The sequence below is a fragment of the Homalodisca vitripennis genome, chromosome 4, assembly GCF_021130785.1.
Source record: "Homalodisca vitripennis isolate AUS2020 chromosome 4, UT_GWSS_2.1, whole genome shotgun sequence".
Taxonomy (NCBI): Eukaryota; Metazoa; Arthropoda; class Insecta; order Hemiptera; family Cicadellidae; genus Homalodisca; species Homalodisca vitripennis.
The window spans coordinates 175,752,030-176,040,387 of record NC_060210.1 but is presented as its reverse complement, the minus strand read 5'-3'; the positions used below and the strand labels follow the sequence as shown (position 1 = coordinate 176,040,387).

Here is a 288,358-nt window from a genome sequence, read left to right as displayed (position 1 = left end):
CAAAACTATAACAATAAGTTAACAGAACTATTTCACGATGAGTAAAAAATCAATGGCTTTACTATTCGATCAAAATAATTACTGAGCGTAGCTATGATTTAAAAAAAATGTTAAATCTTCCACATATCATTACAACGTGTCTGAAATGACATGTTGGACCAGCCAGCCATCAAAGGAAACAATTTTCTCCTACATCAAACACATTGAGGCGGGCTTTTTAAAAGCTATAGTTACAAACATTTTAATGATTTTTCCAAATTTTAAATTTAAGATTTATGAACAATAATTTAATCACAGTTCATTCGTATATTAAATTATTCAAAATTATTACTTTTTTACAACAAATTACAATTAAATTTGCAAAAATAATTAAGTAACTTTTCCTACTTTTCCTATCATTGTCCTATTCTCAACAGAATAACAAAAAATGTAAGAAGTTGAATATCATACATGTTTAAAAGTTGTAAATAAAAGTTGTAAAACAATTGCTCAACGCACATTCATACTTGTAAAAACTATGTACATTGTAAAAAAAATTGACATAATTGTATTTATGCGCACAAATAAATGTAACTTGATCAATTCTATTGTGATTTCCATTTACCTCCTTCTCTATATCCATACAAAATATCTATCAAACAAATAAAATTAAAATTTTCTTTTGAAAAATGCAACCATTCCATCAGTATTTTCTTATGACGTCACGTTCAACTATTATTGTCAGTAAACCGACTTTACAGACAACCGGTTTTTTTTTTTTACATTGAATAATTTTTTTTATATAAAAGAAACCATCTTTATACTTATTCTACCTTAGATTTGAGAATCTTCAAAACTTCTACAATCTTATGATTTTTTAAATCTCATACTTTTTTGCTTTATTATTTGTTACAACGATAATTTCAGTAAATGTTATTCAGCTTATGGCAAAAATGTCATATCTAGATAGACTGGACAAACTAAAATAGTTTAATGGAGATCTAGATTAAATAAACATGGTAAATTTATGGTAAGAAGATACAATAAGATTTAATGAACTAATGATAACAGTTTGTTGATTAAAATACAAATAGTTTTTCTAGCTGGTCGTATAAAAGCAAAATAGAATACTTCAAACAGACTCATGAAGCTGAACCCAAGAAGAAGACCCAGAAGTCCTCCACAGTTTCCTGGAAAGAGAGAAACTTTATTGTACTTAATGCAAGTGATCAGTGTAGTAGAATAAAATCAACACATTTCAAGTATAAAAACATCAATATTTCAAAACTGCCCTGACAATTTAATTACAATGCTGCAATACCAACTGCTTTAACAAATTTCAAATGCCTCTGTCTTCAGTGAATTCACCAAGTTGAAGAGTCTAGAGTCAACTGTCTCTTATAGAAGGAGTCAGGGTACAGAAAGATATGAATGTGTTTGAACTGACCAAGCTGGTGATTAATTTGTTCAGGTAAGTGAATAAAATGTAACAAAATATTTTTTTTACCAAATTATAATCTCAAACCAACGGGTCAGTTTCTAAAAATGTATAACTGATACAATATAATTATTAGATTTTTGTTTTAATTACAGCAGTCAATAAGACTGTTTCAACATTTGATCACAGGTACAATATCTAGGATTTAAGTGAAGTTTCCAGCTGCCTACTAGTAATTTATAAAGTTATTTGATCAATACATCTTCTGGGTAGGATTAAGTGCTAGACGAGGTTACTCTTTGTCTCACCAAATGAAAGTTACTTCAATCACAGAGTTAAACTTGCAACTTCAGAAGAATAATAAATCACTATGATCAGATTTTTAGACATAAATATTAGTTTATTTGTGCACATATACTTTTTAGGTGAGGATTTTAATTGGGAATTTTGTTTTCCTTTTAGACTTTATGATTATCTAAGAGGAAAAAGGAAACAGTTCACAGCTATTCTAACAATGATATAGTCATATGTACATACATACAAACTTTCTAGTCAGTACAATTTAATGCATAGCACTGTATATAGAGGTACATCAGTCAAAAGTATATAGCATTTTATGGATATATTGTGGATCTATAAAATGTTATATTAGAAAAATTTGCATTTATTTCATTTGCTATATCAAAACAGAGTAAACTCCAAATTCAAAATCAAGTTGATTTATCTTTCAAACCAATTATTAACAAAATTAAGAATTAAAACATTCTTTCTGTACAATGCTATTTCAAATATAAAAATATAATAAATACTTGGCTTGTTAAATAAACTAATAATACATTTGTTTTTAAACTTTAGTTTTTTTTTTTAATAAATTACTTTTTTAACTAAGATTTTATTAATTTTTTATACAATCCAAATATCAGCTGAGTTCTATATATTATACCTTGTTACTATTGTGTATCAAACCAATGCTGAAATAAATAAATGTCTTCAACATGTTGTAAATTTAAAGAAAATGTCCTATTACAATAAGAAAAAATAATGAAAAATGTTTCCACAGCTTTTCTTATTATATTCTTTCTATATTTTCTTGTTAATAATTACAACTGAAATGTATTAAAATTTCTAATTATGAAGGGTCAAAAGCAAGAATTTACAAGTCATTTCTTGTTAATGGTCATTCCATCAAATATTCATTTAAGATTTAATGGTCAACATATTCTAAAGGAAGTATTAAACTGTCAAAAAGAATTAAATTAATAAAAGTCTCTGCAAAAAATACAACCATATTAAGATTGTAAAAATCTGGCTTCAAAATTACACATTTATTATAATCCTAAACTGTACTTACTTAAGATTTCTTTTCAAAATATTTGTCCCCTACTAGATACAGTGAAAGAAAAACTGGAGGGGAGGGAAATGGCAGACCTAGGTATTTACACAATACCCCTCACTCCTTAGTACAGTATAAGCCAGTTATAGCGTCGCCCGCTTATAACGTTAGCTCGCTAATAAAGTTGGAATAGCCCCACCCCGGTAAAAATCAGACCCCGTTTCGCCGCATATAAAGTTTCCCGCTTATTAAGTTTACCTGCCTTTAAGGTACGGTTTCGGCTGCATTTCGACTGCTTATAACGTTTTCAGTTGTCCTGAGAGAGCATTTTTTATCCAGTTCAGTGAGAGAAACGCCACTTTTGACATGACGTACCGTCGCGCCGCCAGGATCTCGCCGCCAAAGGGTTGGGATCGGAAAAGGAGCGTGGGGGATTGGGGCGCGGAGGGAGGAGGTAAGACGTCTCTTAATTTATTCAAGGTGGCAAGAAGTCTGCAGCATGCTTGGCGCTGTCGGCGACGACGGTGAGACTCCATCTTTCGACGCCTTGGTCAGGAATGACGATGATCTGGAGGTGTGCGAGGAGCTGAGTCTAGACGATATCGCCGCCGCACACCAGCCTGCCCACGGCATGGAAGTGTAGAACACCGAAAGCGACGATGACGCCGACAGCGAGGATGCTCCCTGTCCAGTAACCTCGGAGGAGAGCCTGGCAAGCCTGAGCACCGTTACCCGTTTCCTGTGCCAACATGAGGGAGTGCCCCAGGAGTTGATGGAGTTGGTGGAGGAGGCTTGAGACCTTCATGCTGTCCTCCACCAAGAAAAAGCAATCAAAAATGGATGATTACTTAAGAAATTGTGATCTAATCCCCTGACAATATTGATGTACAGTATTTAGTTCCTAACTTCTTTTTGATTGCTGTAATACTGCTATATTCCCCCCCCCCACTTTGGTTGATTAAATGACAAAGTTTTTTTGTTCCTAGCTCTCAATTTAATCTGAAATCCTACAATTGACCCACAAAAGTCTTAAAAGGTGGAAATTAGTTCTCAAAAGTGGCGTTTCCTCATTTTTCTAGGCTACTGGTGAAATATAGTTCACATTTAGTTAGGGGGGGGGACGAAGGAGGCGGTTTTTTTCTGAACTTTCGGGTATAACGTTTCCCGCTTATAACGTCGGCGGGCCGCTGCAAATGGGGGTGACGCTATAACCGGATTATACTGCATATTCAATCTCTCAAAGTGTATTGGTTAGCCTGTTCACTGTTGTAATAGACAGAATCAACACTTTTACAAGATTAAGCAGAACAGCAAAATGTTATAAAAACATCAATATTTCAAAACTGCTATTTTTTTTATAACTGGGTTAATCTGCTTCATGTGATGTACACTGAAATACATCTTGTCTTACATGCTAACATTCACACTATTACTTTAGATATGGTACATTTTAATAGTATATTATTTCTAAACAATGGTACTAAAGGGAAAGAGATGAATTTTTAATTTTGTAATATTAATTTAAATACAAATTCAATTAATATTGGTGCATAAATAATTTGCAGTCTAATGAGTTATGAAAACTGTAGATGAAACATAAAATAATATTTCAAATGTATGATTAATAATAAAACTGGCATTAGAAAATAGTAAGGATTTATGATACATACAAAATTTAGCTCAATCTATAAGGGGATGAATATGTTTTCTAAAATGGGAAATTTAAAAGAGTGACTTTATTAGCATACTTAATAATTATTATTCAAGATTAAGATAAAGTACCTTTATTTGCCAAAGATAAATACAAAAGATTTATATAGGCTATGTCAAGAAGTATATTCAAATATATTAATGACACAATACATGATTTTGCATGTATATTGAAAAGAATGTATTACTGTATATTGTTTTTTATTTAAATATGACCTACAAGTGTATATGCAGAAAATTACTGAAATAACCCTTTTGTCAGGTTGAAATCAGATCTATTCTGTGATTTTTTATTGGCAAGATTTCATCACCATAGTTATTTATTTAATTAGAATGGGAATAAATTGAGCCACAATACATAACTAGTAAACCATTAATATCCAAGGTAAGAATTTTCAAAAGAGTACTCGGAAATTATCTTTTAGAAACTAATTCAATTTCAATGTGAATTTTAAAATTTCATACTGTCATGGGCTGATTTGTGTATTAATTAAAAAATAAAATGATAATGTGTCACATGAACTAAATTTGTTTTATTATAAGTGACTGCCAAGATGATTTTGTGCAAACCTTTGATGTAAGAGTAACAGATTACACCCATTTACCACAGAAACACCTTAACGTTAATAAATATCCATAATCCTGTCATCTTTTCAAATCTCAAATAATGAACTTAAAATATTGAGGTAGGTATTTTATTTCTTATGAGTGTATTTTTGTAAAGTAGATATTTTGTGACCATCTATCAAATGTTACATTCTTACTAAAAAACGTGTTCAAAATCAATTAACAAAAATCTTTTTTGATAAATTTTCTTTCAAAAGTTTACAGACTCCACTCCCTTGAGAAAGAGAGCTCAGTAAAAACACTTTTACCCATGAATGTAATCCCTCATCTTTTTTATTACGGGTAGTTCCTCCTTAAATTTTCAAGTGTACATGATTAATTTCATCCCACTTTATGGCATTACAAATGGCTGATTGCAGATCTAAACTTGTCTAAATAGCAGAGGTTTAACTGCTTGAATCTAGAATAAATGGTCTGTAATGGAAACCCTAAAAATCACGTGGTTATTGTTAAGGCCAAACTTTATATTCTTTGTTTTTAATTAGGTACTAAGAATATTTGCTTCCGTCAAATCAGGCTGACATAATTTTCCCATTAAACCATTTCCTAGTAAATTTTTGATTCTAAAAGTTGTGAAAATTTAAACTATTCTTAGTAACTATAACCAAAAACCCATTTGAGAAGAAGGTTGCCACACATTTCCATTACACTACGTCTCTTTAAGTTGAATGTTTGTAATAAAATGTCGGACTGCTGTGAGATTAATAACTCCTTTGTGGTTTATATTACACCAAGTCGCATAAAAACCTAATAAAGAAAGTAATATTTATAAATATTATATAATATTTTCTATCTAGTTCAGTCCAGTATTTTATGTCATTGTAGGTTTAAATTTAACTGCATATTATATGGTGTGTATGTATAAACAATATTCAACTTTATTTTACTTTGGTGCTGATTTAATACAGATATAATTAAATTAATAATTATTAAACTTACCCAGAAAATCACTGAAAGATGAAGTTAGTCTACGAGTTAGAGCAGAAAATTGTTGAACCCCAAAATATAGGGACAGGCGTGCAATGTTTGACCTGAAAATAGCATTTGTCTGATAATAAATCTTACCTTGAATTTTCCAAATTCAAATCTTATTCAATTCAACATTGATTAAGAAGTAATTTACCAGACAATTTGAATACAATACATAGTTGTAAAGGTCAGTTAAATTTATATTTGAGCACAAAATCGTTCAGTACAACTCCAATTACTAAAAATATTGTTATTAGACTGAAACACATACATAAATAAAATCAACCTATTTTATATCTTTATTAAAACTTCTTCTAAAGAATTCAGTATTATCACAGCTATTTAGGACTTTATGAACCTTAAAGAGAATGTAATAAAATGTAACAGGTATTTTATTCAATAACAAAGATTTCAAGTGCTAGCAGGCACAATCTGACTCACTCTAGACTGCTGTTGTAACCATCTGCCCACTGAGGTACACTGTGGGGCATCACCACCTGGTTTGAACTGCTCTGGTAGTCAAACGTGAGAGTAGAGCAAGCAGGAAGACAGTAGCAAGCTCCTTCCTTCAACTTTGATTTCATTGATAACTTCACTATTCGATCTGTTAACCAATATTTACACTTTTTAACTTTTTTTAACCCAGATTTATTACCATTGATTATTTCTGTAATGTGAATGACTTAGTTTCTTTTACCTAGTAATTCACCTAGTAATTTACCTAGTAAATAAAATGAAGTAATTATCTATTGAAGCCTCTGTTTGGCTGAAATAATACCTACAGTAGCAACTACTCCTTAAGGTGACGCTTTATGGTGCAGTGGCTGAGTGCCCTGTTTGGTGTCACAGTAAAGGTGTGCACAATCTTTCCACCCTCATAATTTTTAGGCTTGGCTTTTCTTTTTAGATCTTACCTACCTTTATTAGGAATGTCAGATACTCCATTTTTTTTCTCAGGACAGAACAAATTTTCGATTGAGGTTATGGTGCTCTGAAGGTTTGGCAACACCTCCAGCTTTTCAGCCCTACAGCACAACACAATCAACATTCTCTGTACCTGAGATATGAGATTCATGTGAAAGATTTAAATACTGAACGCGTATTTCCTTTAAGCAAATGACAGACAGCAAATTTGCGTTCAGTTGTGTATAGTCACTCGGCTCTGGGAAGCTGTTTAAAACTGGGATACTTGGTATCCAATCTAAACACCTTGGATTCACTATTGTTTTAACATCTGCTTAACACTTTTTGTGACTACTAATACATACATGTGTGTGTGTGTGTGTGTGTGTGTGTATTAACTCCACATTACACTATTATCTTTATACTAGTATAATGAATGGTCAACTGGAAATAAAATAATAAAAAAAGGTTTTAGTTGACCATTCATTATACTAATATAAATATATACAGTGTGAGTTAAAAGTATGGATATACTCTGTTAGGTTTTTGATGGATTAAGATGGAGGGATGGAACTCTGGACACCTTTTTAGAAAATAGAAGTAAATTTTTAGTCACTGTTACAACTATGACCATTTCCCCAAAATGGGATTTTTTTCCTCGAAATTCTTAATTGAAAGATCCATTAAGTGATTCCTCATTTGAAAGGTCTTGATAAAAGAAGAAGAACATTGGAAAGTACAAATCCAGTACAAAATGGTAGTTCAGTGCAATTAATTATGTTAAAGGCATATATGAATTCTGCTCAACCTTCAATTGACAAAGACAGAAAAATAAAACTCGGGATACCCCACTAGGAAACAAAAGCTTACCATTTCGACAAAATGGGCTTTTTTTTGGGGGGGGGGGGCAGTTAAAAATTGTTAAATGTAAAATTATAGTAACATTAGTAACTTGAAATGGCATGGTGTATGGATTCACACAAGATTTTTTGAATTTCTGCTACTATTCTGTCCCTAAGGTCATTAATGCATTGGAGTTTCGTTTTATAGACGTTGTTTTTAATATGGCCCAACACAAAGTAGTCAAGTGGAGATAGATCTGGTGATCTTGGTGGCCACTCAATACTTCCTCTTCTGCCTATCCAGCGATTTGAAAAATATTGTTTAAATACTCGTGGACATGCCGGCCATAATGTGGAGGTGCTCCATCCTGCTGGAACAAAACTTCATTACAGTTGTTAGTTGCTATTGGATAGCTGGATAAACCTTATTTTGTAACATTTCCTGGTATACCTCAGCATTAAGGTTTCCATCAATAAAAAAGGGCCCAACAAACTGTCCCTCACAATGCCAAGCCAAACGTTTAAATTTTTAGGATGCTGGGTATGTTGCTCTCTCATCCAATGCGGATTAATAACGATCATTTTGTCTGTTAACATTACCATTTAGCATGGAAGTTTCTTCATATGAGAAAGCAATGTTGTTTAATCTCATTGTATTATTATCAATGTTCCGCATCATTATTTGACAAAATTCTACTCAAAGATCGCAATCGTCCTCAGTTAGTTTATGACCTAACAAATTTTGTACGCTTTATAACTACTGGCATGTAAAACTTACAAACTGATGAGAAACATTTCTTGTTGAGGCATGAGGATATTCTACAACAGACTGTAGAACGTTACGTGACAATGCTTCGTTTATAGCCAATTTTGGTCGTCCAGGTTTGGGGCAATCTCCCTGGAAACATTGGATTGTTTTTTTAACTCCTGATTTAGATACAGGGTTTCGATTGGGATAAATGTCACTAAATAAATTTCTTACTTCATCATAAGATCTCGCCCGGTCTCTGTAGCCTTGCATCATCAGGGTCATAATACGCTCTTGTTCACTTAAACACTCCATTTCAACATAAAGTATTACAAAAACATGTCTTAACTTTGTTAATTCCAACCAGAAATTGAATATTTTACTGGATTTCCTCAAAACTGTTAAGATAAGGGAGGTCCGACCTTCAGCATGTAATAACTGTAAAACAGGTTTGAGTTTGTAAGGAAAGTGGTTGTCTATTGAAGTTATTAACCTTCTGAAGTGAATGTTTTGGTTTTGTCTTAATTAATTTTTAATTAATTTCAATGTGCTGCCATTTTGTACTGAGTAGAGATAGAACGGTCTAGTTTCTACTGTTCTTCTTCTTTTATCGAAACCTTTCAAATGAGTCACTTAATGGGTCTTTACATTTAAAAATGTTGAATGCCCCATTCTAAACTTCTCAAGAAGCCCCTCTCCCCCATCTAAAGTCCCATTTTGGGGAAATGGGCAAAGTTGTAACAGTGACTAAAAATTTCAATTCTATTTCCTAGAAACATGTCCCAAGTTCCATTCCTCCATCTTTATCTATTACAAACTAAACAAAGTATACCCATACTTTTAACTCACACTGTATATGTATTAATTTAAGTAGTAATGAGCTCTGACTACTTTCTTGGCTGCCTTACTGTACTCACTTGTTCTTCAACCTCATACCTTGGAAAATATATAACTTAACACATGGCAGTGGCGGATCCAGGGTAGAGACCATGGCCCCCTCCAAAAAATTACGCTTTTATGGAAAAAATGAATTATTTTCGTATTGTAAAAATAAACTAAAAAAATACCTTTACTTTTTCATGAATTAAGCTTAGAGTATGAGTAAATTTCCTTCTAAAATTTTTTTCAATTGTATCAAAGTGTGAAATTTCTTGTTACAATAACAATAATGGTATGGTATTATTAGCAAATTCCAGTCAAATTTCATAATGATACAACATTTTTAAGATTAGTAGAATATAACAAGCTCGATTGGTCCTTTCACATTGTTAAAATATGTTTTAAATTAAGTTTTGGTATTTTTTAAATTAAAAGGTTATCTCCATCATTTAATTTAATAACGCTTAAATCTATTTATTCTGCTTTGATCCACTCACACATCTCATATAGAGTGGAAGTGTATGGGTCAACATCTCTCTGTAATATGAACAGAATTTTATCTCTTAATAAAAGCCCTTAATTTATGATAAGAATTATGTTAAATCTGAATCGTAATGAACATTGTAAGAATCACCTCACAGAAATGGGAATAACGGTGGTTGATAGTCACTACAAATATAAAACTATTTTGTATGTAGAAAATATTATTGGCAAATTAGCTAAAAATATTGACAAAAATAGCTATGTTTAACCAGAAATAAAGACAATTTACAAATAAGTAAACATAAAAAAAAATTTTAAGAAGCTAACTTATACAGGAATACAGTTTTTTAACCACCATCCAATATCGATAAAAATGGAATAAATTTGAAAAAGTTAAAAAATCTTTAAAAGCATTTCTTGTTAAGGCTGCCTTGTGCAATATTGAATACGGGTCAAAAACAAACTCATAATTATGTACTTTCGTTTTTCTTTGTAGTTTTAAGTAAAAATTGACACCATTTATGTATATGTGTATATTTGATGATTTTTTGAATTGATATGAGCCAAAATCAACATTGCCTGTTCTGGATCCACCCTTGACAAATGGTAATACCAAGTAGTTACTCGGAGTATTCACAAATCAAACACCTTCATTGTTTAGACTTATATTAGATATATTTGATCTTTATTAATATTTGCAAACCATCAAGCAAAATATTATTACTGTACATTTCTGGTACAGTACTGTAGAGAAACATAATATATATATATATATATATATTTTTAGCTACAATATAATTGAGTATAGGCGTTGAGAAAAACTATTGTATTTATAATGTAATGTAATTAATATCTTACCTCGTACTTGATATATGCATTCTATATGAGACTCTGAACAGTACAAATAGTTCCTTAAGCCTAAAAATCCTGTAATCCACATCACTGAATTAATCATGTGAGGAAAATTAACTGAGATATAAAGGTTCAATATAATGCACTTTTCATTTCATATGTGCATTACATATAGCTTTTATTAAAAAGATATTATATTTTCTTTTCAATAGTGAGCCAAATTATGACAATTTTCAAATTTGACAAATATTTGCTGTACAGTGCTGCAAATTTTATAATGAAATTGATTTGTTTTAATACGAGCGATCGTTCTTACACTATACTACACAACTAATGATAAAAAATAATCATATCTTTATAATATAAATATATGTTACAGAAGGCTTTACAACCTATGTAAAACGTGGCCATTTTCAAGAGTTGAAAGTTGAGAAACACAATACATTAAATTGTAATATTCCGATAAATAGCATGGGGCTAAATTCAAATTTGTAAAACCAAGGTTTCAAACTGACACTCAAAAGAAGTAACTTCATAAATGAATATATAAAGAATCACTTTTGGAATATCAAAATAATCAGAATAAAAGTTATGAAATGTATGCAACGACTAATGTAGCAATTTTATAAATTAGACAATTCAAAATAGAATTTAAAAAAAAACACATACAAGGTGTGGCTATTAAATAACAAGACTGATGTACAAATTTTATTTTAATTTTATACATAATCACTTATTGTCACCTTCAATATAAATTCTTTCTCTATCCCTAAAACGTTCCATGCGAAATTTCCACTATTGGAAATAGTGCTGGAAGTCATCTTCTGTCAGCTCCTTAAAGACACATGCCGATTTTGTCCCTTTTAATGCAGATTTCTCCTTAGGGAACAGGTAGAAGTCACATGGTACAAGATATGGTGAATAAGGTGGATGTTCTAATACTAGGATGCTATACTTGGCTAGGACCTCTTGAAAGATAATGTGGAATGAGCTGGTGCATTGTGTTGGTGAAAAACTCATGATTTGCCCTTCCACATTTCAGGGTGTTTTTTCCTTACTCTTTTATGTAGTTTAGAAAATACCTCAAGATAGTTATACTGATTAACTGTTTGATCTTTAGGAACCCAATGAAGGTACACAATCTCATGGACATAAAAAGAACAATAATCTTTGCTTTTAATTTTGACTTGCTCATTCAAGCTTTGTTTGCTCTCAGTAAAGTTGGACTTTTCCAGTACTTGGATTGGCACTTCGTTAGCAGATCATGAGTAAATAACCACGTTTCATCACATGTTAGTATCATTTCCAAAAAATTCGGGTCATTATAAACATTTTTGTGAGCTTCTTGTTCTTCAAACGATAGAATTTTAGGCACACTTTCCAAGTTAAAATCATCATGTAAAATTTCCCCTATATATTCTTTATCAATGCCTACAGTTTTACCAATTGTGCAAATGTTTACTCGACGGTCAGACCAAATGAAATTACCGAATTTTTTGACATTTTCATTCGCTTTTGACATTGAAGGGTGACCTGGCCACGTCTTCAATGTCTTCTCTGCCATTTTAAAAATGCTTAAACCATTCAAAAACATGTGCCTATGATAAACATCTATTACTATATACTTCTTTCAGTAAATTTTAAGTTTCAGTAGTAATTTTTTTTAAGTTTGTAGTGAAAATTCACAATAATTCATTGCACTAACCATTTTAACTGGCAAAACAAAAACACAACAATAACATGAACATAGGCTCTGACTAAACGGCGTTGTTTACAGAAGCGAGACTAGCTGCATACTAAAGAGAAAAGTTCACACTAAACAGCTGTTGATTAATGGTAGTTGACAAATGCCTCCTTGATCTGCAGCAGCGTCAGTCTCATTATTTAATAGCCACACCTCAAATAAGCCTTAAAACTAATACAAATTCAAGTTACATACTTAAACTAAGTTAGTGTTTAACTTAAATTTCAGTAGACGATATTAAACAAACATCTCCATCCTTGTAAAAAGTACAACTTTATGAAAATATTATAAAAATCAAAATATCTTTAATAAAGTGAAAACATTTATCTAAATTTTCATCAAATTAATATAAATTCCACATGAACACTATATCCGAAAATTGATTAAATTCTATAAACACTTTTTCCTTGAATGTAATTTCTAATTACAATTTCTGAGCTGAATAATATTAAATGCAGTAATTAATAAAAAGAGACCTTTTCTCTAAACATTATCAATTACATTTAAGCACAGGACTACTCTTTGTTGTTGCTTTCTTAACGATGATGGTTCCACCACAGTTTATTCATAAATTCACCACACTACCATGGTTTATGAGCTCATCTAAAGTATTTATAAACTTGTGTGTGATGAATTTTGTCCAAACCAGTCAATCTATTTCTGAGTTTTAGAAGTAACAAAGTTACCGTATTGAGTTTTCAGTAGAAGCATTATAACAGACACACTTCTGAAATAACAGTTTAATTAACTGTTTATTACTAGCTGGCAGGTTCTGTGTCTTTTAAAGGGTTATGATGTATAAATGTATTATGTATTTAATTGATTGTATTAAGTAAATAAGAAATTATATATAAGCCTGTACACACATATATTTTTTAACAAAGTGTTGCTTTAAGTTGGAGTTGTCACTAGGGATGTAAATTGACAGATTAAGGAAACATTTAAAAATTTCAAACATGAGAGAAATAGTTATAATAAAATTATAGAAATTACCCTAAATTAAAATTATAATGTAAATGGTAAGAAATTATTTAATATACTATATCAATTGAAATATTTTAACATAAACGACTCCAATGGAACTCAATATTTCCAAAAGCCAAACTTACAAAAAATTATGTCATACCAGGGAAACTAATTAAAAGAAGTTAATTTAATATCAAGTGTTTTTTTATGAGCAACATTTTATTCTGGGTTTACAACATACGTGAAAGACCTTCAAGAGTTCTTTGGAGGAAGTTGTTAAATTTGAGATAGAAAAGCCTATATTAAAGTGAAAAAAATCTCCTACAACCATGCATTGTTCACCATGAGAAACAGGATAACTCACTGAAACACTACAAGAAACAGAATCTCGCAATATAAGCCTGACCTGCAAAACTATAGTAGAAAAGTACTTACTGTAAGATTCAAAAGGTACACAACCACAATAATTTAATAGATTTTTTATGTAACACTCCAAATAACATGTGTATTGGCTGTACATCTTGAAATACTCAAGAGGATATTCTTCTTCAAACACACATCCTCTTTTCTCATGCGGTAACGATAGCAAATCTTTATCTGCATTAATCATATTTGGTGTAATTAAAATATGAGAATGCATCTTATTGGCTATTCTAATACCATTGGTGAACTCTAAATTCTCTGTAGGGGAGTATATTTTGAGCTGGAACAAAATATTTCAAAATAGACAACAATAAAAATTAGATTTGTATATATGTAGTATATTTATCAGAATTATCAGCATTCAAACATGAGTAAAAATATTTAAAATCAGTAATTAGAAAGTTCCAAAAATGTTGTATACCGAATCTGTCAAAAATAATTAAAATAATTAATGTTATTTTATACAAAAACAACCTATTACAGGTTGTAATTGTAAATTGTAACATTATGTACAAAAAGAATGTAAGCAGTAAAAGTAGGATATTTTTCCAGGTAGTTTGTCAATTTTGTGAAAGACTTCTTTCACAGCTCATTATTAGGAAGTCATTAAGTTATAGCAAGAACACAAAGGAAAGGAAATCAGTATTTTTACAGTCCTCATTTGAACAAGCTAATTAAGGCTAAAGTTAAAGAATGCAACGTAAAACGTAAAGTAAAACGAGCAAAGTGTACTAGAAGAAATACAAAGGTGAATTAGTGTCAGTATCGTTTAAGAATAAAATGGATTGTATATTTTTAGAGTTTTTATGTCCATTAGTGTGAGCTAGAAACCGTAATGTATATTTACTTACAGTTGTAGACGCTGCTAGTAAATTTCTAGGGAATGTAATAAATTATGTTTAATAAATTTTCTGTACCTAAAATAATAGTGTCAGACGATGCTGCCTATTTTACATTATTGTATTTTAAATACATTGTAATTAGGAATTTAATTGAACACCTCAGACTAGCTCTTTACAGAGCAAATGAAAATCAATCAGAGTGGCTGGACCCCTTCAGCCACTCGCTCCAGAGACCTGTTCGCTAGGCAGCAACATCGCAACAACTACGCAGCAAACGATACGATGTACCATACTTCAGAGTTCTGGTAATAGCGTCGCCGACATCGTTGACTTTTTTGTGGACAGTATACCAGTGCTCAAGAGGAAGATCGCCGGTCTGCATGAGTTATCTGCCTAGAAGTTGCACAATGACACTCGTTCTTACACTTTACCTGTACGTCTCTCATTGCTGTTATTTATATATTGTGTCTTGTTAATTCTTGTCTATTCTTGTTTATTCATGGTTTTATTCTCATTGTTTCGTGCTAATTTATTGCTGTTATTGTTCGTTGTTTTCCATAGTTCAAATCACTGTACACTAATAATTAATTACGTTATTGTCATTCATAGTTTATATCCGTTTCGTCACTTAAATAGTTTATTAATCGTTATTGCTCTATTTGTCACTGTGGTTGTTTACTTTCATTGTTTAATTATTGTTCAAAACTGTAAAAAATAGAGATGTCCGTTGAAATGTAAAATAAAAAAATAAAAAAAAAAAAATAAAGACATATCAGACAATTTATCTACTCTGCTATGTAGTTTCTATCACACCTGTTACAATAATTGGGATAATGATCTAGAATATATATATATAAGTAAGCTTAACACCGCACATAATGAAAGCACAGGTTTTGTTGCCTTTGATTTGATGTTCAAACATTTCTGTAATAATATGTTATCTAACTTATGGAAACTAAATAATCGATCTGGTATAAATTTGTCTATTGTAAACAACAAAAATAGAGCTGCATTATATTTACAATAGTATGGCACACCACAGCAAAAATATTCAGAACCAAATGCAAAACATCCTTTCAAATGATGCATTTATTACATAACTAGTATGGGTAAGACTTCACTATTTAAGCAATAAAGAGAACACATTTAATGCTAAATTAGCACCTACATATAATGATGTTTATAGAATTTATACTTTATAAGTCCCGTAATCTGAATTATTCAACATACTGGGAATGTTTTAGATGTTAAAAAGGTGCAAATTGTAAACCTAAAATTAAATTAAGAAATGTGTATTGTTCTGAATTAAATTTCTATAATTGTAGTTTAATAAACCGCTTGATGCCAAATTAAAATAAATAAACCTCACAATGTTAAGAATTGTCTAAATAAATGAGATGGAATAACATAGGGGAAATGAACTTGTAAATAGAGCTTGTGTAAGAAGACAAACAATAACTTGCATACTTGTTGAAGAAAATAAACATGAAACATTTTTTGTCTACATGTTATGATAGTCTTGAAATTTTATTTTAAAAGCGTTTGTAAATCGAATTGATGTCAAATGTAGATTGTATTAGATGTAAATATTTAGATATTGTAATATCTGATGAGTTATTCTTATAAAAGGTATGAAACCTAGCTCTTTAGGGTTATTTCCAGTCTAGAGCTCCTCCAATTAAACTCTATTATGCTTTGTTGGTGAGTCTTAGAGTTTTTAGACTGGGTTTTTTACTATTACACTTCACAACGGTCTGTTTATATTCACTTTCGGTCTAAGGCATTTCCAGTGCCATAGATGAGTTTGCCTTGTGCTCCGATTAAGAAAATATAAATTAATAAAAACCAACTTCAATTAATAAATGTCTATTTTAGGCTCTTTGAATTTACTTGCTGTATAAAATATTTTAAGTGCCATACATAGTTAGTTATAGTTTGTCTTTTTGTCCCAATGAAAAACTCTTATTCGACTGATGAGTTACTGTGGTCAGTTCTAACAGTTTAGTTTAAATTCACTTTCAGTGTTTTTTTTTATTTACAATTCCACAATTGGGTTTATGTTGTTGTCCCGTTAGAGAAAATAAATACGTCTGGGTTTTGGATGCCAAATTAGATTTTTTTACCGGGTCAAGAAAATATGTGTATATTTAAAGCTTCAAAATACTACTTTCAAATCCCTCATTCGTTTTTCAGTTGTGGCCAAGTTTTTTTATAAAAATGTTTAGAAATACTTAGTATTTCTCTTAAATATTTAAGTTGAGTAATCTTAGGAAATTCATACGTAATGTGATTATTCGCATTACATTAGACGTTACATAATTAATATCCATTGTATATAAATCAGCCAATCTAAATTCATGGGAAAATAATTTAACTACAATTTAAACTATTCACATTGTAATACCAAAGTGAATTGTCATAGGCTTCTTACTCAGTGTTAGCTTCATTTATGTTTCAGTTAATATTGTTTACCTAATATTTAAAACATTTGTTTGAATTGTGTTTTGGAATTGTGCAATTTGAAATATAATCAAATTTGCTGGGAATACAATTAAACATGTGGGCTTTTAAACATAACACCTATCTACCAAAATATTGATAAAAATTAATTGCTTCAAAAGTAATTTCACCTATCTTTACATACCTTAGTGCATTGATATGGATACTTTATTGATCTAAATAGCATCGGAAATGCTAATAAAAATGTAAACTTAAAAAATGGTACTGTGGTTTATTCTTTGGAGATAGATATATGCTACCACAGACTTTTTGTAGGCCTTTTTGAAATTTAAAATTCTGCAGTACATTATTTTGTTACAGGTCATAAGGTTTAGTCAGTATTAACAATAAAAACGCTAAAAAATGTAAATTTTTACACGCATTATGCAAACTTTTCTCTACTTTCTGTGATTAACATATTGATATAACATACTTTACATTTATCATACCTAGAAACCTGCCCTACCTAGTTCACAGTGAAAACCGTATAAAAATCTGTTGAGTAGTTTAGAAAATATCAATGTGCAAACAAACCAACACAAAAAGTGACTCTAAATTATATTATGTATAGAAATTTAATAATAAATTATATCTTGAATATCTACTACTACAAAATGCAGAAGAGGTTCAATCCACTCTTATTTGGTTTGGTCTAATATCTCATAAGTAGAGACTTTGCATTATGTACAATGGAAATGTTTGTATATCTAAAGATGTTAAGAGTTTTTTTTAATAAAAGAGGAAACTCTTCATGTATTGGTTGATTTTAGATTTTGGAAATAATAGATTTATACATATGACCATTACTTCATATGTGGAAATGTTATGATCAATATTTTGTAATAGTGGATCTTAAAAGTACTTGTTCTGTATATTTCTTTAATTTACTAATTTCAATTACTATCTTTATTTAAAAAACTATTGTATTTTATTAATGTCTTATTTGTAATAAATAATTGATAGTTTAAATACAGACTTCATAACCACTCTGGCCTCCAGAACACAATTGTTGCCACTCAGGTCTATTGTCTGCTAGATCAATGACAAGGCCAGTATCTTCTCCAGCATATTCTGACCAATATGGAAAAACTGACTTCCACTGATTCCCTTCTCTGTTTGGATACCCTGTGTTTATATCCCAGAATAATGCCCGTTCATCAAAAGTATCTTCAGTTCCAGGAGGTTGACTGTAAAAGAAAACAGTTTGATTGTAATCAAAGGCATAGCTACGTTATTCTTATTTTCATAAATATGTAAAATAATAAACAATTAATCATTTTGGCGGGGAAATTGCCTTTCGTACTGTGTCTTCTGTTGGTTGTGACTGTCGGATGATATCGGCTAAAGGTCATTAAGGTAGACAAATGGAAGTACTTGGGCCAAGACGAATTCTTTGTTTGATAAGCACATTGTGTGGCTAATAGCAGTAGGTAGAAAAATCAGAGGTTGTAAATCAAAGTAAAGAAACAGTGTGAGGTTTGAAACAGTGAAACTTTCCATTCTCACCGACTGCAGACTAAAATGGCTATCTCATCTTACCCTTCCTAGAACTCTGGAGCAACCTAATCTTCTGATCATGCACTTCCCATAGTCATTAAAATCATCGTTATTTTATTTGTTTTTATTAATATACAATATGTAATTTGCACTAAATATGCCAAAAAAACTGTGAAAATGATTTTTGCGTAAAAAGCTTTAAAAGTCATTTAAAAATGCAGTATTATACATTTTATAGGTCTACTGGGAACCAGCTGGGTTAAAATCACCCACATTGGTGAGAATATGTGAAATATATTTAGTCTTGAAACTATAAGGTTTTGTAGACTCTTTATTCCCATGTAATTTAACCCCCATGTGCATGATCCTTACAAAGCAATACAGAATTGTTTGAATTATCCTAGAACTATAGCTAGTTCTAGACATATTTCTTACAGACCAATCATATTGATGACTTAAAATCAAAATCCAAGGAGAGGTTCTAGTGGCAAAAACAATCTACTGAAAGTTTTTCAAAGAGTGTGTGAGTCGCATGTGAAAGGGTCCACCGGTGCAAGCTCAAGCGGTGCTTGTATAAAGTGTATAAAAAACAGTATAAAGTGTATTTTTGGAAGTGGAAAATTTGGATATAAATCATCCTCAAATTATATGAGAAAAATAGTACATATTTCAGTAGTTAAGTATTTAGTAACTAAACAATTAGTAGAAGTTTTTAATTTCTTTTTAAAAAAATTGTGTAATTCCAAATTTACATTCAATTAAAATTTCTGAACAGTAAGCTAAATACTCTTTTGATGATTTTTAAAGTACTTGTAAATGTTTAAAATGTGTAATAGCAGCTAATTGATGATATAAAGTCTTAAATACAATATTGTGTGATATTGCTAATTCATTTCTTCTATTTAAAATTGTGTAAATAATTATTCAGTCTTTTCTTCTTAAATAAATTCCAAAATTAAACAGTAAATTTATATACTGACAAATTAAATAGTGATTTTATACAGAGTAAATGGTTAGCACCATTTTCTTTAAGTATTATTAATTAATAAAGGAAACCCCTTTAACTTTGTAAGATTTTACTTACTGGTAAATTATAAATGTTTTATACCAAACTTAAATTTGTTTAATTTGTAATTAAATTAACTAAATACTAATTTAATATTACCCCTGCTATTAAAAGATTTAGAAAAAATTATAATAAGTATACAAAATTCATTGACTTCCATTAATTGCTTATTATAACACATTTTGTACGCTGTTTTAAATAGGTTTAAGGTTCAAAAAGTCTTTATCCGTGAAATGCACATCACGTACAAGAAGAGTGTCAAGTAAAACATAATAAGACTACTGTCAAATAAAACACAAATTTGCTGTTGAAATTCCATCAAATTTAATTATATTAAGATAACAACTATATATATATATATATATATATTGAAAATGCTTCAGTGTTTCTATTTAAATCATGAGGCCTATATGCCTATATGTGCGCCAAATTTCAACTTTATGGGATATCAGGAAGTTTGAGAATTGGTACCAAGTGAGCGGGAGAGTTAGGACCCTGCCTTATATATGCCCACTCACTCGGTACCAATTCTCAAACTTCCCGATATAGAATGTTTAGTAAATTCAATTCTAAAGGGTGTAGAAGACAAACAGATAATTGGTTCTACCCTTATAGACCTAAAAAAGGCTTTTGATGTTGTTACTCACTCTATTCTTTTTGAAAAACTTAATTTCTACAGTGTAAGAAACAAAGAATTAAAGTTTATTCAGAAAATGGTAGCAGGTGTTCCCCGAGGTTCTGTACTTGATACTTTTTTGTTTTGAGTTTTTATTAATGATTTTCATCTTAATATTTCATCCATGTGTGTACTTTATGCAGACGATACAACTCTTCTTTGTTCTAATGTGAATGCGTAGCAACTAAATATACAATTAACTAATGCTCTTCAACATGTTAAAGATTCATATTCAGCCAACCTTATTATAAATGAAAATAAGACTCAAAACACAATTTTTACATGCAATAATAATTTATATCTAGACTCTAACTACATTAAACCTGTTAAGCTCTTGGGGATTGTACTTGACAGTAAACTTAGCTGGAGGTCACATGTAGAAGGTGTCTGTAAAAAACTTTCTAGAGTAATCTTTCTTCTATGTAAACTTACAGTAAGTACTGTGTTAATTTTGAAGTATTGTTAATGACCTACTTTGGACTGTTCCATATACACCTTGTTATGGTACCCGCCTATGGGGCAACTCTAGTGCCTCCAAAAAAGTTGTTGTATGGCAAAAAAAGGCAATCAGGTTAATGGCAGATATTTCTAATCAAGAGTCCTGCCGACAGTCTTTGTGTATTTCTAAAATAATGACTCTTGCATGTATTTACGTATATCACAATTTAATGTATGTTAGAGAAAATGTCAACGCCTTTATCTCTCATGAGTTAGTACATGACTACTAGGTTTTGATATAATCTTGTAGCACCTCAAGTAAGGCTAACTCGGACCTATAATAGATACAATTCCCATTGAACCAGATTATTCAACAAACTACTATTAGCTAAAAGGGAATAATAACTTAATTAATAATAAATTAACCAATTAATAAGTTTAAACTAAGGATTTCAGCTAGGCTTAAGACAAAAGCTTTTTACTCTGTTGACGAGTACATGCAACATGTCTGATCTGTTACAAAATACATCTGGTTAATGTAAAACTGTTATATTAATATATAACTAATTAGGTGTGTGGATTAGTTTTTTATGTCAAATGATTTTTCATGATGAAGTCTATTATAACTGAAAATGTTATTTAATGACCAATAAAGATCTGGAATCATGAACCAAAAAGAGTATTTTGTTCTTTTAAACAAGGTTAAAATTTATTTTTATAATTACTAGTAAAAAAACATTGTTTTATACATGAGAGTTTGTTATGCCTACTTGGGAAACAATTGGGAATCCAAAATTGTCTAAAAAATATTTTGGAAATAGCATTTTCCTTCATAAAAAATCTTGTGTATGATTAAATAAATTTAATGTAGTTTAATGCATGTAAAAGAGTTTTTGGGGGGGGGGGGGGGTGGGGGGGGGGGGGGGTGGGGGGGGGGGGGGGTGGGGGGGGGGGGGGGTGGGGGGGGGGGGGGGTGGGGGGGGGGGGGGGTGGAAAGGGGTCCATGGATCAGCTACAAGTTTTGAAAATTCAGATTAGACTGAAGAAAAAAACAACAAGGAAACATGGAAAAACCTGAAAAGGTAGAGGAGACTTCAGAGAAATCTGAGACAGTCACTATGGAAAAAAGCACCGCTGAAGAGATGGAAGTGGAGGAGGACCATGAAGGTATCAGAGCAATCTGTACATACCTTACCTGAGAAAAGGTCTACTCAACAAGCCAGTGCAGCGGTCGAGAGCGAAAAACCAACCTGTTCCCTCTTCTTGAAGAGAGGACCCTCTCTGAAAGGACCATCCGTCCGGCCCGAGGAAGAAAAGGGGACAGCGTCTCCAAACACTCCCAAAAGGAAGGACGGGGATGATGGACCACCAGGGGGAGGTGAAAAAAGGCGTAAGTATGCGCTTAATGCAGATAAACCTTCACCATGCTAAGGGCGCAACCGACATCTTGGGTAGGAGGTTTATCTCTACGACTACGAGAAAAACTGCCCTCTAATACAAAACAGGCTGAAGAAAGGACGTTGCCGTGGTGGACTGGGAGGTTAGAGAACCATAAGAAATAAAACTAGAAAATTACTAAAATGAGCTAAAAGGTAAGGCGATTGGTTCCCTTATTTACACGCTCAAAACGAATATAAAAGAGAAACTTACGAAGAACCAAAGAAGAACCTTGAGAAACTTTTGCAAAAACATTAACAGCTTACCAGAGGCTGTTAGGCTTCAAAAACCTCTCCAAACTGATCACACTAACCCAATGGGGACCATAGTAAAGGCCAACGGTGACCTTAGAGTGAACAGGAAGGAGACCTTAGAACTGCTTCTGGAGACACCACACTTTCCGGGGGGGGGGGGGGTCACCTTACTCGAAATGAGGATATTTATTCTCTAATCGAGGGGAGATCCAGCCGAGAGATTGCAATAGTCAGACAGCGGTCTAACAGATTATTTACACACGTAAGAATTAAATGGGCACTAAGATTGTTCAAGCCATTTAAATCTCTTGGGGCAGATGGAGTTTTTCCAGCCCTTCTTCAAGAGTGGCTGGACATCTTATTAAATACTCTTATCTTGCTGTTTAGAAGCAGTTACGCCTTAGGATATATACCAAAAAACTGGAGGACAGCGGAAAAAATACAGGGATCAGATTCAACCCAACTCGTACAGACCCATAGGCTTAACCTCCTTCATGGTGAAAACTATGGTAAAAATAATAATCAAACACATAAGGGATGTAATATTACCAGACCACCCACTTAGTCCCACTCAACACATATAGAAGGTAAATCAACTATCACCACTCTCCACAGCTTAGACGAAAAGGAAGCCCTAGTCAGCGTCTTTATATTAGGAGTGTTGACAGGACTTGGCCTCCTAAGGAAACATCTTATGAGGGTGGGCCTTTAGCTTGACTTGATAAATGTAGACTCTGTGGAAAAGAGCAGGAATCAGCAGAGCATATTTGGTTAGATTGCCCTGCCATCTTAGAAACTCGGAAAAGATTCCTGGGAGCATTCCTCAGCCCCCAAGGATATCAGAGAACAGGAGCCCTCAAATCTGATAGGTTTTTGCAAAAGCCTCGGACTTTCAGGACACAAAATTAAAGTAAGGGGGGCTCAAAGGTCCTTTTAGGACTAAGCGCGGGGGATAAAACTGTCCTTTTCCCTCAGGAAGGGGGAAAAACTTCATCACTATTTTGAGGTCCGTGTTAAAGCGGAATTTCCTTGGCAAGTATCCCTACAGCTGGTGTCCGGATCAAGATCACGCCACATCTGTGGAGGTGCCGTGCTGTCTCCTCACTGGGTAATAACTGCTGCACATTGTGTCTGGGAGTTGAAGCCTTCCAGATTGTCTATCGTGGCTGGGGACTACGATCTGTATATCGCAGAAGGTATGTACATTATATTTGAATTAATGATTGAAACTTGGTACCACGTAATACCAAGTATAATACCCACGTAATACCATAATACGTGGGAATGATTCCACACATGAAACTTGACAAACTCATGCATTGCTCCCTCCAGAAGCCATCAGCTGTGATGGCGAGTATTCTCTTAAACAGTTAACATTCAAATTTAAATAAAAATTTTTAAATGATGATAAAAACATAGCTATAATTATGTAACAGTTTATTTATACAAACCTGATACAAATATAACTCGCTTTGTTTGTAATATATATACTAGCAGTTGCACGCAATTTAATATGATTTGCACCTGTATGAGCACTTCTGGTTCGGGTGAATTATATTTCTGATGCCAATGTTGAGTTTGCCTTCTTGCAACGATAAAAAAAAAATATGTTAAAAAGTGTTTGTTTATGGCCATTGTAATTTACCTTGGTACTTAGTGTCAATTATTCCATAAGTTGGTTGATTTTTCCTTTTTCCCGATCAAGGAAATACACATCTATATATATAAAAGAAAGTCGTGTTAGTTACACTATTTATAAGTCAAGAACGCCTGATCCGATTTGGCTGAAAATTGGTAGGGAGGTAGCTAAGAACTGGGATAAGAACATAGGATACGTTTTATCCGTTCCCGATTCAGGATTCCGCCCCACTGGTCTCTAAAAGTTACAGAAATACCCGTAAGAAATGCATTGCAGCAAACATATGTTATTAAGTGAAAGAGCCTTTTCAAATTTAATCAGCTGTTCTTTGTAAAACATGTATAATGCGACAAAAGAAAACATATGTTTATATCATTTAATTACTATTTTACATTTCTTTACACTTATAGTTTGAAAGCATAGAGTAAGCTTAAGAGAAACAGCAAATTTTGTTTCAACTGTTTCTGCAATCACTGTTAAACATAGGCTTTACTATCCAGATAATACAATTCAAATTTTTAATTTTTTACAATTGAAAGCAATTATCTCTGCATCTCCAAGTCAGATTACATTATTTTGCTATCATCATTTCGACATGCTTTCCATCGAACCCATCTAACCTATGGCACAAATACAAGGATAATATGGCAGAAGATATTTTACATCAAATTCGTGTCAATTCAAGAAATCCCAATCTTGAAATGAATTAGGAGATACATAATAGGGCCTTGCTTTTGATTGAAGACATGTGCTATCTCATATGCGGTAGTTTATTAGTCAGGTTTAGGAATGCCAGTGCCAAATTGTGAAATGAATGACGCATTTAATCGAGAATTGGAACGGAAACGTAAATATGATCACCAGGAATTAGATTTAGAAGTTCAAACGAATGTACCCCTGATGAATCCCCAACAAATGGAAGTTTATGATACATTAATGAAGGCAACTGATGATGGAAATGGTGGTTTCTATTTCCTGGATTGCCCCTTGGTGGAAAAACTGGTAAGATTTCCTCATGTCAGTAATTTTAGCCACTGTTCGTGCAAGATCCAACACTGCGGTTGCAGTGGGCTGCTTCTTCTGGAATAGCAGCCACATTACTAAAAGGATGTCGTACGACACATTCTGCATTAAAATTGCCGTTAAATCTGGAATATATTGAAAAACCAACATGCAATATGGCACTCCGCTATGGCCAAAGTTTTATCAGAATCGAAGATCATCATCTGGGACGAATGCATAAACGTGCATTGGAAGCACTCTACCGAACATTGCCAAGATCTACGTAATGACTCGAGATGTTTTGGAGGCTCAATGATTTTACTGCCTGGCGGATTTCCGCCAAACATTGCCAGTAATTCCCAGATCGACTGCTGCCGACGAGATAAACGCTTGCCTCAAATCATCGAATCTATGTTAAGAAACTTCAGCTGACAACAAACATGAGAGTTGCATTGTTGAACGATACATCTGCTGAAGATTTCTCTGAGCAATTGCTGACTATCGGTAATCGTCGAGTACCTGTCGACGAATCGAGCGGATTGATTTCATTTCCTCCGAATTTCTATAACTTTGTCTCATCGAAAGACGAACTCATTAACAAAGTATTCCCAAAACATCATTACTAACCTCAAAAATAATGAATGGTTGAGTGAGCGAGCAATTTTGGTAGCTAAGAATAAAGATGTAGATGACTTAAACTACATAATTTCAGAATGAGATCATTGGTACACTGCATTCTATCAAATCTATTGACTGTGTAGCAAATGAAAGGTGATGCCACCAACTATCCAATTGAATTTTTAAACTCCTTGGATGTACCTGGCTTACCACAGCACAATTTACAACTAAAGTTTGGTTGTTGTAATCATGCTTAAAAACTTAAAACCAGCCAAAACTGTGCAACGGAACACATTTGGTGGTAAGTAAAATTGATGAACAATTTTATTTACGCCACAATACTCAAAGGTGAGGAAGTTGTCATTCCGAGTATCCCGATGATCCCAACCGACATGCCATTTCAATTTAAACGACTTCAATTTCTGATCCGTCTTGCATTCACCATGACTGTAAATAAGTCACAAGGCCAATCGTTAAAAGTTTGTGGTCTTAATCTCGAACATCCATGTGTTTCCCATGGTCCATTATATGTGGCATGTTCACAGGTCGGAAGACCTTCCGCGTTATTTTTTTCGCGCCTAATAAAAAAAAAAATGGTTTATCACAAGGTGCTACAATAAATGGCAAATAAAGAATTATTGAATAATTATATTTTTTTATTTACAATTATCCTAATTTAAAAAGTACAAAATGTGATCATGTGATATTGCCTTTAAGGCGGAACAAAGTTCGCTGGGTCAGCTAGTTATATACATAAAGAGAGCTCTGAGAAGCCTACTTTTGTCAAAAGACGACCAAGTTAGGTTTCATAACAACGGTCTTTAAATAGATAGTAAAAAGTTAGATAGTAAATTTGTTTTTTTATATCTAATACTTAATAATTGCTAAAAATGTACAGTTAAGTACATTAACAATGTTACTATTTACATGTTTGTTTCTTTATAAACTGAATAATATTTTTAATATTTTAAAACATTTAGAGCTGAAATTGGTACATTATTTCAAAAGCACAGTCCAGTAAAATTTCATTCAGCTTTTTTTAAGACAAGTGCTTCAATCTGAGTCTTTAGAGTTAAATTCTGACCATCTTATGTTTTAGGACATGTTCTAAGGTAGATGAGTGTTTACCTAATCGCTGATGAGATTTTTTGATACTTTAAAGATTAGTGGGGCATAGCCCGGAGTGATTTTTGTATTTAGAATATGCTTATATACATACAAGGGATCCTAAGCATGTCCATGTAAAATTACAATCAGTTGAATAGAATATGCTTGAAAGAAAACAAATAAACAAAGGCACTTTCGCATTTATAATATTATTATTTATATATCATACATTATTTTCAAAATCTCAAAATAATAACTAACGATTTCGTAAGGGTTTACAAAAAAATTAATTACGCCTTTATTTATTAACTTAGAACTCTCAATTTTTGTTTGTCGTTCTTCAAGTGACTTACACCAAATCCTGTAAAGATTTTTTTTCAGTGTTATTACTTTTGGAATAATGATAAGTTAAAGTGGAGAAATCTTAAATTTTAAACACAAAACTGTGTTTTTCTCCATACTTTTTGTTATTATAATTCACAATAACACAACATATTTTTCTTTTACTTGAATACATGGAAGAAAAACCCCTAAAAACCACCCATGTTTTTTTTTGAAGGGGGGTTTACTACCCAATCAGTAAAAAACTATTTCCGAGGTAATATATGTGTATATTTTCGTTTGGTAGACATTTGAGGTGAGATATTTAGTGTGTGATAGAGGTCACTGGGACCCGGCTCGGTTAGGGATCTTTATACAAAAAACAAACTATAAAAGCTACTTTGGTCGAAAAGCATTTGCTTCCATCGCTTGTGATCTGCTTCCGGTATAAGTAGAACAGTGGAATATATTTGAAACTAAGCCATTCCAGATTTCAAAATAATTGTTCATCATGTTTTGCATGCAAGACGTCTAATATCAAAGGTATTAGACCTTTGGTATTAGAAGTTGTGCTGTTTTTCATGCCGTAGTCCAGACATGTTTCTGTCCCCCCCCCTTGTTTTCAATGTATGGGCAATCTCAATGTTAGCTCTAACTTAAAATTACTATAGTCATTATATACAATTTTTCTCCATCTTTAAAAACAAGATAACATTTAAGCTCAAATCTCTTGAAACACGTTTTGTGAGACATCATCTACTATCATCCAAAAAATATACAATACTTTATTTCATACAGAATTGTGCCTACTCATAAATACAATAATGAATATGAATGCCAAATCAAAGATGTCAAATCAATTTGAGAACATTCAGCTCAATTGAAAAATATATAAAAACATGAAGTAGAGTTTGCAGATTAACTTCTGGTGCCATGTACAAACGGCGTGTGGTTCAGAAATAAATTATATTAAAAATAATGACCTCCTATTACTGGGACGAAATATAACACATACTTTATTACTTTGATATGTCACAGGACACAAACAGAGGGTTTCCATCACCAGGATTGTGTTAGACCAGTACCAAAAAGACACCTTTTCAAATGACATAGCATTGCTGCAGCTGGCCACGCCTCTACGTATAGACCATGTTTGGGTCTCACCCATCTGTGTCCCAGACCCTAGTCAGGAGTTCCTTCAAGGTATGTCTCAACAAGTATAACAAAGTACCGTGAGTTATAGTGTCTAATTGATTGATTTAAAAGTTTTTGATGAACGTTCTGCCTGAACAGGTGACAGCGTAGTAGCTGGATGGGGACGGTTAAGTGAGAGTGGGTCACTACCACACATTCTACAACATGTTACGCTTCCCATTCTGTCTATCACGGTTGTCACAACCTCTACAGGAGGGCGGGCTTTGCAAAGTTTATCCACAGCTGCCAACTGTGTAGTGGATTTGAACAGGGAGGACTGGATTCTTGCCAGGTATAATATATAATTAGTTAATAATAGTTAGTTTCGACTAAATTACAAACAATCATGATCATGTACATGGACATGTCTAAGTTAACAAATAATAATTCATAATTTAAGAAATATAATAGATGAGGTGTGGTTATGTATATGACTACGATTAAATGATAACTAATAATGTTGACCAAAATACCCAGAGACTAAGAACAGGCATACAGTATACCATATAAAACCTAAATGGTGGATATTTCTAGCAATCCAACAATTTTCTGGGTGATCCTAATATCGAGTTTCAGATTGAGGTGTTTCAGATGTGTTTGTTCTTAAAAGCTTATAGGAACAGATGGTTCAGTATTTGACTCTTGTGGCTGATGGATCAAAACGTATTGTTCATCATTACAAAGAAACATTTTGAGATATAAACATTTTGTGTAAAACGTTAAAACGTTAAATTTAAAAACTTGTATTTAAAACTGCACTCAAGCTTACCGTTTGAACTACTACAGTTTTTTTTTTTTATGGATGAAATAACTCTTATAAATGAACAAATCAAATTTTTGCCATGTTATTACCAATTAATTTAAATAACAATAAATTTTATAATATTTGTAAGGTAAATAATAACTAGCATATAAAGGTATCCCAGAACTCCCTACAAATATTTTCAGGTATTATTCCTGGACTACAGACAAACCAAAATATCGTAACAAAACTTTCTATAACTTAAAATAGTTACCAAATACCCACCGTTTTGTTACACTTAACTATTTCTAATTTGAGAACTGCTCATCGTAACTTGCTGAACTGAATATACCTTTATACGCTAACCACCTAATTACAGAAAATACATAATTTTTTTAGATAATTAATTTTCAAAATAAGAGCTTCCTGAAATCTTTAGGAGTAAATATCATACAAACATAATATGATTGAATAAGTCACCATTAAATTTTAGTTAGGAGATTTAATTAATATTCCAACGATACCAAGTTTATGAAAATCGGTTGATAAATAAGGGAGATATTATGCTTTTCAAAAACCAAGTACTAAACCATATCCATTATCATTATATGACAACATTGTAAACCACTACACTCAGCTGTTTTAATTTTAACTGCTTTACTCAACTGGTTAAAACATTTTACTGTTGAACTATGGACATAATATCCTTTCCTTAATGCAGGATTTAGGTTTCTATCGATAAAAACATAAGAAATTTAAAATGTTTATAATCTCCAAAATATAATACCTTTATTTAAATAGGACTTATAATAAATTTACAAAAGTTTTTATATTATAACAAAACTATAAAAGCTACTTTGGTCGAAAAGCATTTGCTTCCATCGCTTGTGATCTGCTTCCGGTATAAGTAGAACAGTGGAATATATTTGAAACTAAGCCATTCCAGATTTCAAAATAATTGAATTTTGAATTAAAAGAGTAGTTTCAGTTGCTGGATGAACAGTTTCAGTCCAATATTCATTAAATAATGTTTAGTATTCCTACAGCCGCTTCGGTTTCACATCTTTTGTGAAGTGTCTCAGTAGAATTAGCCAAAACATTCAAAATTCGATTTTGCATTTATTTATTAAAAAAATGATGTATTAACAGTCTTATTTAAAATAAAGTTATTATTTGTGTAGATACTATTTTTTTTAATTTTCTTATTATATTTTTATCAAATTAAATCTAAATTGTGCAATAGGTAAGGATATTATGACCACCGTTCAACTATGTAATGTTATAATCAGCTGATAACAGGTAGTAAACGAAATTCTAATGATATAACGAATGCCTCTAATTTAATTGTTAACGATTATTTTGGGCTTACTGAAGTAAAGCCTAAACCTATGGTTACAGACAGTATTATCGATGGTGATAATAACAAAACGAACAGGAAGAGTTTGACCTCTGCCGAAACTGTTGTGACATCAAAACAAACCAGTTGTGGCAAGACCGATGGAATTAATGTCAACAGAAACCGTGTTTTTTACTAATTCTGTTTCTGAACGGATGTTGTTTGATCACATGAATAAAAAGGGGTTTACTGGTAGATCCATAGTTGGCAGAAACAGACCTAATGACGACTAAGTTTTTTCGCACATTATTTCCCTTATTTATCATCCGACTTGGTATCATTGGATTTTTGATTAAATTGTCTAACTAGAATGTAATAACTGTGACTTCAATATACAGGAAAGGCTATCTTTAAATCAAAAGCATCTACAATATTTCAATATTTCAAATGTAATAAGACCAAGTTCCATTAAATTAGTTTATTTTCACATTTTAAAATGTGTAGGAAAATTCCGCTACCATTCAACCAGCATCAATATTGGCAAAAAAATTCAAGAGAGGTATTAGACCAGTGACGGATATGAATCCTTTTGGGTTCCCATAAATCAGAAGAAATAGAAAAATTATGCAAACCTGTAGTTTATTCTTAAAATTTTCAGAAGAGTTCTTAAGAACTCTTCAATAATTTTATTAAGCTTGATCATTAAAATAAATTGTTTATTTTTCTAGATTTTACTCTACGGAATTTCGTTTTTCTAGATATAATTTCCTAAATTAGTTGAACCTGACCCTGTTTCATAATATAATTACTAATTGTATTCACAACGTGGAGTGTAACGATTAAATCAAAACGATATGATTATACAATTTATAGTAATAGTTTTAAATTTTATTTTGCATATTAAACAATACCCTTCTTGAATTTAGAATTAAATTAAATTTGAAAACCAAAATGTAATCAATCCATATTTATTATAAAGTTTATAAATTACCAGTAGGCCCTAATCACATTCTAGTTTAAAGTATAATTGAAATAAACAGTAAGTTTTGCTGTTAATAATAACTAGCATTTTAAGTTATTAAATATTATTACAATAAATCAAACCAGTTTTCAACGTCAGATTAAAAACATTTCACCAAATCAGTGGCGTAGCGAAGGGGGGGGTCCAGGGGATCCGGACCCCCCCCCCCCCGAAATTTTAAGACATATTAAAAAATAAAGCATGGAGCAGGAGAAAAAAGGAGAGTTATCATTTACTTTTGTCTACAAACATTAAATTGATTGATTTAATTGATTAAAGTGACTGTTGTTAAAAATATAATTGTCCATTCGTTTAAATCAAACGATACTTTTGGGCTCGGCCTTTCGGATAGTGTAGTGTAATCACGGTATCGCTATAGAGCGCGGTCACGTGACGTCGCAAAGTAAACCTAAATTGTAACTCGGCGAACATTCGACCTCCAGCGCTCGTTGTGTCAACAATTCCTGGAACAACATGAGTGACATCTTCAAGAAGATGGAACAGCGTTCCTTTGGAAGCGCCGGGCAGAAAGCTAAGAGGCCTAGCTCTCCACCTGCCAGCTCGGTGCCTAAGAAGGTCGCTGCTCCAGCAAAGGGGCTTTTTAAAGGCCACAACGTCACCTCTGCTACTGTGACATCTGACCAACCTACGGCTTCGGTTTCTACGCCCAGGATATCCTTGCTGTTCCTGGACAGTATTCCGGACTGGCCTATCCACGCCAAGAAGTTGGAGGGGTTGGCGCGGGACGGCCTGACGACAACATTCCGCCGTGCTCACTATCGCTTGAATGTGACCACCGTGGAGGACTTCAGGGCAGTTCAGCGGTACCTATGTTCCAAGAAGCTGCCCTTCTACACTCACAACCTTGGGCGTGAAAGATCGCTTAAGGTTGTGACCAGTGGACTGCCCGACACCGATGATGTGGAACTCTTCGTTGTCTTAACTGACGAGGGCTTCGCCGTCAACGAGGTTGCACGACTTCGGACAGCCAGGGGACCTACCAGGAGCTGGGTGATCACGCTGACCAGGGACAGTGAGCGAGAGAACCCTGACACATAGTGGGCTAGCCAAATCTAAAACGTGACAAGCCTGCTCCATGTCAGGGTCTCAGTCACTGTCTACAAGAAGCCGGTCGGCCCGCCACAGTGCTACCGGTGCCAAGGTTTTGGCCACGGCTCCGGCAACTGCGGGAGGCCGAGAAAATGCGTCCGCTGCGGGGAAAACCATCTGAAGATGAACTGCCCCAAAGTCTCGACGGAGAAGGGTCACTGCTGCAACTGTGGCGGCGATCACAACGCCAACTATCGTGGGTGTCCAGCCTACAAGGAGGCCAGAGCGGCAGCTGTCCAGTTAGGCCGCAAGTACTGGCCAACCAAACCAGCGGTGAGGCGACTAACGGCCCAGCCGCCCAAGCGACCAGCGCGGGACGAGTCACCAGCGGACTCCGTATCGGAGAGTGAAGCTGAGGACGACATGCCTCAGAAGAAGAAGCGCTGGAGGAAACCCCGGAACCCTGCCAACCGACTTCCTCGCCCGCCAGCATCTGTGGCTGACCTTCCGGTCACACAGAGGCCAAGGCGACTCCCAGGCAGAAGACCTTCCGGTCACACAGAGGCCCAGGGCGACTCCCAGGCAGAAAATAGAGTAGCCACCTACACCAGCCACTCCGCCGCAGACGCAGCCGCCCAGCGCAGCCTACAAGCCGTTTTGGCCGAAATAGCTGCACAGCTGACCGCCCTCACCCGGCTCTTCAATGAAGCAGTGGCCCTCAGTGGCACACCCGACCAGCTGCTAGACTGCTGCAGGAGCAAATTGTTCCAGTTGACAGGCAAGTCATTGAGCTCAACTGCTCAGATACTGCCCACAGACCAGGAGGAGCGCCCAGAGGCCATCCTAGCGACCCGACTTGGACTTGGACAGTTTAAATTAGCGACCACTTCGTTCAAATTCGTCTTGGGGACGTAAAATGGCTGCTTAGAATTAAGTCACGACGTTGATTTTAGTGTCATTAAACTGTAGACGTGTATATAATTATCGAAAAAATATAAAAAAATCACTTTCGGTCGGAAAATACACTTGAAAAGCTCTACTGATAAGAAGTTCCGACTACTTTTGATTTCACTGACTGAGGTATTATTTCATTTTCCTTAGTATATTCCGATCGGAAGTGATTATTTTTGTTTTTTTCTCTATAATTATATATTTATTAGTCGGCGTTGAATTAATACCTAAAGTCAATGTCCTAACAAAATTATAAGTACCACTTTTATCTTAACCACTCAACCAGTGAAATCCAAAATCGTCAAAACTTGAATCTGTAGAGAGCTTTTCTTCGGTATTTACCGACCTGAAGTGATTTTTTGTCGATAATTATATAGGTAGTCGAGTGCAGTTTAATGGTAAGAAAAAAATCGTCGTCCTCACTCAATCAAAAATACCACGTTTACCTCAATAACTGAATTCCGAAGTAGTTGAAGTTCTAATCATTAGAGTTTTTCAGGTGTATTTTATTTCCGACCGAAAGTGATTTTTTTTTATATTTTTTCCGATAATTATATACTCGTCTACAGTGTAATGATACAAAAAAATCGTCATTATAACTCATTCATAAATAACTCAGTCAGTGAAATCCAAAGTAGTCGAACTTCTAATCAGTAGAGTTTTTCCGGTGCATTTCCGACCGTTAGTTTGATCTGTACCAGAGCAACGCTCGAAAATTGCCCTCCTTTTCTAAAGGGTTTTCGGCTGTGAGTGGCCCAATGTCCCCGAAGGGGTATTTCACTTTTTCCACTGAATATAGTTGTGTCAATTATACTCCTGAGTGAAGCTCTGTTTTGTTCTTTTTCTTTCTTATCCAGTGAATCCAACATCACTTTGATGCCTTATACTCGGCCAGAATCGAACTTCGTAAAGTTTCTGTAGCTATACAAGAAAATTTGTGGTACTAAAGTTGCTGTGAGAGTTGAATTTGCCTATTTCATCTTTCCACTTTCTATAAGGCGTAGTTACTAAAGCCCATATTTTTGCTATTTACCTTTTACCAGTGAATTCATTGGCAAATAACACACAAAACGTCCCCCGGATCCCCCGGTTTCGGACCCCCCCCAACGAAATTTCTGGCTACGCTACTGCACCAAATAATCTCTATTTTGGATATACCCAGGAAATCATATAGTAACCAAAACATATAATCGACACAACAGTATATAAATATCACAATACAAAAAACTGAAAACGCTCTTGTTAATTTTACGTATACAGGGTGATTCATGAAGTTCTCCCACCACTTCTACAGCACATTGTACTAGTAAAAATAATGCAAAAATGTTATATAAACATAGGTCCCAAAACGCTTCGTTAGCGAGTTACAGCTAGCGAAAGATTTCGCCTGAATTCCTGGGGAAAGAGTAAAATAAAGCCATACTGAACTTTTGGAAAGGTTAATTAAGTAAGAAATATCGTGGATTCTTATGTATTTTTACCTGACAAAGCTAATAAAATAGGTTTCAGAACTGTACCTGTAGTAGTTTTTGAGGGATTCAGGTTTAAATGCAAAAAATTGGGGCACGAAACAATGTTTTTTTAAGTTTGATGTACAATAACTTTGTTTAAAATAAATTGGTAATAAATACATAAAATCAACGAACATTAATTGTAGAAAATTTAATTCTGAGGAAATTGATATAATCAAAGTCTAAAATAAAACAGAAATAAGTACCAAAAAATCGATTTTATTCAGTATAATACATTACTAGTTTTAAGCAAAATTAATCAGGTTGGGCCAACCATACGCACCTTTTTATAATAGATGTTCGAAAATGAGGCCATCATTATCAATACATTTTGCAGCACGTTTGTGTATTGCTTTTGTTGCGTTTTTAATTTTTCAGGACTTCCCTGTATCTGCACAGCCGAATCCATAATACGGGCAATTAATTCATCACGAGAATTCACTTTTGTCTTGTATACAATGTCTTTCATCCATCCCCAGATGCAATAATCCAATGGAGATAGATCTGGTGATCTTGGTGGCCAAGAGTGAGGCCCTCCACGACCAATCCAGTGTCCAGGAAATTGATGATTTAAGTAAGCAGAAACGGCACGTGAAAAGTGGGGAGGTGCTCCGTCATGCTGGAAGTACAAATTTTGTCTGAGATGTAAAGGAACATTCTCTAATAGCTGCGGCAACTCTTCTTGAAGGAAATGCAAATAGAACTCAGCATTTAGGCGTCCAGGTAATATGAAAGGTCCAATCAGCCGATTGTGCAAAAGGCCACACCAGACATTGACGCTAAATCGGTGTTGAAAGTTCTGTTCCACTACCTCATGTGGATTTTCTTCTGCCCATGAGTGTTCATTGTGCAAGTTATTGACACCATCCCGAGTGAATTGTGCCTCATCCGTAAACAAAATACGCTTGTAGAGTTGATTATTAATATTCAAAAAGTTGCAAAACTCCAAGCGAAGCGGACCATCCCCTAGCTGTAGATGTTGAACCTTTTGTTTATGAAACGGATGAAATTTGTTTCGATTAAGTGACCTCCACACCGTTGACTGCGAAACTCCTATCCGCCTAGAAATACGTCGTGTACTTACACTTGGACTGCGATGAACAGCATTAATAACAATATCATCATCAAGTTGGACAGCTCGTTCATAATTGGTTCTAGTACTTGGTAGTGATCCTGTTTCCCGAAGAGTACGAAAAGTTCCTGAAATTGTTTTGGTATCTGGAATCCTCCTAATAGGGTAACGTAGTTCATATTCTTCTACAGCAGCTCTAGCATTACCATTACAGTAACCAAAAATAAAAACCATATCAGCGTATTCCTATGATGTAAATAAGTAAGGCATTTTTTCGCTGAATAAACAATCGAATTATAACTCAAAAATTGCATTTAATAACACGATTCACAGAACCCGATCTCCTGCTGTAGCTTGCAAAACACCACTAATACACAGTTCTAACGTAACAGTACAGAATACTATTGTTGATCAGCTGTTATTCGTGCGTTACCAACTTAGAAATTAATAAAACAAAAAACTGCATTTCGATGATTAGTAAACAATAATGGGGAAAATGTTTGCTTCATTTATTTTCGAACATTTGATGTAAATTTTTATTTAAAAAAATACAACGTAATAAAACATGATATTTTTATTTACAAACAAATTTATTTAACAGTTAATCTTGTTTTCTCAATTTATCTCATCATTAAGGAACAAACATTTTGTTTTTGTTTTATTTTAACTAAATACCGTACGGTATTTCTTTACAGCTAGTAATGTATTATACTGAATAAAATCGATTTTTTTGGTACTTATTTCTGTTTTATTTTAGACTTTGATTATATAAATTTTCTCAAAATTAAATTCTCTATAATTAATATTTGTTGATTTTATGTATTTATTACCAATTTAACAAAGTTATTGTACATCAAACTTAAAAAAACATTGTTTCGTGCCCCAATTTTTTGCATTTAACCCTGAATCCCTCAAAAACTACTACAGGTACAGTTCTGAAACCTATTTTATTAGCTTTATCAGGTAAAAATACATAAGAATCCACGATATTTCTTACTTAATTAACCTTTCCAAAAATTCAGTATGGCTTTATTTTACTCTTTACCCAGGAATTCAGGCGAAATCTTTCGCTAGCTGTAACTCGCTAACGAAGCGTTTTCGGACCTATGTTTATATAACATTTTTTCATTATTTTTACTAGTACAATGTGCTGTAGAAGTGGGGGGAGAACTTCATGAATCACCCTGTAGAGATGGACATAAATTGTATTTTATGACTTTTATTTAGTGCTGTATTGTTATTATTTATTTTACATTACATTGCCCACCAAAGACAAATTGCTGATTAGATCGTCAACTATGGTTATTTTTTAATTAAATTAAGCTGGATATTGAATTATATTGTAATTTTTATGTGTGTTTATGTGCAGGGTGACTCAGGGGGACCCTTGGTCTACAAGTAGTCGGACAGCCGGTTCTATCTTTAGAGTATCGTCAGTTGGGTTACGCTAGACCCAAATTATCTGGACTTAATACAGAGGTAACGTGTTTTGTGAGCCATTCAACAAAACAAGTTACCTCTGTATTAAAGAAAGCTCCTCAAATCACCGAAGTTTGCTGTCCAGTGCCCTTCAGAGGGCATCTAGGGATCAGACATTTGTCTAGCTTAGATCATTGTGCTACATATATTAGTAATTAGCAATTTCAAGCATATTATAATTACTGCTTGAAAAAAGTGAATCTGAGACATTAATAGTAATCAAAACATTTTCAACAGTATATAAATATCAGAAAAATTCAAGAAACAAACTTGAAACGCTTTTTGATTTTATTTTTAGGTCTAGATATGAAGAGAAGGACGTATAACTAAAACCTTTTTTGAAAGTTTTAGAACTCACATCATGTCATAAAAATGGAAAATTCTTTGATTTTATCCTCAATTTTCTCTATAGAGGACATTCAACCATATTTTGACTTTTATTTAGTATCATATTGTTATGATATATTTTTTGCCTTATTACTCATGAAGAATTGTGGATTGGACGTTCAACTTTGGTTATTCGTTAATTAAATTAAAAAATTTAACTGGATATTAGATATTTAGACCTAATTATGCTGCAAAGTTCATGAGCAAAGTGACTCAGACCCTTGGTCTGCAAGCAGTCAGACAGCTGGTGCTATCTTTGCGATATCGTCAGCTGAGGTGTGGGGTAGCACTGGAAAAAGATTTCTCTGTGTTTATACAACCAAGGTAGCTTGTTTTGTTGAACGAATTAAAAGAAATTCTGTCAAATTATTGAAGCTCACAGTTCGGCACTCCTTTGGTGGTGACATTATGCGAGAATATTACCCTGAGCCTCAGATTCACTTTTTTATGCAGTATTACGCTTGAAAATTACTAATTATTAATGTACGTAGTTTAATCAACTGAGCTAGACAAAGATTGGCTGATCCCTAAATCCCCTCTTGTGATGGAGCATTTAGTAACCTTCGACGATACTAGGTGCATGTAGTATGCATAAAACACTAGTCAACTCACAGAAGTTTCCGATTCACTTGTTGATAGTGTATATAAAGTTCAATTGGATGTTATTTGTATATATTTGGAAGTTAATACATTTTTTATAAATGATAGTTACAGCATTGTAGTAAGCTGTTTTGACACACTGTATTATACTACTTTGACATATCTTAACATGTTGAGATGAAGATTGGAAATAAAATTGTATACACTATCCTAATGTTAATTTTTATTGCAATAATGATCCTCATATACCTGAGTATTATTTATTACTGATTTTTAACAACGTTAACACTTTATTATTTACACATTTTAATACAATTATTCATTCAAAATACAATGTATAAAATCAGGGTTTTATTGTTACAATAATTAAATTATTGATACAAAAACATAAATTTTAAATAATTTGTTAATATAAACTAATTGGATTAAATATTCTGTGGTGATATTGACAGCTGAAATGAGATAGAACACATAGTCTTAATAAAAAAGTGGATTTTAAAAATTTTTTAATATGCAAATTAACTTGATATAAAAAATTAAATACCTCCTCTTAATAAAATTTAGGATAATTCTTAATAATAGTTAAGATCCATATTTATAATGGTTCTGAAGATAAGAATTTAGTGTTAATGTTTTGAAGGTTCTCCACTAATAGGTAGATTTACAGTATTGATACTCATGTAGTTTAGTTCTTATCAAGATTAAACACACTTCATCACTGATTTTTGTTATTGTTTTGAAGGTTCTCCACTAATAGGTAGATTTACAGTACCATACGCATGCAGTTTAGTTCTTATCAAGATTAAATACACTTCATCACTTCTTGTTAATGTTTAGCAGGTTTTCACTAATAGGTAGATTTACAGTCCTATACTCATGCAGTTTAGTTCTTATCAAGATTAAATACACTTCATCACTGATTTTTGTTAATGTTTAGCAGGTTTTCACTAATAGGTAGATTTACAGTCCTATACTCATGTAGTTAGTTCTTATCAAGATTAAATACACTTCATCACCGTTTTTTGGTTGTGTTTTGAAGGTTCTCCACTAATAGGTAGATTTACAGTACTCGTGTAGTTTAAGTCTCATCAAGACTAAACACACTTCATCACTGATTTTTGTTAATGTTTAGAAGGTTCTCCACTAATAGGTAGATTTACAGTATTGATACTCATGTAGTTTAGTTCTTATCAAGATTAAACACACTTCATCACTGATTTTTGTTATTGTTTTGAAGGTTCTCAACTAATAGGTAGATTTACAGTACCATACTCATGTAGTTTAGTTCTTATCAAGATGAAACACACTTCATCACTGATTTTTGTTAATGTTTTGAAGGTTCTCCACTAATAGGTAGATTTACAGTATTGATACTTATGTAGTTTAGTTCTTATCAAGATTAAACACACTTCATCACTGATTTTTGTTAATGTTTTGAAGGTTCTCCACTAATAGGTAGATTTACAGTACTCATGTAGTTTAAGTCTCATCAAGATTAAACACACTTCATCACTGATTTTTGTTAATGTTTAGAAGGTTCTCCACTAATAGGTAGATTTACAGTACTCATGTAGTTTAAGTTTCATCAAGATGAAACACACTTCATCACTGATTTTTGTTAATGTTTAGAAGGTTCTCCACTAATAGGTAGATTTACAGTACTCATGTAGTTTAAGTCTCACCAAGATTAACCCTAGAATGGTAACGTGTAGTCTCTCAGACGACGCAAGCTATAAAAACCGGTCCAGGTGGCAGGTGCATGACGTGACCGACCCCCCAATACCAATACCTTCCCCCTGCCAGCCAAGGTCAATGCTGGTTAGGGTTTCATTTTGTTTCATTCACTTAGTTAATTTCAGTGAGACCATAGTAGTCTGGTAGACTACGCGTTACCGTTTATGTTACTTTTTTGTTCCTGAGTAAATATATGAAAAAAGCGAATGTAGTGTTAGTTTTTGTGATAATTTTTATCGTGGATGGTCAACTAACCATGGCTGATCCACTGAACACTAGTTTTGAAATAAGAGAAATACTATCTGAACTTGAACGAAGTGATTGTGATGAACAAGAAATTGATCATGATGAAAAGTTTTTTTGATCATTTTGATCAACTCATTTGTTATTTATGTCCATCAGGCATTATCAAAAAAATTAAACCAATGACAAGAAGGGCATTTGCTAAAGAAATATGTGTTGAACTAACAACTCCGCACATTCAGGGAAGACAAAAACTGCCAAATTTATTAAGGAATCTCAAGCGCAACATTGAAGATGTCGTAGGCCCATCAACATCTGAGGCTCAAAATGTTATTGAAGAAGCAGGAACAAGGAATATTTGTGCAGTTTGCCCAGCGAAAAAAATGGAGAATGACTCGATTCCAGTGCAAAAATGTTATAAGCATATTTGCTTGGAGCACATAGGAATGCTGTTTGTAAAGTGTTCCAATAAAGACTGAAATCAACAAAAATCAGGAAAAATGACCTCTAAGATGTAAATAATGTCATTTGTAAATAAATTTAATTTTAATTTAATTTTTATAAATTTGTATTAATTTTTTCCCTAAAGTAGTCTGAGAGACTACGCGTTACCATTTATGTGTGCCAAATAGGCGTTACCGTTCTAGGGTTAAACACACTTCAACAATGATTTTTGTTTATGTATAAGTGATTGCACCTTAAACTAATCTATGTTTAATTTTCAAAATCAACTATAAATGTTATCTACAAAACAATCAACAATGCCAAATCAGGACCAATGTACTTGTATACAAATAAGAATGACTAGCGTGCAATAATAATGTAATAACAATTTGAAACTAAGATATAACAAAATAATTATATACCTTATCACAAATAATGATGAGCTTGTATTTTTAATCAATGTGGGCTTTTAAAAGAAACAAAAAAATTTGTTACAATTTCAGCCTATCACAAGTTGAGCTATTACTCCTGAAACAAGCATTTGAGGGGAATTAAAAGGAATTTGGAACAACTGTTTTAATTTATAATGTTTACTTGGATAACTAAAGTAGATTTATTGTGTTATCACTATTATATCCTACTAATGGTTGAAATTGATAGTAAAGGTTATTAACTAAAACTTATCATAATACCATTAATAATTAATATATTAAAAATATATTATAATATATTAAAAATGTAAAGAAACTATTGTAAGTATCCTTATAATGATTATATATTAAATAGGAAATTAATCATGCAGAATGACTATACCACCACTGATATACATGACTACTGAATAACTAACTCAATACAGAAAACCTACAATATTATCAAAGTTCTATATGCAGGTAATCGGGAGACGTTGTCAAGCAACTACGGGAAGAGCCAATAGAATATTTTAGATTTATCTTGATAATTGTTGTAATTGTATACACATGAGTTGTAATTAACCACAAATTTATTGATTGGCCACTCCAACCAAGGCGAATGTTGGCCTTAATGCGATACTTGTTACAACCATGTTCACATCTGTAAAATTTAAACAGGTAAAATTATTTGATATAAGTTTAATAAAAGCAAATATTAATCGTGAAGACTGAATGGTTGTCAATCAATTTCGTAGTGAAATTAAACCATTACTTGTCATATTGGTATCATTATTAATATCTGATACTCCATTGATAGGTTTTGCCAATAAGTTACAATGAGAGGTTACCAAAAACTGGAGTTAAATTGCTTTTTGGGACAAAAACATCGTCTAAAAGTTTAAAAATATAATGCCATTCATACGAGAGGCCACTGCAAAGATTATCCAGCACTGATGACCCAAAAATAACGATTTTCTTCATTTAAGTTTTTTTTAATTTTGTCCCAAGGATACAAAAAAGAGGGAGGGGTTATTTAGAAATAGATTTTTTTAATTTTTGTAATGTATAATGTTATAGAAACGGTAGGTTGAATTTAGGTGTCTCAACTGGAGTAGGCCTACAGGTTGTATGACGTATCAAATGTGTGATAAACGTTAGGGACATAAACAAGCCATGATGGAGTTCGGTACTTTGGTATTATCCGAAGGTCGCTCTGTCCCTATATACTACTTGTGCGATATAGACTAAGTAGATTTAGATTAGGTTATCATAGATATTTACTAGTGGTAGCAAAGTTTAATTTAATCTTGATGAGCGTTCACGTGACCTGAGCTTAAATTTGAGTACTATCTCGAGGGAAGATTTTCTTTTTTCACCAGAAGTGTGGGAGGCGTCACTAAAGCCTGCACTGATGGACAGGGGCAATTCTGATCGGTACTTTTCCGACCTGAGATCATGTGCCAGATCGCCCAACGTGATACGACGTCGGAAACGTTCACGTCCTTTGGCGCTTCCCCTCCGCACCTCTGGCGAATAAAGAAAAGCGTCCCTCGAGATAGTACTACTCGAGTAACTCGTCTGAAAAGCTTTTTAGTGTCGCAAGTTTTTTATAATGTTACAGAGTTTTGGCATTTGCCTGGGAGATCGCCCAATCAGGAAATTAACTTCAGCGATGTAGGTGAAAAATTGGCAAATGGATGAAAGTGGCATGAATGTTGAATTGTATGTTTGAATGTGACCTGATGTGGCGAGAATATACAAAAGTTTAGTTCTGATACTTTTATATTGACGGTTGCTACATGTGTATCATGTCTCTGCAATAAACATTGGTTGATCGAGTACAGTACCTAAATTGAAGCTCAGATCGCGTGAGCGCTCATAAATGTTAACTTTTTCTATTTATAATACATACATATGTATTTACGTACCTATAAATAGTCTAATAACAAATAGTAGATAGGGACAAATCAAGTACCAAGAGTTTCAATCGACCACATTGACCAGTATGATCAACCGTGGTTAATATGGTCTCTTTATCACAGCCAGCCAGGTTTTAGACAATTTTATGCTATCCTCTTTGTTGAAGTTATTTTGTTTGTTAATTATTTTTAAGGTTTCTTTTAATTATCTTGTAGTAAGTACCTCGTCTGAAACGCTTTTAGCGTCGCAAGCTTTTTATAATGTTACAGAGTTTTTGGTATTTGCCTGGGAGATCGCCCAATCAGGAAATTGACTTCAGCGATGTAGGTGGAAAATTGGCAAATGGATGAAAGTGGCATGAATGTTGAATTGTATATTTGAATGCGATCCTGATGTGGCGAGAATATACAAAATTTTAGTTCTGATACTTTCATATTGACGGTTGCTACATGTGTATCATGTCTCTGCAATAAACATTGGTTGATCGAGTACAGTACCTAAATTGAAGCTCAGATCGCGTGAGCGCTCATAAATGTTAACTTTTTCTATTTATAATACATACTTATGTATTTACGTACTTATAAATAGTCTAATAACAAGTAGTAGACAGGGACAAATCAAGTACCAAGAGTTTCAATCGACCACATTGACCAGTATGATCAACCGTGGTTAATATGGTCTCTTTATCACATCCAGCCAGGTTTTAGACAATTTTATGTTATCCTCTTTGTTGGAGTTATTTTGTTTGTTAATTATTTTTAAGGTTTCTTTTAATTATCTTGGATTATAGTAGGGAATTTTTATACGTTCTTTTACTTTGTCAAATACTATATCGTGTTTGAAACTTTCCCAACTATGGATAATTTGTCCATGTCCTGACATTGCTGTACCTAATGTGATCGTTCACTCACCCGCGCTGAACACATAAACACATTACGTTAGTCACATTAAACGTTTTATTTCCTTTATGCAGACTCAGCCACAGCTACCGGCACATGGATCTTCATAGTCTATAGGCTTGCATTGTTGAAATGTGTAATAAAACACGATTTTAGTCCTGGATATTGATTCCGTTCTACACCAATTTATGTTCAATTGCATGGATTAAAAACATCTATGTCGGTTGTGTAAAACAGTATTGACCACAGGTCAACGGCCACCCCAAAATCAGTCTATAACTATCACACACACTCCCTATAGCGCCCAAGTGAATAAAATGTGGTCAATTAGAAACGCAGATCAGTTGTGCAATAAATCTGGATTGGGTGGCGGCTGTCAGTCAATCACGTTTAGTGGAACTGTGGCATTACTTTCAGTACATAACGTTATACAACTTTGATATACTCAGTTCTGGGCGTGTGCCAATTGTTATCAGAATGTTTTGTAGTTTTTCTTTCCAAAAGATTCTGGTTTAGCTGACCGAGCCAATCGTTTCTAATGTCGTATGTAGACACAACAACAAAAGCCCCTGAGAGAGGTAGTTTTGTACTTCGAAACCGTATGGATTTTCATTGATGGATTACCCTAGTAAAATACGAGAGATTGAAAGTGGAAGAAATCTGCAAGGCCGCATGCCGGAGCGGAGAAGGATGTAGGGTTGAGATAAGATTATGCCTACACTCATCACTCATATCCTGGGTGTCCTTCAGTAACATCCGATACAGTGCTCGCTTAGCTGTGTGATCAGTGGAATTGATTTACTTTACTTTATGTAATAACAAAGGATAAACCATTTCTAACGAAAAATCCAATAACATCCATACATTGCTTCAAATGGTCAAATGGGGGTACATATTTGTAAAAACTTTCTTTTATTCGAATTAAAAAGCGTCAAATAAAATATAAGAGAATAATGCTTAAAGGTAAAAGGCTCTCGTTGACACCGTGTAGAAAATAAAATTCAAAATTGTGAAACACGTGAAGAACAGAAACTAGACCTATTTACATACAATTATAAATACAAAAACGTGCTGCGAATTTAAATATATGAGAAGATGAAAACTGTCAAACGTGAGAAGTTTAAAACTTAAAATGTAGCATATATTTAAATAATTTGTTCGGCTAACTCTTTTTGTTCTTATAAAAAATCATCCAATAACGCCTCTTAAATATACAAGTATAGCCTAATAGCCTACCTATGGGCCATAAAGGTAGATAAAGGATACACGAGACTGCCACGAATTTCACATTTCCGGTTCACCATAACTACGTAAAAAATAATCAAACAAAAATGACTTGTGAAGTAGTAAATGGAGCAAAGTCTCAAAATCTCTCAAAGGTTATTATATTAACATGGCCCGTTTGATAAAATAAATAGAGTCAGTTTGAAATTTCTTGACCCGTTTGACCTGTTGAATGAATGACGGGTTCCCGGTTACATGTATACGTAACGTATATCAATTAATTGATTTATCAATTAATATATATATATATATATATATATATATAACGTATATAAAAAATATATATAACGTATATAAAAAAATATATATATATCAATTGATTATTGGACATTAGACGCGATTTATCATATAATAGTCAAAACTAAAAAAATCATTTTGGTGAAATACAGGGAATTAATGCAACCCCCAGAACCGATCGAAGGCAAATGAATTTGCTTTATATTTTAGGTGAGCAGCATGGCGGGCCTATTTGAATTTGTATAGTATCCATTCTGGCTTAACCGGAAGAAATATAGATTTCACATTTAGCTGTAATCGTAAAATATTAACCTAAAGATAGATGCATTAACATGTTAGACATTTAATTTGGGCAAATATGATGCTCAATGTTAACATGTAAATTTAGGCCCAAAACACTGTCAAACGTTTATGAACCTTACAGTAAAACCTGGTGTTATAAGCATTTACGTATATACTAGAATATGAAAATCCAATGGTGCCTGTCTTTTGGCCACACGCAATTTTCGTAGGCTTTGAACATGTATGAGCACTTCTAATTCGAGTGAATTTCCGTCAATGTTGAGATTGCATTGTTGCCAAGATCTAGAACGTACGAGAATGTGCCGAGAATCTAGAATGTGAATAGGCTCGTATATAAAGCCTAATTCAGCCATAAAACGTATACTTTCAACCATTTTAATTTACTTCCAGTCCAAGCTGTTTCTGGAGGACAACTGCGTGTGTTTTGTTGCCCTTATCAAAAAGATAATATATACTTAAGCAGATCTGGGAAGCGTACTTCTGTCAAAAGACAAACAAGATGGATTTTATAACAGTCATTAAATTTATAGTAACATTTACATAGTATCTTTTCCTTTGATATCTGCACTACAGAACTGACTAAGCAATGCATACTTAATATTTGATCAAACGTACAGTTCAAATTACACTTTTACTATAAAACTTTTAATTTGTATACATGGATATTTCCTTACTCTACGCTCAACAGCGACTGCAGAAAAGGTAGCAATAAGAAGTAATGTCACTATCAACCTTACACCATTCTGTTAAGTCTATAAATGTAAACAATTTTAAAACAGTGCTTACATGAAATAAACATTTAGTTGTGTTGTCAAAAAACAATGTTTACACAGCACAGTTGATTACATTTAATAGTCTTAGCCCGAAGAGGTCTTTAGAAATAGGAATAAGCCAGGAATATGTAAAAACCAAGAACTTTAAGGATGTCCATGTAAAATTTCAGTACAATCGGTCCATGAATGTTTACGTGATTGGGTATCATAGAGAGAAATGAAAAAATGAAATGAAATGAAAAATTCTTTATTTTTACAGGCAAAGTTATACCATATAGTACTACTATACTACTACTATAGTTAGGGAGAGATACTATTAGATTTATTTGTATAACTCCCGGCGGAGCAAGTACTTTTTGTGATTCGATGTTTATTGAAATTAAATAAGGCTAATGCCATTTATACAATACAATGTAAATACAAGTTGTTTGACAGGTATTTGGTCTTCCGATCATATGTTAGTTTGCTTATTTAAACGCATTTGAGACAGATACGGCCAAATACAAAATAATTGAATCGGAAAAAGTAAACGCTGTGTGGTGTAATGGTAGCACATTCACCCGGCAAGTGAGAGATCCGTGTTCGACTCCCGGCGGAGCAAGTACTTTTTGTGATTCAATGTTTATTGAAATTAAATAAGCCTATTGCCATTTATACAATTTAATGTAAATAAAAGTCGTTTGACAGGTATTTGGTCTTCCGATCATATGTTAGTTTGCTTATTTAAACGCATTTGAGACAGATACGGCCAAATACAAAATAATTGAATCGGAAAAAGTAAGCGCTCTGCGGTGTAATGGTAGCACATTCACCCGGCAAGTGAGAGATCCGGGTTCGACTCCCGGCGGAGCAAGTACTTTTTGTGATTCAATGTTTATTGAAATTAAATAAGGCTATTGCCATTTATACAATTTAATGTAAATAAACGTCGTTTGACAGGTATTTGGTCTTCCGATCATATGTTAGTTTGCTTATTTAAACGCATTTGAGACAGATACGGCCAAATACAAAATAATTGAATCGGAAAAAGTAAGCGCTCTGTGGTGTAATGGTAGCACATTCACCCGGCAAGTGAGAGATCCGGGTTCGACTCCCGGCGGAGCAAGTACTTTTTGTGATTCAATGTTTATTGAAATTATATATATATATATATATATATATATATAATATATATATATGTATATATAATATATATGTATATATAATATATATGTATATATAATATATATATATATAATATATATAGTTATTTATTTATTTATACATTCATAGACTTATCCAATTGGCGGATAGTAAACATTTGTTTTTAATCACCATAAAAGACAATATTATGTGTATAATAATGTATAAATTTAAACAGGTGATAGTAAATGTTTGTTGTTATTCGTGTTTGTAAGCCAGTTCACTTTACAAATGTCATGTTCCGTGCAGAAAGTTTTATTTGTATGGGTTAGTTTTGATTGGAATTTCAACTAGAATATAAAATTAATAATAAGCCTAAAATCTTGGAGGCAGTTTTATTCTGTAAGTCAAAATTTGCCCTGAGTAGGGGCCGAGACGTACATGAATATGAAACGAGAGGCAGAGACAATTACCATTGTGGGTGACACAGAACGGTGGTTTATGAACACCTACTCTCGCAGGCAGGTGTCCGTTTCATCAACAGATTGCCCGATTCCATGAAAAACACAAACGCCCAAGGCGTTAATAAACCGTCTGAAGCGCTTTTTTAGCATCTATAGCATTTTATAGTGTCGACGAGTTATGGATTATAGTTGGCAGACCTCCAATCTAGAAGACTGACACTGGCGTTGGCGGTGGAGAGAATTAGCGAGTGAGTGGTATGGATTAATGTAAAAGTTGTACGTCTGAATGTTGTATTATGACTTTTGCCACATAATTATTATATTGTACACGGCAATAAAAGATTTGACTTTGACATCGCTCCTGTGATCCTGGAACGAGCTGCATTCCACTATGATCCGGCAATAGATTATTGTGCCGACAAATCGGTAACAATTGGGGAAATAAAAATGAATAATAAATATTGTAATGCGTTAAAATACAATAGTCAATCTACTGGATTATGTTGTGCTGGAGGTAAAGTAAAGTTTCCACATATTGGTCCCACCACCAGATCCCTTACGCTCTTCAGTTTCTTATAGGTTGCGTGTTCGCGCGTCAGAAAACCGTCATTTTAGTTTATTTACGCACTACAAAACAAAACAAAAAATATAGTTTATCTGAAAGCTTTAAATTGATTAGCAAAGTGTATGTGTGTCTGTCAATATCAAATTGAACTAATACTACCCTTTCAACAAACAAACGCTATCTGTGTGGCGGTTTGCGGTTACATGCTAGTCGCTGAGATGAAGGCGCAACAATCTCTTTAAGGGTACTGTGAAATGGAAAACATTAATTTTTTGACATTTTTAGATTTTTATTGATTCTTATTCCTTTAAAATATTACCTTTAAAATGATATACAATACATATAGGTAGCTGTTTTATTTCATTTTGAACAATTTGATTATATGGTGATGTACGCTTACTATGGAAACAAAAAAATCTAGTTCTCTCACGACATCATAAGTTTTCATCACTATACACAATGCTTCTACTTATTTCTGAGATATATTTTACTTTCCAGGTTGGCTTATTCTGTCTATTACAAGCTGTCTTCATTTCTTTGCATTTAGTGAAAAAGCGAAGTACAAGTATAGATACAACAAGTATAACTGTTTCATGTGAAGTGTTATATTATAATATATCATATTAGCCATTATAATGGGTAATAATAAAAAGGTGGGGTCTTTTAGAAGTTGTTACAAGAAGAGGAAAAACGTTGGAAAACCTAAAACCTAATGAAAGCTTAGTTGTTGAGAATAATGAACAAAGTAGGCCTAGGCTTCCACCTATTTCTTCGTCTAGGTTGAAGCTAGGTAAGAACTTTGAATATTATCGGAAAGAAAACTGATAAATTGGAGTATGAAATAGTGGACATAAATGAACTATCTGATGCCCTCACTGCTTTGGCAGTATGTAGGTTTTGCCACCATAGCCTAAAAATAACCAAAACAAACATAGTAGGGCTAGCCACCAAATTTAGATTATTTTGTACAAATTGTAAACAATCTGACACATCTTTTACTAATAGTAAGACGATTTCAGTAGTAAGTAGGCCTAAGTCAGGTGATACACCTAAGCCTATAACATTTTATGATATTAAACTTGCGCCTGGTTTACGGCTTGCGAATAATCGGTAAAGGTTACATGGCGGCACAGAGCCTTTGTGGAATTCTAAATCTTCCCCTTCCGCCCACACTGTTTACTTCACATCAGAATGCTATTGGAGAAGCATGTTACAACTTTATGTGAAGAGTCAATGGCTTGTTCAGTTGAAGAAGCTGTTGAAGTAAATCAGAATCGAGATCTATGTGTCGCCCTAGATGGGACGTGGCAAAAAGAGAGGGTTTACGTCATTGAATGGTGTTATGACTCTCACATCCGTCGACACAGGTAAAGTACTGGACTTTCATGTTATGTCAAAATACTGCCAGTGTCCTTTGAGAAATGAAAATGAACACCTTGATACGTGTTCTGCAAATTATATAGGGACCAGTGGGGGGTATGGAAGTTGACGGTGCCATTACCTTGTTCCATCGTTCCATCCAAAAGTACAACGTTCGATACACAGATTACCTGGGTGATGGTGATTCTGCTGCCTATAAGTCAGTAATTGATAGCAAACCTTATGAGAATTGTGACAAATAAATAAACTTGAATGCATTGGTCACATTCAAAAACGCATGGGAAACTAGGTTACGGAAACTGAAATCATCGAATAAAGGAAAAACTGTCAGATGGGAAAACCATTATCCGGAAAAAAACCGTCTCACTGACCTGGCAATTCAAAAGATTCAATTGTTTTTATGGATTAGCAATAAGAAGGAATACAACAAGTGAGAAAGACATGCAGAAAGCTGTATGGGCTACCTTCTACCATATAATGTCTAACAACAACAAACCAACGCACGAACTCTGCCCATCCCCGGAGACGACACTTGGTGCAAGTACAAGAAAGCTATGGTTTTGGGTCTCACATATGATCATTCAAAAACATTTTCACCTACCTGAAACAATAATGCTTGAAATAAAGCCTATATTCAAGTCTTTGTCTGATCCTGTTCTTCTAAATAAATGTTTGAAAGGGAAGTCGCAGAACCCAAATGAATCACTCAATAAATTTGATATGGGTCACGAATTTCGAAAAGAACATTTGTAGGACTGTCCACTTTGAATTTTGGAGTGTCAGAAGCTGTATTAACTTTCAATAATGGATATGTCTCCAAGGCAAAGGTGTTTGAACATCTAGGTCTTCAAGCTGGAAAAACATTTTGTGAAAACAATGGAATTCTTCGATTCGAAAGCGAGTCAACGAAGCAGACAAGGCGATGAATGAACTCGAGAAGAAAATAAGAATCAAGAGAACAATGGCTAAAAGAAACTTGGAAGACCAATATGCAGAGCTAGAAACCCCAGGACAACCCCTCATACAGTGCTGGTGGCCATTAAATAGGTATTATTGTACATTAAAACTGCTATAAAAAAAACTTATTTTGTTTAATTACCAAAAGTTACCTTTTTTAAACTTTCACTACACATATCTCAGAAACCACTCAATATATCTTGTTGAAATTTTTTACTGTAGTTTTATAAACTGCTAAATAAAGTTCCTAACACAAGGATATATAAATATGATTTATACGTACCAAATAAAAAAAATATTTTTAATCAATTTTTTGAAAATTTTAAAGACTAATAAGGTAAATTTAATAAAAAAATTCCCATGAACTTGTAAAAAAATAATCTTGTGTTAGGAAATAGATAAAAAGTTAATCTTTAAAACAAAACAAAAATTAAAACAATATCTCAAGTAGAAAAAAGTTATGTGCATTATAACTAACATTGAGTTTAAATGGAGTTCGGAGTGCCCTTAACGACTTTAAACTCACGATTTCGATTTGCCGATTAGTATTAACACATACGTTATTTTCAAAAATACGTTAAACAACACTATAACAACTGATAAGTCCTATTATTGCTATTATTTGGTATTCTCTCATTATTTAATTTACAATCACTTCAATAATATTTAACGAGTAGTTAATTAAAATGCTAGAATATAATTTTATAATAACTAATGTTACTTACAATAATTGTTTTTCATTGGAGTTCTTCAATCCCACTCAAATAATTATCCTCCTCTTCTGGGTCACTATCACTGCTGTCTGTATCCGAACCAACTGATATAATAAGGGATTCTATAATATTGTCAATCTGGGGTTCTGCGGCTGCATAGTCCCTTTCGATTTTCTCTACGTGCTTGCACTTTACTGAGCACTCTTCTGCGCCCATACTTGATATATTGTCTTTGCATAGAGCTTTAGCTTGAGACATAGTGAAAGATGTATTTCTCATAGCCACATAACTTTTGACTTCGGCCCAAATTAACTCAATGGGATTGAGGTCTGGGTGGTAGGGCGGAAGTCGTATGATGTCATGACCCTCTAGTTGAACAGTTTCGTCCAAGGACATGCCTTGGTTTATACAGCTGCACAAGTTTGTAGAGTTCAGGTAAAAGCATATCGTCGCTTTTATCTGACTACCACGCTGTCGTGGTAGTCTCCACTATGGTTGCTTGCTTTCAAACAGGTAAAAGCATTGGGCACGAACCCTTTCTCTCCATCCGCATGGATATTATTAGTCCCTCGCCCTTGGAAATCGGCACGTGTAACCCTTCATTTGAACCATCCTACCAAGTTTGGTTAGATACGTGAGACAATGTTATATAAGATTCGTCTAAATAAATTATTGGGCGTCCTTGCTCCCTGTAATTTTTCAACGCTCTCAAGTATGTTATTCTTTTCTCTCGGATTTTTTTTCACAACCCTCTGTAAATTTTCACAACCCTGGAAATTTATTTTGTCCCTTAGCGCCTCCCTCAATAGTTTTGCAGTCGGTATTCGATGTTCTTCAATATGTAAATTGTACACTAGTCTTCTCACTACACATTTATCGAAATCATCTAAATGAGTAACTGTTCTACGTCGTTGACGGTTTTTGTTCGGCGTAGTAAAACTTGCCTCACACAGGTGACTAACCTTCAACTTTTTAAGTTCACTGTTTATTTGAGTCACAAGTCGCTCTGACACTCCAGTTGCTGCAGCAGTTCTTTGGCGAGACTTTGACAACGGCATTTTAACAGTTTGATGGTCTGCCTCTTCCTTCATAAATGTATAAACATTACTCACAATTTCGCGAGCCTACTATTTATAGTTCTGCCTTTGATTTTCGACTTTAACTCAACAGACTTTATTGGTAAAAGCGAAGCACAAGCTACCACCACACTCAGCACTGTCACAAAACAGACTGATTTTAGCGAGTGCGATGAGTCATTTGGGCCAATACGATTCCTGAAATGAGGGGTTTACCCATGAGTCATAGGAAATGTTTTCGGGGCGCAGCGCGTAACGGTACCCCGCCACCCATCCCGCCAATCACCACACACTCAAGGTCACCCGCACAGCTGAAGTCCTTGAACTGTAAGTATCTAATTGTTGTGACGTGACATTTTTTTGCAACATAAAGAGTACACTATTTTTTTAACTAGTTTGTAGCTTTTAAATATATGTAAACCATGATAAGCAACATAATAATATAACTTGACCGCTTATGTTTTATCTGTGTAGTATTTAATGTACATAAGGATATTATATTAATTTGTATTGTAAAAGATTTTCAAATTAAAGCTTGTGGTATAGCCAGTTTATAGTAAACGGTTTTGCAAACTTTATTTTGTAAGGACTTAATCGTTGTGACATGACAAATTATTATGCAACCTCATGATTCCTGATTGAAAACATAATAAAACTTGATTGACAGTTTTGTTTTTAATGTAGGTAAATAAAGATGTTATATTCATTATAATATAAGCAAGTTTCAAATTAGAACTGTTGAACTTCAAACTTTATTTTATAAGATCCTAATATTTGTGACATGACCATTTTTCAAGCAACATGTGTAATTAATTGAAAATGATAATAAAACCTCATTCATTTCGAGTATTCTTTTATTAATTACGAATTCCTACTATTTGTTTGAAGTATATTTTATACAAAAATTTAGCTTTTTTATTTATCGATTGATTCAGTACGAAGGCTGACGGGTCGGTCAGCTAGTATTTTATATAATTCTGTTCTATAAAAAGTTCTGTTGTGTAAACATTGTCGTATAAACATCGTTTCAACTACCTTGAGTTAACTTATTTCACCAGTTTTGTATCTCAGCCTGCAATAACCACCATACAAATTCATGTCAACCACGCACGAAAGACGGTTACAGTGTTAGTTTGCTTATAAAATTATGAGCTTGATTTAGTTACAACTAATCCGAAATTATGTTTGCAAACATATTTACTTACAAATATTCAATGTTAACGTGTATTTCTAAAGCAGAGTGGTCCTCATTTTAAAAGCCTACACAGTGATATAACAAATGTGCAAGAATAAAAGTTGTTTAAAATGATTCATATTTTTCATTCTTTCACATCACACATGCAGAGTATGCGAGTCCAATCGGTCTACGTGTTTTATTCTTACTTCATTAGCATCCCGTTGATATTTTTAACTTGACATGCTGAACCGTAAGTAAAACAGTGGCATTGCAACCGCAACGCACAATCGCAAAATTGCATCTCTGACCAAAAGTGACAGGGATTGATGCGAGGACTACAATGTAAGACCAAATAGAACCCTTCCAGCGTTTTTTCACTTTTTGAGGTTCATAATTTTAAATTATTTGAATATTCTAGATTGGATAATTCTATATTCCCTCTCCCACTATAAAGCTTACAAAAATGTTCAGAACTACATAAAATTACCTATAATATTTAACTACGTCTGTAATATACAAAATTTTGCATATCAGGTGTCTCAACTTAATTTTAAGAGAATAAATTATCGTTACATAGTCACTAAATCATTTCTCTCAAAAAATTAACTCTTGAGAACAGGTTAATAGGATTTTCATAAATTTTTAAGTACAGAATGTGTTAAAATTCGTAGGTCTGGTGTTCGATTTTCGAAATTTTCAAATGTAAACATGTTTTAGCCTATATATGAATGTTATGTTTCCAAACATTTTGGTAAAAACAAAACTTAATAAAAGTGTTTAATTTTAAACCAGTCAACTACATAAAAACTCAAGTGAGACAAAACCAAACGCAACATATTCAATTTGTGAAAAACTAAAGTTGAACTAGAATTGTCAAACATTTCTAAAATCAAGATTTAGAGAACATAATAAAGCTCTAAATCAAACAATCAAACTAGTGTGAAATCAAATTTGTCTAACAATTAATAACAGCTTGTAAATATTTTACAAATTTTTAATTTTTAAATCACTTGTGTTTCAAAAGTGCCAAAAAATACAAATTGTAATGCACGATAGAGATCCCCACGAATAAACGAATATTATACACAAATCTATAATAAAACTCATAAGCCTATATTAGAAAAAATACTAACAATTAAATAGAGAAAACTCAAAGTCCATAAATTAGGTTATAACAACAAGGTATAAGAGTATACACACCACGTCTCGCATATCAGGCTTCGCTGAGGTTACATGCAAAATCGCAATTATATAGCTCATTTAATTCTCATGTCTCATACAGAAGGTACATTTTTTAATGTTCCCGGCAGACAAAAGAAAACTAATGACGCTTCAGTGACGCATACTAAATTCCATGGTTAGACATGCACCATCATACCTCTCATCCGTGTAGAAAGGAAGTTTAATGTCTACAGATGAAATCGTTCTCGGTAGGTATTTCTTACCACATGATACTTTCACATTTTTGTTTTTAAGTTAGGTTGCATGGCTGTGTTCAGATACTAAAAGTTCCGGTGAGCTTAGAGAGAGTACTAAGACGTAAGAATGCGTTAAAATCAATTTTTGTCACCGACTTTTCAACATTGACTTTCTACTCTATTATTATTTTTCTATTTAAAAATAAAAGTCTACGCGCAAAGTTCCCAAAATAATTTTGTTTATGTTGGGGCAGTTGTGGTGCTAATATGTCATGTTACAATCTCGTATAATTTTATTCAGTTTGTTTATAAATTTAATAATTACTCTCGTTACCACAATAGTTACCCATAAGCCCAATGTAAAAAGTTCACTAACCTCGTCCAAATCCGATAGCCTAACATCCACCATCATAAAACCCAGTGTTGCCTAAATAGAAATGAAGCCTCGTGCAAATTTGTAGCTCTGTAACTCAATTCGTTTTTGAGATATCATGCGGATAGATAGGCAAATAGGCAGGGAGAAATCAAATTTTCCAGCCCGCCGAGTGATAGACGTAGCGCATCCTTTAGTAAAATTTAAAATGAGGAATAGTAAATCATCTTACATTTAGACCGCTTGGTCGCCTAAATGTTAAAATGAGCTTATGTGCAATGTAAACATTTCTTAAATTTATCACATTTTAGCTTCAGGGTTTGGTTTTTATAAATTCCTTGTAAGTTGAAGTAATTTTCGAAATAATAAATTTGTTTGTGTTGAATTCCATGCGCAATCTCTTAGAATTTTGTATTTAATGTCAACTTATTTACATTAAAACACATAAACTAATATTTAAAACTTTTATTTTTGTGAGGCTATCTTCATCAGACACATCACAAAAGTGTTGGTTTATGTGTTTGAATGTAAATAAGTTAAGTGATAAGTAGCCAATACAAGCTCCCATCTTCAACATATAATTATCAAACCAATGAAAATTAATGTCTACTTAGCGATCCACCCGACCCGCTTATTTCTGTGACCTCAGTATTAATACTTCGAAGGAATAAATATCTGTAAACCTGATAAAGTACAGTATATGCTCTTGCTAATGCTTCCAATACCTGTTCTCTATATAATCATATTTCCTTGGTTCAGACTTCAAATCATATTTATATACCTAACCAAAACGGACTCGATGTCCCTTCAACAATTCTCTTTGGGTTTATAGTTTTGTAACTGCATGTAAATGCATATAGTTACCTACATGTCAAATAGTTAAATGTCAAATGATATGGTACGGACAGACTGCGCTCGCTTGTTTCCTCAAATTGTAGTCAGGGAGCGAACGGTTTGTTGAATCGTGTTAGCACTCGGTCCTCCGTTTTGTGTCTTCAGCTATTTTAAATGTACCTTCCACAATATCAAAGGAAACCAATTTAGAGTAAAAGTCAAGAATAAACTAATTTTCAGTTCGTGATGGCTGCCATATATGATAAAAATTAGATACTGTAATACTACTTTTCATACTTTTTGCATCACAATACAACTGATATTTATACGTGGATACAAATTACTGATATTCTGCATCACGTTGCGTTCTATCACTCGATCATGTCACAAAATATTGTCTGTCTTTACAGTAAATAAATTTAACGATCTTTAAATTGCTTTACGCTACCAAACATGGTAACTAGTGTAACAATGTTTAATGTATTCGTATACCCATACTACTATTTTCAAAACGCAAAACTGTGTAAGATGGATTGTTAAATAAAATGTTTCAGTTTACTATTAATATTTTAGGTGTTTTTTTATCAGTGATCCAATGTAGAACAAACTTAAATCATTTGTTCTCAATCCTTGTATAAAAATACAATAACTTTTCATCTAGAAAACAACTACTTTTCTTTTTATCTAGATTGATTCAATTTAATACAATTTAATTTATTTAATATTATTGTAAGTTATTAATATTACTGTTTTTTTAACGGGAAATATAAATATATCTGCCATACAGTATATGGCATATTTGGTTGAATATAGTTATGTGTAAACAGAGAAAATTCAAATACCTAAGTTTTCCTTGATCTGTAGGCGCGGCACGCAGAGAGGTGCATTTCCTCAACACCGTTCAGCTCACGCCTCACCACCCCCCCCCCCCCCCAACACTATGACAATGCTGTAGTGGCAGTCGTCACAAATACTAGGAACCATCAACATTTTTTAACAAATTATTGCGAGTGGCGGCCGTTATGAAACTTTCTTATTTATGACTGGATAACAAACTCTGTTCAAATACTGTTTAAGTACAGTGGAGTCCCGCTAATCCGAACACGTGTAATCCGAACGTCGGTTAATCCGAACAGGTCCAGGAGGAATTATTTATAACGATAATGAACAGTTATAGGAACTAGTTACATAAAAAAAGAAAATGGGTGTATCATTTCGTACATAAACAAAGAAAACTTTAATTAAATAGACATACAGTATTTTATTAAGACAAATTGTGTACGGTACAGTACATAAATAATGAAGTTAAATACAGTACCAAATTGAAACTTATAGGTTAAGTATGAGTTAAATTACTGTATTAAGAAGTGAAATCAAACAAAAATTGGACGTACAGTACTGATATTATTGTTGATTACAATATTAATTGTTAAAAGACATAAATTCAGTTATTGTCTTCTGTCGCATTAAAGAGAGTCTATTGGATGACGCGTAGTTTCGTACAACTATTGAACGCGTGGACCCGTACAATATCCAGTACGCTCACATTGCTTAACAATAGAACTCTCACACTAAATACGGTAAATGTGCTTAGTATTCGCAAACACGTTTATTTGCCAAGAAATACAATGCAACAGTCAGAAAACATGTTTTAATAAACAATGTTGATAATTCTATAACAAAATAGACCCATTCTCAAGTTTAAAACCGTATTTTTCTGTAATTCTGGCTAATCCGAACAATCACATAATCCGAATAGGGCTCGGTCCCAACTAGGTCGGATTAACGGGACTCTACTGTATAAATATTACCTGGATCCATTAAAATTAAGACAGTTATCGTGTTCACAAGCTTGCGCCATATTACATGAGCCCATACATATAAATTTTCAGACCGATGGTTTAGGGTTCTGTGGCCTTGATCAGAGAAAATTCCAAATATATCCAGGAATTTCCACCATGAGAGTGATTGCAATTGATTCAATTTAAATATACAAAAAAGTTAAGGTTAAGGTAATTTGTAAACCAAATCCAGTTAATCCGCCACAGCCCACTTTAATTAGTCAAATGACCATATCCTGTGTACGCCCTGTACGTGGAACTGTATCCATATGGATATAGCTACTGGACTGATGAAGGTTAAGGTAAATTTGGAGCCGGGTCTACTGGCGGCCCTTACTACTTTATATTGTCATAGAATTATGGTGAATTTATCATTTTAATTATATAAGCAATACGCAACCAAATGTTTGTAGTTTTTTTCGATATTTTGATAGGTTCAAAAAAATTTTGAAATTTGTTGTACTTCGTTTAAATATTCAAAAAGTATACACTTTACACAAAGTAAATAAATAAATAAAAATGTGATTGGACGCATATTAATTGTATCATTAAAACAAGACATCTTCCTTAACGCTATAATGATGAGATATGTGATAAAGGTCGGCGCCTTAATAGATATAGATTATGTGGGAACAGTATAACGGCGTTATTTACCTGGAAACAGTTTTGAATTTTCAAGCTTTGGCGAAGCCGAGTAATTTCAGAATATTATGAAATTGGTTCTTTATCGAATTGTTATTTCAGCCGTTTGTTTGGATTAGGATGAGATACGCGAAGCCGAGGGTAATGCGGAAGTGAAAGAGATAACTACGACATTATCAGCAGCCGATAACGGAGGTTGAAAAGTCATCAGCCAGTCGCAGACGGGAGAGAGATGGGTACGGGTGTGCGTGTGTGGGTCCTCCTAGTGTGTGTGTGTGTATGGTGGACTGAGGCCTCCCTGGTGCCTTCTGGATACTTCTACTACTCGGATGTCAACTCCTCCAGAGTGCACGAATCCTGGAACAGGTTGGTCAGTTTCTTGTTAGGGAAAGATGCAGGAGATAATCCTTGGAGAGACTTACCGGAACCTATAGCCAATGACAAGGAACCGGGGCCAAGTGATGTTTCAGTGGACTCATTAAAAGATTTAAGTGACAAGGAAATTTGGTCTAAAATAACTGGAAATAATGACTGGAATCAAAAGGTTGAAGAAATACCTATTCAAGATAGAATGCTAAATGATGGAGTTATTAACGCAGAAGAACCCCAACATCCATTAGATGATGGTAGTCACTTGAAAACCTTTACATCTGAAACAAAACTTAGTGATATCAGTTCAAACCATTCCACGAGAAAAACCACGGACAAACGCGATGTGGATGCGAGTGTGCTGACGCGTTTACTTAGCCAAGAAGAGTACCAGAGTGACAGTGCCAGTGCGGGGCCTCAGGACGTGAATGGCTCTACACTAGCCTTCGTGTTCGACACGACGGGCTCCATGTGGGACGACCTGGTGCAGGTACGACATGGTGCCGCCAAGATCATGGAGACCATGCTGCAGCGACCCGACAGGCCGATATCGAACTACGTCCTTGTACCTTTCCACGACCCGTGTAAGTCTCAATTTAGTTTCGTTCTAATTCATTGAAGGTTTTTAATTCATGAATGTTCTCAAAGTGGGCTTTTTTAAATTATATTTATTGTCACCCAGTATTAGTAATAAACAATAATATAGCAAGTTTGTTGACCACGGTCACTGTAATGCTGAAACAGAAAAGAAATTCACGGCTTGCAAAATAAAATAATATGATGAATCATTGTTTTTGTTGTAGCCACAAAACAAATAACCTCCAATTTTATCGCAATTTGCTTATTTATGTTTTATAAAACAACAAATTAAATAATTAAGAACCACCAACAATTTATTTATCAATGCATTACAGCACTTAAGCAATCATTACAAATAAATGTAAATTGAATCTTACAATGTTATATTTGTATTTTGATGCATAACAAATTATTGTATATGATCAGATTCTATAACATCTGAGCCGAAAAACACTCAATTTTATTTGAAATAATATATTGTCAGTTTAGGATTATTTCATACAATGAGTCTGTTTCTTAGTTCGTGCTATTTTTTAGAACATAAAATCCATCGTATCGCTTCTTTGGCTTCAAATAAACTCTTTTTTCTACCTGTGCACAAGGAGGCTTAGAGACATTTTAAATGTGTCTATAAATATTCGGTATAGTTAGTTGGCGCAGTTTGTAACTTCCCGATAATGTGTGTTAAAACGTTTTAATTTTGCACGTAGGTAGTCAAACCTTTCTTATGTGGAGCAACAATAAAGAATCTTTAGATTTGAAATGGGAGCCATTTTAAAACTGTGATGCCTTACAAAAAATGTAAAATCTGTCATAAGAAAGTTCTTAAGAAGCAAAAAAAAAAAAAAAAAAACTGTTTAAACAAAATACAAATAAAAGATTTTGTACTGTTGTCAGAATTAAATTATATAAGCACCAAGAAATAAATATCTGCTACTCATACGCGGTGACAGCAATTTACAAATATGTTTGTTATTAAAATTGGACTAATTTTATCACCAGTTTTTAGTGATTGGATAGAACTTAAAAAAGCAAAAAAAAAAAAAAAAAAAAAAAAAAAAAAAAAAAAAAAAAAAAAAAAAAAACACAAAAACTGAAATAATTTGGAAAAGGAGTGGGAAATATAATTTGTTGGCTACAAATTATGCTGAAATATTATATATGTATACTAGCTTTTACAATGAGTTGTTACCACTGTATCTCTTTCTGTTCCAACTATATGATCGCCGATAAAGTGATATTGTAGTATTTGTATTTACCCACAGAATATTGTTTGAAATGTTAAACGTACAGTACTTGGCTTCTGTCTGTAATATCTATTAATGAAGAGCGGCCAATAAGCATGACATTGACTGACAAAAACGTGTTGTAATAATTTACCCACAGAATATTGTTTGAAATGTTAAATGTACAGTACTTGGCTTCTGTCTGTAATATCTATTAATGAAGAGATGACATTGACTGACAAAAACGTGTTGTAATAATTTACCCACAGAATATTGTTTGAAATGTTAAATGTACAGTACTTGGCTTCTGTCTGTAATATCTGTTAATGAAGAGCATGACATTGACTGACAAAAACGTGTTGTAATAATTTACCCACAGAATATTGTTTGAAATGTTAAATGTACAGTACTTGGCTTCTGTCTGTAATATCTGTTAATGAAGAGCGGCCAATAAGCATGACATTGACTGACAAAAACGTGTTGTAATAATTTACCCACAGAATATTGTTTGAAATGTTAAATGTACAGTACTTGGCTTCTGTCTGTAATATCTGTTAATGAAGAGCGGCCAATAAGCATGACATTGACTGACAAAAACGTGTTGTAATAATTTACCCACAGAATATTGTTTGAAATGTTAAATGTACAGTACTTGGCTTCTGTCTGTAATATCTGTTAATGAAGAGCGGCCAATAAGCATGACATTGACTGACAAAAACGTGTTGTAATAATTTACCCACAGAATATTGTTTGAAATGTTAAATGTACAGTACTTGGCTTCTGTCTGTAATATCTGTTAATGAAGAGCGGCCAATAAGCATGACATTGACTGACAAAAACGTGTTGTAATAATTTACCCACAGAATATTGTTTGAAATGTTAAATGTACAGTACTTGGCTTCTGTCTGTAATATCTGTTAATGAAGAGCGGCCAATAAGCATGACATTGACTGACAAAAACGTGTTGTAATAATTTACCCACAGAATATTGTTTGAAATGTTAAATGTACAGTACTTGGCTTCTGTCTGTAATATCTGTTAATGAAGAGCGGCCAATAAGCATGACATTGACTGACAAAAACGTGTTGTAATAATTTACCCACAGAATATTGTTTGAAATGTTAAATGTACAGTACTTGGCTTCTGTCTGTAATATCTGTTAATGAAGAGCGGCCAATAAGCATGACATTGACTGACAAAAACGTGTTGTAATAATTTACCCACAGAATATTGTTTGAAATGTTAAATGTACAGTACTTGGCTTCTGTCTGTAATATCTGTTAATGAAGAGCGGCCAATAAGCATGACATTGACTGACAAAAACGTGTTGTAATAATTTACCCACAGAATATTGTTTGAAATGTTAAATGTACAGTACTTGGCTTCTGTCTGTAATATCTGTTAATGAAGAGCATGACATTGACTGACAAAAACGTGTTGTAATAATTTACCCACAGAATATTGTTTGAAATGTTAAATGTACAGTACTTGGCTTCTGTCTGTAATATCTGTTAATGAAGAGCATGACATTGACTGACAAAAACGTGTTGTAATAATTTACCCACAGAATATTGTTTGAAATGTTAAATGTACAGTACTTGGCTTCTGTCTGTAATATCTGTTAATGAAGAGCATGACATTGACTGACAAAAACGTGTTGTAATAATTTACCCACAGAATATTGTTTGAAATGTTAAATGTACAGTACTTGGCTTCTGTCTGTAATATCTGTTAATGAAGAGCGGCCAATAAGCATGACATTGACTGACAAAAACGTGTTGTAATAATTTACCCACAGAATATTGTTTGAAATGTTAAACGTACAGTACTTGGCTTCTGTCTGTAATATCTGTTAATGAAGAGCATGACATTGACTGACAAAAACGTGTTGTAATAATTTACCCACAGAATATTGTTTGAAATGTTAAATGTACAGTACTTGGCTTCTGTCTGTAATATCTGTTAATGAAGAGCATGACATTGACTGACAAAAACGTGTTGTAATAATTTACCCACAGAATATTGTTTGAAATGTTAAACGTACAGTACTTGGCTTCTGTTTGTAATATCTGTTAATGAAGAGCGGCCAATAAGCATGACATTGACTGACAAAAACGTGTTGTAATAAGTAGTCTACGGGTAGTAGTAGTTCAATGGCGGGTCGAAAAAAGAGGCTTCAAGGTCCGTTCGAGCGAAAGCGATCATAGCGATTTCAACCCATTGTATGATCCATAGAGAAGCATTAGCCGCTGAACATCTCATTAAGGAACTGCACCATGTACTTAACATTGTTATGGGTGAAATCAACTACATAAAAAACATTCCTAAAAAGTAAGATTTTTAAACTAGTAAAAAGATACGGGATCTGATCCTTATGTTTTATTCGACAGTAGTCTTATTGGTTGTCTCTTGGTAATCCACTTTCGAGGGTGTTTGAGCTGAGGAACGAAATATGTGCTTACCAGAAGGATAAAAACCATGTCAACGCCGATACATTTATTGGTAAGTACTTTCAGTCGAAGATAGCTTTTCTTAATGAACTGTTTGAAAAGTTGAACATACTAAGTATGTAATTACAAGAAAATAACACAAACATCTTAAACCTGACAGACAAAGTGGAAGGTTTTTAAAAAGAAACTCGATTTGCGGAAGGTTATCATGGCTAAAGGTGAATACTATAGATTTTCAGCCTTGAAACGGTTAATTGATGTCAACTCTGTTATGTAGGTATCAAATCCATTTAACAAAGAAATACATCGAAACGTTGAAGATAATGAATAACTGGTCGAATTAAAAACAGATACTTCGTTAAAGACTGGATTCAAAACGAATTATTTGCTAGAGTTTTGGTGTAATTTCGAAAAAATTAACCTGCTAGAAGAGCGTTGCTTGTGTAGACATACCCTTTGCTACTTCATATCTTTATGAGGCGGGCTTCACAGCTGTACAGTCATCAAATTAAACTTAAAAACTTACAAATTGAGAAAAAAATACGTGTTACAGATTCGAACATGGGTCCAGATTTTGATTAAATAAAAAAATCTCTTCCTTCACATAGACTTTTATTTTAAATATGGCCGATTGGCTAGTGTGAAATTTTAAACAAATACTACTAACCCTGATTAATTTGAGTAGATATAATCTGATTAGCTAAACTGTATTTTCTATGAAACAATCATTGAATTATATTAAAACAATATTTAAAATGTTAAACGCTTTGTACTTTACTTAATTTCCTCTGCATATTTACTTGCTTCACACCAAGTCTAAAATCAATATAATAATAGTATTCTTCTTTTAAATCAGTAATAGTGAATACATACATGTACATAGTTTTACATAGCTAATTTATATAAACATTATTTTTATTTTATATTTTTATAATGGTTAATTTACATTAGGCGTAACGGGAAATATTTTACCGATTTTAATGAATATTATGGGAATTATAGTCACAATAATTTATTTTTATTCTTTGTCGACTCTACTGAAATGAGCTCAGGGGGTAGAGAGCAGCGGAAAAGTGTATAAACCTAAAAGGGAGCCTTGAGACCAAAAGGTTTGGTAAACGCTGAAATAAGCCTATAACAAAACATTGCAGTCGATATCTCATAATCAAATATTGTTCCATTGCTAAAATCTTTTGCCGTGAAACGTTACGATTACGTGCTATCATAAGGCGAACAAATAAATACATTAATGTATTAAATTTAAATGTTACAATGAGTGGATTATGCCAAAACATACATATAATTTTAAATTTAAATCATAAAAATGAGGTTATTACTATAATATTAAAATATATTACTCAATTCTAGACAAAAGGGTTAGTATGACAGCTCTGTGTACGTGTACCTTCGGTAAAGCTAATTAATATACCGAATAAATTTCTACCACACATTCCCCGGTTTATGCAAATTCTCTTCTCTTTTATAAAGCCACGGATGTTAAAACTGTCTAAGGCAGCGATTACACTAGGCACGCTAAAATAACGTTTATAATTAATTTAGCTGGAGAGATTTAGTTGGAAATCCGCATCTCTCTGAATAAATTAGGTTCGAAGTACTGTAGAACGCCACATTTCAATATCCCACCTCAGTGTCGAGATACCAATCTAAACTGTTCAACAAGGTACAACACAGAGAAAGAATACAAATAAACTTCCGGGCTTGCACAGCCGTACGAATTCGGGTCTCATCGTACCAGTTGAGCTTCTAGCTACAGATAAGGGGATCTGTTGTAGCGGGCCGGCCGGCCGCCTGATTGTCAAGCGGAGAAGAGGGGCGTCTTTTCCAAGAACATTGGGTTTTTCGTTAGAGCCCATCCCTTCTGCGTTTTTCGTTACCCATTTGTAAACGAAATTCGTAAAAATATTAACTTTGGAGGAAAGAAGATTAGTTTAAAACGTATTTTTAAATACGAGTATTTTGGGTTTAAGTGCAGAAAAAAAGTTGTAATAGGAATCGCAGAAATACGTGATAGAAGAATTGCTTATTTCATTAACCTATATTACGCGAAATTAAATAATAATGCGTGTTCTGGACGAAGGCCGACCTATTATCTATATAACCGCAAAATACATTAATTCTACCCATATTAAAACCCAATCGTGGTTTCATATCAAAAGGGGAGAGGCTGGTTATCATCCACGCCGGAGGAGGAAATAGGATTTTCCTAATGCCCTGACATGTGGAAGACAACACAAAATTCGCGGGACTACCGCAACAATGCCAACACCGAAATGGTTATGAAATGGGCAAATGTGAAACTCTTGCCTAATTTAGAACCTAGAAGTGTGATTGCAATAGGTGTTGCTTCATATCATAATTTTCAAGTGGAAAAAAGCACCAACTTCAAAAAGCAAAAAACAAGATCTTAAAGATTGGCTGGAAAAAATAACATCCCTTATAGTGTTCTTACATAAACCTAGATTATACAGCTATCTATTGGATGACACTGTACAAAAGATGACCATTATATTGTAAGACAGCCCTCTATCATCGCGACGTTAATCTTATCGAGTTAATATGGGCTGACATTCAGCTCATGTCACCTTCAGAAACATAAACAGCAATTTTTCCCAAGTCAAGAACATTTTAGAAGAGAAAATATTCAGCATGAGGATTTTTTTGATTGTGTAAACAAATGTGCTCATGTTAAGAGGGTCGAGAACTTATATTTTACCAAAGAAGGCAACATCGACGATCTTGTGGAATTGTTTGTTATATCCCTGAGTAGTGAGTGACTCGGACTCAGCTGAGGTTGGTTCTGACGGTGAAAACATGAGATGTATCGAGGAACTTCAATAAAAAAATCGAAATTGGAATATAATAAGTATGTGTTTTATCATTAGTTTAAATATATTAATATTTGTATTACAATATTTCCTGAGATTCTGCAGTTTATAACAATTATGGTTTATAGTTTATTTATTTGTTGATTATGATGTCTAATTTAAATGTTGTAAATATTGTTAGGAGAAAAATTTGTACGTAAATAATATTAACAATAATAGTCTGTTTTGATCACAAGTAAATTTATATTCAAATATACTTTGTTCCGGTAGTTCAGTTGTCTTAAATCAATCACAGCGCGTAAGTGAGGTTAGTGTTTTATGGATGGCTAGTAGAGCTTTCCCGCGCGTTCTGTCGCTTGGCCCATCTTTTCTACACAGGGAACTGTTCGCGCCTCAGTACTTCACAGCCCATAGTCAGCTGGTTGTAGCTCCTTGTCTTTTTTAATAACCAGCTGATATCTGTAGTCAACGGACGACAACGGAGCGTATATAATATTCGGAATGTTGATGTTCTATCAGAGTTAAGAATTTTAATGTAATCGGCCTCCTCGGTTTTGTGAAACCAACCACACTTATTATGTATTTATAGGCCTATCGATAAAATTAATTGTTTCATATATACACATCCACAAGAGTATGTTAGATTTACAACCAGGTATGTTCTAACACCATTCTGTTTGATAGATTTTACTACTTATTATAGCTAATAATATCAAAAGGTTCTACAAACGTCCTGTAAATGAATAATTTATTATTATTTTTCTGCTGTGTTAAAAATGTCCTTCTTGTAAAAAAACACCTCATATTAATATCTCATTTGAGCAAGGTGTCATAGCCAGCTTTAAATACTTGAACTGTCATGTAAACATTCTCTCAACTTTGTTACAACAGTGTCATAAAATAACACGCTTTCATCTTCAAAAATTTGTATTAGGTTCAGAAGTTCCTGTCAAACATGACTTATGTTTTGGGATGCAATAAATTTAAATAAATAATGTATTTATATACGGGCAGAGTATGAGAGGGGCCCCGGTTTTTATATTGATTAGTATGATCACCAATACTATTCATTTATCGAATACTAGTCTATCAATCATATCAACACACACACATTCATTCATGAGGAAAAACTCAAATAAAAAAATGATAACATAACAAACATTTACAACAGAAAATACGAAAAAATATGTGTACCTATTTATGTTTTATCCTTGGTAGCAATGATTAACAGATTTTAAGCAGTTGTTGAAAGCATCCTCTCTAGAAAACCATACTTTATTCTGTACAAATACCTACAATGATGATCTGTAAGCAGGTCGGCTGATATTCCACTTTTTAAACTTCGTTTCACTGTCCTCATCCATTTTCGATTGTGTTTTATCTATAAAAGACAATACCTTTACTATATGAAAAATTGTTTAAAGTTGATACAAGTTAGTTATTGCTAAAAAATCAGTATGGGTTTATTATATCGATAGTTATAATTATTAGGTAATATCGTTTTTCAATATCAATATAAAAACCGTGTCCGCTTATCGTACCCTATCCGAAACCCCATATATAAATTAGGGAGGTGAAAATTGAATTTTTAAAATATTTGGTGTAAATTGGACAAATTTTACTAAAGAGCATATCAGTACAGCAAAGATAGGTTGAATTCCAGAGCCGAAATATCACCAAATAACGCTTTAACACCTTTACTGAAATTCAAGTCATGTACTGAGTTTAGGATAGCCGGAATACATGTTTAGGATAGTTGCATCTACCACAGTCAATGTGGTAAAGAACCTATATTGTATTTATATATCCTGGAAAATACTATAGATTTTTACTACACTTGTGCAGTGTAGGGACATATCGATAGTAGATTTCTTTAAAAGTATGAATTTTATGTATTTTTGAGAATAAGAATATTACAGTAATAAGTTGACAAATTTTTAATTAGGATTGTCCTTAATTTTGTCTTTCAATTGCATCCAATTCCACATTTTTAATTATAATTTTTCCTCTTCCATTGGTTTAAATATATACACTCTTTAACAAAAAGAGGTTGCTACTTAACTTCAACATTTTTAGTTAGTACAGGTGTTTTATTTGGGGGGTATTTCCACATTGAAAAGTAGATCCCTTAAACCCAAAAAATACAGGTATTTTAAAATTGTCAGGTACTTATAGCTATTATTTAGCAAAGTAGATATTCTCAACTGGATTCAGAAACATCTGTTAAATTATTATCTAATGTGTACACTCAACTGAATTCTCTCTTGTAGGTGTTTTCTATCCAACTGAATGAGATCCAGATTTATGGAGGTGGTGACTGCCCAGAATCCTCCTTAACAGCCATACTACAACCATTACAACTTAGCGTTTCATGTGTATAAAATTTGTCTTTTGTTCCAGTGATAGGACCCGTAACTGAAACTACCGACCATAAGTTGTTGATGCAGCGACTCAATGAAATCCAGATCTATGGAGGTGGTGACTGCCCAGAAGCCTCTGTGGGAGCTGTACAACAGGCGTTACAACAGAGTAAACCTAACTCCTACATCTATGTGTTTACTGATGCCCGATCTAAGGATTACAATTTACTATCACAGATCTTGCCCCTGATACAGCGAAAGCAATCACAAGTAAGACAAATCCCTGGTATTAATTCATTATTCCTATTGTCTTTATTGTATTTGTTAGATTTACTTCTATTCATAGCAGAATCGAGCCTACAGTTACAGCTTGAACCACAGCTCAGTATGTTCCTCATTACTTTAAAATTCTTACACTTTTAAAATCTTTGGTTTCTTTTTTGAATGATACTTGTACGTCATTGTAGAACAATATTTAGCTATTTTATATTAATAGGCTACATTGTGATAGACGCTGGAGGAGTCTAGAACTTAGAGTTTTCAGAGGTCATATTCCAAAGGCCACGAAACCCAACATATAGAAGATAAATACAGTCAATTGGGGATTCTCAGAGGCTGAAGGTTTCCAGAGACCATAACCTCCACTAGGTTGGAAACTCTCACAGATACCAACTCTAGACAGGTGCCAAGAGCTGCCTAAGGCCTAGATCTCCTATAAGCTGTAAACTTCTATATTCTGGGAGCTCATAGATGATGGAAGTTCTTCAAGACAGAATTTTAGAGGCCAAGAAATTTCTCTATACAGTAGTTCTAACTGGGAGATTTTAGAAGTTGGCAAATGCTATAAATCAGAAGCTAGAGAACGAAGTCACTCAGGTTATTCTGACAGAACTAGTTGCTTGTATTGCAGACCAGTTATTCCTAAGGTAGAGATACTTATAGAGATCAGTAGCTCACAAAGACCTGGTGTAACAGTGGTCCCATTTGACCCTGTGATTTAACGTTTCAAGGGGTTATCCAGAGCAATAGATGGTTGATGTTAGAAACAACAATATTTTATACACTGTGGTCTTATTGCCCAGAGTTCATATTGCATTGGTTTATTTGGGTTTGTAAGTTGTTTTGATATACATTCAAAGAGACCATAGGATTTCAGAGATCGGAAATTTCAAAACATTGTCTTTTATCAATATGATGATAAACTACCTTAATCTCGACCTTCACCATTGCACAAGATTAAGGCTGTGGCTTTCTAACCAAGAAGGCAAGGGTTTGGTTTCCGAGAAAGTTAATACAAATTTACAAGCGGGTCTGAACCCCTTAAAACTTTTAGTGTAACTGATTAAAATGCTGGTGGCCCAGAATGTCTGTTTAAACTTGAGTTGTCTACAGAAAAAAATTCATTTCCCAAATACTATATTTTTAAAACGTTTTGTCCACTGAGCTAACAAAAAAGTAATGTAAACAAAACAATGATTAAGCCTATTTTCAAATTAGAATCTTTGTTGGCATCTGCACTCACGTACAACTAAAGTAAATAAATGTTTATTTTATAAAGGTAAGGGTTTGTAATTTGTTTAATTACATTTGTATCTACTTTTTTAATTTCCTGTATTGTTTATATATGTGTATGTGGTTGTGTTTATGTGTGTGTTAACAATTATCACAATTTTTTGAATTTGAAATATTATAAATATTTTCTTTTATTTAGCTTTCTTTGTATTAAAATTTAAAATTAAATTATAAAATTAACAACACATTATTATTAAATTAATAACAATAAATATTTAAAACACGTTAGAAACCATTACTCTTGTATTTGAGATTTGGAACCTTAAAGATTGGTATTTAGTTAAATGTGACTAAGAAAATTGAGCTTTGGTCTTATAAAAAATTAACTTATTACAAAATTGTTTAAAGTATATAATTTTTTAGTTTATTGCAGTCCGATTTTAATGATAGTCTTGTTAATTTGTTATGATGGTTTATTATTATATTGTTAAGAAAGACCGGGTCAATCTAATTCACAGGTAGTGTTTGTTATGACTGGAGACTGTGGGGATCAGACCCATCCTGGTTACCAGGTTTACCACAAGATTGCAGCAACCAGCTCTGGCCAGGTGTACCATCTGAATAAGACTGATGTCGATGAAGTAAGTATGGGCATTCTTTAAAAGACATCATTTCTTCATCCTAAACATTTTTAGATTAGTGATCAAATTAAAAGCAATCTATATTTGCATTTGCTATAACAAAAACTATGAATACATTTCAAAATCAAATAATAAATTTTTGAAAGCGTCAAGAAAATTGCAGTAGAATATATAGAATAGAATATATAGATTCTAGTTGATGCAAATAGATTAAAAATATATTTAGAACTTTTCATACAATTATAAGTCATTTTAAATATCATGTTACAGTAACTGTATATACATAATATGTTTTAATTACAGTATGTTAAAGGTATTTGGTATAACTTTAAATTAAAATTGCCATATTTATTATATTTCTTGATCAGAAAGTAAGTTTATTAGTTGAAACTTTTATATCCTGTAACATGGTATTAATAACTTTGGAACTCTCTATTATTTTATTTTAATCATTAAATAAGTTGTTGGTTTCTAAATCTGCACAAATATCAACACTAAAGTTTGTATAAAAATAGTATTGTACTAATAATGTACATTTATATCTAGTTATGTTTACAAAAATTCTGTATTATTTGTTAAAATTGCATCTATTGCATGAGATAATGCATACTAAATGAAGTGATGAACATAAAGAATTTAGTGAAGGGGGTTTGACTTATTTTACCAGTTATTATCTTATCTCATAGATTTAAAAAAATCTATGTGATCTTAGGGTATCTGGGCTGGGCTTGGGAAGGGGTTATAGACATAAGTGTTGTGCAATTATTCTGCAACATTATGTGTAAACACTCCTTATGCAATTATTAAACTCATAACATATTTTGGTCTTGTTGTGGTGTGCCATCTTCAATCAATTGAAATAATTTTTTATAGTATAATATAATTTATGAAATAATTTTTTTGTAATATTTTAATTATGCTTTAAATAAGTGATCTAAATTAGTGATCTAAATAAGTGCAATATTTTCATGTAATCAGTCTAAATTATTATCAAACATGTACTGATATTAACTCACAAATTTATTTTATATAACAACAAGTAAATATAACACTCACTTATTGAACTATGTGATTGTAGTAACAATGAGCTTGGATTCAACCACATCTAATTAAAGAATTGTGCTATCAATTATATGATATATGAAACTTTTAAAAATTAAAGGCATATTTTGCTTACGTGTATGTATACACTATACATTGTGTAGTGTATGTATATACTGTATATTGTAATATTATAATAGAAACAGCTTAAAGCTTATTAGTAATTTTTTATTATTACAGCAATTTTCTTTACAAATATGAATTTTCAAACTAAATAAAATTTGTATAGGTCCTCAGTTTTGTCAGAGTGTCACTACAATCTCGGAAAGTGAACTTGCTGTCAGTAGAGAGGCCTGCAGCAAAGAGTGGTTCAGAACTTCCTCTGCCTATTGATGAGACACTCAAGGAGTTCACTGTGTCTGTGTCTGGATCCAATGCCTCTATTGGTGTTGTTGACCCTGGCGGTCACACAGTCCAGGCCCCTCAGCTCACTCCTCTGCTGGATTTACAGCATGTTAAAGTGGTCAATGTCAAGGTAAGATTTTACGCATTGGTCACTATAATTTATTTTGAAGATATTATGTCAAGTTGATGTCACCATTTAATGCCAATCAATATAAATTTTTATAAACGTTCATACTTGATTTATCTGTCACAGGTTGGTGTCATCGTTTGTTAGAACCCTAAGAATCAATGTGTAGAAAAGAAATGAGATGATTTAAAAATATTTCTACTACTCTAATCAAATATTCAATTAAATAACCATAAAATCAAATTTATAACTCTGCCAAGTTCTCATTTTACCCCAAAAAAGTAACTATTAGCTTCTGTAGTTGTTACTTAAGATCTACTTTGATGGTGTCACTTGTAAATGGAGCTTTATGGTCACATTATGGAGCTTAATCATCATCTTGAGCATTTAATTTTGTAAATCACTAATTAAAACGTTTAATCTTAAGCACATATTAAATTGAGCAAACCCGTACCATTTTAGAAGCACTCTGTAATGTATGAGTCTAAATCAGTATGAATACATTTTGTAGGGGAGACCGGGGGCAGGTTTTTCGCATTTATATGTCTTAATTTTTTGTATTTTTTTCCTTAAACCTAACCTACAACAAACCAAGACATACCATTACACTCAGTGGTATTTCAGCTACAATTAGAGAGTATTTTCTTTGATGAAATATGAACTATTTTTTAATAAAAAAACCAAAAAGTAAAAGTAAGTCATGTGCGAAAACGTGCCCCGTACCCGGGGCATGTTTTCGCACAGCATTTTATTACCCTGGGGCAAGTTTTCGCATGCATTAAAATACATCTGTAAGGAAAATAACACACATTTTTTTAACACACTCGTATAAATTAATGAAAAATGACATTGTTTTTGTTTTCATAACAACTAATCTTAGCAAAATTCGGCATCATCGTCACTGTCGCAGTTGAGGCAAACAAAATACGCAGAATCCCTTTAATGGCAATCTTCGTGTGCCCATCGTTTGCAGCGGGTGCACTGTATCCACTGCTCACTTGATTTCGAATTGCTGTATTTTTCCAAGCAATAGATGCAGACGGAGTCAGTCTCTTCTTCATCATCTGACAAATTCTGACGTGAGGTTGATTTCTTCTTGGTGGAAGGTCTACTTGCTTTTTCAGCATTAGCTGATTTATTTTTGAAAAGGCCCTTCTTGACAGACTTTAAATTTGTAGTTCCTTTGCTTTGTTGTGTTTTTTCTAGTTTGATACGTTTTTGCTTGGCCATTTCTTGTTCAAGTCGCAGCTGTTCTTTAACTGGGGGTGTCGGTTAAAATACTCGACTTCCTTTTCTTCCGTCCCTTTGTGGTTTCTTTTCGTGGCCCTGCTTTTTCGAGGGGCCTCACATCCTCTGGTGAAGGGCAAGAAGCTACTTGTGATAGACAGCTTGGTGCTGGAGGATTCTCAGACGATTGGTCCAAATTGGTTCTGAGGAGGGATTGTTTCCAGCTGGAGCAGGCTCCTGTCATAAAGTAGCTCGGCATGAAATCAGAATCCGTGAAGATCAATGGATTCAAAGGAAAAATACCTGACACTCTGAATCCAGCCATAATGTTAGTTGGTGTTAACGCCAGAGGTGCTGCCGATTTCAAAATGGATGGTATATCATATATCCCCATAGGTCTTTTGTTTGTACAAATCCAAGCATCACACGCAGTGTTGATGTATTTTTTTAAGAGGTCCATACACAGAACGGTCCAAAGGTTGAAGCTTGTGGCTGCAGTAGGGGGGAATGAGAGTAAGGTCACACCGTTGTCTTTAAAATAAATCTAAGACGTCGGCTGATAAGTGCGATTCATGATTGTCTAGCAATAGAATGCAAGGTTTTTTCCTTGGAGCATCTGGCCTGAGAGACAAAATGTTTTGGCAAATTTTCAGGAAATTGGCTTCCTTCATCCATCCAGAAGGATTTGAATCGCCTTCGCAACCAGGAGGCCCGTCACGGATGAAGTGATCATGGTATCTTACTCTAGGAAATACGAAGAACGGGGGAATACTATTGCCTGCTGCATTCACTGCAAACGCAATTGTGACGAGATTTCCTCGTTCAGCGGAAGTTAGTTTCCCTATTTGCCTAAATCCACGCCCGCGCTACAATTCTATCTGGTCGTTGAACGGTTGTGACGCCAGTCTCGTCAACGTTCCATATATCATTAGGCCCATACTGAAATCGTTGGAGGACAGTGGTTAGGTTCCTGAAAAACAGTGTCAACGTTCGTCCGGTTGAAACTTGTTGCCCGGGACATACTAGTTGCTTGAGAGTTCTGATGGAAAGTGTTTTATATTTCTCTTCATGAATGAGGTGAACCAGTCAGGCCGGCCATTTCATTTTCTGACCAGCTTGGGGGTATTTTGCAATTACATGCTACAGCGTAAGTGTACGCAAATCGTCTAACTTCCTTAGGCGTTAATCCAAAGTATATATCAGGATGCCTTGAGCAAATACTCAGCCAGCATTTGTTCTTGGAATGGCTCAAACACCTGGACAGACAAAAACCAACGCAACAATTAGTTTATTTCTCTTCTATAATGCGAGAAATAAACTTGCCCAGTGAAATCCCTAAGTTCTTAACCTAGTAAAAAATTTAATAGGCTCTATGATAAAGATATAGCGTTGTTAAAATATAGGCTACTGCATAAGGAATCTTACCTTCCAGTTCCGTGCGTAGCCAAACTGCGACCATGGTTGAGCTGACTGGCTTGTTGCAGCAGTACCTTCAGTAGAAGCACCAGGAATCGCCGGATCACGAACAGATGGGCCAGGAATTGCCAAATCATGGGTAGAAGTGCAGGAATCACTGGATTCACGAGTAGATGGGCCAGGAATTGCCAAATCATGGGTAGAAGTGCCAGGAATCGCCGGATCACGAGTAGATGTGTCAGGAATCACCAGATCATTGTTTACTGTAGTAGATATAATAGGATTTGGTTGAATAATCACCGCTTCATTTGAGGGGATCAGTAGAACCTGGTGCAGCGGGACAATTTCTTGCAATAGTTTGCTAGTGTTCTATCACACAATCCAAATTCTGCAGCTACGCTTCTCATACTTCTCCCTCCCCTCACTTCTTTTACCGCTCTCTCCATTGTCTCAATTTCATACTTCCCTCTTCCTGTCTTTCTCACGTAATTGCGAACCATGATGAAACTGAAATGAAGAATGGAAATCGTTAAATTAATTATATTTAGGCCTACCCTAAAAAAAAACTGAGGAAATTTGATTAAATATGAAGAGAATTTTTAAATTACTATTTATAACCCATTTTACTGCCAAATTGTTAATATACAATGCATTTTCACTGTTTTAAATCTTCTTTCAATACATATTTATGACTTTAAGTGAAAATCAATGAGTAAATTTAGCATGAATTATATTTGGAAAAGACGGGGCAGGTTTTCGATAGCGAAAACTTGCCGGCTAGTATTCGAAAACTTGCCCCGTCGCCATATTTTAGATTTAAAACTAACCTAATTTGGTTTAAAACAAGTGTTTCTTTATCCAATATCTATATCATAAGACACAGAAGAAAGCGCTTTATCGAAATATATCATTCACATTGTTTCAAATTAAAGAAAACGTGTGATTTTTAACTTTTAAAACATAACATAAAAACTTACTCACCTGTTCGAAGAACAACAAAAAGTTGGCTTTGCTCAACAGTGCGTGCGTCCATCAACGTGAAACTAACAGAACTGCCACTAGGGGGCGTGGCCATCATACGACGCTGGATTGGTGTTGCGCTCTAGCGGCTGGTTTAGGAATTAAAGCCCATTCGAAAACGTGCCCCGTGCGAAAACCTGCCCCGGTCTCCCCTACTCAGTTACTGAAGTACTGGGTACAGGTAGTGTAAGCCTCCGATATTAGCCAGAGAGGCTCATGGTTAATAAAAGGGATAGCGTTTTTGCTGCCCACCACCCTAGCTCGTAGGGAAATTTAGAATAGTGGTTGAGAAGGGTCTTGAAATAATTACTCACGTTTCTCCTTTGTTTGAGTCCAATCTATATTCAAAATGCACTAAAACACTCGTAGGCGCACCCAAACTACTATATGTGTACCGGTGTGTTCGCATCTCACTCAACCAAAATAAACTTACTTCACACACTCTACATTGCCAATCCCTCCGCCTACCTCCGAGCCCTCAACTCGACTGCCGACCCGTGCTGACGAGTGCTGACCCTTGCATTTCCTCAGCACGGCCAGTCACCTCACATCACGCGGTTAAAGGGACTTGGGTTAGTCAGTTAATTTACACACTGTGTAATTACTAAAATACCATCTAAAAATTTACTATATTAAAATAGTAGTGTGCGGTGCGCGCTACAATCACTCTCCCTTTCAGGAAAGATGGATCATACAGAATTTTCATGGTGATACATCTTAGATTCTCAGAATATAACAAACATTTACAATACTTCAAAAAAAAAAATGTATAGGATAACATTTTACATTACATCATTTTTTCACAACTTAAAAGGACAAAATAGTATTTTAGGCTGCGTAAGTTCTTATAATCTACAATTTAATTCTAATTGACATTGACAATCACTTTAAGATATATGTCCTCCTAACTACATTACATTTCTTGAGCTTGGCAAGTCCCCACATATTTATAACAAATATAGTCTTTGCAACACTGACCTGACTGGTTCAGCACTACAATGAATTTCACAATACCGTACTTCAAGGCGGGCTTGGGTGTATTGAATTGAACAAAGGAAGACTCCTGAATAATTTCTGCGAGCGGAGTTCCATGTTCTACTCGAATGGTTGGGGCTTGCCGCTCAGCAACTGAGGACATCCTCGCACAGGTTGGCATTTTCCTGTGACAAAACAAAAACTACGCAAAGTACACTATTCAAAATGAACAAAATAAAACATTGAAACTATGATAATGTAGAAATAGTTCAGTGGGGTTTCTATACTTTCTTTGATACTAGGGTACAAAACATGTGTATCATTTAAAAGCTTGTTAAGGTCTAGTTCTATGTGATTATCTTTAAGATTGTCCTTGACTTTTTTGCATTGTTTCAAATAACAAGCTACTGTTTTTAAAGATTAGATTTTCTTCGTGAGATAGCAACAGGTTAATCTTTGGGATGTGCAAATGGTTAATGTCAAATTTATATTTTATATTTCCTTGAGTCCTCGAGAATAACTTATTATATTTACCAAAGATAGCGCAACTTGAAGCCTGTTTTAATATTCCAGACTTGTTTAAAGTTAATTCTAAATAACCTAGATGTGGTGGAGAGATAACTGAGTTTTCTCCATCAGAACTCCTCATACAGTTAAGTATGACTTTATATGGTTCCTTTAGGCTATAGATCCAATCATTGCCGTTTTGGATCCATACAGGTGAAGTTACATTTATGGTTAAGGTTCGTGAACATTTTTCTGTGACTAGGTTAGATCCATGAAATAGAGCGAATATACAATCATTAACGCTATGATGCAATACATTTATAGAGTTAGGACACAAATAAAAATGACTTAGTCTACACTGACTTAGTGTGTTAAAATCGATAGGTGCATAATACTGTCTCTCTTTGGAGATCAACAAATAATCAACTTGTACATTCATTTTAACCAATGTTGAAGGTTTGTTTGGTACAATGGAATAACTTCTACTTTATAAAGTTCAAGACGTCTGTCTTGCGAACTTAAAGGTACAGTTACGATCAAATCTAATTCCTGTCTTGGTGGCTAAAGCATGAGCAGTGCAAAAGGTGTAATACATAAATACGTCCTCTTCATTAACTGGTATAATTAGTTTCAAATGACGAGGTATGACTTTTCCTATGTCAAGCAATATGTTTACAAACTCATGGGGTGGTAGTAATTTGCTGCTTATTTTACCTGTGTTTACTAATTCTAAAGCTTGCCTAAACTCAACAATTCTTAACTTTGCTTCATCTATGGTTTGACCTAAATGACGTGCTAGACTGACAGATTTTTAAATGTTTTGTTAATGAACGATGTAGCATAATGTTTTCTTGTTCGAATCCTTGGAGTGAAGTGATTAACATTTGCTATTTGAATGAGTAAGTTTAGTCATTATCTCTGATATGGCTTTAGTATTTGTTACCATCTTTTCATTCATGTCTTTCATAAGGTGATTTGGTTTTCTCTAGAAACTCAACAGTGATCCGCTAATCTTTTTTATCTCTTCAACTTTACTATTAACTTGTTCCATATCTTCGCTAGTGGGGCACACCAAACAACCATTTCAATGCATATCCTCCTGCATCAACTAGTCCTCGCTTGGAGCGTTCTGTAGGTAGAAGTCTAAATAAGTCACTTACATCGGATTCATACTGGTCTATCCCGGTCTTAATTCTACTATATTCGAAAGCAAAGTCCTCATCCCACACATTTACACTAGTGTTCGTATAATAAACTAAGTCTGTGCACATGTCTTAAGTGACTCAAGTTCGTCTCTTATTTCTATCATATTAAAATCTAATACAATCTTCCATTCATCCTCGGAAATAATTGTGTCATGAAGTTTCTTGAAAACGATTCCCTGTGTCATTTCTTTCTCTGCCATTCCTGTCTCGACAAAGGAGTACAAGTATTCCTGAAATCATCATTTAGATCCTAATAATTGTTTACTTCATGAATATCCTGACTTATTCGAATTTATTTTATTACGTACAGCTTGATCTTATGTTTCTTATCTTAACCTGCGTAGATATAACTTCTTTCCTTATAGTGTACTCAATCACACATTTGAATTGTTTGGATCCTTTAATTTGGCTTTTTATTCACACACCTTGCATACCCATTCATCAACATTCGTTTCACAGTCATACAACATTCATACTCACGCATACAACCCATTCAATTCGGAGTAACTATTGCATTCTACTTTGTACGTGGTACTCTAAAACATCTTTTACTTACACATCAGACAAGAAGCATAACATACTAACGAGGAATATTTTAGTGTATCATATAACATCCTCAAATAACAAACAATACATAATTAATTCAATACATTGCGTTTACTTTTAACTACTAAATAAACGATGCAATACACGTTCACTGTCATAACAATATGTATATACATTCTATTATTTAATAAACTTCATAGTCTTTGAATCTACACGGTTTTTCTTCTATCTCTTATGGATCTAAAAGGGCCTGGTCGCTCTTCTGCGGTTCCTGGGCTTGGTTCTCTCCTGTCTTGTTCTTCATTTTGTCCGGCTACTCTATTGAATGCCTCTTCATGGTCTTCGGTCTCTTCAATGATTTCTTCCTGTTCTTCTTCTTCTGCTACCTGAGCAGCTTTTGGATCATTTTGGCTACTTCCTTGTTCTTGCAACTTAAACTCGGTGACAGGTTTTACTCGATTCACATGTACAGTTACATTCTTCCTTTTAATTCGGAGTACGACATTCAAATCTGATATAACCTTGACAATTGTGTATGGACCTTTCCATGGTCTAGACAACTTCTTCACTCTTCCTTTTTTCACTTGGGGCACGTGAAGGTATACTCGTTGGCCCTCTTCAAATTTATTTAGCTTAGAATTCTTGTCGTATTGTCTCTTTTGCTGGGTTCTTGCATGGTCTTGGCATTGTTGAGACAAATTCCTTACGGCATTCAACTTCATCTTAAGATCTTCGACATAATCAGGGTAACCATCATCTTCTTCTGTGATCAATAGATCATCTTCTAAGGGAGTCTTCATCTCTCTTCCAAAGACTAGCTCAAAAGGAGAAAATCCTGTTGAATCATGCACTTGAGAGTTATAAGCCATATTTACCATTGGTAGGAGCTCGTCCCAGTCTGTTTGATTTCGGTTGACATAATGACTTAGCATCTTGGGTATGGATCTATGAACTCTTTCTGTTCTACCATTGCTCATGGGATGATATGCGGTGGTTTGAAGTTTCTTTATTCTTAGTAGAGCACACATGCTTTTCATTATTTCGGATGTGAAATTTGAGCCTTGATCAGTAATTTAATTCACAGGGTACTCCCATCTTCGTAATGACTCTCTGCACAAGTGCTCGGGCTATTGTTTCTGCAGTTTGGTCTGGCAATGCAATAAACTCTCCGTACCTTGTAAAATGATCTATAACTGTCAGTATGTATTTGTTTTTGGAGCTTGTTAGGGGTAATGGGCCAACAATGTCACACGAAATCCGGTATCCAAATTCTGTACTTTCTTGAAATTTACCTAAAGGTGCTTTAGTTTTTCCGTAATCCATTCTTTTATTGCATGGATCACATGCTCTGATAAAGGAGACAACATCTAATTTCATTTTCGGCCAATAAAACTTTTCTTGGATTCTTAACATCGTCTTCTTGATACCTCCATGACCTGCTGTCGGGATATCATGGTGTAAACGAATAAACCTTCTCTCTTAAACCGTCTTGGAACGACTATCAGTCGTCTGTCCTGCCTCTTTATATAGATGACTCCTTGTGGACTTGTTTTGAACTGAGGGTATTTTTTCAATCTCTGGCACTCTTCATCCTTACATTGATTTCTTTAATGCTGTCCACATCCAATATAGGTAGACTTTCCACAGTATTCTTGCACACAATTCTGCTCAGACAATCAGCGTTTTGATTTTTTATCCCTGGTTTATGGGAATACCTTGTAGTCATATTCAGCCAATTTCAGTGCCCATCTAGTGAGTCTACTCGAAGGATCTTTTTAGCGACAGCAGCCATCTGATTGCGCTGTGATCAGTATACAAGGAGAATGATCGTCCGTACAGGTAGCATCGGAAATACTTTACTGCCCATACAACTGCTAAAAGTTCTTTTTCTGTTACTGTATAATTCTGCTCAGCAGAGTTTAACTGTCTTGACGCATAGGCGATAGGGTGTTCTATTCCATTAATCACTTGTCCTAATACTGCGCCAAGTGCAACATTACTTGCATCAGTACTTAAGACGAATTCCTTGGAGAAATTTGGATACACTAATAAAGGTTCAGTTACAAGGATGGTCTTCAATTTTTCAAATGATGTTTCCGCTTCTTCGTTCCACTCAAACTTTTGGTCTTTTTTGGTTAATTTTGTCAGAGGTTTAGCGATGTCGGCAAATTTCGGTACATGCCTCCTATAGTAACTACATAGTCCTATAAATCCACGAAGTTCCTTTTCATTCTTGGGTCTTGGAAAATTTTTGACAGCTTCAATCTTATTCTGACATGGTTTGATTCCATCTCTCGATACAACATGGCCTAGGAAGTTAATTTCAGACTTTGCTATTTGGCATTTCTTCAACTGGATACTCAAATTTACCTCTTGAAATCTCTCTAGAACTTCACTAAGATCTTTAGCGTGCTGATCAATACTCGAACTGAAGATTAGGATATCATCCATGTAGGGCAAACATGCTTTTCCTTTCAGACCTGTGAGAGTAGTATCAACCAATCGTTGAAATACAGAAGGAGAATTGATCAATCCCATTGGCATGCGTGTATATTCATAATGACCATCAGGAGTACTGAAGGCCGTCTTCTCTTGACTTTCAGGGTGCATTTTTACCTGATAGAAACCTGAATTCAGATCCAGTGCCGAGAAGTACTGACTGCCTCCTAACATGTCTAAAGTTTCACGTATATCTGGAAGGGGATATATTTCCGGAACTGTAATTTTATTGAGTTCCCGATAGTCTACACATAGACGATAACTGATGGTACCATCAGAGCCTGCTTTCTTGGGGACAATGATTACCGGTGCTGACCATGGGGAAGTACTGGGTACAATTACACCTTTATCCAATTGTTCTTGTATCAAATTTTGTAGAGTACCTCTCTGTGATTGTGGCACTCTGTAAGGTTTCTTATTGATCGGAGGATGTTGGCTCGTGTTGATTTTGTGAGTAACTAAAGAAGTACACCCCAAATTCTCTATTCCTCCTAAGCTAAATAGACGCTTGTAGCGTTGGAGAACATTTTTTAATTTATTTTGGTCTTCAGTTGGGAGGTGCTTTAATTTTTCTTCAAGTTTTCCATTGAATTCCTCTGTCCTATTCTGTGTTAGATTTACTCGTTTCCATGCTCCTTTATTTGCTTCACTGTGTGGCTCTTCTATTTTGCAGAGCAGCGTATTCTTGTATATCACTAAATTTTCAGAGGTGATATTTATGATTTTGGTCCAACACATTCCTTTATTCACTTTTGAAAGGCTTCTAGCGACATTGATGCCATGAACTTTTACTAACGCTGGTTCTGTAATTACTGTTTTTCCTTCCATTTGTTCCATTTGATCCTTTTTGTTTTTGCTTAATTTTACTTGAATAAGCATTTCTGAACGGGCAGGCACGTTGATGTTTGTGCGACTATACGCTAAAATGTCAGGTATTTCTTCCTTCAGGATTTGTTTTGGTGGATTAAGGTTTGTTGAACTTGTTTCGTGGGAACATTGAACAATGCCAATGCCACTTCTCCTGCTTCGAGTTACAGGGGATTCTCTTTCATGGAAACTGCATGCTATCTTGTTTCCAATACTCAGAGACTTATTCTCAAGGTCAATCACAGCCTTTTTTCGTTTCAAAACATCGTATCCTAGGATAGCAATATAATCTTCAGGGAGATCTGTTGCTACGAAGTCACATTTTAAATCAAGTAACTCCAGTTGCAAGGTCTCTGTTACAGTGCCGTAAACGTTCATAACAGCACCAGTGATACCTCGTATTTGGATTTCAGTTGGAGTTAGCTTGTTCTGAGCCATTGTCCTATCGATCAGTGATACTTGTGCTCCTGTATCGATTACAATGAGACCGTTCACTCCTCCTATGCACCCTTGTACAATTAATTCACTCACATTTTCTTGTGTCAAAGTGGCAACAGCTTTGAAATTCAACTTCGCCTGTCTGAGTCCCGTGTGGTTCAGATTTAATGATTTCTGAGGTTCCCAGCGGCGTGCCTGGGTCCCTCGTTGTGGTTTAACGTGTTCGAAGCTGATCCACGTCCTCCATGCTGATACCCTCTGCTCCTGAAGGTTCCTCCTCTAGCTGCGCCTCTTCCTAATGCTGTATTTCTCATACCCCAACAATTGTTTGCTGTGTGTCCAGGTTTTCGGCAATTTTCACAATAATAGGTAGTTGTTTCACTTTTACTTCTACAATCCCTCTCTTTGTGACCTTTCTTCTTACATGTATAACATACAATATCTACTCGCCTGGATTGGCATTCTCTGGCTTTATGGCCTGGTTTCCCACAAGTGTAACACGTAGTATCGGTGATCGTTCCAAAAACTCGCCTTGTCTTCTCCTCAAATTCGGATGGTCTTTTCTCTAAGTTGTTTAGAGCTATCGCCGTGGTTACAGCTTCTCTGAATGTTTTAGGGAACTTGATCCTGGTCTGCCGTCCTATTTCACCATTTAATCCTCTTACAAAGGCATCCATGGCTCTTCTATCGGCCTCTTCTCTCAGAATTTGGTTTGCTTCAGCGTTGTTTGTAACTCTTAGAGTTTTATCACTGACCCTTTTTACTCGGTCAGAGAACTGCTCAATAGTTTCTCCTCTGTTTTGTCGTATGCTAGCCAATTGCTCGAAGTAGTAATGATCTGGTAGGCTATCGCCGAATCTTTCCATAAAAGCAGCTTTTATTTCTTCTAAAGTTGTTGAGTTTTTACATTTTTCGTCTGACTTTGCAAACTGTAGAGCACTGCCTGTTAGTTTAAGTTTTAAAACTTGAAGTTTTTGAGCTTCACTCCAATTGCTGAGCTCTCCAATTCCTTCGATGTTGTCAAAGAAGGGGGCGACTAGATCTGCTTTCTCTCCATCGTAATGGGCTATACTTGAGACAAGCTCAAATGACGGCTTGCTGTCTGCAAGGGTCATGTCCATCGGGTACGGAGATGTTTCAGTTTTGTTCACCGCGGAGGTAGAAGCGTTGGCTAACGTTTCATCTAGTGTTACTTGAAGCGACCTCACTTTATTCGATATGGCATCAAAGGCGTCTTGGACCTCAACGGTCTTCCCTTCTAGGTGTACAGTGCCCATCGTTAATAATTTAAAAAAAATTTGGTTTTCCTCTTTGGAATACAGTAGCTATACAATTCTCTAGGTTATCAGTGATATTCAATAGTTAAACTTAAACGCTCTAAATGAAATCCCTAAAAGACATTGACAGCAACAATGTGAATAACTAGTTTCCCTATTTTTCAGTAAAATAACTTTTCCCCTTTTTTTTTCAATTTTCGATAATGGATCAATCAAACAATAAAGTTTTTCGATTTCCAAATGATACCAATCACTAATCGGTAGTATTGAGTTATCAATGGATCAATAGTCTAACAATGCCTCGATATACAAGTATATCAATACTGTAATGTGACTCAATACAGCTGCAATAATATTAAATAATCGTATTTGTTATATGATATACTATGTGCTATTACTTATATACTCTAATAGTTAATCACATTAACTGATATCACTTTGTTTTCAGTATAATTCGAAATTTACCCTTTTTATAAGTCAGCAACAAGTTACTTCCAACAATTATTGCTATTATATTCTTTTACACTTATATTAAAATTTCTACGGGTTTCTTTTTGTATACAGATATTAATGAATTATCAATCAAATTGAACAGTAAGCTAATATAGAATCATTGGCATATCCCTATTTCCAAGCAAATGATTTTAATCAACACGTTATTCTGCTTATATTTACGCTGAAAACATGATGGACTGAATGCCCTGGAGGTGACGACCTGACATGGAGGCTTTGGCAAAATAAAATACTAGGATGTTATCCTTTTAATTTCTCTTATTTAAATAATTCTGAATCTGTTTGTCAATAAAGAAGTTTAATGCTTAAAGCCTGGCCTCAATGCTGCATTCACCATTTATTTCCAAAGCATTTTGAACCATATTATTTAACCAACTATTTACTAATAATACGTAGTCTAATCTTAGGTTTCGCCAATGATTTAATTTAATTTAATTTAACAAAGTTCCCACTGCTCACCAAATAGTGACAGGGCTGCCATCTCGAAGGCTGTGGATGATCGTGACTGCGTTGACGGAGATGACAACATCTGCGTAGACAGTGGTCGGCAGTTGGTAGTTCCGGTCTGGATCACTGGATGTCCGGTGACGTATGCCCTCCTTGTTCCTTTCTATGTTCTATGATGACGTATGATGATGGCGTCCAACTTCCGCTTCATAGTGTAATGGCGTTGCACATGGTGTAATAAGCACACAGAACTAATCCAAGTCCATCTTCGTTCATATAAGTTGAATTTACTCGAAATTTAGAAATATAACATTGCAATTAATTTGTAAATGAATTTAGAATAGTAGTTATTTGGATAATGGAGTGTAAACTGAAATGTTCTAATAATTTTCTCAACCACGTGGTACACTTCTTTATTTCTTTTAGAGTTCTTTTAAAGTTTTGAAATCATTTTGAAATAATTTGCTGGTTTAATTATCGTATCCCACCGCTGGTCACCACTGTAAGCCCTCCGATATTAGCCAGAGAGGCTCATGGTTAATAAAAGGGATAGCGTTTTGCTGCCACCACCCTAGCTCGTAGGGAAATTTAGAATAGTGGTTGAGAAGGGTCTTGAAATAATTACTCACGTTTCTCCTTTGTTTGAGTCCAATCTATATTCAAAATGCACTAAAACACTCGTAGGCGCACCCAAACTACTATATGTGTACCGGTGTGTTCGCATCTCACTCCACCAAAATAAACTTACTTCACACACTCTACATTGCCAATCCCTCCGCCTACCTCCGAGCCCTCAACTCGACTGCCGACCCGTGCTGACGAGTGCTGACCCTTGCATTTCCTCAGCACGGCCAGTCACCTCACATCACGCGGTTAAAGGGACTTGGGTTAGTCCAGTTAATTTACACACTGTGTAATTACTAAAATACCATCTAAAAATTACTATATTAAAATAGTAGTGTGCGTGCGCGCTACAGTAGAAGCCAGTAAATATTGTAAGAACTAATCTTACTTTTGAAGTTGTTGTGTGACGCTGAAATTCAAATATAGGGTTTTGAACAAAAATAGAATTATTATATGGGCAGTTTCGTATATTTCATGTACTAAAATAGTTGTAAGGTTAAAATTTATATATTTGATTGTGATTTATTTCAAAGTTCAATGGGCTATTAGGTGATCGATTATTTTAAATAAAATTCTCTTTGGAGGGAACTGGTCCCTTCCTCCCCCTCCTTCCCACAAAAGTGTCTCTGTTTGCAACTAAAAATTCTTTTGATTTAGGTACAATAACTTAAATTACATACTACTTGGTATGTTTAAAAGCAAATAATAAATAACCAATCATAAACATTTTAAGCTTAAAGCTAGTAAACGTTATAAATGCTTGAGAACTGCTTTCGAATCACAGTCATTTAAAGGGTCAAATATTAATACTGGTTTCTCAATCACTGAATGGCAATAGCCATGGCTGGCAAGCTGAGAGGATGACTGCCTGAGATTTCATTTGAGCTGAGTGAGAGATCAGTAAGGGCTACACTATTCTTTTCCTTTATGGACGTAAGTTACTTTTTCTTAAAGATTATCTCATTACAGCCAGTACAACCTTTTTGTCCATCAAAGTTATGTTTTTCATTGCAATAGTATATATATATATATATATATATATATATATATATATATATATATATATATATATATATAGATATATATTTATATATGAAGGCGATTTAACTGAAGTCAGTCAAATGGATGTTACTATAATAACCCAGGAGCCAAGAGCCAATTTTGTAGTATAAAACACAACCTTGTTTTTCTTGAAATCGATAAAGGTTTTTTCCTATATAGAAATTGATTGTAAGCCCACTAGTTTTGGTTGAGGTTAAAGGGTTAAAAATAGGAAACTATAATTTTTTTCTCAAGTTATAGACTATATTTTCTAGTTTAATACACTTGAAACCGATCATCCAACATATAAATAACAGTTGTATTACTATCAGACAACTTGATAAATAGACTGATAGCCACTTTTTTCAGGATCTGTATATGGTTAGCTGATGCTTATTTATTTAACATTTAATTACATGTCAGACAGGTGAATTTAAATTTGTAAATATGCTTTTGACTAAGAAAAATACTGTATTTATAAAAGACGGTTATGTGTATATTTGCTAAAGGTTACATTTGCACAAATGGTTTTTGGATAAATCCATAAAATCAGAGCCAAATCATACTTTTGTTATACAACTGTTATTAGAAACTACTTATTAGAAGTAATTTACAAAAATACAAAGAACAACTGTTTAAACATGATTTAAATGAGTTTTTAAGAGAAATTTGGTTTCTGCATTGGAAATTTAATTGCATGATAAATTCAAACCTTTATAAAACATTGGACTTTGACTATTTTATATTCTAGGATAATTCATAATGATTAATATACAGTTTGCTGTACCAGCCTCATTGGTTCATAGATTGTCATTGATATTCATCATGCCCACCACATTTAGCCTGAATGAGAGACTTGTATGATCTCACCATACTCAGAATCTGTTAGAAATTGCTTTAAAGAATTAAAAATAATAACACTTTTTGGACTTTATATATATGAAACCATCCTATATTTTAAATTCAATCATGGCCAACAAATTAACTTAGAAAATAATGTGCACAAATATAACACACGCCATAAGAATGAAATCATCAATGATCATCATAGACTTGAAATGTACACGAAAAAAACTATGTATATCAGGAATATTTTTCTGAAAAATATTCCTCAAAGCATAAAGATGGAAAATAATATTAACAAATTTAAAAAAAACTAAAAAACTATTTGATTGATTTAGTTTTCTATTTAATAGAGGAACTTGAGTATGTTTAGTACTTTTATATATATATATAAGTAATGTATGACACTATTCGATGTACCGTATTGTACAACTAATGAATAAAGAATTATTGATTGATTGATTGATACTAAGTGATGGTTACAGGAGCCTCCTCCAGGAGTATGGACTCTACAGGTTGGCAGTGACTCACAACACACAGTTCGTTCCACTGGCCTCAGCGGCTCAGACTTTGTCCATGGCTTCTCTGTTATTCCCACCACCAACATGGCAGAGACTTATCACAGACCTTTAAAATGTAAACACAATCTTTGTGTAGTATATATTCAGTTATAGCTGTCATAGTTTAATTATTTATTTTGTCATAACAAGAGGATTGGAAGAGCTCATTCCTCTATGTTTAATGTTCCGTATTAAGCATCAGAAATAGACTAGCCATGGCCACAGTACTTCACGCACAATTTAGTTATATTTTTTATGTTCAATTTATCGAATAACACTTATATTATTATTATTATATTGTAAATTATCATTATATAATTCATACTGTGAAATTATAACAGGTGTTCTTATGTTCTTTTATAGAACTGTAGTTTTAATGCTTTTGTGTTGAGTAACATTCAGTCTTCTGGTAAAAGCTAACAATAAACATATATTATTTCAAGATAATAACAAAAAAGTTTTCTAAAATGTAAGATAACAATAATACATAATTTTACAAAACTACAGATTAATTAATTATGCTGAGAAAGCTGTATACAATTTAGTATATGTACAGTATATGGTCAATGGTTTTCTTGTGAACAGTGTTTTATCTTATTTAATACAAATATAATATCTTGTTTTAAAAACTACTTTAGAGCTTCTAAGTACTGTAATAATAAGATATTAGAACAAATCAGAGGTTGGTCACATGTTAATTCAATTAAGAGATTTAAGAATCCACTTATAGAAATATTTACTTTACGTAAACTGTTAAAATGGAATCTTATAATCAATTATTATCATTAAACTCTACTGTCTGAAGTATAGAAGACACTTTTCATGTATAATATATTTACAAGGTGTATTCCTAACATAAGGATCATTAACTTATATACATATTTATAGGTTTGAATACAGTTTCATGTATGCAGCTACCTATTGATTATTTAGAAAGCCAAATAATGTTGTTTTTTTATTCATTAGTTTTTTGCCAGTTAATGAATGAAAACACAATGTCCACAACAGTTGTTTCTCCCAGTTTTGTAATAAATGGGAAAGTATCATCCAACGTGATACTATTTTGTATCCTCATATAACTGCTGTAAGTAAAAAGGAAATTAAATATTTTTATGGGAGATTTTTTTACCACCCTACATACAGTTCTGATCTTGTACATAGTGCCTTTCTTGTAATTGAGAAAATGGCTTGGTGGACAACTATTTGAAAACTACCAGAAAATCAAAAGTGATTGTCAACTGGCTCAATTTCTAATGAGAGTGGTATAAAACGCACACAGTGCAAAGTGTTCAAAACTGGTGATTGTATAGAAAGTGAGTTAGTAATGTAGTAAACTGATATTATAAATAAAACCTTTACTCTAAATTCTTATGACTTAACAGCCTTTACACTAAGATTGATTTATATTTTACTACTTGAAACCTGGTCAAATTTAGTTAAATTATTTCAAAATTTTGGAATGTTACTTGACTTAACGTAAAAATAGCAACAACATACAAGTATGATATAATATTTTGATTTTCAGCTGCATTTAATTCAGTGCTGATAAGGGCCACTGAACCTGTCAAGTTGCACAACTTCACGAGATTGGAAGTGGTGCACCTGAACGGCTCAGTCCTGGACATCATCCCCCTGCAGCCTGTGTCTGGTCAGCCCGGCCTCTACACTGGGGGCCCTTTCATCCCACCTAATGACCTCTTCTATCTCAGTGTAGTTAACTATGATTATTTTCATGTATCATAGCTGCAGGTTAATTTTGGAAAAAATAAAAACATTTCACTATGAAAGCATCAAATTACAATCTATATCATTGATATCTTAACCAAAGCATCAGTGTTTTGTTATGTCACTGCAATTATAGGTTATAAACCTGAAAAACTATAAGTGAGCTTTGAAAAAAATATCTGAAATATCACTGAGCAGTGTCTAATAAAAATACTTTTATTTATCTATAATAAGTTATGTTTTTCGAGAGTGAAAATATACAAAGCTATTTCATTTGTAATATTACTCAAAAGAACAGCATTATTGTAATATTATGAAGCAAATAGAATCTTTTGCTTGTTTGTTTTAGTTGAACTAATTGAGATTTTTATTTAGGTATGTGGTTATGGCAAAGACAGCTATCCAATGAAGAGGATAACACCAACAGCAATAAGTGCCCAGCCTCCAGGTAGAGTTAATATGAAAGTCTCTTTCTGTTGCATAGTGTAGTAGTAAAATTGCTAATTTAAGTACACGGATAGCATCCCATCGCGGAGGCTCGTGACCTCCTCCCCCCCAACTTTAGAAAAGATTTGAGAGAAAACAATATTCAAATTATCTTTATATTAATCATAATGTAAATATCATCAACATACTTGACAAAAATTGTGTACATATTTTAATACTAGTTTTATCAATATACATGTTATTTACAGAATTATTTACCTTTTTTCCTAGTTTTCATTCAAGTAGAGGTAATATGAAAGTCTCTTTGTGTTGCATACTGTAAAAAAATGCTAATTTTGTTTAATTAATATTATTAAGTAACATGCATATAGTGATTTTCAGGTGGGTATTATTTCTATGTTAAGAGCACTGTCCTAGACATATGCAAACATTCATATGAGTATATATACGTACACATATGTGAAGTACTGATAGCCACTTTAATTTTATAATTGCTATGATTTTAAGCCTCTAAGTGACCTTATTCGACAGTTATCATGCATACAAATGATGGACAGAAATCGGATTTCATCAGTCAAAAAATTTTAGTTTGTCATAGGCTATAGATTTTCTATTGACTTTAAGCTATACATGACAAAAAATGTAATCATTATAGAATTGTTAAAGAAATTTCAGTAAATATCCGATCACGTTGAACTTATAAAAACCTACATAGATCATTGTTTTTGTTTTTTGTTTTTTTTTTACTTATTCATCAATGAAAGTTTGTAAAAGTATACAGTGTTTATTTTACAGTAAGGGCTCTACAATATTTTGCTAACTTATTTTATATATCTACAAATATCAGTTAATGTTTACTTCAGTTAATACATATGTGTAATGAACTTGTAATGATACAGAACTTCCAACTGTGAATATTGCATCCACTTACAAGGGTCGGTCTGGTCACCCTTTGACTCTGGTCTGTAGAGTGGAATCCTTGGTGCCATTCACTGTCCGTTGGTACAAGGATGGGGCTGTCAAAACTAGATTGTTGAAATATAAGTAAGTTTTATATATATTAAACACTTTTTAAGTTGTAATAAACAACATAGTTTAAATAAGATGTGATTGAAGTAATCCATCAATATTGTTAAAAGAATGCTATAATTATTAATAAGAGAAGTCATAAAACACTTCAATAGGTATTAAATATATCCTTTCCAGTTTAATCAAAAGAAAGGTAGATTTCATGTTTATTTGTTGTCTCGGAATATCAAACTTTTGATTCATAGGTTTAGAATGTTAATTCGTATAGCATTGATGTCTTCCCCGACTTGTTAACATATTCTAACATAACCCCCCCCATTCTTAAAAAGGGAGATAGATTAGATATGAGGAACTACAGACTAAGTGCTATCCTGCCTGCTATATCCATAGTCTTTGAACAAAACAGTTGTCAAAAGGCTAACCCAATATCTTGAAGGAAATAATATCATTGACTCAAATCAGTTTGGATTTATGGAAGACAAAAGCACTTGTGATACCATAAACCAACTGATAACATATGTAGGGGAGGCAATTGATGGATTTCATTAAGCCGCTAGGGTGTTTTGCGATCTGTCAAAGGTTTTTGACCGTGTGATCCACAGTAATCTTCAATATTGAAAATTGAAAAACTTAAGTATTCTGGTATTGGTGGATTAGTGGATTGGTTCTTAAATGGATGCTGTGTTATCTTACCAATCGAAAACAAACAGTAATTATTAATACATCTGCAGCTCATTACTTATATAAACTTGTTGAATATGGAGTGCCAAAGGGCCCAATTCTGGGACCTCTTCTAATGACTTGCCTGCTGTTATAGAACACTGCAATTAATTAACATGTCCAATGTAGCACTAATTGACGGCACTTGGATCTGTCTAATCAAAGTTGGTAACTCTGACCCAGACTTAGACATGCTTCCCTATATCAGTGAAGAAAAATGAAACAGAACACAAAAACAAAACGAAAATTTTATGGTGATAATGAAGGCTACTTTTCACAATACTTAAATGTAAGAACTGGTGTCCCACAGGACTCAATCATGGGCCCAGTATTTTTTATTACTTATATAAATGATTTACCTGGTACTATTGCTACTAACCATGTGAGCTCTTTTATGTTTGCAGATGAGCTGGCTGTACAAGTAAAATATAATTGAGAGACAAACTTAATGTTCTAAAAGGTGCAAAAGTGCACAAAATCTGTGTTTTTTAGACCTTAATTTCAAAAATTTTCCCTGGACCTCCCTCCTTGCACCTGGGGGTGTTCACACCCCGGTAAGGGCATAAAATGTGAGTCTTACACACTTGCAATTTTCGCCTCAGGCCGGCCCTGATAAAAATGATAAACAATGTGCTTGTATTCACTGAATTGTGGGTATAACAATTTTTTTTTCCTTTTTCAACTTCAAAATACTCATTAAAACAAAGGTAGTGACTTAGGTCTCTTTGTAACGAGTTTTACAAAGAGACCTTCATGTCTGCTATTAGGCTGCTATTGTCCTATTATGTCTGCTATTAGTTACATATCGAGGATTGGTCAGCTGCCAATTCACTCTGTCTTACTTACAGTAAAGATAAACCCCAGACTGTAGTATTTTGTTTAAACCCTTCTAGCCAACAGAACGTTGACTATGTTAAATTCTTAGGAGTCATTTTTCAGAGTAACATAAAATGGTGTAGCCATGTGAAAATTTTATGCAATAAAAGTGTTCAAGAGTATATGAGGTGTGTCCAAAAAGTATCCGGCCTTGACGTCTGGCATGAACTGACGTTACTCGGCGGTAACGGTAATCTGGTCCTCTTCAAAGTACTCCCCTCCACAAACCACTACCTTATTCCAACGCTCCTCCCACTTCCGGAAACACACCTTAAATTCACTTTGCGAATGGCTAACAGCTCCTTCGTCGCATTTTGTTTTATTTGTTCAACATCATTAAATCTTTTTCCTTTCAAAGGAATTTTTAATTTCGGAAATAGCCAGAAGTCACAAGGAGCTATGTCAAGACTGTAGGGAGGCTGTCGTAGTTGGTTGATGTTGTTTGACCAAAAAACGCTGAATAAGATTTGAGGAATGAGCTGGTACGTTGTTGTGGTGCAGGATTCAGTCATAGCTTGTCCACAGTTCAGGTCGTTTCCTTCGCACTGCATCTTGTAGCCGCCTTAGGACCTCAAGATAATACTCCTTATTCACTGTCTGGCCTCATCTTCAGATAGATCCGATCATAACCATATGACTAGAAACTCAAATTCTCTTAGAATATATCAACGTAGTCTTAAAACCACTATGAATTGTTTTGCTAAAACAGACGTTAAACTCTAAAACTCAGTTCCTTCTCATCTTAAATACCTTGAAATTACTGTTTCAAGAATAGTGTAAAACGTTATTGATTAATATCAGTACATATGACATCAATTATTATTTTGCTGTAATTGGACATACACTTGTTATTAGGCCTAGGCGAGATATATCATAGATGATTGTTTATGCTGAATTTGTTTCTGACACTGCTGAATATTGTGAAGAATAATTCTAGAAATAAAGAATTTGAATTTGAACCAATAAAGATTAGTACATTTCTATAAAATGCAGAAAATTAATTCTTAGTGTTATTTTTAGCCAAACAGCAGAAGTACCACTGCAAATCCCAGCTGTAGAGATGAAAGATGCTGGAAAGTATCTCTGCAAAGTTCAAATTCCCAAAGTATTTGGAAGTGTTATCAAAAACACTGTAGTACATGTAACAGGTATACTATAATATATTTTGATTATTTAAATAAAAGAGTAGTAGTAATAATAAATAAAGTTTCCAGGTGAGCTAAAGTTGTATAAGTACTGTACTAAGAAAATACAACATAGAACATAAATTTAATAGTTTATTATTTTAATTATTACTATTCTTTTTTATGCATATTTTACTTCCTGGATTGACACTTGACTATGGATAAATTAAGTTTACATAACTTTCTGTGATCAATCCAAATTGTTATTTTTGATGATTTTTAGTTTCAAGAATCCTGTCCCCAGTGGTGTAAGCGAAGGGGGGGGTCCAGGGGGTCCGGACCCCCCCCGAAAATTTTAAGACATATTAAAAAATAAAGCATGGGGCAGGAAAAAAAGGACAGTTATCATTACTCTTGTCTACAAACATTAAATTGATTAATTTCACTGATTGAAGTGACCGTTGTTAAAAATATTATTGTCCTTCGTTTAAATCATAAAGTATCAAACGATACTTTTGGGCTCGGCCTTTCGGATAGTGTAGTGTAATCACGGTATTTTCTATAGGGCGCGGTCACGTGACGTCGCAAAGTAACCTGAACCGTAACATGGCGAACAGTTAAATTAGCGACCACTTCGTTCAAATTTCGTCATTGGGACGTAAAGTGACTGCTTAGAATTAAGTTACGACGTTGATTTTAGGTGTCATTAAACTGTAAACGTGTATATAATTATCGAAAAAAATCACTTTCGGTCGGATATAATACACTTGAAAAACTCTACTGATTAGAACTTCAACTAATTTGGACTTCAATGATTGAGGTAAACGTGGGGTTTTCGATTGAGTTAGGACGACGATTTTTGTTATCATTAAACTGTACACGGTACCTATATAATTATCGAGAAAAAAAATCACTTCCGGTCGGTAAAATACCGAAGAAAAGCTCTCTACAGATTCAAGTTTTGACGATTTTGGATTTCATTGGTTGAGTGGTTGAGGTAAAAGTGGTACTTAGGATTATGTTAGGACAGTGATTTTAGGTATTAATTCAACGCCGACTAATACATATATAGTTATCGAGAAAAAAAAAAACAATTAAATTACTTTAAATTAGCGACTTTTTTCCTATGGAGTCCCACAGGGAATCTATACTTGGACCAGTCTTGTTCCTTGTGTAACGTCAGCAGGCTGAACTCATCGCTCCTGAGAGGGGAAAATGGTCCAGTATGTTGACGCTGCATTAAAGCTCCAACAAAACATGAATTAGAAATCATTTTCTTTTTAGAACTGAATTCATGTATTCAGTTTTTTTTTTTTTATTAAATCTGAGGACCAATAACTCCAAATCGAAAGCACTAAATTTCTGTTTGCGGTAAAGAGAGATTGAGGATCGCGCTGCTGTGATGGCGGACGATGTCCTCATAGAGGAAACTGATTCCACCTAGTTCCTCGGAATGTACCTTGATCGAAGTCTGACTTGAGACAATCACATTGAAAGTACCTGCTCAAAGGTTTCTTGAGGCATTTATGCTATACGGAACCTTTTCAAAATTTTGCTCCCGGGATGTACTAAAAATGGCCTACTTCGGCCTTGTACACCCCCATCTAACGTACGAGTTGAGGCTATGGGGCAGCTGTTCTAAATACAAATTTGAGCGAGTATTTAGAAGTCGAAAGAAAGCTGTCCGCATCATTTCAAAATTGAAATCCCGAAATTCATGCAGAGATGCCTTTAGGGAGCTGGGATATGCTAACTTTGCCCTGTCTCTACATCCTCGATGTCGCCCCTGTACTGCCGATTTAAGTGCGAGTTTGGTCCGGGGCAGGGACGTTCCATCAATACGGGGACAAGAGGCCAGGGACAACCTTCGGTTACATCCGCACAGAACAGCCGCATTCAAACGTCTGCCATTCGAGGTTGGTGTTAAGTTGATCAACAAACTCCCTGATAAAATCAAAAATTTGAATGAACCAACAAAATTTAAAGCTCGATTGAGACACTTTTTGGTGTTGAGGGTGTTTTATTCGGTGGAAGAGTTTATGATGAGCCGCTGGGATGAAATTTAAAGTAATTCGATCATCCTCTATTTCTGGTGGTAAATTTTAGAAGAGTTTTAAACGTATGGCTGTAAGTATGTATGAGTCTTAGGAATGAGTGTGGACTGTGTATGAACGGGTATGAATGGGGGCAATTTAAAAATAGATATACATATTTCTAAATAATTTAATTTTGACGATTGTATGCAATTTTTATAATTGTTGACACAATAAAAAAGTATTAATTATTACCTCCGGTCGGAATATACCGAGGAAAAGCTCTACTGATTTAGATTTTGACGATTTTGGATTTCACTGGTTGAGTCGTTGAGATAAAAGTGGTACTTAGAATTATGTTAGAACATTGATTTTAGGTATCAATTGAACGCCGACTAATACCTATATAATTATCAAAGAAAAATTTAAAAAATCGCTAATACACCGGAAAAACTCTACTGATAAGAAGTTCCGACTACTTTGGATTGCACTGACTGAGGTATTATTTCATTTTCCTTAGTATATTCCGATCGGAAGTGATTTTTTTTTTCTCGATAATTATATATTTATTAATCGGCGTTGAATTAATCTCTAAAATCAATGTCCTAACATGATTATAAGTTACTACTTTTACCTCAACCACTGACATCCAAAATCGTCAAAACGAATCAGTAGAGAGCTTTTCTTCGGTATTTACCGACCGGAAGTGATTTTTTCTCGATAATTATATAGGTAGTCGAGTACAGTTTAATGATAACAAAAAATCGTCGTCCTAACTCAATCAAAAAATACCACGTTTACCTCAATAACCGAAGTCCGAAGTAGTTGAAGTTCTAATCATTAGAGGTTTTCAGGTGTATTTTATTTCCAACCGAAAGTGATTTTTCCGATAATTATATGCTCGTCTACAGTGTAATGATACAAAAAATCGTCATTATAAATCGTTCATAAATACGCTCAATCAATGAAATCCAAAGTGCCGGAACTTCTAATCAGTAGAGTTTTTTCCGGTGCATTTTCCGACCGTTAGTTTGATCTGTACCCGAGCAACGCTCGACAAATCGCCCTTCTTTTCTAAAGGGTTTTTCGGCCGTCAGTGGCCCAATATCCCCGAAGGGGTACTTCATTTTCTTCACAAAATATATTTGAGTCAATTATACGCTTGAGTGAAGCTCTGTTTTGTTCTTTTTCTTTCTTATCCAGTGAATCCAACATCACTTTGGTACCTTCTACTCGGCCAGAATCGAACTTCGTAAAGTTTATGTAGCTATACAAGAAAATTTGTGGTACTAAGAGTTGCTGTGAGAGTTTAATTTGCCTATTACATCTTTCCACTTTCTATAAGGCGTAGTTACTAAAGCTCCATATTTTTGGTATTTACCTTTTACCAGTGAATTCATTGGCAAATAACACACAAAACGTCCCCCGGATACCCCGGTTTCGGACCCCCCCCCCGAACGAAATTTCTGGCTACGCTACTGCCTGTCCCATCGTCAAATCTTTAAAAAACCTTACATGTAGTTAAAATAAATAAAATTACACTTAAATTACGAATAAATAAACAAACACACTTGCTCAAGAATACTCAAGACAATGACAAAATACACAAAATTTAATTTAATTTTTAAGTATAACTGGCCACAGAAAGGAACTGACAGTAGAGTACAATATTTGTTTGTGGCTCCCATGTTGCGTCACTTATATCACACTAAGGGTTACTATCACGATTTGACTATGTGATTGACAGTAAGAGAGCGCTCCTTAATATTTTCTATTTTTTAAATATTTTCTTTAACAGGACCACCACCACAAGTGATGACACAGAATGAAGTGGCAACAAGGGCTGGTGTGTTGGCACACCTGATGTGTAATGTAACAAGTGACATGGCTTACAATGTCAGCTGGTATCGTCTTGTGAGCAGGACATCCACAGGTAATAAACTACCTTGTTAACAATTTGCCCACAGTTGTACAAACTTATTTACTAAATTTATTACTAAAAGAAAAAACTTCTTAAATTCTTTAGCAATTCTTATGGTTAGTCATTGTTTTTCGAAATAAGTATCGTTAGTAATAATTTATAAAATTGTATAATTTATACTAAAAAGATTTTAAATAATGTAATAAATAAAATACAACTATCAAGATGACATAAAGGTTACAGGTTTCTTTTCTCTAATTAGAAAAAGGTATTATAAAATACTATTGTTATTACAAAAAATACAACAAATAAGATTTATAAATAGTATTTTATAAGTAGTATTTTATAAAATAGTACTGGCTTTATTTCAGTATAGTAAACTAAATGTAAAAATTACTTTTTAAAGTTATTATTTGTATTATTAAAGTAGGTCATAGTACATATAAGAAGCAGTTAATCTAAGAACTCATGATTGGTTAAAACTTTATCATTCTATCATTCTCAACAACTATACTGAAGAACTTTCAACGATCAAACATTGCCATGAAATAGTCACTATGTATAGTAACAGTAAAGTTTTTTGACAAATGTAATGGAAATATGTCACTGGCTAGTGGATAAAACAATCCATTGAATAGTATTAATTTTGATATTTATATGTCTTTGTCTTAAGTTGGAGAGAGAGAACAGTATAAAAGTAGCATAATTTCAAACATGCAGAAAATAGTCATTTCAGAAACGCAAGTACTGATGTGGACAAGTGGAGTTGTGTTACAGATGAGAATTTGGGATTAAATGTGTCACTTCAAACCAAATACCACAATTACATAACATTCAGTAAAACAAATTTAAATACAACATAGAAAACTGCATCAAAACTATCTGATTGTTCATAATGATCTTTTAAAATAATATAATTTTAAAAGTTTATATTTAATAAATATTTCAATTTGTATGAGCCGTGTTCAGAAAGTAAGTACCATGTTTAAAAAAAAAACAAGTAAAACAAATCTTTTCATCACAATTTTATTTCTATATGAAAGCCCAAACCCTAAACTATTTTTCTAAATAGTTTCACCGATGTTCTAACACTTGTCTGCAGGTGATTAATTTGCCTATGCCCTCTTTGTAGAAGGTTCCCACCAACGAATGTAGCTATGACTCTATGGCAGTTTTCACTTCATCGTCGATTTCAAAGCGTTGGCCGCCTTCGCGCTTCATGTTCAGGAACAAGTGGTAGTCAGACAGTGCCAAGTCCAGGCTGTAGGGTGGGTGATTGAGCTGCTCCCATCGAAATTGTCAAACCAATGTTTGAGTGTCACCAGCGGTATGGGGCCGATCATTGTCTTGGAGCATTCCTCTCCGTTTGTTTTGAATTGCATGCCTTAGTTTTCTTAAAGTTTTGCAATACCTTGCCGCATTAATGGTTTCACCTCTTGGGAGAAAATCAATCAGTAAAACACCTTTCAGATGCCAAAAGACAGTGCAGATAATTTTTTGTGCAGACATTATCGTCTTGAATCTTTGATTCTTAAGGGATTGCATGTGTTGCCACTTCATTGACTGCTGTTTGGACTCCTTTGTGACATCACGGATCCAAGTTTCATCACCTGTCACAATGTTGTTTAAAAAATCCTCACCATCATGACTGTACTGTGTGAGAAAAGTGAAAGCACTTCCGAGTCTCTTGGTTTTGTGCACATCAGTGAGCATTTTTGAACCCATCGGGAACACATCCTGCGGTAACCTAAGCTGTCCGTAATAGTTTTGTACAAAAGAATGTGTGAAATTTGTTGGAAATCATCAGATAGCGATGTCATAGTAAAATGTCTGTTCTCTTGGATTTTTTCATCAACTGCCCTTACCAGATCATTGGTGACGAGAGAAAGCCGACCACTCCGATTCTCATCATGCTCATTTGTTCAACCGCCATTGAACATTCTAACTCACTTTCTCACCATTTCTTTACTCATCACATCTTCCCCATAAAAATATCGAAGTTGATGATAAATTTAAGCCGGTTTCATATTCCTTGCGTTCAAAAATCTTATTAGAGAATGAATCTCACAATCGGCGGATCACTAATTGTCTGAAACATTTTAAACGTTCAGAGAAAACTGAAAACATAGTGTAGAACAACTAAAATGGTATGAGTCAATAGTTAGTGAACAAGGACAACTAGTGTGCATGTGTGGAACACCGATTGCAGTCTCTTTGACATCATCCCACACTTCTGCAGCCATGTAAATAGCATCCTTTAAGTTAGTATCTTTGTAGATTTTAAGGATTGTTTTATTTTCTTCTTGGACAATTAGTGCACTACGAAGCAATGCTTTTCTAGTAACGCTTGAAAGCCTCAATCACTCCCTGGTCCATGGGTTGAAGAACTGAGATAACATTCATTGGCAAAAAAATCACCTTAAACTTCCATCTTCTCTCTCAATTGCAGAATTGTCATTTTATGGTTTGAGGGATGACTTAGAGCGTTATCAATAGCACATTTCCAGTATTCCCAGTTTTCTTCTAACGTTTTTAAACTCTGCCAAAGATGCGAAGGAACAAGTGTAGGCATGCATGAGAGCACACAGTGCCATCTAGGATCTAGCGACAATAAGAGCTTTCATAATCATAATATAAAATTTAACTTTCAGCGGAATTTGGTTTTCGGTTAACCAACTTTTGGATAATCAACGCTCTACTGTAGTTATAATTTAATAATTGACTGCCCAAAAGCTCTACAAGAAATTATATTTCTTTTTTTCTCAGTGTCTAGTGATTTAATAAATTGCCTGAAAGTATGAAAAAAATATCAAACACGATCATTTTTAAATAAATTGAAAAATGGTTATTTCAACAATAAAATATTAGTTTTTTGTTTCAGATACAAATTTAAAGTTAATTTACTTTTAACTATCCTCCCCCCTCGTTTGTTAATACCTTATATCTCTATTTTGTAGTTTGTAGATATTATATATATATACTGGGTGTCCCAAAATTACAGGACCAAACTTCACCAAATTGTTCAGGAGGTCAAACCGAACGAAAAACGTTATATAATGTATAGTCCTATCTTGCTTCGTTTACCTTAGATTGGCCATTTTGTTTTTTACATACAATCAATTTTATTTTTAATACGGGTTTACCGATTTTGTTGAAACTCGGCACAAATATTATAAACATGAACATAAGTTGTAGTACATAAGTTTGGGACACCCAGTATATATATATATATATATATATATGTGTGTGTGTGTGTGTGTGTGTGTGTGTGTAGTGCTGCTATATATGAATATATACAGATTTATACATTGTTATTTTATGTTATTTTAGCTATTCTTGGGTAATTAATAACTTTATATTGATTATGGATTCTTTTTTGATAAGTAATTTAAAGGCATGTTTAGATTTGTATTCTGTTTCAGTTATGTCAAATATCTTCGTTTTACTATCAAGATTGTTTATTTTCGTTTTTTTTTATTAGTTGGTACATCTAACCACTTGTTATTTTAATTTAATTTTGAATAATGAGCCTCAAATCAGGCATAGCATAATGAGGCCTTAGATTTTCTCAAACAAGTAAAGAATCTTAGATTTATTGTATAGTTAAGAAATGTTTATACATAATTAAAGTTAATTATTTGTATAAAATATAAATCAGCCTGACAAATTAAACAATGGCATTTGTTGTTTGTATTTTCTTTTAAATTATGCACATGAATGTAAATACTGTTCTGCAAATTTTCTTGTTTGAGAAAATAAGTTATTATTATCATGTACAGGGGGTGTCATAATGTGAAGCTTATTCTAAAGTTGACAACGTTTTTTCCAAAATTCTTGTACACAAAAACAATCTTGGTGCTACTGTGGTCTCATTTGTATACAGAAAGAAGACAACCAAGTTTGGAGCTGGTGAAAGAATCTCCACAGATTCGGATACACAGAAACAACAGCCTCATCTTACTTTCTCCACAGTTGTCTGACGAAGGATGGTACATATGTACAGCTCAAAATGAAGGTAATGCAATATAATATATTCTTTAAGAATCACTATTCCTAAATGTAGTTTGACAATTAAATCTTTTAGAGGAATTAATTATAAACAAAATTTACCTATTTTTAACTTTATATGAGATGTAAATTAGGAAGTAAATAAATGTATGTGAATAAAATAAATAATCTTTATTTGTCGTATGATCTCTTACGAGTTATTAACAAAGACAATAATACAGCCAGTTGAGACTAAGTCAAAAAAGTTCTTGAGACTATACAAGAGTTAAAAAGTTAAATAAACATATTTATAATATAACATTTAAAATAGTCTTTGAGATATTTTGATGGTGTAAAATAAACATACTTGGCATCATTACTTATCTTAAATAAAACCTATGTAAAGATTGTGTTTGATTCATGTAATTAATAGAAACATTTGATTTTTAAAAAATTTACTTTTAGTACATCACATAGACACTAAATACTAATGTAAAATAAACTAAAGAATGGTGTGTTTACAATTTTACAACACAAACAGAATATGGTTTATAGTTGCTAAAAATTTATGTTAGACACATTGAAAAACTCATCTAGTGAACATATCTAGAAGTTGTGAAATTTAGTTTTAAAAGTATTTATAGAGTATTTAGCTATTAAGGTTACTAACTATTGTAGATTTTAACTGACATGACAATATGACTATTTCAAGTTTCATTACGTCTATAAAAATCAATTAAAGCGTTATATTTTTCCTGGTGTTATACTCATGTGATTTATGTTTGATAAGATGAAAACTCTTTAATACATTACCAATAATTCATAAATGTAAATATTAATTACAGTTTGTATCTGACATTAATTCATAAATGTAAATATTAATTACAGTTTGTATCTGACATTTTTAAAACAGGGGCTTACAATGTTCCATTAGGGTGCCTGTGGCATTATTCAACTACTTCCTTTTGCAAAATCAGGATTTCACAATATCTAAAGACAGACTGGAAATAAACAAAATATGCAGCTTTAATATAATTTTCATCAATACATTGAGTTAATGGTCTTATAAGAAAAATTACTCTGGATAGCCTGGAAATAATGTAATCAACATGAACTCCCCAAGAAAGTGCCTTATCCAAATGGATTCCAAGGAATTTAACATGGTCCACGAATCTCTGTGAAGAATCAATGCCACAAGGTCTAAGGCTGAATAACATTTTTTGAGTTTTATCTTCGTTCAAAGGGAATCTATTAACTTCAAACCAGATTGATGCCTCATCAATTAATAGTATTTTGAGCTAATAGTTGTAGTTGTTTTATTTCAGGGTTAGTATTTTTAAATTTTGTGTCATCAGCACACAAGTAAGATCTGCTATGCACACAGAATGGTAGATCGTTAATTAAAATCAAAACAATAATGGGCCTTGTACAGATTCCTGAGGGAAGCCATATTTTATATCTAGTTCCCCTGAAAATGTTTGAAAATTGTTTTCAAAATTATGAGTTTTGAACCTTTTTGACAATTCTTTTAAAAAAATTGAAATTTTACAAACCTCAGAACAATTTCGCAGTGGGCTATACACCATTCAAGTGGAGTGAGGAGGGGCAGTAGGAAATAAAACAGAGAGGAACAACGCATTACAAACATAACAATGTACATAATTAATACGTAAAACCCAATATCGGAGAGCCGAATAAGATTACTAGTTTACTTCAGTAGTAGTATAATTTGCATACCAAAGTTATATAACAAAAAAATAAACTTGTTACCAGGTGCCTGTGTGCCTGTGGCACCCCCTGTGCGCATGCCAGTGGGTCAGAGTGTTCCACATAGTCAAAAGCCTTACTCAGGACACAGAAGGTGGCCTGAGCTAAGACCTTTCTTTTTAAAACATCTTTAATACCTCAACTTATCAATTGCATCAGAAGTACATTTTACTTTTCTAAATCAAAATTGTGAAATGTTAAGGAAGTTATTATATTCAAAAAAAGAAATTGAGCTGGTCAAAGTCCAAAATCACAAACAATTTTGAGATTACTGAAATTACGGGTATGGGGGGATAAATTTCAGGCATATCTTTTCCCCCCTTTTTAAAGATAGGGCAGGTTCTAGAAATCTTCAGTTCATTGGGGAAGTATCCTTCAAGAAGACAGAGGTTAAAGTAGTGAGACAGGGATTCAGCTAAGTTAACATTAATTATCTTAAGCAAATTACTAGACATAAGTAGTATACATCATTACTGTCCGAATTCTTCAATTTTATACTAGCTCCAATCACATCATTGAGTGTGATAAATGGTACAGGTGTGATGGATGTCGTGTTTACAAAATCTGTTATGGTGTGAACATTCTTATCAATTTTTTTCTTAATATTTTCAATTAATTCACTGAAAAAAGTGTTGAAAGTATCTGGAGAGATTTTGGTTGTTTTGGATTCAACTGAACATTTGTTGTTAGTTTTCATTACGTGCCAAGCAGTTTTACATTTTGTTTTGTACAGTTAATTTTACAAATCTCAAGGTATATGTCTGTAATACCAATATAACATTTTAAACTTTTACTGATTAAATTATTTCTTTGTTTAAAATTTGTTATCAATGATGGTTGAATTGAAAGGAAAACAGGATTTTAAATATTTGCTAATTTATTGTTATGTATAACAAAAATGTATTAGTGTTTTTATATATTCAATTTTTATAATAATCCAATATTCACAGACATTTTTAAGAAACAATGAGGTACTTTAATGGATTTCTGTTAAAAGTTGCATAATTGTGTTGTGCCTGAAAATTATTCTCATTTATATTGTGTGATTTTTAAATCAACCTATTTTCAACCATACAACACCAAAACAGTTTATGTGTGTAAAATGTAAACTTACATTGTTACTCATGTTGTTATCAGGTGGAAAAACATCTGGTCGGGTCTACTTGCTCATGCAGGAGCTACCCGCGGTTCAGATCACAGCCAGCCAACGAGAGTTCACCTCAGGATCTTCTGTCGACATACACTGCCATGTCTTGGCTGGGATACCATACCCCTCTATCACATGGAAGAAAGGCAATAGTATTATCCAGGTAATACATTAAGTGATCTATGACTTCATATGGAAATTTAGTGATATTACAATATAATAATTTTATGATTACTTTTATTATAATATTATTATAAAAATAATAATAAAATTATTACTAGCAGTTACCCATGGCTTTGCACATAATTTCATAGGCTTTTTATGAGCACTTCTGGTTCGTGTGGATTATATTTCCGATGCCAATGTTGAGTTTGCCTTGTTCCCACAATCAAGAAGATCTTTCTAAAAGTTTGTATTTATAGCTATTGTAGTTTACTCTGGTCTTAGTATTTTTTGCTCCATAGTTGATTTTACCTTGTTTCCTGATCAAGAAAATATATATTAGTACATGTCTGAGAAGCATACTTCTGTCACAAAACAACTAAAATGGGTTTTATAAGTCTTCACATTTATAGTAAATGTTAGATAGTAACTTTGTCTTTTATATCTCTATTGCAGAACTAATCAAGCACAGCATACTTAACATTTGCTAAAATGTATAGCTAAAAGTACATTTTTATTAAAAATTTTATTTTATTATCTGGATATTTTTCTTACTCTATGCTCAACTGGGGTCACAGAAAAGGGTCGAAATAAGAAGTGTTGTTACCAAGCTTACTCTCTGCTTTCCACACTATAAATGTAAACAAATATAAAATAATGGTTGATTAAACAAAAGGTTTGTGTTGCCATAAGTAATGTTTACACTAACAGCTGATGTTAACACTAATGTTTATTACATTTAACAGCCTTTTCAATTAATAATATTTGATTTGTTAACCAGGAATCCTAAGAATGTTCATATAAAATTTCAGTACAATTAGTTGAATAGTTTAAGAGTGAAAGTGTACCGAACAAACAAACTCACTTTCATAATTATAATATTAGTTAGGATTAACATATATTAATTTATCCGATTTCAATAATTGTCTATGTTTATCTTAACTAATTATATATATATATAAACAGTACAAAAAAAAGCCACAACAATTAGCAATTAGCATATGTATTGTTGTGGTTTATGATATATATATATATATATATATATATATATATATATAAATCAGAGTTGGATCATACTTATAATTATCAGACTGATACTATTGATCAAACATTGACAGAAAAATATGGTACTGTATGCTGAAGGAACCACTAACAATATTATAGTATATTTATGAATAGATAATACCATAAATACAAGGGTAATTCGGAAAGTAAGGTCCGATTCGCGTTAATCAGACAAACAGTAAGCGAGCAGCGAAATGCGCATGCGCCCTGACTCCCGGTATGCATTGCGCGCAGAACGACGCCATTTGCAGTGAAATCGTTGTAGTCTGCTGTTGTCTGTGCCTTTTTAAAATGTTTAAAACTATTGAACGTCCCGCCGACTGTGAAATACGGTTTTTGACAGCAAGGAACGTTTCAGCAGCGGATATTCATCGACAGATAAGTGAAGTGTACGGTCCAAATGCAATGAGTGACAGCAAAGTGCGGAAGTGGGTGAGAGGTTTTAAAGATGGACGGGAAAATGTCCATGACGAACCACGATCTGGTCGGCCGTCAGTGATCACCGAAGATTTGGTGAAAGCCGTCGATGAAAAAATTCGTGAAGATCGGCAATTCACAGTTTCTTCATTAGCAATAGAATTTCCAAACGTGAGCACGTTGTTTAAAATTTCTGAAATTTTGGATTTTCGCAAATTGTGCCGTTGGGTTCCTAGGCTGCTTACTGAGGAACAAAAAAAAAGAAGAATTGGTATTGTTCTTGAATGTTTTGATCCAATATCATCAGAAAGGGGATAACCTTTTAGATCACATTGTGACGGGTAACGAGACATGGGTTTCCCACATAACCCCAGAAACGAAACGCCAGTCAATAGAGTGGCGTCACTCGACGTCACCGGTTAAAGTGGTTAACAAGACTGGTTATCGTCGCAGGCGGGCCGACTTTTATGACATTGGCATTCAAAAACTTGTAGATCGTTATGACAAGTGTTTACACAAAAGTGGAAATTATGTAGAAAAATAGTGATTGATGTCAGGAATCAAATAAAACTAGTTTTTTGAAAAAATCTGGTGTGGTTTTTTTTAAATAAAAAAACGGACCTTACTTTCCGAATTACCCTCGTAACTAGTGTATGTGAGTGACTCTAATCTTATCAGTTTGTTCTCTTCCAACAATGATTTAGCATTCTGTGTTTTATGAGGCAGGTTCTTGAAGAAAGAAATTATGATTCTCAATGGAGTGTGACTTTGAGGAATTTGCAGAGAAACGATGAAGGAGTGTATTCATGTGAAGCCAAAAATGCTGTGGGAACTGGTCAGTATCATAGTACAGTTCTTTAGGGCCCAGCGACACTGTTTGTTGTGACTGATATCACCTCTATCACTCTGATAACAGACACTGCCGCTGCGAGAGTTAGGCAGTATCTAATGCTGGAAGTGTTATGATACCAGAAGAATCTATCCTTTTTTCAAATATCATATCAAAATATTCCATTACAGTTCAAATTTCAAAAAGTTAAGAAAGGATGTAAATGATGTAATTGTTTCACCACCATTAACTTTAACTTTAGCTCAATGATCAGATTTCATACATTACTCAAGTATCCTAGACTGTCAGTTACAACTACAGAGCAGTCAACATGGGTAGAGGAGGGTATTTCAATATATCTGTTACTGAGGCACTTGGAGCTGGATCCATAATCTTGGTCTGACAAGTTTTGTCAAATTCATATTGTGATCTTGGTCCAAGTTAAGGAAGCATATTTTTTATACTAAGAGTTAACCCTTAAAATACTGAAGAAAAAATTTGGTCTTTGTCCATTTAGCATAGATTTAGTGATTTTTTTAAATTCAGTTTTTGCCTTTGTTAAATTTATTTTCTTATTCTTGAAAGAAGAAATAACAAACACATTTTTTGTTTAAAGTTCTACCATATTTATACGTAGGTGCGTCCTACGGTTATATCAGCATATCGCACCTTGTATCGTAAAAAAAACTTCAAAAAAAGAATAGCATTGTTATTGATTGATTTTTCATGCAACAATTTGCTTTCCGACAGTCATAAATCACTACCTTTATGCATTTCTACACAATCGCAGCATTTTCGTGAATTATAATGTACGCAATAAACTGAAACAAGACAATATGGTTAATTCTGTATGCCGCTTTTATCACAATTCCAATGGCACGGACATATCTGAATACCACACTTTAAAGATGATCACTTAAAGTAAAAATATAACACAACTTGGAGGACTTATAGATGATGGTTTAATCTTGAAATTTCAAAATGAAAGTATGAATTTAACCATATAATAAATTGTACAAATATTTTGAATTTTAAAATTATTAATTAAATATCATAAATTACGTAACAATGTTAATAATTTTTTATTCTTTGGTGAAAGATATTTCATCAATTTAAAAGTTAAATACAGCAAATAGCCAAAGTTAATTTTTTTTTTAGTTTTTGTAGGATTTCTACTTTTTTGTCTGTGATATATTAAATAATATTTTAGCTGCAAATTTTAATCCTGAAACAACAACATTTATATTCATATTACCATGGTCATTGTTTCTAAAATTAATGCTGACTAAAGGGAAACAAAGCCCCCATCCCTGTCTCATCCCCCCATCCAGTCCCTCTTCTAATCCTGACCCAGTGGCCAACTTGAGGTTTTGCCATATTTAAAGTGATATATATATATATATATATATATATATATATATATATATACATACACAGTGATTAAGCATTTAGCTATACTTTATAAATGGCATTCTATCTCGCAAAGTTTACTTGTACAAAACAATTTAGCGTTTATCTCCTGGACAGATATAGAAGGTGCCAAATATTACAGGTTTTACTATAGCCTATACATGTGGTTCAGCAGATTTCCATTTAATAATGTAATTGTAATAAGTACTAATTGTCTTGTATGATATCAAATTTTTATTTAAATTTCTTAATTCATCTCTAGTGATTTATTGTTTTATAATCAATCATTTCTTTTACAACACCAGCATGAGATTCTGACTTCTATTGTTCATTTACATTTGTTTCAATTTAAACAAAAATAGATTTAAAGAATTTACTCAATTTTAAAATGATTAATGAAAGAAAATGTTTTTCAGCATTTATTTAGTAGCAAAAGATAATTCTATGCTGCATTCCCTTATTTAACTCTGCATCTATACTTTGCCAGAAGTTATCATACATTTTTGTTGTTTTGCTAGACACTGGGTCAGTTACACTAAGGTTTGTGGAGATACCGCAAGTGCAAGCTGAGACTGATAGTCTTTCTGTGCGTCAAGGAACCACTGCCTTGCTCAATTGCCTGGTATATGGCACCCCAAGCCCTCGCCTATCCTGGCTCAGGGATTCCACTGACCTTACTCAGCAGCTACCTCGCATTCAGGTCAGAAGAAGCAATGGGTCTGGTGATACAACAAAATAACTTTGACATAATTTAAATAACGTCAATTAAAATAATGGTTTTGCTATTTAACTTGTATAAGTAAAATTGGACTCTTCTTTTCAAATGTAATAACTGTTTTAGAATTGGTTCAAATAATAAGTTTATTTTTCACCATACTCTAAATTACTGGGTACTCCACTCTTTGATCTAAATTGTCACTAGTGATGCTCCCAAACAGATTGAATGAGATTTAAGAGCTTAAACTTTATTTCACACTGATTATATACAGTTGTACTAATTATATATTGTTGCAGCTGTTATGGATATATTTTACAAATGAACATTATATACAGTGTATATATTATAAACATAATAATTTTTGTATAAACATTCAATCACAGAAAGTACTTGTTCTGGCGGAGCAAATACTTTATATATATATATATATATATATATATATATATATATATATATATATATTTTTTTTTTTCTTATATATATATATACTAGCAGTTGCACACGGCTTTGCACACAATTTCCTGTTGAAAACCAGTACACTATATTCACGTATTATTTTTCTATCATATTCTAAACATTCCTGAGATAATTGATAGTCGTGAGCCTCTTGGCCGCATTATAAAGGTATGAACCATATTTCCTGCCTCTATCTTTCGTGGTTTATGCTTTGATAAGTTACTCAGTACAATTAATCTATAGAGATGAACCTCGATAAACTAATTAGGTTATAAAGAATCAAATTCATTATGTTAAAATTAGTTTTCTGTCTAAGACATTTCTAGTATTATTGTGGAGTTTGCCTTGTGGACCGATCAAGAAAATGTATGAAAGAAATCCAATTTTGATCATAAAGCGTCTTCTCTTGGCTCTTTTCATTAACCTTCGATCTAACCAAATTCGATTACCTTATGTGCAAACACGCACGGCTTTGTGGAATGAGGCGTTTTATAACAGCATTTAATAGTATTTTCATTGCATTATATAGTTTATTGACCATTGGTGCAATCTAAACTGAAAATTAGGCAATAACTTCTTCTATGCAATCTACATTACACTACTGATCAAGCACTTTACAATAATAATTTTCTAAATATTAAATGTTTCTGCCTCTTTGACAAACTTCAACTGACAGTATTAACAGCTGTTAAGTATCAGTTCACTTTGTATTATATGTCGTAGCGCAGTCTGCCGGATCCAATGTAAAACACTCCAAAATCAACAACTACTTACAAATGTAAAATTAATTAAAAAAACATTTTCCAGTGGACCAAGTTGTGAATCTAAACCATTTTCGAATTCCATTGAAAACACACATAAAATTTCATCAAAATCGGTCCAGTCGTTTAGGAGGTGTTCAGTCACATACACAGGAACACAAGAAATATATATATATATATATATATATATATATATATATATATATATATATATATAAAGATATATATTTATGTTGTATATATACAACATTAATAATAATTTGTTTGTATCTCAACGTAAATCATTCTTATTATGAAATCATGATAATTTAGTTTAACCCTTTCAGTACAAATGTACCAAATGTTATATGAACTTGCATAAAGTGTTGCTATCCAGTTTACTGGACGGTTAAAAAAATCATACTAAAATTATAAAGTTTATATTTTTAAGTTTATTTTATATCATACCACATCAGAAATAAATGTTCTTTCTGTTAAATTTGTTATATACTGTATAAACATAGCTGATCATTCAGTAGCAGTGACAACAGTCAACAATCAATAAGGAGTTGTTAACAAAATTCCAAAGATATTTTTATTATTGGATATAACTTGATAAAAATAGCTAGATATGTTAAAAATTAAGTCTTCTTTTAGTGTGGCTTGATTTCATTGAGCGTAGGATATATTTTAGTACTTCTTTGAGCATCAATCTTAAAAATTTAAAAAAAACACAGTAACATTTTGGTTTTTTGTTAATTTTCTTATAAATGAAAAAGTTTTTGAATGTATATAATGTTATTCTATGTATTTTTGCACAAAAACAAAACAATATACAAATTTGCTCTTAAATAAAAAAATGTATATTTTTAATCACTGTATGCTAATTGCTAAAAAGAGTTCTGTATTTTTTTGGTAATAACTCTAAAAAACCTTGACATTTTTAACTAGTACTATCCTTTCAGATTCTTGAGAATGGAACATTAGAAATACAAGATACGAATGAAGAAGACTCAGGCCAGTACACTTGTGTGGCCAGGAACAAAGTTGGTGTTGCCAGAGCCTACATTGATTTGGAGGTGGGCTCACCACCTCGCATTGTACATCCTCCTGCAGGTACTAGAGTCAATCTTCAAATAAAATCAGTTGTAATAAATTTAAACACTATCAAATTACCATCAAAATAAAGCTTCAAGTGCATGTCTTACTTTGTATGTATAGTAAAATTATTGCTAATATGAGGCTGTTACATAATAGAAAAGTTCATACAGGTTACTTATTATTGTATTGTGTTGTGTGATTATAGCAATATCCACTACTAGAGGTACCTATGTTGTAGAAAGATTCTGAATAAAATAGTACAATTAAAATCTTAACATACCAATAAATTGACTACTAACAATGTGTAATGTGATTGGAGGTTTATATATTTTGGTAGGAAACACATAATGACATTGTTATTAATATCCAGCATTATTCTTCTTTCAAATGTGTTAAAACGTTAGTTCAATTTTAATTATATTACAGTTTACACATGTTTACAAAATAGGTTACTGACAAAAATTGTATATCCTTATAATATAATTCCAACTTAACTGAAAATCTTTTGCATTATAATATAAATTCTAGCTAAAAATATGATAACCACACATGCAAATAACAATCAAGATTAATTATGCTAAAATTTTTAAAGGCAGATGAATCCATTCACTGAACAGATTGATTCTACTCTTTAAAACTATAATGTTGACATGTTTTCTTAAATATTCTCATCTTAAGTCTATTAACACAACAACCATGTTAATTCAAGCCCAAGCCCAATCATCAATTATTATTATTATTAAACATATTGCATAGCCCACTTATTATATTAGAAATTAAATATATGATAAAGGAATTGGCTATTTAAAAATCATATTCAGTAAGAACCATCTAGAACAGTACTGTAGTATAAGGTGCTTTTAAATATTTTTTATTTTGTTATCTTTTATACCATCACTAGGTACTAAATGGACATAAAGGTCTAAATCGCTGTAGTCAATTGTACGTTACAGAAACATTGAAAGGCGCTACAGTGAAGAGAAGGGGGTTTATCTACTCTAGAACAATTATTGTGTTTAATTGGTCATGTAACAAAAAATTTCCAAACCAAACTTATTAATATTAATAAATTTTATAATTCAATCGACTTAACATGTTATGTTGTTTGATGCCTAACAGCTTAATCTAAAATTTGTCTGTATAAATCTTACAAGACGAGATTATTATGATAATAAGACTAAAAGCTACTGTTAATAAATAAATAAATATATATATATATATATATATATATATATATATATATATTATTTAAACGCATATGTGACAGATATGGCCAAATACAATATAATTGAATCGTAAAAAGTAAGGGCTCTATTGTGTAATGGTAACACATTCACCCGGAAAGTGAGAGATCTGGGTTCGAGTCCCGGTGGAGCAAGTACGATTCAATGTTTATTGAAAAATTATATATATATATATATATATTTATAATTATATATATATATATATATAATTATTATATATATATACGATTATTATATATATATATATATATATATATACGAAATGTTCTCTTTAGTACTAGTAAATGGTTCTTTACCATTGAATATGGTTTCTTGGTTGCAATGGATTCATCCTCTTAGTATATAAGTAAACAATTTTACTTTGGTGTTTTAGACTTGGAAGTGCCAATAGGTAAGAGTGGCAGCATGTTGTGTGCAGCCACTGGCACCCCTGTTCCTCACACAACATGGACACAGCATGGCCAACCTCTACATAACTCCAGGATATTTGTGTCAGACCCTGGAGAGCTTTTCATTAAAGGTACAGAACACTAACTACTGATTGTTTATCTTATCTCCATTAAGTGAAACCATAATAAGCCAATAATATAAATTATTTTGAAATTTTTAGAGAAGATTTTGTGTTTAATTCAGGAATGGCTGTATTATATTTCAGTAACAGTGCAATAGTCTTTCAGTGTTCACAATTCTAACATGGATTTAATATAATACAAACATTTCAAAATGTTAACTGGTTTTATAATTTTTAATTAGTGAAGTATTTGTCCAATCTATGAAAATCGCATAAATTACTTTAAAACATGTTTCAGATGCACAGCTAGAGGATGAAGGGAATTACACATGTACTGTGGAGAACATGTTTGGCAAAGCAACTTATCAGATTGCTGTGAAGGTGACAGGTGTTGGTGAGTTGAGTTTATAACCTATTTCTAACTAAATAATTGTACTATGGAATACTGTTAAGTAATCACAGCAGACTTTTCACTCATGTGCGATGTTATAAACACACACATTATTGTACCCACACAAAGAGACTGTATCACCAAGGCTTTCAAATTCAAATTCAAATTCAAATTCAAAACAATCTTTATTTACCATTTGCACATTACATTACAAGAATAAATATACAAATATAAACGGTGTCAATAGTATGAACTTAGATTTAAGAACTAAATACATAAGTTAATTTGCGAAAACAGTATGTATATAAACAAAAGTATAATTAATATTTAACTAATAATCTATAGTTTATTCCACACTGCTCTCAAAAAACTCATTAAATGAGTATAATGTTTTGTCAACAAGATATTCTTTTAGTTTTAATCTGAACAATTTGACATTAGGAATGCTTTTGATATTTTCGGGGATACTATTGTAAAACTTTACTCCAGCAACTAATGGGTTTTTTCTCTTAAATTCTAATTTTAATTTTGGTACTGCCAACTGGTTTCGATTTCTAGTCAAGTAGCCATGTGATGATCCCAATACAGGAAGTCTATCCCCAGCTTTCCTAACATGGTAGCCCCAGCTTTCCTTTGCCTTGTTGTGGTAGTCACTCTTGTCTGTGTAGAGATTTACATAAACTTTTATGTACATTATTTTACATAATCTCATGCACAGAGTGTTCACAAAACATTTCTTAACTACACAAGGAGGAGTGAAAATTAATGATTAACAGTACTGACTTAATGACTGTGCTGCTTAAACATTTATATAATTGATGGACTCTTTAGATGTAAGGAAGATCATCACATTATTGTTTAGATAGGATTGCTTAACCCTTAAAGTGCAGAAGAAAATTTGTCTTGGGTTCAATTAGTGCCCATTTAGAGAAAAAATTCAATTTTTGCCACAGTATAAATAAATTAAATTTATGTCAGAAGAAAATATAACAAGCAAAACATTTTTTTAATTCTTCTGGTACTACTGACAACATTATATATGTAAACACGTATATGTAAGTGTGCTGTACGGATACACCCACATGCTGCACCACACATCATCAAACAAAACGATGATAAAAGAATATCACTGGTTATTGATTTACTTTTGGCATGACACAATCAAATTTGCTTCCCAAAAGTTATAAATCAATAATTTTAGCCATTTCAACACATCCACAGTACTTTTATGAATTATAATACACACAATAAAGCAAAATGAGACAGTACGGATATTCCTGTATGCCACGTTTAGCTCAATATCGATGGTAGCGACATATCCGTATGCCACACTTTAACTCTTAATAACCTGTAGAGTTATGAATGGCCAGTGAAATGGAACTGCTTAAACATTTATGTAATTTATGGATACAAGGTGTAAGGAGAATCATTACATAGCTCTTTGTGTGTTTACCATGGTAGTGTAAAATAGTAGAACTATCCCAGAATATAAAATAAAAACATTTAATCCATATTTTCTAGTGTAACTCTTATTCCAATTGGAATGCCTCCTCATTACAGTCTAGAAATTTAGAAAGTTCTTTTCTTCATGGACAGTTTTCTTTATAGTTCTTTGTATTTTACATCAATGTTGTAGTTTAAACTTTTAATCTTGATTTCAGTTGTTCCGAAACTGATGGCAGAGAGTCTACCTTCAAGTACAAAAGCCTTGTTAGGTCATACCATTCAGCTGCCCTGTCCTGTACTAGAGGGTAACCCTTCACCTTCTAGGCAATGGTACAAAGATGGTGTTCTACTAGAAGAAGCTTCCAATGTAATTTTATTAAATATTACTTCTCTAACTAAAAACTTTACATGTTTGCTGTGTTGTGTCGTTAAATTTTGTAATCTTTCTCATATTGCAACATGAGTGACTCATAAAGGTGCATTATTTCAGTGTGATACGGTTCATTAGTGATTCATGAAAATGGTGGACTTTGGCTGCTGATAGTTTAATGAGGTCAGCACTAGGGTTTTCTACATGATATTGGTGGTGCTACTAGAGTGTGTTCTGTTAAGGAGTGCCACTGTATATGATACACTTTTAACTGTCATTAAGTCATCTGCAGCACTACTGTATGTATAATGCAGCAACACTATTCATATTCAATTAGACTAGTTATGTTGTCTACTTACAAGTTGTATGGGTATAAATTTTATGAAAGTTCCAAAATGTAACAAACATAAAGATCTACCTTGTAGCTTAGAAGTTAATGCAATAACATATCAGACAGCAACATCAGCTGAAATGGCCATTAATAAGGGATACAACTGAGCATGTCTGAGTCATGGATGATTCGTGCCACATACAAGAAATAACTGTTATTAAAATAATTCATGTATGACATAAGCCCCAGGTGGCTCATACATAATAATACTTTTCATTGTAATAATTAATTATAAAATATACTTATCTCCATTTCAGTCCCTAATTAAATCAGAAAAAAAAAACAGTTAAAATAGAACAAAAATAGAATTGGTTTGGTGAAATCTGGGGTTTATAACTAAAATTGTACTATGAGTTACTGGTGAACATGTCACAGTGAACATGTTATTGCATTTTAGGGAAAATGGTGAACAGAATTTACAGTATAAAATGTAGTTGCAATAGGGAATTCATAGGCGCGACAAGAATATCAGTGTTAGAATAAAAGAATACAAAAAAAAAACACAAGAAAGTGGCTAGCAGAAAGGTAAAAAAATTATTACTGAATGAATTTGGATGAAGCCAACATAACACATGGGGACCTCATTTCTTTTAAAGGAAATCAATCAAGGCTTCATACATTAAATTAGCAGACCAACTGATAAGTGAACAAATGTCCCATGTATAAATAATTTTTAAATGTGAATGAAACCAATTAAAGTGGTAATGTGATTCTCTCTGATTCCAGAGTGATGGTAGCCTGCTGCTGTCTAATGTGACCACTGAGGATGCTGGGCAGTACCAGTGTGTGGTGTCTAATGTGGGTGGCCAAGACTCCATCAGCACAACTCTCAACATCTTGGGTCAGTACCTTTAAACAGTTATTTAGAACAAATCAATACAGAATGCCACTAATTAGTGTCAGTTGTTGTTCATACTATCAAAGTACACTTATTAATTTGTGATTTTCTAGAGGATTTTTTTGTGGGGTGGAAGAAAAATTTCTAATTAGTACAATATTTATTTTTCTGGAATTAAGTAAAGAGCAAAAAGCATAATTTTTATATGAAAATAAATTGTTTCTTCAGTATAAGTTATTTGATACATATTATCCTTGTAAGAATGAATAGTAATTTTTCTTTGCATCTGACACATACTAGATATTACTTCAACAAAATTTATTGGAAACTGTACTTATTAAATATTGTCTCATACCAACAAACTATCACATGTAAGTAATGGAATACCAGAGAATAAATTGTAAAAATGTGCCTCTGGAAAACTTTCAGAGGCATGTCTTTACCACTCACTATGCATCCAAACACACACACTTACATAAATATGAGGTGTGGCTAGAAAATAACAGGATTTAGGCTGAAAACAGTTTTACTTGCAGATATTTACAATTTGATGCTGTCCCACTGTCCCCTTCAATGTACTTCCCTCATCACTGTACACTTGCTGTAACATTAAAAATGTTTCACTTGCAGATTTTCCAACTTTGAAAAGAAATTTGTTGTTTACTCGCTGTTCTTTCTGGATACTCAAAATGTTTCTGATATAAAACCAAAAAGTTAACTGGTGCTGTGGGTGGAATATGTACAGGAGCCAGACAAAACACAAAGAGGTGTGGGAAAGGGGTCACGTGATTGGCTGTACAATATTTAGTGTTATTGTGCTCGTTTTGTGGCTCCGCCAATACTGATCTGGTTATTTTCTAGCCATACCTTGTATATACACAGACAAGACATATGACATTAACTGTCAAGTCCTATGAATAAATATTTATAGTCCAATAGTTAGTTAACTAATGAATATACTATTACAATTATTTGGTATTATTTTTCAAATATAGTTTTAAATACCAATGTAAAGAGAGCCACCGTTAATGGAGTTCATATGTCAATGAAGCTCACTTGTTGTGAGGCTGGGGTTTCATTGTCTAGCTTCAACCCTTGCAATATTGGTGAAATTACTAAAATAATCTTATCAATGAAAAATAAAACCTCATTAGGATGGGATGAAATACCTATCAAGTTGATAAAAGCCACTGTTCATATAATATCAAGGCCTCTCACATTAATTATCAACCAATGTCTGAGAGAAGGAGTTTTCCCAGAAAAATTGAAATATTCACAAATATCACCAGTTTTTAAGAAAGGCTCAAAAAAGGATTTAAGCAATTATCGCCCCATATCAGTTTTAAGTAATCTGTCAAAAATATTTGAAAAAGTAATTAACTTAAGACTTGTAAATTATTTTGAAAATAATCACTTACTTTACAGTAAACAGTTTGGTTTTCGCAAAAATGTTGGGACAAGGTCAGCTCTCACAGAATTTACAAATGAGGTGATGGTGGCACTTGACAGGTCGCAGGCTACAGCGGGTGTTTTCTGTGACCTGTCTAAGGCCTTCGACTGCGTGGACCATGGAGTATTGTTACTCAAATTAAACGATTACGGTATAAAAGAAAATTGCTTTAGTCTGTTGAAATCCTATCTCACAAATCGAAAACAAAGAACTGTTATATATTGGATAACAATTCAAAATTTTTTTCTAATTGGAAGGATATATCTACAGGTGTCCCTCAAGGTTCTATTTTGGGTCCCCTTTTATTTTTAATTTATGTTAATGACCTACCAAAAGCCATAGATAGAGACCTAATCTTGTTTGCCGACGATACAACAGCATTAGTTAAAAACAGATTAAATACTGAGCTCCCTGACTCAATTTCAGATGTATCTAATGCTATGGATTCTTGGTTTAGTGCTAATGGTTTAAAACTAAACATTGATAAAACCCAAATTATAAAATTCTCATTAAGGAAAACGGCTGAAACTTTAAATGTTCCAAAATTTAGTACCTTCTCATAAATTTCTGGGAGTATTTTTTTGACGAAAACCTTAGTTGGAAAGTACATGTAGAAAATGTTGTAAAAAAGATTAGGTCAATATCTTTTGTATTTTTGCATATGAGAGACTGTGTCCCCTTGATACCATAAAAATTATTTATCATGCATACGTAGAGTCAATCCTGAGATACGGTATAGTTCTGTGGGGCCAATCCTCAAATATCAAGTATGTTTTAAATATCCAAAAAAGAATAATTCGCATAGTTACAAACTCCAACCCACGTAGTTCATGTAGAACTCATTTTGTGAATTTAAAAATTTTAACAGTAATAGGATTGTACATCCATGAAATTTTAACTTATATTCACTTTGAAAAAAAATGCTTTGCCAGACCATCTCAGGTTTCAGCATAATTATAATACAAGAAATGGCCTCGTTTTAAGATATCCATCCCATCGCTTAGCTCTTTTTCAAAAAAGTCCTATATATGCGGGGTTGAAGCTGTACAATGGTTTACCTGCGGCATATAAGGAAATGAACCAAAAAGAGTTCAAAGAAAAATTGAAAAATGAACTATTGAACACAGCATTTTATTCATTACAAGAATATTTTGAAAGTGATTTGTATCTTGGTTTTTAGGATAAGTATTTTTATTTTCTCTGTAATTGTAAATTGATACTAATTGACCTTATTAATTTTTTATAAGGTTTGACGATGCACCTGTTTTTCTATGTGTATGTACATATTGTAAACGTCTTGTGCAAATAAAGTATGTCTAATGTCTAATGTCTAATGTCTAATGTCTTACATCCTGTTTTCTCATTTGTTGATCCTACTTTACAATATTTCTTTGTAGTAGCTAAAGTGTTTAGATCTTTTTAAATTTAGATGTAGCAGTAAATTCCTTTGCATGTAAAAGTAGATATACTGACTTTGATTAAAGAACGATCTGAAAAAATACCTGAAAACTTAGTGTGAAACTTTTAATTCAAAGAAACTGTTTCTAGTACCTCCCCGGATTCTGAGCGAGGGAGGTGATATGAAGGCTGTGGAGGGCAGCTCTTTGTCTCTCCCTTGTGTCACGACTGGTCAGCCCTTGCCCTCTGTGTCCTGGATATGGCATGGAAGACGTTTTCAGTGAGTACTACACTCATTTCCACTCTTCCCATTCTTTGCAATGTACTAGTAGTTTAATACAGTGTTGGGAAAATTCTTCTGTTAAAAATTAATACCAAAAGTGTTCTAGTACTTCATTAACTATTTATAATATTAATCAGCTTTAGAATTATTCATTTTAATAGTAGTTTCAGTATTGTATGAGCTAGAAATAGATGTAGCAGAACAGCAATTTCAAAAATAATATTGTAAAAATTAATGGTTAAGTTTTTTTGTGGTTGTTGGTTGAGCATTAACAAGGCATATCACTCAGGTGACTGGAAAATTGTTTTTTCTGCCTGTCTGTCTACATGATATTGGAGAATGAATAGACCAATGAACTTGAAAGTGTGCATTGCATTTTCTTTCGCCATTTTGAAACCATTGGAGATATGGCAAAACTTCAAATACAGAAATGTTTGTTTCCTATTAAACTGTAGTTTGTTGTGTAACATTGCATAGGTACTATTTAAAACGTTTCACTCAAGGAGGTTCTTTCCAATGTTTAGTTTTGTTTTAGTGTGTAGGATTGGGAAAAAAGTGTTTTACTTTATGCTTTGTAGAAAGGGGGAATCACTATGAATACTAGATAGAAGTGTTGTTTTCTTACAATGTATGGATATGTTATTGTAAAATCAGGGGTACAAACAGTTTTTTATGTTATGATTCACTCTACAGATATAGCTAATTGTAAATAAAATCATTTTGGGCTACAATTAAATGGGTTTAGAGACCATAAAATATATTTTAGTTGCAATTTTGTTAAAACAAAATTAATTTAAGAATATTTAAATAATTGTTGCACTTTATGAAGGATTAAATGATCTTTTAGATATTTGCAATTGAGGTAAAACAGTATATAGTAACACGTGCACGCACACACACACATACATATTTATATTTACATGTGTAAATTTTCCCCGAATTGGTTTTTGTCACATTGTATCTGAAAACAAAAGTAATTTATTTATATGTGCAAAACTTATTATTTGTAATTACAACATAATCTGCTACTAAATAAAACAAAAATTACAAGAATTGAATGAACTTTTATCAAAATATAAAGAAAAATTACAGTAGTAAACCGTCTATGCCACTAGTGTGATCAGATGTTTTCCCGAATGAAACACTTACTATTTATAGTATGTACTAACATTATACAGAGTAACATATTATGAAAGAAATTCTACAGAAAAGTATTGCATTACAAGAATAACAGTGTTATTCAATTAAGAAACAAGGGGGCGAACTAAACACCTTTACAAGTATGGAGACAAGTGAACAAAGACAACAATTGAAGACAAACAGCTATTACAGCATCTTGATATAGAGTCAGCACAAGTCATATTGTATGATAATTAACTACAAGGAATGACATCAGACATTATATTGGTTCTACAAATAATAAAATACAAAATGAATATCATCAGTATTATAAAGCAAAAAGAGCGATAGATCAACCACTTGGTCCTTTTTGCATAGTAAAGTGCAAGCGAGAGGTCACCCACTTGTCCTCAAAGACTTAAGATTAGATGTAACATGACCTGTATTACATTTAAAACTATGCCTCAAAAGTGTTTTTTTTAGGACATTGTAACAGATTTTAAAATAATTTCCATGAGCTCTTTTCAGTTCAAAAATATGGATGCAAGTTGAAATAGAGATTCTATTTCAATTTGTGTATCAAATATAGGTAGGTAGTCACCCAGGTAGTATGATACACTCTGTATATTAATTGCTTGAAAATTAATTAATTTCAAGTTTATGTTTTTGTTGATATCTTTAGTAAAATAATTAAGACTAATTACTTATGAAGTGTTTAATGTGTCAGATCTGAACAGGAAGGTTCCTCACTTGATCTCCACAACCTCACTTTCCTCAACAGTGGCACATACACCTGCTTGGCCATCAGTCCCGCTGGCACAGATTCAATATCAGTTCAGCTTGACGTTTTAGGTTAGTTTCTCTTTTGATAACTGTATTAAGTTTTAGCTCTCTATTTTGTGACATCATACTGTTGTATTTATATTTCATTTTATATATCTATACCTAAAATTGTGCTTGCCCTGTACTCAATATATATATATATATATATATATATATATATATAAAATTGTTAAAAATATATCCATATAGCTTTAATAAATTAGCTATTCTGTAAAATGATTTCAGAATAAATATTATCGGTACTATTTGATTTTTTTTATATACTTTCACACGCTTACTATATTATTAAAGATATTACATGATTTCCTACTATAGAGGCATTGATATTTGGTAGACATACAAAAATACAGTAAAGACAATCATGTCTCTGTTGAATATATCATTTGCATGATGTACAGTGCAGTGGTATTGATTATTTAAAAATATTGAAAAAATAATATTTATGTTTCAGTTCCCCTAAAATTTCACAGTGGAAGGAGAATGTTACAGCCAGTGAAGGCCAATACACTCAACTAGAATGTCACATAACAGCTAACCCTCCAGCTAACATCTCGTGGTATCATGAGCAGAGATTACTTCCTTACCACTCCAACATTGTCAGGTTGGTGTAACAGATCAGGAATGTCACATAACAGCTAACCCTCCAGCTAACATCTCGTGGTATCATGAGCAGAGACCACCACTCCAACATTGTCAGGTTGGTGTAACAGATCAGGAATGTCACATAACAGCTAACCCTCCAGCTAACATCTCGTGGTATCATGAGCAGAGATTACTCCCTTACCACTCCAACATTGTCAGGTTGGTGTAACAGATCAGGAATGTCACATAACAGCTAACCCTCCAGCTAACATCTCGTGGTATCATGAGCAGAGATTACTCCCTTACCACTCCAACATTGTCAGGTTGGTGTAACAGATCAGGAATGTCACATAACAGCTAACCCTCCAGCTAACATCTCGTGGTATCATGAGCAGAGACCACACTCCAACATTGTCAGGTTGGTGTAACAGATTAGGAATGTTACAAAACACCTAACCCTTCAGTTAACATCTCATGGACTCACGAGTAGAGATTACTCCCTTATCTCTCCAACATTATCAGATTGGTGTAACAGATTAGGGTTTACCAAAAGTATTCACTTATTTACATATTAACATATAGTTTACATTATTGACTAATTCACCCAGAATAATACACCTTACATGAGGTTCTTTCCCACATTTATTAAAATCAATCAGCAAAACACCTTTCTAATGCCAAAAGACAGTGCACGTAATTTTTGTGTGCAGACATTGTCGTTTTTAATTTTTGTTTCTTCGGGGATTGCATGTGTTGCCCACTCCGTTGACTGCTGTTTGGATTCCGATGTGACATGATGGACCCAAGTTTCATCACTTGTCACAATTTTGTTTAAAACATCCTCACCATCATCACTGTACCATTTGAGAAAAGTCAAAGCACTTCCGAGTCTCTTGGTTTTGTACACGTCAGTGAGTATTTCTGGAACACAGCTTGCGATAACCTAAGCAGTCCGTAACAATTTCATACAAAAGAGTGTGTGAAATTTTTTGAAATCATCAGATAGCGTTGTCATGGTGAACCATCTGTTCTCTTGGATTTTTTCACCAACTGTCCTTGCCAGATCATTGGTGACAAGAGAAGGCCAACCGCTCCGATTCTCATCATGCACATTTGTGACCGCCATTGAACATTCTAACCTACTTTCTCATCATTCCTTCACTCATCGCGTCTTCCCCGTAAACATCTCAAAGTTGATGATAAAGTTCAGCCAGTTTCACATTCTTTGCGTTCAAAAATCTTATTACTGAATGAATATCACAATCGGCGGGATCACTAATTGTCTTAAACATTTTAAACTTTCAGAGAAAACTGAAAACACAACGTAGAACAACTAAAATGGCGTGAGTCGATAATCAGTGAACAAGGACGAGTAGTGCATATGCATGAAACACGATTGCAGCGCTACGGCGGCAATAAAATGAAACGGTACTTACTTTCTGAACACGCCTTGTATATATCCCACTATAACTGTTGACTTATTTGTATGGTTAACGTTTTCAAGCTCTCCTGACAGAATTTCTATGGCATTGTCAATTTGCACCAAGAGGTCTATAGATCCCTAGAAGATGTATAATTTCTTTATTTTGAGTTATTTTGAAAAGAGCAGTTTCACAGACCAATTCAGATTCTTCTCCACTAATGCTAATGAGTATAGCAGATTTTTCAAGGCTTGCTTTATACACCCTGCTACACCCCCTATTTATGTGGTTTTTTTCTTGGATAAACACTTTAACCATATATAGGTTAACATGAAATGGTATGGATTGCTTTTAGGCATCTGGATTATATTTATATTATATATTTATTCATTAAAATTGTTGTAATTAATGAATGAAAGCAGATAATATGTTACTGTATGATAGAACAAAATGATTTCAATCAATTTCATCTGTACACAAGCAAACAAACCTATAACCGTTTGTTTCCTTCACTAAAGCCATTGTTAAATATATTAAATTTAATACAAACAAGCATTCAATAAAAAGTTAAAATTAAATAATCACAGAAGTATATTGCTCACAATTAACAATAACACACAAATTTTTTATTTTTTTTATAAGTTTTTATTAGGTACTTGATGTAATGTTTCAAAAGTGAAATATTTGATAAGGTACTGAGTTAAAAATTAGACAAATTGGCACAACAAAGCATGAAGTTTCATTAGTTCCTACTGTTAAGATTATTGCTAAAATCCTTACAGAGTAACGTATTATCATACTGTACTTTTAGGTTTGCTGTCAACAAGACCATGGAGGGCCAGTACAAGTGTGTGGCTGAGAACGAGGTAGGCTCCTCTACTCAGCTTGTCAACCTTTTTGTTCCAGGTAATTTATTTACACTTTTTTAAGTTGTCTCTAAGTACAAAAATGAGGTAGTGAGGTAATTACATCCTAACCCACTGTTTTGTGAGTCAGTCAAGCACCATGAGAGCATGTTGGTGCACCAGAATGACGTTGGTGCATCTGCACATCTCTCACCTGGAGATCCATTAAATTTTCTTTAATGGCTGGCTTCAAATGGCTCATGAATATATTTGAGTAATATTTGCTGTTTATTATTTATTGCTATTATCTTTTAAAGTTTCAAGCAAGGAAGTAAACACTGGTCAGCTAGAGCAGTGTTTACCAATCATTAAGTCTTGACCATTTTTGAACTGCTCTACTCACTTGTTGATATTGCTGTGGTTCATACAACTATCAACAACTTCAACAATTGATATTATTTAATACTCAGGTTTAAACAAATTTGCCATCTCTTTTTTATCGAACCAATTTCCTTACATTACCATTATTGGATGTGTAATTAAATTGTCTAAGAAAACAAATTAGACCTACCATACAAAACACAAAACCTTTTTTGACATATGCCATGCCATTTTTAAGATAAAACTTTTTTTAATTAATTTTTTCTGCAATTAGGTCTTTAGGTAAGTACCAAATTTCAACTTATTACAAAAAGCTGTTCTCAAATTAAGAATTTTTAAGTCAAAATAAAACAAAACAAAATGACGGTTGTTTGGGTGATTATTGAGTTACAAAAGTTTGAATATGATATTTTGATTTATTTTTGGTTCAGGAATGATATCTGAAATAGTTGTAGAGAGTTATGGGGCAATCTGTATAAATTTAATGAAATATACAAGTTCTTAACTTAACTTTTTACTTACCCTTAGTCATATACTTTTATCTACAGTAACTGAGAAATTGTGGCAGAATAATAGAAGGATATGATTTTAGATTGACAAGTTTATATAAAGTAGCTAAATTATTAAGATAGACAAACAGTTACTAGAATTTTAAAATGTATTAAATAATTTCATTTCAAAATAAAGGAATCTAAAAGCTGTTTACTATTTTGTGTTATTAGTAGAGACTAATAACACAAAATCCAAATTTAAATTTGGCATTATTTATTTTGCTTAATTCAATCCTCTAAACTCCCCATGAAGAAAGTTAATAATGAGTGTACATTTATATACAGAATACTTAAAAATAAACTATAATTAACAGCTAAACAAATCAAAGTATTTTATTGAGTCATAACAACAGTGTATGTGTTTTCTGCAAAATAATATTGTTATGCTTTTTCTATAGCCTATAAAGAAACAAAAATAGTAACTTTCAAATATAGTTTCTTCCAAATTGTGGAAGCTCTTTACACTTAAATTACACTGCAATATAATAAGGTCAAAAAGAAGATACAGCTACCGGACCGATAGTTGAAAAAGAGATATAATTTGATGTCAATTACCAAGTTGGTGAGCGATAAACTTACCAATTGATGAAGAGATCAGCTGAGCTAACAACAACAGTGGTGGACTTGCTCCTAAATATTCCCATAATCCTAAATTATCAATATTTTTAAATAACTTTTTGAAGAAAGCAAATTTTTTAGAACAATATTGTATTTAATGACTATGGATGTTTATAAATGAGGAGTACACTACAAATAGGATGAGCATAAATTTCTTTGTTGAGTTTATGTTGGTAAAGCAATTGAAAGTTGTAAGGGGGGTGTTTTATACAAAAAAGGATGATTGTATAGCTGTAATAAAACTTTGTAATAACATTATACTCTACAATAAGAATGAAAGTCTGCTTCTCCACTGCAACAGAGATTAGAGTCTTTCCAGTTGTTAGCAATACACTGTCACATGACTTTGTTTAGGTTCCAGTTGATGCCTGTTATTGTCTTGAGGATGTTAGCTGTTCTTTTATGTAAAATAATTTTAGGCAGATAACATTGAGGGGAAAAGCGCTTTGAAAAGTGATAGTAAGTGATTGTGAATGTATTAATAAATCTGTGAATGTATGTACAAAGACAAGAAAATGTCATTGACGTTCCAGTTATGTCATGAAGAAAACATGTTGCACTCATGAAACTGAACCTGTTGTGATTGTAAATGACAAATGTTTTCAAAGACTGTATAAGGACAATGTAAAAAGATTTGAATGTTAAGTTTACCTCAGTTCTCCTTTCTCTTAGTGCATCATTTGGAATCTGACACTGTAACAGACTTGACTCCTGGATGTTCTTCTGAAGAGATCCAAAAAAGTCAACAATGAAAAGTTGAAAATGAACTCTACATCGTTTCGGTATCAGAGACAACTGAGTTTTCTACACCTAACGTAGCTATGATTGGAGGGGTTGATTCAATTTGAATGTTGAGTTTAGCTAAATGGAATGAAGATGAATGGGAACGTATGTGTAAAAGAGATTATTAATAGCATTTCATCTAACAATGAGCAGTCGTTGCATCTAGCAGCTCTGATAAACAAAAATGTAAAAAAATGCATCAACTTTACCTTGCTGGCAGCTATCCTCATGTTTCTTATGAGTACTATTACAAAGTATTTGTAACACAATTTAATTTAGGTTTTGGTTTCCCTTGCAGTGAGTGATACTTATAGTAGTCGTGATAAATTTAAAGCTGAGGTCAAATATCTTCACAGTTTATCATACCAATATTTGAAAAATTTCTCAAAAAACATATACATCCATGTTATGTTTTAATTAAGGGAGAATCCTCTCACGTAAAGCACAAAAAAGATAAGAATCATGATCTTTTTTTTATCTTTTTGTTTAAGAAAATATGAATACCTTGTTATATTTTTATTTTTTGAAGAGGAGGCAATTTTGTACGGTTTTTAAGTTTTTTTAACCATTGCATGATTTATTGATAGTGGTCCAAACCTTAAATTTTACTGTAGCTAAAAATTTAGTTTATGTGAAGCTCATACTTTTGGAATTGTGGTCCTTATATATATTATGTGTACGAGGTCTGTCCAAAAAGTATCCAACCGCCGACCAGTAGGCGGCCGCGGCGTAACTGACCGGCTCGAACCGGTTATTGGAGGGGAGGGGCGAGCCTACTCCTTCCCATATTAGGCATTAAATACGATCCAGTCACTCAGTGAGTCTCAGCGCTCTGTTCCGTACAGTACTGCTGTGTGTGTGCGTCGCATTTCAATATGACTGAACGTGTTGAGCAGCGCATTTGTATTAAATTTTGCCAAAATCTTGGCCATTCAGCATCAGAGGCGATTACTATGATACGGAAAGTTTATGGTGACGTGTCTATGGGCGATACACAAATAAAAGAGTGGTTTAGGCGGTTTAAAAATGGCCGCATATCAGTGGAGAGTGAAGACCGATCTGGCAGGCCAGAAACGGCCAGAAACGCTGAAAATGTTGAACGTGTTCTTGCAGCACTTAATGAAAACCGTCGATTGACTGTCCGAGAGCTGGAAGAAGATTTAGGAATACCAAAATCGTCAGTTTGTAACATTTTACACGAAAATTTAAAAATGAACGCGAAGGAAATGACCTGAACTGTGGACAAGCCGTGACTGGATCCTGCACCATGACAACGGGCCAGCTCATTCCTCAAATCTTATACGGCGTTTTTTGGTCACACACGACATCAACCAACTACGACAGCCTCCCTACAGTTCTGACATAGCTCCTTGTGACTTCTGGCTATTTCCGAAATTAAAAATTCCTTTGAAAGGACAAAGATTTGACAATGTTGAACAAATAAAACAAAATGCGACAAAGGACCTGTTAACCATTCCGCAAAATAAATTTAAGGAGTGTTTCCAGAAGTGGGAGGAGCGTTGGAATAAGGTAGTGGCTTGTGGAGGAGACAAGATTGCCGTTGCCGCAGAGTAACGTCAGTTCATGCCAGACGTCAAGGTCAGATACTTTTTGGACAGACCTCGTATTAATTACAGACCTGTATACAGTATATATATATACTGGCCTAAGTACGGACCTATATATTCGGACGAATATACCGTACTTAGGCTGGTTGTTTCGGACAATTTTACCAGGGACGGCTCAGTGGTAGGGCATGACGGGCTGGCTGAATATCTTTACTGGGGCCCTCAAATCTGAGTAGAGGCCTTTACTAAACAAAATTATAAACAATTAGTTTCAAAAGATAATCATAGTTTTGCACAACTCAGTAGTGTTGAGACACTAAAATCTAAATTTCTGAAGTGAAACAGATTTGAGATAATTTTCTATTTACAATGTAGTTCAAACTTTAGCCGCATGTGAAAAGCGGAAGCTCAGATGCGTGATTGACAACTAAATAAAATTTGTATCAGATTAACAATTAATAAACACATTATATTGGCGTTTTATACAAAAATTGAAACATTAGTTAACTAAATAGAGGAAATTAAATAAACATGATATTTCAAAATAAGTAAAAATATAAAAACAAAACATTAAATAAAAATGCAATCCACATTTTTATTTAATGTAATTTTTACACAGTCGTACAAATTATAGCCTGGAAACGAGCAAATAACTCCTTATAAGATGATTTCGATTCTGATTGGTTCGAGTAGTCATGAGCGAGTAGGGAGAGGGAATGATGTAGGGGGCGATACAGACAGTCTTTACTAAAACATGCTTGACCATGCAGGTGAGCATATCTTTTTCTTAAGATATATTATAATTGTTACTTTTCAGCATATTTCCAATTCAAATTTCAGATATATCAAACTTGTAAAACCTATAAAAATTCAAATAGCAAGGTATGACTGTCATTACACCTAGCAATACCTCTCAAATATTTTTTTTTGTAAAAGTTTCGCTTTATCTTGAATGGTTGAGAAATGGTGCCAAAAATACTAATTTTTATGACATTTTATTGCATTTAGTATGCCAGTGTATTCTCCTACCTTTGCCTTAGGGTATTCAAAAGTGTCTACCACTTGCTTTTAAAACACCCTCTGTATAATGAGCGGTACCGTATCAGGACGTTTGCAGAGTCATAAGTTAATCATTTTACCATTTAACCCTTTGAACGCCGATATAAATTTAGTATTTTTTCAGATTACGCTCATTTAATGTGAAAAAATAAAAATGAAAATCCCTTAAAGCTATTTTTTTAATTCATTCCTAATGACTAATAGTCACACACAAAAAATAAATTTTACAATAATGTAATACTTGCATTAAAATAATCACATTTTTTCATAATAATGGAATATTTCAAATTCAGGTTACAGAGTAATCAAATATATGTGATGAAAAATATGAAAACTACTGTATGTACAAGGATAAGAAAACAAATAATGTGTAATATGCTGATCTTGATTAGTTTTATAAGTTCTGATAATAATAGATTTAGGCAGTTGTACGGTAAACTTCAAAACAAAAATCGGGATGAAGCCATGGGGTCTCGAGACATGACTTGCAGCCATAATTACACTACAGAAAAGAAACAATAAAAACTTTATTATAACACCTAAAACATGGTAACAATAACTTTTTACAACTGTTTGTATAAAGAATGACTACCCAAGAACACTTCTCAAAGGCAAAATGTGTGCTCCACTGACAGTCGGTAATGGCGGATAGTATCGTCATCGGCGTTCAGACGGGAGTGGAAGAACAGCTGCCAGCAAGAAAACAATTTATTGTTTACCTACTGCGGCCAGCTGACAGCTACAACTGGATTATTTGGTCAAGCAAGTGCATTACTTAGTATCGTGGCCTATGTATTGAACTTATAAACTTCTAAAACAGTAATAAAATATATTTTTATCGATCGGCGGATTATTTCGTCTTTGGCGTTATAAGACCAAAAAACATCGCGGATTATTCCGTCTACAGCGTGCTAAGGGTTAAAATATTTAAACAGTACCTTTATAATAAAAAAATTAACTCAGGAGATTTGTTATTCTTTTTATCAATCTAAATTTATACAAGTAACAATATCAAATAAAATCTGTGATATATTTGTGAAATATTGTGAAAATATTTGACAGAAATTTATTTTTCCAGGGTAATAGTACTCAAGTGACAAGTAAGTTAATTGAACTTGATATTAAATTTAAAATGTAAGGAAGTTTAATCCACAACAAAAATGTATTTTTATCATTGAGAACTAAGATTATATCTAAGGTATGACAAAGCTGCCCAAAAAAAAGGACATAGATAAAATGTCAACAAACTTTTAATTTGTTAACTTAATTTTGTAATTTCCAATGAACTATTCAATATATATTTCACCATTTAAAATGTAATTTAATAAGAAAAACTATGTTTTGCTACAGTTGTGCCTCGAATCGACCCACTGACCTCAACCAAAGTTGTGGGAGTAGCTGGAGACATGGTTACTTTGTTATGTCCAGTAACTGGTGACCCAAAGCCTACTGTTACATGGTCTAAACTTGATTCTTTAGTAACAAGGTAATTATATGTTTATATTTCCTACAAAATATTAGTAAAGATGAAAGTTTTAAAAATCATTTGTAATTCTTAAAATGCCTGTATTTATTTGTTGTGTTGATATCTAATATATTTCGATAAAAATATTTGATATCAACATGTAGATTTTATTATTCAAAGAGCTGTTTTTATAATAATACTTGCAATGAAAAACTATTGATGAGGACTCTCTCCTACCAAATAATAATTAATCCTTTTGGATCAGCGTTATATTCATAGATCGGCTTCTTATATAACCTGGCCACCGTTGTATTATCACCTGTTCTCTGCTTCAGGTTTTGATTTGCGACCATGTTGTGCCCCACTATATTGTGCAGTTATAAAATTCAATCCTTGTCCAATTATGGCTGGAAAGTGCTGCAATTTCTGGGCTAAATAAGTAACTAATTTAATATTTCCCTATTTTGCAGCATATACCATTGTAAATATTGTTCAGAGTTATTTTTTATCCAAGTGTCAGAGTCAATGTAGCAGCTATAGTGTATCCTATCAATCTGTTAAAATACTAGTGCATTAGGAAGGAACAATGGTCCAAATATGGAAAAGAGTTTATATTCTGATAATACTAGAGACCTACTTGAGACTGATTGTATTTTTATTCTGCATATAAAAATTCTTTTAAAACAGATCAACCTATAACTTAAATTACACAAAGTATGGAAGTAAAATTGTAAACAGACCAAGCAACTAACAGGTGCAGTAGACATTCCCCTGTCTATTAATATGGAGTGTATCCATGTTTAAAATAGACTAATGTTTTACAAACTATTGAAAGACAAGAACACAATGCGTCAAATATGAGCGGATGTAGTCTATATTTAGTATCCAGTCGCCTTACATTTGCAGCACCTAGTCTGTAATTTCAGATTTTTTTCTAACATGATGGTATTGAATGTACTAATTTAGTATTTTTTAAAGTGGCAGCAGTTGAAATAAACATATGATTCATTCTAATGATAGAATCAAACATAAACTAATTTTTATTTTAAAAATTAAATTGAATTTACTACAGTATTACAATTATTGTCACTTTGTTGGAAGTAAGGTAAATGAGGATGGCTCTGTAATGCTGAACAACTTGACTCCGGCCGATACAGGAACATATCTGTGTTCAGCCACCAATGTCGCAGGCTCAGCGGTTCTACCTGTGTCTCTTGATGTCATGGGTAATTTATTCATTTTACTTAAGTTATATCATTATATCACAACATATAATATCTGATTTTTTCCATAACCAAAACTGTGCTATACTGTCAACCACTTTTGATGTCATGTGTATCATCAGGTGAATTTAACCGAAGCTTGATGGTTGAGCTAAGATAAAAATATATACCAACAGATACAACAAACACATACTATTCAGTAATATTCATAATACTAAATAATCAAATAACTCGGATTCATATTTTAAAAGTTTTAATATTCTGAAAGTTTGTGGACAGTATATTAATGATACAATCTTGATTTCTAAACAAATTACAACCAAAATATTTCTTCTGTGAATTACATGCAATCGTTATACATAAAACTAAGAGATAAAGATCACAAATAAGTATGCTACTAAATATGAGGGCTATCCAGAAAGTAGCAAACCTTTTTACATGGTGCGGCAATGGGCGGGATTAGTACTGCCATCTTGGCGTCAGAGTGTTCTTGCACTCAGTATGCAACCAGCTGTGGTAAATTGTGCATTGTGTCTATTGTACTTTGTATAGAGTGGAGTGCTGAATTAACGCTGCAATTGAAAGTCCCACCAGTTGTGAAGTGCGATCTGCAGTAAGATTTTTGTTAATGAAAAATCACAAACCAATTTAAATTTATTACCAGATTTGTAATGTTTATGGTAAAGGAATAATGAGTGAAAGCTAAATGAGGAGTGGTGGATTGATTTTAAAAAGTGTTTACAATGAGCATCCCAGTGGTATTCCTAATCAAATTTTGTGCCAGGTGGGTTCCAAAAATCCTAATGGATGATCACAAAAAACAGAGACTTGCTGCAGCACTAACATTTTTGGAAACTACGACAAATGTACAAACCAAGTCATCGATCATATCGTAACCATCTATGAGACTTGGTTAAAGCACGTCAACTGTAAAAGAAAAAGGCAGTCAATGGAATGAGAACACACGCATATGCCAAAGAAACCAAGGAAGTATCTACAAACTTTATCAGCAAGAAAAATCATGACTTCTTTGTTTTTGGATGCTCAAGGAGTGATTCTCATTGATTTTCTTTAACTTGGCCAAACTGTCAACTCAGAGAGGTATTGCCAAGCACTCAAACACTTAAAACGCAATGCAAAACAAGTGTCGAAGAAAACTCATCAAGAAAGTTTTGTTTATCTATGACAATGCTTGTTTACACATGACCAATTATACCCAAGAGCTCTTGGATAGGAAGTTTTCCATCATCCGCTTTACAGCCCAGATTTGGCCCCAAGCGACTACTACCTGGCCCAGTGAAGAAGACATGGCTCGCTATGCAACGATTTGACACTGACACTAAACTGCATGACGGTGTAAACCAGTGGTTGAACCTGCAGGTGGCAGAGTTCTGCAGAGGGTGTATTAGAAAGCTTGTATCACATTAAGATAAATGTCTTAACTTAAATGGTGTTTATGTAGAAAAATAGCCTAAGAGTTTACCTTCAAATGTAAACAATAAAAAATTGTTATTTCCCTTTGGTAATTTCTATTTCACAACGTCTGTTACTTTCTGAACAGCCCTCATAGCTTTGAGGATATGAGAGTAGTTTAGATTTAAAAAATATTCAAGAAAGCTAAAATGGCTACAATAACAGTTTTAGTATTAATATTATTTCCTTTCACTAATAGTTGAAGAACATATTCTTTTTTTTTTCATTAATTCTGTACCTACACTCTTTGAAGATTTATTAAAATTAGGCGTATAGCTTTGTTGTGGTTAAAAACATAATTTTCAAACATAAAAGAATATGTAATATCTAATAATGTCTACATAACATCTAACAATATCTGCTTGCTTTCTAATAAGATCTCACAACTAAATAGGTGTTATTATTGGAGAATTCAATAAAAAATGTAAAATGGAAGTAGTGTTTCATTATATTTTCATGGATATAATTATTTTTACTTATTATATAATTATCCTGTACAAAATTAAATTAAATTTGTTTAATCATTTAAAATATATGTTAATAATCTAGGCAACAGAATGTTTATTATTTATTATATAGGATGAATAAAATGTCCGGACCCTCCCTCCCTCTATTTTGTTGTAAAGTTTATATAAGATATCCTTTGGGTAGTGGTGCAAAGTGGAAAGGAAGTTTCATTTGGTGATTTTGAAAATTCTTTATGTCTCCCAAAAATGTGGGATATGGGGGGAAACTCAAAAGTTTAATTGTAAACCCCTCGCAAGTAACCCCCTCATTTTGAAGAGCATAAAAAAAACTTGGAGCATGAGGAATGGTGAAAACCAGAGATCGCTATCTCTTTCTCCTACAAAATAATAGGTCATCAAAATTTTAATTTATTGTTATAAAGCTTTAACAAGCATTATATGGTCAACATTGCAACACAATGCCATGTGTCCAGATGTTCTCATTGCTATCTGCTGCTGGTAAATAATATTTTAAAATCGCTAATTATTTGTGTACTATAGCACTAGTATCTTCCGTTACTAGGACTTCAAAAACAAAAGTAACAATTTAAAAATACATGTATTTCCGAATGTTATACTAATCTATTATTTTGTTAACTAATCTTGATATTAAGAAACCTTTAAAAAAAAGTCTAAGGTATAAACACTAGAGAGTGTATTGTATGTATACACTGTTTAGTGCCAAGAGAGCAGAGGGATAGCTACAACTGAAAACTGAAAAGTCAATAACAAAACCAATGATATTTTTAGAGTCGAATTCTTCCATAAATAACTGGGTTTACCTTAGAATAAAATTACCTGCAAACATTTATGTAATCTATTAACGTGGAAGTTGAAAGTTTGTTGCTGTTTGTTGCAGTGAAGCCAGTGATTACTGATTGGCAGACAGAGGTGAGTGTCTTGGAGGGGGAATTACTAACTTTGAGCTGCGAGTCTGAGGGCAAACCATCACCCTCTATTACTTGGCACAAGGAGGAACGTCTTCTCACTTCCCATGGACCTATCTACCAGTATGTATTATCAGCTGATCTTACCACAATCTTCATTTATTAAAATTTATAAATCTGTAGAAATATATTTAAAAAGGACTTCTTTTAACTTTTAAGTAGAAAATCATGCAACTTTAAAATTTAAAACAATTTTTAAAAGATTCAAGATTCTAGTAGATACTCTGTAAACTCTTCATCTCCAACAATACTTAAGTACTAAAATTTTGGACAAGTAGATTTAGTACTGTAACGCACGCACGCACGCACACACACACACACAATAATTAACAACATCATTATTTTTAGTATAATGTTCCTATATATATTTAACTAATTTGAGAATAAATGCAAGTCCTTGCTTGCTACAAGATGATTGCTTTATTATGTATTATACACATAATAAAGCAATCATCTTGTAGCAAGCAAGGACTTGCATTTATTCTCAATCCTATTGGTGTTAACAGCCTATACCACAGTATTTATTTGTTGTACAGGCAATATTATAATATGTTATTTATAAAATATTTAAACATATAACTCTTTATTTGTAAAGGTTATATATCAAATAAATTTTTTAATAATATGAATGATATTTTTAATAGGACTACAGCTAAGAAAGAGGATGCTGGAAATTACACTTGCAAAGCAGAAAATAAATATGGAGTTGATCAGCAGCAATTAACTGTTATTGTAATAGGTAAGCTTAACACAACACTTTAGTAGTAGATATACTGAACTTATCGACAAAAATCTTATTACTTTTAATAACCTATATTTGTGGAACATAAAACTATTTATCAAGTACTTGTGGAATGTGAAATGGAGGTTTAGAGCACTTTGTCAGCTGTATACTCAAATCTCAATATATTAAACAATATATCAAGTTCTTTATTTCATTTAATAAGCTTCAAAATTAGTGTTCGCTGTAAGTTCAATGGGCCAGGTTATTTATCCTTACTATAAAAAGGTTGAGTAGCCATTCATCCAACTGGAGAGGATCCTTTGTCTATTGTGTGACCAATTGGACATTGTCAGTTATACTTCTTATCTTTCAAGAGTGTTATAGCTGTAAACTTTGTTCCTGTAGGACAGAGATTGCAGGTTTACCACAGAGCTAACAGAACCAGAATATATAGAGAAGAAACGTAAGTGTTACCACAATTTTGAAATATGTGCGGCATAACTGTCTTGATTTTAGACTACTAAAGATATGAATAGCTCCCTCTGTGTCCTGGATATGGCATGGAAGACGTTTTCAGTGAGTACTACACTCATTTCCACTCTTCCCATTCTTTGCAATGTACTAGTAGTTTAATACAGTGTTGGGAAAATTCTTCTGTTAAAAATTAATACCAAAAGTGTTCTAGTACTTCATAAACTATTTATAATATTAATCAGCTTTAGAATTATTCATTTTAATAGTAGTTTCAGTATTGTATGAGCTAGAAATAGATGTAGCAGAACAGCAATTTCAAAAATAATATTGTAAAAATTAATGGTTAAGTTTTTTTGTGGTTGTTGGTTGAGCATTAACAAGGCATATCACTCAGGTGACTGGAAAATTGTTTTTTCTGCCTGTCTGTCTACATGATATTGGAGAATGAATAGACCAATGAACTTGAAAGTGTGCATTGCATTTTCTTTCGCCATTTTGAAACCATTGGAGATATGGCAAAACTTCAAATACAGAAATGTTTGTTTCCTATTAAACTGTAGTTTGTTGTGTAACATTGCATAGGTACTATTTAAAACGTTTCACTCAAGGAGGTTCTTTCCAATGTTTAGTTTTGTTTTAGTGTGTAGGATTGGGAAAAAAGTGTTTTACTTTATGCTTTGTAGAAAAGGGGGAATCACTATGAATACTAGATAGAAGTGTTGTTTTCTTACAATGTATGGATATGTTATTGTAAAATCAGGGGTACAAACAGTTTTTTATGTTATGATTCACTCTACAGATATAGCTAATTGTAAATAAAATCATTTTGGGCTACAATTAAATGGGTTTAGAGACCATAAAATATATTTTAGTTGCAATTTTGTTAAAACAAAATTTATTTAAGAATATTTAAATAATTGTTGCACTTTATGAAGGATTAAATGATCTTTTAGATATTTGCAATTGAGGTAAAACAGTATATAGTAACACGTGCACGCACACACACACACATACATATTTATATTTACATGTGTAAATTTTCCCCGAATTGGTTTTTGTCACATTGTATCTGAAAACAAAAGTAATTTATTTATATGTGCAAAACTTATTATTTGTAATTACAACATAATCTGCTACTAAATAAAACAAAAATTACAAGAATTGAATGAACTTTTATCAAAATATAAAGAAAAATTACAGTAGTAAACCGTCTATGCCACTAGTGTGATCAGATGTTTTCCCGAATGAAACACTTACTATTTATAGTATGTACTAACATTATACAGAGTAACATATTATGAAAGAAATTCTACAGAAAAGTATTGCATTACAAGAATAACAATGTTATTCAATTAAGAAACAAGGGGGCGAACTAAACACCTTTACAAGTATGGAGACAAGTGAACAAAGACAACAATTGAAGACAAACAGCTATTACAGCATCTTGATATAGAGTCAGCACAAGTCATATTGTATGATAATTAACTACAAGGAATGACATCAGACATTATATTGGTTCTACAAAATAATAGTAAATACAAAATGAATATCATCAGCATTATAAAGCAAAAAGAGCGATAGATCACCCACTTGGTCCTTTTTGCATAGTAAAGTGCAAGCAAGAGATCACCCACTTGTCCTCAAACACTTAAGATTAGATGTAACATGACCTGTATTACATTTAAAACTATGCCTCAAAAGTGTTTTTTTAGGACATTGTAACAGATTTTAAAATAATTTCCATGAGCTCTTTTCAGTTCAAAAATATGGATGCAAGTTGAAATAGAGATTCTATTTCAATTTGTGTATCAAATATAGGTAGGTAGTCACCCAGGTAGTATGATACACTCTGTATATTAATTGCTTGAAAATTAATTAATTTTAAGTTTATGTTTTTGTTGATATCTTTAGTAAAATAATTAAGACTAATTACTTATGAAGTGTTTAATGTGTCAGATCTGAACAGGAAGGTTCCTCACTTGATCTCCACAACCTCACTTTCCTCAACAGTGGCACATACACCTGCTTGGCCATCAGTCCCGCTGGCACAGATTCAATATCAGTTCAGCTTGACGTTTTAGGTTAGTTTCTCTTTTGATAACTGTATTAAGTTTTAGCTCTCTATTTTGTGACATCATACTGTTGTATTTATATTTCATTTTATATATCTATACCTAAAATTGTGCTTGCCCTGTACTCAATCTATATATATAAAAATGAATGTTTGTATGTTTGTCCTTTATGGAATCGTGAACTATTGGACCGATCATGATGAAAATTTGTACGTATATGTATTTTTCCACGGAGAAGGTTTATAAGCTATGCCCATCCCTTTCCCGATTCAGGATTCCGCCCCACTGGTTACAGAAATACCCATAAGAAATGCATTGCAGCAAACATATGTTAACGTCTTTTCAAATTTTTAATCAGCTGTTCTTTGTTAAACATATATTACACTTATAGTTTTAAAGCATAGAGTAAGCTTAAGAGAAACGACAAATTTTGTTTAAACTGTTTTTGCAATCACTGTTAAACATAGACTTTACTATCCAGATAATACAATTCAAATTTGACGTAAAAATTCACCTTTAACTGCAATATTTATTTAATATAAACCATGCTCATGCTTGATCAGAAGAGTAATGCAGATATCATAATTACTATCTTACGTTGGCTACAAATATAAAGAATGTTATAAAATCAACCTTAGTTGTTTTTTTTGACAGAAGTATGGTTCTCAAAACTCCGTGTGTACATATTCTCTCGATCGAGACAACAAAGCAAGCTCAATCGTGGCATCGGAGATATAACTAATTTAATCTAAAATTTATTATAGTAAAAAAAAAAATTTACTAAGTAATATAAGGACTTCGGTTCTTAAGATTTGCGTGCGAAGCCGTGGGTAACAGCTAGATAGAGGCAGGAATATGGTACATACCTTCATAATACGCCCAAGAGGCTCACGATGGAACGACTATCAATTATCTCAGCAATGTTTAGAATGTGATAGAAAAAGAATAAGTGAATATAGTGTACTGTTTTCAACGGGAAATTGCGTGCGAAGCCGCGGGCAACTTTTGCAAAAAATTATTGAAATGCGCAGCAAAGCGCGCCGGGCCCGCTAGTATATATATATATATAATTGTTAAAAATATATCCATATAGCTTTAATAAATTAGCTATTCTGTAAAATGATTTCAGAATAAATATTATCGGTACTATTTGATTTTTTTTATATACTTTCACACGCTTACTATATTATTAAAGATATTACATGATTTCCTACTATAGAGGCATTGATATTTGGTAGACATACAAAAATACAGTAAAGACAATCATGTCTCTGTTGAATATATCATTTGCATGATGTACAGTGCAGTGGTATTGATTATTTAAAAATATTGAAAAAATAATATTTATGTTTCAGTTCCCCCTAAAATTTCACAGTGGAAGGAGAATGTTACAGCCAGTGAAGGCCAATACACTCAGCTAGAATGTCACATAACAGCTAACCCTCCAGCTAACATCTCGTGGTATCATGAGCAGAGATTACTCCCTTACCACTCCAACATTGTCAGGTTGGTGTAACAGATCAGGAATGTCACATAACAGCTAACCCTCCAGCTAACATCTCGTGGTATCATGAGCAGAGATTACTCCCTTACCACTCCAACATTGTCAGGTTGGTGTAACAGATCAGGAATGTCACATAACAGCTAACCCTCCAGCTAACATCTCGTGGTATCATGAGCAGAGACTACTCCCTTACCACTCCAACATTGTCAGGTTGGTGTAACAGATTAGGAATGTTACAAAACACCTAACCCTTCAGTTAACATCTCATGGACTCACGAGTAGAGATTACTCCCTTATCTCTCCAACATTATCAGATTGGTGTAACAGATTAGGGTTTACCAAAAGTATTCACTTATTTACATATTAACATATAGTTTACATTATTGACTAATTCACCCAGAATAATACACCTTACATGAGGTTCTTTCCCACATTTATTAAAATCAATCAGCAAAACACCTTTCTAATGCCAAAAGACAGTGCATGTAATTTTTTGTGTGCAGACATTGTCGTTTTTAATTTTTGTTTCTTCGGGGATTGCATGTGTTGCCCACTCCGTTGACTGCTGTTTGGATTCCGATGTGACATGATGGACCCAAGTTTCATCACTTGTCACAATTTTGTTTAAAACATCCTCACCATCATCACTGTACCATTTGAGAAAAGTCAAAGCACTTCCGAGTCTCTTGGTTTTGTACACGTCAGTGAGTATTTCTGGAACACAGCTTGCGATAACCTAAGCAGTCCGTAACAATTTCATACAAAAGAGTGTGTGAAATTTTTTTGAAATCATCAGATAGCGTTGTCATGGTGAACCATCTGTTCTCTTGGATTTTTTCACCAACTGTCCTTGCCAGATCATTGGTGACAATAGAAGGCCAACCGCTCCGATTCTCATCATGCACATTTGTGACCGCCATTGAACATTCTAACCTACTTTCTCATCATTCCTTCACTCATCGCGTCTTCCCCATAAACATCTCAAAGTTGATGATAAAGTTCAGCCAGTTTCACATTCTTTGCGTTCAAAAATCTTATTACAGAATGAATATCACAATCAGCGGGATCACTAATTGTCTTAAACATTTTAAACTTTCAGAGAAAACTGAAAACACAACGTAGAACAACTAAAATGGCGTGAGTCGATAATCAGTGAACAAGCACGAGTAGTGCATATGCATGGAACACCGATTGCAGCGCTACGGCGGCAATAAAATGAAACGGTACTTACTTTCTGAACACGCCTTGTATATATCCCACTATAACTGTTGACTTATTTGTATAGTTAACTTTTTCAAGCTCTCCTGACAGAATTTCTATGGCATTGTCAATTTGCACCAAGAGGTCTATAGATCCCTAGAAGATGTATAATTTCTTTATTTTGAGTTATTTTGAAAAGAGCAGTTTCACAGACCAATTCAGATTCTTCTCCACTAATGCTAATGAGTATAGCAGATTTTTCAAGGCTTGCTTTATACACCCTGCTACACCCCCTATTTATGTGGTTTTTTTCTTGGATAAACACTTTTAACCATATATAGGTTAACATGAAATGGTATGGATTGCTTTTAGGCATCTGGTTTATATTTATATTATATATTTATTCATTAAAATTGTTGTAATTAATGAATGAAAGCAGATAATATGTTACTGTATGATAGAACAAAATGATTTCAATCAATTTCATCTGTACACAAGCAAACAAACCTATAACCGTTTGTTTCCTTCACTAAAGCCATTGTTAAATATATTAAATGTTAATACAAACAAGCATTCAATAAAAAGTTAAAATTAAATAATCACAGAAGTATATTGCTCACAATTAACAATAATACACAATTTTTTATTTTTTTTATAAGTTTTTATTAGGTACTTGATGTAATGTTTCAAAAGTGAAATATTTGATAAGGTACTGAGTTAAAAATTAGACAAATTGGCACAACAAAGCATGAAGTTTCATTAGTTTCCTACTGTTAAGATTATTGCTAAAATCCTTACAGAGTAACGTATTATCATACTGTACTTTTAGGTTTGCTGTCAACAAGACCATGGAGGGCCAGTACAAGTGTGTGGCTGAGAACGAGGTAGGCTCCTCTACTCAGCTTGTCAACCTTTTTGTTCCAGGTAATTTATTTACACTTTTTTTAAGTTGTCTCTAAGTACAAAAATGAGGTAGTGAGGTAATTACATCCTAACCCACTGTTTTGTGAGTCAGTCAAGCACCATGAGAGCATGTTGGTGCACCAGAATGACGTTGGTGCATCTGCACATCTCTCACCTGGAGATCCATTAAATTTTCTTTAATGGCTGGCTTCAAATGGCTCATGAATATATTTGAGTAATATTTGCTGTTTATTATTTATTGCTATTATCTTTTAAAGTTTCAAGCAAGGAAGCATAACACTGGTCAGCTAGAGCAGCGTTTACCAATCATTAAGTCTTGACCATTTTTGAACTGCTCTACTCACTTGTTGATATTGCTGTGGTTCATACAACTATCAACAACTTCAACAATTGATATTGTTTAATACTCAGGTTTAAACAAATTTGCCATCTCTTTTTTATCGAACCGATTTCCTTACATTACCATTATTGGATTTGTAATTAAATTGTCTAAGAAAACAAATTAGACGTACCATACAAAACAAAAAACCTTTTTTAACATATGCCATGCCATTTTTAAGATAAAACTTTTTTTAATTAATTTTTTCTGCAATTAGGTCTTTAGGTAAGTACCAAATTTCAACTTATTACAAAAAGCTGTTCTCGAAATTAAGAATTTTTAAGTCAAAATAAAACAAAACAAAATGACGGTTGTTTGGGTGATTATTGAGTTACAAAAGTTTGAATATGATATTTTGATTTATTTTTGGTTCAGGAATGATATCTGAAAAGGTTGTAGAGAGTTCTGGGACAACCAGTATAAATTTAATGAAATATACAAGTTCTTAACTTAACTTTTTACTTACCCTTAGTCATATACTTTTTATCTACAGTAACTGAGAAATTGTGGCAGAATAATAGAAGGATATGATTTTAGATTGACAAATTTATATAAAGTAGCTAAATTATTAAGATAGACAAACAGTTACTAGAATTTTAAAATGTATTAAATAATTTCATTTCAAAATAAAGGAATCTAAAAGCTGTTTACTATTTTGTGTTATTAGTAGAGACTAATAACACAAAATCCAAATTTAAAGTTGGCATTATTTATTTTGCTTAATTCAATCCTCTAAATTCCCCATGAAGAAAGTTAATAATGAATGTACATTTATATACAGAATACTTGAAAATAAACTATAATTAACAGCTAAACAAATCAAAGTATTTTATTGAGTCATAACAACAGTGCATGTGTTTTCTGCAAAATAATATTGTTATGCTTTTTCTATAGCCTATAAAGAAACAAAAATAGTAACTTTCAAATATAGTTTCTTCCAAATTGTGGAAGCTCTTTTACACTTAAATTACACTGCAATATAATAAGGTCAAAAAGAAGATACAGCTACCGGACCGATAGTTAAAAAAGAGATATAATTTGATGTCAATTACCAAGTTGGTGAGCGATAAACTTGCCAATTGAAGAGATCAGCTGAGCTAACAACAACAGTGGTGGACTTGCTCCTAAATATTCCCATAATCCTAAATTATCAATATTTTTAAATAACTTTTTGAAGAAAGCAAATTTTTTAGAACAATATTGTATTTAATGACTATGGATGTTTATAAATGAGGAGTACACTACAAATAGGATGAGCATAAATTTCTTTGTTGAGTTTATGCTGGTAAAGCAATTGAAAGTTGCAAGGGGGGTGTTTTATACAAAAAGGATGATTGTATAGCTGTGTAATAACATTATACTCTACAATAAGGATGAAAGTCTGCTTCTCCACTGCAACAGAGATGAGAGTCTTTCCAGTTGTTAGCAATACACTGTCACATGACTTTGTTTAGGTTCCAGTTGATGCCTGTTATTGTCTTGAGGATGTTAGCTGTTCTTTTATGTAAAATAATTTTAGGCAGATAACATTGAGGGAAAAAGCGCTTTGAAAAGTGATAGTAAGTGATTGTGAATGTATTAATAAATCTGTGAATGTATGTACAAAGACAAGAAAATGTCATTGACGTTCCAGTTATGTCATGAAGAAAACATGTTGCACTCATGAAACTGAACCTGTTGTGATTGTAAATGACAAATGTTTTCAAAGACTGTAAAAAGATTTGAATGTTTAGTTTAGCTCAGTTCTCCTTTCTCTTAGTGCATCATTTGGAATCTGACACTGTAACAGACTTGACTCCTGGATGTTCTTCTGAAGAGATCCAAAAAAGTCAGCAATGAGAAGTTGAAAATGAACTCTACATCGTTTCGGTATCAGAGACAACTGAGTTTTCTACACCTAACGTAGCTATGATTGGAGGGGTTGATTCAATTTGAATGTTGAGTTTAGCTAAATGGAATGAAGATGAATGGGAACGTATGTGTAAAAGAGATTATTAATAGCATTTCATCTAACAATGAGCAGTCGTTGCATCTAGCAGCTCTGATAAACAAAAATGTAAAAAAATGCATCAACTTTACCTTGCTGGCAGCTATCCTCATGTTTCTTATGAGTACTATTACAAAGTATTTGTAACACAATTTAATTTAGGTTTTGGTTACCCTTGCAGTGAGTGATACTTATAGTAGTCATGATAAATTTAAAGCTGAGGTCAAATATCTTCATAGTTTATCATACCAATATTTGAAAAATTTCTCAAAAAACATATACATCCATGTTATGTTTTCATTAAGGGAGAATCCTCTCACGTAAAGCACAAAAAAGATAAGAATCATGATCTTTTTTTATCTTTTTGTTTCAGAAAATATGAATACCTAGTTATATTTTTATTTTTTGAAGAGGAGGCAATTTTGTACGGTTTTTAAGTTTTTTTAACCATTGCATGATTTATTGATAGTGGTCCAAACCTTAAATTTTACTGTAGCTAAAAATTTAGTTTATGTGAAGCTCATACTTTTGGAATTGTGGTCCTCATATATATATTATGTGTACGAGGTCTGTCCAAAAAGTATCCAACCGCCGACCAGTAGGCGGCCGCGGCGTAACTGACCGGCTCGAACCGGTTATTGGAAGGGAGGGGCGAGCCTACTCCTTCCCATATTAGGCATTAAATACGATCCAGTCACTCAGTGAGTCTCAGCGCTCTGTTCCGTACAGTACTGCTGTGTGTGTGCGTCGCATTTCAATATGACTGAACGTGTTGAGCAGAGCATTTGCATTAAATTTTGCCAAAATCTTGGCCATTCAGCATCAGAGGCGATTACTATGATACGGAAAGTTTATGGTGACGTGTCTATGGGCGATACACAAATAAAAGAGTGGTTTAGGCGGTTTAAAAATGGCCGCATATCAGTGGAGAGTGAAGACCGATCTGGCAGGCCAGAAACGGCCAGAAACGCTGAAAGTGTTGAACGTGTTCGTGCAGCACTTAATGAAAACCGTCGATTGACTGTCCGAGAGCTGGAAGAAGATTTAGGAATACCAAAATCGTCAGTTTGTAACATTTTACACGAAAATTTAAAAATGAATGCGTAGGAAATGACCTTAACTGTGGACAAGCTGTGACTGGATCCTGCACCATGACAACGGGCCAGCTTATTTCTCAAATCTTATACGGCGTTTTTTGGTCACACACGACATCAACCAACTACGACAGCCTCCCTACAGTTCTGACATAGCTCCTTGTGACTTCTGGCTATTTCCGAAATTAAAAATTCCTTTGAAAGGACAAAGATTTGACGATGTTGAACAAATAAAACAAAATGCGACGAAGGATCTGTTAACCATTCCGCAAAATAAATTTAAGGAGTGTTTCCAGAAATGGGAGGAGCGTTGGAATAAGGTAGTGGCTTGTGGAGGAGACCAGATTGCCGTTGCCACAGAGTAACGTCAGTTCATGCCAGACGTCAAGGTCGGATACTTTTTGGACAGACCTCGTATTAAGTACAGACCTGTATACATATATATATATATATATATATATACTGGCCTAAGTACGGACCTATATATTGGGACGAATGTACCGTACTTAGGCTGGTTGTTTTCGGACAATTTTACCAGGGACGGCTCAGTGGTAGGGCATGACGGGGCTGGCTGAATATCTTTACTGGGGCCCACAAATCTGAGTAGAGGCCTTTACTAAACAAAATTATAAACAATTAGTTTCAAAAGATAATCATAGTTTTGCACAACTCAGTAGTGTTGAGACACTAAAATCTAAATTTCTGAAGTGAAACAGATTTGAGATAATTTTCTATTTACAATGTAGTTCAAACTTTAGCCGCATGTGAAAAGCGGAAGCTCAGATGCGTGATTGACAACTAAATAAAATTTGTATCAGATTAACAATTAATAAACACATTATATTGGCGTTTTATACAAAAATTGAAACATTAGTCAACTAAATAGAGGAAATTAAATAAACATGATATTTCAAAATAAGTAAAAATATAAAAACAAAACATTAAATAAAAATGCAATCCACATTTTTATTTAATGTAATTTTTACACAGTCGTACAAATTATAGCCTGGAAACTAGCAAATAACTCCTTATAAGATGATTTCGATTCTGATTGGTTCAAGTAGTCATGAGCGAGTAGGGAGAGGGAATGATGTAGGGGGCAATACAGACAGTCTTTACTAAAACATGCTTGACCGTGCAGGTGAGCAGTTTTCTCTGAGCTGTGCTGGCGAGCAGACGTACAAATGCCAAGCAGACAAACAGTCTTCTACAGGGTGAGGCAGACCACCCATACACAATGTACAGAGGCTGAATGAGAAACCTATCTTCTATGTTATAACATATACCCCAAAATGGCACTTTTGAAAGATTTTCAAATGTAAATGAAGGTCACGCTGTACCTCATTCTTAAGGTCTCTCTATTCAATGATCATTTTGAAAAAAAATTTTAATTATGTTTCTTGTACATAGGTTAGTCCAAAATGTCAAAGTTATATGGTTTCACACTTTTATTACTGTTACCTCATTAAACATTTTTAGCAAATCCCAGTTTTTATTCTAGGTTACGAAAGAAATACTTTTTCTTAAGATATATTATAATTGTTACTTTTCAGCATATTTCCAATTTTGTTTTAATAGTTCAAATTTCAGATATATCATACTTGTAAAACCTATAAAAATTCAAATAGCAAGGTATGACTTTCATTACACCTAGCAATACCTCTCTTAAAAATATTTTGTTGTTGTTAAAGTTTGGCTTTATCTTGAATGGTTGAGAAATGGTGCCAAAAATACTAATTTTTATGACATTTTATTGCATTTAGTATGCCATTGTATTCTCCTACCTTTGCCTTAGGGTATTCAAAAGTGTCTACCACTTGCTTTTAAAACACCCTCTGTATAATGAGCGGTAGGTACCATATCAGGACGTTTGCAGGGTCATAAGTTAATCATTTTATCATTTAAAATATTTAAACAGTACCTTTATAATAAAAAAATTAACTCAGGAGATTTGCTATTCTTTTTATCCATCTAAATTTATACAAGTAACAATATCAAACAAAATGTGTGATATATTTGTGAAATATTGTGAAAATATTTGACAGAAATTTATTTTTCCAGGGTAACAGTACTCAAGTGACAAGTTAGTTAATTGAACTTGATATTAAATTTAAAATGTAATGAAGTTTAATCTACAACAAAAATGTATTTTCATCATTGAGAACTAATATTATATCTAAGGTATGACAAAGCTGCCCAAAAAAAGGACAGGATAAAATGTACTTATTTAATGTTGGATCTACAACAAACTTTAAATTTGTTAACTTAATTTTGTAATTTCCAATGAACTATTCAATATATATTTCACCATTATTTTAAACTTATAAAATGTAATTTAATAAGAAAAACTATGTTTTGCTACAGTTGTGCCTCGAATCGACCCACTGACCTCAACCAAAGTTGTGGGAGTAGCTGGAGACATGGTTACTTTGTTATGTCCAGTAACTGGTGACCCAAAGCCTACTGTTACATGGTCTAAACTCGATTCTTTAGTAACAAGGTAATTATATGTTTATATTTCCTACAAAACATTAGTAAAGATGAAAGCTTTAAAAATCATTTGTAATTCTTAAAATGCCTGTATTTATTTTATGTGTTGATATCTAATATATTACGATAAAAATATTTGATATCAACATGTAGATGTTATTATTCAAAGAGCTGTTTTTATAATCATATTTGCAATGAAAAACTATTGATGAGGACTCTCTCCTACCAAATAATAATTAATCCTTTTGGATCAGCGTTATATTCATAGATCGGCTTCTTATATAACCTGGCCACCATTGTATTATCACCTGTTCTCTGCTTCAGGTTTTGATTTGCGACCATGTTGTGCCCCACTATATTGTGCAGTTATAAAATTCAATCCTTATCCAATTATGGCTGGAAAGTGCTACAATTTCTGGGCTAAATAAGTAACTAATTTAATATTTCCCTATTTTGCAGCATATACCATTGTAAATATTGTTCAGAGTTATTTTTTATCCAAGTGTCAGAGTCAATGTAGCAGCTATAGTGTATCCTATCAATCTGTTAAAATACTAGTGCATTTGGAAGGAACAATGATCCAAATATGGAAAAGAGTTTATATTCTGATAATACTAGAGATCTACTTGAGACTGATTGTATTTTTATTCTGCATATAAAAATGCTTTTAAAACATATCAACCTATAACTTAAATTACACAAAGTATGGAAGTAAAATTGTAAACAGACCAAGCAACTAACAGGTGCAGTAGACATTCCCCTGTATATTAATATGGAGTGTATCCATGTTTAAAACAGACTAATGTTTTACAAACTATTGAAAGACAAGAACACAATGCGTCAAATATGAGCGGATGTAGTCTATATGTAGTATCCAGTCGCCTCACATTTGCAGTACCTAGTCTGTAATTTCAGATTTTTCCTAACATGATGGTATTTAATGTACTAATTTAGTATTTTTAAAAGTGGCAGCAGTTGAAATCAACGTATGATTCATTCTAATGATAGAATCAAACATAAACTATTTTTTATTTTAAAAATTAAATTGAATTTACTACAGTATTACAATTATTGTCACTTTGTTGGAAGTAAGGTAAATGAGGATGGCTCTGTAATGCTGAACAACTTGACTCCGGCCGATACAGGAACATATCTGTGTTCAGCCACCAATGTCGCAGGCTCAGCAGTTCTACCTGTGTCTCTTGATGTCATGGGTAATTTATTCATTTTACTTAAGTTATATCATTATATCACAACATATAATATCTGATTTTTTTCCATAACCAAAACTGTGCTATACTGTCAACCACTTTTGATGTCATGTGTATCATCAGGTGAATTTAACCGAAGCTTGATGGTTGAGCTAAGATAAAAATATATACCAATAGATACAACAAACACATACTATTCAGTAATATTCATAATACTAAATAATCAAATAACTCGGATTCAGTTTTAACATATTTTAAAAGTTTTAATATTCTGAAAGTTAATGATACAATCTTGATTTCTAAACATGAAATTACAATCAAAATATATCTTCTGTGAATTACATGCAATCATATACATAAAACTAAGAGATAAAGTTCACTTAAATAAGTATGCTACTAAATATGAGGGCTATCCAGAAAGTAGCAAACCTTTTTACATGGTGCGGTAATGGGCGGGATTAGTGCTGCCATCTTGGTGTCAGAGTGTTCTTGCACTCAGTATGCAACCAGCTGTGGTAAATTGTGCATTGTGCCTATTGTACTTTGTATAGAATGGAGTGTTAAATTAACGCTGCAATTGAAAATCCCACCAGTTGTGAAGTGCGATCTACAATAAGATTTTTGTTGGTGAAAAATCACAAACCAATTGAAATTTATCGCCAGATTTGTAGTGTTTATGGTAAAGGAATAATGAGTGAAAGCTAAATGAGGAGTGGTGGATTGATTTTTAAAAGTGTTTACAATGAGCATCCCAGTGGTAGGCCTAATCAAATTTTGTGCCAGGTGGGTTCCAAAAATCCTAATGGAAGATCACAAAAAACAGAGACTTGCTGCAGCACTAACATTTTTGGAAACTACGACAAACGTACAAACCAAGTCATCGATCATATCGTAACCATCTACACACGCATATGCCAAAGAAACCGAGGAAGTATCTGCAAACTTTATCAGCAAGAAAAATCATGGCTTCTGTGTTTCGGGATGCTCAATGAGTGATTCTCATTGTTTTTCTTTAACTTGGCCAAACTGTCAACTCAGAGAGGTATTGCCAAGCACTCAAACACTTAAAACGTAATGCAAAACAAGTGTTGAAGAAAACTCAGCAAGAAAGTTTTGTTTATCTATAACAACGCTTGTTTACACACGGCCAATCATACCCAAGAGCTCTTGGATAGGAAGTTTTCCATCATCCGCTATACAGCCCATATTTGGCCCCAAGCGACTACTACCTGTCCCAGTGAAGAAGACATGGCTCGCTATGCAAAGATTTGACACTAACGCTAAATTGCATGACGGTGTAAACCAGTGGTTGAACCCGCAGGTGGCAGAGTTCTGCAGAGGGTGTATTAGAAAGCTTGTATCACATTAAGATAAATGTCTTAACTTAAATGGTGTTTATGTAGAAAAATAGCCTAAGAGTTTACCTTCAAATGTAAACAATAAAAATTGTTATTTTCCCTTTGTTAATTTTTATTTCACAACGTCTGTTACTTTCTGAACAGCCCTCATAGCTTTGAGGATATGAAAGTAGTTTAGATAAAAAAAATATTCAAGAAGGCTAAAATGGCTACAATAACAGTTTTAGTATTAATATTATTTCCTTTCACTAATAGTTGAAGACACATATTCTTTTTTTTTTCATTAACTCTGTACCTACACTCTTTGAAGATTTATTAAATTAGGCGTATAGCTTTGTTGTGGTTAGACACATAAGTTTCAAACATAAAAGAATATGTAATATCTAATAATGTCTACATAACATCTAACAACATCTGCTTGCTTTCTAATAAGGTCTCACAACTAAATAGGTGTTATTATTGGAGAATTCAATAAAATATGTAAAATGGAAGTAATAAATATTTCATTATATTTTCATGGATATAATTATTTTTACATATTATATAATTATCCTTTACAAAATTAAATTAAATTTGTTTAATCATTTAAAATATATGTTAATAATCTAAGCAACAGAATGTTTATTATTTATTATATAGGATGAATAAAATGTCCGGACCCTCCCTCCCTCTATTTTGTTGTAAAATTTATATAAGATATCCTTTGGGTTGTGATGCAATGTGGAAAGGAAGTTTCATTTGGTGATTTTGAAAATTCCTTGTCCCCCAAAAATGTGGGATATGGGGGCAACTCAAAAGTTTTAATTGTAAACCCTTCGCAAGTGACCAAGTGACCCCTTGCAAGCTTTAACAAGCATTAAATGGTCAACATTGCAACACAGTGTCATGTATCCAGGTGTTCTCATTGCTATCTGTTGCTGGTAAATAATATTTTAAAATCGCTAATTATTTGTGTACAATACCACTAGTATCTTCCGTTACTAGGACATCAAAAACAAAAGTAACAATTTAAAAATAAATGTGTTTCCGAATTTTATACTAATTTACTATTTTGTTAACTAATCTTGATATTAAGAAACCTGTAAAAAATGTCTAAGGTATAAACACTAGAGAGTGTATTGTATGTATACATTGTTTAGTGCCAAGAGAGCAGTTTTCAGCTACAACTGAAAACTGAAAAGTCAATAACAAAACCAATGATATTTTTAGAGCAGAATTCTTCCATAAATAACTGGGTTCACCTTAGAATAAAATTACCTGCAAACATTTATGTAATCTATTAACGTGGAAGTTGAAAGTTTGTTGCTGTTTGTTGCAGTGAAGCCAGTGATTACTGATTGGCAGACAGAGGTGAGTGTCTTGGAGGGGGAATTGCTAACTTTGAGCTGCGAATCTGAGGGCAAACCATCACCCTCCATTACTTGGCACAAGGAAGAACGTCTTCTCACTTCCCATGGACCTATCTACCAGTATGTATTATCAGCTGATCTTACCACAATATTCATTTATTAAAATTTATAAATCTGTAGAAATATATTTAAAAAGGACTTCTTTTAACTTTTAAGTAGAAAATCATGCAACTTTAAAATTTAAAACAATTTTTAAAAGATTCAAAATGATACTCTATAACTCTTCATCTTCAACAATACTTAAGTACAAAAATTTTGGACAAGTAGATTTACTACTGTAATGCCTACACACACACACACACACACACACACACACACACGCACGCACGCACGCGCACACACACACACACACACACACACAAATAATTAACAACATCATTATTTTTAGTATAATGTTCCTATATATATTTAACTAATTTGAGAATAAATGCAAGTCCTTGCTTGCTACAAGATGATTGCTTTATTATGTGTCCTATTGGTGTTAACAGCCTATACCACAGTATTTATTTGTTGTACAGGCAATATTATAATATGTTATTTATCAAATATTTAAACATATAACTCTTTATTTGTAAAGGTTATATATCAAATAAATTTTTTAATAATATGAATGATATTTTTAATAGGACTACAGCTAAGAAAGAGGATTGGAAATTACACTTGCAAAGCTGAAAATAAATATGGAGTTGATCAGCAGCATCATCATCATCATCTGACGTTTCCATTATCACGGGTCGTCGTACACAGCCTCCTCCACTTTTTCTGTCATTCCAGGTCTCCTCTTCCTCCACCTGCATTTTCTGTAGTCCCCTTCTCTCTATGTCTTTCCACACTTGGTCCTCCCATCTTCCTCTCGGTCTTCCTCTTTGTCTTCTTCCTCTTTCCTCCTTCTCCAGTGCTATTCTAGGCATTCTATTATCTCCCATCCTTTTCACATGCCTCATCCACTGTATTCTTCTTCTTCCCATTGTCTCTTGCAGTGAAACTACCTTCAATCTTTCTCTGGTTATTTCGTTCCTTATTCTATCTCTTCTTGTAGTCTTCTCTATCCCTCTTAAAAATCTCATTTCTGCAGCTTGCAATCTGCTTAAATCATTTTTAGTCCACGTCCACGTCTCTGCTCCATATAATAAAATTGGTTGGAAATAAGATTTATACATCAATACTATTGATTCTTTCCCTATGTTCCAACTCCACACAATCTTCTTCACCATATTGAAAAACTTTCCACTCTTCCATATTCTGTTTCCTATCTCTTCTCTTATTGTGCCCCTATCTGTGATGATACTTCCTAAATAACAGAAATTCTTCACCTTTTCAAGTCTTTTTCCTTCAACTAACACGTCTTTGTTATTTCCTTCCCTTCTCCCTACTTTCATTACTTTACATTTTTGTATGTTCATCTCTAAACCATATTTCTTCGCCACTTTTGCCCATTTGTTCAACTCTCGTTCTAACTCTTCTTCCCTATTTTCCCATATCATTATGTCATCCGCATATGCTATCGTCTTAAGTTCTTGTGCTCCTCTGTTTCCTTGTACTTCTAGAATAATTTGTGTTAAAATAATATGAAATTCTATGAAATTCTAAAATAATATGTTAAAATAATTCAATAATATGAATGATATTTTTAATAGGACTACAGCTAAGAAAGAGGATGCTGGAAATTACACTTGCAAAGCTGAAAATAAATATGGAGTTGATCAGCAGCAATTAGCTGTTATTGTAATAGGTAAGCTTAACACAACACTTTAGTAGTAGATATACTGAACTTATCGACAAAAATCTTATTACTTTTAATAGCCCATATTTGTGGAACATAAAACTATTTATCAAGTACTTGTGGAATGTGAAATGGAGGTTTAGAGTACTTTGTCAGCTGTGTACTCAAATCCCAATATATTAAACAATATATCAAGTTCTTTATTTCATTTAATAAGCTTCAAAATTAATTAGTGTTCACTGTAAGTCCAATGGGCTAGGTTATTTATCCTTACTATAAAAAGGTTGAGTAGCCATTCATCCAACTGGAGAGGATCCTTTGTCTATTGTGTGACCAATTGACATTGTCAGTTATACTTCTTATCTTTCAAGAGTGTTTTAGCTGTAAACTTTGTTCCTGTAGGACAGAGATTGCAGGTTTACCACAGAGCTAACAGAACCAGAATATATAGAGAGGAAACGTAAGTGTTAACACAATTTTGAAATATGTGTGACATAACTTTCTTGATTTTAGAATATAATAATGAATATATACATCTCATCCAATGTGAAAGTTCTGTATTGTTACTATTGATATGTTGAATGTGACAAGTACTTGCATCATATAATGTTATTACTAGTCTTTGGGATCAGCTGAGACAGCGTCTGTCCCACTATTAATGTGTAGCCGAGTCACACGTGGGACAGGATCTGTTCCGGCATACTATGGTAGCCGATTAGTATGTGGGACACTTTCTGTCCCGTGTTGTAATGATTTGTTCATGAAATATTTACTTGTTAGTCAATTAACCCTTATAAGTTAATTTTTTCAATTTGAATGTTAAAGAGTTAATTTTCTAAAAAAAATACAATGAGCTGACATTTATCCATTAGTATTTAGAAGGGCTGTAATTTTCACATATATATTTTAAAGTCACACTATCACATTTATAATCTTATATCTGGCATGTTTAGGATATAAGAATTGTCTCATTATTTCCAAATTCATATTGTAAAGCCAACTAAGGTTTAATATTTGATAAACATTTAATTCTGTATTTATTTTATAACAGGATGTTTTATGTTTTTTTTAGAATAATAACAATGTCAAATCAATCTAAGGTTATTGAAACAATGAGCAAAAAGTATGTGTCATTGTGTCAAAGTATTGGTAATTCAGTTTCCTACAAGAAAACATCCACTTCAAACCATTCAGCTAAGTAATAAGTTATGTGAAATCCTGCAGGCCAGCCAAGACAGCCAGATTTGAACAGTGTCAGTACTCACAGCCGTTCAGAGTCAAATACTGCGGATGCCAGTGGGTTGTTGACATTGCTTTAAAGGTTTTATATGTTAAGTGAAGGTGTTAATTTGAACTTGCCCTGTGAATTATATGTATATATCATTGTAATTATCACAGGTTATAATGTTGAATTCATTTTGTCATTCAGTTCCAGCACAAATTATGAACAATGAAGAGGAAAATGTCCTCTTGTTCAGCAACACCTCTGAAACCAAATTGGTCTGCCTGATTGATGGAATACCTCAGCCAGTGGTATCATGGTTGAAAGACTCAGTTGTTGTCAAGGAAAAAGATGATCATCGTCTGAGGTACTACATGGCATGCATGATTAATCATCTTCACCAAATAAGAGAATGTATGGGTGGGAAGGAATGTATTTGAGAAACTGCCAGGTTAACTAACAAATTGATTTTTTAATTCTCTGTTGGTTGCAATATTTAATTATATAGGTATTCAATTATTGGCATGGTATTAATTAATATAATACTCATATTTGCTCCCCTCCCCCCATACATACATTATTTTTTATTTATATAATTTATATTTATTTAATATAAATATATTATAATTAATAATTATTATAATACATTAATATAAATTTACAAATTAATTGAGTCATAACTCTGAGTCTTTATTTTAAAATATTTTATCATGGCTAATGGTGGTTTGAAATATTTGGCTGGCCGCCCTACTGAACACATTTGTTTTAATGATAACAAAATAAAACCATATATCATATTATATTCTTAGTTAGTATTCATTAAAGAGAGCAGAAAGCAGGTTTAACATGATAACTTAGATATTTCTAAATTCTCTTTGCCACACTGGAAGTATATTCCTCATCTTCTTCATAGAGTGTTTTTTTTATCAACCCCCCCTATGATGAAGAAGAGGAATATCCCTCCAGTCTGGTAAGGTAAGTCTCCTCTTCTTACCCTATATATATTTTTATTTACTACTAAGTTATTAGTCATTAGTAATATTTAGTTATATTTTTAGTTATTACTTATATAGAATGAGAATTTTATGAAATCCTAGTTGTATTCATCCTTGGCAGTTTAAATTAGTTCATTTGAATTAGTAAGTTTCAACTATTAATTCGTTTTGAGTGTTTTAAGATAAATACTAAATTCACAAATGCTGAGCTGTTTTCTAACTTTTTATTGTTGATATAGTGAACAACTCTGAAAGTTGCTGTGACCAAGTTGAGAAAAAATTAGTCATGACAGAATGAAATAAGATATGTGAGATATTTATTTTTAATAAAATGAAGTTATATAGCCAGGAAAATTATAGTTCAGAAATCTCACTAGATAATCTGTTTGTTACTTATCATATAATCATGATAAGTATCTTTGTAGTTTTGAATATTTGAGTATTATTCTGTAAGTTATTGTTAAGAATATGTAAGTTTATCCCCATATCATGTATTCAGTAAGGTGTGATATTCTGTATGTTGTCATCCTGGATTAATATCGAAGTATTTACATTTCGTTACAGACATATTGGTGAAAATTAAAACCAAAATCCGCCCATTTATAAAATTAAAGTTCACAATCAGATTTTGGCATTATTGGTCTAGGTGAATATAAAAAGAAGAATTCAAGTTAAATGTATTATTTGGTAGTAACATATAAATAAGTTAAAAGTTTAATTGACACTGATAAAAAAGATTACTATTAAAATATAATGAATAGCAATAACAACATTTAAGTATTAATAACAAAACATTAGTTAAAAAGAAATCAAATACCTAATAATAGAGATCAAAGCACATTTTCTTAAATTGAAAAACTAATAAATCATGAGTGTATGTGCATTATATACACATATACAATACACATAGTAAATTGTAGTACCTTTTTTGTTTGTTGGTTTTGTCAACAACAAAAAACGTTAATGTATTTTAAAATCCTATTTTAATTGTATACTTTCTTTAATTTTACATGATTTTACTTATACAAAAATATATTTTACAGATGACTGAACTTTTACAACAGAATTTAATAAAGCAGGTTTGTTATGTATGATCTAAAACCCAAATGTTATAAAAACTTACAATGATAATATAATTTTTTTCAGACCAGAAAACAACATTTTAACAATAACAAATGGATCACAGGACTTGGCTGGAATGTATATATGTCACGTTGAAAACATTGCTGGTATTGCCCAAAAGATGTTTGAGGTAGAATTTTATGGTATGTTATACTGTTTACAACATAAAGTAAATTTATTAAGGTTTGGTCTTGTTGATAGATTAATTATAATATAAAGGCACATGATTGTATCTATACAAGTCATTATTGTCAATTAAACAACTTAGTCTCATTAGCGGGCTTCTTATTTTTAACCATTAAAAGATTATAATTGGAAATGGCAGGTACTAATCAGATTGGATTCAGTAAGCATGTCCTGAAGTCATCACATTTTAGTTGAATTTAACATGAATATGTACAGTTACAGTCATGTGCATATCACTCAGTGTGGGTTTCACTTATGAAACCTATGTAACTTGTAACTGTCACTTATATTTTTAGAATTTACAAGTGCTGATCGGAAAGTATCCTGTATTCGATGATTACTCCTCACGGCAGCTACAGTTATAAGATCCAGTCTGCACTATCTCTAAATTCTCCTGCTAGCATCAGGAATAGCTCTCATTCATAAAAAGTTAGCTGTCAGTCAGTATTCAGTGCATGTGTTTCTTTTCTTAAGCCTTCACTAATTTTTTTGCATAAAAAGTTACAGAATGTAAAAATTTGTGAATTTACACCAAGTTTTGTTTCAAACTCAGGAAAACATGTACATAAATGACTCAAATAATCCTGCAAGCTTTCAGGGGTAAACAAATGTTCCCAACTTCCATGAATTCTGTGCTTCAACCATTTTTTAAATTGCTGCGATTTGTTTAAAAGTGATCCATATTCTGATCACTCAAAAACATTGTGTGCAGTTAGTGATCAAAGCAGACTATTGCTTAACAGTGCATAAGATAGAGGAAGTTTTGGACATAGCAAAAATCATTGTTGCCGAAATTCTGGCCGAGGATCTGGGTTTGAAATAAGTAGAATTTTGAAGTCACGCAAAACTTATATGAAGCCATGACCACAGACCCTAACTTCTGGCTGTTCCAGAAATTGAAATTTCCACTCAAAGGAACTCGGTTTCAAACATATAAAGTAATTAATCATAGCGTAGCTAATGGCGATCCCGAAGGAGGACTTTGCAACTTGTTTCTCGAATTGGGAGACTCATTTGAACAAGTAAATTCTCATTCTGTCCAATGGAGAGTAGTTTGAAAGAGATTAAAGTTTGGTTACAATTATTGAGTTAGTTCTTCAGTGGTATCAAAATATTGGATACTTTCTGGACAGTCCTTGTATAGTAGTAGAATAACAGATAAAAAGCAAACATGATGTTATTCATAGTACAAGTACTTTCTATACATATACTTATGTATATATATATATATATACTTAAAATTCGGCTATTGCCATTTTTATAAATTTAATTAATGTATATATATATATATATATATATATATATATATATATATATATATATATAAATATACTTTAAATATATATATGTATGTACTTTATCTAATAAATTTGTGAGATGACTCACTAAGAAGTTAATATTTAGCTACAGTTAATTGATATTGCTTAAAACTATTTTTGTACATAAAATATTTTAACCATTTATCTTGTTATGGCAAGTTAAACTTAACTTGTATACATTATTTACAGAGAGTGATTTCTCTTTGTAACTTAAAATCGTATAATTTGTGCATCTAATCTTGCATTGTGAATAGTAAAAATTGCTTAGTGCAAAGGATGTGTTTCATCTGAAAACAGAACATAACAAAAAGCATACACTGTGTTATTTACTTTCTAGAACCACCCAAAATCCTGGAACAGAGCCCAACAAACATAACTTTGAGAGAACGTGATGACTACACCATTCCTTGTTCTGCTGCTGGAACACCGACCCCAGTAGTGAAGTGGAGGCGACATGAGATGGCCTTATTACCAGGATTCCAAACTGGTAAATGTTCTTTTGGGACTGATGTTTAGATGTATTTGAGTCTCCTAATATTTTACAATGTCTACAAACGGACATTATTTTATTGATTTGTTTTAGTTTAAGCGTCTGACAACATTCTACTATATTAAATAGCCATTATAAAACTATAATGATGCTGGATTAATTATTAGTTTTTATTGATACAATATAGTTTTATATCATTAGTGTATTGTTCAATCAATTGTAATGGTATAAATGGATAAATTATTATTTTTCTAGTAAAGTAAATTATAATTAGCCAAAGTAATTCCATTGCATAAAGGCAACGAAATAAAGAACAAATCAAATTTCCACCCTATTAACTTGCTTAGTGTCTTTATTAAAGTAGTAGAAAAGTTATAAATGATCAACTGACCGAGTACATAAATTAATATAAAACTTTAACTGAATATATTTAAAAAAATAAAAAACATTACAAATGTTTTTTTAATTTAAAAAGTAATATTTATTTAGCTCCTAGTAGGGAAAATGCTGTTTAACTGGTTTTTTTTTTGTTTTTTATATAGGCTATATAATATATATACCTGGAAATAGCATGTGACAACAAAGACAAATTGTGAAAGAAAACGTTATAATCAATAAGGGTAAATGACAAAACATTAAATTAGTGTAAAAATTATTTTTTAAATAGAGTTCACAACAGTTAATGGAACCAATAGTGATCGTTAGTAAATTACGGAGTAGAGTAGGATAGTACATTTGGTCCTTGGTTGTTTTTATACATATTAATAATTTAGTTAAAGTTAGCATCTGTGGAAAGTTTTATATGTCTGCTGATGATATGGCAATACTATTTGAATCTGATTCATTGGACTCAGTTTTTCAATTAGCTTCGAGAGACCTTTTAAAAGGGAAAAAATTGTTTGAAAGCAATAATATATATTAACATAATACTTTTGTGATTGTCAGATGAGATGGTGATTATGCAGGACAACATGTTGGTGTTGACCCAGGTGACATCGGCCAGTGAGGGTCAGTACGTGTGTGAGGCTGACAGTCCGGCTGGTCATGCACACAGGAACTACTCTGTCCATGTCATAGGCAAGTTTAGCATTCACAATATTAAACAATTTATACAGTAATTGGAAAGAAAATCGTGAGAATGATAATCTTAACACTGTCAACCCTGGAGTATTATACTGTCCCCCAGAAGCTATGTGAAACATACGGGGGAACAATTTTATTCCCGCAGATTTCAAGCTATTCAATTACTTATATTGGACGCAACATATATTTTTAATTGTGTTTGTAGTATTTTGTAGCTAACTGTTAATCAGTTAATAGTCAAGATAAATCATTTTTTTAAACATCTCTAACTTGTTTTATTTCATATACTGAGGTATTGTTAGATGCTCACAGCTGTATGCATCAAACAAACAACTGTGATTGTTTATTTTTACGTTTGTATTATTTTGAAACAAAACAGTTTGTTTACTTTGGTGTGGTATGTTTGTAATTTTAATATTTATAGCTATTTTATTGAAATATGATAGGTTTGTAAGTAGATTTTAGCTGTTTTATTGCATTTTACTAAAATAGAGAGAGATTATTTACTATAGTAAATATATAAAATAGTGTTTATGACAACTACTGTAAATAAATTTTTTGACACAGTGTCAGTGTAATTGTGTGAAACACACTTTATTTTGCATGTGTCCATGGCCCACAGTGCAAATTCATTTGATACCTCTATTGATTGATATGAAAAAATAGAACAGTCTTGAAGCCATGCATAGTACAATATAGATGCACTATAAACATCTGTTAAGATGAGAGGAGACAAAATATTTATAGACAGCGATGGAGGGGGGGCAGAGGTTTCTCCCATATGTTCTTATTTTTTACCTCAAATTTATAGTTAGTATTAAAATTTGTTCTTTAAGTCTCACAATTAGTGGCATTTTTTATTCACAGAACTATTTATTATATTTCATGCCAACCACCCAATGTTTGTTTTGTTTTAGATGAAAACTGCATTTTATTTTATTTTTGCTTTACCTATTCGTATAATAACATTGAAAAACATCAAGTTAAATAATGTTCTGTCTTTACAGTACCTCCAGTTGTTGTTGATAAATCTGTAACACCCTTAGACATTGTGGAGTCCAACGAAGGTCTTCTCACCTGTCCTGTACAGCAAGGATCACACCAATCCTCTGTCGTGTGGCTCAAGGTACTGTAACAAATATTGCTCTTAGTTCCATAATTACCCAGTACAACAGCACAGTGAATGTGATTTTGAAATATTCTTGGTTTGAACTTGACTCTCTATAAACTAACAAAAGAAAAATATGTCTTTACAATGATTGTTTTATAACAAAACTAGCGGGCCCGGCGCGCTTTGCTGCGCATTTCAATAATTTTTTGCAAAAGTTGCCCGCGGCTTCGCACGCAATTTCCCGTTGAAAACAGTACACTATATTCACTTATTCTTTTTCTATCACATTCTAAACATTGCTGAGATAATTGATAGTCGTTCCATCGTGAGCCTCTTGGGCGTATTATGAAGGTATGTACCATATTCCTGCCTCTATCTAGCTGTTACCCACGGCTTCGCACGCAAATCTTAAGAACCGAAGTCCTTATATTACTTAGTAAATTTTTTTTTTTACTATAATACATTTTAGATTAAATTAGTTATATCTCCGATGCCACGATTGAGCTTGCTTTGTTGTCTCGATCGAGAGAATATGTACACACGGAGTTTTGAGAACCATACTTCTGTCAAAAAAAAAAAAACTAAGGTTGATTTTATAACATTCTTTATATTTGTAGCCAACGTAAGATAGTAATTATGATATCTGCATTACTCTTCTGATCAAGCATGAGCATGGTTTATATTAAATAAATATTGCAGTTAAAGGTGAATTTTTACGTCAAATTTGAATTGTATTATCTGGATAGTAAAGTCTATGTTTAACAGTGATTGCAAAAACAGTTTAAACAAAATTTGTCGTTTCTCTTAAGCTTACTCTATGCTTTAAAACTATAAGTGTAATATATGTTTACAAAGAACAGCTGATTAAAAATTTGAAAAGACGTTAACATATGTTTGCTGCAATGCATTTCTTATGGGTATTTCTGTAACCAGTGGGGCGGAATCCTGAATCGGGAAAGGGATGGGCATAGCTTATAAACCTTCTCCGTGGAAAAATACATATACGTACAAATTTTCATCATGATCGGTCCAATAGTTCACGATTCCATAAAGGACAAACATACAAACATTCATTTTTATATATATAGATTTAGATTCAACGAGGCATAAGTCGTGATAAACTTGGACTGTTTGATTAAAGTTGTAACATAGACAACAACGCTGGCAACCTGCTCGTGTCTTTGAACAGCAGTGGTGTCTTTGCACAAGGGTACGCAAATGACTTGATTCTAGTGAGTGGCAAGTTCAACGCTACAGTCACAGATTTGACCAATGCTGCTCTGAACATCATGAGAAACTGGTGAGATAGGATGTGCCTCAGTATCAACACTACTAATGCTGCCATGGTTGTCTTTACAAGAAGTCATCTGTTGGAGGTTATTGGTATATTCATAGTGAGAGGCTCTTCCATTGAGTTAAAAGTCCGAGCTTTAGTAACTGGGCATAATCCTTGATAAGGTCCTAAACTGGAAACCCCATCTGGAAAGCGTTATCACCTGAGGGAAATGGTTTTTACTGTGATAGACGTATGATAGGTGGGTCTCGGAGACTTAAGCCGAGGCTTTTGTATTAGCTTTATGTCTCCGTGGTCAGACTTGCAATAACATTTGGGACTGTTGTCTGGTGGCCAAAAATGGAGGCCAGTTAGCCGTAGCTGGTCTGGATAGCATTCAAAGGATGGCTTGCCTTGCTATTACTGAGCCTTTTCCAAGTGCACCAGGTGTAGCTCTAGCCAGTTGCCTCAACCTCGCCCCCTTGGACATTGTCATTCGGACTATGGCCAGGAGGAGTGTCTGCTATCTTCAGCAAGCGGGACTTTGGTTGGCCTTGGGCTGCAGCAGGGTTAGCATCCTGATTCAGGGGAATGCTCTGCACATGATCTCTGATCAGATGCCACAAAGGTTTTCTTTGAACAAACCCTTCAGGATTGTTATACCTTGGTCAGAGGGAAAGAAACCTTTTCCACTAGCGGAGCTTGAATGGGTTACAGACGATTCTAAAGCAAAAAGGGGCACAGGTGCCGGAATTGTAGGGGTGAGAACACGTCCCTAGCTGGTGTTCCCTATGGGTCCTTATTTCACTGTCTTTAAAGCAAAAGTCACAGCCATTATGGAGCGTGCTCATGAGAATCTTTGTCTGCGATATAGGAATAAGACGATTAGCATTTTCACATATAGCGAGCCAGTACTGAAAGCATTGAACTCTTTCTTGTGTGTCCAATTCCACCGCTCAGACACATCCTCCCGACGAAGGAGTCTCTCGCTGAGATACTCGGGCTTCCCGGTTGTTAGTTCCTTGTGGACCATGCAGCAAGTCATCATTCTGCACACATCCTGCATTGCGATGATATTAGCGTCTTTTCGAGAAGGGGATACGTGATCAAATTTACTAAAGGTTGAAGATAAATTTTATGGTAGAATTTTGCAGCCTTTGAATTCTACCAGCGTCCTCCTTTGTAATACTATTTCCTTATGCAGGATAGCAATAGTTAATACAGATAAGACCATTGACTGCATGATTTGCATCTTGGCACACTCTGCCAGTAGTGTTCGGTGCAGCCCTTTGTGCAGCCCTTTCAAACGACCTACAGCCCGCTGAGCACTAAATGTTACGTGCTCAGAGAAGGTGAGATTGCTGTCAAGCACAACGCCGGCGAGTTTTAACACTATTTTTCACTGCCAACCTCCCGCCGCCGAGCTCAACACTCACACCACGTTCACTGAGGGTCTGCATCAGAGCTTCTGGACCTGTGTGAAGCACGTTACATTTGCCTATAATTTCTGTTGGGTTTTTTACATTATTGGAGCGAAAGGTTTTAAGTTATATACAACTTTAGGCCATTTTTCTGAGACCAGTCAGAGATATTCAGCAGATCGGAATTTATTTGTAGTATAGCTGTGTTTGCTGCTTCATTATCATAGGACGAATGTAACTGGCAGACATCTACGTAAAGGTGAGCTGTGCAGTGTCTTACACACCTCGGCAGATCAGATGTGTACAAGTTAAACAATATTGGACCCAAGCATCTACCTTGAGGTACACCTCGCAGTCTGAAAAGAGGACTGGAAAACTCATTTCCCAATTTTGTTACATGCAGTCGTTCTTGGAGATAAGATTTCAACCAATTTCGAACACCTTGATAAAACCCATAACAATTCAATTTTGCAATCAATATTTTATCAATATATTGATATCTTACTCTTACAAATCCAGGGTTCCTGTATCAGAGTCACGTGAAATTCCTCTTACAAAAAATGTCTATAGAACACACCTGAAGCCACTTTACCGTGCTGCAGATTGACATGAAGACCTTGATCTCCATGATCAGCTGCCACACCCTGCGTCCTCTACTGGAGTTTGTTGTGTTTTTGTTTTATAAAGTCCCACAAGTGAGGACTAGATAAGGCTATTTATGCGTGAGAGGCACCCAACTCCTAAGGGCTCCATTCGCGACACACTCCTGTACCATGCATCCCTTAGGCACAGGTCACTTCATTTTGTTGGAAGTCCCTAGTGTATACAAATGTATGTGTGTGGTATAATTCTAGACATACCACTCAAGACTGGCCATGCCCGAATTAGCACCACTACTGTGAGGCGCTGAGGACAACTGCCATCGCAGAGTTCACTTTGAGGCACTGGCCTAGATTCTGGGGTTCATCAAAAGCATGGTCACCTTATATATAACGCTTTATAAGCGTTTATATGAGCATGACCATTAATTGGACTCAGATCCCCCATTGGTCTTGAGTAACACTAGAGGCATTGTTACCCTATGGGAGGTACTTTTCCAGTCCGTTGGGATCACCCGAATTGAGTCAGTCCATTCCCTAGACTCACTTTACTCTGGTTTCCATTTAGAATCAATAATTTAGACTCATATGAATATGCAGAAAAAAATGCATAACTGAAAAATAGACATTAGATAGTTAAATTATACCAAGAAACAGAGGTTTGAGGGGAAAATGCTATATGCATTCTACAAGCTGGAAAGATCTAGAATAAATTATACCTTAAAAAGAAAGAAAGTCCTTAGTTTTCTGTTCCATCAAATAAATAACCATTAAGTGATAGTGCTTTTGTAAATTTTGACTTTAGTATTTATTTTGCTACAGGATGGTGTACCAATCAATTTAGAGGAAAATGAGAGAGCAGATGATACTCATTACAATTTGAAAGATGGAGGACTTTCTCTGAAAATAGCTGAAGCTAGGTCAGATGACACTGGAATGTACACATGTGTTGCAACAAATTTAGCAGGTTAGATAGTCAAGTATCTAATATTTTATAATTAGTTACTAAAACTGTATTTCTTCATTTTTTGCAAATAATATATTCTAATAAATATTATACTTTGTAAATCAATTATCTCAATACAATATTTTGTATCATAAAAGTGTTTAATATTTCAAGTTTATTCTAAAATATTTTTGGTTCCTCTTTACATTTTTAAACTTTTATGTGTAAAGAAGTATAATAATATTATATGATTTAGAAAAAATAATTCACTGCAATGGATATAAAAACAATTTAAAATTAGTTGTAGTATTTCGTCTTAATATTCTTAATAACAATATACAGATACCTGAACCGATATTAATATTGTAAATAACATAGATATAACAGTTTTTAACACAGAACATCTGAACCATTAATTAATGTACAAAATTTAATCAAATCAATAGAATAAGCAAAAATATTATAAAATTATTGCCAGCAAGCTTTTGTTTAAAATGTGAATTTAAATAATTGAATAATTTAGAATTTAAACAGCTTCTAATTATATTTTAATCACACTAAAGTGTAGGAAGAAATTCTTGATTAAGGTCTATAGATAACACGTTAAGGGCTTTATTAGGGTGTCACTCACTGGTCTCAAAAATCGTTTTGTATTAGTTGAATTTGTTTAGCGTTCTAATTGCTGAATGTTATCAATTATGAATAAAATTTATTTATATTAATAAAAATTCTGTCACCTTGACTTTGTTGGTACTGACACTTGGGACCTTGACATTATCCACATTAGGTAGTGTCCTTTCCATTTAGTCTTCCATGTTGCCTCGAGTTGGATCTTTGCTCAAAACATTTTGAACTTCATTATGAACAAATAGAATCAAGAACTGTCTAATTCATATGACTTAAAGTTTATGTATTCTTTCAAGATTTTTTTTGTAAGTTAATATAACTATGATTTATACTTTTAAAATCATACTTCTAGGTGGAAATATGATTGAAAACAGTTAGTTTTATCTGTTAACCAATATATGCATATTCATTCATGCAAAATTCTAAAATTTTGATCTGTTATATTTTATATTGCACTTCATACAAATATGGATTTATTCAGCCAAAATGCAGAATTCAGCATAACATTCATTCTTAGCAAATCTTGGTTGTAAAGATTCCTCCATTTTGTACAATTCAAACAGACAATTATTTTTAATTTCTTAAGTTCAATCCAGAAAAAGCCCTTTACTATACTTTTTACTGTGATAAGCTATCATCATCAAACGTATTCTGAATGGTCTTTTCAAGATGTATTTTATTTGAATAATACATGTTATTTGCTATAGTTGTCATTCATTTTGGTATAATGTACTATTGAGAAAAATCTGTAACAATCTTGTTATTAATAGAAACATTTTAGCAGAGGAATTTCCTTGTTTGTAACTTGTAAAATAAGTTTATTTTAAATATTGAAGATGTTTTATACATTTAAAGTACTTAGTTGTACTTTTTTCATTACTTAACTGAAGACCTGAAAGATTTATTTAGAAAACTTATTAAAATCTGTCAGATTAAAGTTCGCTAACTTATTCACAACAGACTTGCATGAACCATTAGCTCTAACTGTCTGTGCTGTAAATCTGTTTTGTTGCCAGGTAGGAGCCAAGCCTCTTTCGCAGTAGAGGTTCTGGTACATCCTCACTTCTTGGATGAGTTTCCAGAAACGGAGTTAGTTGTCTCAGAGGGTGAGAGAGTTGTACTCGACTGCAGTGTGGGCGGCAATCCAGAACCAAAAGTAATCTAAATATGTTATTTTAATATAAAGCTATTAAAACCTCTCTATAAAAAAATAATTTTTTTGTTCTTTTCAGCAAACTCTAATTAACAAAAAAAAAAACATGAAATTATTTTACAATAGTTCACCTTTACAAGAATAAAGTAATACAACTTCTGTGACTCAAAAAACACAAACAAAGGCAAAAAACATTTCTCAAATATGACATCACTACATAAAAATTTTATAGCTGCTCACTTAAAAGATGGTGCAATCAATGTTTGGTTGGAAAAATATACAGGGTGATTCAAAACTAAACGGCAATCTCTCGAGAGCTTATTCTATAGCTAAAAACAAGTAAAAAAGTTCATATAACCATATGCCCGGAAACGCTTCGTTAGCGAGTTACGCCTAGCGAAAGATTTCGCCCGGATTTCAGAACCCTTGGTGAAGTCAGGCCGTATAAAAATGGTAAAGGTAGTTACAAAGATAAAAATACGATTGTTTTTTATGTTTTTATATCTGACAAATTTATTAAAATTCGTCCCAGAGCTGTAAATGCAATACTTTCAGAGATATCTTACGTAAAACACAAGAATTGGTGCAAAGAAATAACACATTTTTGTGTTTAACGTAAGATTACTTCCATAAATGTTAAATAAAGGTCATTTTTTTCTTAAACAGATTTGTAGAACATTTAATTCTGAAAAGATTCATGTGAATTACTTAGGAAAAAAATTAATAATAGGTATTGAAATTTAGCTTTATTTAAAAATAAAACAGACGCACAAAAATGCATATTCTTATCTGCATAAAATATTAACTAATGTTTAGGTTGTGAGTAACAGCTGATCATTTATTCAACACTTTTTATCGTCATATTTTCTTTGCAAAGGTTGGCAATATCAGCTGATCAACAATTAAGTTCATGAAGTAATATTTGAATAACCTTTATGGAGGTTTTTGTATTGTGGCGTGTGAAGATTGTATTTTGTGAGATCCTGTGATTATTTGGAAATATTTTATACAAGTGTATAAAATATTTTATTAAATATTTATTTTTAAAATATTTTATTAAATATTTTTATAAAAGTGTATGTAATTATCTTAGTAAATAATGGCAGATAATGTAAATGGTATGTATTCGTTTGAAGAGTATACGGACATGATACTGATTTACGGCAAAGTTAACAAGAATGGTTTAGCTGCAGTTCAGGAATATCGTGATACTTTTCCACATCGAAGAACACCTGATCGCAAAACATTTGAAGCTGTGGAGAGACGACTTAGAGAAACTGGTAGCTTTAAACCGAAGCGAATAGATACTGGTCGTCAACGTAGCGAAAGGAACTATAATAATGAACAAGCAATAATAAATGCTGTAGAATTATCACCAACCACAAGCACCAGACGATTATCACGTCAGTTAAATATTTGCCAGTCAAGCGTATGGCGGACACTTCATGAAGCACAGTTGTACCCATTCCATATAACACGTGTTCAAGACTTATTACCGCAAGATCTTAATAAACGGAAGATGTTCTGCCGCTGGTTAAGAAGAAATTGTTTACGACATCAGTATTTTCTTCGGCGTATTCTCGTTACTGATGAATCCTGTTTTACTAGAAATGGAATTGTAAATTTTCGTAATACCCATACTTGGGCGTACGACAACCCACATGAAACTGCGACAAGGCATTTTCAACATACATTTTCAGTCAATGTATGGCTTGGTGTTCTGGGTGATAATTTGATTGGTCCATTTTTCCTCCCTAATCGACTTAATGGAGTAGCGTACTTAAATTTTTTAAGAACAAACCTGCCTACTCTCTTGGAAGATATTCCTGTTCAAAACAGAATAAATGCATGGTTTATGCACGACGGAGCACCTCCACATTTTTCTAATGATGTGAAAAACTATTTAAATGATACATACGGTAGACAACGGATTGGTCGAAATGGACCAGTAAAATGGCCACCACGTTCTCCTGACCTCACGCCAGCAGACTCTTTCTTATGGGGTTGGATGAAGTCAATTGTTTATTCAAAACGGATTAACACCATAGAGGAGTTACGTAATCGCATTACAGAGGCGGCAGAAACTATCAAGAATGCTCCAAACGTTATGAAACGCGCTAGAAAAGAGTGGATTCGCCGTGCGAAAACGTGCATTGCTAACAACGGAGGACACTTTGAGCAACTATTATAGGTGATTATTACAGTTTTATAAAGGTAAATACATTTTATGTTAATGTTCAGTCTAGAATAAATGATCAGCTGTTACTCACAACCTAAACATTAGTTAATATTTTATGCAGATAAGAATATGCATTTTTGTGCGTCTGTTTTATTTTTAAATAAAGCTAAATTTCAATACCTATTATTAATTTTTTTCCTAAGTAATTCACATGAATCTTTTCAGAATTAAATGTTCTACAAATCTGTTTAAGAAAAAAATGACCTTTATTTAACATTTATGGAAGTAATCTTACGTTAAACACAAAAATGTGTTATTTCTTTGCACCAATTCTTGTGTTTTACGTAAGATATCTCTGAAAGTATTGCATTTAAAGCTCTGGGACGAATTTTAATAAATTTGTCAGATATAAAAACATAAAAAACAATCGTATTTTTATCTTTGTAACTACCTTTACCATTTTTATACGGCCTGACTTCACCAAGGGTTCTGAAATCCGGGCGAAATCTTTCGCTAGGCGTAACTCGCTAACGAAGCGTTTCCGAGCATATGGTTATATGAACTTTTTTACTTGTTTTTAGCTATAGAATAAGCTCCCGAGAGATTGCTGTTTAGTTTTGAATCACCCTGTATAATTTAATTTAAATTTATAGCATTTTAAACTAACTTCCCTGAAGGCAGAAAAGTTTTTGATCATATGAAAAACATGCCACTCTCTCCAATTATCTTTCATCTACTGTAAAAAGTTTACAAGGTATGTTCAGAAAGTAATGGGAATTAAAAAAAAACTTATTCATCTACATTAATGTTGACCTATAAAATAGCCCCCATTAGATATTATGCACATGTGCCAGTGCTTCTTCCAATCCTTGAAACACTTCTCAAACTCAATCTTTGTTTTTGACTGCTATTTTAGCTATTTTAGTGATACACTTTTAATGTCATCTATGCTTGTAAAACTATGGTACTCCTTTAAGGTTCTCTTTATTTTTTAAATAAAAGTCACGTGGAGCCATATCTGGAGAATATGGAGGCAAGGGCATTGTTACAAATACTGTTTTTGGCCAAAAAATCATGATCAAGCAATGAAGTGTGAGCAGATGCATTGTCATAGTACAAAAGCCATGAATTATTTGCCACAAATCCGGACATTTTTTTCGGATTGCTTCACACAAACAGCATTGAACTTGCAGGTAGTACTTGTTGGCCATTTGAACTTATAACAACATAGATTAGAGTATTTCAAAAATAGTACTTCATATGCTGGAATAAGGTTTTTTAATAAAGATTATGTGTAAATATCTTTAAACTATTTTATAACTTGTCTTGACTCTATTTATTGTAAAATGTTCAAGAAAAATAAAGATGATTTGAGTTGCTTGATGTTGCTTGCCACCATGATTGCAGCTTCTTCAACATATTTACAAGCTTACACAAATGATGTGTTTATATACATTTAAGCTTATGCACATTATAAGAACTGTAGTTTAGACTATTCCAACATACTGGTATGCATATTTATAGGGTGTAAAATTATTTTAAAACTGTAAATTACTTTTGCAAATAAAGTAATGTTAGGTAGGAAATATCCAACCTTCCCACTGGTAATTGACATTTAGATAGGATAGTTCTGATCTTGCTACTCGGAGGTTTACTAGTAACTATTATATAGTATTTAATCTGATTCTGATTTAATCAATGATTCTAAAAATGAATTTTCTTATTATAAAGTCACTCATGTTCTTTTAGGTACGAATATGAAGAGCCAATCTGAAGGGAATTTATTATATATGTTTGTATTATATGTTCTTATTTTATTCTCTCACCCTTCTGTATAACTTAGGCTAATTTCTTTTGACATAAAACCCTATTTGATTTATTCATCACTGGACATTTGGTTTGGAGATTTATTTTTGCACAGGTAAGTTGGAAAAGAGTGGAGCTAGGTTTGCCCGTGACACAGCACACAATGCCTGGTATGATGTTAGAACTGCCATCAAGATGGCGGGTGATCATACCGGCTGTGCGACCTCATCACTCCGGCACATACCAGTGTTCAGCTGTCAACAAACTGGGCAAGGAGACCAAGCAGTTCTCCCTTCGAGTGACAGGTTTGTAAAATAACATTAGTTTATTATTAGACACCCAGGTCTAATAGAGTAAAACAACAGTGATTTGTGTTAGGTAGGTTTTGTATACAAAAGCAGCCCATTGTAATTATCCTCATGGTAGCACTTTAGAAAAATGTCTTTACAACTTCACCAAGCATGATCTCCAGAAATCAAAACCAACCCCTGTTCAAAATTTTGTGTGTGTGTGTGTGTGTGTGTGTGTGTGTGTGTGTGTGTGTGTGTGTGTGTGTGTGTGTGTGTGTGTGTCTGTGTGTGTGTGTATGTGTATGTGTGTGTCTGTCCATATGTGTTTTTTTATTTTTAAAAAATTGTATCTCAGAAGCTGTTGGAGCATATAACATGAAACTGGGCAGTTCTAAGATATTGAGTACATCTTGATCCCATGAGAAAAAATTAATAATATTTCAGCTGTCAGAAAATCTACCTACTTCTACTGACTGAGACAGAAAAGTTATTGTATGACAGTGTGTTGTACATATCTGAAAATCAGTTATCATATTATTTCAGTTAACAATTACGTTTAACTTGCAGTCTTAAATGTGTAGCACCACTTAATATAATCCTGTTTTTACTTATCCATGTCACCTATGAGATTACAATCTTAATTGCTAATGATATTGCAAGCAACTTGAACAACCAGAGATGAAATCAGAGAAAATATGCTGAGAGTGAAGCTGAGACAAATGTAAAATGGAAATTCAGATATTTCTTACGATTTTAAATTGTTAAAGCTCCTCCCGAGTTGGATGGACCAAAAGAAGAAAAACTGGAATTATCTTTAAATGAGAAGGCAGTACTTCAGTGCCGTGTTTGGGGCACACCAGCTCCTACCATTGTGTGGGAGTATTCCAATTCCACCAGGTAAAGTTTTCCTTTTAAGTTTTTTTTAGAATAAATACATACATTCTAATATGTATTAACCCTTTGCGCTCAAAAGGCCAGCAACACTAGCCACACCTAGGTTGCAGACAGCTCGCGTTAATTTTTCCGTAATTTGTCCTCGCAACTCGTATGGCCAATACAGATGGCCGCGCTACTTTCATTGACAGCTTGGTGGCCATATATGTTTTTTGCCTCCCCAGATAGGCATTAACTTTCAATATTCTCTGTGTTATTTGCATAGTAGTTTAAAATGTTTAAAGAAGAAATGGAAACTAATTTAAAATTTATTTTTAATGAATCTTTCTAATACCAAGATAAACATACATTTGGAAATTTAACTCTTATATGTATAAAAAGATATGTAAATAAAATATTATAAAGTAGGTGTTTACAGTTATTTTATACTCAAACATCAGCTATTTTACATTTTTCTCAATCTCTAAATTTTTTTACAGAATAAATTTTTTTTAAATATACACAAATATGTGTAGTCAAGAATAGTTAGCACACGTCTTTTAGAAAATGTTTCTAAGGTTCTATCCCTTATATCACTTATTCAGTGTACTGGCCCACTATGCATCATTTGTCTTATTTGCACATGTTTAGAAAAGAATTAGACTAATTTAAAATTTACTGCTTTACCGTAAAATTAGTTTGAAAAACAGCTGTTCGATAAGTTTCACTATTCACTAGGCACTCACCATTCATTATAAAACAAAAAGAATATTAGAAAATAACTCCTATGTTTAGTGGCCAGTGGTGTTGGCCTTACAAGCTATAATGGACGTATTATATCTTGGACAGTACAGCTGGACATATGAGCTGAGATAACATTACGGCAAAAAGAAATCCACACTTCTGTCAAAATGGCTGCGGCTAGTAGAGCTGGCCAAACGAGCTCCAAGGACAAATTATAAATACTGCCTTCTAGTGCATAGGGTTGAGAATGCATTATTTATGTATTTCAAATATGTATAAATATTTATGTTATATGTTTTATTGGTATAATACGCAGTGCCGGTTTTAGCACTATTAGCGCCCTGGGCGAGATTTCTTCGGCGCCCCCTAACTGCAATTCAATTACATACGAAAAAAGACCTGCGGCGCCCCTGGGCGGTCGCCCAACCGCGTCCTACCCTTAACGCCGCTCCTGATAATACGTCTTATAAAGAATTTAATTTGAGATATAACACAAAAATCTTGTTATTCCCCATTTCTTATTTGCTGAAAAAAACATGGCTACCACTTTAGGATCATTAAAAAATATTCATGGTATATTATTGTTGTTGTTTTTTTTTCATAATCATGTTGATTAATTTGATGTCACTGTCTTCTAATTTAAAATTTCTTCCTACCATCCCATCTTGAAAAATATGGAAAAGTCTGAAATCGATTATGAATTGCTATGTTATTACAAGTGTCTGAAGGACATTTAAAAAAGTTTATTAATTCACAAGATATTTTGATAATCCTGTAAGTTACAGAATACCAATTTCTTTTGGATATAAGGAACTTCTTATAACTATATAATGAGTTTGTAATTTTATTTTATTGTAGCTGTATTACATCTCTTTAGCAAAAACATTAATAACTAACTTACTTGATGCAATACAGATAACAGGTATTGTTTAACAAATTTTGTTTAATTTACCTAATTTTTAATTTTCTAGTGGATTTCAAACGATTCAAAACCCTGGTTTTGATCTGAGGTTGTTCGAACTCTCTCCATTGGCCCCTAGTGAAGCTGGGACATACAAATGTACAGCTGTTAATACTTTTGGTACGGTTTCTAAACACTTCAATGTTACTATATCAGGTGAGAATATGTCTTTTCAATGCCTTAACATTTACCACGAATATTTTACAATTAATCACTGTGATTTGTGCTTGGATGTTTTACATATATTTAGTTAATGCTTATATTATATAATATAAATGCTATTAACATCACATTATTGTTTTATCTTTGCTAAATAAACTTGAAATTCAATAATTCAATAATAAGCCATTAATCGTAATTTCAAGTTCTTTGCATACTTTTCAATACAGTATACTCATAGTTTCCATAAAAATAAAACAGCAAAATCCTGATTAACCTGACCTATTTTTTATTTTAAAGACACTTTTAGAAACTTTATATAAGTTTTCAAGTAGCAATTTCAAAATGTTTTTTTTATTTACATGTTCCGTACAATTTAAACTAAATTATAATTAATAAAAAAATGAAATCCAAATGTATTCCACACCCACCCACCACTCCTGAAATCTGGATACTACCAGTCATGCAATTAATAAATGTGCATTGATAATAAACAACAGTTCAAAATGTAAAGTTATATAAATTATTTCTTTTTACAGTTTTCAAATTGGTTGGAGAAGCTCTCTTTTTTATCATGACAGACTGAGAAAACAACCAGTCAGATTACACATATTCCTTTTAAAAATAAGATAATTGTTTTTAACTTTATTTGTCATTACACAAGTATAAAAATTATTTTAATTTATATTGTAAAGACTTACAAATTTATATTACTCTGCTGTGTTGATAAAATTGGTTAATTCAGTTGATTAGAAACAATGTTAATTCAGTTCTGTCAATGTTTAAATTTTTTGATGTCTAATACAAACCTTTTGAAATGTTGTGCTGTTTAGGGAGAAATAAAATATTACAATTAGCCTCTATTTGACTCTGTCTGTGTTCTAGAACCACCAAAAATAGAACAGTCAGAGTTGACAGAAGAGCTGAAGGTGAGTATAGGAAGTGACATGTCACTGAGCTGTGTGACGTCAGGTTCTCCTCCTCCTGTAGTATCCTGGCTGCACAATGGACATTTGGTCAGCAGTCAGTCTCTCGTAGATGGTCACACTCATTCACTGCTGCTTGGCCCTGTCAATACTACGTCGGGTGGCAAATACTTGTGTGTTGCTTCCAACAAAGCTGGAGTTGCTGAAAAGGCATTTAAGGTTAAAGTTCTTGGTAAATCAATTTCTTATTATTTAGTTACTTTTTTCAGAAAATATTACAATTTTTACAGAATTTTGTTTGAGTCAATGAGTTGAGTGTGTGTTTTTCATATAACCTCTCTTATATAGTCATTAGTTTGCAAAGTGAAAACCACCATCAACATTATAGTATTCATCCTTGTTTATGATTTTCAACTAGTTAAAATCAAAAAAATTTTTGGTTTTTTAGAAACCAAACTGATTGTCTTGTTACTTTGTCTTTTAATTTTTGGCAAGCCATTTTATAATACTATAAAAACCGTTAAATACATAAAAAATGATAATACATATTCCATATTCTTTATTATTGGCTGATCGTTAGCGAAGCTTTTCACTTAAAGGGCTGGAGAAATTTAATTTCTGTCTGCCTGACTGTCCTGATCATATCTACAAAACAAACTGACAAATAGACTTGAATTTTTGCCTGAAGCTTAATATCTGCAGGCAACATTGAGTTCAATGATAGTTCATATCACTCCGTTGGATTTGGCTGAGCGTTAATGAAAATTGTTACGTTGGTCTTATGGGTAATCATGTTGGCAATAGAAAATCGCTGAATATATAAATGTCTAAATAAACTGATAACAACCACAAGACATGTTAACATGTAACATAGTAACACATGTAACTATGAAGAAATGATTCAGGGAATTACACTTGCACAGCCACAAACAATGTTGGCAAAGTTTCAAAATCTTCATTTTGCATGCAACTTTAGTGAAACCTATTACGCGACACATTAAGTGGCGTACTCCTACCTTGTTGGTATTTAACATGTTAAGCAATACATGAAGAAAAGTTGCTATTTGTTTGCAAATAAGTAAACTAAAATCAAAAGAAGCATTAATAAAAGTGCAAATTTGTAAAACTAAAAATTAGACTTCAAAAACATTTATAGGGACAGTAAGAATTAATATCACCCTATTTCTTTCAGTTCATAAACTTTACAATGCACAACTTCCTTTTAGTTTATATTCTTATGGTTTACTTAAGATTATTCTTCTGTAACAATTTTTTAAAGACTCATCCTTTTGGACTTCAAGCCCTCAAAATTGTGATAAAATGTATAATATTTAAAATGTCAGCAACATCAATTAGTCAACATTGATTAGTAAAAATAATTCATTTTCAGCCTTAGAAATCATACAACTTTAAAAAGGTTTGGGTAAATGTTTTTTTTTTTTACAAATGGGTAATTTTGTATGTCACCAAATAATAAATCAATTGAAAAATTTAATCTGGATCAAAATATTTAAACATAAATGTTGAGCTATTGCATGTTTTGCCCTACAAGAATACATTCAAATCTAATTTAGATTTGGAAGGCTCTTTATGTAAATGCTCTGGTTATGGTTTGTAAGGGTATCAATTTTCTTGCTTAAATAATGAGTGTAAAATAAAATAAATAAATAAAATGTACTTACATAAGGTTCCATTTACTTTAACATAATAATTGTCATTTACAAAAAGCTTTGTTTTCAAATTTTGAAGAATAAATGGCATCACTCGAGTCTCTGTATCAAAAAACTAGTTTGGGCAATTTTTTATGCTAACAAATAATTATTTAAGCCAGAACTAACATGGTAAATAGAGAATTTTAATTTGATTTTTTCAAATACTTATAGTACAAAATAATTCTTATCTTAAACTCATGAAAACATCATATAAATTTGAGATACAATAAAGTTTACATTACCTAATAACATTTTGAAAATTTAACTTACATCAGGACCGAACTTGGAAAATAAAAAATCCTTGCAGTTTTTACATTAATGCAAACAAGAAAGTGTATTTGGAAGCAACTGCTCTGGCTGGGAAGTGTAGCAAAAGAGTTACTGTATTGAGTTTTATGGTTCAGTTTCAACTAGAAGAGATTTAGGAACAAAATTAGAAGATTAAGACATTTTAAATATGGTTTTGTGTATTGCCAATGAAGAAATGGTTATACACACATGGAAATGGTTATACTCCTTGTAATCAAACATCTAATTTTAGTTTTTGTTATAGTTCCACCAAGGATATCTGAGTCATACCAGTTTTCTGCAGACCCTCATGTGGTAGTGGTCGAGGGCCTTCCGCTAACCATCAGATGTCCCGTGACAGGGACACCGCCACCCAACATTACATGGCATAAAGATGGTGGACAACTCAATAATACCAATGATCTTATTTCAATCAAAGAAGTAGGAAGAAATGATTCAGGGAATTACACCTGCACAGCCACAAATCATGTTGGCAATGTTTCCAAATCATTTTTGGTTGATGTTCACAGTAAGTATTGAATCTAAAATATTTTTATCACAAATCTTTGCAAAGTGTTTCAGTACAATACACTGCTTACACTTGTAACTATACATTATAAAAAAATTGTTGTAACTATACATTATAAAACAATTGTTGTAACTATACATTATAAAAAAATTGTTGTAACTATACATTATAAAAAAATTGTTGTAACTATTTTATACATTATAACTAAACTGTTTACTCAGCCAAATTATTTTTTCTAAAAAAGGTGTGTAACAAATTCTTACATCTAATCCTCTGAAGAATATTAGTAATTTTTCATTTACTTGCAAGTATTACTTACGGTAATTTTTTAAATTACAATGGTAAAATTGTGGTTTCAGCGGCGCCAATGCTGAAGGAAGATACGCCTCAGCAGCTGTCAGTCCTCAGCAAGACAGAACTATCGTTGGACTGTTCAGTCACTGGCCATCCTTCCCCATCCATCTTGTGGCTTAACGGCACCCATCCTCTCTCTAATTCTGGAGTTATCTCTCTTACAAACAAAAACCAAACTATGGTCAGTAAAGTACTAGAGATAACATATCTTTTGTTGTCAAATTATAAAATACTGATAAAGATGGTATAGCTTGAATGAAGTTTAGTATAAAATTGTACATAAAATTTTACCCTGGCGGCATTGTTTACTTCTGATATTTAACCATTTTGTGTAAATCTTTACTTTACAAATAAATGTTCTAAATTAATGTTCTAAGAATGGCTGGCATGTAATGTACAATTACAACTCTTAATTCAGACAGAATGAGATGAATAAAAAACATGTCCCCAAAACCATATCTCATAGTTCATTTAATTGTTATCATTATGAATGAAAGAATAGATGGACAACTGGGGGAAAGAAACAATTCCATTCTTGTACAGTTTGCTTGAATTGGATTTTGTAGAAACAATTGAACTTTCTGGATATTGCTCCTAATAATTTGTAATACAGCCCCTCCCAATAGAAGCTGCATCCAAGTATTCACTATATAACCAACAAATTTTGATCTTTAATTTCGTGAAAAATAATAATGGGGGAAATAACCACCTTATTTATATTGTCTCGTATAATAGTTGATTTTAGTAACTCATTTTAGTTTTACTTAATATTGGGTTTTTGCACATTGATGATGGCACTTATGAAGTATTAACATACTATTTCAAAATGCTTATTATTAATAAGTTTTTGGAAACATACCATTGCAAAAACTACTGAGAAATTCCAACGTCCATATATATGAACGTTCACTGTAAAAATTCTACGATGATAATTTGTTTACGTATTAAAGTTTTTTTGTATATAAACAATAAGGAATAAACCAAATTACAAGACAACAAATATTTATAGCAATTTTTTAAGATAACTTATTATTAATTAGTAAATTATTAATTAGTACAGTAATTATACATGAAGAAGTATTGTAGTATCCAGATACAATGACAATGATTATTATGTGTCTAGTAATCAACTAGCTGTTACCCGCGGCTTCGCACACAATCTTTAGAAAAGTCCTTATATTACTTAGTAAAAGCAATTATGCGCGATTAACCGCGCGGGTAACAGCTAGTTCGTCAATATATTCGTAGTATTTTATAACGAAAACTCTTGATTTTCAATAAAATACCAATTACAACCAGATACCCACGGCTTCGCACGCGATTTCCTGCAGAAAAATTGGGACATAGGAGGCATATTTCTTTTGAACGTCCTTATTACCCTTCTGAGATAAATAGTCACTGAAAGATACTCCAAGCTCATGAACTATTTAAGATTTAAATTTTAAAACAGTCTCAATACGCACTTGTGAAATAACTAGAATTTTTCTCTAATATTCTATGATTTTTGTATACAATTGAACTATATTAGCCCAGCGTGGACAGGAGTCAAAAGTCGAATTCATTTGCACACATACGATGTAATAAATGATGGCGCTCAATGTAATTTTGAAACGAAAATAGGCATATATTAGGTACATATTATTACAGTCTAATGATTATTAAGAAGATGTTAAAACAAAATTACGTATGGTTTTTATTTTATTGAAACAAAATTTGCTGATGCTTAGCCTACATTATGCTTCAAACTATAAATGTAAAGAAATTTAAAATCGTAATTAAATTATATAAACACATCGTCATTTGTTTGTCGCATTATATATGTTTACAAAGAACAGCTGATTAAATTTGAACAGGCTCTTTCACTTAATAACATATGTTTGCTGCAATGCATTTCTTACGGGTATTTCCGTAACTTTTAGAGACCAGTGGGGTGGAATCCTGAATCGGGAACGGGATAAAAAGTATCCTATGTCCTTTTCCCAGTCCTTAGCTACCTCCCTACCAATTTTCAGCCAAATCGGTTCAGCCGTTCTTGAGTTATAAATAGTGTAACTAACACGACTTTCTTTTATATATATAGATTAGCCTCGTGATGAGACATTAAATGACAAGATGTATACCGAAGAATTACATATGTGGGAAGGTAATTATTTTAAGAAATGGGTGGAGAAGAAATAATTTAACTCAAATAAATCTTTGACCATTAATTAATGTTAGTGAGATTAACGAAAGCAAACTGTATTACAGTAAGCAAACAGTTTCCAAATGTTAAAAATAATCTCATAAGCTGCAGTATTATCAAATTTATCTTCTTGTTAGCTGCTCAATCCCTGCAAAATCTTAATTTCACTTGCTCTCTGCAGCGGACAAATGGACAGCTACAAAGTTTCATTAGCAGGATGAATAGGACCTTATGAGAAACTATTTGTCTTGACATTATGATGGATCGACTCCTGTGAGCAACAACCACTAGTATCTATAAATAGACCATGACACCTTGACCAATACTATAACTATGGCATAGACTATGTACTATATAGTGACAGTATCCATGAAGATTAGCAAAAACTACATGATAGTTATATAATTAAAAATCTCTCATAGTGACTTTATGGTTTGTTTCATTCTGAAAACTATATTTTTTTACTACATGATTTTTTTATGTTCCAGAAAATAGGAAGCATTAATCTGGAGCATTCTGGACATTATTCCTGTATAGCATCAAATATTGCTGGCGCTGTTGAGAAGTCTTTTGATGTAGATGTTCTTGGTAATTAAAATTTGTATTAGGAACTTCACTAATTCTGTAGGATTTTACAAAAAATATATCTATGTAATTATTTGTTTATTTTTTATTTTATTTTGCAATATTCCCAATGTGTGATTTCTTATAATTGAATTTTTTGTACAATGCTTATAGTATTTTTAATTTTTTTCACTATAATACATACTGTCTTGGTAATAGCAATATTTTGTAAAACTTAAAATGTATTATTTATATTTCAATTTAATATATTATATAAAAAAACCATCCCAAAATGATTTATAAAGATAATTCATTTTTAATTTCTTGTTTCTAACTATTTACAAAATATAACTGATTGTGGACATTTGATAACTAGATTATTGTTTCTAACAAATAAATCTTTTATGTTCTAGGCATAAAACATGATAGATCACTTATAAGATTAATAAAACATATTTATGAACAATTTTGAGTGATAATCAAAAAATAACTTATTTGTGAATTGCATGCAATGTTTTATATTTTACTATTGTTCTCATTGATATTATTATATTATCCAATTAATATCAATAAACTATATCATACATAATTTGCACTGTTATTTTGATTGAATTATTATTTATTATTAAAGTTAGTAGTAAACATTGATTTCAACAGAAAAAAAACACTATAGTAATGGAATACTTTTTATATTGCAGAGCCACCCAGTTTTATGGGTGACGAAGCTGCAGGAAACAGGCCTTCAACCATGCAGAAGGTTATGCTTCACCGCAAGGTAATGCTAGAATGCCCAGTTTCCGGAACTCCATCTCCCAATATAACCTGGTACAAAGTAAGTACTCCACTACACTCACGGTATTCTCTGTTAGGACGTCACATGAGTCCTGTAATGTTACCAATCTCTTGCGTGCAGGACGGGGAGGTTGTTGTGAAGCCTCAACTGAGTGAAGGTGGTCAAGTCCTCCACGTGATGAATGCCTTGCCCAGACACGCTGGCAACTACAGTTGTGTGGCTGAGAATGCAGCGGGCACAACCCGTCTCTTCTTACCCCTCTCTGTCATTGGTAACAAACTTACTAAATTCTTAACTTACTTCTATTCTTTTCAATAATAATAATAATAATATTTATTGTCATATTAAGTTTTTGCACTCATTGACAAAGTCATAATGGTCTACTGTATAATGGCCCAATATACAGTAATTCATCAAACCAGTAAATATGAAATATATTGATTCAAATAAAATTTGTATACAAATGTAAAATACGAGTAAGTTAGTTACAAGGCAAACATTTTTGAAATGTAATTCCATTATCTAACCAATATCTTATAATTGTCTTACAAAACAAATTTGTGTTTTAAACTTTGAATTATCTAAACAAATTGACATGCAAAACCAATTTTACTCTTCAGTAAGAATTTATAACAGAGCACACAACTGTGGTGCTGGCTGTATGAGGATGGAGAATGTTGAAAGGGTGGAATGTTCCTATATAGGACATATTGTTATTCCTCAGTAGACTTAAGCCATTTCTACAAAGAAAAGAACATACAAGTGCAAATCTAGACGAATTGCTTTCATTAAGAAAACAAAAAGAAGTTTAGTTCACAGTTTCATTGAAGTTTCGAACTCTTGAGATCTCATCCAATTATCAATAAAAAACGCCAAGAAATATAAAAAACTGTTCATATTTGTAATATTTTGCACTCTAAGAACCAGTTTGAAATAGAAATCGAACAATAACCAATTCACTGCTTTAAATTGTTGGTTTCTTCAAAAGCAAACATTTGCTATCAATTTTGGCTCTAACAGACAGAGAAGTATTATCTCAAAATACGAGAAGACTCTAACAATTGTCCTTGGAAAACATTACAACAGGTCATACCTAATTGAGAAATAAAAGGAAGAGTACTGGACTGAAGACTAAGCGTAGGGAAACACCCCTTGTAATTTCTGCTAGATTTTGTAATGCATTTCTTCCAGAACCCTAGTAACCAAACAGGATATCTGCAATAACAGAATTCTTTCAAAAAGTAAGAGGAGATTGAAAACTGTAGAACTTCTAGGTAGTTAAGTTCAGACGCAGGTACTCATGATGAACCTTATCAAAAGACTCGTTGATGTCACAGAATAACCTCATAGTCGATTCTTTGCAATCAAAAGTATGAGACAAGAAATAAACTATAAAGTAGAAAAGACCTATAACAAGAAATAAACTATGAAGAATTAACAAATAAAATAATATAACTAAAGCAATTTAACAAATTAACATTATAAATTAAAAACAGTATAAATAATAATAAACTAAAACAATGACAATGACTTCCCATCAGTTATATATATATATATAATTGTGTGAGTTTTCATTGTGTATTCATAAAAATTATTATTATTATTAAGTATTATTATTAGAAAAGCAGCATGGATGTTAATGTAAAGAAAATTTATAATGAAATTAATTTACATTCAAATATCTAGTGCCACTACAATGGAGTGAGTGGACAGAGTGGACTTCATGTAGCAAGAGTTGTGGAGGGGGCAAAGAGGTACGAGAGAGGGAGTGTGGACACAACACAATCACAGCATCCGATTTTGTTGAGCTTGACTCTTCTGAATGTGTGGGTGAAAAGGAGCAAATCAGACTCTGCAACGTATTACCTTGCCAGGTACTTTTCCTGACTAATGTAAATAATATGATTGTAGATATGGTAACAAATGTACTTATTTTATTTTTTGTGTACTATATTGTCACAACTCCTATATACAAATATCATAGACTGCTATCACCCTCGTAATTTATTTAATAAAGTTTACTTATAAATGACTTTAGTTGAGTTGAAGCTTTAATAACATATATTAAAGAACATCAGCCTGTTATCTCTGTAGAAAGTGAAGGACATTATTATAATACAAGAGGTTGAACAGATGTGCCAGCTGGGCATCATAATTTACATTTTTTGAAAAGAAAGCAAGTTACACTAATCTTGTGGAGTAGTCTACTACGTAATATATGTGATTAATAGTTATGTGTAAGTTTTTGTATGGTTTATTTAGTGTATTACATTTTAGTGTTATTTATATTACATCATTATTTGTATGTGTTACATTGATTTTGTCTTAGTTGGATTAAATAACCTAGTTATAGTTTATTATTTGTGACACTATCCCTTGTACATTTGTGCAAACATATGAATAAAGGAATTTTGATTCTGATGTCTGGATGTTTCGCTAGGTACATGGAGGCTGGGGAGAGTGGACTAACTGGACATCGTGTTCTGAATCTTGTGGACCTGGCACCAGACGTAGATACCGCCACTGTGACTCCCCTGTCCCAGCTTTTGGAGGTGATCCTTGTTATGGTTCTGACGGCCAACAAGAACAATGCATTATTCAACCCTGCCCTCTTCAGTCTCAGTGGTATAACTATTCTTAAATCCTTATTATCTTGATTAGTACTTGTCTTGGTTTATCTACAGTAATTAATGTATTATTATCAAACATTTTAAGGAATGTTATTTACCATTTTCAGCCCTTATTTACCTAATTGTGCGTAATGTAAAGATTTTGTCAAATAATGCAGTAGTATTATAAATTTATTCTTGGTTTTTTTTAGAAACATAGAAATACACTGTCTATTATAGCCAGCTATAACAGATCAACTTACTAATGGAGAAAGTTGTCATACTCAAAGATATCCGTCTCAGGTGTATACATGACTTTGATATATGCAGAGAAGATTAGGCTGATTTAACAGTAATTCCATTGTGGGGTAGTGAGAATCCCCATAGTAAGAGAACATGTTACACAGTAATGTTATACTACATTATTGTATAACATGAGTGTTATATTCATGTTATAAAATAATACTAATGATTATTCCTGAGGGAGTAAATAATTAATTTTTGTTTGTTAGTCCAAAGATCATTGTATGAATTAGGACGAAGCCAACATAATGTATCAGGAATGTCATTTCTTTAAAAGGAAATTAATCAAAGCCTCATACATTAAAATATAGAACCAAATATTACCATCAGTCTAAATTATACCACTTTGCTAGCCAATTCTGAAAGAATTAACTAACGAGAAAACCTAAATTAAAAAACATATTAGAGATTTCTAATAAACGAGCATGGAGTCACAGTATGGTTTTGAAAAGTTCATCTAGAATGAACCAATGATAAAAAAAACCCACCTCTGTTTCCTAAATCTTCGCCATGTTGTTCCTGCCATGATGATCGCCATTTACTATTAACTTCTGGTCAGTTTTCAGTGGTTGTTCATTTAGAGTAGAGCTATTGTGATTTAGTATTCCATAGCACAATTTCAATAATTAGTGTTTTATTAAGTACATGTTTTAGAGATAGTTTGTTGTGATTCCTGACTCATGCATGCCACGGTATGATTTGTTTATTTTATGTATTAGGTTAGTCATCCACTTGAGGAAGCGATAAGATTCCAGATCTTGAAACGTAGTGTTACTGATATCTTGTATCACTGAACAATGCCAAATCCTGTTTCCTTCACTTAAATCCACTTTTACACTAATGGCCTAGTAGTTTCACTATGGCTTTCTTTGGTCCACCAATTACCTCACTTAGCGTTATGAATATTTCAGGGACATTCCATTCTAATCCTCAAATATTGGTTTAGAACAATGTTATTGTTGAAGTTGTCTAGTCTCATGAATGATTAACAGGAGTGAATGGACTTCATGGAGCAGGTGTACCACAAAGTGTGGCATGGGCACCAAGTTCCGAGCCCGACAATGTGTGCGAGGTGATCAGTTGGCAAAAGACTGTGAAGGACAGAAACTGGAAGTTACTTCTTGTTTCAGTCGAATGTGTCCTGGTAAGTTTAGGGAAAACTTTATTAACTGGTAAAAACTTGAATTTTGAATATGAAAGGAGCATGATATTTTCTATCAAACATATTAATTAAACTGGCATGTTAGTAGTGAAACTTGTCATTAGTGAGGAATTAAAATGTTGTAAAGACACTATTATTCAACTGTAGCTAACATTTCTTGTTACATCATCATGTAGTGGATGGCAAGTGGAGTGCCTGGGGACCATGGAGTCAGTGTAGTAGTTCCTGTCTCAGACAACGCCAGCGACTCTGCTCTAAACCCCTATATGGAGGAAAGCCCTGCATTGGGGATAATATTCAGGTACTGACATATTTCAATAGAGCCATTTAGTTTCACTGTATTATTAAAATGAGCTGTAAACTTAAAAAAAAAAAAACAACAAATTGACTATTACTTAATACGCTTAAACATGGAGCGCTAGTTAGCTGCCTTCTGCACACCTAAAACTCCTTAGGTACTTTTAACACAAGCTTAAATTTAAAATTGCATTTTAAAAAAGAGTAGCTCATCTCAGATCCATAAATTTTTCACTTCAAACATTTAAATTATAGTGTCTCAATGCTAATGAATTGTTAAAAATACAATCATATGTTAATACTAATTCTTTGTGATTTATATTCAATACAGATTTTCCCATAAGAAAGTCCATTTTATATATATATATAAATTATAAACTTTATATATATAAAAAAACTTTATTTATATTTTATCTTAAATTTTATTTTATCCAGAAACATAGTAGGAAAAAGTTCCTATGAAAAGTCAATTATTTTGCTATTAATTTTAATCAAACATCATATAATACAACTCATAATCATGTTTATTTGTATTTGATTGTAAAATGTTTACATTATTCTGATTTAGGAATGATTGATATGCTTTGATTTCTACAGTTAATATATTTGGCAGAGCAGGTGGCAACTTTCTTATTCATAGGACCTATATGTACCTACTTGTCAAATCATTATTTTAAATTTTAATATGGACTGACAAATGGTAAGATAAACCAAATTTCTGAATCCTTTATTGCATTGTTAATTTTATTTTGTCTCGTTGATACACCTTTCTATTCATATTCAAAATATATACTATCCTTTATGTATATATATAAAGCTGCCATTTTGTACTGGGTTGAGATAGAAAGCTCTAGTTTCCACTGTGTTTCTTCTTTTATCAAGACCTTTCAAATGAGGTGTCACTTTATGGGTCTTACATTTTAAAATTTAGAGCCGCCCCAAATGGGCAAATTTGTAACAGTGACTAAAAAGTTCACTTCTATTTCCTAGAAAAATGTCCCGAGTTCCATCCCTTCATCTTAACCCATCAAAGACTAAACAGTGTGTATTCATGCTTTTAACTCACCATGTATATAAAACAATAGAATATGAAGTAAATAAATCAATCATTACTATGGGTTGATTTAATTTAGATAGAGAAGTGCTATACGGCTGACTGCCAAAAGTTGCCTGTCATGAATACTGCTCCCAAGTCTGCTTCTCTGCGTATCAGTGGAGAACTGAATGGAGAGAAGGTAGAAGGCATGTACTTGGATGCAGATATCACACAAGATGGTCCCAAACAACTGGTTACAGCCACTGTCAAGGATATACTCAAAGCTCAGGTATCTTACTTGTGTACACAGAATAAATATTTTCACGCTCTGTAATTGTTTACTGTGATTTTGAAGGATAAACAGACCTAAACATGTGTGTTAAAACTTTGAGTTCTGTAGTGTCATGGACATCGATTATATAAAAAGTGTTGAGTTACAAGGGCTGTTTTTTAAGTAAGGGCCGTTTTTTTTTTTTTGTAAATAAACAACAATTATTTTTTTCAAAATACATTTATTTTCAGAATCTGCATACTTTTCTTTATTTTTCTACATAGTTGCCTTGTTTGTTAAGGCACTTATCATATCTTAAAACTAAGTTTTGAAATCCCTCTTCAAAGAAATCTGCCGCCTGCTCTGACAACCAGGAGTTCACGGCCGTCTTGACTTCTTCGTCGTCATTGTAGCGCTTCCCGCCAAGATGATTTTTCAAGTAACGAAAAAGGTGGAAATCGCTCAGAGCAAGGTCGGGGCTGTACGGCGGATGATTCAAAACTTCCCAGCCAAAAAAGTCGATCATTTCCTGTGTCCGAGCAGCGGTGTGAGGCCTTGCATTGTCGTGGAGGAGCAGAATTCCCTTTGTCAGCATGCCGCGTCTTTTGTTCTGAATGGCGCGTCGGAGACTGGCCAGGGTTGCGCAGTAGGCTTCTGAGTTAATCGTCATTCCTCGCGGCATAAAGTCCACTAGCAAAACACCGCGCCTGTCCCAGAACACAGTTGCCATAACTTTGCGCCGCGACAGCGTTTGCTTGGCTTTGACTTTGACTGGAGATGTTGTGTGCCGCCATTCCATGGACTGTTGCTTTGATTCAGGAGTGATATGGGATACCCATGTTTCATCTCCTGTGACAATTCGACTCAACATGTCGTCTCCTTCCTCGTCGTAGCGGGTCAAGAAAGTCAAAGAACTGCTTAATCTCTTTTTTTTGTGATCCTCAGTGAGGAGTTTGGGTACCCATCTTGAGCACAATTTTTTAAAGTTTAGGTTTTCTGACACAATTTTGTACAGTACTGACCTGGACACTTGAGGAAATTCCATAGAGAGAGTGGTTATTGTGAACCGTCGGTCCTCATGAATTTTTGCGTCAACTGCAGTAATCAAATCTCCCGTGATCACAGATGGCCGGCCTGAGCGATCTTCATCGTGGACATTTTCGCGGCCATCTTTAAATTCTCTGACCCATTTCCGCACTTTACCTTCACTCATTGCCTTGACACCATACACCTCACAAAGCTGACGGTGAATGTCAGCAGCCGACATGTTTCTTGCAGTCAAAAATCGTATCACTGACCGAATCTCACACACGCGGCGGGTGATTCGATAATCTTAAACATTTTAAAGATCCACAGTAATGCATACAGGTTAGCTACAGAGCTGCAACTGGCATGAAGTTGTTCGCTAAGAACGCCGGGAGGCGGGGCGTTCGCTCGTTACGGCAGGAACGCGAACTACTACCGTGTACGGGAGAACGGCCCTTACTTAAAAAACAGCCCTCGTATATCCAGTGTTGAGGACATCAATGATATGTATTTTTATAATATAAAAATATTATGTCATTCTGGTCATATAACTATATCATTGTATTTCATATGTTCGAAAATATCAATATATGCTAGTTTTGTATTATATGAGTTCTCTTTGTCAGTGAAATGATGACGATGATATCATGTGACAGGTGATAGTGATTGAATATGGGATTTTTAGTATGTGCATGGTTAAAAGCATGGTAGCTTGATTAATAAATGGATAATTGTGTGTTTTGGTGCTAGTAAGAATTTTAAAATATATAGTATGGTTACTATAATACTTTATGCTGCGTAATAACACTGTAAATAAGATATTTTTCAGAGAAAACTTTTACCTTTAACTGGGTATGCCAAGTGATAAAATTTTGTAAGAACATTTTTAACATTATTTTCAGCTTGTATAACATCATAAATTTTCTTTGAGTAACTTCAAATATATAATATATGTATTTATATACACTATGTAATTACTAAGAATACGTATAATAAAAGATGTCTTTCAATAAATACAAAATTAAGACACTACAAAACAGTTGCTCTGCCACTAATTACATACGCAAGTGAAACAATATTTAAAACAACAAATACGATTGCAATAGATAAGATTCTTAAGATGGAGAGAAGAATAGTCAGAACTTGCTAATTAAACAAAAACTATCAAGTAGACGGAGTTTGGAGACTAGCTTCCAATGAAACAGTTGCCTACAAAAATATAGAACCTATTACAAGTATAATTAAAAAGAAACGAATATCATTCCTGGGGTATTTGTTGAGAACACCTGAAAATACAATTAGCAGGAAATTAGTAGAAAAACTGTGGTATAGTAAAAGTGACATTAAATGGATCACAGAATTAAGGGAAGATATGAGAGAGTTACAAATTACAGTAGAGGATTTAAAACACAAGACAAACACATTAAAGATATTAAATGACAAACACTCTACACTACAGCTGAAAAGAAACAAACAACGAATAGGAAGAGTGGTTCCGGAGGAGGAAAGGAAATTACGCTCGGAAAGGATGAAGAAATATTGGGTGGATAAAAGAAGAAAGACTAGAAAAATATAAAGTGACTAAAGTGGTCCAATGTAGGCCATAAAATTATAAATAAATAAATACACTATGCAATGTTAATGAAACATTGACAACAACAACATTAGTTTTTAAGTATCTGATGATACTATCTGCTCTGTATCTTCTGTTAATAGTAGGCCAAGTGGTAGAGGTGGTGGCAAAGTGTGCTTTGTAATTAGGGCATATATTATTGCAATATCATATTTGTTTTTATAGCTCACAAACAAAACTAAGAATTTTGTTGTTTATTTATTTTTTTTTTTAATGAGAGGCAGATCCCCTTTTGAGCCTTATTCTGCCCGTCCTCCTGGGCCACTGGCCTGTGCGTGGATCTTATCAAACAGAATAAGGCGGAAGAGTCGATACAGTACAAGGTCGATGGTACTGATAAAAAATGCAAGGTCACAGACAGGATTCGAACTTGCGCTATCTCTAACTCAGACTCAAAGTCCAACGTCTTAGACTGCTCGGCATCGACACTCCCAAATAATAAACTATAAACCATAGTTTTTATAAACTACAGAATCACAGTAAATATTGTAATAAAAATAATTTAACAGATATACTGTTTATTACTTTCATTTTTTAATTTTATTTTTCCACAAACAAGATTAATAACTAAAGATATATTTTCTTGCAGGCCAATTGGTTTCCATATCTTACTTTCTTAATGCCTCCATTGCCCTGGAATACAGCATCGGAAAAAGAAAAGGCTAACAATGGATATACTTTAACAAATGGTAATTTCACTGAAGAATCAAGATTTCAGTTTGCCACAGGTAATAAATACAGTATTTTTCATATATTAAGCTTAGCATATTTGATGTACTATCATAGTTCATTAGGTTACAGATGGCTTAAAATGATAGCTGAGTTACAAATCCTCAGTTCAGAGAAAATATGACTCTTGTAGCCAGTTGCTGTTTTAAAGTAATATCCATTTTAGATATGTACTGTATATGAATACAATTTTGCAGTAGGTAGTTAGGACTAATTTTGATAATTTATTGAACTTGTTACATGAGTAAACATCCCAATTTCAGTAGTTTCGAGAAGAGGAGTGAATAACTGAATTTGAATTAGGATAATTACTGACAATTAACAATCATTACATTCTTTGATTTCTCAATTAATGCCTCAAAGATTTTTGGCATTATATGAATAATACATCTGCTTATGATCCCATCCTGTGTTTTGACATCCATATAAACATGCAGTAACAGCCCGTCATGTGGTACTATATTGGAGTTAATTTTTAAATTATTTTGAATAAGTAACTTTAAAAGAACATTGTAGACAAAAGGAGAAACACATGTTTGTAGCGATTTTTAATTCAGTTGTTTTATTTTCCTGTTATTAATATTGTTAACAATATTAATAATGACAATAGTACGAGGGTCGTCCAGAAAGTAAAGAACGTTTTGTTATAAGTCAATAAAAACAAAAGATAAGAGCATGAAAATTTATTTATTAATACTTATAAACTTACTCTATTTTTTTACAAAATCGCCAGAACTGTCAAGGCACTTGTTGTAGCGTGGCACCAGTTTTTCTATACCGACGTTATACTGTTCTGCCGCCAAGGAATGAAGCCACGTTTTTACTCCTTCTTTGAGGTCTTCGTCACCCAAAAAGTTTTTTCCGTTAAAAACACTTTTAAACTTTGGAAACAAGTGATAGTCACTCGGAGCCAGATCTGGACTATATGGAGGGTGTCCGAAGATTTGCCATTTGAAAGAATTGAGTTCTGCTTTGGTTCGTGCACTGCAATGAGGCCGAGCATTGTCGTGGATCAGCACCACTTTCGACGACAGCATTCCGCGTCGTTTGTTCTGAATAGCGCGGCGAAGCCGATGCAAGGTCTCGATGTAGGCCTCTGAGTTGATTGTTTCGCCTCTCGGCATGAACTCCACATGGATTAGGCCTTTTCGGTCCCAAAAAAACTGTTGCCATCAATTTCCTGGTGTTCAAATTTGGTTTTTCTTTCCTGTTTTTTGTTGGTGAATTCGAGTGATGCCATTCCATTGACTGGAGCTTTGTCACCGTAAACTGCCTTAATTTGCCTATAAATTTCAATAGGTCAAACATTCTGTGCATTCAGAAACCGTATCACACTACGCAGTTCACACTTGGCGGGATTTTCAATTAACGCCGCCATTTTAAACTTTCACAGGAGATGCAAACGTGACCTCACGGTACCGCTACTCAGCTCACACTGAGGCAGAAGGTGTGGCTAACGAACAAGCTATCTACCGCGGTGGTGGGTGAACTGCGCCGCCCGTGATGCGCAATCGTTCTTTACTTTCTGGACGACCCTCGTATTATCACGACGAAGCCTATTGTAACTGAGAATGTTATTTAATGGCCAATAAAGATGATTTTAAATCTTGAATCTACTAGTAGTCACATGAGCACACTCTGTTGTATATGCCACCATTAGACATTGTGCCGCTCAGTAATCAAAGTATTCAAATTATTGTATACTGTAGCTATTGCAGTGTCCACCTTTAACATTGTATACGACAGCTATATTAGTGCCACACTTAACATATTTGCTACTAATACAAGAGCACACTGTGGTGTATGTACCACCATTAGACATTGCACTGTTCAGTAATTTAATGCTATAGCTATAGTAGTGACCACAATTGGCACATTCGCTACTAATAGCCACAAGAGCACACTGTGGTGTATGTACCACCATTACACATTGCACTGTTCAGTAATTTAATGCTATAGCTATAGTAGTGACCACAATTGGCACATTCGCTACTCATAGCCACAAGAGCACACTGTGGTGTATGTGCCACCATTAGACATTGCACTGTTCAGTAATTTAATGCCATAGCTATAGTAGTGACCACAATTGGCACATTCGCTACTAATAGCCACAAGAGCACACTGTGGTGTATGTGCCACCATTAGACATTGCACTGTTCAGTAATTTAATGCTATAGCTATAGTAGTGACCACAATTGGCACATTCGCTACTAATAGCCACAAGAGCACACTGTGGTGTATGTCCCACCATTAGACATTGCACTGTTCAGTAATTTAATGCTATAGCTATAGTAGTGACCACAATTGGCACATTCGCTACTAATAGCCACAAGAGCACACTGTGGTGTATGTACCACCATTAAACATTGCACTGCTCAGTAATTTTATGCTATAGCTATAGTAGTGACCACAATTGGCACATTCGCTACTCATAGCCACAAGAGCACACTGTGGTGTATGTACCACCATTAGACATTGCACTGCTCAGTAATTTTATGCTATAGCTATAGTAGTGACCACAATTGGCACATTTGCTACTAATAGCCACAAGAGAACACTGTGGTGTATGTACCACCATTAGACATTTCTAATATTCACAGAAGCGCTCTTTGTTGTATGTGCCACCATTAGACATTGCACTGCTCAGTAGTCAAAGTGTTAATATTAACTATAATGTCTATCAACAAATTCACAGTCATACATATGTTTCATTTATTTTTACATATTTGTAAGGTAGTTTGTATTGTCATTAAATAAAAATATTGATTTCAAATATATCTAAAAAGGACAAGAACTCGTGGTGAGGCACAAGGGCAAAGGAGTGGACAAGGAAGGTGCTCTCAAAGTTGACATTGAAGTAGTGGGGAAAGTTCCAATGATACAGCCTACTGCCTCAGTTGTTATCAGCCCCTATACGGGTTAGTATACACTTTTATAAAAATTTTTCCCTCTAATAAATTTGAAAACAAATACTCGAATAATAGACTTTTTATTTTGTTATTTTGTTTTATTGGAATGTTTGTTTTCAAATTTATTAAGAATTCCAATAAGAAAAGAGCTTTTACAATGAATTTCTCCCTCTTCTTTTCACTTTATTATTTTAATTTGAATATTTTTGGTATTATTGCAAATGATGTATAGACTTGATATCTGTCAACAATTATTTAATTTTATTGAAGGAGGAGCTTTTCTTATTGGAATAACTATTTAGTGTGAGAAAATTAAAATTATTGGACAATTGTAAGTTTTTGTATATAAAATAGTAGAAAATATGTAATTTTATTTATGGGATTAGAAAATAATTGCACTAAAAATTCAAATAAAATTATATCAGTTTTTCAGTTAATTAAAAGAGATGAGCAATTATAATCCTGCAGTTGAAAAATGTTAAACAAGTTATTTTGTTACAGATATCCTAGGATCAATTATACTATAATAAAATAGATTTTGTACCCTATTGCCAATCCAGTCCATGTTCATGTATTCTTATGGTGATGTTTCAATGGTTAACTTTCATCATCAAACCTTTGAAGAAATGACAATTTTAGACAAGGGCCTGAAATATGATTTACAAAGGCACAACAAAATCCTTTTTAATGAGCTTATCAGTTCCGAATGTGCAATAAAAGCTATCCCAAAGCAAGATGATAGGAATATTGCTATTAGCAGTTATACAAAGTTATATGAAAAACACCAACAATAAAATCACATAATGTCCTCAGATCAAAAACAGGAATTACTGGTTGTAAACAATATAAAAAAAAACTAGTAAACAAGGCACTGTTATGCAAGGCTGAGAAAGATACGATAGTGATATTATGTAACAAAAATTACTCCGATAAAGTAAAACATTTTATGAAAGAAAATAAGATCACATTTTTAAGCAAATATCCCTCAAACAACTACTATGGACGAATCAAAAAATTCGAATCACTACAGCAAAGTATTATTCAATGACAACAAAATACCTGATCTCCATGTAACCCAACAGCACCGACTCTGTTTGGATTACCAAAGGTACACAAGACATACCTGACATACCTAAATAAGACATACCTTAGGTGATTTACATTTCAGCCCCAACATACAACTTAGCAAAAAAGTTAAAACAAATCCTTAAATATCGCATTGTATACAATCTAATTATAGCCTAAAAAACACTTATGATTTAATAAAAGAAACAAAAAACACAGAGGTAAAAATGCACAAGAAATTAGTGATGTAACTAATTTATACACTAATGTCCCTGTCTCAGAAACATTTGAAATAACAAAAAATAGCATTACCAGTAATTCAAACCCACTCCTGTGAGCCATTAATGAAATTTTAGTCTTAGGAAGTTATCCAACAACATTATTTTTTTTTTTAAGGGTGAATATTTTATGCAACATGACAGACTTGCTATGGGTCCACCACTCAGGTTTGTTGGCTGAAATATATTTAAACTATATTCTTGTAATGCAACAAATACAGTAACAAAATGACTCTGTACCACCTCGTAGATGAAATCTCAGTATTTTTTAATGGTTCAGATTGGCGAGTAAACATGTAACACAATTATCTGAACAATATTACACCAAAATTAAAATTCACTATAGAAGTGAAAGAAAACAAGAAATTAAACTTTTGGAGCCAACTTTAAAGAAGGATAATAACAGATTTTATTACAGCATGTATAGGAAACCAACAAAATTAAGCCAAACAATCGATTCAATCTCACACCATACAATACTAAAAAAATACGAGGTATGGCTATTAAATAACGGGACTGATATTGTAAAAAAATTTATTTTCATTTTAAACATAATTACTTATTATCACCTTCAATATACACCCCTTCTCTATCCCTGCAACGCTCCATGCGAATTTTCCATTGTTGGAAACAATGCTGAAAGTCATCTTCTGTCAACTCTTTCAGGAGTCTTGCCGCTTTTTCTTGAACAGCTTCTACGGATTCAAATCGCGTACCTTTCAATGCAGATTTCACCTTAGGGAAAAGATAAAAGTCGCATGGTGCTAGGTCTGGCGAGTAAGGTTGATGTTCTAACACTGGGATACTGTACTTGGTCAGGAACCGCTTGACAGATAACGCGGAATGAGCTGGCGCATTGTCTTGGTGCAAAATCCATGATTTGTCCTTCCACATTTCGGGTCATTTTTTTCTTACTCTTTCACGTAGTTTATTAAGTACTTCAAGATAGTAATGTTGATTAATTGTTTGACCTTCAGGAACCCAGTGAAGGTACACAATCCCACGAATGTCGAAAAAAACAATCATCATTGCTTTAAATTTTGACTTGCTCATTCTTGCTTTTTTGGCTCTCGGTGAAGTTGAGGTCTTCCAATGCATGGATTGGCGCTTCGTTTCCGGATCATAAGTAAAAAACCACGATTCATCACATGTTATTATTCTTTCCAATAAATTTGGGTCATTTTCAATGGCATTCAAAGTGTCAGTACAAACATTTTTACGAGCTGCTTGTTGATCAATCGTAAGAATTTTTGGTACCATTTTTGCACACACTTTTTGCATGTTCAAATTGTCATGTAAAATTTGCCGTACACATTCTTTATCAATGCCTACAGATTCAGCAACTGCACGAATGCTTAATCGTCGGTCAGACCGAATCAAATTAGCAACTTTTTCGACATTGTCTTCCGTTTTTGATGTTGAAGGACGACCTGGCCGCGAATCATCTTCCACGTCTTGTCGACCATCTTGAAAACGCTTAAACCATTCAAAAACACGAGTCCGCGATAAACATTCACTGACATACACTTCTTTTAGTAAATTATAGGTTTCGGTAGCGGTTTTTTCCAAGTTTAACGTGAAATTTAATAACAATTCGTTGCTCTATTATTACGCTAACCATTTTTCTGGCAAAACAAAATAACAACACTTACATAAATGAAGGTTATGACACAACAATGTTGTTTACAGAAACGAGACTAACTGCATTCTGAAGAGGAAGTCTCAAACTACACAGCTGTTGGTCATTGTTGGTTGGCGCATGCGCACTCGTTCCACTGCAGCGTCAGTCCCGTTATTTAATAGCCATACCTCGTATGGTACCTACAACTCTATGATACCCAGATTATTAAATGTACCTACCTTAAAGCCCAGAAAACTATAGGTGCCAAGGAACCAAATACAATAAAATATATAACAAAATCCAACGGTTATCCTCATAGCATGGTCAATAGATTGGTGAAGAAACACAACAAAAATGACAAAAATGAAGTAAACACAAATAATGAGAAAAAATATGTATTTATAGAATGTAATCACTCTGTACAAAATTCTATTGCTAAAGAATTAAATAACCATGACATGTGGTCTTTAAAACAACTAATAAATTTAACAATATATTAATAACACAAGCACTGTGTGTGTATTGGGTAGGAGTGGAGTATATAAAATAAAATGGAATGACTGTTTCAAAAAATTACATGGGACAAACTGGTTGGTCATTGAAAAAAATATACAAGGAACATCATCCCAATGTAAGATTAAATAACATATGTCTACATTCGCTCAGCAACTACTGCATGAAAATCACAAGATGAATATGGCCTTGAAATAATACATCGTTGTAATAAGGGCAGTTTATTATCAACATGGGAAGAGTAGCCTATAAAATTTATGCAGCTTTTAAGAGTGACGTTGGTCTTAACCTGTTAAATGAAAAATGAAAATACAAATCTAATATCCTCTTCAACACTTATCAACAGTGGAAAGAATAGCACCCCAGTCAGAACAGCTGATCAGAACGTTAACACCACACGTGGGACAGAACCAGCAACTAGAGTTACATAATTCCAGTTGTCCACCTATTACCACACAGCAGCCGTACATGTAACATCACGCATGATCGTGTTTTGTGTTATTGTGCAAATAATATTTCTTTATTCATGTATGTTTTTCGTTTATTTATTTGTATGTGTTGTAAATTTTAATGTTGTGAGAAAGCCATCCACCACCATGGCTACTAAGGTCTGATGAAGGTCTTTGAAACATGTCACAACACAAATTTTGCTTATAAAACTGTGATACTTCTTTTAATTACTTAGCGAAACATAAAATTAATTATATACAAGAGTGAAATTGAATAAGTGAAAAAAATTGTTTAGAAAATAACAAGTGAAACAAAATAAATTTAATAGTACAAGCCAAAACAAAGGATCCAATATCAGCTTATTAAATCATTACTTGTAAAAATATTTATGATATGTATGTGATTTTAGTTTTTTACATACATTTAAATTTATTATTATGTATGATCTTAACATGCAAATAATATCCTAATTTATTTATATGTCATTCCAGAGGATTACATACAGACTGGACCCAACTCTCTGTACACTTCTTCAAGGAGTTCTCTTGACGTAGATGGGAAGAAACACCCATTCACTTGGAATAGAACTGTAGTCTATGACAGATCACAAGGAACCATGCCGTAAGTTCTCAGATCACAATTTTATATCTGTTTCTCAAATTTCTGCTTTTAAAAGTGAGTAAACTGTAGTGAATATCAAGAAGAAATTAAAACATTACCAAAACATAGACTATATTCAAGAAAGTGTCATGACTATAGGAGGGAGGGAGATGAAGATGAACTCCTCCTAAAGTCCTATAAATAATAAAATATTTGTATAACAGCAATCCAACTTGTTTGAAATACCACCAGTTACATATTTTACTTAATTTGGCCTCCCTAATTTATTCAACTTTAGATGTTTTCAGATTTATTCCGAACTCCTTGGTATGGTGCACTCGTCAATAAGTTTCATGCCTCCCCATAGATTAGTCCTGTAACGCTACTGATTCAAAAGTCCCATTATTTAATTATGTTTAGAAAATGACATTGCTATCCTCTTTCTTTTTTTTTACTTTTACATACTTGGAATATTATACAATGCCTGTCAATATTTTTTTACAGCTATTAAGTAATATTTTTTTTAATTGGGGAACTATTAGACTCCCAATGAAGCTAGAGCATATATAAGGCAATTATGAGGGTTACATGTTGGTGGCTGCTCCTATTGTAGAATAGTGTCAGCTTTTCTTCTTCTGGATCAGGTAGATAAATGTTTCTAAACTTATAAGAATGTATTATATTTCATTTGAAATATTTTGTTATATACTATTTAAATATTTTGTTATATACTATTTAAATATTCTGTATGTATTAAGGCCGCCTCACACCAAACGTCCATGCACCCACTGGATGGATTTTTTGTCATGACCGTCTATGGGTTGCTATCTCGCACCACAAACATCCAGCCAGTGGATGACAGACAAATTTGTTTGCATTTCATCTTTCATTTGAGTTGTGACCCCCTTCAGGCAAACATTGAAATAATCTCATTTAGTGTACCTTAGTATAGCAGTGATTTTGTAAGAAGTGTACCTTAGATTGCTGCTGACAGTTCCAGCGGTGATGACAAAAATACAACCCTACTGTATTCAGTTAGTAAACAAAAATATTGGATGCACCCCATCAATAAAAATGGAAAAGTGTTTGGCGAATTCTACCATTTTGATAACTGATTTAAGGAGGATAAAGAGAAAATCAGTCGGTATTTCAGATTAAGTAAAGAACAATTCAAAGAAGTATTGACATTTATAAAGAATGATATAAAGAAGGAACACACGAATTACAGGAAATCAATCACAAGCAGAAAATGGCTAGTTGTGTGTTTGTGTTAAGGTTTTTTTTTAATTATTAAGAATCAGAAAAATTCCAAAGTTATTTTTTAGTTAATATTGGCAAAAAAATCATTTTATACACTCATCAAAACACAAAATTTATATTTTTCTAAAAAAAACACAAGAAATGTATTATTATACATTTTTGTATTTTATTCCTTATATTTTTTTCACCTTGTACTAAGAAATTAAACATTGAAAATGTATAAAAATGTTTCAAAACATTGTTACCAATAACAAAAAGGCTACCATTATACCAAAAAAGAGTAAGCAATGTGACAATGAGCTTTAAAATAAAGAATTAGCAAAAACTGATTTTTGAGGTTCAAATAACATGGATAACAAGGTGCAGCAACCAATAGACCCTACGCGGCAAGGAACTAACGGAGTGCTGTCTGTAGAAGTAATGCCATGTGCATGCGCAGCTGGGAATGTCCACGCGGACGTTTGTAAAAATCACTTAGCAAGTGATTCCAAAACATCCACCGAACGTTTTTTCGTCCGGCGGATGGACGAATGGAGGTGTGCCGTGTTCCATTTAATAAGCAGGTGAGTGATTTTTACCAAGCATCCAACCTATCCGTCCAGTGGATGGATGGACGTGCGGTGTGAGTCGGTCTTTAAGCTTCTTAGGATATTGTTTTATTAACAAAGTTAATGTTTTCACCATTCTAAGTATTTTTGGTTCCAAGTAAAAAAGAAATAATAAATGGTGGAGGTTTTTAAATAACATTAGAAGCAATTTTAGATCTTTGAAATATTGAAGTTATTAGTTGATTAAGGGTTACTGGATGAGGGTTCTCAAAGCATGGCACTTGGGGAGCTAAACAAATTTCATTTCTGTCTCTCTATCTGTACTATATCACGAAAACAAGCAGATCAACAGACTTGAAATTTTGTATGAAGCTTCATTTTTACATAGGGAACACTGAATTTGATGATGGTGTATGTCACTCCATAGGATTTAGCTGTGCGTTAGTGCATAGTTTTACTGTCAAATTAATTTCACTTTTGTCCTCTAGAGCATAGAAACATTTCTTTTCTGTATTTCTGCCTGCCTATGTGTCCAAAGGACATCTTGAGCATGAAATGAACTATAGATTGAAATTTTATGAGCAGCCTCAGTGAAACCTGTTACACAACACATGGTGTGACATACTCCTACCTTGTTATAAATTAGTGAATAAATAAGTGGTTAACTCATAGATTTTCCTATGAGTTAGTTCTTTACTTAGTTAGACTTTTAGTTCTGCTATTATGGGTCAGATGACTTCTAATAACATGACCTTTGAACTTGCTACACTAGGTACACCTAATGCTACTTCCAGGCTATTTATTGACGTGAATTTCGATTCTACTACTTCTGGTTTGTCTATAACTACCACTACATGTTCATTTACTGCAGTAATGGGTTATCAACAGAAATTAGAGAAATTCACAACCAATTTAACATGATCTAAATTGACGAGATGCCAAATTCTTCTGCATCACTGCTTGAAGTTAATTAAGAATTCAAAACTAAGAGAGAAATCATTACAGTGCATTTATAACATTGGTCAAAAACATGTCTTGTATTTAAGGTGATCATTATTTTTGTATTTATATTGTGGTATTTTATTTTATTATTTGTTATGTGGTATTTGTGGTAATAATAAGTATTTATCTGAAAACTAATCCTTGTATTACCTGTTAAATATATTTATACATTTTTTGTCATACATAGTTGGTCTGTATTAACCTGTTTTACTTATTTAGTATATGTGAAAACCTGCTGTTAACTAATATAATATTATATATAAAAATATGTCATATATCGGTTCTTGCATATAACTTACTAATATAATTGTATTTTTATCCTAAGTAATATTATGTAATTCATCAACTTGAGTAATTCTAAGTTGTAGGTAACATATTACTTAGTGGTTTAATATAATGTTTTTGATTACAACCTTGTAGGAAAAATATAAAAATTAAGAAAAAGAATGTGAAACCCTATCTCTGTTTCTCTTAGTATCAATATAAAATATTCCCTTTTGTATCATTGGAAATTAAGTACATTATAATAATTTTCCTTCATTTAGGTATTTGGTGGAGAAACTGTCAACAGATGAAATTGCAAGCCAGTACAATCCGAAATACAAGCAGCTCAATTTCAAAGTTTCCTCAGAAATATCGAGAAAGTTCCATCACAACAGATGTCCACAAGGCTTCAGGCTAGACCCTGAACATCACCATTGTTCTGGTGCGTATTACTATCAATGTTAGAATATTATCATTTTAAAATTCATAAATTATATTACACTCAATGTAAGTCAAACAGACATATCTTTAAGAATTGTTATTTTCGTAACATTATAAGCATATACTTTGTAACAACAAATCTAATATCTGATTATTTTATAAAATTATAATTGTAATAATATCTTTAAATATTTTTAATTTGCTAATACGATCTCTGAGGCGTGATTTTTGACAATTTACAGTTGTGAAATTCTACCGCTGCAGCGCTGCGGTTGATCCTGCAATTGTAGACTTTCTACCTACAACTGTTAGCAAGCCACAGACACAATCACACCAAAAAATCAATTGTTTTTACATCTGTTAATGCACATTTCAAATTCCTCTACCAATTGAGTATGAAATAAAACAATAAGAGTGATGAAATAGTATTCAAATGCATAAGAGCTTTAAAACATGTCAGTTTGGTTTTAATTACATTTAAACACATAAAACCAATATTTAACACATTTATTTTTGTGAGGCCTTTCGATAGCAAGGCTATCTTCATCAGAAACATCACTTTAGTGCCTTTGTGATCGAAAGGCCTCACAAAAATAAAAGAGCTAAATATTGGTTTTATGTGTTTAAATGTAATTAAGTTAACAGTGCCCAATATAAGCTCCATCTTCAACATGTCAGTTTTGATCTACCTGGCATCGACGACTCTCCAATTACCACTATATTAAAGTACAAGCACGTTAATTATTTAAACTGAATATACCCATAGTGTATATAAGTGATCAATACACCATAAATACAAAGGATTGGTTTTAAATATTATATTTTCTTAATATTGATGGCAATTATGAAGAAAAGTAGATAACAGTGTGGTCTTTCATATAAAAATAAACTTTTTACAAAAAGTTCACTTAATAATAATAATTTATTTATTCCATCAATATTTTACAATTGTATGTACATTTGATATTCTTAGGAACTAATGCTAACCACTTTCCAGTTGTGTAGTTAGCACAACATAAATAAAAACCAAAAAAAGGTATGAGTTCAGTTACAAATAAATTATTCATACAACCAACAATGCTGCCTCATGTGGCATCTGTCCCAAAAAGGTACAAAATATATCTAATACACAATTTTTATAAATGTACATTTCTTAATTATTACTACATAACACTAACATTAAAAATCACAACAACAAAACACATATCCTTCACTGCCTTATATCAACACACTAAAATATTTTTGTATCAGGATAATGCTTACTTAAAAAACATGACTCTTAATTACAAATTATTCTGCACTCTCTATTCCTACATTTGGCTCCTCTGTAAATCAGTGGGAGTGGAGAGCAATGGAAGAAAGGAGGAGCTACTGGCACATGTTGCCACATACCTTAAGGTTCAAAAATATGGGAAGCTGAAAATGTAAATAATGTGAACAAAATTTATCCAAAAAATAGTAGCTCAGTACAAATAAGCAGAAAACAATTCACAAAGAAAGCTAATAAATATTTGCTAGTACTTCTTGATAATACAAATTAGCACAGAGACAATCACATTAAGTTTCTCACATTTAATATTATTTACAATAACTTGGTAGCTTCACTGTAAATGTTTTAGTGTGATAAACCAATGTATAATTCTAGAATAAATTCTAATTTCAGAGTTGGGCATTTAGTATTTTTCCGGACATTTGCCATCGATTCAGTGAAACAAGAAAACAGTAACACTACGTTTCGAGATCTGCAATCTGATCTCTTCTTCAGGTAAAGAACTAACCTAACACATAATTACAAACTAGGTTAAAATAAACAAATCTTACTAAAGCGTTGTGGCACGCCTAAGTCAGGAATCACAACCTACATGTTGTTGTCAACTTCACTAACACTAAAGACATGCACTTAATACAAAACTATACAAAACACTAATCATTAAAACTAAACTACGGAATATAGGTCACAATACGTCTTCACTCGTCTACTAACCACCTACGACTGACCAGAGGGACTAGCCAATGGCAATCGTGACGGCTGGCTAAAACAAGATGGCGGAAATACAAGGGAAGGGGAACAGGAATGGGCCCTTTCGTTATTAATTGGTTCATGCGAGATGAACTTGTTAAAACCATATTGTGACTCCGCATTGGTTTATTACTAATATCCGATCCGTTTGATACTTTTGGTTTTCTCTTTAGTTCATTTTTTTTAGAATTGGCAACCAAAGCGGCCTAATCTCGACTGATGGTTGACTGATTGGTTGGTCTGCCAATTTAATGTATGTTGCCTCAATTAATTTCCTTTTGAAGAAATGTGGTTCCCGATGTATTATGTGGGCTTCATCCCAATTCATATGATGGTCTTCGGACCAACAATGGTGTGCAATTTTTGACTTTTCTGTGAAACCCTTTCTCGTGTTTTCTTTGTGTTCTTTTATCCTTACGTTTTAGTGGTCTTTTTGTCTCGCCTATGTATTCCCTATTGCAGCTACATTTTATACTGTAAACACAGTTTTTGGGAATCCTGTGTGCCATTTTTTGGTTTTGTTTTTTACGAGACTTTGTCTAAGAGTGTTGTGTGTTTTAAACGCGGTTCTAATGTTGTACTTTCTACCTACTCTTCTAATTTTCTCCGATAATCCCCGGCACATAAGGGATTGACATAAAACGCAAATTTATCACAATTCTGTTTTTCTGACTCAGGAATGATTCTTCTGGTTCGTTTGCACTTATTAATTACTAATTGAGGGTATCCATTGCTTCTGAGATCCGATTCAATTTTCTTAAATTCTTCTTTTAGTCCATCTTTATCTGAGCACAAGCTCTTTGCTCTATCAAACAACGAGTAGGCTACTCCTTCTTTGACAGATTTTTGATGGTTGGATTGATAATTTAAATATTTTCCTGTGTGGGTTTATCTTTCGAAAAACAGTTGTCTTAAGGACATCCCTATCTCTTAATACACACACATCCCAAAAAGGGAAGCTTGTTTTGGACTTCCACTTCCATTGTGAGGCGGATGGAAGGAGAAATACTATTAATGTGATTCAAAAAATTATTTAATTTAATGTCTCCATGAGAAAAAATAACAAAGGTATCATCCACATACCTCCACCAAATCTTCGGTTTGAACTGAGCTGAAGCCAAAGCTTTTCGCTCGAATTCCTCCATAAAGATATTGGCGAAAATAGGAGACAGTGGAGAACCCATTGCCATCCCCTCATCTTGACGGTAAATTTTACCCACTAACTCAAAATAATTGCATTGAGTGCATAGTTCTAACAGTTCCATAATTACTGGCACGGGAAGTTTAGTTTCTATCCTAAGAGAGTTCTATCCTTTAATGTTTTGGTCTTCTTTGAGACGTGATTTAATAATTCCGAGAGTTTCTGGAACTGGTACATTTGTAAATAGACTTTCGACATCAAAACTTACCCAGTTTTGTCAGTTTCAGTCAACTTTAGGGATTTTGACTTCTCTACGAAATCCCTGGAATTTTTGATGAAAGAGTCAGTTTTTCCTACCAATGGCGTTAAGATGTCCAAGAGGACTTTAGACAATTCCCCTGCAAGGTGAATCACGAGAACTAATGATGGGCCGAAGAAGGGATGGTAGGTTTGTGGATTTTGGGAAGGCCATACATATGGGGGATTTTTGAGTGGTGAGGAGTTAATTTAGATCTAAATTTATCTGAAAAAAATTCTTTATGTTTTCTTAAGGTGTTTGCTACTTTGCGTTCAAATGAATCAGTCGGGTCTTTATTTAAAACTGTATATTTGCCAGTATTTAAAGTTTTCCGCAATCTTTTCTTTATATGCTATTGAGTCAAGTACCACAGTAGCGTTGCCTTTGTCGGCAGGTAAGATTTTGACCGTGTTGTCTTTCCCAAGGATCGACCTGGCCTTTTTCTCCTCTATTGTCAAATTGGGTTTTTGTGGGAGGAATTTTCTGAGTAAAAGACTGGCCTCACAACGAAACCGGTCACCCTGTTCCTCAGGTAACTGTGAAACAGCCGACTCGATTCCAGTTACAAAATCCAGTGCCTTTACCGATTTTTTGTGCCACAGAAAAATTTAAACCCTTGGATAAGACTGATATTTCCGCTTCATTCAGGATTTTTGAAGAGAAAACACGAGAAAGGGTTTCACAGAAAAGTCAAAAATTGCACACCATTGTTGGTCCGAAGACCATCATATGAATTGGGATGAAGCCCACATAATACATCGGGAACCACATTTCTTCAAAAGGAAATTAATTGAGGCAACATACATTAAATTGGCAGACCAACCAATCAGTCAACCCTCAGTCGAGATTAGGCCCGCTTTGGTTGCCAATTCTAAAAAATGAACTAAAGAGAAAACCAAAAGTATCAAACGGATCGATATTAGTAATAAACCAATGCGGAGTCACAATATGGTTTTTAACAAGTTCATCTCGCATGAACCAATAATAACGAAAGGGCCCATTCCTGTTCCCCTTCCCTTGTATTTTTCCGCCATCTTGTTTTAGCCAGCCGTCACGATTGCCATTGGCTAGTCCCTCTGGTCAGTCGTAGGTGGTTAGTAGACGAGTGAAGACGTAATTGTTGACCTATATTCCGTAGTTTAGTTTTAATGATTAGTGTTTTGTATAGTTTTGTATTAAGTGCATGACTTTAGTGTTAGTGAAGTTGACAACAACATGTAGGTTGTGATTCCTGACTTAGGCGTGCCACAACGCTTTAGTAAGATTTGTTTATTTTAACCTAGTTTGTAATTATGTGTTAGGTTAGTTTCTTTACCTGAAGAAGAAGATCAGATTGCAGATCTCGAAACGTAGTGTTACTGTTTTCTTGTTTCACTGAACGATGGCAAATGTCCGGAAAAATCCTGTTTCCTTCACAATCCTTCCATCGTCAAAAATAACCTTTAAACAAAGAATTTAGTATTTACTCAGAATTAATCATATAGACTATAACTGATGGAAACTAATTATCACTACCATATTTTGTTAACTGTTACTAGTTATGAGCCTCAATGGAATGTTTAAAATTGGATTGTCTTTGCACACTATGTCTCACTACTTTTGATAGTTCAAAATACAGTTCTTTCTTTATCTTTTTAATGTTCACAATAAGCATTTGTCTTTTTACAACAAATCTAGAGTCTTGGGCTTTTAATCATTTTATTTCTTATATTTCATATTATCTAATAAATTGTAAAACCCATAGTTTCAGATGAAGGAAATGTTTTCTTGATTGTGAATCTTAAATTGCTATTATAATGAATAAGAATGTATCATTAGTTTTATTCATTCATACTTCTGTTTTTCTGTAGTATTTAAAAAATGTTAATAGTATTGTTTGTAATTAATTGTAGTTACAAATTTGACATATGTCTGACAGAAAATAATTTTTGTTCTTTGAATGTTTCAAATAAATTATACTTGGAAAAACAATTTTTTACCAGTACTCACCACTAATTTTTACCGAATTACCAACTTATATTATTAAAAAAAATCAAAATGGTTACTTTCTTTATAATCGCTAGTATAAACACAGCCAGTAGTAATACTAGCAATAGTAGTAGTAGTTGTAGTATGGTGGTTGCTAGTAGTATTGTAGTAGTGTGTAGCCAGTGTGTAACTTTTAAATTAAAAATGAACACATTATTTAGATATTGATGAGTGCAAAGAGTGGAAGAAAGCTTGTCATAAAAGTCAAATTTGTGAGAATCAGTTTGGATCTTACCATTGTCAATGTCAACCCGGCTTTCGTCTCTCGCCAGACGGTGTAAAATGTATAGGTAAGTCTTTTAATTTATTCCTTCTTTTATTTGTATTTATAATCACATAAGCAAGCTATAATAATAATATTATTTACTTAAAAGTTATGTGCGCCGGCTGTATTTGTTGCGATCTTGATTTTAGACCCATAAGAACAATGTTTGACTTCAAAAACTTTTATGATCCCATTTTTCAATATGCAGAATTATCATTTTTAGAATAATAACATTTTATATATTCCAAAGGCTTTTTAGTTTTTTAAATCATTTGTTTGTTAATTATAAATCAAATCTTAAACTTCTTTGTATTTTATTTCAAATTTGAATATTAAAAAAAGGGGCAGCACCAAGATGTTCTTGTTGTTAAGGCTAGAAACTGACTGAGGTGCCGAGCACAAGCACACTAATATATATATGCGCTTAGTTGGTGGCATCAGGTGGAAACATTCCTTACTTTCTGAATAGCCCTTGTACTTTATTTCTGTAATATTGTGTAGAACACACGATTGAAATTTATATTGCACGGATTAAATCAAAATTCTAACCATGTAAAGAACAATTTGAATCATTGCTAAATCCACTACAAAATGCTTGGGCCAGATATCAATCAACATGGGCAGTTCTAGATAACATTTAAAGAAGGCTGCAATGATAATAAGGTGTGTACAAGAAATGATTAATAACAATTAATCTAATTATTAAAATTTAAAAACCTAAAAAATTAAGTTATACACAAATATTTTGTCTGTTTTACCTGTTTCTAAAACACTATGCCTGTTTCAGATGTGAATGAGTGTGAAGAAGGCAAGCCGTGCTCTCACAACTGTCACAATACCAGGGGCAGCTTCTACTGCTCTTGTCCTCCTCAGCTAGCTCTTGGCCACAGTGGTCGCTCTTGCAAAGGTTAACTGCATTATTGTCAAATTTAACTATCATCTTTATTTTTGCTATTATTATTATTATTGAGGAGAATGCAAAATGGTTTTAAGATAAGAATCATAAAATGTACTTTATGTTGTTTCAGTAGAATCTGTTAATAATAAACAAAATTGCAGGGCTTAGTAAAAATAGATTTAACTATTTTATAATGTTTTAATTTATTACAAATACAATTTTGTGAAATTTTTTTTTTATTTGTAATAAAATAAACTAAGCAAATAAATCTATTAAATACAAATATATGTTTACTCTGATACGTTTGATGAAGAAATTAACAATTAATGATATAACATTGGTTGATAAACTCAAGTTTATTGGTGATAGCTGTAGTGTGTAGAATGTAGAGAAATTACCCAACCTTTGTGTTTACAGATGAAATAAATGGAAAACTATTTTGTGGAAGGTATTTCTGGAAGATAAATAAACAGAGAAAGTTATTTATGGAGTAAAGTTTGAATACTCGTCATATTGTTGCCAACAAAATATTTTCAAGGATATTGTAAAATTGTGTGTCAACTACATTTCTATATTATCAAGGATCAAGGATCTAAAAATCAAATATGATAGTATACAAAATTGAATTGTGTTATAAATTCATTACATATAAGAAACTTTTTATTTGGTACTACTTTTAAAACCTTGTATTGTATCTTAACATTTAATTTACTGTTAGCTTATTTATCTCAGATGTTTATTTTAGCTTGGGGTGAACTAGATGTGTCAGAATCTAGAGAATTCTATGATGAGAGTAATCCTGATGCTCTGTTCTTGGAGGCCAATGCAGTTTGAGAGTGTGGCATGTGCACCAGGCCTTGTATGGGATAACAACAAATGTTCAGGTAAAACAATAGGGAACCACATAATTAAAGTTTAAATATTGGTACTTATGAATACTTTTCAATGTCACCCTATTTGTTGCGTATGAGTGTTCACTAAAATAGGATCATTAGGATCATTAAAATAGGAGGATCATTAAAATAGTACAAGTAGGAATTATATTAATAATAAATAGGACACTAAGATATATAATTCTTTATAGTTTTTTATACAGTCGAATAGGACAAAAGATTATATAAACGGCCATAGATGTCATCAGCCTGCTTAGACTGTAGTCTAAAACTATTGATAATTTTGTTTGAAATCAAAATAATTGCTCTGGATGTACTTTGATTGCATAATTATATCTACATACTTATCATCTGTCCCCTATATGTCATATCTGAACATTTCTCCTGGCTTCTCCACTAACTCATTTACATTCAATACATAGAGTATAGAAAGACGTCCAGGTTTGTTTGATAAAAGATGAAATTTGGTATTACATGATGAATTTAAACAGTGTTCAAGTACTATTTTAAAGTTAAAATCCTTTTCAGAAATCAACAAAAACTGTTAAAATTTCCTGTTGCCATTACTAAATTAATACAAATAATTGTGGCTGCTCCTCAGATGGAGGATTGCTGAGTAATCCTGTTCTTGCAAGATATCCGCATTACTTACAAATCGGTAATTAATGTCTGACATTAAGTTGTCAATAATATCAAAGTAATGTTATATATGATTTTGGTCCAGAGAGTGTTACAGGTGGGGATGGCAGCATTTTGTACTCCAACTGCTTAGGAGGTACTCGTACACAGAGAAGGATTACAGGAAGTAAATCCAAATCCACCGTTTGTTTATTCACTTTGCTCAAAAGTTCTTGAAAATTCTCATCTATCTTCAGTTCTGACGCTTTCAAAGACCTCATACTTAAAATTGACTTCTTGTAAGGATTTGAATCTAACTATCAATCTTGGGCCATAAAGGTTTTTTTGTCAGAGCAGGATATGATCCTCATTTGGTTTATAATGAAGCATAAAGTAATTTCTTTTGGCCGAGTTTTTTGAAAAGCTTAGCAAGTTCATGCACAATTAATTAGTATTACATTATTAAATTCAGATACAGCCTTAGTAATAATAACAGGTAAATTCAACAAATGATTAAAATATTGTATGTAAATTCCTACGTGGGTCCAATTCAGCTATTCAAGCCTGAGTTCCTCTCATATGCCCTCTCATATTGCTAGCACCATCATAACACTGGCCACAACAGTTCTGAATGTCCAATTCAAATCTTAACAGAACATCTTGTATTATTTTGATTAGAGTTGCTTCAGTTGTTGAAGATGTTTTATATAAGCCAATAAAACCTCAAAATTATCAATGACATGTCTTAGGCTCAAGGATACCTGATCTTTTATCAAAAAGTCTGTTGTCTCATCCACTATTAAGGCAAAATATTCATCATGTTTTATGTTTCTCCTTAGGTTCCACACCTCAAAAGCTAGGATCACCAGTATTTCATTTTGGTTCTCATGAGAGTCGCAATCTCTTTCTTAGTAGCCACTTGTAGTTCAGGGATATCTTTTGCTCTCAACTGTAAAAGTTCATACAAATTTTCCTTCACTATCAATTTGACCTCTCAATGCAAGCAGTTAAATACTTAATTGAAGACACATTGCTCATAAAAGTGCAAGCCATGGTGCTCGGCACCATGTTTGCACATGCTATTAACCCTTTGACTGGTTTCTTTTTTCTTAGTAAGAGTACCTTAAAAAATTAGTGTTTTTTTTTCGATTTTGTTTTTTTAGGTGATTGTGTTTACTGCAGTAGATGTGTTATGAAAAACACTCAAATGTTTTATGAATTTGTTTACTATTGTACTGTTATTATACTTACAAAAATATGAGAATAAGATAAAATATTCAGTATTTTCTCATAAACATACCAAGATACACTGTAGGTATAACTTCATAAACATTACAAAAATCTTCTCACAAATCTTTGATAGTATGAAGGGCGCGAAAACCGTCGGACACACAAAGCGGCACATCGTGTTCCGGCGCTGCTGGCTCGCCGACACTGGTCTATCTGCAGCTTGTCCTTCTTATCTGTAGCAAGGATGGTGGCAGGAAAATGCCAAGCAGTAAGTCTCAGGGGAGCATCTTAGCCAAAAATTCTTCTGTAAGTCTCTCTTGTGCCACTTCACGTAATCAGTAACTACACAAACAGCCATGTTTATTTACTCACGGTAATACAATCAGGGCAACTGGTAACATAAAAGTGGAGGTTACAACTTATATTCACTACAAAACAGAAATAGAATCATCTGATTGCTTGGAACCACTGATTGAATACCGTCATATGGCCTGAATACTGTTGAGTGGGTTGAAAAGTAATAAAAAGAACAACTGCAATCTAGTGGGAACGACAAAAACTAACTTGAAACTGTTTCTTATTTATTCCACTAGATCACATTCGTATTCAAGCGAGAGATTATTCATCATGAAACATTATTGTGAAAACTGTTTAGCACCATAGTGCTTCCCGCATGGCTATCAGGATTACTGCAGGCGGCACATAGGGTGGTCCCGAATTTGTTGAAGGATTACTAGTTTAAAGCGTAAATCACTTTTCCCATCTAAATGGCCATAGTACAGTCATTTTTATGAAATCAAGATCTTCTAAAACGCAAAATTATATGTATTTGTTTTCATCTAAAATGTATTTTGATAATTTTTGTATTATTTTCATTTTTATGCAATAAAAGTAAGACAAAATTTAATGTGAAACTTAAAATTTTCAATATACTGTACACAATTTATGTGGGGGGAATTATGGTCGGAGATATTCAGTACCTCTTTCAAATGCCAAGCAGCATTGGCCCACACTGTAAGCAGATTTTAACTTGAGAATTTACTTCACTGGATAACTAAGCTAATAATTGGAGTTTGGTTTAACCCTTTTAGTGCCAGACATTCTTCCTAGTGCACGTGCGAGAAATGCCAGGCATAGTGCCATAATATGCTCATGCAAGAAGAGCCAGGCTATAGTTGCCAATTTTATCAGCAGTTTGCAAAAACTGTCACAGTTTTGTTAATTTATTGATGAAAATTGTTACTTTTTTGTTTTATTTTGCTCTAAACAATGTGCTTTAAATTAATACTGAAAAATAAATTTACTACAACATGCATTAAAAATATAAAACCAGAAACTTTTACTTACATAAAATTTTATTATGAATTTTTCAGTTTTGGTGTAAATATAAGGCCAGTCAAAAAATCCTTGTTCCATAAATTGAGTATGTATTTGAACCTCCACATACTTTTGAACACATACACAAAAAATTTTACATCTATCTTCAAAAATAAAGGTTTTTATCATTGATCTTTTCAAAAATAACGCGTATTTGGATTTTTCGCACATTTTTGCTAGCCACTGTTTTTCACTTTATAAAATTACACAACAACATCACTATCGTCTTCTAACACTCTCCGTACAGTGTTTTCACTAAGAGGTGATGCACTACCCTTCATTTTGTAAACATTTTACAACAATAAACGAAACAACAACAAGTTAGCTCGGCGCAATCGGCGAAACTGCGTAGTTGGTTAGTAAACAACAGACGACAGCTGACTCAGACTAGCGACGTCCACAACCATTTGTATTTTGTTTTATTTATAACACTAATGTAATGGAAATACATTCAACTGAATGTTTTTTATTAGTTTTATATCTTTATAAATACAATTATAACAAAATTAGGATTGTTTAGATATTTTTTGTATTTTTTATACGAATATTTTAAAAACACGTCCGTTGTAGTCGGACGCTGGCTCTTCTTGCACAATTTACGTGCGTCCTTGTGGTCGGACGCTGGGCCTCTTCTTGCACATTTTATGTACGTCCGTGTAGTCGGACGTTGGCACTGAAAGGGTTTTAAAGCCGTTAGACTGTAACAGAAGCTTTATGGAATTCACTACTTTCATGAGCAACATTTCTCAGAAGTTTTGTCTAGTTTGAAAATACAGTAACAGTAATGGTTTGTCTACTTTGCATTTGGACAAAACCTTTAGGTTAAGCTGTTTATATTTTAAGCAAACAAAGCATTTAAACTGTTTTAGATTCAGCACTGCCAGGATAACCACAGTCACTTTATTTACCATTCTGGTTTAAATGGTCGAATTACTCCATTTATAACCTTTATCGGGTATTTAAAACGTAATGGCTGAAATGGCTCATTATTTACCTTGCATACCTTTGGTTTCGAAGCTAGAACGGGGTCATTACTCCTAAAGTCATAACTACTTTGCAATATTCAAATTCAAAATTTCTTTATTCAGGCATGTAACAGATTACAAGAATAGCGTCACAATAAATCTCAATAAAAAAGTACAAAGTTCTGTTGTTTTGGTTTTTAATGGTGTAATCATTAGAACTTTTACAGCACACACCTTCACTTATGGACTTAGTGGTGCTCTTAGTTTTCTTACTAAAATAATTTTTGTGGGGGGGGGGGGGGGTGGGGGGGGGGGGGGGTGGGGGGGGGGGGGGGTGGGGGGGGGGGGGGGTGGGGGGGGGGGGGGGTGGGGGGGGGGGGGGGTGAAAGGGTCCCAGTATTTTCAGGTTTATTAGAGTCGTTGTATATGTGGTTTTTTTTGGTTGTTGCATGTTGTGATCAACAGAAGTTTTTGAGTTGTCATTGTTTTCTTTTTCAAGTTCTATAAATTTTCTTTTATTTTCATTGTCATTTTGAAAAGTGGTAGTTATGTTCACTGGTTATTATGGATGCAATCGCCTGATTTGTCTCCCATGTCGCTCAATTGAGCGTCAGTGGCTGAACCGTCGACATGACAGGTCCAGCCTGAACAGATTTCGTTTATGAACTATTGAAATTTGTATGAGATGTATTTGAATAATATGTGAGAATAAAAGAATAAAACCAATGCTCACTATGTTACGTATTAGTAAATACTGGTAGGAAAACTTGGTATGGCTGGTAAGTATGAGCAGAAGTTTAACCTATAATCATCGAACTATGCAAGCACTTCAGCAACCAGAACTCGAATAATTAGTAAAGTTAATTCACCGTCTTATTAGTGACGTGTAAACTGTATAATAAAACGTTCTTTATGTAGCACAATGTTATTGTAGCACAAATTCCTTGTGTTTGAAGTACTATGTAACAAAATACCTAAATTCACGTTTACAGACATAAACGATGGAACATGTGTGTAATACTGGCAATGTTGATCCTTGAAGATTTGAGAGTTCTAGTTGCCTCAAGTGGTCATCCTCTAGTAAATGTCTATTCTGTTCTTTTTACAAAAATCGAGATTCACCAATTTAACACAAGTAATAAAATGTATGACTATTTTAATAACTCAAATGTTGATTAATTTTTGTGTTTTTTAAATAAATTTCTTGATGAAAAAAGGTTTTTTCTGTCTCATATTAAGTCATGATTCAAAAGAATAAATTCCATTACTGTAAAGTCACCAGCTGATCTAAATTCACTTTATAACTCCAGGTGTTGTAAACTTACTTTGCATAACAATCTCCTTGTTTTTGATATTAAGATTTTAATGTATTCTGTGGTATTTGGTCTAAATAAATTATTTCTATTTTGTCTGATGATTCAATTTTACAATAGTTTTTTTGTATTTCTATCTTATATATATGATAATTTGTTTTATGTTAATTTTTACTCTAAAATAGGTTGCTAGTTTATTCTTAATTTTAAAATCTATTGATCTATAATTTTTATTGTAAGTTATCAAAATTGTACGGGTGTATGTTCTTCTTCTTTGTATGGATTCCTGTGTTGTGTGTACATATGTGGTATAAACTCCTTTAGTTTATTTATTAATCTTTTATAAACAAACAAAATAATAGGAACTATTAACTTTTCAAAACAAAACTAATAATTTGATGGATATTTCTCATATATAATTAGATGGTGAATAGGTCAATCTATGACATAGGATAGACATTATGTATAGTATTCTTGAACAGGGACATCAAGCAAACTGTGAAGTGACAGCATTGACAACAATCTTATGTGTAGAATGCTTGGTTAGACAGTAAGAATGTGATAGCTGAACCGGAACATTGTTTCTCAGAAAGGCTTGCAGTTGTACAATCTGGGAGAACTTTTGTGAGTTCGGTATGGCCAGTTTGTGGGTCCATACTCTCTCCTGATGACTGTGAAATGACCTTGGACAGTGTCGACTAGAGTGTAATACTTGAAAATTTTCTTTTTAGAAAGGCAAGAAGCAGATGTACCAGTTGGGAGAACTTTTGCGAGTTCGGTATGGCCAGTTTGTGGGTCCATACTCTCTGCAGACTGTGAAGTGACAGCATTGACAACAATCTTATGTGTAGAATGCTTGGTTAGACAGTAAGAATGTGATAGCTGAACTTGAACATTGTTTCTCAGAAAGGCTTGCAGTTGTACAATCTGGGAGAACTTTTGTGAGTTCGGTATGGCCAGTTTGTGGGTCCATACTCTCTCTGATGACTGTGAAATGACCTTGGACAGTGTCGACTAGAGTGTAATACTTGAAAATTTTCTTTTAGAACGGCAAGAAGCAGATGTACCAGTTGGGAGAACTTTTGCGAGTTCGGTATGGCCAGTTTGTGGGTCCATACTCTCTGCAGACTGTGAAGTGACAGCATTGACAACAATCTTATGTGTAGAACGCTTGGTTAGACAGTAAGAATGTGATAGCTGAACCGGAACATTGTTTCTCAGAAAGGCTTGCAGTTGTACAATCTGGGAGAACTTTTGTGAGTTCGGTATGGCCAGTTTGTGGGTCCATACTCTCTCTGATGGCTGTGAAATGACCTTGGACAGTGTTGACTAGAGCGTAATACTTGAAAATGTTCTTTTTTGAAAGGCAAGAAGCAGAGGTACCAGTTAGGAGAACTTTTGCGAGTTCGGTATGGCCAGTTTGTGGGTCCATACTCTCTGCAGACTGTGAAGTGACAGCATTGACAACAATCTTATGTGTAGAAATGCTTGGTTAGACAGTAAGAATGTGATAGCTGAACTTGAACATTGTTTCTCAGAAAGGCTTGCAGTTCTACAATCTGGGAGAACTTTTGCGAGTTCAGTATGGCCAGTTTGTGGGTCCATACTCTCTCTGATGACTGTGAAATGACCTTGGACAGTGTCGACTAGAGTGTAATACTTGAAAATTTTCTTTTAGAAAGGCAAGAAGCAGATGTACCAGTTGGGAGAACTTTTGCGAGTTCGGTATGGCCAGTTTGTGGGTCCATACTCTCTCTGATGGCTGTGAAATGACCTTGGACAGTGTTGACTAGAGTGTAATACTTGAAAATGTTCTTTTTTGAAAGGCAAGAAGCAGAGGTACCAGTTAGGAGAACTTTTGCGAGTTTCGGTATGGCCAGTTTGTGGGTCCATACTCTCTGCAGACTGTGAAGTGACAGCATTGACAACAATCTTATGTGTAGAATGCTTGGTTAGACAGTAAGAATGTGATAGCTGAACTTGAACATTGTTTCTCAGAAAGGCTTGCAGTTCTACAATCTGGGAGAACTTTTGCGAGTTCAGTATGGCCAGTTTGTGGGTCCATACTCTCTCTGATGACTGTGAAATGACCTTGGACAGTGTCGACTAGAGTGTAATACTTGAAAATTTTCTTTTAGAAAGGCAAGAAGCAGATGTACCAGTTGGGAGAACTTTTTGCGAGTTCGGTATGGCCAGTTTGTGGGTCCATACTCTCTGCAGACTGTGAGAGTTGACAGCAGTGATCACGACCGCTGTCTTACAGAGTGCCGGAGCATTGCTAGCAGGCTTCTTCCCTCCACAGGGTGATCAAATTTGGAACAGTAAAACTGTTATGGCAGCCAGTACCCATTCATGCCTTGCCACTTAATTCAGATAAGGTATGAATCCTCCAATACTGTATTATAGTAAAAGGGAATTTACTAACTTTTGTCTTAGAAGGAACAGGTTTTTTATTTGGAAAATGAGTCAATCTCAGAAATGATATTTGTTTCCTTAATATAATGTGATATCTAATCAATTCACTGACATAATTTACTGTACTACATTAACTAACTATGTTTATAATAATCTACATATATTTATTATAAATTTTTTTTATTTAACTCCCTTACTTTACCCATCTTAGCCATTTATCCTATACTATTTTATTGTTAATATATGTGCAATATTGAATTACATTTTTAATATTTTTTTCACTTATATATAATTCATCTTATCAGTTCTGGAAAATACTTCTATGCAAATGTTGATTAAATTTAAATTTATTAAAATTTAATTATTTTTCTTCCCTAAAACCAGTTATAGTATAGTGCAAGGTGACAAAAGAAATTAGTTATTTGATCTACCCTTTACATTGTCGAGAAAATCAAATCATTAACTGTTTCCTAAAGATCGTCATGTCCCTCCTGACTTCCACCACAGTAAAAGTTACTACTTCCTTACAATAAAAACTGACATTCTAATTTTGTAATGTTGAAGCTAAGGTAAATAAAATGCAAAATTTTAACGAAAGTCTTTCTATTTTATGAATGGTTGTATACTTTTCAACTCATCAAAATAAACAGTTTAAAAAAATACCAGTGTCAGGTTTTACTTGATACACATAAAGGAAATCGTTAAAATGAAACTTATGGTATCATTATGGAAATTTTGGTTGTGTTAATTGTGCATCATTGCCATAAATAGTGTTAAAGATAATTATTAATGTAGAAAATATCTCCTTTCAGTTGTAATTAATTTAAATTCTTTCGGATTTCTGTTTAAAGATTAATCAACTTTTAACAGTTATACACGCATATTTGAGAGGAAATTTACAGTTAAAAAAATGTTAGGTCTAAGTTTGTGTATCTTTTCAGTTGATAACAATGAGAGCTCCATGTCCCCTTTACAATGAAGAACAAAGAAGGTCAGACAAAGTTTTGGCAGCATCTTATGATGACAAAGATCTTTACAAGTATTTAAGTGAACACTCAGGACAAAATGTCTCAACTCTACTTGATGTTGAGACACTTTTCAATACATTAGAAATAGAGGTATGTATGAGTCTAGTGCTGTGTGTAATACTTAGTACAAGTAGAGTACTTGATGATTATATTACATGATTCCCACACAAGAATCATTCAATACTAACTGACCTCACACCCTTACAGCTGTGTTGTTCAGTTTTTGCTATCTACTAAAAATGCAGAGAGTACAGATTGTATAATTGGTTCCTCAGAAAACTCTAGTCTTGCAGTAGTATAAAATGGAAGGATTGCTGATTTAGTTTTTATTTTTTTGCATTTAATTTTGCAATGTAATTATTTTTATGCAAATGTATTTCATTACTACCTGGTTTTGAGTTGTTGGGTCCCTGTTTTACGATCTCAAGCAGGCATAATCAGTTCCACAGACAGTGTTGAACCAGCTATATCTGCCCCTCGCTCCCCAATTATGCTACTGCTCAAAAACCCTCATGCCAGTCCAGTTCTCATATCAGCTGATAATGTTTACATCCTTATTTCTTTCCTCAATGCTCAGATTATCTAGGCTGTAGTCACTGAAGTGCCATATATGTAATATTATAGAGATCTTCGACCCTCAGAAGTACATCAAACAGAGTACCTTGCAGACACTACCAGTGTCACTTTATATAACCAAACCAATGAAAATATGGTTAGTGTAAACATATTTGATCCTGTTAAAATTAAGTAAGTGGAAACAATCATTATCAATTTGAATATTAGTTTCTCGTGTGGCTGGGACGATATTTCAAATTTTCCACTAAAATGATCAGTGAAGGTAGTTGAGTTCGATATTGACAGTCACTGCAACATTCCCAAGCAAACTAAAACTTTTCTAAATAAAACCTATATTAAAAAAAGGTTCAGTTAAAGAGATCTCTAATTATCATCCAATCTTTTAAGTAACGTATTAAAAGTATTAAAGAGATCAATTATTGGTTGTAGATTGACAAATTTCCTAGGAAGAAACAATTTATTGTGTAATGAGCAATTTTTATTTTGAAAAATAAAAACACTGATTTAGCTGTAACTTCTTTTTTTGGTAGAGTCATGTTCGCTTTGGATGGATCGCAGCTAACGGCTGCTGTCTTCTGTGATGATTTTTCCAAGGCCTTTGACTGTGTTGACCCCCATATATTATTACATAAATGAAATATTATAGGAATAAATGAGGTTGCACTAAAAATCATTAAATCATATCTTTCTAACAGGTTCAATTGTTACTGAAACCTCAAACAAATTTAAATCAAGATGGTAAATGGTGTTGTTTGCCATTCCTGAAGACTCCATTCTGGGGCCAAACCTTTTGCAGATAACAGAAATATTCTCATAACAGAAAACACATTTAAAAAATTAAGTTTGTCTATGAGTAAAACTCTGGAGGAACTGTCAAATTAGTTTAAACTGAATGGGCTCGCCTTAAATCAACAAAAAACAAACACCATACATTTTAAGGTAAGAAATCATACTTGTAATAAGCTGACTGAGACCAATTGTAATAAAGTTGATACACATAAGATTTTGGGAGTATTTATTGATCAGAACTTAAATTAGAAATCACATATAAGTTATGTAGTAAATAAATAGTTCACTTTTATATTTGAATTCAAGGTTTTGTTAATTACAGTGTCAATTGAAACATAGAAAGTTGTATGTGTATTATGCCTATATACAGTACAGTCAGTTTTGAAATATGGTATCATTATTTGGGGAACCTCACCTGATTTAAAAAAAGTAATAATGATTTTTAAATAGTAATGGCAAAAAAACCGTAATCGGTTTTTTTTTTACATCAAACGTCTTAGTATAACAAGAAAGCTATGTAGGCTTTAAAATTGTGCAAACAAAAAATTATTTCATTATGTTTTTTTCAATTTTTTACTGTGTACCCCAAGGCGTACCTTGCAACAATGAATTTACATTAAAAATTAAGCAGTTGTGTGTCTAACAGGATACACGATAGTCTGAGGTATTTATTTAAGTGCGAGATCAAATTTATCAAACCACCAAGACAAGCAAAGAAACCCACACTGGGTACAGCAAAAACCGATGTGTCACTTAAATCTGGGCAACCTTATGGATGTCTAGGAGCGGCACATCACTAACCGCAAATGTCGAGATTCTGGGGCGCAAGGGTAGTTTGATAGGTCTAGTCTACTGTGAGAGATGACTGTTTCTTGTGAGTTGCTAGGTTTCTTCTGTCAAAGGTTCTTGCCAGCCTAGACATAAGGGTGTGCCACCCCCTGCCTGTTTTGGCTGGAGAGGCTGATTCAGAGCTGGCTTTCCCTTCTTCTGAGGGGACATGACTTGAGATAATTAATTTGCCCTACATTTTTTCTCCTACCTCCAACCTTGCCCATTCGGAATATCCTGTCACTCTGTAAGCGGCACAAAGGTCCTTATAGGACTGTGCAGTTTTCTAAGTTTCTTGTCCTAAGAGAACAATAGAAAACTAATTAACCATCGCCCCAGGAGGATTGACTTCTGGCTTTATCTACCTTTTAGTTGAACCTTCCACTGGGTACAGCAAAATCCCATGTATTACTTAAATCTGGGCAATTTCATGGATGTCCAGGAGCGGCACATCACTGACTGCAAATGTCAAAAATTTTGGGGTGCACGGGTAGATCGATAGGTACATTCTGTACAAATATCACGTGCAATAAATAATTTGATTTGATATATATAACTGTTCCTTAATCGAGGATGTGACAGATTATTCCTGATCATAGGGTGTCATATGCTGTTACGAGTGCTGCCAATTGACAAGCTTTTCTGAATCTTGCAGCATAAAGATTCTACCACTTTACATGACACATCAGACTACTAAAGTTGCTATTCTGCAATATTTTAGCGGGCTAGGCATTATGGGTAGCTTTCTTCTATATCTCATCATGAGTTTATTTATTGTGTTCTGTCACTAAAAAACTCCTAAACCAATAGAGAAATATACAACATATAGGCAATTCAGAAACACAGATGAAACAGAGTTTGTATAAGATTTGTATTTATACACATGATATTTCGTACATACAAGAGATAGTTGATAAGATGGTGGATACCTTAAAGGCAAGTAAGCTCCTCTTGTCTCCTGGCTTGCAGATGATATCTTTGGCCTTATGCCTTATGCTATGTTCATTGGGCTGGAAGATGATTTGACCAAATGAATCAATATTGCTCCAGCTTGTCAGTTTTCTATTTTTATACATTTAAATATAATAATGTTACATTATTTAAATTTAAGTGCAAACTATAGCCTTTACAGTTTACTCCTTTTGATTGTTAATTTTAGAAAGAGAGTGGCAAGGACCTGCCCAGTTGGACTATATCAGTGTTCCCAGAAAAGATGAAAGACATAGCAGCTCTGGTCCTTGCCAGCTTTACCAATACACCACTTATGAAAAGACTTAGAGGAGGTAAGTTTTTAATTTAATAGTAATATAATTTAATGTATTAATAATTATTAATTCATGGTTCTACAGTATTTGTATCAAATCAAGAAAAACATGAAAACCTTTTAGTTATTTTACATATTATTGGTTGTGTTTATATTTTTGTAATGGATGGGATTATAATACTAGTAGTTTTGTGTAAACTGAAGTAATATGTTATATCTTTTCCGCCTTAATAAGCTGATATAGTTACAATTGTTTTACTGTTCACAATGCTTTTGTACAGGACCTAGGTATGAAAGGTGCAATGAAGTTAAATTTAGTATTTAACTGTCAAATTACTCAGAATTATACTTGTAGTTTTTAATTGACTGACAGGGAGTATTTATTAAAAAAAATATTAATGGCAATACGTTATTGATTCTTGAAATGCTTCATGCAGAAACTTATTTACTATTTTCGCTTTAGTAAATTTTAATCGATTGACTCCCAATTAAAATTCCATTATATTTTACCCTCAGATATGTAATTAATTTTTATGTTGCAATTGTTTTGAGGGCTTAGGGTCAATTAAAAATATTAAACTACCTTTTATCATGTTAAAATTGTATTTTATTACCTTATATTTTAAGTATTTAGTTGCCTAGCAACAATTGGATTTATACCAGATCTATCACTAAAAATTAAAATTATGTGGATCATTTGCATGTATTGGTCACTCCCAAGTTTGAAGTTTAGGTCTTGTTACATCATTTTCTTTAATTTCCTCATTGCCACTTTCACTCAGAATTTAATCATCAAAGTTACCATCACTAACTTCATTTTTACTTTAATTCAGTGGATTCTATACAATGTTACTAAAACTCTTGGAAAAGGACATGATCTTGCCACTGCACAATGACAAGAATCAAAACATACAATCAACAGATGAATCAGTTAAAAATAATTAATTTTGAAAGAGTCGACCAGCTTCAAAATCAAATATGTTATATTTTAACAGACCATCAATATAACAGTATAGACAAATGCAAAAATAATCAATACCTACCAGGAATTTTTTTTTACTCCAAAATTAACGGATGATGGGCAATATACATCATTGGTAACCGGTGGGTTAATAAATATTGTCAATGAAGAACTAATTAATTTGTTACAAATACTTTTATTTAACTTGATACTGTATTATACTGTTTCATTTGCAGTATTTTTGCTTAGCAGTGAAAACTTTTTGCGATTCAATGTTTATTGAAATATATATATATATATATATATATATATATATATATAACACATACATATAAACATACATACTAGGCTTCTTTGTTTTAAATTTGTTATTTACAATAGATGATTTGAAATGATAAAATGATTACAGACATTTTCCAATCCTTTATATGTATTATTCTATTTTTGTAATATATAACAATAGAAAATGTCCAAAACCCTGAAATGCTTTCAATACCTAGATGCTAAAATGCCATTAAAAACTAAAATGTAATGGCTTAGTTAGAGAGTATACATCTTTCTAAAGGAATTCCAAATTAATTTTCTATGCAAAGATATAGTAATAATATATTATTTATTTAATTGCATAGTTGTTAGTGTAATGTTTACTTGATTACCATAAATATTGTGAACAAGTGATAAATCAATTTAATGTTTTAATGTCAAATTGCCTTCTTACAGGCCCGTTGGTTAAAGAAATAAAAACTAACATGGAATCATATGTGAGTGGAGCAAGTAAACGTAAGCTGTCTCTTTACTCAGCTCATGACACAACCCTGGTGAATTTTAGACGTGCCCTTGGTTTTCAATGATTTTACCTTCAAGCCACAGCTAGGATCTGCCATCATAGTGGAGCTTCATGTAATCGATAACATTCCCCAGGTGGAGGTTAGTTTTTCTACAAAATCCTTTACACGAGATTCATAAACTACAGTCTAAACATTTCAGAAATTTATTTGTATTAATTATAAATACAGTATATTATTTGAATTAGCAGCTTACACAAATGTTTCCTATAATAATTTTAATTCTAATATAATTTCTACTTTTAAAGGTAAAGAGACATAAAGGTAAGAAAATGCTAGAATATAAACTGGCACAAACTTTATATTATTTTTGTTATAAAATACCACAAAATATTTAATCTTAAAGTTTAGGAAATATAAAGGTTTTGTTTAAAAATGTATAATATTTATTCCTTTTGTATTCACATTCTGATTAAATTTATCTTTCATAATCTTTAAATATTGAATAGCTTTGCAAAAAATTAAGGATTCTGAAATACAAAATATTAATTGAATTTATTAAAAGTGACAGTGTGAGCATCCGCTCACAATCCACAATCCTGTGGCAATTTGTTGAATAATCTATTTTTCATGCAAAATATGCTATTATTTGTTTTTGTAAGTCTAGCAGGTAGTAAATCTAGGACTTAGTTATTTCTTGTGTTATAATTATGTATGTCAGATCTAATTTTATATTTATGCAAATTTTCTGTTACGTTTATTAGGCAGAATTTTTTTTCACAGTACGCGGCTACATTAATCGTTTCACCGCGAGGCAGAAAATTTACCAACACAGACAGTGCACATGATTTTTTGGGCAGAAATTGTTTGCTTGAATTTGACTTTCCTAGGGGATGTTGAATGCCGCCATTCCATTTGACTGTTGTTTTGGTTCTGGTGTAACGCAGGCTACCCACGTTTCATCGCCTGTAACGGTAATGGCTTAAAAAATCATTGCCCTCATTACTGTAACGCTCGAAAAAGCTCAATGCACTGCCCAATCGTTTGGTTTTGTGCTCATCATTCAACATTTTAGGTACCCACCGTGAACACAGTTTCCGATGATTTAAACGTTCGGAACACAATTTCGTAGAGAACACTTCTTGATACAGCAGGAAATTTTTCAGCTAAAGACGAAATTGTGAACCGTCTGTTCCCTTTCACTGTACAGTCCACTTTTTCAATGAAATCATCGGTAATGACTGAAGGTCGCCCACTTCGTTACTCATCATGAACTTTTGTGTGGCCATCTTTGAAGGCCCTAACCCATTTCCGTACCATTCCTTCACTCATAATGTTTTCACCATAAACTTCACTGATTTGACGATGAATGTTAATTGCTTTTAAGCCTTTAGCACAGAGAAAACTAATCACAGCACGCACTTCACAGTCGGCGGCATTTTAAAATCACGTAAACAAACGAAGACTCGATCAAACGGTGTTGTAATGGCGTCTGTGGCTTTCCAACTGATGTAGCTACACTACGCGCATGCGCTGAACGGCAACTGCAGCGCTGCTGCGGCGTAATTTAAAAACGGTACTTACTTTAAAAACATGCCTTGTATATACATATACATATATATACAGAATACAGAAAGCTTTATTCATAAACATCAAGTTTAGAACAGGTGTCAAATAAAAAATAATATAAATGAAAATCAATAGAATGTAATGGAAATCAATTGACTTAAGTTTCCTTGTAAGTTTTTAAACAATTGTTGTGGCTATTTGCATGTTCAAGGAATTAACTAATTGTGTAAATTGATTTCTTCACAAGCCAGGAATACAGTCCTTTTTTTAGATTTTTTTTCAGTTGTCTTGAGCTTGATAGGTAAAACATTATATAGTCTAGCTCCAGCATATGAGGGTTTCTTTGCGAACAGAGCGGTCCTGTAGGCAGGTAAGTTGTAGTCAAGTCCATGTCTTGTGGTTCGACCATGACGATTGTTTCTTGGCAAGTTTAACTCAGCAGCAAGCATGATGACTTCAAGTATGTAAAGAGATGTGATGGTCAGTAAATCTAGGTTTTTGTATGCATCTCTGCAGCTGTCCCGTGGTGCAATGTCAGCCATTATTCTTACTGCCCGTTTCTGAAGAACCATGACTCGTTGAAGGTTGTTGTTTAGAGGATGCTCCCCATAGTACAATTTCCATATCGGGCCCTGCTCTCAAATATTGCATGATAAGCTGTTCGGGTGGCTTCTGGGGTACTTACAGATTTTTTTCTTCTTAGGGCAAACACTGCTGTGCTCAGCTGATGACACAAAGAATCAATATGAAAGCTCCAGGAGAGAGAGTTATCTAACGTCAGTCCAAGATGTTTTGTGTAGCAAGAAATTTCAAAGTCATGTGGGATTGTAATTTTTGTCCTTGTTTTTTCCAAATATGATGTGTTGAGTTTTTGATTCATTGAAAACTAGGTCGTTTTCTAAGCAATATTGATAGGCTATGCTAACGGAAATGAAGGTGTCAATTTCAAGAAGCTCTGTCGATTTGTGAGAGGTGGTCAGAACAGTGTCATCTCCATACATGACTGGGTAGCAGTATGTGTCAATATAATTTGGTAAGTCACTGGTAAACAAGATAAACAAAACAGGGCCCAGCACCGAACCTTGAGGAACACTTTGTAAATACTCTGGTTATCACTTTGCGCTCATCGTTGACCTGCCACTTGTCTGCCCATCATGACATGAGATCGGAGGTTGAAAAAAAAAACATCTCTCGTAATTATAAATGTTATCTATTTTTTCAGTTTTATATACATTATTATCCTGGTGACAATCTGGTTTTATTGATCTGGACAGCTTATTATATACTATACTGTATTTTTTTATTTAACTTGAATAGAAGTTGTTCTATTGACATGTTGCAGTTTTACTACCTTGACAGTTATGCTGCTACTGCCACAGAAAGATGGGAGGTCCCAGGTTGCCCTACTCCCTGTACTCTGGATAAGTTCTCCGAGACAATGGCGTCTGTTGCGCCCCTGGACTGGGATGCTGAGTGTCAGTCTCAAGAACACTCAAGCTCAAGCTGATATTCAAACAAGATTAATTCTCTATTTTTAACTTATCAAAAAAGTAATATGTGTTTGTTATAGACCATTATAATCATGAGATATTTAACTTCTTGGGTGTAACTGACTTTACGAAACTGTAAGTTACGATCCCTTTCAGTTGCACCCATTCTTAAATGTACTATGTATACGGTAAAAAGGTAATTACTGTTAATAACTGTCATCTCACAGTTAATTATAAATTACTGTCAAAAAAAACTACTACCACTATATATATTTTCCACATTTAATATTGCTTGATTTAGCAGTTTTTTTAATCAAGTTTCCAGAACAATGGGGTGGTTGTTCGGTGGAAAGTGGTCTAGGCCAGTCTAGGCTGGACGGCAAGACAGCTGTCATCACAGGAGCTAACACAGGTGTTGGCTTCTTTACGGCTCTTGATTTCTACAAGCGAGGTAAACAAAGCTCATTGACTCTCGTGTTGTTATTTAGAATTTAGATGATTAAGTATAAATAATAGTACTGTTTACACAGAAAATAATAATTGGATTTAAAAGCCCATTCCGATTAAAGTCAAATAGAGCTGGCATTGATCTTTAAAGTTTTGCAACACTTAAAGTCCAGTCCTCTTATAATCAGAAGATGTATGGAGTAAACTTTTCTCATGATTATTTACATTAATAAAAGTTCAATACATGCATGTAGAAGAAACTATTTAAATCAATCTTTTTGGATGACATTTATCCTTCTTTGACAGACTACTTAAACATTTTATAAGTATATTTAATAATTTTGGTAGCAAGTGTAGTAGTAATAGACAGTATAATAGTTTTCGGAGGTGTTAATAATATAAAATATAACAGTTGAAGTCACACCAGTATGATATTTAACTGTTTTGATTGTTTTATTACTGCTAGTGCCACCTACACAAAATACTGTGTGATAACATAATGCCATGCATCTTTGCTAGGTGCACCAACTGCTTTAAAGGACAACTAAACAAGATTTGGGCTCATGGCTTGTTTTCTGTCTTAAGATTTTGTCTTATTAGGTTTTCCTAGGATATTGGTTTGAATTCCTTTTTTGGGGACAAAAAGTGTGTTTGTGGTCTGTTGACATTACACCAATCTATGGCAAAGCCGGTTTGAAGACCCACCACGAAATAGTAGTGATTAGAAGGTAGTTTATGGGATGAGTGTATTCTTACAGAGATTCATTAGGCAATTTTGTCTCTTTTTGTCTTTTTCATAAAACACACTGAAGAATTTTTTTCGTATTTATGGATATTGTTTTACAAACATTAGAGGTATAATACTTTTCTATGATCATGAAATTGAATCCTCTCCCGAAAAAGGTTAAATTGTGATAAAACAGGAAACCAGGGTGTTTATGTAGTCATAATGATGAAAAAGGTTAAATTGTGATAAAACAGGAAACCAGGGTGTTTATGTAGTCATAATGATGAAAAAGGTTAAATTGTGATAAAACAGGAAACCAGGGTGTTTATGTAGTCATAATGATGAAAAAGGTTAAATTGTGATAAAACAGGAAACCAGGGTGTTTATGTAGACCAAAGGAAGAGCGTTTCTGGTAATAACAACTCTCCAATTAGCTTTAATAAAGAAATCTGAATACATTGGTATTTACAAATACTACCTTTCATGACTTACAAATGTGTTTTATTAAAAATATATAATTATGGTTTTTAATTCTCAAATATTTATTTAGTACTTACAAGAATGAATAGAAATGTTTTAAAATGTACACAAACTTAAAACAGATAAACTTACTCTGATTGTTGAATTTGTGTATTTAAAGTACACAATATAAAATAGACTATATAACTATTACTATTCAACTGACAGTGTATCCTCATCTTGTAAAAATACTCGTAACACTTCTCTCAACAACTCATCCTCCTGAACCAGTGTTTAAAGTACTGGTGCCACTGTGTTTATTCCACCATCCAGAGCTCATCTTTATAAGCTGCAACAGCATATTCAGATGATGAGCATTGCTTCTTAAGAGTCATAAGATAACAATTTGGGACTGTATTATAGGTAGATAAGTAATTAAAGTGGGAACTGTTTAATTAACTTTATCATTTTGATGAGCTGGGTAGGATGATGCAATGTAATGATAAAGCAGAATTCTCCTTATTCCTACTCTTTCCACTGATCTTAAATTTTTTAAATATCTGGGGTAGCAAGTTTTGATGTACCACACAAAACAACAGAGAGTGTAATAGTACACTGGTTTTCAAGAACAACATTGATGACATGTCCGCTAGATGATAAAAAGTTCTCTTTTCAAACCATTCTCTTTCCAACACTTAATGTGGAAATAACCAACTGATTGATTGACGCTCTGTTTTAGGGTCAAACTGATTGATAGACACTCTGTTTTAGGGTCAAACTGATTGATACATTAAAGATTCATCAAACAACAATATCTACCAACATTATTTTCCTGACAATCCCATTTTCAAATGTGATTCTTTCTGTGTATCATTTAACCAGTGTGGCACCCACCAAGAAGCACTAAGGTAGTGCTTATAAAGGATAGTGGAGACACTTAGCAAGATTGTGGATTTTCCATAGAAATGTTTTCTTCAGCATATAAGTTTTTCACTGTACTTCTCATCTGAGAGCCAAACCTTATTGAGTTTAAACTCCTGAAACCAATAAACTACAGTAGTACACAAGGGAGGAATACTCAAAAAGCCATGGATAACCAATCAAAGCAATGTATCTCACTCAAATAAATTTTAAAATCATGTAAAATATTACATGCAAATGTCTTCTTTCCAATTCCATGGCCTGACACGAATTTGCATAAGGTAATAATTTACTGTTGCTGTATTAAAATATTGTAAATTTATTGTATGATATAAGGTTGAGTGGTACAGAGGGCTTGATAGTCCTAACTCCACCTCTTTAATAAAAGCATTTTTCATTCTATCATTTCATTAAACTATTTGTGTATATGAGTTTATACGTAAGCCTGTCATATACATTAATTAGACAGAATGTACACACCGATTTGAATCAAATTTGTTGTGCATGTGCATTTATTATTAGGACATATTTTTTGTAAGCTTTATTTTTGAATAATTTTACATAAGAACCCTACATTCTCTAAAAACTACCCTAATGATTTTGTTTAAATTTTAATTAATATAGAGCTATGACTATCAGTGCTTTATATTTAAGCTGGTGCAATTGATTTTATGTTTGCTAAAATTTAAAACTTTACAGTATGTGCAAGTGTTATGTAAGGGATTGACATCTTTTTATTCATTTATGACTAAAAGAAATTATATATAATATTGTAAAAACTTACAGGTTTTGTAACATTTTAAACTTAATGAAATCAATTTGTTTGTAAATAAAAACTTGTTATTCACTGAGCCAGTAACTCAAGTACATGCTATAAAAATTTTAGATTTTTATCTACATCTGTTTTTATTTAATCCTGATTATAAAATGCTTAAATTTAAAAATGTCTAAATTTCCTACTGTTAATTCATATAATCTCACGTGTAGTAATCAAAACCATTTCTCTACTTCTGTTTTTCAGAGAAGTCATCTTTAAAGAATCATCTTTATGAATTTCACAAAAAACTATTGTTCAAACCCAAAATGGATTGCAACCACCTTAGCTATAATGAAAGTCACACCTGAGTGTTTGGCAAAAAAACACTCAAAATGCTATGCCCACCAGACTGGCAGATTTTATTTGTATTTTTTGTATTATAAACTGTTAACGGGTGTTGATCTTTTTTCACTGGTTGAATAAAATTACAATAAGATTTATTACAGAATTTAGCATGCCAAAGAAAATATATAAAATGGGTCTTTCTCTATAAGTGTGACAACATCGTAGACTTTATTAGTAATGTGCTGTGACTATTTTGTATGAAATAGATGCAGTATGTTTCCAAAATATTTTAAAAGAAACTTTTATTTGGTCTTTTTTATTTTCATCACAAAATTTCTGAACAGTTGTTCTAGCTTGGATTTCAAAAATGTAAACCACAGCTGCAGCTCTGATTTTGTAGGATTAGTTATCAATGACAAAAATGAAATAATACTTGAAATTTATATTGGCCTTCCTAAGGAATTTAGTAACAACTGAAATGTCAGAGTAAAAATAAAATTGTCATTGTCATCTTACAATCTAGAATTGTGTAAAAAACAAAACTATGTACATTGTTGCAAAATTTCTCAATTGCATGCCACTTAACATTGCCAAATAATAAAATAATATTAAATTTAGAAAATAATTTAACCATCATTTTCTGACAAGTTTTAATAAGGCTTTTTATTCTTTACATGAACTATTCACAAATGGTTTTAACAAACTATAAATATACTACTTGTATTTTTATTTTTGTAAGCTAAAAGTTTTATTTTTGAAAACCCCTCCCCATACTTCCAGGAAAGTTTTGAAATGTTTTGAAATTCTAGGTCATAAAATCATGAAAAATAGTATTTCTGAACTAATAATAGGAGGGCAAAGATCAGGTCAGAGTGTATGAAGTTTGCAGTAAAACCACTCTATTTTGGCTAACTTCGAAAATTCATAACTCAGAAACTTGTGATCCGATTAAGACCACATCTAATATCTATATAAGATTGATATATGTGCACTGTAGTTGTAATTGTGCTAAGTAAATTTGGGAATAGTGTGAGAAAAGTTGTTACTAAATTACTATCCTAACTTATTCTTGACCGTGTGGTCCACAAAATTCGGCACTGGTTACATTATCCATTCGGCATTGGAGCTTGGTCATTATCTTGAATGTATGGTTTAATTTTTAACACAGATTGAATTGAACAAGTTTTGTTAATTCACTGAAACCAGTACCTGTTCGCTTTAAAGCGCAATCGCCAGACTGCCCAGGGCGGTGTTGTTGCCTCGTAGTGACAACAAATGACATCAAATAAACATAGACTGTTAGGCCTCATGATGTGCTTCCGGGGTGCGCAAAAGGCCTTTGAGGCTTAAGTGCATGGCAATAGGCCGCCAAATAGAAGAAGAAGAACATAATACAGAACTGCTCAGAGCTTGGAAAGTCATTCACTACTTACTGTAACAACTGATTACGTCGGGATGATTGAAAAAGATACTTTTTTGTATCTGTTACTCGTCTGTACCGAGATTACAAGTTATCACAAACAGAAAGTATGTGCTACAGGTTACTGTTACGATACAGATACTGTACACACTCACCGTCGTTCTTGGTCAAAGTACTCAGACTAGTTTAGCAGTAGTAGTAACTGGAAAATGTACCTGTACCATTTTAGAATTACTCTGAAATGTATGGGTCTAAATCAGGATAAGTACAAGTTGTACTCAGTTACTGAAGCACCAGGTACAGGTAGAAGCCAGTAGAAATAGTAAGAACTAACCTCACTTTCATTGTTGCAGAGTGATGAAATATTCAGAGGTTTGACAAAAATTGAATTATTATAAAATGTGTAGTGCCATGTATTTTGTAAATTAAAATAGTTGTAAGATTTGAATTTATATATTTGATTGTGATTTATTTCAAGTTCCAATATAAATGTTATTTTTAGTCAAAAATAAACTATTAAGCGATAAATTATTTTTAAATAAAATGCTCTTGGAGGGAGGGGATGAAAGGTTTGAAAGGTCCCATTCTCCATTGGTGCGCCATGCTTGTAGTGTGTACTAGTTGGTTGAGGATAAGAACACTGAATAATACTCAAAGAGAAACAATAATCGGAAATTATTTATACAATCCTAAAATCACAATAAAACAAAATGGTACTGGTTACTGAAATTAATATAGTAAAACCTAAAATTATCAGTAAACTATGGTAAAAGAAAGGAACAATTTGTTAGTCTATATTTGAGAATGGGTATTTTTTTTTAGAGATACTCTAGTCAATGTACAACCGAGACAATACTACAGAATACTCACTTTTTGACTATTCCATGGTTATTCTTGGACCATTTGCCATCTTTGGCACTTGAAGGATGGAAAGTTTCCTTACTTTCTTGTTGATTCTTTTCAGCGTTTTGTGGAACTACTGATATTATAATTATTAGGACTTTATTTTTGTACTGCCAGGCTGCACAGTAAGTGCTTGGCTCTTGGCTGCCTGTTAGAAGAAGAAGCATATCAATTGGGCCAAGAACCCAAGGTAACAATTGATAATATGCAAATATTATATGAAATTTCTAATATATGAGTACATGTTTACAAACTATCAGCTTTCACATGCTTATATTATCTTTTATGATAGTGACTACACATTGAGCAACAAGTCATTATACTCAATCAGTTTTTCAAGTAAGAGCCAATTACACAATATACAAGGAATGAATAAATTGAAATAAAAACAGAATATTTTACAAAATGTACATCTATCTGCAAAATATACTCACTAACATAAAAGTTCAAAACCAATATATTTTCACATACAAATTATAAAAAAAATATGTATGTTGTATTATTTGTTAGTTATTTGTTTATATTTTGGTGTATTAATTTTTATGTATTTTTCACTATTAGTAGAAGTCATTAATTTAAGAGTAGAACATTCAAATACAAATATTTTGGTACATCTTTATTTATCGTAAAATCAAATTTTTATTATTTAGTATTTATGCCATACATTTATTTTTAAGTCATTTAGAATTAATCATTAAAGATCCCTAAATAATAATATGCATGACACAAGACAAAATTTAAAAAATAATATTTTTGATTGGTTATCCCACTTACTGTACAAACTGACGTTTCCACAAGAAAATTAATCAAACGTGTATGGAGTAGTTGGTTTCTTATTGAATCAAGATGGCCACTTGAAATTTAGTATTGTACAAGAATGGATCTATAATACAATCCACACCTCAGCAACCACTCATTCAACTTAAATTACGTTAAATTAAAAATCAGAATGTTAATATTGTTATCTTTACATATTTTACCAAAGTTAAAGATTCAAATGGGTTAAAAAAATCAGAAAATTTAAATTATTCATTGAGTTTATTCTGATATAAATTCTTTATGCTAACCATGTGATTTTTCATGTGAGATAAACAATTTTAAGAATTTCCCTGACATTTCATTGATACAGGTCCTTATTAACAAGTCCAGATCCTTGTTTAGATTAACCTTTAGCTATGAATAGAGAATTCTGAAGAAATTGAAGAGGGAAATAAAGTTCTCAATACATAAAAACACCTAAGGTCTAATTTAATAGCCTTTACATTACCAAAAGAAAATTTGATTCTTCTAATAGAAATGTTAACAGGTGATATACCTCTCTGAAAACATTCAAGGAGATTTAACACTAAGTGACTCATAAGTCTATACATTTTGTAACGAAGAACACCTCTGACTTGACTGCAAACGTTACAAGTTGTACGTTATTCAGAAAAAAATAGTGGATATATGTGCTTATTTCAATTTAGTTTTATAATTATTTTGGATTGGTTTAATCCTATCCTTCCCTCTCAATAACAACTGTTTTCCTTTCATGCTTGTGCAGGGATATAATTTATTCTTTACAAAAGTTCATAAATTACTTTAGTATATAAAGAATTGAAAGAAGAAAAATGTGCGAAGAAAACATGACTTTAAATGGATTACATAAAATTATAAACTCTAGAATCAAAGTAAAAAAAAACAAACAGTGAAACAAAATACTGAAGTAAATCAGCTGTTCCATACTGATTAAAAGCACATTAAGGTTCTTTGTACACTTTGTCCTAAATAAACAAGGTTGGTTCTCTCTCCTTCAATTAGCCTTACAGGATGGCATAAATTTAACTGTTTATTGAAGAGAAGATTGATCTGGGAAATATATATTTATACTCTGAAATTAATCTACTGTTGGAGTGTTAATAACATTTGTTGGATGGTCTGTAGTTACACTAACACTATCAAAATCTGAATGAGAACATCCTCCTGATCTTGTTCTGATATTGGCTGTGCTATAGGTTGTAAATCTGTTAGCATTAGTACGAATGAATGTATAACTTTCCCCCATTTTCAAGTTTTTTATTGCTATTTTGAGTAGGCCTGGCAATGTTTTTTAGAGTATAATTGGTTTTGATATCAAACTAACCAGTCTCCCTCAGTATACAAAGTAATACATCATTTGACTAGAAATGCATGTGATAACAACTCCTTTTTCCCACCAATTAGTCTCACTGAAAATCTGGTTTAAAACAGTTTCACCAACTTTAAATTTGGTTTTGAGATCTTCATCTACCCGACCATGAATTTGAAGTGGTTGAAAAAAATCAGCAAGGTTTTCAGTTAACATCCATGAAGAAACTGATACCTTTGCTTGGATTCAGTGTTGTACGGGGAGTGAACAAAACAGAACGTAGAGCATCATTTTATTTTTGATTTTTCAGCCAAGCCTCCTTCCCAGGAGCTTTTTTTTTTTCCTTCCTGAGGGAAAAGGACAGTTTGTTCCCGCGCTTAGTCCTAAAAGGACTTTTACGCCTCCCATACTTTAATTTTGTGCCCTCGAAGTCCAAGGCTTTTGAAAAAACCAATCAGATTTGAGGGCTCCTGTTCTCTGATATCCTTGGGGCTGAGGAGATATGCTCCCAGGTATCTTTTCCGAGTTTCTACAATGGCAGGACAATCTAACCAAATGTGCTCTGCTGACTCCTCCTCCTCTCCACAGAGTCTACATTCGTTACTCTGGTTAAGGCCTACCTTCATAAAGTGCTTCCTTAGAGGGCCATGTCCTGTCAACATTCCTAATATCAGTCTTATATCCTCTTTATTCTGGTCTAAAAGAGCTGTCCACCCTTTAACGTAAGGAGAGATAAACAATTTGGATAGTCTTAATCCTGAGGCTCTACTCCAATTATTGTGTTCTCTTTTCCCAATCTTTGACCAGAGCTTTAATGTTGGAGAAGGCTATCCCACATCCTGGCTCAGGCTCCACCATTGTGGATTCCGCTCCCTTTTTGGCGAGGATGTCTGCTTTTTTCATTTCTATGAATGCTTTCATGACCCGGTACCCAACCGAGTGTTACTCTGTTATTCATTGCCAGCAGCTTAAAATATTCTCACAAAACATTCCGCTTCACTATTTGACGACAGATGAAATGGAGTAGTCGTCAAATTTTAAATTTCAGGTCTAGCGTTCTTAAATGTATTTGATGTAAGTTGCATACTATTGCCGGACACAAGCATATCTGGTTGTCCCTCTAAAAAGAGTATTTGGTGGATTGAATTGATTATTGATTAAGGTAGTATTATTTGCCTTAATAAGAAAGGGAAATTTTGAAAAGGCATCAGAAGCAATCAACCACATACTATTCCAGAACGGCCTAGTAAAATCTATGTGAATCTTTTACTATAGCTTTTTTGGACAAGAACTGCTTTTGAATTTCATGTTTTGGGTTTGGTTGTAGTTGTTGACATACAAGTCTTTGAGACATTTTCTATGTTGAGATCCATTTGAATCCACCAACAATGTCGTCTTGCCATTTACTTCATGTAAAGAGTGCCCCAGTGAACAATCCAAAGATCAATGACCAAATTTACAAGATCTCAAAGAAATATGTGTCTATATTTGAGCCTGGTTTTGATACATGTACATCATTTAAGGCTTCCTTATATCTGAAAATGGAACCAGGCTGAAGTCTTCCCGCCACGAACCATTCCTTTTTCTTAAGATGAATGTGTTAAAGCTGAAATAATCAATAGATTTAAATTATCAGATAGAGTAAGTTCAGTCAGTGGGAAGCTCCTGTAGTTATAGTTTCAAAACCTAATTGAAAGGTTTATTTGTGTGGTGATTTCAAAGTTATGATAAATCCTCATATTGATGTCTAGCTGTACCAGATACCCTATATCACAATTTAAAGACCTTTGTACAAATTAAAAGGTGGAAAAAGGTATTCAAAACTGGATCTTTCACATGCCTACTTACAGCTGGAACTTGAAGCAAAAATGCTGGCAGTTATGAGTACACCATTTAGATTCTTTCAATACCAGTGTTTGCTTTTGGAAGTCTCTAATGCTCTAGCAATATTAATCTTTCCTAGAACAGACTATATCTGGAATTTTAGACTGGTTAGTTATCTTGATGACACAATTGTTGCGAGATGTGATGTCGACGAACATTTACATTATTTAGACCAACTGTTTACTCGACTATAAGAAAATGGACTTAGCTGTAATCTGAAGAAATATATATTTTTTTTATGAACAGATAAAAATATTTGTGTAGTTCTTTATCTGAAAGCAATGTTTGTTCATCTGAATCCAAGGTTGAAGGTTTGAAATCCTTACCTAAGAGATTGACGTGCTTGTCGCGTTCTCAAGGATAACTAGCAACACAGCCGTTTGAGAGATGTTTGAGGATGTAAATTCCTGTACACAATGTTTTGATGAAAATGGTTTGAAAGTAAATCTATTGAAATCTACCTGTATTACTTTCTGTAGTCGTCCTAATGATAACATAGGGCCAACAGTAATGTTTCATTCACAATGGAATTATGAATGAAGTCAATAATATTAAATTTTTGGGAATATTCCTGGGTAAGGAACTTACTTGGAATGAACATATTAATTACTTGTGTTCCAAAATGTTTCATAACATATGTGTTATCAGACATCTATCAAAGATCTGGCCTCCAAACATTTTATTAATTGCATATTATGGAATGATTTTCCCATACCTATCATTTGGTATAGAGTTATGGGGTAAATGTGCAGCAAGAGAATTTAAAATATTGAGGATAATATACAATATTATAAATATTGACTCATATTTTGGCTTGAGTAGCATTAACCTTGATTGAGACTGGAAGAATGTAGATGTATAACTGAGCGGGGGTCGCCAATGTGCCTTGATAAGCCGTTAAATCCGCTTCCAGTAGGTTTGTAGGAAATTATTGTTTTTTAAATTTTGACAATAGTGTGATCAGTAATATTTGGAAGACATTAGTTAGGCCAGGGCTGTGAAGATTGATTTGAAATGTATGATGTGATGTGAGTAGATTTGTAAAGAAAAAATAGAGCCACATTATTATCAATTCTAATTCATCGATCAATAATTTTTAAAGGTCCTTTACTGTTCAGGCTTGTCGCCTTTACAATGCTTTTAGTTCCGAAGTACAGTGTGAGTCGAGGCTTTTGTAAGTAAATTCATTAATATTAAGATAGCTGATAACATTCTGTGATGAAGTGAATTACTTAAAAAAAGTATATCATCGATGAAATGGTTTAACAAATATCCAATGCTGGTTTAAAATTTTCAATTAATTAAAAAAGAAGGACATACAATTTATAAACATGAAACTGCTTATTAGGTATGTTTTCTATTCTTATAGGACAAATGCAGCAATAGAAAGAGTCTTTACTCTTGTTAATAACTTGTTAATAAGGCAGAAAATAAAACACAAATCAAGATTTAAACAGTGAAGGCAACGTTTATGTTAGAATGTTACTGTACCTTAAATTGACCTGTGATCATTTTAAAGAAAGTATAAAAAATAAATAAATTCTTTGAACTCTCTTTCTTTAAAGAAGTATAACAAATAATTGAATAGACTCAATGAGAAATGAATTCCTTCCAGATTTTGTAGATAAGTTATTTGTCTTGTCTGAAAAAATTGTTCTCTATGTAAAATTTGCCATGAAAGTAATGCTTATTTAGAAATAATTTTTTGTAAAATAAACAACATATAAACTATTACTGTTATTGAGTTATGTAAAATCCACTTTTAGAAAATTATGTAACATCTCTAATTTCTTTTGTTGTCATTTCAAACTAAGAAACAATACTATTAAGAGTACATATAAAGGAAATATGCATCAACAAGCCTTGAGGAGCTTCTTTAAATATTGAAAATATGAATACTTCTCAAGCCCCTAAGTAATGTCATGCTTTGAATTCTTATAAATCTGGTCACCTTATTCATCTAGCTTTATAATATCACAATCATCATATACCTTTCCATAAGAGTGAAAAGGCTAGAAAAATGTAAAAATTACATTAAAATATTTAATTGGTTGAATATTCAAATTAGAACTGTATTATTTATAAGTATTAAGCTGTTTTTTATCAGTTATTCAAACATTTAGAATAACTAGTACTTAAATTTGTAAAAGTAATAACAAAAAAATTCTATTGGAAAGCGTTAACTGATTACTTTGTTGTAAATCAACCCCCCCCCCCCACATTGATACAAATATTCAAGGTATATTTTATCCTTGCGTTAAACTGAAATAATAGCCTACTCGTATTTGAACAATGTATCATAGTTAAGTTTTTGTTTTAATTTGTTTTGATATTTTAACTAAACCAGCTGACGTAATATAGTAAAACACAAGAATGATGCTTCGTAATATTTTGGAATGAAGAACGAGTCTGTCTACGACCTGTAGGGGTTGATAAATATAATACAGACCTCACTTCTCGTGCTTGGGCGAGAGAGACAGCGAGCAGTGTGGCCATGAACGCCTATAGTTTAACATAGTTCTCATCGCTTTCGGTTTTGGCGCTAAGCATGTATTAGTAACTTGTGTTATTAATGAATACCGATAGTAATAACAAAAATAAAATACAAGTACAAAACCTCTATATTGCTGATTTTACCATTTAGAAATATTACAATTCTTAAAAGTGTTTGCATTTTACTTGTTGTTACTGTTACACTTCTCCGGTATTGTTTCAACAAAAATTGTGTAAGACGTATACAAAATTAGATGCTTACCAAAACTTGTTTTGTAGTTGACGTACTTATAAAATTAAAATAATAAACTTTCAACCCTTAGTGACATATTTGAGATACCCTTTTGGCATATCTGAGATTATAAAATTACCCATTTAATTACTTTTATTACATATTTAAATAAAATTTTTACAAAAACTGTCCATAAGTCTACAATCAAAGTAAAGAAATATTGTGGTCGTTTAAATATTATTACATATTATTTAACTGTGTATTTGTTAGTGTTTTATTTTACACGCTAGAACATGTTTTGCTTGCATCAATTTCAGGAATAAAATATAAATAAATAATATAACTATTTTACGGTGGTGGAATTGGTGATATTTTTTAGGTTGCACTCAAAGGGTTGCCAACATCAATCTCTAGCCCCTGGTACGGTTAAATTTTACTATAACAATAAGTTTTATGTTCAAACCTCTTTAATTTATAACAACTATTCATTCTAGTGGGTTATTGATATGTTATAATATAAGTACGGTATCTTAAACCATCTGTTAATTTCTATTTTTTATTAAATAACCATGGCTATGAAAAATTATTGATTCTTTAAAAAGTTTTTCATTGAATTTTTATTCCAATTTTCATGTTACAGTATTTTTGACGCCTTAAATACTAAAAATTATCAGGTCTATTTTTTCAGTTTCAGCGTACTTGTTTCTAAGAAACAGTTAAATAAAAAGCTAATTTGTTATGTGAAAGATAAACAAAAATATCTATACCGTGCCTCCACTGTCAGATGTCAGGTTGATGCATGCAATAATTTGTCTAAAACGGCAACCCAAATGAATGACTAAGTTAATATGTCTTTGTTATCACGAGTATGGTAACATTAAAATCTCCAAAAAACTAAATATATTTATTTTTGCAAGATTTATATTTGTGAACGTCCATTGATTACGATAGTTATATTAACCGATTGTTCTACCGTGTTTCTATCACACGTTCTGTATGAAAATCCATCATTACACAACCAAAGTGACGAAACATCGTGGTTTGTAAATAATATTTAACTTGAATTTCATGTTTTGTATGTCTAATAGATATTTATTCATCGCCGAGCGTCTGCTGCGTCTATGCGCAATGCACGCAGTGACGTCAACCGCTCTGCCGCGGTAAATTAAACACGCAATTACTAATTTCGTGTCTCAAAATCTGTGTAGTTGTATACACAGTAAATATATGCTCTATAAAAATAAATGTCAATTTATATCCTAATGGTTTTTGTCAGGGATGACGTGGGTTGATATTAAAAAATATTAAAATGTTAAATATAGACTATATTATTTAAGTAATACAATTACACATCTATATTTTAAAATAAAATATATGATATAAATATATATCTATATATATAAAAATGAATGTTTGTATGTTTGTCCTTTATGGAATCGTGAACTATTGGACCGATCATGATGAAAATTTGTACGTATATGTATTTTTCCACGGAGAAGGTTTATAAGCTATGCCCATCCCTTTCCCGATTCAGGATTCCGCCCCACTGGTTACAGAAATACCCATAAGAAATGCATTGCAGCAGACATATGTTAACGTCTTTTCAAATTTTTAATCAGCTGTTCTTTGTAAACATATATTACACTTATAGTTTTAAAGCATAGAGTAAGCTTAAGAGAAACGACAAATTTTGTTTAAACTGTTTTTGCAATCACTGTTAAACATAGACTTTACTATCCAGATAATACAATTCAAATTTGACGTAAAAATTCACCTTTAACTGCAATATTTATTTAATATAAACCATGCTCATGCTTGATCAGAAGAGTAATGCAGATATCATAATTACTATCTTACGTTGGCTACAAATATAAGGAATGTTATAAAATCAACCTTAGTTGTTTTTTTTGACAGAAGTATGGTTCTCAAAACTCCGTGTGTACATATTCTCTCGATCGAGACAACAAAGCAAGCTCAATCGTGGCATCGGAGATATAACTAATTTAATCTAAAATTTATTATAGTAAAAAAAAAATTTACTAAGTAATATAAGGACTTCGGTTCTTAAGATTTGCGTGCGAATCCGTGGGTAACAGCTAGATAGAGGCAGGAATATGGTACATACCTTCATAATACGCCCAAGAGGCTCACGATGGAACGACTATCAATTATCTCAGCAATGTTTAGAATGTGATAGAAAAAGAATAAGTGAATATAGTGTACTGTTTTCAACGGGAAATTGCGTGCGAAGCCGCGGGCAACTTTTGCAAAAAATTATTGAAATGCGCAGCAAAGCGCGCCGGGCCCGCTAGTTATATATATATATCTTTTAAAACACGTAAAAGATGTGTATTCTGTTAGCTCATATTATAATGTTTTTTCCCGAGTAAAAAGGGTAAATTTTCGCTTATGTTAAAGCGGTTTTTGTAGTGCATGAAATAAGAATAATAATAATGCTCTCAGGCGGCTGTCAAACTTACAATTTTTAATATTATTAGCATTAACCATATTCCGGGTGATGTTGGTTGCGGAGGGGGGGGTGTAGTATAGTGTGAGTGACTTATTACCCCTGACAATACATATATTTGTAAAACTGGGAAACATATCTTTCATGAAATCAAACCAGATTCAGCATGACACAAGTTTTTCTAATCCATTATAAGAGGTTTTCATATGTAAATAATCTCGTGTTAAGCTCTTTTTGTTAATATTTTGACATTTTTAACGGCAGATAAGATAAATATCCTAACAACGCCAAATTATGCTTAAGGTAATTGAACAATTAATTTCAAATAAGGGGAGGGGGGTGTTTGGAAGTTACAACCTATATGTTTGTAATACTAACACTAAAGTAAATAAGACAATTTATTCTATACTTTCTAAAACAGGCTTTTCTTTACTTTTCAACATAATTTCCGTGAACATCTTAAGCACTTAGGCTATGTCATACCTAATCACCAACTCTGAAATTCTTTTATGCAAAATAAATATCCCACCCAAAGTTTGGTCCCAGCAGGATGGAGCATCTTCACACTATGACCTACATTTCGCGAATATTTAAGCAATATGTTTCTAACTCACTGGATAGGCAAAAGAGTAAGAAACGAGTGCCACCCAGATCGTCCATAAAACGAAACACCATTGCATTAATGACCTTAGGGATGGGAAGCTCTAGTTTACTTACTAGAACAAACCAGCTTGTCCAAATAAATGTCAGTGTTTATAATTTATCTTTATATTGCGACTACAAAACTGTACAGGTACATGTCTCTAAGCCCTTGGGGTGACAACTGTCTTGCGATTGTTGAGCAATCGCATGGATTTGAGTGGTAATAGATTTTGGGTTTGCAAAACATGTTTTATATTGAATTCAGAACATTTTTGAAATGCTCTTGATCACTCCACATTTAAATTTAAAACAGGTTGTTAAGGAAATGTATATTTACCAAATACATAGGTGAAAAGTTTTCAGTATGTACATGAGTTACAGCTTTAGGGACTGACACGATTTTATTTATTATAAACTTAATTTTGTTAAGAAATAACTAAATATTGCTTATTATTTGTAATTAAAAAAAAAAACATAGTTTCTTTAAGTTAAAAATTCATTAAAAGATGTTGCTCCCTGAAGCTATTAACCCATGTACGTATCATAGAAATTTCACATTTTTATCTTCAGATTTTTCGTTTGTGCCAGATTACAAAACTGTCTGCTTTACTTTGACATGGAGTCGTAAAACAAGTTTTCTCCCCTTCTTCTATATTTAGGGCGTTACCTTACAAACGGCCATGAGTCTAACATAGCTATTAACCAAACACAAAATCGAATGCATCGCCGTAACTATAAATATATTTTTAAATCTATATTCTCTAATTAGTCTGTACAACTATTAATGTGCGATCATTTTCCTTGTTTGACAAATCACATGTCAAATAATACTACCTTATCACGTTGTCACTGTCACTTACAACCGTGTTAGATTAGGCGTTACAAATTGGCGATTTACATAAAAACCAACTGTATTGGTTTTAAAAGGATTTTGTAAAACATGTATTTAAGATAATATTGAAATTACAGTTTGAATAGTTATTTAATTAGAACTCATTAAAATGTGCTCAAGGCTTGTACTAGTTGTATCTCTCGATGCTATCAGTGTATGCACAAGTTATGCAGCGTATGACATCGCACCTAGCTTCAAACATGTATGCAGTATTAATAACAGGTAAAGTTTATTTACAGAGTAAGATGATTCTATATAAATTTTACGTTATTGGTACGTTCAATGACATAGTTCAGGAAAAATTACTGATATAGTGCTTTACTTTTGAAGTATCTTAGGAATTTAATTATTTTTTTATCTACAGTTTACGAAAGTTTTAGTATGAATATGTAATACCAACTAATGGACTAGTTTAAAATACATTGGGATACGGATGTGAATTATAAATACGTGGGTATATTCATTTTTACCTTGACATTTAAGAAATTTTAAATTTAGAACGTTTACAAGATGGTAAAAACTCCATCCCTGTAAAAATCGTTCAATGAAGATAATATGGAAAATTATTTAAACTCCTCAATTAGATTTTTCAATTTGTATTATCTTAAAATCCATTGAGGTATTAGGGATGCCAGAGGAAAAAATTGAAATTAATCATTTGATTAATCTTTATTTCTCAAGGACTCAATTCAAGTTAATGCATAAAACAGTGTTGTTTTATAATATAGTGACATTTAAATAAACATAAATTTAAATCATCATAAATTGTGTTATCTTATAAATAAATTGAATAGCAAAACGTGTTGCTAAGCGCTAATCTAGAGAATGGACGGACCAATTTAGTTAATTTTATTTTGTAAAGTAATTGTTGAAATCCGAGGAACAGATATTTATATGTTCGAGAAAATGGCTGATACACCTGATACGTTTAAATTTTATAAATTATACAGTTCTCGATCTAATGCAGATAGCAAAGACAAAGTTAATAACTAACTTTTATTTCAGGTTGCGCGAGTAACGAATTAAAAACATATAATGCATTTTACATTCTATTTAGACACTGTTATAAAACCAACCAAGAACAAAGCTGTGAATGTTTTCATAAAAGGTACTTTGCAATGGCGACAATATGATATGGCATTTTAAAAGTGTCTTAAGGGAAAACGGTAACATGAACACTAACATAACTCAACGATCCATTCTTCTCGGTTTACAGTCCAAAAAACAACTAGATTTCTATGGAATGTTGAAGATGGAGCTTGTATCGGCTGCTTGTTAACTTATTTACATTCAAACAAATAAACCAATATTTAAAACTTTTATTTTTGTAAGACACTTCTGTGATGAAGATAGCCTTGCTATCGAAAGGCCTCACAAAAATAAAAGTTTTAAATATTGGTTTATATGTTTGAATGTAAATAAGTTAAATGTTGCATGAACTATAATGATATCTCCCTTATATCGGAAAAAATATATAAGTTAGATATGATTTCTCTTTAGATAGAAATAAGTATCTCAGTCCTTTTTATGTGTGTATATTTTCTTTATAGGCATAACAAGGCAAACTATACTATGGCATTGGAAGTCAACAATGAGCCGGAAGCAGACTGTCAAAAGTTACATACGTATAAGTATAGTTTTTTGATCGGGGCTATAAGGTATTGACCCAAACAACTAAGGCACTTTAAGTTAATTTAAACGGCCGGAAGTAGACGCCTTTTACTCAAAATACTCTTCTCAATCATAAATATGTATATATATATATATATATATATATATATATATATATATATATATATATACAGACGTATATTTTTTGGATTTTTATATCTTTGTACTCACTCACTCACACACTCACAATTAACTCTTCTACTTCCCGATATCAACAAATTGTAATTTAGCACAAGTATGACTCATGACTTAAATAACAAAATTAAAGAATTTCCACAAAGATCAATGATCCATATGGGTTGAAATGGGTTGTTGTAACCCCTATTTCGCACAAATCCCTCATGATATTGATAGAGAAAAAATTCATTAGGATCAACACCCATAAGTGTTGAAACAGAATTAAAACCCGTAAAAAGTATATTTTTGATTTCTAGATCCTGGTGGCCTATAACGATGAAATATAAAATACAATTGGCTTAAATTCTGAAACAGACAAAATAATAATATTGTTATGCAGATTAAGTATCCAATAGGAGTGGATATGGGGCTGCAACACATAGAAGAACTATATTTCGTTTTTCAAATTCCGGTTGTCCTAAACAGGTGAAATTTGACATACATGTGCATGGAGTAATTTGGCACACGTGTGTTCTACACTCAACAGACTATACATACAGGAAGCAGGGCCGGATTTACCAGTTTGCCGCCTATAGGCTTAAGATAATTTGCCGCCCCAAAAAGGGGAGCACACCCCCCCCCCGCCAAAAGTGGGTGCGGCGGTCCGGCCCCCCCCGGGAAAATTTGCATTTTTCAGGAACAAAATAGTAATTTGGATGGCGTTTTTAAAGCATTTCGTAACAGTTTTAATGTATTATAAATTTTTTTAATGTTTAGTCAAATAACGGGGAAATATCGCGACGCGGTGGTTAGGTTAGGTTATTTCACGTTATTTACCGACCGAGAAACACAAAATAACGTGAAATAACCTAACCTAACGCCGCGGCACGATGTTTTAGCTTGATCAACAATCGATATGTTCGTATTCGATTGTGCCGGTGGAACTATATGGAACTGCAGCCCAAACAACACACATTTTAGAAAATGTGTATTTTTTGCAGACTTACACTTACTTGGAATGTTGTTAAATATTTTCAAATCTTGGAAAATTGTTTAATTTAAATCAATCAAATGGTTTAGCAAGGTGAAATTAAAGTTGAAAAAATTATTTGAATAACTGGTTTATTATAAGCATGAGTTGAAATATTTAAAAATAACGTTTGTACATTCTAATACAAGTTCATTGTGTGATTAACAGAACTAATTTATTGTATATACAGTAGGCTATTTACATTTTACAAAGCTTTCTTACGAGCCTTTTTAATTGAGAACTCTTTAATTAAATCTTCATAAGAGAGCTTCTTTGTTAAATTTGCTTCTATACATAGGAGGGAAAGTGAATTGAGCCTGTTTATTTAGAAATGCTTGTCCGTAAGTAGTTTTTAACTCTTCGAAGGCAGGAAAAGCTACGTTCTCTCCCGCGCAATTAGTTGCAGGTATGCACAAACTAATTCGTACTGCTATGTCCAAGTTAGGGTAAACATCATGCAACGAGTTCTTTCTCAAAAAGGTAGAAATTCCTTCCAACGTTTTATCTGAGGGATTGTCCATTCCCACCGCACAGTGTTTTTGGAAGTGAATGCACTCTTCAATAAAATCGGAATCTAAGTCATTTTGATAAATTTGATGAAGTTTCGTTGCCTTGTTTCTTAGTTCCTCTTCTGTGATGTTGATGTCTGTTTTGCTGTCACACAATTGAGTCAGGAAGTAGAATTTATCTACAAAGTCACTATAGGCCACTTTTCTTCTCTTAAATTCACAAATAAAGGAGTCTAGAATTGGAAGAAATGTGTTAATTCTCAATTCATCTCTGCCAGTCAGGTTGACTTCTTCACTCCGGGTTTCGTCTGGCCAGACTTTTCGCTTGGTTTGTCTGCTTGTGTCTTTTTCGTATGAATCGTATGTTTCAGTTTTGGTTATCTTCATACCCAATTCCTCGAAATAAGAAAAGTTGTTTCTTTCTGACACAAAATATTCCTCTAGAGAACCATACAAATCCCTGACTAACAAAACGTCAACGGTTCCACTTTGTATAGTTTTACTGACTTTGTGAATTCTATGGAGGGCAGTGCTCCAGAAGCATACCATAAATGCAGTCTCAAAACGTTCTAGATTCCAAGCGATTCCTTGAGCCTCACATCTGGTTGTAGCCTTTTCTGTTGGGTCTTTTGAAATTGTTGTCAAAGCCTTGTACACTTCGTCCCAAGACTCTCGCAAGCTCTGACATGCATCATCCCTAGCCGACCATCGTGTAGGACACACCCTTTTTATAGTCTTATTATTCTGATAAGAATCTTCCATTACACCTATCAGGCACTCCCATCGTTTTGTAGAAGATGTAAAAAACACATAAAGTTCTTGAAGCAACATGAAGAATCTGCACGCTTCTTCACAAGATTCAGCAGCAGATGATCCGACCAGATTTAAAGAATGAGCCGCACACGGGATGAATAGAGCTAAAGGACTTTTGCTCTTTATCTTTGCCTGAAGACCATTGTAAGTCCCCGACATATTTGAGGCATTATCGTACGATTGGCCTCGGCAGTCATCAATGTTTATTTCCAGATTTCCTAGTTCTCTCATCACACTTTTAAACATACCCTCTGCGGTATGTCCAACTGACGGGATGAAGGTAAGAAATCGTTCACAGGGTACACCGTCATTTAAAACATACCTGACTGCAAGAACCAACTGGTCTACATGAGACATGTCTGGGGTTGAATCAACTATGAGAGAAAAATATTTTGACTGTTTCAATTCTTCACAAATTTCTTGTCTTACATTTTGAGCCATTAATTCAATGACTTCTTCACACGTTTGGGAAGAGAGATAGTTTGTATGACCACTTCCACAATTACCATATTTTTCAATGTGAGTAGCTAAAAAAGGGTCGAATTCGGAGATAAGCTCTAAAGCCATAAGAAAATTTCCATTTCTGTTTGATCCAAAGATTTCATCATCGCCTCTTAATGCAAGGTCTCTTGATGTCAAGGCCTTAACGGCCGCTATAACCCTGGCCAAAACCTTTTTCCAATAATTGATTTCTTTGTCTAGCTGCTCAGTTAACATACTGCCAACACGTTTCAGAGCAATTTCTCGTGATTTTAGAGTAATGATTGCCGACTTGTGAATTGGTGAGTTTTCGTGATGACTGGCCCGACTTTCACCATTTTTCCAGTCGTTGAATCCGTCTTTACAATCAAACTGGGATTTCTCTTTGAAATTGAATGCCAAACAAGGGCCACAATAAACAGAACCCTTGCTTTTTGAGAATACCATCCACTTTCTGTCCTGAACCTCTCCATTTTTCAATGTTCGTTGAAACAGAGATTTGGATAAATATCGTTTTTTGATCCTTGTATTCTCTGACGCTGTTTGAGAAATCCAGGTCGATATTTTGTTTGAACCCATTTTTTGCGATTGAATCTCGAGTTGCATCATTCAAAACCCAGAAAGCTTGATCTTCGCTGGAACAGCAGGGTGACAGCAGCTCCAACGAAAGGCTTTCAGTGGCGATCTCGTGAGGTATGATGATGTCTTCGTTAAACTTGCTAGATTAGCTGGTGTATTTGAGCAGCTTGGCCCAGCTGAAACATTGTCGTCCAGCTGGCCGGCCGTCTCGTCAACGGAATCGTCAAGTGCAGGTCCTTCAAGTACTGGTGCAATCTCTTGTTCTCCTGGCGTCTTAAAGAACAAATCTAGCCTTTTGGTTTGTTTCAATACACGTTCTTGTTCTTCGAGTTTCTTCTTCGCCCGTTTTCTTGTACTCCCGCACCGCTAAGCCTCTTCCGTCCATCACTCATTGTAGTTGTAGAGAAGCTAGTAGTAGCCTAAAATATAAAACTCTACGTTAGAACCGAATAGTCAGTTATTTGGGAGCGTAATCTGCGTAACTGCCATCCTAGGGGTCCTGCAGAAAACGAGATTTGAAAGCTCTTTTTATATGGGAAGAAGGAAGAAGATCTGGAGGGCACACATATACCAGCCAAAAGGGGATCTGGAAAAATGTTGGAATTTTTTCTGTGAGAACGCAAGCAAATACATTGTATTACTTACATGAATTTTTATGAGATTTTTTCAATTTCTTTGAGTTTCACTCGCCAAAAAATTTTATTTTGTCTTAATAATGAGTTTTAGAGTACTTCTGTTCTTACTTATCTAAAACATATGTTAAATATGCCAAAATATCTGTAGTTTTAAAACAATTTTCCCTTAAAACTACCAAGTAACACTCATGATTTAGGGTACCTACCTAACATTCCATGATGTAGAGAGTAACACTCATGAGGTTTATAAGGAGTAATAAGTACAAGAGCAGCGGTAATAAGCAAGTAAAGTAATTATCCTAAATTTTAATTGGTTCATTGATAACACATACGACAATTGAGTATATTTTATTAAGGGGGTGCTCTAACACGCCGCTGACCATGAAAACAGGGCGTGGAATTCAAATGATCACTGCTCACAGAATTAAGTTATCCTAAATTTTAGAGTATTGGTGTATTCCTCAAATGGTGATCTAGGATTGCCGTTTTTTTAAATGTTGAAAATATTAAATAATATAGTGTAGGGGACTTGGCAAAAAGTCCAAAAATTAGTGATTTTTAACCGCCCGTTGAAGGCTAAACAGATTTTTTGAGAGGAAATTAAAAAATCGAGAACCCTAGATTGATTAGTTGTCAATAGATTTCCGTAAAAAAAATATTACTTTTTATGAGCACATTTTGTGAGCACTGTTGGAATATGATCATTTGAATTCGACAAGCCTGCAAGCGTGAAATTAACATTGCGCTTATGGGAGCCGACCGGCCAAAGGTTGCTAAAACCGCAATGGTGAATCGCCCCCTTAAAATTAAAGTTATTAAAAAACTGTATATATTGGGACCTCGAAAGGACAGTTGATTTGACAACGACCCACATGTTATTGCAATGGTTACTTGTTAGCTAAAATTTTCCATTCACTCCACTCTTACATCTAAGTCTCATTCAGATTCAATCATACTTACAATTGATTGTTGACTTTAACATTGAACTAGCTGAATACAACGAGTCAACGACTTATATAACACCGTAACCGGCGTAACCGTGCCGCCGTGTGCACAACACTAACATCAACCACCAACTGACAGCGCAGTGTAGTCACTGTAGACTGTAGTGTAGTGTAATCTGTGGATGTGTGAGTCGTGAGTCAGAGGGTGCGTCTGTCGGTCCGTGACAGCGTCAGGTGACTATCAGCTGAGCGCCAGTGTTGGAGAGGTGGGGAGGGGCAGGGGAGCGGAGAGCTGTCGCGCCAGCCACCCAGGGCTGCCGGCTGCCAGGGGGTGTTGCCAATGTAAATCGGCAGATCGCCGCTCGTTTGCGCGAAGGAACAAGGCGTTCGTACATTTTTTGTAGTAATACATACAACGAAATAGGAAATTAAAGTGTATGTGTTTCCTAAAAGCTCTATTTATATAACACAAACTTAAACTCGTATAAGGAAAATAATATTGTATTTCACAAATATTTCATTTTAATATTTTAATTTTTTTTTCAAATCTGCCGCCCCTTAATTTTGCCGCTCTAGGCTGCAGCCTACTTAGCCTATTTAGAAATACAGCCCTGACAGGAAGTATAATTAGGCCAGAAGAGAATTTCAAAGGCTGGAAGTAGTTGCTTTTCAGCCAAAGTAAACATTTTAGACCAACGTATGTATATAAAGTCTTGATCGGCACAACAAGGCAACCGCTACTACAGCACCAGAAATACCTGACACCGGAAGTAGATGTCAATTGCCGGAAGAAGACGCTTTTTAACCGAAGTAGTCCTTTTAGATCAACGTTTGCACATATTTTCATGGTTAGGGCAATGCAAACACTGTTGGGGCACCGAGAATAAGTACACCGGGAGAGAAGATATATACAAGGAACTATGTAGAAAGTAGTTTTCTTATAGTACGATTTTTCTCAGACCGAGTACAGTAAGTAGATATTTCTATCGTGACAATAAGATAACCTCTAGTAGGGTGTATGAAATATAATTGATTTGAGCTAGAAATGTGTCTTCACGCGCATAAAAACTGCTTATCTTCGACTTCAGAGACCCAAAACATTGTTCCCAAAACTTAAAGTCCAACTATTCTGAAATGCATCAGGAGATTGGAATATTCTTCAGTGGTGATCACTTATTTTTAGTAGTTTTTACTACGGTATTTAAAAAAGATATGCCTGTAACGTAACTTACCTGTTATTCAATACGCAATCACGTACAAAGCCGCGGGTAAATGCTAGTAACTAATTAAAAATAAATTCATTTTAGTAATGAGGGTTGAAATATAAATCTTTCGTTAAACCAAGAACATAAAATTTGTTAAAATAATATTAAAACATATTAAACAGCCTTCTGGATAAGAAATATGTTTTTATTCTTCAACATAGTTATGATCACTTTAGATATTGTTTACGAGTCGTGACATGAATATGAATTGAAGACATAGACAATTACTTTAGACATAACTGATTGATAGAAAGTTAACTCTCATTACTTTTTTATTGGATTTTTATAAATTACAAGTGTTTTGCTTGGAAACTATTATCAGCTTTGCTCTTTTCCCAGTGATATATAATTTTGTTATCAAGAGACAAGCGTAAAAGGCTAGAACAACATCGTTTGCTTACTAATTTAATCATACTTGATTAATCTGACGACATGCATACATTAAGAAATAATAATGCTAATTATATTGTAAGAGTTTATAATCTATTGAAAACTATCTAAATTTGTTTATCAAGTAATCAAATTAACAGACCATTGTTTAGTAAGTTACAAAAATAAAATAAAGTAAAAATATGATCTTATAATTACTTTTAATTGTACTGCAGTATCTAACTCAATCTTGTGATACAAAAAAAGTTTTTTTATTGATAAAGGGCAAAAAGAGGCAAACTTTAATAAACTCCGTAATAAACTTCAATTCCAAGGTAAAAAGCTTGATAAAAACAGTTTAAAAATCTGAGCCTTACCAGGGATTCATTAAGTCTCCTTTAGTGATGGTACTTATCATGTCATTTCTTGTTTTCAAGGAAAATATTCCTATTTACGCCCCTAAGTTTGGCGCAAGTTAATAATTTGGGGGAATTAAATAAGTTGAGTTTGCTTGTTTGTTAAGTGTCTATACAAAGATTTCCTTGACTATCCTGTGGTTTTTTGCTTAGTTTTCAAAAAGAATCACCTTTAAAAAAATATTTACTGGGCTAAATACTATTCTGTTATCCCATGTATACTGCATATACAAATGTTTTAAACAGCCCAAAGTATCTATTGTGTGGTTCAGGTAGTTCAATTTGATTACAAGAAGAGCAACAGTTGAGTATCAAGGAGTTTATATTTTCAAAATGGCCTTGTTAGGTAATTTTGTTTATTAACTGAATTTTAAACATTAAAATATTTGCGGTGTATAATATAAGGGTACAAAATAGTAGACTGAAAACTTACACAAGCATATTTAATCTGATGTTAGTATCTTTATTGTTTGCAGTACTGGTTGGGCTGGCCACAGGAAATGTGGAGTATTCAGGCAGGACTCTTTACCCCACTCTTAATGCTGCGCTTCCTCCAACAAAAAATCTTCAATATGTATATGGGGTAAGAAACTTGTGATGTATTTGTATTACTTAGGTTTACTAGAATATTTTTAATAAGATTAAAAATTGGAATACTTTTTTGAAACTTTGTATTTTTGCAAAATACTTGTAAGCATCCCCTCAATAACATATAATAAAATTCCGTAAAATGTCTGCTCTCTTGTGTAGCACATAAGTAAAACTTTAAAGTAAAATTTATTTTTTTTACATTCTAGTCTTTAGTTTCTATAAAAATAATGTGTATAAAATCGAAAATTAAATTCTGTAATTCATGTTGCAATTTTACTATCCACACAAACGTAGCAGAGCTTTCAAGTGTGAAGTTTTACTTTCAGATACATAAAATTCATTTCAGTAAACTGAATGTGTATGCATGAACACTATACAGAATAAAGACGTATTACGAGTGTTGTGCAAATACACACAGTACATTATATAATACACAATGTATACTTTTAATATACTGGGCAAACACTAATAGTAACAAGTTTATTTTTCAGTGAAAGTATTACAATATTACTAAAACAAACTTCAATAAACACTAATAGTAACAAGTTTATTTTTCAGTGAAAGTATTACAATATTACTAAAACAAACTTCAATAAACACGAATAGTAACAAGTTTATTTTTCAGTGAAAGTATTACAATATTACTAAAACAAACTTCAATAAACACTAATAGTAACAAGTTTATTTTTCAGTGAAAGTATTACAATATTACTAAAACAAACTTCAATAAACACGAATAGTAACAAGTTTATTTTTCAGTGAAAGTATTACAATATTACTAAAACAAACTTCAATAAACACTAATAGTAACAAGTTTATTTTTCAGTGAAAGTATTACAATAGTACTAAAACAAACTTCAATAAACACTAATAGTAACAAGTTTATTTTTCAGTGAAAGTATTACAATATTACTAAAACAAACTTCAATAAACACTAATAGTAACAAGTTTATTTTTCAGTGAAAGTATTACAATATTACTAAAACAAACTTCAATAAACACGAATAGTAACAAGTTTATTTTTCAGTGAAAGTATTACAATATTACTAAAACAAACTTCAATAAACACGAATAGTAACAAGTTTATTTTTCAGTGAAAGTATTACAATATTACTAAAACAAACTTCAATAAACACTAATAGTAACAAGTTTATTTTTCAGTGAAAGTATTACAATATTACTAAAACAAACTTCAATAAACACGAATAGTAACAAGTTTATTTTTCAGTGAAAGTATTACAATATTACTAAAACAAACTTCAATAAACACTAATAGTAACAAGTTTATTTTTCAGTGAAAGTATTACAATATTACTAAAACAAACTTCAATATTGGGCAGAGTTTTTAGTTTTGTGTTTAAATAAATTCTTTTTAATAGTATCTTTGCTGGAATTTTAATTTTAAAATGTACTTAAAATCATTAAATATATAATTGTTTACATTGTATTTTGTCGATAAAAATTAAAGTTATAAACATATTATCACTTTCTTGAAGGAGAACATAGTCTCTCTAGGTTGGAGCTTACAATGTTAGAATTAATTAAAACTTATAATCAATATCAATGCTGTTTTGTTTATACTTCTTATCTTCCTCCAGTTTTGAAATGATTAACATAAATTCCTGTTATGTTGTATTTTTGATTTATTATCTGTAACAATACCAGTTTGATATTTCTTTCTTTTTATTTTATAATCTCCAGCGCTACAGTTAACGATACAAATTAAATACGTTTGTACCAAATCAGTTCAGTTTAAAAGCTGTAAAGCGATTTTGAAGTTTTCTGATCAAATTATATCACCGATAATAGATTAAAATCATTGGCTGAGCATTAGCAAAGCCTATTACTCAAGGAGATGGAAGAATTTAGGCTAACTTCTGTCCGTCTGCCTGTCCGCACATATCTCGAAAACTAACTGAGCTTTAGACTCTAAAGTTTGTAATGAAGTTATATACTTCATTTATATACAAACAACTCTAAGTTCGATGATAGTGTATGTCACTCCACGGGATTTAGCCGAAAGTTAACAAATATTTTTACATTTCTCTAATGGATAACCACGATGGCAACAAGAAAATAGCGAGATAAATAAATGTGTAAAATAAAAAAGTACAATAATATGAGATTTTTACGTGTGACGTATTTATCCATAGAGTTAAAAAACATAATAGTAGAGTGGAAAGTCAATTTTAAAAGTCTGTGATAAGATTTAATTTCAGCACACTCTTGTGTTATAGTACCTGCCCTAGTCCAATCTAACGTTTATTATTTTCACACTGCTATGAAACCTGACTTGACGAACAAAGGTGTGAATGTATCATGTGGAAAGATATCTCAAGAAAGATTTCATCTGTAGACTTAAATGTTGCTTGAAACTTGATTCTACTCAGACAATAATGAGTTCTATATTGTTGCATGTCCAACCATTGAGTTTGGCTGAGCGTCATTGACGCCTTTCACCCAGTTGGTTGCACAATTTCTCTTTTGTCTGCTGGTTGTAAAGATGCTCTGTTATATTGTAGGCTACAAGGAGTCACACACCACTCAACAATTGTTCATTAAATTAGTAACTAATAGTAATTGTTGTAATTATATTGTATTATTTTGTCATAGGCTGTGTAATTACATTTGAAATACATTTTAATTCCAGATTTTTAGGCATGGGATAAGATCACCCACAAGAATGCCATACCCGAATGATCCTAACAGGCCGAAGTATCCATTAATTTTTCCAGGAACTCGAGGAAAACTTACAAGGGTATGATAATATTTTTTAGTACTTTAAATATATTTTCTTCAAGTAATGTTTTTATGAAATTCCCGTTATATAAAAATTATTAAATAAACCCATGTAAATCAATATCTATTGTGTATTAAAGAAACTTCTTTCATTTTGTAAAAAATCATGGTAGTTTTTAATTTATTGGTTGTTAATGTTTGTTTCTGAATTTCTTCAGTACAAAAATTAAATAATAATGCTTTAGTAACTATATTTTGATAAGCAAGTAATTCTTTGCTTACAGAATAAAAATCGTTATCTATCAAATACACTTGTTTTGTGGAGACAATTTTATAGAGGAAAATGTAGAATATAAATGTTATTTCAAGAACATAATTTACAGTCCCGTGAGATAATTAAACAAACACGCGACAAGATGGGTCCCCAGATACTCCGACCTCACTCTGCACACACACATCACCGACCGGCCGTACCAGAGTTTAGGCGCGGCGACACTGTGCCGTGTATATAGCACGATTGTAACGTTCCTCTACACTCTGCACACACACATCACCGACCGGCCGTACCAGAGTGTAGGCGCGGCGACACTGTGCCGTGTATATAGCACGATTGTAATGTTACTACTCCACTCTCTGCACACACACATCACCGACCGGCCGTACCAGAGTATAGGCGCGGGACACTGTGCCGTGTATATAGCACGATTGTAACGTTCCTCTACACTCTGCACACACACATCACCGACCGGCCGTACCAGAGTTTAGGCGCGGCGACACTGTGCCGTGTATATAGCACGATTGTAACGTTCCTCTACACTCTGCACACACACATCACCGACCGGCCGTACCAGAGTTTAGGCGCGGCGACACTGTGCCGTGTATATAGCACGATTGTAACGTTCCTTTACACTCTGCACACACACATCACCGACCGGCCGTACCAGAGTTTAGGCGCGGCGACACTGTGCCGTGTATATAGCACGATTGTAATGTTACTCCACACTCTGCACACACACATCACCGACCGGCCGTACCAGAGTATAGGCGCGGGACACTGTGCCGTGTATATAGCACGATTGTAACGTTCCTCTACACTCTGCACACACACATCACCGACCGGCCGTACCAGAGTGTAGGCGCGGCGACACTGTGCCGTGTATATAGCACGATTGTAACGTTCCTCCACACTCTGCACACACACATCACCGACCGGCCGTACCAGAGTTTAGGCGCGGCGACACTGTGCCGTGTATATAGCACGATTGTAACGTTCCTCCACACTCTGCACACACACATCACTGACCGGCCGTACCAGAGTATAGGCGCGGGACACTGTGCCGTGTATATAGCACGATTGTAACGTTCCTCTACACTCTGCACACACACATAACCGACCGGCCGTACCAGAGTGTAGGCGCGGGACACTGTGCCGTGTATATAGCACGATTGTAACGTTCCTCCACACTCTGCACACACACATCACCGACCGGCCGTACCAGAGTATAGGCGCGGCGACACTGTGCCGTGTATATAGCACGATTGTAACGTTCCCCCACACTCTGCACACACACATAACCGACCGGCCGTACCAGAGTATAGGCGCGGGACACTGTGCCGTGTCGTGTAGGTATACTGCCCAGTATAATAATACACGCACAAGCACGATTGTAACGTTCCTCCACACTCTGCACACACACATCTTCACGTCACCGACCGGCCGTACCAGAGTATAGGCGCGGCGACACTGTGCCGTGTCGTGTCGGTATACTGCCCAGTTGCCCAGTACAGTAATACACGCAAAACGCGATTGTAACGTTCCTCCACACTCTGCTTTTAGTACAGTACTAGAGTAGAGGAGGGGGTGCAAATGTGGAAACCCAGTTCATTTTTAATTAGTAAAAAATCAGAGGATTGTTATTTCAACCTGAAAAATTACCTTTTAATACGTTGTAATGTTGATAACAGATAATCATCAACCATAATTGCAAAATCCATGTACTTAAAAACTATAAAAATGTTTAGCAAACTTACTACAAATTCAGATTGTTAAAAAAAGTGTGGGTAATGTGGAAACATCCCAAATGTACAGTAAATAATGTCTTAAACAAGTAGGAATATTGAAATTTGCACATTATATTCTTTTTTAATTGTTTTTATTGATAGAAAAAATTTTTAGATAAGGAAAAATAAATAAAACATATTTTAATTTATTACAAAGTTGGATGAGTTTAAATTAAAAGTCTTTAATTTTTCTAAAATTTTATTTAACATAGTCTCAATATGTTCACATAGTCAACATAGTCTTACTTGCAGAAATCGCAAACATAAATGTCTTTTTCCACACCGGCACATTCAGAGTGGCTCCATTCATCACAGAACTGACATTGGATCCATAGTTCACCACGCACATCTTTTGAAAATGGATCGCCACAAAATATGCACAGGGCATCTTCATCAGAGGGTTTTTCTACACCAACTGGAAGTTCTAGATTGGACTCTCCTGAAGATATGGATTCGTTGTGTTCTTCAGCATCCGACACTTTATCAAAATGCAGGCGTTTGTTACATGCTCCTTTCATTAGAGTATCTGTCCAATTCTTCCTGGGAAAGATCATCAGTGGAATGAAGCTTCCACCGGCACTCATGCAGCATATAACAGTCACCAGCGAACCTCGTTCAGCTACTGTAATTGCCCCCACTTGACGTTTACTTCTAAGCCCTACTACATGAGGTATCTTGCTCTGGACTACAGTTAGTCCACGTTGTAGACACGATCAGCTGTGAAATTGTGCTTGTCGTACTCAGCTTCCAGAATGTCAAAAAACTTGCCTGTTGCTTCCCTATTGAACCCATTGGCACGTGAAAATGAGGTTCCCATAGGCTTGTGATTTTGTTTTTGTGTCGCCTAATAAAAAGATCAAACCAAGCCCTACCAGTTGCATTTGAGGTAAATGGGTGCTTGATATTATTCTTTAGGGCTAGTTGATAAGCTATCTTTTTGACATCAAACTTAGTAAGGCCATAAAAACGATGATCCATTTCGACCAAAAACTCCATCAACTGCTGTTCCATAGTATCAGGTAGGACAGGTTTACGTCATACTTTTAAACCAACACATTCTTCAGGTGATAGACCACTCTTGACGAATCGCTGAAGTGTTGTCTGGGGTACTTTAAACTCCTTTACACACTTTCTTAATCCCATCTTATTTTCCCTGTATGCTGTTATAGCTTTAATCATATTTACAGGATCCCACTTCTTCAAAAGAGACTTTCGCCTCGGCCCGATGTGCTTCCTTGGCATCTAAAACAGAAGCACATCGCATATTAGAAACAATGCATATGATGTGGGTAATGTGGAAACGTTTCCACATTGCCCCCATTTACATGTTTCCAGGTTAGCCGTACTTTAGCCATATTGGATTTTACGAGTTAATTCAAGAAAAAGTTAGCTTACATATTCATTGAAACCCAACAATAACTTCCATACAGCTCCCTTTTCCAATACGATGATACGCACTACGCTATCTCTATGATAAGATAGACTAACTAATATCTAAAACTTACCTTCCAAAACTTTTGGAAATTCACGAAACAGAGGCCGATGCACCACCATCAACTACAATGCCCGACTAACTCCTAGCGCTGTACCGTTTAAAATAGGAACTAGAGTGACTGTTTACGGCAATCGACGCTAGAGCGAAGCTCCCTGTAGTCGAGATACTTGACGTTTCCACATTACCCTCATGTTTCCACATTTGCACCCCTTCCTCTATGTAATTGCCACTCTAAATATAAGTATCAACATTGATTTTACTTCCTCAAATTATTTAGCAGCAGTTGCAGACACCATAATAAGGAAACAAACTAATAAAGAAATATATCTATATGGAAGAAACATGATTCACGATAGCTCTTATTTGTCGTTTGAGAACTATTCGCTGTATGGACAATTGTATAAATGGTCGTTGGTAACGTTAAAAATGTAAAATAAAAAATATTGTTATAGAGTGCGTGATTACTATAAATTAAAATAAATTATATTGAAATTTCGATCAAAATGTTGTTTGTGTTATAAAACCTTCCATATTGATCTGCGCTGGACGAAGGACTGCCCTGCTATAGTAAGGGTTTTCAGTAGCATGGTGCTTGAAAAATCACAGTTTAGGTTGTCAAAAGCTGACCTACCTAGAAGAATGAGAGAGATACTAAAGTTGAAAATGGATGTGTTAATTCTGGATGGTTGTAGAGCAATTCAATACTATACCTAAAACTGACAGATCACGAAGAAAATAAATATTAGTTTATAACCTGAGATATGAATGAGGGAATCGTATCATTCTTAAACCACATTTAAAACAACCAGACATGGTAAATGTGTACGAAGAGTTATTTTCTCAAGTTAAAAACAATATCTGGAACTAAAAGTTAATCATAAACTATAAAACTGCAACAGTTTGCAGCCACCAGTTTCTCAACATTTGCCGTTTACGTGACGTTATTTATCTTCTTTTTATAAAAAGAAATCGTAAGATATGAGGTTCAAAATACGATCGACCAAAATGCAGCTGGTGACCTCTAAGTACTGAATTTTCAGTGCACCTGTAACGTATCTACATGCAGCTAACACTTATAGTGTATAGTGTATCGACATAGATATCAATAAGGTGGAGATTTGTCTGGAAGTGATCACGCTATGAAAATCTGCGTGTGTGACAACTGTATGTCATTCCAAACAACGATGTCATTTCAATAATATCGAGGTATGGTGTATCTGTATCGCATTCGACTAAAGAAGCTTGTCAGACAGGAGTTGTCACTTTGACCAAGTGACAACTTCTACTTAAAACATTCCCTCTTAAAATTGTAGACTGAAATCAATTTTAAACTGCAAGTCTTATAGTAACTAAAAACAGCTAAACAGATAAAACTACAAGTTTCAGTAAATTAATGTACCATCAAACCAAAATTATAAACACATTATTTTGAAAAAAGACTTTATTATCAAATATAAGGTTTTCATGCCTCGATTATAAAGTATATATTTCCTTAATGTAGTTGTTATGTATAGCTTAAGAACTGAACTTTTGAATAAAATTTTAGCAATACAATACATACATACATATGGTTGGTAATAACCCAAATTTTGACGAATTCATAAATGAAATTAAATATTATAATATAGACATGGGCATGATAATGTATAATTTTTATAGTAAGCTTCAATCATATGCTAATCAATGTCTTGATATTAACAGGCAGGCCAGCAGTTGATGTATAGAGTCGGACAAAATTTAAATACAAGATATGGAGACTTTGTTGGAGGCTACACTCAGGAGAAGGTGCACGTGTCTGCAACTAACATTAGCACCAGAACAACAGTGTCATCTCTGTGTGTTATGGCTGGCCAGTTTCCTCCTTACAAGCCAATATTCAAGGATTTACCGAACTGGCAGCCCATTCCTGTCTGGCAAAATACATCAGATTTTGATAAAGCTTATGTAAGTTGTTGTTATATTAATTCATAATAAACAATAACATTTACAATGTCAAAATCCTGTGAGTGGCAGAATTTAGGAGAATACACTTCTACAGGATGTGTCATCATGGACGTATCCAGGGGGGGGGTGTGGAGTCGTAATCCCCCCTCCCATTGATACAGATATTCAAAGTATATTTTATCTTGCGTAAAACTGAAAGTATACTTGTAGTCAAACAATGTAACATAGTTCAGTTTTGTTTTAATTTGTTTCATATTTTAACTATAATAGCTGACATATAGTAAACCACAAGACTCGTGCTTCGTAAGTTTTTCGGGATGACGTCTGCGACTCGTGGGGGTTGACAAACACAATACAAACCTCACGGGCGAGAGACACAGCAAGCAGTGGCCATGAACACCCTGCCTACCAGTCGTCTCTTTGAACGGCTAATTTATAATAGTCTTAAAGTATAGTAGGGAAGTTATAGCATGACCAGTGGGATGCGCGTGAGGAGTGGAGGAGGTGAGCGCGTGGGGGCACAATCTAGAGTAGGGGAGTGAATATGGTGCTACTACCCCTACTAAGAGTTTTCGGCTCCCGGCTCATAGTGGTGGCGGGAGCCGAATATTGTAGTGTTTGCCAACATTTCTAGACCCTTATGTTCTTACCACGGTGGTCTTTTATGATGAGCAATTTAGTATAGGAGACCTTTAGAATATTTGAACATTTCTAGACTCTTTGTAGTTACGGCGACGGACTTTTATGATGGGGAATTCAATACAGGAAATCTTGGAAATATTGGGACCGGATGTACGTGATCTTAACAATGACTATGTTCTGCCGAAATTGTGTTCATAGCTCACCCTTCTTAATGAGTTCGCAGTAGAGATACCTGGTGGTAAGAAAGGGTTCTCATAAATTGGGAAGGGCGCTTCTTCAATATTTTTGTAAGCGCCCACTTACTTCTCTTAAAATCTATTTTTTCCCTTAACACATTTAATAATGATTTCAATGTAGGCCGTTCGCCTTGTTGTCGATGAAAATTATTTATTGTTCTTCGAACTACACCCAAATCAAAATTTTCCAGATCACTTTTAGTACGTTTGCGTTTTCTTACTTTGTTGGGCGTACTAAAAGAATTGCCAATTGGACTTATTTCTTTTTCCTCCTTCAAAATTCGTCTCAGCGTGCTTTCTGAAATTTCAGTTGCCTCTATGACACGCTGTTAAACTTTCTTCAAATTTATAAGTGTGTTGGTTTCTGCTTCCCGTTTCATAAAATGGTAAACATTTGCAATCACTTCTCTTGTTTGGCTGTGTATAACCTTTCTACCTCCAATTTTACTTTTTACATTACGATCCATCACAAACTCTTTACTTAAAACGTAATGAGCACAACGCAATTAATTCACAAATTGTATTACAACTCGTGAATTGGCACAAGCGAATGTTTTTAGGGCGGCACGTATAAAAGACTGGTGACCGAAGTTCACAAGGCTGAATACGGCAACAGACTGAGCCGCTCCACCCCCACCACTTTAGTTCCGTCTTTGCCTACGGCGCATCTCGAAGTCACCGGTCATGCTATAACTTCCCTACAATAGTTCTCATTGCTTAACATCGTACTAACAAACATAAGTACAAAACTACGAGATTGCTGATTTTACTATTTAGAAATATTATAACTCTTTAAAATATGATTAAATTTTACTTGCTATTACTGTTATACACTTCTCCGGTATTGTTTCAACCAAAATTGTGTAAGACTCATACAAAATTAGATTCTTATCAAAAAGTGTTTTAATTTAGTTGGCCTAACTATAAAAATAAAATAAGGAACCCTTTGGTCGTACACTTCTGATATATCTGAGGTTATGAAATAACCCATTTAATTTATTTTATAACATTTTAATCAAATTTTCACAAAAAGTCTATAACCAAAGTAAAGAAATATTGCTGTCATTTAAATAATATCTGAGTTGAAGATTGTAATATTTTGTTTTATTTTACACACTAGAACACATTTTGTTTACATCAATTTCAGGAATAAAATATAAACGAATAATAATAAAATAGAATTGGTGATGACTTTGTACGTTGCCAACAGCAACAATGAAGTCTCAGGCATGGTGAAATTGTGCTCTAACAATAAGTTTTGTTTAAACTTCTTTAACTTATAATAATTATTAATTCTTGTGGGCCTTTGATATGCAAAATATAATTATCTTGAAGTTCTCGTCTGTTAATTTCTAATTTTCTGATTAAGAAACATTTACTATATAATTTAATGATTTGTCTTTCAACACCTCTTCTATTGTATATTTCATTCCAATTTTCATGTTGAAATGTTTTTTGATATTGATCATACTAAGAATTGTCAGTTTTACAATTACAATTTGTCAGGTTCAACGCACTTGCTTATAAGAAACTGCTAATTAAAAGCCAAATTTGTTGTGTGAAAGATTAACAAAAAATATTGGCTCTACCGTGCCTCCACTGTCAGATCTCAGGTTGATGTATGTAATAGTTCGTCTAAAACTGTAACCCAAAAGAATGTCTAATATGGCAACATAGTCCTTGTTATACTAGTATGATGACATTAAAATTGCCATAAAACCAAATAAGTTTATCTTTTCGGCGATTTACATTCGTGTACGTTCATAAATTATAACGATAGTTATTAAACGATCGCTATAACGCGTTTCTATCACACTTTGTGCATGAAAGCACAAAATTATACAATAAAATTAACGAAATATCGTGATTTGTAAATAATATTTAATTTGAAGTTCATATTTTGTATTTGCCTATATTTCATCGGCGAGCGTCTGCTGCCCCAATTTGCAATGCACGTCGTTGACATCAACCGCTTAGCCGCAGTAAAAAAACACACAATCACTAATTTCATGTCTCAAAATTTAAGTAGTTTTATATACAGTAAGTGTATCCTCTATAAAAACGCATATCAATTTATATGACAATATTTTTTATCGGGGATGACTTGGTATCGAGATAAAAAAACATTAAAATGTAAATGCAAACACAAATACACGCCCAAATTTCCACGTAAAATGTATTATATATATATGCGTGTGTGTGTCCTGGAAGCCCATATTAGAATGTAATAGGTGGAGGATGTGTCTTTTAGTTCTTAAGATATATAGCTTTTGTTATTCTCATTTATACAGTGCCATTTTCTTTATATTCTTCTGTGTTGTCAGGCAGTCTCCAAAAGGGTACATACTCGCTTATGTTGTAGCCGTTCTTGTAGAAAATAAAATAATAATAATGCTTTAAGATGGCTATCAATCACGATGTTCAATATTAGCAGCGTTTACCATACTCCGGGTGAGGGGGGAGCGTACCCCAGCATGCCTGGGAGGTACGGAAAAGTTTCTAGTGGTAACCCCCCTCACCTAGACACGTTTATGTGTGTATCTAAAAAGGATTGTATGGCATTACCCAAGTAGCTACATTAGTGGATTATAATTAATTATAGTGAATTAATACTTAAATATAATAGACGTATCTTTCCCTAGGATAATTTACAGACCCGAGTGATATAACATATTGAGGGTGTTGCGTGTTATCCTTTTATTCTAAGGAAAACTACGACTCTTACGATGCATAAGAACATACAAATGCCTAAGATCACGGTCAGAAATAAGTATTTTGGTATCTTAAATTTGTTACAGAGGGTAGACATAGACATTCACTTTTAGGAACCCATATGAACGTTGGTTTCAGATTGAACCAGTATTAAAATTACTAATGGGCTAAAGTCTAATGACAATAAAATGTTGTAGTTTGTTATCAATATTGTGTAAAATATGAATTAAGAGTTTAGGGAGGAAACTGTCAATACATATTTTGTTTGAGGATTAAAAGATACACTGTTATTGAAGAAGAGAAACTATATATTTATCCGTAACTGTTAGACTGTTATAAAAACTGCTTGAGATACGGCCATAAATACAATAATATTGTTCAATCACTGTGTTACACTAGAGATTAGAGACACGGCCAGAACGGCGATATTGTATCCAAGAGTCGGCCAGAACCAGCGTTACATATACAGCCAGGGCTGCGATAATAGTGCCTAAGGGTCAGTCAGAATACGCGTTACAACAATATTTAGTTATATGGCCAGGGCAGCGATAATAGTGCCTAAGAATTAGTCAGAATACGCGTTACAACAATATTTAGTTATATGGCCAGGGCTGCGATAATAGTGCCCAAAAGTCAGTCAGAATACGTGTTACAACAATATTTAGTTATATGGCCAGGGCTGCGATAATCGTGCCTAAGAATCAGTCAGAATATGCATTACAACAATATTTAGTTATATGGCCAGGGCTGCGATAATAGTGCCCAAGAGTCAGTCAGAATACGTGTTACACCAATCTTTAGTTATATGGCCAGGGCTGCGATAATCGTGCCTAAGAGTCAGTCAGAATACGCGTTACAACAATATTTAGTTATATGGCCAGGGCTGCGATAATAGTGCCCAAGAGTCAGTCAGAATACGCGTTACAATAATATTTAGTTATATGGCCAGGGCTGCGATAATAGTGCCCAAGAGTCAGTCAGAATATGCATTACAACAATATTTAGTTATATGGCCAGGGCTGCGATAATAGTGCCCAAGAGTCAGTCAGAATACGCGTTACAACAATATTTAGTTATATGGCCAGGGCTGCGATAATAGTGCCCAAGAGTCAGTCAGAATACGTGTTACAGCAATATTTAGTTATATGGCCAGGGCTGCGATAATCGTGCCTAAGAGTCAGTCAGAATACGTGTTACAACAATATTTAGTTATATGGCCAGGGCTGCGATAATAGTGCCCAACAGTCAGTCAGAATACGCGTTACAACAATCTTTAGTTATATGGTCAGGGCTGCGATAATCGTGCCCAAGAGTCAGTCAGAATACGTGTTACAACAATATTTAGTTATATGGCCAGGGCTGCGATAATCGTGCCCAAGAGTCAGTCAGAATACGTGTTACAACAATATTTAGTTATATGGCCAGGGCTGCGATAATCGTGCCCAAGAGTCAGTCAGAATACGTGTTACAACAATATTTAGTTATATGGCCAGGGCTGAGATAATCGTGCCTAAGAGTCAGTCAGAATACGTGTTACAACAATATTTAGTTATATGGCCAGGGCTGAGATAATCGTGCCTAAGAATCAGTCAGAATACGCGTTACAACAATATTTAGTTATATGGCCAGGGCTGCGATAATAGTGCCCAAGAGTCAGTCAGAATACGTGTTACACCAATCTTTAGTTATATGGCCAGGGCTGCGATAATCGTGCCTAAGAGTCAGTCAGAATACGCGTTACAACAATATTTAGTTATATGGCCAGGGCTGCGATAATAGTGCCCAAGAGTCAGTCAGAATACGCGTTACAATAATATTTAGTTATATGGCCAGGGCTGCGATAATAGTGCCCAAGAGTCAGTCAGAATATGCATTACAACAATATTTAGTTATATGGCCAGGGCTGCGATAATAGTGCCCAAGAGTCAGTCAGAATACGCGTTACAACAATATTTAGTTATATGGCCAGGGCTGCGATAATAGTGCCCAAGAGTCAGTCAGAATACGTGTTACAACAATATTTAGTTATATGGCCAGGGCTGCGATAATCGTGCCTAAGAGTCAGTCAGAATATTCATTACAACAATATTTAGTTATATGGCCAGGGCTGCGATAATAGTGCCCAAGAGTCAGTCAGAATACGCGTTACAACAATATTTAGTTATATGGCCAGGGCTGCGATAATAGTGCCCAAGAGTCAGTCAGAATACGCGTTACAACAATATTTAGTTATATGGCCAGGGCTGCGATAATAGTGCCCAAGAGTCAGTCAGAATATGCATTACAACAATATTTAGTTATATGGCCAGGGCTGCGATAATAGTGCCCAAGAGTCAGTCAGAATACGCGTTACAACAATATTTAGTTATATGGCCAGGGCTGCGATAATAGTGCCCAAGAGTCAGTCAGAATACGCGTTACAACAATATTTAGTTATATGGCCAGGGCTGCGATAATAGTGCCCAAGAGTCAGTCAGAATACGCGTTACAACAATATTTAGTTATATGGCCAGGGCTGCGATAATAGTGCCCAAGAGTCAGTCAGAATACGCGTTACAACAATATTTAGTTATATGGCCAGGGCTGCGATAATCGTGCCTAAGAGTCAGTCAGAATATGCATTACAACAATATTTAGTTATATGGCCAGGGCTGCGATAATAGTGCCCAAGAGTCAGTCAGAATACGCGTTACAACAATATTTAGTTATATGGCCAGGGCTGCGATAATAGTGCCCAAGAGTCAGTCAGAATACGCGTTACAACAATATTTAGTTATATGGCCAGGGCTGCGATAATAGTGCCCAAGAGTCAGTCAGAATACGTGTTACAACAATATTTAGTTATATGGCCAGGGCTGCGATAATAGTGCCCAAGAGTCAGTCAGAATACGCGTTACAACAATATTTAGTTATATGGCCAGGGCTGCGATAATCGTGCCCAAGAGTCAGTCAGAATACGTGTTACAACAATATTTAGTTATATGGCCAGGGCTGCGATAATAGTGCCCAAGAGTCAGTCAGAATACGCGTTACAACAATATTTAGTTATATGGCCAGGGCTGCGATAATAGTGCCCAAGAGTCAGTCAGAATATGCATTACAACAATATTTAGTTATATGGCCAGGGCTGCGATAATAGTGCCCAAGAGTCAGTCAGAATACGCGTTACAACAATATTTAGTTATATGGCCAGGGCTGCGATAATAGTGCCCAAGAGTCAGTCAGAATACGCGTTACAACAATATTTAGTTATATGGCCAGGGCTGCGATAATAGTGCCCAAGAGTCAGTCAGAATACGCGTTACAACAATATTTAGTTATATGGCCAGGGCTGCGATAATAGTGCCCAAGAGTCAGTCAGAATACGCGTTACAACAATATTTAGTTATATGGCCAGGGCTGCGATAATCGTGCCTAAGAGTCAGTCAGAATACGCGTTACAACAATATTTAGTTATATGGCCAGGGCTGCGATAATAGTGCCCAAGAGTCAGTCAGAATACGCGTTACAACAATATTTAGTTATATGGCCAGGGCTGCGATAATAGTGCCCAAGAGTCAGTCAGAATACGCGTTACAACAATATTTAGTTATATGGCCAGGGCTGCGATAATAGTGCCCAAGAGTCAGTCAGAATACGCGTTACAACAATATTTAGTTATATGGCCAGGGCTGCGATAATAGTGCCCAAGAGTCAGTCAGAATACGTGTTACAACAATATTTAGTTATATGGCCAGGGCTGCGATAATCGTGCCTAAGAGTCAGTCAGAATATGCATTACAACAATATTTAGTTATATGGCCAGGGCTGCGATAATAGTGCCCAAGAGTCAGTCAGAATACGTGTTACAACAATATTTAGTTATATGGCCAGGGCTGCGATAATAGTGCCCAAGAGTCAGTCAGAATACGCGTTACAACAATATTTAGTTATATGGCCAGGGCTGCGATAATAGTGCCCAAGAGTCAGTCAGAATACGCGTTACAACAATATTTAGTTATATGGCCAGGGCTGCGATAATAGTGCCCAAGAGTCAGTCAGAATACGCGTTACAACAATATTTAGTTATATGGCCAGGGCTGCGATAATCGTGCCCAAGAGTCAGTCAGAATACGCGTTACAACAATATTTAGTTATATGGCCAGGGCTGCGATAATAGTGCCCAAGAGTCAGTCAGAATACGTGTTACAACAATATTTAGTTATATGGCCAGGGCTGCGATAATCGTGCCTAAGAGTCAGTCAGAATACGCGTTACAACAATATTTAGTTATATGGCCAGGGCTGCGATAATAGTGCCCAAGAGTCAGTCAGAATACGCGTTACAACAATATTTAGTTATATGGCCAGGGCTGCGATAATAGTGCCCAAGAGTCAGTCAGAATACGCGTTACAACAATATTTAGTTATATGGCCAGGGCTGCGATAATCGTGCCCAAGAGTCAGTCAGAATACGCGTTACAACAATATTTAGTTATATGGCCAGGGCTGCGATAATAGTGCCCAAGAGTCAGTCAGAATACGCGTTACACAAGGGCTGCGATATTTAGTTATATGGCCAGGGCTGCGATAATCGTGCCCAAGAGTCAGTCAGAATACCAAGCAAGTCAGCAGCGTACATACAATATTAGTTAGTTAGCCAGGTCTGCGACATCATTTAGTTATATGGCCAGGGCTGCGATAATCGTGCAGTGTCAGTCAGAATACGCATTACAAACAATATTTAGTTATATGGCCAGGGCTGCGATAATAGTGCCCAAGAGTCAGTCAGAATACGCGTTACAACAATATTTAGTTATATGGCCAGGGCTGCGATAATTGTCCAAGAGTCAGTCAGAATACGTGTTACAACAATATTTAGTTATATGGCCAGGGCTGCGATAATCGTGCCTAAGAATCAGTCAGAATATTCATTACAACAATATTTAGTTATATGGCCAAGGGCTGCGATAATAGTGCCCAAGAGTCAGTCAGAATACGTGTTACAACAATATTTAGTTATATGGCCAGGGCTGCGATAATAGTGCCCAAGAGTCAGTCAGAATACGCGTTACAACAATATTTATTTATATGGCCAGGGCTGCGATAATAGTGCCCAAGAGTCAGTCAGAATATGCATTACAACAATATTTAGTTATATGGCCAGGGCTGCGATAATAGTGCCCAAGAGTCAGTCAGAATACGCGTTACAACAATATTTAGTTATATGGCCAGGGCTGCGATAATAGTGCCTAAGAGTCAGTCAGAATACGCGTTACAACAATATTTAGTTATATGGCCAGAGCTTCGATAATAGTGCCCAAGAGTCAGTCAGAATACGCGTTACAACAATATTTAGTTATATGGCCAGGGCTGCGATAATAGTGCCCAAGAGTCAGTCAGAATACGCGTTACAACAATATTTAGTTATATGGCCAGGGCTGCGATAATCGTGCCTAAGAGTCAGTCAGAATATGCATTACAACAATATTTAGTTATATGGCCAGGGCTGCGATAATAGTGCCCAAGAGTCAGTCAGAATACGCGTTACAACAATATTTAGTTATATGGCAGGGCTGCGATAATAATCGTGCATAAGCAGTCAGTCAGAATACGTGTTACAACAATATTTAGTTATATGGCCAGGGCTGCGATAATCGTGTGCCTAAGAGTCAGTCAGTATACGCGTTACAACAATATTTAGTTATATGGCCAGGGCTGCGATAATAGTGCCCAAGAGTCAGTCAGAATACGCGTTACAAACAATATTTAGTTATATGGCCAGGGCTGCGATAATAGTGCCCAAGAGTCAGTCAGAATACGTGTTACAACAATATTTAGTTATATGGCCAGGGCTGCGATAATCGTGCCTAAGAGTCAGTCAGAATATGCATTACAACAATATTTAGTTATATGGCCAGGGCTGCGATAATAGTGCCCAAGAGTCAGTCAGAATACGTGTTACACCAATCTTTTAGTTATATGGCCAGGGCTGCGATAATCGTGCCTAAGAGTCAGTCAGAATACGCGTTACAACAATATTTAGTTATATGGCCAGGGCTGCGATAATAGTGCCCAAGAGTCAGTCAGAATACGCGTTACAACAATATTTAGTTATATGGCCAGGGCTGCGATAATAGTGCCCAAGAGTCAGTCAGAATACGCATTACAACAATATTTAGTTATATGGCCAGGGCTGCGATAATAGTGCCCAAGAGTCAGTCAGAATACGCGTTACAACAATATTTAGTTATATGGCCAGGGCTGCGATAATAGTGCCCAAGAGTCAGTCAGAATACGTGTTACAACAATATTTAGTTATATGGCCAGCGGCTGCGATAATCGTGCCTAAGAGTCAGTCAGAATACGTGTTTACAACAATATTTAGTTATATGGCCAGGGCTGCGATAATAGTGCCCAAGAGTCAGTCAGAATACGCGTTACAACAATATTTAGTTATATGGCCAGGGCTGCGATAATAGTGCCCAAGAGTCAGTCAGAATACGCGTTACAACAATATTTAGTTATATGGCCAGGGCTGCGATAATAGTGCCCAAGAGTCAGTCAGAATACGCGTTACAACAATATTTAGTTATATGGCCAGGGCTGCGATAATAGTGCCCAAGAGTCAGTCAGAATACGCGTTACAACAATATTTAGTTATATGGCCAGGGCTGCGATAATCGTGCCCAAGAGTCAGTCAGAATACGTGTTACAACAATATTTAGTTATATGGCCAGGGCTGCGATAATAGTGCCTAAGAGTCAGTCAGAATACGCGTTACAACAATATTTAGTTATATGGCCAGGGCTGCGATAATAGTGCCCAAGAGTCAGTCAGAATACGCGTTACAACAATATTTAGTTATATGGCCAGGGCTGCGATAATCGTGCCTAAGAGTCAGTCAGAATATTCATTACAACAATATTTAGTTATATGGCCAGGGCTGCGATAATAGTGCCCAAGAGTCAGTCAGAATACGCGTTACAACAATATTTAGTTATATGGCCAGGGCTGCGATAATCGTGCCTAAGAATCAGTCAGAATATTCATTACAACAATATTTAGTTATATGGCCAGGGCTGCGATAATCGTGCCCAAGAGTCAGTCAGAATATGCATTACAACAATATTTAGTTATATGGCCAAGGCTGCGATAATAGTGCCCAAGAGTCAGTCAGAATACGCGTTACAACAATATTTAGTTATATGGCCAGGGCTGCGATAATAGTGCCCAAGAGTCAGTCAGAATACGCGTTACAACAATATTTAGTTATATGGCCAGGGCTGCGATAATCGTGCCTAAGAATCAGTCAGAATATTCATTACAACAATATTTAGTTATATGGCCAGGGCAGCGATAATAGTGCCTAAGAGTCGGTTAGAACTTTTTGTTACACAAATGCTTAGATAAACAGCCAGAACTCTAATGATATTGTTAAATTAAAATCTGTGTTACCACAATGTATGAGATACGGCCATAACTGCGATAGTCGCGTCCACGATTCAGTCAGAACTTTTTGTTACACAAATGCTTACATAAACAGCCAGAATTCTAATGATATTGTTAAATTAAAATCTGTGTTACCACAATGTATGAGATACGGCCATAACTGCGATAGTCGCGTCCACGATTCAGTCAGAACTTTTTGTTACACAAATGCTTACATAAACAGCCAGAATTCTAATGATATTGTTAAATTAAATTCTGTGTTACCACAATGTATGAGATACGGCCATAACTGCGATAGTGCGTCCACGATTCAGTCAGAAACTTTTTGTTACACAAACGCTTACATAAACAGCCAGAATTCTAATGATATTGTTAAATTAAAATCTGCGTTACCACAATGTATGAGATACGGCCATAACTGCGATAGTCGCCAGAAGTGTTATAAAAAGTCAGAGCTGTGATAATATTTATAGTTAAAAACTGTAACCCTATTGTTTAGAGATACAGACGAACTATAATAATAATTGTTAGTTAAAATCTCTTACACCAATGTTTAGAGACATGGCTAGTACTGCGATAATATTGTTCAACTATCAGTTCATAAGTGATTTTCAAAATCGAAGGCCTTAGCTTTATTAGTCAAAAACATTTATAACGTAACATGGTGGAGTCCTACATTTTTGTTTTAAACATAAGTGACATATAAGGTACATATTACGAGTATTTCAGTATCCATAGTTGAGATATTCAGAACGTAAATACGATTGACTGATTCTGTTTTAAACATAAGTGACATGTAAGGTACATATTACGAGTATTTCAGTATCCATGGTTGGGATACTCAGAACGTAAATACGATTGACTGATTCTGTTTTAAACATAAGTGACATGTAAGGTACATATTACGAGTATTTCAGTATCCATGGTTGGGATATCCAGAACGTAAATACGATTGACTGATTCTGTTTTAAACATAAGTGACATGTAAGGTACATATTACGAGTATTTCAGTATCCATGGTTGGGATACTCAGAACGTAAATACGATTGACTGATTCTGTTTTAAACATAAGTGACATGTAAGGTACATATTACGAGTATTTCAGTATCCATGGTTGGGATACTCAGAACGTAAATAAGATTGACTGATTCTGTTTTAAACATAAGTGACATGTAAGGTACATATTACGAGTATTTCAGTATCCATGGTTGGGATACTCAGAACGTAAATACGATTGACTGATTCTGTTTTAAACATAAGTGACATGTAAGGTACATATTACGAGTATTTCAGTATCCATGGTTGGGATACTCAGAACGTAAATACGATTGACTGATTCTGTTTTAAACATAAGTGACATGTAAGATACATATTACGAGTATTTCAGTATCCATGGTTGGGATATCCAGAACGTAAATACGATTGACTGATTCTGTTTTAAACATAAGTGACATGTAAGGTACATATTACGAGTATTTCAGTATCCATGGTTGGGATACTCAGAACGTAAATACGATTGACTGATTCTGTTTTAAACATAAGTTACATGTAAGGTACATATTACGAGTATTTCAGTATCCATGGTTGGGATACTCAGAACGTAAATAAGATTGACTGATTCTGTTTTAGATTTTGTTGTATGAATAAAATGTACATATAAGTATCGAAAACCTAATTTGGTGTTAACTTCCGTCTGTTTAGACTAATTTTCTATCTAAGGTTTTGAAGTGCCATTGTTGAGCTTGACTTGTGCCCCAACCAAGAAAATGTGTACAAACAAAAACTAACTAAAAAAGGGTATATTTAAGATTACCTTCGGCTCTTTCAATTTACTTTCAGTTTAAGATTTTTCAAGTGCCATAGTGATAGTTGACTTTTTACGTAGACTACGACTTAAACGGCACTGCGGTGCAAAAGTCAGATACGACCTATTAAACTCACTTCCGCTCTAATTTATTTACGGTTTCATAGGTGATTTGTTGCTCTGGCCAAGAAAATAAACCCATATGCGGGTTTTGGAATCCAACGTACATTTAAAAGCGTTTATTTTCATTCTGCGATGTTCTGGTGCTAAAAGTAATATTGATTTTCACCTAGATTAAGAAAACATGTGCATACGTAAGCTTAAAAAGACTACTTTGGTCAAAATGCATCAACTTCCGTCACTTCTATTTTACTTCTGATATAAGGGGGAGAGAGTGTGCCATCCCTTTGCTTTTTCTTAAACAACAGCAAATATGTTATTGGTGACAACAAATCTCGATTACAGTACTGGTATGTGATTACAGTACTGAGCTTTGCTCATCAAGGTGGGTTTTAGAACACAGTGATAAGTATTATTTTCACTGCATTAGATGGTTTATTCGTCACTGGTGCAATCTGAAATAAAAACAACTTAGTTTTTGCAATCTCCATAACACTACATATAAAACACTATAATTATTCAATATTTTCAAAACTTTAAATGTAAAAAAATGTTTCTGTCAAATAAAGAACAGCTGAAACTGTCAATGGCTGTTTTAGGGTCCGTTAACTTTATATTACGTGTCGTCAATATTGAAATAATTTTCCAGAATGATAAAATATTTTTAAAAACTTTTCCAATATATAAAAGTTCTCTTTGACTTGTACAAATATTTCAAACCCATAATTAGCCAAATCAGTCCAGCAGATGTTTTAGAGTTTCAGTGAAACTAACAAACCTCATTTATATATATATATATATATATATAACCTCATTTATGTATAAATACATATAAATATATATATATATATATATATATATATATATATATATATATATATAGTGTATACATATTGCTGTGACACAGATGTAGATTTATATATATATAAATATAAATATATTTAATACATAATAAAAATATATATAAAATCTCCTCTGTCACTGCTCTCTAAACATTTGTGAAAAAGGCGGAAAGTTACTGCAAGTGTCATATCATACTATCATAGACTATGTCTCAATTGAATTAATTTAAAGGATAATGATAATTTTATTTTAATGATTTCAGTTATACGATGATCCCAGTATTGCCCCTGGAGTATGTCCAAGAATCGCGACAATAGTCAGGAATGGACTTGAGGTCGCAGGAAGGCCTGACCCAACAGAAGAACGACAGCTGCTCTATAAGTTGCTGCAAAATTTTACTGGGATCCCAGATGCAAACTCGGTACTTGCAGTCAGTGACATTTTTGATATTTTACAGTTTGAAGTAAGTTATACAGTTCAGACAGAGTAAACAACATAATATTTAAATTTCAATGCAGATGTCTGCCGTTATATGGTTTGTGAAACGTAATACATACCAGACTAAACATTAACCAACCAAGTCGGATATGATCATAAACGTTGGGCAACCGTTGCGTTGTATAATTACAAGTTATTGTGTTCGATTTATCTTTTTTGTATCTTTTTATTCGATACAGACAATAAGTATAAATTATGCTTATAGTTAATATATTCTACTGCTTACATTTAGTGTTGCAATTTACGAAAATTAGACTGACATAATTTTGCTTACAAAACTTATATGACGCTGTTCTGTATTATTTTATATTTTAAAGGCTACAGTACAACAGTTTTTATTGTCTTTGCCGATTTTTATAAAAGCGTGTAGTATTTTGTCATGAAATAACAAATACACGTTTTATGGAAAGCGGTAAGTACGTTGTTTTCAATTTCAGGAACTTGCACCATTAACGCCTTGTTTTGAGAGTGGTTTTGTTCCCCAGCATAGCCTCTTGGATGACGTGTTAGCGTTTATAGATGAACCCGATTTTAAAGTGTACAAAATTTAATACAAGCATGGTTATGAAATACTCTGTAAAATATCAAATTTACTAAATGCTTAACGGACTAGATAAATAGACTAGACTACAACACTTTTTAAGTAAGTGCAATTGCAACACTGAACATAGTTGTTACAAATACACACTCTTAAATTGATTCGAACACTTTAAAAAATTGTGCAGAATTTGTAATTTAGATAAACATAGTTATTAGTACAATATTGTCTGTAGTTCATGTTCACTAAGAAAAAAATGTATTATACTAGTGATATGTTTTGATCACGTGTGTGCAGTTTTGGATTTGAAGTTTTCCATCCGGTTTATATTAACACTAAATTTAAATCCAAAACTAATTTGAAATATGTTTTAGAATTTGAATGGACTTTCACTTCCAGCGTGGGCCACTCAGCCTCGGCCGGAATATCAAAATAAACCTATTTTTCCGGATCTCCTAGAACCTATTGAACTAGAGTTCTTTTATGACAACATATATTTAAACCGCAGCAGGGATGTACTACAGTTTTTTGCAGGTAAAATTTACTTAAAGTAGGCCATTCTAATACAATATAATACCATTTACAATTTATAGCAATAATTAAGAAAAACATTTATTTTCTGGGAAGCATAGTTCTTTTTACAACGTTCCATATTATCTTTAAAATAGTATTTATCATAATTAAAGAGCGATATATTTTTATCAAGAACAAACATGTTTTGTATTGATGTCATGTTTTGATCTAGTACTTTAGTCACAGGCCATTATAGTCATACGTATGCTACTGTTGAGTTTAGTTGGATTTTTATTGAAACTTACAGAAATAATAATTATTGGAAGAATGTTTATTATGTAGTAGCAGGAGTGGTTAGGTTACGTTTTATCAACAAATAACACCGTAGTGTCGTGTTGATATTATTCAAATTGATATTATATCAATTGATACATTGATATATTCAGAAATCAAAAATCAGAAAATTTATTGTGGTAAACATTTTCACAAATGCGACACAACGTCATGCTTATGCTTAATGATTATTTGACTAATTACTAAGTCTATCTACCTGACTTTATTTATTTATTTATTCTTCCAACGGAATTACACCACTTGTACATGTAATAAGTTAAAAGGAGTATAAACTATTAATGGCACTAATATAATAATGTATACATATATAATTAAATAACAAACATTGTTAAAATAAGTAATAAAAAAAAACAGCGAATTAGTAATAAATATGAGTTAACAAATAACCAACGAAAAGGTAAAAAAAAACAAAAACAATAATAAATAGTTAAATATAAAAACGAAGCAACAGTAATAAATGTGTAGTGTATGATAAGAATTAAATAACAACTAAGTGATAACAAGATTTGACACATGCAAAAGTAACAATAAATAACTAGCGACATGCAAAAAAAGATAAATAATCAGTAACATGCGTAAACCTAATAAATAATCAACAACATCTTAACATCTTAAATAATTTAACATTGAAATAAATATAAACTAAATCCACTACATGCATACCAGTGACGTGCGTGTTTGAGTGTGTGTGTGCGTGCGCGCGCGCGAGGGGGCAGGCTACTAGTTAGTTGTTTACAAGGGAAGCCACTTTTCTCTTGAAGGATGCGACAGTCTCATTGAAGAAATCAACATGTGGAGCAGCATCACTTCCAGTCCTAAGAAGTCTAGAGAGACCACTGTGGTAAGCGTAGTAAGTAGGATGGTAGCGTCTACGGAAGATGGTCATCGAACGAGTTCCTCTTGAGATGGAGAAGTCAATGCCACTGAGGAGACCTGGGCAGTCAAGGAGTCCATTCACCAGTTTGAAAAGAGTCACCAGATCCGTGAGCTGACGTCTTCTATGTAGAGGTAGGAGGTTAAATTGACTCTCGACTTCGCTTATAGGAGTTGTGCGGTAAGTGAAACCCAACCTGGAGCCAAGCATCCTGATGAAGCGCTCCTGGACACCCTGTAGTTGGGCGATATGGTTGAATTGGTAGGGCGACCAAATGACCGATCCATACTCCAGAACAGGGAGAACCAGAGACTTATACAAGACGACAAGAGTGTATGGTGAGTTGAAATGTTTCGTGGATCTAAATATGAACCCCAATAACGAGTTAGCTCTTGCGATGATTTGTAGAATGTGTTCCTGGGGACTGAGAGAAGGTGACATAATTACCCCCAGATCCTTGACCTTATCCACTCTCCTCAATAAAGTGCTATTTAAATAGTATTCATTGGTGAAAGTATTAGCACCACGTTTGTAGGATAAGACAACACACTTAGTCGCATTCAACTCCCATTCCGTTCGCACGACACCAGTCAACAATGTTGTTCAGAGAACTTTGTAATGCTTCGTATCCCAGGTTAGTGGGGACTCTCTCAAAAATCTTCATATCGTCAGCATACATAAGGAAGTTCGTGGTAATAACACTGCCAATGTCATTCATAAATATGCTGAAGAGAAGGGGGCCCAGATGCGACCCCTGAGGGACTCCTGATAAAACTCCAAAGGGGCTAGAGGCAAGACCATCAAATTTGACGATAAGAAATCTGTCTTTCAGGTAACTCTCCAACCACCTCAGGAGTGAGCCACGCACACCATAACCCTCAAGCTTTGAAATCAGCAGGTGACTTATTAAACTAACAAACTCTTCAATATTGTAACAGCAGAAATCCAACAACAAACATTTAATTTTCATTTTAAAAGGTTTAGCTAAGTTGTTGGATATGGTTTGGTAACAAATTATACAGTTTTTTGCCTATTTCTAAAAAGTTTGATTTAGTGGAATGATAGTTAGTCAATTCCGCCATCTTGTTTCTTTCTGGTGTGAGGATTGCCATTTGCTATTGGCCTCTGGTTAGTCGTATGTGGTTAGTAGACGAATGTAGACGTATTGTGAACTGTATTCTGTAGTTCAGTTTTAATGATTAGTGTTGTGTATAGATTTTTTTATTAAGTGCACGTTTTAGAGTTAGTGAAGTTGACACACAACATGGTGGTAGTGATTCCTGACTTAGGCGTGCCACGACGCTTTGGTATGATTTTTTATATTTTAACATAGTTTGTAATTATTATGTGTTAGGTTAGTTATTATCTAACCTGAAGAATAGATCAGATTGCAGATCTCAAAATGTAGTGTTACTGATTTTCTGTTTCACTGAACGATTGCAAATGTCCGGAAAAATTCGGTTTTCTTCACAATCCTTCCATTGTCAAAAATAAACTTCAAACAAAGTATTTACAAAATGTAATGAACAATCTAAAACTGTATCCTAAAGTATTTGTTTGAAAATTAACATAACTGACAACGTTGTTTAAAATACTACACATTCTCGGATTGCGAAATTTCGGTGTTTCGTTCCTGAAAGGGAGCTGAATGAGTTGAAGTAAATTATAGCATAACCGGACTTCTCAAGTTGTGGAAATCTTTTGTCCTTCACTATCGTATTCATTATAAATAAAATTAACAGTTGGATGATGTTATTTGTATAAAACTATCGGAATTCATGGTTAATGACCGCCAGGATATCATTAATTACTTTTTTGGGCACCTACCTTGATGAAACAGTCTAGTGGTTAACTTAATAGTGATTTAGTATCCAAACTTTTTTTCAGTTTCAGTCCCTCATCAATTGCTAACATGAACCTCGCCATCTACTTATTAAAAAAATAATTATTAAAAATTAAACTTAGTACTCCACGCCTACTGGTCTGAACTACTTACCTGCATAGGATTAAAAAACCTTCCAATGATGTCACCATAGTATAAACATAACTAACCATTGCACTGTCGAACGGAAAACAATTTGTTGCGCCTTCCCACTTTTATAAATATTATCATATTATGCTTTGATATAACTAATACTTAAATTTTAAATAGTAAAATGTAATCAAACTAATTTCAAAATAAAACGCAACACAGAAATTGCGAAATTTCTGATTTGGATATTGTCTACTTGTAAGAATCGTATATGAGATTAAACACGACCTTCTTTTAGACCAGCAACAACAGATCAAGTGGCCGTCACAAAGGAGAGCAGTTTTAGCGTTTCTCGTTGCTCCAACTTTTAAAAGATTATATTGTTCTTGTTTGTATAAGCATTTTTGTATAATGTAAAACTACCCTTTTATGCTTGTTTTTATTAAAATGTATAGCAATTACATGGAAAATGAGCTTTTCAGAGTTTAGCCTGTTATTGCAAACTCTAAGTATGGGAATTTAATTTCTTTTAAGCAAAACAGAATTATTGTAAAATATAGCAAAAAAGAGTACGCCTAATTTTTCTTAGAAAAAGACTATGTGGCAAAATAGGGGAAGGCGGGGCAAGATGGTGAAGCTAACTTCCACCCTTCATAAAAGGGGTTAAAAAGAGGTATTAAAACACAATTTTACTTCAACTTGTTTATTAAACTATTTAACTACATAGAAAACTTGAGAAAAGTAGAAAAATTTGCCATTAAATGTTTTTAACGAATTAAAAAAAAAACATTCTCCCCGTTTTGCCCCATAGGCGGGGTAAAATGGGGAACCAAGATTAATTTAATTTTAATTACATACTATGGACCTTTGGACATAATACAGTATTGAAAAACTACTCAGTCATATTAGGAGAGTCTTGAAAATGTATCATGGTTCAATTTAAGATTAGTGGCCAACTGCTACATAACACACAGATGTGGGTGGCATCGTCATCCTCGTCTTCTATTCCTGCGCAGCTGTTGTGCGCCCACCGAGCACACAAGGCACATCTTATCCAACCTTCCTCCGAGAAATCATAACAGTAGAGACATTCTTCGTCATCATTCTCACCTTCTCTTAGGACAACTTAAGGGGTTTTTTGAACATGAAGACTTGTACACATCAAACAAACTGTTCGTTTTTTCCTTTGGATTACAGTCTTTTTTCGGTATCTTTGTTGGTTTAGTAGGTCTAGCCTTTTGGAACAGTTTTCGTTTGGATACATCCTTGAGAGTGGTAGCCCTACTTCTTTTAATTTCCTCCAGTAATTCATTCTTATAAGGGGATTCAGTCAATACAGCAGTTTTTCCACGCCTATTTGAAGATTTTTCTTATATTTCTCTTTTCCACTTATGATTAAAATTTGTCGGCTGCATTTTGCAAAACTTGCAATTGAACTTTCAGCTGTTTCTTGTTCAGGGTGGTCAGCTGGCTTTCAACAGATTCTCAACTGGTTGTTTTTCCGGCGTTTCGCTTTTATTTGATTGTGGTGCAGCTTCTTCATCTTCAGCGTGCATCCCAGCTGAGTCATTTTTCCTTGAGCCTTCACAAACTGCAGCTTAATTTTCAGTGACATCTTCTGTGGGAAGAGGAACATCCGTAGTCGAAGAAGGGAGGAAGTCACTTTCATCAAAGACACTCTTGTCTAAAGGCCAAATTCCTGTTTTTCAAAATCCGTTTACCGCTGTACTCATGGTGGCCGAACGAATAAATACTTTTCCGAATAAATTTGAGATCTGATGCAGAGTAACAACCTTTCCAGGGTCGGCACGAAGCCATTTTCTTATTTCATCCTCATAATTGTTACTGAGAGGCTTCATAAACGCAACATTTAGAGGTTAAAGCCTATGCGAACAATGTGGGGACAAGCAAAATAAAACGACTCCATTTTCACGTGCAAAATCAATAAGTTCCAGATTTTTCGTATGTGTTTTGCGTCCATCCAAGCTAAGAAGGATCGGTCTTTCCTTTGAAGCTCCTGTAAATGCCACAAACCTTTGGAACCACGTTAAAAAAAGGTTCTTTGGTCATCCAACCAGATTCGTGGACCTCTACCCAGGCACCAGTTGGAAGCCCAGTCTCGAACTCTTGTTGCATTCTCTTTCTCGGGTAGACCAACATCGGTGGAACGTAACACCCTGAAGCTGAAACGCAGATTTACAGTCTGTCCTCTTTCTGCTGAGGAAACTGTTCCCACTTGTCTGCGCCCTTTCAAGGCAACAATTTTGGAGTGACCCTTGGGGGTTACCGTTACACCAGTTTCGTCACAATTAAAAATCCTGTCTCCGGTGAACTTAAACTTGTCAACTAGACTTTCAAGGAGTCCGAAAAATTTATCTACGGCAGTTTTGTTGAAACCCATTGCGCGCGCAGCAGAAGTTGCCTCTGGTTTTCTCACAGTTAAGGTTGGATTTCGTTTGAGAAACGCATTCACCCAATCTCTTCCGGCAGCACCAGCTTCAGCATTGAATGGGTGCTTGATGTTGTTTCTTTCTGCAACTAGGAAAGCAAGTTGGCAAAGTTCTTTTATGGTGAGTCCAAACAATTGCCCTTCCATTTGAGTCCGGTACACTTTGAGTTCCTCTTCTTGCGCAGGCGTGAACACGGAAGTAAATGGTCCTAGTTTCTTTTGCAAAACATAATTAGGGTCAGCTCTTTTTTTAGTTACATGTCGTTCAATCGTAGTTTGAGGGACATTAAATTGTCTAGATGCTTTCAATGAGCCCATTTCACCAGCAAGTACTGCTTTGACAGCTGCTTCCATCGAATCCAAAGACCAATCTTGCCTCGTAGTCTTTCGTTTGTAATTGCGAACCATCTGGAACACATCACGTCGAATATGTAGATCATGTCTTAACGGAGTAAATATAAAATAGTCTAGACCTAGTAAAACCACACAAATAGAATGGTAGTCCTCAGACATCAATCTAAAAAGCTGAAATAATTTAACTTTTTACTGTAATTTAACTCTAACTGTGAGCAAAAACACATAAATGTATGAATAACAACTATATTTCAAGTATAAAACAAACTATAACATAGGCTTAAGCTACATATACATAATGAGAAATGTAAAATGTCAAATTTAAAAAGTGCGGGGGCAAGACGGGGAGGTTCCCAAAAGCTATTTTTAAGGTTATGTTACGTTACACCAAACACAAATAAATGTGTTGTCTATAAATACGTCATTTTGTTTCTATTTAGATGTAGTATGCAGTAGTATGGTTATATTTCAATGAAATGCTTACGCATGTTTACATTATAAGGCCTTAAAAATAATTAAATATTTCAATTCAGCTGAAAAAATTACGTACCTTGTGAAATATCAGGAACTCGGCGTGAGAATGAGGTCAAACGACGTCAGTACTATGGTTGGAGTCTAGTGAGATAGTTCACTCGGTTTTGAGTAGGTAGCAGCACTATACAATGATTTCTAGCCCTTCCCCGTTTTACCCCACTTCCCCATCTTGCCCCACCTTCCCCTACGATAATGTTCTTTTGTAACATTTAAAATATTCACCTTCTGCTTGAAAACATATAAAAATATTGTAACAATGTATTGAGTTTTAATATTTTTAATTAAATATGAGATCACAGTATAGTTATTTTTTTTAGATACTTATTGATAAAAAACCAGTTATGGTTTTCAAAAGATAATGAGGATCCTAAATCAAATTTTGCGCGTTGGGTTCCGATATACGTAACATAAAGTAAGTTTCATAAGTTCCAGTTTTATAAGTAAGTTTCAATGTTGGTTGAAGTAGCATTTTATCCTTAAAAAACGGTGGAGATTTATCACATTCATCAAACTACATTCGTAATAAACGTTGAAAACGTCTGTAAAATCTCTTGAAACATTGGCATTGGTTTGGTTTACTCGTTAAACTGTGTGATTGGGTCCTATATAACCAGTGGGTGGACAGTGGTTAAGTTTCTTGTGTGTGGAAATTGTTTCTAACCAGAAAATGAATAAGTAAAAGGAGAAATTCATAAACCTTATTAATGATAGTTTTACTTTAAAAAATTTGAAACTCTTTAAAACAAAACACATTATTTTTTTTAGATAATTTAACTACGAGACAATCAATGTTGCAAAATAAACTTCATCGGTTACTGTTGAACTTTTCTTTCTTTCACGACAATTTCTTATAATGCCATAAAAGTTCATGTCAGACAGCTTCTCTGCTTGTGTCCCGAAACTAGTAAAGAATTCTCCTAATTGTTTTAATTTTATAATTTGCGGCCGTGGGTCTGTTAGCAAATCCGCCACTGCGTAGATTCAACAGCGCCAACAACTGTAAGTAACTTTTTCTGGAAATAGAAGTAGAAAGTACATGTGTATCATACTTGTTTAGGACAGACGTAAATAAATGTGATAGTTTTAGTTATATAATGAACAGTTATGGTTCATCAAATAAATTCTCTTGGTTCAAACTGGAAATATTTAAAGCTCTAAAGCATATTTGAATTTTGCGTTTTTTAGGGCCTCTTGTGAACAGTGTTCAGAAACAGTTAAAAATAAACTCAAATCAAAATCAAGCAGAAGAAAGATACCGGTTCCATGGAACATCTGATACTTCAGTGTTCGCTCTGTTGAGCGGTATAGGTGTGGAGGTGAAGTCTATAGTTGAACCTGGAGATGGTGTCTTGTTTGAGGTTCATCGAGAGGGCAACAGTCCAAAGGTTCAGGTAATAGTTTTATTTACAGAGAGAAAATAAGGTTAAATTTAATAAGAATGTTTTTCTCAAACGATATTAGTTGCTGCTGAATTTATTGAATAAGTATAATTTTGTTTACAAGGGCTGTAAATTTTCAGTAAGTTTATAATTTAAAGTCACCTTTGGTATGGGCTTATTCAGATCTAAACTATCTAACTATTCAGATCTCAATATATAAATGTTTTAAATTAGATTCCTTCCTCTCAAAGGTCATTCTGCTCTGGTGTTTCCTTTAAAATATAAAATTCCATATTCAGAATATATCATAAGCGTTATAACTCTCCTTCGATTACTTAAACACAGTACTCGCAGGGTCCCTTTCCTATGTACGGAGATAGCCGTATTATCTCCTCCAAGTTTATTACGTTAGATATATTATTTTTTACACACCCTTTTTTCTCATTGCTTATTAACATAGCTTAACGAATTTGAAATTTTTTTAAACTATTTATAGGCATAGAAAGTCTTATTAATCCAAGTAAACTATAATCATCTCGAAAGCCCATTTTATGAAAACACGTCTAAACAGTTTTAAGAAGTAAGAAATAAAAATAAGATTTCAAGAAGGTTCTTCCTCAGCAGAACAGCTGTATACTTCGTCCTGATTGTGTATGTCCATCCCAGAGTTTTAATCCATCTTAGAACGTCTATTTCCCATTCCTCTGTTCTTGCCACAGTATCCCTTCGGTAAGATTTGTATCCTCAGATCTGGTATTTTTTTTAAATATTGGTTCGAAATTTGCTGCCTTTGGAATGTGAAACCAGTGACTGTCCCACTGTAGCAAGAAAAGGTAAATTCCATTCTCCATATGACTGTAGAAGTCAAGTCTGGCGATAGAGAATGTTCAACAATTTTCAAGAACAACTTGCAGAACCTGTGGTATTAGTAAAAGGAATACGTTATTTTAATCATATCAGTATTTTCATCATTGCTTTAGTTTTGTTTACGTTCTACTTTTAAACATATTTAAAATCGTTGTATGTGATGTTTTCACTAAAACATGCACGGTGTTTATAATTTATTCTAGCTACTATTTTTATCTGGTACTCAGAATACGTTGTTATAAGCTAATTTCTAAATTGTTTCAGGTTCTTTATTACCGCGGATTACAACACACCTTTGAAAAACTAACGCTGCCATCATGTCCTGACCCGTGCACTATCGATAACTTCATGAAGACAACTTTGGGGCTCACGCCACAGCAGTGGCAACAAAGATGTTTCATGTGATTTGCCAGGAAATGAATAAACCATTTCGAGAAATAATTAAGAATATTACATAATTAGATCATTTCATACATAACAAGATACAAACACGTTTATTCTGCATTGAAATGTACATAAGGAATCACTCACTGCGTAGACCAATTGCCGGTGTGCTTTGATAATAATTATATTAATTGCCTTTTAAACTTCACCGAAATACGTTTTATAATTAAAAATAACAACCTTAAAATTTATATTAAATATTTTAAATCAAGAGAATAAAGTTAAGATTATGTGAAAGCCAAATTTAAATGTTGTGTTAAAAATGTATAAAACATAACTTATTAGTACGAATGGAGAAACTAAAGATGTACAACTAATACAAAAACACAAAATTATAAACTAAAAATACGTGAAAAACAGAAAAACGCATTGAAGACATAAATGATTAGATAAACAGGATTTGAGTGTGCGGAAACCGTATCAGCATCTCTGCAGGAGCAGCAGCAGCACCGATATGCAACAGTCACTCACAGACTCTCCCTCCGCCTGTACAGGGCGACGTTGGAGAGGCTCTCTTCACCTCAATTATTGCTTCAGGCAATTGCTGCTCAGCTCAGGTAAATGAATATTAAAATGTGCTCCGGTTCGCGTATGCTATTAATCAGGCATATCAAAGAATATTTCATGACTGTTTTTACGAACAAAAATTAAGAGAATAAATCTACATTCATGACTAGAAATTCTGAATACATTAAAGTGTGGGGTAGCTACTGTCCTTTTTTCATATGGTTACAATAATTATGCTTCTTTACACAAGAAATAGCAGGGTCTGCTAGCAGGCGAAGCACACAGTCCCACAACGATCCACAATCAGCATCCGACTGAGCTGCGAGAAAAAGCAAAGGTAAGTTTTAACGATTTTTAATATATTTAAAATGTCAAACCCCTTACATTTATTATCCGTAGTAACCCATAACGACACCTAAATATTTATCCACACACGCAACAATGCTACAGTCACAAACTTTCGACTGTGGATCCAGCCGTATGAATGCATCCTCAGCACCTTCAGGCCTGGGCTTTAGATTCATCAAGGATTGACAAACTATGTTTTAATTTTAATTAAGCCCTTAGATGTACGGAGTAAACCTAGTAAGTAAAAAACCTACGGAGTAAAATAGCCTAACACTAGTTTTGACTTATTGTTAGTATAAACTAAGAAGAGAAGCACAACCCTATAAACTAAATGTTAATAATTCTCTACTCATTTTATTGCGCTTTTTGTAACCTATTTAAAAAATAACTACGGATCCAACATCATGCTTTGTTCATTACACCAACAACACGTAAATTTTCTAGCAATTTACTCTAGCTAACGAATCAAAAGCTTTTGCTGAATCAAGGAGCGTTCTTTCTTGCCCATGCTTGTGGACATGAATTTAGTAATATCAAAGAATGCATCTGCCGTACTTATATTATTATTCATAAAACCATATTATACTGTTATTTCGGAAATGATATCGTACTTTTTCTGTGAAGATAGTTTGAATGGTGTATTTTAATAAATTTATCTAGAATTTTAGTCATGACTAAAATACATAAATAAATTTATAATTTTGATATATTCATTATTATCACCACCATAAATGTATTTTTATGGATTTATAATGATGTTTAATGCTGAGTATTTTAGTCTCACAATAATTCTTAAGAGAAATGTGGATGTAAAGATTAATCGTCTTTTAGAATCAACAAACTTAATCACTTGAACCATATCCCTGTCTCATATATAGGTTGTAAGACACTTTAACATGTTTATCCTTAATAACTTTATATGCTAACCAACTTTCTATTGGCGAGGACAGGAATAATTGGTGCGCCTGAATCATCAC

At 33.5% G+C, this 288,358-nt stretch overlaps 5 protein-coding genes across 5 annotated transcripts in view; 4 read left to right on the top strand and 1 right to left on the bottom strand.

Annotated features, from left to right (window-relative positions):
- LOC124361310 (pickpocket protein 28-like) overlaps positions 1-18,410 on the bottom strand; it is a 19,819-nt gene extending 1,409 nt beyond the window's left edge. Inside the window, exons 1-6 of the mRNA XM_046815356.1 lie at positions 18,214-18,410; positions 13,909-14,176; positions 10,770-10,838; positions 6,498-6,660; positions 6,027-6,118; positions 1,049-1,169 (exon numbers count right to left, since the gene is read on the bottom strand). Coding sequence (XP_046671312.1) covers positions 1,049-1,169; positions 6,027-6,118; positions 6,498-6,660; positions 10,770-10,838; positions 13,909-14,113 — 650 coding nt within the window. The 5' untranslated portion in view covers positions 14,114-14,176; positions 18,214-18,410. The remainder of the gene's footprint in view (positions 1-1,048; positions 1,170-6,026; positions 6,119-6,497; positions 6,661-10,769; positions 10,839-13,908; positions 14,177-18,213) is intronic.
- Positions 18,411-22,075: 3,665 nt separating this feature from the next.
- LOC124361309 (trypsin-1-like) lies at positions 22,076-37,670 on the top strand. The gene is made up of 5 exons (XM_046815355.1): positions 22,076-22,304; positions 23,643-23,801; positions 28,319-28,495; positions 28,586-28,778; positions 37,539-37,670. Exons 1-5 carry the CDS (start codon positions 22,076-22,078, stop codon positions 37,618-37,620), a joined length of 840 nt encoding a protein of 279 aa, XP_046671311.1. The 3' UTR covers positions 37,621-37,670.
- Positions 37,671-59,676: 22,006 nt separating this feature from the next.
- On the top strand, positions 59,677-210,426 carry LOC124361308 (hemicentin-1-like). Its single transcript, XM_046815354.1, has 61 exons — positions 59,677-60,397; positions 69,315-69,544; positions 71,305-71,427; positions 72,758-73,003; positions 88,931-89,081; positions 90,531-90,715; positions 91,106-91,178; positions 92,077-92,221; positions 94,823-94,950; positions 98,758-98,892; positions 102,764-102,895; positions 105,772-105,944; positions 108,152-108,260; positions 110,183-110,364; positions 112,544-112,694; positions 114,297-114,443; positions 114,733-114,828; positions 116,487-116,638; positions 117,759-117,873; positions 120,869-120,998; positions 122,848-122,972; positions 123,578-123,764; positions 125,778-125,872; positions 136,298-136,448; positions 137,030-137,124; positions 137,646-137,685; positions 139,540-139,664; positions 141,011-141,161; positions 143,189-143,283; positions 149,108-149,243; positions 150,323-150,447; positions 153,121-153,271; positions 154,849-154,943; positions 156,364-156,523; positions 158,298-158,416; positions 160,116-160,265; positions 161,214-161,345; positions 162,359-162,477; positions 166,578-166,722; positions 168,345-168,484; positions 172,582-172,771; positions 173,524-173,653; positions 175,345-175,490; positions 176,379-176,651; positions 178,685-178,948; positions 179,308-179,483; positions 181,973-182,072; positions 182,747-182,880; positions 182,962-183,112; positions 184,528-184,715; positions 185,282-185,466; positions 186,746-186,897; positions 187,092-187,216; positions 188,346-188,537; positions 191,768-191,906; positions 194,694-194,825; positions 199,235-199,364; positions 202,699-202,859; positions 208,507-208,635; positions 209,398-209,517; positions 210,254-210,426. Exons 1-61 carry the CDS (start codon positions 59,677-59,679, stop codon positions 210,340-210,342), a joined length of 9,366 nt encoding a protein of 3,121 aa, XP_046671310.1. The 3' UTR covers positions 210,343-210,426.
- Positions 210,427-218,187: 7,761 nt separating this feature from the next.
- On the top strand, positions 218,188-224,616 carry LOC124361307 (venom acid phosphatase Acph-1-like). Its single transcript, XM_046815353.1, has 4 exons — positions 218,188-218,282; positions 219,261-219,437; positions 222,700-222,823; positions 224,486-224,616. The coding sequence occupies exons 2-4, from the start codon at positions 219,270-219,272 to the stop codon at positions 224,614-224,616; spliced, it is 423 nt and encodes a 140-aa protein (XP_046671309.1). The 5' UTR covers positions 218,188-218,282; positions 219,261-219,269.
- Positions 224,617-244,448: 19,832 nt separating this feature from the next.
- On the top strand, positions 244,449-286,517 carry LOC124361306 (lysosomal acid phosphatase-like). Its single transcript, XM_046815351.1, has 8 exons — positions 244,449-244,527; positions 253,610-253,716; positions 256,375-256,482; positions 261,721-261,963; positions 276,013-276,213; positions 277,161-277,320; positions 285,022-285,227; positions 286,347-286,517. The coding sequence occupies exons 1-8, from the start codon at positions 244,449-244,451 to the stop codon at positions 286,485-286,487; spliced, it is 1,245 nt and encodes a 414-aa protein (XP_046671307.1). The 3' UTR covers positions 286,488-286,517.
- Positions 286,518-288,358: the final 1,841 nt, after the last annotated feature.

Bases quoted from the DNA above. Each gene is read 5' to 3' on its own strand.
- LOC124361308 (XM_046815354.1), top strand. From the start codon at position 59,677: ATGGGTACGGGTGTGCGTGTGTGGGTCCTCCTAGTGTGTGTGTGTGTA. The intron at 98,893-102,763 runs GTAATAAACTAC...ATTTGTATACAG, and splicing joins TGTGAGCAGGACATCCACAG to AAAGAAGACAACCAAGTTTG. The intron at 179,484-181,972 runs GTCAGTAAAGTA...TTTATGTTCCAG, and splicing joins CAAACAAAAACCAAACTATG to AAAATAGGAAGCATTAATCT.
- LOC124361309 (XM_046815355.1), top strand. From the start codon at position 22,076: ATGAAGGTATCAGAGCAATCTGTACATACCTTACCTGAGAAAAGGTCT. The intron at 23,802-28,318 runs GTATGTACATTA...CTTTATTACTTT, and splicing joins CGATCTGTATATCGCAGAAG to GATATGTCACAGGACACAAA. The intron at 28,779-37,538 runs GTATAATATATA...GTTTATGTGCAG, and splicing joins GAGGACTGGATTCTTGCCAG to GGTGACTCAGGGGGACCCTT.
- LOC124361307 (XM_046815353.1), top strand. From the start codon at position 219,270: ATGAGAGCTCCATGTCCCCTTTACAATGAAGAACAAAGAAGGTCAGAC. The intron at 219,438-222,699 runs GTATGTATGAGT...TGTTAATTTTAG, and splicing joins TCAATACATTAGAAATAGAG to AAAGAGAGTGGCAAGGACCT. The intron at 222,824-224,485 runs GTAAGTTTTTAA...GCCTTCTTACAG, and splicing joins TATGAAAAGACTTAGAGGAG to GCCCGTTGGTTAAAGAAATA.
- LOC124361306 (XM_046815351.1), top strand. From the start codon at position 244,449: ATGCTATCAGTGTATGCACAAGTTATGCAGCGTATGACATCGCACCTA. The intron at 253,717-256,374 runs GTAAGAAACTTG...TTTTAATTCCAG, and splicing joins ATCTTCAATATGTATATGGG to ATTTTTAGGCATGGGATAAG. The intron at 261,964-276,012 runs GTAAGTTGTTGT...TAATGATTTCAG, and splicing joins CAGATTTTGATAAAGCTTAT to TTATACGATGATCCCAGTAT.